This window comes from Chlorocebus sabaeus, chromosome 20, assembly GCF_047675955.1.
Source record: "Chlorocebus sabaeus isolate Y175 chromosome 20, mChlSab1.0.hap1, whole genome shotgun sequence".
Classification (NCBI taxonomy): Eukaryota; Metazoa; Chordata; class Mammalia; order Primates; family Cercopithecidae; genus Chlorocebus; species Chlorocebus sabaeus.
In genome coordinates this window covers 121,276,382-121,552,524 of record NC_132923.1, presented here as the reverse complement: position 1 = coordinate 121,552,524, position 276,143 = coordinate 121,276,382, and the positions used below count along the sequence as shown (strand labels likewise).

The 276,143-nt window shown below is 46.2% G+C and overlaps 8 protein-coding genes and 1 non-coding gene across 16 annotated transcripts; 7 read left to right on the top strand and 2 right to left on the bottom strand.

Moving 5' to 3' along the window:
* The first annotated feature begins 15,567 nt into the window (after positions 1-15,567).
* Positions 15,568-34,300, top strand: LOC140709395 (chymotrypsin-like elastase family member 2A). Its single transcript, XM_073008141.1, has 8 exons — positions 15,568-15,607; positions 15,899-15,987; positions 23,545-23,642; positions 24,715-24,843; positions 25,366-25,502; positions 27,962-28,107; positions 29,355-29,507; positions 33,941-34,300. Exons 1-8 carry the CDS (start codon positions 15,568-15,570, stop codon positions 33,956-33,958), a joined length of 810 nt encoding a protein of 269 aa, XP_072864242.1. The 3' UTR covers positions 33,959-34,300.
* A 4,164-nt stretch (positions 34,301-38,464) lies between these two features.
* Positions 38,465-54,200, top strand: LOC119619261 (chymotrypsin-like elastase family member 2A). Its single transcript, XM_073008024.1, has 9 exons — positions 38,465-38,504; positions 38,786-38,874; positions 43,424-43,521; positions 44,588-44,716; positions 45,251-45,391; positions 47,856-47,997; positions 49,251-49,403; positions 50,148-50,243; positions 54,183-54,200. Exons 1-9 carry the CDS (start codon positions 38,465-38,467, stop codon positions 54,198-54,200), a joined length of 906 nt encoding a protein of 301 aa, XP_072864125.1.
* A 4,241-nt stretch (positions 54,201-58,441) lies between these two features.
* Positions 58,442-77,141, top strand: LOC119619259 (chymotrypsin-like elastase family member 2A). 2 transcript variants are annotated; one of them, XM_073008140.1, is made up of 8 exons: positions 58,442-58,944; positions 59,236-59,324; positions 66,527-66,624; positions 67,696-67,824; positions 68,346-68,486; positions 71,242-71,383; positions 72,621-72,773; positions 77,124-77,141. In XM_073008140.1, the coding sequence occupies exons 1-8, from the start codon at positions 58,905-58,907 to the stop codon at positions 77,139-77,141; spliced, it is 810 nt and encodes a 269-aa protein (XP_072864241.1). In that variant the 5' UTR covers positions 58,442-58,904. The 2 variants fall into 2 exon arrangements, with proteins under 2 accessions (XP_072864241.1, XP_072864240.1); XM_073008139.1 differs by lacking the exon at positions 77,124-77,141 and having other exon boundaries at positions 72,621-73,256.
* A 4,657-nt stretch (positions 77,142-81,798) lies between these two features.
* Positions 81,799-94,337, top strand: LOC103225552 (chymotrypsin like elastase 2B). Its single transcript, XM_073007821.1, has 7 exons — positions 81,799-81,906; positions 82,198-82,286; positions 87,258-87,355; positions 88,428-88,556; positions 89,414-89,550; positions 92,375-92,520; positions 93,765-94,337. Exons 1-7 carry the CDS (start codon positions 81,867-81,869, stop codon positions 93,996-93,998), a joined length of 873 nt encoding a protein of 290 aa, XP_072863922.1. The 5' UTR covers positions 81,799-81,866; the 3' UTR covers positions 93,999-94,337.
* Positions 94,338-98,999: 4,662 nt separating this feature from the next.
* CASP9 (caspase 9) lies at positions 99,000-129,721 on the bottom strand. 2 transcript variants are annotated; one of them, XM_007980436.3, is made up of 9 exons: positions 129,543-129,720; positions 124,197-124,482; positions 115,409-115,443; positions 114,439-114,615; positions 113,532-113,621; positions 112,168-112,315; positions 101,673-101,852; positions 100,605-100,714; positions 99,000-99,740 (listed from the first exon to the last, which is right to left on the bottom strand). In XM_007980436.3, exons 1-9 carry the CDS (start codon positions 129,672-129,674, stop codon positions 99,651-99,653), a joined length of 1,248 nt encoding a protein of 415 aa, XP_007978627.1. In that variant the 5' UTR covers positions 129,675-129,720; the 3' UTR covers positions 99,000-99,650. The 2 variants fall into 2 exon arrangements, with proteins under 2 accessions (XP_007978627.1, XP_007978628.1); XM_007980437.3 differs by lacking the exons at positions 112,168-112,315; positions 113,532-113,621; positions 114,439-114,615; positions 115,409-115,443 and having other exon boundaries at positions 129,543-129,721.
* A 2,694-nt stretch (positions 129,722-132,415) lies between these two features.
* On the top strand, positions 132,416-180,986 carry DNAJC16 (DnaJ heat shock protein family (Hsp40) member C16). Of its 3 annotated transcripts, none has more exons than XM_007980439.3 (15): positions 132,416-132,644; positions 134,761-134,945; positions 139,983-140,049; positions 142,549-142,888; positions 150,825-151,009; positions 153,237-153,341; positions 154,627-154,785; positions 166,836-166,966; positions 169,758-169,941; positions 172,879-173,061; positions 173,233-173,309; positions 174,921-175,001; positions 175,084-175,182; positions 176,094-176,264; positions 176,771-180,986. In XM_007980439.3, the coding sequence occupies exons 2-15, from the start codon at positions 134,779-134,781 to the stop codon at positions 177,168-177,170; spliced, it is 2,349 nt and encodes a 782-aa protein (XP_007978630.3). In that variant the 5' UTR covers positions 132,416-132,644; positions 134,761-134,778; the 3' UTR covers positions 177,171-180,986. The 3 variants fall into 3 exon arrangements, with proteins under 3 accessions (XP_007978630.3, XP_007978631.3, XP_007978629.3); XM_007980440.3 differs by having other exon boundaries at positions 132,416-132,694; XM_007980438.3 differs by having other exon boundaries at positions 132,416-132,713.
* LOC119619519 (small Cajal body-specific RNA 21) lies at positions 148,536-148,675 on the top strand. The gene has a single exon (XR_005235986.1).
* A 1,590-nt stretch (positions 180,987-182,576) lies between the features above and the next one.
* Positions 182,577-194,993, bottom strand: AGMAT (agmatinase (putative)). Of its 2 annotated transcripts, XM_007980433.3 has the most exons (7): positions 193,618-194,975; positions 192,103-192,305; positions 188,991-189,039; positions 187,754-187,949; positions 186,566-186,745; positions 184,035-184,119; positions 182,577-182,984 (listed from the first exon to the last, which is right to left on the bottom strand). In XM_007980433.3, the coding sequence occupies exons 1-7, from the start codon at positions 193,887-193,889 to the stop codon at positions 182,911-182,913; spliced, it is 1,059 nt and encodes a 352-aa protein (XP_007978624.1). In that variant the 5' UTR covers positions 193,890-194,975; the 3' UTR covers positions 182,577-182,910. The 2 variants fall into 2 exon arrangements, with proteins under 2 accessions (XP_007978624.1, XP_007978625.1); XM_007980434.3 differs by lacking the exon at positions 184,035-184,119 and having other exon boundaries at positions 193,618-194,993.
* A 27,590-nt stretch (positions 194,994-222,583) lies between these two features.
* On the top strand, positions 222,584-275,166 carry DDI2 (DNA damage inducible 1 homolog 2). Of its 3 annotated transcripts, XM_037985002.2 has the most exons (10): positions 222,585-222,943; positions 232,192-232,321; positions 236,137-236,373; positions 239,201-239,327; positions 244,138-244,265; positions 249,872-250,000; positions 256,089-256,192; positions 258,070-258,259; positions 262,771-262,833; positions 265,978-275,166. In XM_037985002.2, the coding sequence occupies exons 1-9, from the start codon at positions 222,806-222,808 to the stop codon at positions 262,785-262,787; spliced, it is 1,200 nt and encodes a 399-aa protein (XP_037840930.1). In that variant the 5' UTR covers positions 222,585-222,805; the 3' UTR covers positions 262,788-262,833; positions 265,978-275,166. The 3 variants fall into 3 exon arrangements, with proteins under 3 accessions (XP_072863920.1, XP_037840930.1, XP_072863921.1); XM_073007819.1 differs by lacking the exon at positions 262,771-262,833 and having other exon boundaries at positions 222,584-222,943; XM_073007820.1 differs by lacking the exons at positions 222,585-222,943; positions 232,192-232,321; positions 236,137-236,373; ... (3 more) ...; positions 256,089-256,192; positions 258,070-258,259 and having other exon boundaries at positions 262,768-262,833.
* Positions 275,167-276,143: the final 977 nt, after the last annotated feature.

Here is a 276,143-nt window from a genome sequence, read left to right as displayed (position 1 = left end):
CGGCTTCCTGCACTCTGCCTGCTCTGCCTCTCTTTCCTCCCCTCCCAGCAGAGAAGCCTGGATTTCTGTGCAGGCGCTGCCCCACTGGATCCAGAAGTAGTGGGTGAAACCTCCTGGCCAGGACCAAGGCTGGAGCCAGTGCTCCAGGCCTGGCCAATCAACACATTGCATCCCCTTCCCCCACCACAACGATTGGCTCAGGAATGGGCATATGACCTGAGGCAGGTCCAATCAGAGAGGTTGCACGACTTGTTCCTCTTCCTGTTTGTAGCTAGGCACCCCAGGCCAGAAAGCCTGTGGGATTTACCCAAGATCACACAGCAAATTCACAGCAGGTGTTTGTTCAGTGTTCTCATACAGGACAAACTTTATTTTTATATTAAAACAAAGATACAGAACAGAATGCCAAATTCACATGACCCTTTAAGATAAAAATATGGGACTTAAGATATAATTGCTTGCTGTAGTGACTGATACAGACCACAAATGAGTCCAAACTGTTACAGGGAGTACGGGATGGAGTTGGGACTGGAACCGACATCTTTTGACATCCAGTCCCACGGGATTCTGCCCTCCCACCCCCACCCAATCTTCCTCACCTTTGCACGATCCTAGGAAGATTAGAGAGGGGAGGAAAGAGAAGCAGAGGAGGCAGAGTGCAGGAAGCCGCTACAGCCCACTTCCCTCCCTGGAGCTTAGTGCTCCATTTATGTGTTGTTTGACAATAATGTCATGTGTTAGGTTCTAAAGTGGGCTGGGTCCTTGAGAATTCTTCCCCACCCATTTTCTTACCCTTGCAACTATCCTGCAATCCAGGCCTGGATAGTTATGTAGGAAACTAAGGCCCAGAAGATAAGTGGCTTGTCCGGACCACCACATTCAAAACTGATGGATCAAAGACTTGAACTCGGCCGGGCACGGTGGCTCACGCCTGTAATCCCAACACTTTGGGAGGCCGAGGCAGGCGAACACGAGGTCAGGAGTTCAAGACCAGCCTGGCCAATATGGTGAAACCCCATCTCTAATAAAATACACAGATAAGCTGGGCGTGGTGGCTGGCGCCTGTAGTCCCAGCTACTCGGGAGGCTGAGGCAGAAGAATCACTTGAACCTGGGAGGCACAGGTTGCAGGTGAGCCGAGATCGCACCACTACACTCCAGCGTACGTGACAGAGCAAGACTCGGTCTCAAGAAAAAAAAAACAAAAAAACTGGAACTCAAGTCTCTCTTTTTTTTTTTTTTTTTTTTTTGAGACGGAGTTTTGCTCTGTCACCCAGCCTGGAGTGCAGTGACCTGATCTCCATTCACTACAAGCTCCGCCCCCTGGGTTCACACCATTCTCCTGCCTCAGCCTCCCCAGTAGCTGGGGCTAAAGGCGACCGCCACCACGCCTGGCTAATTTTTTGTACTTTTAGTAGAGACGGGGTTTCACCATGTTCGCCAGGATGATCTCGATCTCCTGACCTTGTGATCCGCCCGCCTAGGCCTCCCACATTGTTGGGATTACAGGCGTGAGCCACTGCGCCTGGCGTCCCACTCTCTTATAAATGTAAGCTCAGAGAGCTGTCTCCTTTCAGCTTCCACAATAGCTGAATTTGTTTTTAACAATGAACACACATTTGTTTATAACAATAAGCATTAACATTATGTATTAAAAATAATAGTCCAGGTGCCATGGCTCATGCCTGTAATCGCAGCACTTTGGGAGGCCAAGGAGGGAGGATTGCTTGAGCCCAGGAATTCAAGACCAGCCTGGGCAACATAGCCAGACTGTCTTTACAAAAAAATTGTTTTAATTACTCAGGCATGGTGGTGTGTACCTGTAGTCTCAGCTACTTGGGAGGCTTGGGTGGAAGGATCACTTGGGACCGGGAGGCCAACGCTATTTTGAGCCGAGGTCACACCAATGCACTTAAGCCTGGGCTACATAGCAAGATCCACCTCCGAAAATAATGATAATAATAACTGGCATCAATATTAAGGAGCAGCCGTGGATACACGCAGCAGTAGGTGAAAGCAGTCAGAACAGGAAACCCCGTCACAAGAAAGGGGTGCCTGGTGGCTCACACCTGTAATCCCAGCACCTTGGGAGGCCCAGATGGGTGGATCACCAGAGGTCATGAGTTTGAGACCAGCCTGACCAACATGGGGAAACCCTGTCTCTACTAAAAATTCAAAACTAAGCTGGGTGTGGTGATACGTGCTTGTAATCCCAGCTACTCAGGAGGCTGAGGCAGGGGAATCACTTGAACCTGGGAGGTGGAGGTTGCAGTAACCAAGTTCACACCACTGCCCTCCAGCCTGGGCAACAGAGTGAGACTCCATCTCAAAAAAAAAAAAAAAAGAAAGAAAAACCACAACAAAAAGAAACGGGTGCCCAGGAGAGGGCAGAGGAGCCACCATGCCTGTTACTGAATGCTGGGAGGGAAGAGTCGGACACTCTGTGCCGACGAAGGACCACCTCAGTTTGCTCTTCTATAAAACGGGACTTAAACTGGACTCCTCCACAATTTAGGCGCAAAACCAAATGGGAGTTATGGTATTTGTGGTGAGCCCCCAAAGAAGGGGAAAGCTGGCATCTCACTTCACTAACTTTAATTTGCAGAGAAGTGTTCATTAAACTGACACTTATAAAACCAAATATGAAGCTGCAGCCATGAGCACGTGGTCACAGGAGGAAACTAAACTGTCAAAATAAGCAGGTGGCTGCTTCCAAGTGTTCCCACTGATTCTTGCCAGCTCCTTGTTCATTTGTCTGTCTGCTGGCATCTCTTTGCCAACAAGTGGTCACAGGCAGAGATTCCGAAAATGTTTGTTGGAGAAAAATGGAAAATCAAAAAGACAGTAGCCATTAATCATTAATGGTGCTTTTTCATATATAAATTGGGAAAAACCCATCTGAGTCCACCTTTGGAGGTGCCACTCACACGTCAAAGGAGCCTGGCCTGAGACTGACTGGACGAAAGGCTGCTTAGGGGCCTTTCCCAGCCAAATACTAAGACCCTTTTCCAGCCCCAGCTGCTGTGGGAGTCACTGTGCAGCTGGTCCAGGCAGCAACTAGGGAACCTGAAGCAGGGGCAGGGACAATTGTCCCAATATTTTTGTCCCAGCATCAGCTGTTCCCAGCCACAGACACAAGCACAACAGAGCAGGCCAGATCCCCAAACATGGCCAGATGGCAGCAGGGATCCACGGGACATCACGCCTCTCGAGGCAACTGAGCGGAATCCCTGTGTTCATGGGAGAGCAGTCGGGGCAGGCACAGATGCCCGGTAACGGGTTTCAGAAGGGGGAGAGCCAAGCAACCAGCTGTCCTTGGGTGGGGGCTGCCCCTGGCGGAGGAGCTCGTGAAACTTGCAGTGGCCCCAACCCAGGGACACACTGTGTGCAGCCTGGGGTCACGAACCACTAGAGCCCTGGGGGTGCCTGAGAGCAGCTGCCTGGATAAACCCAGACAGGTGACAAGCCAAGGTCAGGAAGTACAAGCAAAAGAGCAGAGAAGCAGAGGAGACAAGTGGCCTGGGGCATTCATCCTTTCAACAAATGTCCATTGAATGACAGTCACACATGAACTTCAGCAATCCTTAGCTTTTATTCTTTTTCCAGAAGCTAATACATACTGTGTAAAAATATTAACACAATATAAGAGTGTATCAAGTAAAATGTATCAAGATATTCCCCCTCATTTTACATGTCATTCCACTCTCCAGAGGTAATCATTGTTTTTGTTTGTTTTCAAACGGAGTCTCGCTCTGTTGCCCAGGCTGGAGTACAGTGGCTTGATAGCTCACTGCAACCTCTGCCTCCCAGGTTCAAGCAATTCTCCTGCCTCAGCCTCCTAACTAGCTGGGATTACAGGCATGCACCAACATGCCCAGGTAATTTTTGTATTTTTAGTAGAGATGGGGTTTCACCATGTTGGCCAGGCTGGTCTCAAACTCCTGACCTCAGGTGATCTGCCCATCTCGGCCTCCCAATGTGCTGGGATTACAAGCGTGAGCCACCGCGCCCCGCCAATCATTGTTAAAAGCTTGGTGGGTGGTCTTCTCAACTTTATGTGCATATGTATCTATACATAGAGAGAAAGAGAGACACTGTCTTCTAAGCAAAAATAGGATCTGAGTCTTCATACTATTCTGCAGCTGTTTTTCTCTTAACACCGTATCACATTTTATATGTCAGTACGTACATGTCATTCTTTTGAACAGCTAAATAGTATTCCATAGTTTGAGTATAATGAATGAAGCTCTCATGTTTCCTATTTTTCACTCTTACATTGTGCAGTGAACATCCCTGAACATAATTCTTGCACAGTGGTCTGAGTATCTGTGCTGTAGCAGCTGGATCTCCTGCAGTTTACAGCACTGGATCATCAAGTTGGCATATCAAAATGTTTAACAGGCCGGGCGCGGTGGTTCACGCCTGTAATCCAAGCACTTTGGGAAGCTGAGGCGGGTAGATCACTTGAGGTCAGCAGTTCGAGACCAGCCTGGCCAACATGGTGAAACCTCATCTCTACTAAAAATGCAAAAAAATTAGCCAGGCATGGTGGTGCATGACTATGATCTCAGCTGCCCGGGAGGCTGATGCACGAGAATCACTTGAACCTGCGTGGCGGAGGTTACAGTGAGCCCAGATTGCCCCACTGCACTCCAGCCTGGGAAACACAGTGAGACTGTCTCAAAAAAAAAAAAAAGTTTAACAGACACTGATCAACAGCCTCTGGAAACAGTTACAGCACCAACCACATTGCATAACTGCCTTGCAAACAGCAGTTTTGAGAAACAAATGAAATCTAAAAATACGCCATCCACACATTTGGAATACAAGTGTTAGGGGTTCAAAGGCCCCCTACCCTGAAGCCCACACAGAACTTCTGGCTAAGACCCCCTTTACAGGAATACCCTAACAGGTCAATGAAAAGCTGTGATTGCATCTTTGTTTTCAAAACGTCATCAGAACTCCTCAGGCAGGAGCTACTGCAGTGTGGGCTGCCTGTGACTCACATGAGGAGCTTAGCCCAGGAGGACAGAGACAGGAAACTGCCACACACAGCTCTGCAGTTATGTGGACCGGACGATTTTCTTGTGTGTCCTGCAGGTGATTGCAAATAACTAACCAAAAGAAGTCCCCGGGACTGTTTCGGACTTGGAAAGGTCCCAGAAGGAAATTAATATTATAATAAAGTGACAACTATGCAAATCATATCTTGATGAGAGATTTATTAGCAATCCATCCTAACATCCAGGGCCCTAAAAACCATGAGTAGACTGGGTACAGTGGCACAGCCCTATAATCCTAGCACTTAGCACTTTGGGAGGCCAAGGAAGGCAGATCGCTCTAGTCCACGAATTCAAGACGAGCCTGAGTAACATGGCACAACCCTGTCTCTACTGAAAATACAAAATGTAAATGGGCGAGGTGGTACGCACCTGTAGTCCCAACCACTCAGGAGGCTGAGGTGGGAGGATCACTTGAGCCCTGGAGGTAGAGACTGCAGTGAGCCAAGATCACGTCATCGCAGTCTAGCCTGGGCGACAGTGAGACCCTGTCTCAAAAAAAACAGGAAAAGAATTTTGCATCTGCGTCTCCCTGCCCGACTGAGACCTCAAGGACCCAGCCCACTTTAGAACCTAACACATGACATTATTGTCAAACAACATATAACTGGAGCACTCCTGGGAGGGAACTGGGCTGTAGCGGCTTCCTGCACTCTGCCTCCTCTGCCTCGCTTTCCTCCCCTGCCAGCAGAGAAGCCTGGATTTCTGTGCAGGCGCTGCCCCACTCAATCCAGAGGTTCTGGGTGAAACCTCATGGCCAGGACCAAGACTGGAGCCCGTGCTCCAGGCCTGGCCAATCAACACATTGCATCCCCTTCCCCCACCACAGCGATTGGCTCAGGGATGGGCATATGACCTGAGACAGGTCCAATCAGAGAGGTTGCACGACTTGTTCCTCTTCCTGTTTGTAGCTAGGCACCCCAGGCCAGAAAGCCTGTGGGACTGACCCAAGGTCACACAGCAAATTCACAGCAGGTGTTTGTTCAGTGTTCTCGTACAGGACACACTTTATTTTTATATTAAAACAAACAAAGATACAGAACAGAATGCCAAATTCACATGACCCTTTAAGATAAGATATGGGACTTAAGAAATAGTTGCTTGCTGTAGTGACTGATGCAGGCCATAAATGAGTCCAAACTGTTACAGGGAGTACGGGATGGAGTTGGGTCTGGAACCCAGTCTTCTGACACCCAGTCCCACGGGATTCTGCCTCCCCACCCCCACCCAATCTTCCTCACCTTTGCACGATCCTAGGGAGATTACAGCATTCTTTCCCACCCGTTTTCTTACCCATGCAACTATCCCGCAATCCAGGCCTGGATGGTTATCTAGGAAACTAAGGCCCAGAAGATAAGTGTCCTCCCCAGACCACCACTCTCAAAACTGGTGGATCAAAGACTTGAACTCAGCTGGGCACGGTGGCTCATGCCTGTAATCCCAGCACTTTTGGAGGCCGAGGCTGGCGAACACGAGGTCAGGAGTTCAAGACCAGCCTGGCCAATGTGGTGATGGATCAAAGACTTGAACTCGATCGGACATGGTGGCTCACGCCTGTAATCCCAGCACTTTGGGAGGCTGAGGCGGGTGAACACGAGGTCAGGTGTTCAAGACCAGCCTGGCCAATATGGTGTAACCCCGTCTCTAATAAAATACACAGATAAGCTGTGTGTGGTAGCCGGCGCCTGCAGTCCCAGCTACTCGGGAGGCTGAGGCAGAAGAATCGCTTGAACCTGGGAGGCACAAGTTGCAGGTGAGCCGAGATCGCACCACTACACTCCAGCCTACGTGACAGAGCAAGACTCGGTCTCAAGAAAAAAACAAACAAACAAACAAAAAAAAAAAAAAAACAAAACACTTGAACTCAAGTCTCTTTTTTTTTTTTTTTTTTTTTTTTTTTTTTTTTTTTTTTTTTTTGAGACGGAGTTTTGCTCTGTTGCCCACGCTGGAGTGCAGTGGTGCCATCTCGGCTCACTACAAGCTCCGCCTCCTGGGTTCATGCAATTCTCCTGCCTCAGCTTCTCAAGTAGCTGGGACTACAGGTGCCCGCCGCCATGCCCAGCTAATTTTTTTGTATTTTTAGTAGAGACGAGCTTTTACCGTGTTAGCCAGGATGGTCTCGATCTGCTGACCTCGTGATCTGCCTGCCTCGGACTCCCAAAGTGCTGGGATTACAGGCTTGAGCCACCACGCCCGGCCTTGAACTCAAGTCTCAAGAGTTGAAATCTTCCCAGGCAAGATGACTCAGGCCTGTAATCCCAACTCTTTGGGAGGACGAGGCAGGCGGATCACCTGAGATCAGGAGTTCAAAATAAGCCTAGTCAACATGGCAAAACCCCATCTCTATTAAAAATACAAAAATTAGCTGGGCATGGTGGCGTGCAGCTGTCATCCCAGCTACTCGGGAGGCTGATGCATGAGAGTCGCTTGAACCTGGGAGTTGGAGGTTGCAGTGAGCACAGATCACGCCACTGGTTGACAGAGAGAGACTCCATCTCACAAAAAAAAAAAAAAAGAATTGAAGTTCACTTTCCCTTCTGTTTTTTTGACTGGGGCAAAAACTAGAGTTTGTGGTCACAGAGCGGAGCTTTCTCATCAGCAGCAGGCCTGCCTGGCTTTGTGCTCTCCCAAAAGGTGAGGAGAGTGAAGGTCTGAGGAAGAACAAGAGAGTCCACCAGGAAACCATGCTCACTCCAGGCCTCCCCCAACACAAGTTGAACTCCTAGGAGGTGAGGCAGGATGCTCACCTCCGGCCACCACACCCAGCTTATGTGTGTATTTTATTAGAGACAGGGTTTCACCATATTGGCCAGGCTGGTCTTGAACTCCTGACCTCGTGTTCAACCACCTCGGCCTCCCAAAGTGCTGGGCTTTGGAATCAGACCAACCTAGTTCCAATTCCCATTCTGCTGCTTAGAAGCTGCAGGATCTTGGACAAGTCACTTTACCTCTCTGAAGCTCAGCTTCCTCCTGTGAAATAACAGAGCCTCTTGCAGGGTTTTTTGTGGCTTAGATTCAGTAAGGAATGTGAGTGCATCTAACATCTGTGTGGTGCTGGGTGAGTGTCACCCTGCCTTTGTTTGTTTGTTCCCTTTCGAAGGAGCTTCTGACTTGATCCCATTTGGAAGATGACGTTATTGGAGAAGTGCACACTGCTGTTCTCTTGGAAGAGGACAATAAAATGCATCTGCCACCCAGGCAGTGGTGGATCGATTGCAGCTTACTGCAGCCATTGCCACCCAGGCTCAAGTGACCCTCTGCCTCAGCTTAGCCTCCAGAGTAGCTGGAGCCACATATGTGTGCCACTGCGCCTGGCTAACTTTCTTTTTTTTTTTTTTTTTTTTTTTTAATTTATTATTATTAAACTTCAAGTTGTAGGGTACATGTGCACAACGTGCAGGTTTGCTACATATGTATACTTGTGCCATGTTGGTGTGCTGCACCCATCAACTCGTCATTTACATCAGGTATAACTCCCAATGCAATCCCTCCCCCCTCCCCCCTCCCCATGATAGGCCCCGGTGTGTGATGTTCCCCTTCCCGAGTCCAAGTGATCTCATTGTTCAGTTCCCACCTACGAGTGAGAACATGCGGTGTTTGGTTTTCTGTTCTTGTGATAGTTTGCTAAGAATGATGGTTTCCAGCTGCATCCATGTCCCTACAAAGGACACAAACTCATCCTTTTTTATGGCTGCATAGTATTCCATGGTGTATATGTGCCACATTTTCTTAATCCAATCTGTCACTGATGGACATTTGGGTTGATTCCAAGTCTTTGCTATTGTGAATAGTGCTGCAATAAACATACGTGTGCATGTGTCCTTATAGCAGCATAATTTATAATCCTTTGGGTATATACCCAGTAATGGGATGGCTGGGTCATATGGTACATCTAGTTCTAGATCCTTGAGGAATCGCCATACTGTTTTCCATAATGGTTGAACTAGTTTACAATCCCACCAACAGTGTAAAAGTGTTCCTATTTCTCCACATCCTCTCCAGCACCTGTTGTTTCCTGACTTTTTAATGATCGCCATTCTAACTGGTGTGAGATGGTATCTCATTGTGGTTTTGATTTGCATTTCTCTGATGGCCAGTGATGATGAGCATTTTTTCATGTGTCTGTTGGCTGTATGAATGTCTTCTTTTGAGAAATGTCTGTTCATATCCTTTGCCCACTTTTGGATGGGGTTGTTTGTTTTTTTCTTGTAAATTTGTTTGAGTTCTTTGTAGGTTCTGGATATTAGCCCTTTGTCAGATGAGTAGATTGCAAAAATTTTCTCCCATTCTGTAGGTTGCCTGTTCACTCTGATGGTAGTTTCTTTTGCTGTGCAGAAGCTCTTTAGTTTGATGAGATCCCATTTGTCAATTTTGGCTTTTGCTGCCGTTGCTTTTGGTGTTTTAGACATGAAGTCTTTGCCCATGCCTATGTCCTGAATGGTACTACCTAGGTTTTCCTCTAGGATTTTTATGGTATTAGGTCTAACATTTAAGTCTCTAATCCATCTTGAATTAATTTTCGTATAAGGAGTAAGGAAAGGATCCAGTTTCAGCTTTCTACTTATGGCTAGCCAGTTTTCCCAGCACCATTTATTAAATAGGGAATCCTTTCCCCATTTCTTGTTTCTCTCAGGTTTGTCAAAGATCAGATGGCTGTAGATGTGTGGTATTATTTCTGAGGACTCTGTTCTGTTCCATTGGTCTATATCTCTGTTTTGGTACCAGTACCATGCTGTTTTGGTTACTGTAGCCTTGTAGTATAGTTTGAAGTCAGGTAGCGTGATGCCTCCAGCTTTGTTCTTTTGACTTAGGATTGTCTTGGAGATGCGGGCTCTTTTTTGGTTCCATATGAACTTTAAAGCAGTTTTTTCCAATTCTGTGAAGAAGCTCATTGGTAGCTTGATGGGGATGGCATTGAATCTATAAATTACCTTGGGCAGTATGGCCATTTTCACGATATTGATTCTTCCTATCCATGAGCATGGTATGTTCTTCCATTTGTTTGTGTCCTCTTTGATTTCACTGAGCAGTGGTTTGTAGTTCTCCTTGAAGAGGTCCTTTACATCCCTTGTAAGTTGGATTCCTAGGTATTTTATTCTCTTTGAAGCAATTGTAAATGGAAGTTCATTCCTGATTTGGCTCTCTGTTTGACTGTCACTGGTGTATAAGAATGCTTGTGATTTTTGCACATTAATTTTGTATCCTGAGACTTTGCTGAAGTTGCTGATCAGCTTAAGGAGATTTTGGGCTGAGACAATGGGGTTTTCTAAATATACAATCATGTCGTCTGCAAACAGGGACAATTTGACTTCTTCTTTTCCTAACTGAATCCCCTTGATTTCTTTCTCTTGCCTGATTGCCCTAGCCAGAACTTCCAACACTATGTTGAATAGGAGTGGTGAGAGAGGGCATCCCTGTCTTGTGCCAGTTTTCAAAGGGAATTTTTCCAGTTTTTGCCCATTCAGTATGATATTGGCTGTGGGTTTGTCATAAATAGCTCTTATGATTTTGAGGTACGTTCCATCAATACCGAATTTATTGAGCGTTTTTAGCATGAAGGGCTGTTGAATTTTGTCAAAAGCCTTTTCTGCATCTATTGAGATAATGATGTGGTTCTTGTCTTTGGTTCTGTTTATATGCTGGATTATGTTTATTGATTTGCGAATGTTGAACCAGCCTTGCATCCCAGGGATGAAGCCCACTTGATCATGGTGGATAAGCTTTTTGATGTGCTGCTGAATCCGGTTTGCCAGTATTTTATTGAGGATTTTTGCATCGATGTTCATCAGGGATATTGGTCTAAAATTCTCTTTTTTTGTTGTGTCTCTGCCAGGCTTTGGTATCAGGATGATGTTGGCCTCATAAAATGAGTTAGGGAGGATTCCCTCTTTTTCTATTGATTGGAATAGTTTCAGAAGGAATGGTACCAGCTCCTCCTTGTACCTCTGGTAGAATTCAGCTGTGAATCCATCTGGTCCTGGACTTTTTTTGGTTGGTAGGCTATTAATTATTGCCTCAATTTCAGAGCCTACTATTGGTCTATTCAGGGATTCAACTTCTTCCTGGTTTAGTCTTGGAAGAGTGTAAGTGTCCAGGAAATTATCCATTTCTTCTAGATTTTCCAGTTTATTTGCGTAGAGGTGTTTATAGTATTCTCTGATGGTAGTTTGTATTTCTGTGGGGTCGGTGGTGATATCCCCTTTATCATTTTTAATTGCGTCGATTTGATTCTTCTCTCTTTTCTTCTTTATTAGTCTTGCTAGTGGTCTGTCAATTTTGTTGATCTTTTCAAAAAACCAACTCCTGGATTCATTGATTTTTTGGAGGGTTTTTTGTGTCTCTATCTCCTTCAGTTCTGCTCTGATCTTAGTTATTTCTTGCCTTCTGCTAGCTTTCGAATGTGTTTGCTCTTGCTTCTCTAGTTCTTTTAATTGCGATGTTAGAGTGTCAATTTTAGATCTTTCCTGCTTTCTCTTGTGGGCATTTAGTGCTATAAATTTCCCTCTACACACTGCTTTAAATGTGTCCCAGAGATTCTGGTATGTTGTATCTTTGTTCTCATTGGTTTCAAAGAACATCTTTATTTCTGCCTTCATTTCGTTATGTACCCACTAGTCATTCAGGAGCAGGTTGTTCAGTTTCCATGTAGTTGAGCAGTTTTGATTGAGTTTCTTAGTCCTGAGTTCTAATTTGATTGCACTGTGGTCTGAGAGACAGTTTGTTATAATTTCTGTTCTTGTACATTTGCTGAGGAGTGCTTTACTTCCGATTACGTGGTCAATTTTGGAGTAAGTATGATGTGGTGCTGAGAAGAATGTATATTCTGTTGATTTGGGGTGGAGAGTTCTATAGATGTCTATTAGGTCTGCTTGCTGCAGAGATGAGTTCAATTCCTGGATATCCTTGTTAACTTTCTGTCTCGTTGATCTGTCTAATGTTGACAGTGGAGTGTTGAAGTCTCCCATTATTATTGTATGGGAGTCTAAGTCTCTTTGTAAGTCTCTAAGGACTTGCTTTATGAATCTGGGTGCTCCTGTATTGGGTGCATATATATTTAGGATAGTTAGCTCTTCCTGTTGAATTGATCCCTTTACCATTATGTAATGGCCTTCTTTGTCTCTTTTGATCTTTGATGGTTTAAAGTCTGTTTTATCAGAGACTAGTATTGCAACCCCCGCTTTTTTGTGTTCTCCATTTGCTTGGTAAATCTTCCTCCATCCCTTTATTTTGAGCCTATGTATGTCTCTGCGTGTGAGATGGGTCTCCTGAATACAGCAGACTGATGGGTCTTGACTCTTTATCCAGTTTGCCAGTCTGTGTCTTTTAATTGGAGCATTTAGTCCATTTACATTTAAGGTTAAGATTGTTATGTGTGAACTTGATCCTGCCATTATGATATTAACTGGTTATTTTGCTCGTTAGTTGATGCAGTTTCTTCCTAGCCTTGATGGTCTTTACATTTTGGCATGTTTTTGCAATGGCTGGTACCGGTTGTTCCTTTCCATGTTTAGTGCTTCCTTCAGGGTCTCTTGTAAGGCAGGCCTAGTGGTGACAAAATCTCTAAGTATTTGCTTATCTGTAAAGGATTTTATTTCTCCTTCACTTATGAAACTTAGTTTGGCTGGATATAAAATTCTGGGTTTAAAATTCTTTTCTTTAAGAATGTTGAATATTGGCCCCCACTCTCTTCTGGCTTGAAGAGTTTCTGCCGAGAGATCTGCTGTTAGTCTGACGGGCTTCCCTTTGTGGGTAACCCGACCTTTCTCTCTGGCTGCCCTTAAGATTTTTTCCTTCATTTCAACTTTGGTGAATCTGGCAATTATGTGTCTTGGAGTTGCTCTTCTCGAGGAGTATCTTTGTGGCGTTCTCTGTATTTCCTGGATTTGAATGTTGGCCTGCCCTACTAGGTTGGGGAAGTTCTCCTGGATGATATCCTGAAGAGTGTTTTCCAACTTGGTTCCATTTTCCCCGTCACTTTCAGGCACCCCAATCAGACGTAGATTTGATCTTTTTACATAATCCCATACTTCTTGCAGGCTTTGTTCATTTCTTTTTCTTCTTTTTTCTTTTGGTTTCTCTTCTCGCTTCATTTCATTCATTTGATCCTCCATCGCTGACATTCTTTCTTCCAGTTGATCGAGACGGTTACTGAAGCTTGTGCATTTGTCACGTATTTCTCGTGCCATGGTTTTCGTCTCTTTCATTTCGTTTGTGAGCTTCTCTGCATTAATTACTCTAGCCATCAATTCTTCCACTTTTTTTTCAAGATTTTTAGTTTCTTTGCGCTGGGTACGTAATTCCTCCTTTAGCTCTGAGAAATTTGATGGACTGAAGCCTTCTTCTCTCATCTCGTCGAAGTCATTCTCCGTCCAGCTTTGATCCATTGCTGGCGATGAGCTGCGCTCCTTTGCCGGGGGAGATGCGCTCTTATTTTTTGAATTTCCAGCTTTTCTGCCCTGCTTTTTCCCCATCTTTGTGGTTTTATCTGCCTCTGGTCTTTGATGATGGTGATGTACTGATGGGGTTTTGGTGTAGGTGTCCTTCCTGTTTGATAGTTTTCCTTCTAACAGTCAGGATCCTCAGCTGTAGGTTGTAGCTGTAGGAGATTGCTTGAGGTCCACTCCAGACCCTGTTTGCCTGGGTATCAGCAGCAGAGGCTGCAGAAGATAGAATATTTCTGAACAGCGAGTGTACCTGTCTGATTCTTGCTTTGGAATCTTCCTCTCAGGGGTGTACTCCACCCTGTGAGGTGTGGGGTATCAGACTGCCCCTAGTGGGGGATGTCTCCCAGTTAGGCTACTCAGGGGTCAGGGACCCACTTGAGCAGGGAGTCTGTCCCTTCTCAGATCTCAACCTCCGTGTTGGGAGATCCACTGCTCTCTTCAAAGGTGTCAGACAGAGTCGTTTGCGTCTGCAGAGCTGCTGTGTTTGTTATTATTTACTGTGGCCTGGCTAACTTTCTAAAAAAAATTTTTGTAGGGACAGGTGATCTCACTATGTTGTCCAGGCTAGTCTGTTTTTTGTTTTGTTTTGTTTTGTTTTTTTCTCAAGATGTAGTTTTGCTCTGTTGCCCAGACTACAGTACAGTGGTGTGATCTCAGCTCACTGCAACCTCCACGTCCAAGGTTCAAGAGATTCTCCTGCCTCAGCCTCCTGAATAGCTGGGAATACAGGCATACAGGACCACACCGGACTAATATTTGTATTTTTAGTAGAGACAGGGTTTCACCATGTTGGCCAGGCTGGTCTTAAACTCCTGGCTTCAGGTGGTCTGCCCGCATCAGCCTCCCAAAGTTCTGGGATTATAGGAGTGAACCACTGTGCCTGGCCATAAAGTGCATTTTGATCCACCCGATGAAGTCCTCCTTTGCCAGCATTCTGCTTCCCCCATCGTTAGAGCAGCCAGATCCTAATTGTGCATGTCGGCCTTGCCTTCTGCTACGTGTGCACCTTCCCCACATTACACAAATCCTTACCATAATGTTGTGAAACATGCTGGGCACAGGTTTGTCTCCCTGTTTCACAGATGGGTCTAGAGACTTACATGACCCAGCCAAGGTCACACTGCAAGCCCTGGCGTGGCCTAGAACAGGCTTTCTCAGCCTCAGCACCATTGACATCCAGGGCAGGGCACATCCTATTGCCCAGTGCATTATCGGATGTTTAGCAGCATCTCTGCTGTCTGATCGCTGGATGCCAGTAACATCAACCCCAGCCATGACACCCAACAATGTCTCCAGATGTTGTCAAATGTCTCCTGGTAGCAGAACCAGCCCCACTGAGAAATACTGCCTTAGAATGCTGTGAGTTCAGCATGCCACCTTCATCTTTTCATTGAAAACACAACTCCTGGCGTGGTGGCTCAGCCTGGAATCCCAGCAGTTTGGGAGGCTGAGGAGAGCAGATCACTTGAGCCCAGGAGTGGGAGACCAGCCTGGCCAACATGATGAGACCCCTGTCTCTACCAAAAATACAAAAATTAGCCAGGAATGGTGGCACACACCTGCAATCCCAGCTGCTAGGGAGACTGAGGCGGGGGAATTGCTTGAACCCAGGAGGCAGACGTTGCAGTGAGCTGAGATCACACCACTGCACTCCAGCCTGGGTGACAGAACATGACTCCATCTCAGAAAGAAAAAAAAAAAAAAAGAAAGAACACACAACTCCTCTCCTCAGTCTTACTCAGGGATGAAAAAAAAAAAATAGAAAACACAACTCCAAGGACCAACAATTAGTATTTTTCTTCCTTCCCTAACACACAACATAATCTCTTCAAAACAGATGGAACCCATATTCCAATATCTACCTTTGGCATCTTTTTCAAAGTATTTCTAGGGTGACAGTTGGGAGCAAATGGGAAAAAAATATTTGGACACAAGCTCTTTTTTCCACTGGGCTTTGAGAAAATCCCCATCTTGCGTGCTCCCAGTGTATCTCTCACTGATAAGTTCCTCATAAAACCAGGGCCTTCTCCAGGGCCATGCTGACAGAACTCCCACGGACACACCATGATTAGGAGCCTGCTGCTGTCCGCTTTGGTGGCTGGAGGTAAACCCTGTCACCCAGAGTCACTGGTTTCCCATCCCCTGGTGTGGCTGGGAATGGGATCTTCCTGTCCTCCCCTCTCGCCCCCACCCAACCCCTACTGGATTCAGACCTATAGTCATAAGAAAACTGGAATGGAGTTTCAAAGAACTGGAGCAAAGAGAAGGATTCTATGACCTCTTGGGATCCTTCTAGAACAAGGGTTTTCTATTTGGGGGTTCAGAATGCAGCAAGTGTAGTTTACATTGTGTGGGTCGCTGCTTCCTGGACTCAAGACCCTTTCTCTTTTCATAGCCCTCAGTTGTGGGGACCCCACTTACCCGCCTTCTGTGACTAGGGTGGTTGGAGGTGAAGAAGCGATACCCAACAGCTGGCCCTGGCAGGTGAGTCGACCACACTGTACTTCCCCCTGTCCCTGCCCCACTCCCTTTACATCCCCCCTTTGCCCTTCCACCATGGGGTCTACTGTGCTGGCAAAGTGAGGACTGATGGGACTCAGAGAGCAGCACAGGCAACTTCACCAATAAGGTACATTTCCAGCTGGGTGCAGTGGCTCATGCCTGTTATCCCAACACTCTGGGAGGCCACGGTGGGCAGATCACCTGCAGTCAGGAGTTTGAGACCAGCCTGGGCATCATGGTGAAACCCGCCGCTACTAGTAATACACAGTTATCCAGGCATGGTGCCACACACTTGTAATCCCAGCAACTCGGGAGGCTGAGGCAGGAGAATCGCTTGAACCCAGGAGGCAGAGGTGGCAGTGAGCTGAAATTGCACCACTGCACTGCAGCCTGGGCAACAAGGCAAGACTCTGTCTCAAAAAATAAAAAAAAAAATTAAAAAAGGTATATTTCTGTAGCCTTGGCCAACCTTGGGAGAGGAGGGAGATGTGCCTCCTCCAGCTGCAGTAAGGAGCTGTCCCCTCCCCACTGCCCATAGGCAGCACATATAGTCTTACTCTGTTAACCAATCAGAGGCTTGTTTACAAATGTACCATTAGTCTAGGAACCATTCAAGACTACCTATGCAAACATCCCTTGCTTTAAGGAACCAATCAGTGCTATTTGTGCAGATTCATCTTTAACTACAGCAAATCAATGTTACCAATGAAAAAATGTTTTCTTAAGTTCATATAATCATAGTGATATCAAGGCTAAACTGCCAAGTGGGGCACAGGCACAAATTACTAAGACGTGTTAATGGTGGGAATTTTAACAGAGCTGTGTAAAGTTTACATTGACACAAACAAATATAGTAAAATCTCATTTATCTGATGTAACTGGGACTGAGTAATTGAAAAGTTGGTTATAAAGAAATTATTTTAAATCATACATATATGTTGTAAACATTTTATCTTACACTATGCAAACAATTTTTTAAGTTCTTAACTGTCTTTTTCATATAAACCACACCCCATAATATCTCATCTACAAGTTCATTTCTTTAAAGCAGAGCAGTAACTTTGAGACGTTCACAAAGCAATCTGAGTTATGAGCCCATCCTGACTTTTATGACTTTTCCCCCCAATCTTTCCGTTTTCTCACAGACACTAATTCAGGAGCAATTTTTTAAGAATCATGGTGATTCAGTCTTTTCCAAGCATTTAACTTTGTTTCCATATAAATAACGACTCTCTTTCTGAACTCGTATTATATTCGTTACATGTTTAATCAAACTATTGCAAGCATAATTGATATAAACTACTTTAGGAGCAAACCCAGCTGAATCAGGATGAGTTTCTAACTTAAGTAGGAGGAGCAATTAGCAGCCCACTAGCCTTGAGCATTCAGAGTGACCCATGCAGCAGTCACTGTGTCTACAGAGGCCAGCGTCATTCATCTGCTCCGTGATTAAGAGACTGTCAATGATAGGCCTGGCTCATGCCTGTAATCCCAGCACTTTGGCAGGCCGAAGCAGGTGGATCACCTGAGGTCAGGAGTTTGAAACCAGCCTGACCAACAAGCTAAATCTCTGACTCTACCAAAAATACGAAAATTAGCCAGGCATGGTGGCGGGCACCTATAGTCCCAGCTATGTGGGAGGCTGAAACACAAGAATCACTTGAACCCTGGAGGCGGAGGTTGCGGTGAGCCAGGATCATACCTCTGTATTCCAGCCTGGGTGATAGAGTGAGAATCCATCCAAAAAAAAAAAGAAAAAGAAAAACAAACAAACAAACAAAAAACGGTCAATGATAGAATGATAGGAGATATTTCACATTTTTTTTTCTTTTTTTCAGACAGACTCTTGCTCTGTCACCCAGACTGGAGTGCAGTGGCACGATCATAGCTCACTGCAGCCTCCAACTCCTGGGCTCCAGCCATCCACTGCCTCAGCCTCCCACAGTGCTGGGATTACAGGAACCCACCACTGTGCTCAGCCATAGTAAAGTTTTTTTGAGACAGTGTCACATTCTGTCACCCTGGCTGGAGTACAGTGGCTGGTGAAACAGGGCTCACTGCGGCCTCAAACTCCTAGCCTCCCACCTCAGCCTCCCTATCAGATGAGACCACAGATGCATGCCAACACACCCGGTTAATTTTTTCTTTAGAGATGGGGGTCTCACTATGTTGCCCAGGCTGGTCTTGAACTCCTGGGCTCAAGTGATCCTCCTGCCTCAGCCTCCCAAAGTGCTGGGATTACAGGCATGAGCCACTCAACCCAGCCTCACAATTTATATACTTGGCTTTGTGTACTTTTGCCAGTTCTTTTGCTTTTCTCACAGTCCCACGGTATTTTTTGCCTAAGAATTTGGAAGAAGGGCCACAGTCCCTCTGCTACAGGAGCCCACAGCACCGGGCGCATTTGTGCTGAGAACTAATCATTGCTGCCTCCAAAAATACTTCCTCACCCTCTTGCACAAAGGTATTCTTGCCTTCAGAACCAGTGAATGTTAGTCTGTGAAGAGTTCCTTGTGCTTTGTGCTTCTGTTTCCCTGGGGAAATTGTTTTACTGAGATCATAGGCAGATCTAGCTGGGTGGGGACCCAGATGAGGCAAGTAAGACATTCACTCCGGGGCAAAATGAAAGGGGGTAGCACAAAACTTAGCAGCCAGCCGGGCACAGTGGCACATAACTTTAATCCCAGCTATTCAAGAGGCTAAGGCAGGAGGATTACTGGAGCCCAAGAGTTTGAGACCAGTATGGGCAACATAGCTAGCCATCACAAAAAAAAAAAGAAAAAAAAAAGCCTCACTAACCAAAATGAATTATAATTTAATGCAATTTTGTTTTTTCTGCTGGAGACAGAGTCTAATTCTGTCACCTAGGCTGGAATGCAGTGGCACAATCTCAGCTAGCTGCAACCTCCACTTCCTGGGTTCAACTAATTCTCCTGCCTCAGCCTCCCGAATACCTAAGATTACAGGTGCATGCCACCACGCCCGGCTAATTTTTTGTATTTTTAGTAGAGACAGGGTTTCATCATGTTGGACAGTCTGGTCTCAAACTCCTGACCTGGCTGGTCTCAAACTCCTGACCCACCTGCCTCAACCTCCCAAAGTGCTGGGATTACAGGTGTCAGCCATCCCACACACCAGCTATTGTCATTACAGTATTAATCACCCTGAGAGCCCTGCACAGTGGCTTATGCTCCACATTTCCAGAGAAGGTAACTGGGACTTGGAAAGGTTACAGAATTGCCCAAAGGCACTGAGTTAGCCTGGGGGGAATGAGGATTCAAATTTGGTTCAGTGCTTGTTCTTTTAGCTACACTTTGCTGGCCACAAACAATACCTACCACATGGACTAAATTTCACATCTGTCGGCTGGTTTTAGCACATTTTCAAATTGGGGGGGTACATCCTTTGAAGTATCTTTTTTCACTTTCTCTAATTTTAAACGTCTTTTTTAAAGCCAGTTCATCTAAGACCTCTTAATGTCACACAAACAAGAAATGCCAAATGGCTAATTAAACACAAGAACCTTCAGAGAAAAGCAGGCATCTGGCATCTGCCAACAAACAGATCATCGTTCCCCACAGTTGTAGGAAGCTCGATCAGTGCAGTCCATGCCCTATTGTCACCTCCCTCCCCTCTGCTTGGCCTTGGCAGGGAATTGAAAGACAGGGGAGGAGGAATGAAGGAACAGGAAGGGCACAGAACACTTCATTAGAGACCAAAACAGTGTCAGATGTCACCACCTTAAAGTTCTTTTTTTCTTTTTTCTTTTTTTTTTTTAAAGACAGGGTCTCACTCTGTCACCCAGGCTGGAGTACAGTGGCGCCATCCCAGCTCACTGCAACCTCCGCCTCCTGAGTTCAAGCAATTCTCCTACCTCAGCCTCCCAAGTAGCTGGGATTACAGGCACATACCACGACACTCGGCTAATTTTTGTATTTTTAGTACCGATGGGGGTCTCATCATGTTGGCCAGGTTGGTGTCAAACGCCTGGCCTCAAGTGACCCACCTGCCTCGGCCTCCCAAAGTGCTGGGATTACAGGCGTGAGTCACGGTGCCCAGCCTCCACCACTTAAAAGTTCTACCCCACACCTGCTAAACTGTCAATCTAAACAGAAACCTTTTTTTTTTTTTTTGAGACAGACCCTCACTCTGTCACCCAGACTGGAGTACGGTGGTGCCATCTTGGCTCACTGCAACCTCCGCCTCCCGGGTTCAAGTGATTCTCCTGCCTCAGCCCCTTGAGTAGCTGGGATTACAAGCGCGACCCACTGTGCCCTGCCTAGAAACCATTTTCTAACCTGAAAAAATTTATTTAAAAAAACATGAGGAGCCGGGGGGCAGGGGAGTAAGGTCCACTTATGCAGTCTCATGTTCCCATGAGTGGATTTGGTCTTCAGGGGGAAATTAGACAAGTAGAAGACAAGATCACCCGCCTCTGGTGATCTCTTCCATTCTATTCATTTGCTTATTCACTCACTTGTTCAATCAGTAAGCATTTGTTAAAGACCCAGTATGTACCAGGCACTGTTCTAGGCGCCTGGCACATAGCAGTGGGGGGAAAAATTCATGAAGCCTTTATTAAAGTGGAGACGTGGCCAGGCACGGTGGCTCAAACACCTGTAATCCCAGTACTTTTGGAGGCCAAGGTGGGCGGGTCACCTGAGGTCAGTAGTTCGAGATCAGCCTAGCAAACATGGCGAAACCCCGTTTCGACTAAAAATGCAAGGATATTAGCCAGGTGTGGTAGCAGGCACCTGTAATCACAGCTACTCTGGTTGCTTAAACAGGAGAATCACTTGAACCCAGGAGACAGAGGTTGCAGTGAGCCCAGATGGTGCCACTGCACACCAAACTGAACGACAAAGCAAGACTCCATCTCAAAAAAAATAAAATAAAATAAAGTAGAGGAGTGAGACAATAAACAACTGAATGGGTAAACTCATAACATGCCAGAAAATGCTAGATGCTATGAGGAAGAGTAACGCAGAGCAAGAGGAAGGAGGCAAGTGTGTCTGTGTGTGCCTATGTACACGAGCGTGCATGTACGTGTGTGTGCACACTGTTGGGGACAACATGGTCATAGAAGACCTCATGGAGAAGGTAACCTTGAGCAGAGACCAACAGGAAGTGAAGGAAAGAGCTACATCGATATTTGCAAGACTATTCCAGGCAGGAAGAAGAGTCAGTGCAAAGGCCCTGAGGCAGAAGTGGGTTTGGTGTATTTGCAGAACTGCATGGAAGTCAGGGTGGCTGGAGGAGAGGAGAGTGGGAGCCTATGGAGTCAGAGACGCCACAGAAGGCCTAGTAGGTCATCAGACAGATTCAGGTTTTCTAAGCTGTAAAGGGGGAGCCACTGGAGGGCCTCAGCAGAGAAGAGAAGTCATCTGACTTCCATTCAGAAAGAATCATTCTGGCTGCTGTGTTGAGAAAATGTGGACGGGAGCGGGGAGAAGAGATGGGAGACTAGAGTGATCACTGAGAAGAGAGGATGACTGGGACACGCAATTGAGGTAGCGACCGAGGGGTAGCAACCACTCCACATATTCCCAAGCTAGACCTGATGGGATTTGCTACTGGACTTGAATGAGGGATAAGAGGGAAAGACGGGAGCCAAGGATGACACCAAGGTTTGCGGCCCGAGCAGCAGTGGAGTTGCCATTGACTGTGACAAAGGACCCTGGGGAAAGACCACATTTGGGATAAGTCAGGAGTTTTGTTTTAGACATACTAAACCGGAGGGAGCTAAGGAAAGAACTCCCAAGGAGGGGAAGATCCCAACCAATCCAGTTGCAGAAAGATGTTCAGAGCAGGGTTTTTTGTTTTGGTTTTTGATATGAAGTCTCACTCTCGTCACCCAGGCTGCAGTGCAATAGCACGATCTCGGCTCACTGCAACATCTGCCTCCTGGGTTCAAGTGATTCTCCTGCCTCAGCCTCCTGAGTAGCTGGGATTACAGACACACGCCATCACACCTGGATAATATTTCTATTTTTAGTAAAGACAGACAGGATTTCACCATATTGGCCAGGCTGGTCTCAAACTCCTGACCTCAGGTCAATTCACCAACCTCGACCTCCTAAAGTGTTACAATCACAGGCATAAGGCAGCACTCCTGGCAGAACAGTTATTTTTTAATAGTCTATATGTTTTTTATTTATCTATCCCAGATTTTTTGCGTTAATTTTGTTGTTGCTTTTTGTTGGGGATGCAGAGCAGATACAGGCCCTTGCTATGTCACCCAGGCTGAGCACAGAGCAATCACAGCTCACTGCAACCTAGACTTTATGAGATCAAAGAATCCTCCCACCTCAGCCTCCTGAGTAACTGAGACTACAGGTGTGCACCACCACTCACAGTTAATTTTATTTTATTTAAAAAAATTTTTGGGCCGGGCGCGGTGGCTCAAGCCTGTAATCCCAGCACTTTGGGAGGCCGAGACGGGCGGATCACGAGGTCAGGAGATCGAGACCATCCTGGCTAACACGGTGAAACCCCGTCTCTACTAAAAAATACAAAAAAATAGCCGGGCGTGGTGGCGGCGCCTGTAGTCCCAGCTACTCGGGAGGCTGAGGCAGGAGAATGGCGTAAACCCAGGAGGTGGAGCTTGCAGTGAGCTGAGATCCGGCCACTGCACTCCAGCCTGGGCGACAGAGCCAGACTCCGTCTCAAAAAAAAAAAAAAAAAAAAAAAAAAAAAAAAAAATTTTTGATAGAGTCAAGTTCTCGCTATGGTGCCCAGACTGGTTCACAAACTCCTGGGCTCAAGCAATACTCCCACCTCAGCATTCTGAGTAGCTGGGACTATAGGCATGCACCACCGCACCCAGTGGCTAATTTTGGGCTTTTTTTTGTAGATACAATGTATTAGTCCTTCCTCACACTGCTAAGAAAGACATACCTGAGACTGGGTAATTTATAAAAGAAAGAGGTTTAATTGACTCACAGCTCAGCATGGCTGGGGAGGCCTCAGGAAACTTACAATCATGGCAGAAGGAGAAGGAAACACATCCTTGTTCACACAGTGGCAGCAGGGATAAATGACAAGCAAAAGTGGGGGAAAGCCCCTTATAAAACCATCAGATCATGTGAGAACTCACTATCTTGAAAACAGCTTGGGGGTAACCACACTCACGATTCAATTACCTCCCACCAGGTCCCTTCCACGACACGTGGATTATGCTACAATTCAAGATGAGGTTTGGGTAGGGACACAGTCAAACCTTATCAGATGCGGTTTCACCATGTTGCCCAGGCTGGTCTCAAACTCCTGGGCTCAAGTGATCCTCCTTCCTTGGCCTCCCAAAGTGTTGGGATTACAGGCATGAGCCACCATGTCTGGCCTGATTCGTTTTAATATAGATTGCATTAACATGTTTTTTATCGTGACGTCTCAGGTTTTGGGGGCCCCCTTAAGTTGTGCACCTGAGGTGAGTGCCTCACTCCCCCTTACCCTAGTCGCAGCCCTGTTCTTGGGAAACTGGAGTGCAGGGAGGCCCTGCTTTTTCAGCCACAGCCACAGAGCTCCTGTGTTTCTCCCCAGGCCTCCCTGCTATACATCTCCAATGGCAATTGGTACTTCATCTGCGGAGGGACCCTGATAGCCAACAACTGGGTCCTGACGGCTGCCCACTGCATCAGGTAACTGCCATTCCCTGGGCACTTGGCCTGCTCACCAGCTCGTGCTCATTTCTGAGCTGGGGACTTAAATGGCCTGAATCATGCTACATAAAGCAGCCTTGCAAATAACCACTAGCCTGGCTGAGACACAAGCTGTCGTCAATCAATGGTTCAGTGTGTTGGCCCATCAATGTCAGTACATGGCATAGATGGGGTGTCCTGTGCCAGGTACTGAGGGAGGATGAGGAGAAGGGAAGGCCTAATCTCTGCCCTCTTGGGGAAACTACATGTGGCCTCTGGATCTGGAATTGGGTTCCCTTGAACAACTTGACTTCTCAAAGCTTCAATACCACCACCTGCAGAAAACAATGGAGTAACAGAATTTAGTGTGAATTCAATGAGTTGATTTACTAAAGGGCCTGGCACTTAGTAAGTGCCCAGTGAAAGCTAATTCTGAATTATAGACTAATTATAAAGGCCCACGAGTTTCTGCAACATTGTTCACTTTTCCTCTTCGTTGTCTGTGACCTCTGCTCATCACAGCTGGAACTCACCAGAGCTTTTGCTGGGTCGTTGTGACTCCTTCCAGGAGTGATCCCTTCTCCCATCTAATTTATAATAAGCTCTATGAGGTGATGGGGAAACTAATAGAGACTTACAGTCAGGAGTCCTGGCTTCTGGTTCTGGTTTCTCACTAACGGTTGGGACTCTGGGCCAGGTTACTCCTCTCTGGGCCTCAGTTTCCCCATCTGAAAATGAAAGGTGGGAAAAATGTCCTTGAGAGCAAATGATTCCTGTTTTCTCTGTGTTGATCTCATTCCCTCCATAATCCTACAGAGTCTGTGTTATTACAACATTTATTTTATATTATAGTTTAAAGTTCGTATACTAACAATTATTATATGATCGTAGTTCTTATGTTATATACTTTAGGCTCTATTATAACTAACTGATTGTCCCAGGGGAGGAAAGATCCCCAAGCCCAAGCCCCAACTAGTGGCTCACGCAGCAGCCAGTTACTTGGGTCTATCCCAACATTATCCAAAGCCAGGCCTCTGGACATGACCCTCTCCCTGGGCCCCCTTTCTCCCAGCGACAACAGGACCTACGGCGTGGCGCTGGGACGGCACAACCTCTACATTGCGGAGTCCGGCTGGCTGATCGTCAGTGTCTCTAAGATTGTGGTGCATCCGGACTGGGACTCCAGCGATGCCTCCAAAGGGTTCGTTTCTGTCTGGATGCACTTGGGGGTGAGGTTGTCAGGGAACAGATGGGGGTCTCACAGAGGCAAGGGTCTCAACTCCACCACGTGCCCTCTGCTTCTTCTATAGGGAGGGGGAAGGAGCTCTGGTCTCTTAGATGTGGAACCAGCTCCAAAGATGTCTGGGGTGGGGATGTGACTTGGGGAGGGAGAAGCAAAGACTGCCAGAGTGACCTGGATTTGCTGCCAGTCAAGCCTGCAGGGTCCCTGTCCGCGGAGCGTGTATCTACCTCATGCCAAGTTCTGGGGACACAGGGACAGTGCTGTCGACCCTGTGACTGTCCCTGGAGTGGGACACAATCTCTCCTGCCTTGCTCCTTTCAACAAGGACCTCTGCATTTTCAAAGATGCCCTGGGACCCTGCCACTCAAAGCAAGCTGGGGTAACGAACAGGGAACGATGACAAGGTCTCAGAGCCCTCCAAAGCCCACAGGGCAGGAAAAGTCAACCCTGTCCTCATGCTCTGCCTCTGCACTGACCCAGGTACGACATTGCCCTGCTCAAACTGGCTGACCCCGTCTCCCTCACCGACAAGATCCGGCTGGCCTGCCTCCCTCCTGCTGGCACCATTCTACCCAACAACTACCCCTGCTACGTCACGGGCTGGGGATATCTGCATAGTAAGTGGGAGCCAGGAGCCCCCAGGCCTGGGAGGGAAGGGAGGTGATGTCACCCCTGTCTGGCCAGGGCCTCTCACCTGTCATCCGGGTGTGTGGCTGCCTGGGAGAGACGGGATGGCATAGGCTGATGCCTGCCTGAGTTCAAATGTCAGCTCTCCCACTTCATGACTGTGACACCTTGGGCACATTACTAGGTCTCTCCATGCAGCACTTTTATCATATGTAAAATGCAAATAATTGGCTGGGCGCCGTGGCTCACACCTGTAATCCCAGCACTTTGGGAGGCCTGGCGGGTGGATCACTGGAGGTCAGGGGACCAGCCTGACCGACATGGAGAAACCTCCTCTCTACTAAAAATATTTTTAAAATAGCAGGGCATGGTGGTGTGCTCCTGCAGTCCCAGCTACTCAGGAGGCTGAGGCAAGAGAATCCCTTGAACCCGGGAGGTGGAGGTTGCAGTGAGCCAAGATTTCACTACTGCACTCCAGCCTGGGGGACAGAGCAAGACTGTGTCTCAAAAAAAAAAAAAAAAAAAAAGGCATAATAATAGCAGCTACATCACAGAGTTGGCAAGAGGATTAAAGGAGATAATCCATAGGAAGCCTGGTGTGTGGTAGGTGCTGTGTGTTAGTTGTTGTCACTGTCCCTATGATGGAAAGAAAGTTACAGAGACCATGTGACATCTTCTGTGTGGCCCATACAGTTCAGAACAGCATTTTCCTCTGTGACCTGAGGCCCCTGGAGCCCTCATCGGAGCCTCCGTGCCCCATAGCAAAAGCTGTCCCCTGTGCCATTCGGTCTTGCTGCTCAGAACCTGGCTGAGGGCGGGTCTCCTTTGACATAGACTCCAGGGGTTAGAGATCCAATGACTGTAGCCACCAAGAGGAACAGAGTTCCCGCCCTTCCCTTGTGACATCACCAGAGGTTTGGAAGATTCTAGGAAGGGATAAGTGATAATGACCTTCTGACCATAATGACATGATGGGTGATAATGACATTATGACATTTCTCCCTAATGACATAAACGCATAAGTATAATGACACGTTTTTCCAGGGGTATATCCACATACGTACCCTCCAATAAATCCCCATTGCCCTCTTGACTGGCTTATTTGTAAATACAAGTACACATGAAATCCTGTGGTGAGCGGTGGTGGAAGAGGCATTTCATGCTTATTAAGATAGAAGCACAACCACCTGTTTGTTTCCCCAGACAACCCTGGGGCAGATGCAGTTCATCTGAGACAGTGGGAGCGGGGAGGCATCCAAATGCTTGGCTTTGAGGCCCAGCTCTGTCAGTCACGGTGAAACCTTGGGCAAGTCACTTCAGAACCTCAGTTTCCTCATCTGTAAAATGGAAACACTGTTGGTGAAAACCAAAAGAGGTGAAAGGTGAAAATGCGTCCTACATTGCAAAATGTTATACAAGTGTTAATTACTTAGTGGTCTTAAGCCAGACCCTTAACTTCCTTTTTTATTTATTTATTTATTTTTTTTCAGAGTCTTGCTCTGTTGACCTGGCTGGAGTGCAGTGGTGCAATCTCGGCTCACTGCAACCTCTGCCTCCCAAGCTCAAGCGATTCTCCTGCCTCAGCCTCCCAAGTAGCTGGAATTATAGCCGGATGCCACCACGCCCGGCTAATTTTTGTATTTTAGTGGATACAGGATTTCACCATGTTGATCAGGCTGGTCTCAAACTCTAGACCTCAAGGGATCCACCCACCTTGGCCTCCCTAAGTGCTGGGATTAGAGGGTGAGCTGCTGCGCCTGGTCGACCCTTAACTTCCCTAGGCTTCAATCGATAGTGAAGAATTATGTTAAGCTCATCCTTGCCACTCATAGCTGTGGTAACAGTAATGGAGGGGATGGTGGCTGTGTCATTGGGGGCCATTATGACAGCCCTCTCGTCACCACACCAGCATATTTTTCCCAAGGAGGGGGCTCTAACTGCCAGAAGGCTCACTTTTCTATTTCAGATAAGTGAAGAAAGCCATGGAGTTAGCTTACCATAAAAAGGGATTGTTATAAGTATTTAAAAGTTTCAACCCAAGGGCCGAAATATAGCCAAGCGTCAGAAGCAGGCTAGGATTAGGGACTGGAAGCCTGTCAGAAACTCAGGAAACCCTCCCTTGGAATTTCTTTTCTTTGTGAGTCTACTTCATTCTCCACATAAAACAAAACGTCAGTCATTGCCAAAAGCTTCCCAGATTTACGTCCTCTGAACCCGGAATCTCTTAGACCCCATCTCAGGATCCCAGGGGAGGGAGCTCATTGGCTTAGCTTGAGTCAGGTGTTCACTGCTGAACCAATCAACGGTGAGGACACAGTATAGACAAACATAGCTGTTCGCATATTGCAATGGATGGAAGACTGTAACAGGGGAACCCAGTAAGGGTCAACCACTTCCTTTTTCTCAGGAGTCCTTGCATCCCTAATGCTTTCTTTCTGATCTCATTCAGCCGACGGGCCTGCTTCTGATGTCCTGCAGCAGGGTCGGTTGCTGGTTGTGGACTATGACACCTGCTCCAGCCCTGACTGGTGGGGCAGCACCGTGAAAACCAGTATGATCTGTGCTGGGGGTGATGGCGTGACCTCCAGCTGCTACGTGAGTACCAAAATCAGGGGCGCCCCGCTCAGTGACAAAATGTGGCTGGTGATAAGGTTATAGAAGTCCACCCCTCCATAGGTACATCCTCCCTCCTCCTGGCAGAAGTACCCAGAAATATGTTCCAGATATATCAGAACCCGATCTTTGGCCAGGCACGGTGGCTCTTGCCTGTACCCTATCACTTTGGGAGGCCAAGGTGGGCAGAACACTTGAGGTCAGCAGTTCAAGACCAGCCTGGCCAACATGGTGAAACCTTGTCTCTACTAAAAATACAAAAATTAGCCGGGCGTGGTGGCAGGCACCTGTAGTCACAGTTACTCAGGAGGCTGAGGCAGGAGAATCACTTGAACCCATGAGGCACAGGTTGCAGTGAACTCAGGTCACACCACTGCAATCCAGTCGGGGTGACAGAGTGAAACTCAAAAAAAAAAAAAACTTGATCTTGGTTCTGGTTTGTTCTTGTTTTGAGATTCTCCTTGTCGTGTCCACCCCTCTCACTGCTGGGAAGTCCTTCCCTGGGTCTCATCAAGGTCTCTCGTGATTGTCATTCCGTATGCTTTCCTCTATGCTGGAAGGGAACCAGAGGAAAGTATTCCCTGGCTTAGGGCCTTTCTAGGATAACTTCTGGGTTTTCTGTTGAATTACTCTCATCAGTGACCCAGCGTGTCCCCTCCAGGTAGCTGCCACGGAAGCCTTCCCGGAGACAGTGTCTTAACCACCAGGAATTGCTCTGTGTTGGACTTAGCAGTGAAGTGGGGATGGAATAGGAAGGAGTTCCACACGCCCTTCAGATCACACTATGTACTACACACTCTGCCCACACAGACCACCCCACCCGCGGGAAGACAGAGCCAGTGGAGAAGAGCCTGAACTCTGGGATGTGGCCTCAGCTCCTTTACAAACTGCCTGTGCAACCTTGGGCAAGCCCCAGCCAAGTCCCAGCCTCCAACACTCCAGTTTCTCCTCTCCAGCGGCCTGGGGAGACTGTGAATATTTACCTCATAGGATTTTGTGGGGATTAATGAGATAAGGCATAGAACATGCTTAGCTCAGCTCTGGCCACACAGGAAGAATAAATGTTGGCTCTTGTTGGAATTATGGTACCATCTTGGGCTTTGACCACAAGGGCCGGCTTCAGAGGACAGTGACTGACAGCAGAACAATAGAAATGCATTGAGAACAATGGTTCCAAAGGGCAGCCCCTTCCTCACCCTTTACCCTTCTATAACTCTGGCCTTCCTCAGGGAGACTCCGGCGGGCCGCTGAACTGTCAGGCAGCTGACGGCCGGTGGGAGGTGCATGGCATCGTCAGCTTTGGGTCTAGCCTCGGCTGCAACTACTGCCACAAGCCGTCTGTCTTCACACGTGTCTCCAAATACATCGACTGGATCAATTCGGTAAGAACCGGACCAGCCCAAAGCCCCAGGGCACTTACCTGCCCACCTGGCCTCGGGAGTGCCATGCCCACCTGGTGACTGAGAACCCCCTCCTTCCTCTTGAGAGCTAGATGGGGCCACTTGGAGGAGGCTGCAGACCTTGGCAACCGCTGGGCCCCACATAGGTCCCCAAAATTTCTGTGTGGGTAAAGCTGAGTGAAAAGGAACATAGAGGGTGGCCTTGTCCAAAGAGGTTGGACACTCGTCAGGCATATTAAGAGTGAGTTCCACCAGACGCGATGGCTCATGCCTGTAATCCCAGCATTTTGGGAGGCCGAGGCACGCAGATCACGAGGTCAGAAGTTCAAGACCAGCCTGACCAACACGGCAAAACCCCATCTCTACTAAAATAAATACAAAAAAATTAGCCAGGCGTGGTAGCGCACTCCTGTAAACCTACCTACTCAGGAGGCTGAGGCAGGAGACTCCCTTGAACCTGGGAGATGGAGGTTGCAGTGAGCTGAGATTGCACCATTGCACTCCAACCTGGACAAGAAGAGTGAAACTCCAAGTAAAAAAAACAAAAGAGTGAGTTCTATAGAAATGGTGATTTTATTTTTGTGTATCTGTGTGTGGCCCAGACTCCACCATCCAGTGCTGTAAACGGGTATATTTATCTGCAAAGCCCAAAACCTGATACTCTGAGACCCCCATAGCATTAATTATTGGAAATTAGTCCCCTCAGGGGTCTTCAAGCTATTCTGTAGGGTGACCAGCCATCCCAGTTTCTGCAGGACTGAGAGGTTTTCCAGGATGCAGGACTTCCTGTTTTACTCTGGGACCATCCCAGGCAAATAAAACCGAGATGATCCCCCTGTCTTATCAATGTAAACTCAGAGCTGTCTCCTTTCAGCTTCCACAATAACTCAATTTGTTTTTAACAATGAACACACATTTGTTTATAACAATAAGCATTAACATTATGTATTAAAAATAACATGCCAGGTGCCATGGCTCATGCCTGTAATCGCAGCACTTTGGGAGGCCAAGGAGTGAGGATTGCGTGAGCCCAGGAGTTCAAGACCAGCCTGGAAAACATAGCAAGACTCTCTCTTTAAAAAAAAATTTTTTTTAATGACTCAGGCATAGTGGTGCGTGCCTGTAGTCTCAGCTACTTGGGAGGCTTGGGTGGAAGGGTCATTTGGGCTTGGGAGGCCAACGCTATTTTGAGCCAAGGTCACACCAATGCACTTAAGCCTGGGCAACATATCAAGACCCTGTCTCCAAAAATAATGATAATAATAACTGGCATCAATATTAAGAAGCAGCCATGGAGACACACAGCAGTAGGTGAAAGCAGCCAGAACAGGAAACCCCGTCACAAGAAAAGGGTGGCTGGTGGCTCACGCCTGTAATCCCAGCACTTTGGGAGGCCCAGATGGGTGGATCACCAGAGGTCAGGAGTTTGAGACCAGCCTGGCCAACACGGGGAATCCCTATCTCTACTAAAAATTCAAAATTAGCTGGGTGTGGTGATATGTGCTTGTAATCCCAGCTACTCAGGAGGCTGAGGCAGGGGAATCACTTGAACCTGGGAGGTGGAGGTTGCAGTATCCCAAGTTCACGCCACTACATTCCAGCCTGGGCAACAGAGTGAGACTCCATCTCAAAAAAAAAAAGAAAAACCACAAAAAAAAGAAATAGGTGCTCAGGAGAGGGCAGAGGAGCCACCATGCCTGTTACTGAATGCTGGGAGGGAAGAGTCGGACACTCTGTGCCGACGAAGGACCACCTCGGTTTGCTCTTCTGTAAAATGGGACTTGAACTGGACTCCTCCACAATTTAAGTGCAAGAGCAAATGGGAGTTACGGTATTTGTGGCAGAGCCCCCAAAGAAGGGGAAAGCTGGCATCTGACTTCACTAACTTTAATTTGCAGAGAAGTGTTCATTAAACTGACACTTATAAAACCAAATATGAAGCTGCAGCCATGAGAACGTGGTCACAGGAGGAAACTAAACTGTCAAAATAAGCCGGTGGCTGCTTCCAAGTGCTCCCACTGATTCTTGCCAGCTCCTTGTTCATTTGTCTGTCTGCTGGCATCTTTTTGCCAACAAGTGGTCACAGGCAGAGATTCCAAAAACATTTGTTGGAGAAAAATGGAAAATCAAAAAGACAGTAGCCATTAATCATTAATTGGTGCTTTTTCATATATAAATTGGGAAAAACCCATCTGAGTCCACCTTTGGAGGCGCCACCCACACGTCAGAGGAGCCTGGCCTGAGACTGAGTGGACGAAAGGCTGCTTAGGGGCCTTTCCCAGCCAAATCCTAAGACCCTTTTCCAGCCCCAGCTGCTGTGGGAGTCACTGTGCAGCTGGTCCTGGCAGCACCTTGGGAACCTGAAGCAGGGGCAGGGGCAGTTGCCCCAATTTTTTTGTCCCAGCATCAGCTGTTCCCAGCCACAGACACAGGCACAACAGAGCAAGCCAGATCCCAGAGCATGGCCAGATGGCAGCAGGGATCCACTGGGCAGCACGTCTTGCGAGGCAGCTGGGCAGAGTCCCTGTGTTCATGGGAGAACAGTCGGGGCAGGCACAGATGCCCAGTAACGGGTTTCAGAAGGAGGAGAGTCAAGCAACCAGCTGTCCTTGGGTGGGGGCTGCCCCTGGCAGCGGCGGAGGAGCTTGTGAAACTTGCAGTGGCCCCAACCCAGGGACACACTGTGTGCAGCCTGGAGTCACGAACCACTAGAGCCCTGGGGGTGCCTGAGAGCAGCTGCCTGGATAAACCCAGACAGGTGACAAGCCAAGGTCAGGAAGTACAAGCAAAAGAGCAGAGAAGCAGAGGAGACAAGTGGCCCGGGGCATTCATCCTTTCAACAAATGTCCATTGAATGACAGTCACACGTGAAACTTCAGCAATCCTTAGCTTTTATTCTTTTACCAGAAGGTAATACATCCTCTTTGTAAAAATATTAAGAGAATATAAGAGAGTATCAAGTAGAAAAGTAGAAGTCCCCCCTCATTTTACATCTCCAGTTCCACTCTCCAGAGGTAATCGTTGTTTTTGGTTTTGTTTTTTGAGACTAGTCTCGCTCTGTCACCAGGCTGAAGTGCAGTGACTTGATCTCGGCTCACTGCAACCTCTGCCTCTCAGGTTCAAGCGATTCTTCTGCCTCAGCCTCCTGAGTTGCTGGGACTACAGGCACACACCACCACGCCCAACTAATTTTTGTATTTTTAGTAGAGATGGGGTTTCACCATGTTGGCCAGGCTGGTCTCAAACTCCTGACCTCAGGTGATCAGCCCGCCTTGGCCTCCAAAAGTGCTGGGATGACAGGCATGAGCCACTGCTCCTGGACAAGTTGTAATTGTTAACACCTTGGTGTGTAGTCTCAACTTTATGTGCATATATAGCTATATATTTACATAGACAGACACTGTCTTCTAAGCAAAAACTACGATCTGAGTCTTCATACTGTTCTGCAGCTATTTTTCACTTAACAACTTATCACATTTTACATGTCAGTATATAAATGTCATTCTTTTGAGCAACTAAATAGTATTCCATAGTTTGAGTATAATGAATGAACTCTCATGTTTCCTATTTTTCACTCCTACATTATGCAGTGAACATCCTTGAACATAATTCTTGCACACTGGTCTGAGTATTTGTGCTGTAGCAGCTGGATCTCCTGCTGTTTGCAGCACTGGATCATGAAGTTGGCATATCAAAATGTTTAACAGGCCGGGTACGGTGGTTCACACCTGTCATCCAAGCACTTTGGGAAGCTCAGGCGGGTAGATCACTTGAGGTCAGCAGTTCGAGACCAGCCTGGCCAACATGGTGAAACCTCACCTCTACTAAAAATGCAAAAAATTAGCCAGGCATGGTGGTGCATGACTAACATCTCAGCTACCCGGGAGGCTGACGTATGAGAATCACTTGAACCTTCGTGGCGGAGGTTGCAGTGAGCGCAGATCGCCCCACTGCACTCCAGCCTGGGAAACACAGTGAGACTGTCTCAACAACAACAACAAAAAAAAGTTTAACAGACACTGATGAACAACCTCTGGAAGCAGTTATAGCACCAACCACATTGCATAACTGCCTTGCAAACAGCAGTTTTGATTTGAGAAACAAATGAAATCTAAAAATATGCCATCCACGCATTTGGAATACAAGTTTTAGGGGTTCAAAGGCCTCCTACCCTGAAACCCACACAGGACTCCTGGTAAGACCCCCTTTATAGGAAGACCCTAACAGGTCAATGAAAAGCTGTGATTGCATCTTTGTTTTCAAAATGTCATCAGAACTCCTCAGGCAGGAGCTACTGCAGTGTGGGCTGCCAGTGACTCACATGAGGAGCTTAGCCCAGGAGGACAGAGACAGGAAACTGCCGTGCACAGCTCTGCGGTTAGGTGAACCTGACGATTTTCTTGTGTGTCCTGCAGGTGATTGCAAATAACTAACCAAAAGAAGTCCCCGGGACGGTTTCAGACTTGGAAAGGTCACAGAAGGAAATTAATATTATAATAAAGTGACATTTATGCAAACCACATCTTGATGAGAGATTTATTAGCAATCCATCCTAATATCCAGGGCCCTAAAAACCATGAGTAGACTGGGTACAGTGGCACAACCCTGTAATCCCTTCACTTAGCACTTTGGGAGGCCAAGGCAGGCAGATTGCTCCAGTTCAGGAATTCAAGACCAGCCTGAGTAACATGGCATAACCCTGTCTCTACTAAAAATACAAAAAGTAAATGGGCGAGGTGGTACGCACCTGTTGTCCCAGCTACTCAGGAGGCTGAGGTGGGAGGATCACTTGAGCCCAGGAGGTAGAGATTGCAGTGAGCCAAGATCACGTCATTGCACTCTAGCCTGGGCGACAGTGAGACCCTGTCTCAAAAAAAAAAAAAAAAAAGAATTTTGCATCTGCGTCTCCCTGCCCTACTGAGACCTCAAGGACCCAGCCCACTTTACAACCTGACACATGACATTATGGTCAAACAACATATAAATGGAGCACTAAGCTCCAGGGAGGGAAGTGGGCTGTAGCGGCTTCCTGCACTCTGCCTGCTCTGCCTCTCTTTCCTCCACTCGCAGCACAGAAGCCTGGATTTCAGTGCAGACGCTGCCCCACCAGATCCAGAGGTTCTGGGTGGAACCTCATGGCCCAGGACCACTGCCAGAGGCCGTCCTCCAGGCCTGGCCAATCAACACATTGCATCCCCTTCTCCACCACAGCGATTGGCTCAGGGATGGGCATATGACCTAAGGCAGGTCCAATCAGAGAGGTTGCACGACTTGTTCCTCTTCCTGTTTGTAGCTAGGCACCCCAGGCCAGAAAGCCCGTGGGACTGACCCAAGGTCACACAGCAAATTCACAGCAGGTGTTTGTTCAGTGTTCTCATACAGGACACACTTTATTTTTATATTAAATCCAACAAAGATATAGAACAGAATGCCAAATTCACATGAACCTTTAAGATAAAATATGGGACTTAAGAAATAGTTGCTTGCTGTAGTGACTGATGCAGACCATAAATGAGTCCATACTGTCAAAGGGAGTACGGGATGGAGATGGGACTGGAACCCACGTCTTCTGACATCCAGTCCCACGGGATTCTGCCCCCCACCCCCACCCAATCTTCCTCACCTTTGCACGATCCTAGGGAGATTACAGAATTCTTTCCCACCCGTTTTATTACCCATGCAACTATCCTGCAATCCAGGTCTAGATGGGTATCTAGGAAACTAAGGCCCAGAAGACAAGTGGCTTGTCCAGACCACCACAGTCAAAATTGATGGATCAAAGACTCTAACTCGGTCGGGCACGGTGGCTCACGCCTGTAATCCCAGCACTTTTGGAGGCCGAGGCCGACGAACACGAGATCAGGAGTTCAAGACCAGCCTAGCCAATATGGTGTAACCCCGTCTCTAATAAAATACACAGATAAGCTGGGCATGGTGGCCGGCGCCTGTAGTCCTGATTACTCGGGAGGCTGAGGCAGAAGAATTGCTTGAACCCAGGAGGCACAGGTTGCAGTGAGCCAAGATCGCACCACTACGCTCCAGCCTTCGTGACAGAGCAAGACTCTGTCTCAAGAAAAAAAAAAAAAAAACACTTGAACACAAGTCTCTCTCTTTTTTTTTTTTTTTTTTTTTTTTTTGAGATGGAGTTTCCCTCTGTCACCCAGGCTGGAGTACAGTGTCGCAATCTCGCTCACTACAAGCTCCTCCTCCTGGGTTCTCACCATTCTCCTGCCTCAGCTTCTCAAGTAGCTGGGACTACAGGCGCCCGCCACCACGCCCAGCTAATTTTTTTGTATTTTTAGTAGGACGGGCTTTCACCGTGTTAGCTAAGATGATCTCGATCTGCTGACCTCCTGATCCACCTGCATCGGCCTCCCTAAGTGTTGGGATCAGGAGTTCAAAACAAGCCTGGTCCACATTTCAAAACCCCATCTCTACTAAAAATACCAAAATTAGCCGTTCATGGTGGCGTGCAGCTGTCATCCCAGCTACTCAGGAGGCTGATGCATGAGAATCGCTTGAACTTGGGAGTTGGAGGTTGCAGTGAACACAGATCATGCCACTTGTTCACAGAGAGAGACTCCATCTCACAAAAAAAAAAAAGGAATAGCAGTTCACTTTCCCTTCTGGTTTTTTGACTGGGCCAAAAACTAGAGTTTGTGGTCACAGAGCGGAGCTTTCTTATCAGCAGCGGGCCTGCTTGGCTTTCTGCTCTCCCAAAAGGCAAGGAGAGTGAAGGTCTAAGGAAGAACAAGAAAGTCCACCAGGAAACCGTGCTCACTCCACGCCTCCCCAGCACAAGTTGAACTCCTAGGAGGTGAGGCAGGATGCTCACCGCCGGCTACCACACGCAGCTTATCTGTGTATTGTATTAGAGATGGGGTTTCACCATATTGGCCAGACTGGTCTTGAACTCCTGACCTCGTGTTCGCCCGCCTCGGCCTCCCAAAGTGCTGGGCTTTGGAATCAGACCAACCTAGTTCCAGTTCCCATTCTGCCGCTTAGAAGCTGTAGGATCTTGGGCAACTCACTTTACCTCTCTGAAGCTCAGCTTCCTCCTGTGAAATAAGAGAGACTCTTGCAGGGTTTTTTGTGGCTTAGATTCAATAAGGAATGTGAGTGCATCTAACATCTATGTGGTGCTGGGTGTCACCCTGCCTTTGTTTGTTCCCCTTTTGGAGAAGCTTCCGCTTTGACCCATTTTGAAAATGACATTATTGGCAAAGTGCACACTGCTGTTCTCTTGCAAGAGAACAATAAAATGCATCTGCCACCCAGGCTGTGGTGGATTGATTGCAGCTTACTGCAGCCATTGCCACCCAGGCTCAAGTGACCCCCTGCCTCAGCCTAGTCTCCAAGAGTAACTGGAGCCACATATGTGTGCCACCACCGCACCTGGCTAACTTTTTAAAAAAAATTTTGTAGTGACAGGTGGTCTCACTATATTGTCCAGGGTGGTCTTTTTTTTTTTTTTTTTTTTCTCGAGACGGAGTTTTGCTCTATTACCCACACTAGAGTGCAGTGGTGTGATCTCAGCTCACTGCAACCTCCACCTCCAAGGTTCAAGAGATTCTCCTGCCTCAGCCTCCTGAGTAGCTAGTACTACAGGCATGCAGCACCACACCGGACTAATTTTTGTATGTTTAGTAGAGACGGGGTTTCACCATGTTGGCCAGGCTGGTCTTGAACTCCTGGCTTCAGGTGATCCGCCTGCATCAGCCTCCCAAAGTTCTGGGATTATAAGAGTGAACCACTGTGCCTGGCCATAAGTACATATTGATCCACCCGATGAAGCCCTCCTCTGCCAGCATTCTGCTTCCCCCATCATTAGAGCAGCCAGATCCTAATTGTTCATGTCGGCCTTGCCTTCTGCTACGTGTGCACCTTCCCCACATTACACAAATCCTTACCATAATGTTGTGAAACATGCCGGGCACAGGTTTCTCTCCCTGTTTCACAGATGGGTCTAGAGACTTACATGACCCAGCCAAGGTCACACTACAAGCCCTGGCGAGGCCTAGAACAGGCTTTCTCAGCCTCAGCACCGTTGACATCCAGGTCAGGGCACGTCCTGTTGCCCAGGGCAGTGTCAGATCTCTAGCAGCATCTCTGCTCTCTGCCTGCTGGATACCAGTAACATCAACCCCAGCCATGACACCCAACAATGCCTCCAGATGTTGTCAAACATCTCCTGGTGGCTGAACCAGCCCCACTGAGAAATACTGCCTTAGAACGCTGTAGGTTCAGCATGCCACCTTCATCTTTTCATTGAAAACACAACTCCTGGCGCGGTGGCTCAGCCTGCAATCACAGCACTTTGGGAGGCTGAGGCGAGCAGATCACTTGAGGCCAGGAGTTGGAGACCAGCCTGGCCAACATGATGAGACCCATGTCTCTACTAAAAATACAAAAATTAGCCAGGAATGGTGGCACACACCTGTAATCCCAGCTGCTAGGGAGACTGAGGCAGGGGAATTGCTTGAACCCAGGAGGCAGACGTTGCAGTGAGCTGAGATCACGCTACTGCACTCCAACCTGGGTGACAGAGCATGACTCCATCACAGAAAGAAAAAAAAGAAAAGAAAACATAACTCCTCTCCTCAGTCTTACTCAGGGAGGAAAAAAAAAAGAAAAGAAAACACAACTCCAAGGACCAACAATTAGTATTTTTCTTCCTTCCCTAACACACAACATAATCTCTTCAAAACAGATGGAACCCATATTCCAATATCTACCTTTGGCATCTTTTTCAAAGTATTTCTAGGGTGACAGTTGGGAGCAAATGGGGAAAAAAAGTATCTGGACACAAGCTCTTTTTTCCACTGGGCTTTGAGAAAATCCCCATCTTGCGTGCTCCTAGTGTATCTCTCACTGATAAGTTCCTCATAAAACCAGGGCCTTATCCAGGGCCACGCTGACAGAACTCCCACAGACACACCATGATTAGGACCCTGCTGCTGTCCGCTTTGGTGGCTGGAGGTAAGCCCTGTCACCCAGAGTCACTGGTTTCCCATCCCCTGGTGTGGTTGGAAATGGGATCTTCCTGTCCTCCCCTCTCGCCCCCACCCAACCTCAGACGTATAATCATAAGAAAACTGGAATGGAGTTTCAAAGAACTGGAGCAAAGAGCAGGATTCTATGACCTCTTGGGATCCTTCTAGAACAGGAGTTTTCTATTTGGGGGTTCAAAATGTAGCAAGTGTACTTTACATTGGGTGGGTCACTGCTTCTTGGACTCAAGGTCCTTTCTCTTTTCATAGGCCTCAGTTGTGGGGTTCCCACTTACCCACCTTCTGTGACTAGTGTTGTTGGATGTGAAGAAGCGACACCCAACAGCTGGCCCTGGCAGGTGAGTCGACCACACTGTACTTCCCCCTGTTCCTGCCCCACTCCCTTTACATCCCCTCTTTGCCCTTCCACCATGGGGTCCACTGTGCTGGCAAAGTGAGGATTGATGGAACTCAGAGAGCAACACAGGCAACTTCACCAATAAGATACATTTCTGGCTGGGCCCAGTGGCTCATGCCTGTTATCCCAGCAACTCGGGAGGCTGAGGCAGGAGAATCGCTTGAACCCAGAACACAGAGGTGGCAGTGAGCTGAAATTGCACCACTGCACTCCAGCCTGGACAACAAAGCAAGACTCTGGATCAAAAAAAAAAAAAAAAAAAAAAAACGTTTCGGTGGCCTTGGCCAACCATGGGAGTGGAAGGAGAGGTGCCGCCTCCAGCTGCAGTAAGGAGCTGTCCCCTCCCTAATGCCCATAGGCAGCAAATATAGTATTACTCTATTAACCAATCAGAGGCTTGTTTACAAATGTACCATTAGTCTAGGAACCATTCAAGACTACCTATGCAAACATTCCTTGTTTTAAGGAATCAATCAGTGCTATTTGTGCAGATTCATCTTTAACTACAGGTAAATCAATGCTACCAATGAAAATAATGTTTTCTTAAGTTCATATAATCATGCTGATATCAAGACTAAACTCCCAAGTGGGGCACAGGCACAAATTACTAAGACGTGTTAATGGTGGGAATTTTAAAAGAACTGTGTAAAGGTTACATTGACACAAACAAATGTAGTAAAATCTCATTTATCTGATGTAACTGGGACTGAGTAATTGAAAAGTTGGTTATAAAGAAATTATTTTAAATCATACATATATGTTGTAAACATATAGACATCTTAGACTATGTAAACCATTTCTTGAGTTCTTAACTGTCTTTTTCATATAAACCACACCCCATAATATCTCATCTACAAGTTCATTTCTTTAAAGCAGAGCAGTAACTTTGAGACGTTCACAAAGCAATCTGAGTTATGAGCCCATCCCGACTTTTACTTTTCCCCCCAATCTTTCCGTTTTCTCACAGACATTAATTCAAGAGCAATTTTTTAAGAATCATGGTGATCCAGTCTCTTCCAAGCATTTAACTTTGTTTCCATATAAATAACGACTCTCTTTCTGAACTCATATTTTATTGGTTACATGTTTAATGATATTTCACTATTGTAAGCATAATTGATATAAACTGCTTTAGGAGCAAACCCAGCTGAATCAGGATGAGTTTCTAACTTAAGTAGGAGGAGCAATTAGCAGCCCACTAGCCTTGAGCATTCAGAGTGACCCATGCAGCAGTCACTGTGTCTACAGAGGCCACCGTCATTCATCTGCTCCTTGATTAAGAGACTGTCAATGATAGGCCTGGCTCATGCCTGTAATCCCAGCACTTTGGCAGGCTGAGGCAGGTGATCACCAGAGGTCACTAGTTTGATACCAGCCTGGCCAACATGGTGAAACTCTGCCTCTACTAAAATTACAAAAATTAGCCAGGCATGGTGGCGTGCACCTGTAGTCCCAGCTACTTGGGAGGCTGAGGCACAAGAATTGCTTGAACCCTGGAGGCGGAGGTTGTGGTGAGCCAAGATTGCACCTCTGCACTCCAGGCTGGGTGATAGAGTGAGGCTCCGTCCAAAAAAAAAAAAAAAAAAGACTGTCATTGATAGAATGATGGCAGATATTTCACATTTTTTTCTTTTCTTCCGACTCTTGCTCTGTCACCCAGGCTGGAGTGCAGTGGCACAATCACAGCTCACTGAAGCCTCCAACTCCTGGGCTCCAGCCATCCACTGCCTCAGCCTCCCACAGTGCTGGGATTACAGGCCTGAGCCATCCCACTCAGCCAGCTATTGTAAATCAGTAAGCATTTGTTAAAGACCCAGTATGTACCAGGCACTGTTCTAGGCGCCTGGCACATAGCACTGGGGGGAAAAATTCATGAAGCCTTTGTTAAAGTGGAGGAGTGGCTGGGCACGGTGCCTCAAACACCTGTAATCCCAGTAATTTTGGAGACCGAGGTGGGTGGATCACCTGAGGTCAGAAGATCGAGATCAGCCTAGCTAACATGGCGAAACCCCATCTCTACTAAAAATACAAGTAAAGTAGCCAGTTGTGGTGGCAGGCACCTGTAATCCCAGCTACTCTGGTGGTTTAGGCAGGAGAATCACTTGAACCCAGGAGACAGAGGTTGCAGTGAGCCCAGATGGTGCCACTGCACTCCAACCTAAGCAACAAAGCAAGACTCTATCTCAAAAAATAAAAATAAAATAAAGAAGAGAAGTGAGACAATAAACAACAGAATGAGTAAACTCATAACATGCCAGAAAATGCAAGATACTATGATGAAGAGTAACGCAGAGCAAGAGGAAGGAGACGAGGGTGTCTGTGTGTGCCTATGTACACGACCGCGCATGTACATGTGTGTGCACACTGTTGGCGACAGCATGGTTATAGAAGACCTCACGGAGAAGGTAACCTTGAGCAGAGACCAACAGGAAGTGAAGGAAAGAGTTACATCGATATTTGCAAGAATATTCCGGGCAGGAGGAAGAGCCAGGGCCAAGGCCCTGAGGCAGAAGTGGGTTTGGTGTATTTGCAGAACTGCATGGAAGTCAGTATGGCTGGAGGAGAGGAGAGTGGGAGCCTATGGGGTCAGAGAGACCACAGAGGGCCTAGTAGGTCATCAGACAGTCTTAGGTTTTATAAGCTGTAAAGGGGGAGCCACTGGAGGGCCTCAGCAGAGAAGAGAAGTCATCTGACTTCCATTCGAAAAGGATCATTCTGGCTACTGTGTTGAGAAAATGTGGGCAGGAGCGGGGAGAAGAGATGGGAGACTAGAGTGATCATTGAGAAGAGAGGATGACTGGGACACGCAGTTGAGGTAGTGACCAGGTGTAGCAACCACTCCACATATTCCCAAGCTAGAGCTGATGGAATTTGCTGATGGACTTGAATGAGGGGTAACAGGGAAAGACAGGAGCCAAGGATGACACCAAGGTTTGCAGCCAGAGCAGAAGTGGAGTTGCCATTGACTGTGACAGAGGACCCTGGAGAAAGACCACGTTTGGGATAAGTCAGGAGTTTTGTTTTGGACATACTAAACCAGAGGGAGCTAAGGAAAGAACTCCCAAGGAGGGGAAGATCCCAACCAATCCAGTTGCAGAAAGATGTTCAGAACAGGGTTTTTTGGGGGGTTTTTTGTTTTTGTTTTTGACATGAAGTCTCACTCTTGTCACCCAGGCTGGAGTGCAATAGCACGATCTCGGCTCACTGCAACATCTGGGATTACAGACACACGCCATCAAACCTGGCTAATATTTCTATTTTTAGTAGAGATGAGATTTCACCATGTTGGCCAGGCTGGTCTCAAACTCTTGACTTCAGGTGAATTCACCTACCTTGGCCTCCCAAAGTGTTAAAATCACAGGCATAAGGTAACACTCCAGGCAGAATAGTTATTTTTTAATAGTCTATATGTTTTTTATTTTTCTATCCCAGATTTTTTGCGTTAATTTTGTTGTTGCTTTTTGTTGGGGAGGGGTGCAGAGCAGATACAGGCCCTTGCTATGTCACCCAGGCTGAGCACAGAGCAGTCACAGCTCCCTGCAACCTAGACTTCCTGAGATCAAGCAATCCTCTCACCTCAGCCTCCTGAGTAGCTGAGACTACAGGTGTGTACCACCACTCAGTTAATTTTTATTTTATTTAAAAAATTTTTGGGTAAAGTCAAGTTCTCGCTATGGTGCCCAGACTGCTTCACAAACTCCTGGGCTCAAGCAATACTCCCACCTCCGCCTTCTGAGTAGCTGGGACTATAGGCATGTACCACAGCACCCAGTGGCTGATTCTGGGCTTTTTTTGTTGTTGTAGATACAATGTATTAGTCCTTCCTCACACTGCTAAGAAAGACATACCTGAGACTGGGTAATTTATAAAGGAAAGAGGTTTAATTGACTCAACTCAGCATGGCTGAGGAGGCCTCAGGAAACTTACAATCACGGCAGAAGGGGAAGGAAACACATCCTTGTTCACACAGTGGCAGCAGGGATAAATGACAAGCAAAAGTGGGGGAAAGCCCCTTATAAAACCATCAGATCGTGTGAGAACTCACTATCATGAAAACAGCATGGGGGTAACCACACTCACGATTCAATTACCTCCCACCAGATCCCTCCCATGACACGTGGGGATTATGCTACAATTCAAAATGAGATTTGGGTGGGGACACAGCCAAACCTTATCAGATGGGGTTTCACCATGTTGCCCAGGCTGGTCTCAAACTCCTGGGCTCAAGTGATCCTCCTTCCTTGGCCTCCCAAAGTGTTGGGATTACAGGCATGAGCCACCATGACTGGCCTGATTCGTTTTAATATAGATTGCATTTACATGTTTTTTATCTTGACGTCTGAAGTTTTGGGTGCCCCCTTAAGTTGTGCACCTGAGGTGAGTGCCTCACTCCCCCTTACCCTCGTCCCAGCCCTGTTCCTGGGAAACTGGAGTGCAGGGAGGCCCTGCTTTTTCAGCCACAGCCACAGAGCTCCTGTGTTTCTCCCCAGGCCTCCCTGCAATACACCTCCAATGGCAATTGGTATCACACCTGCGGAGGGACCCTGATAGCCAACAGCTGGGTCCTGACGGCTGCCCACTGCATCAGGTAACTGCCATTCCCTGGGCACTTGGCCTGCTCACCAGCCAGTCCTCAGTTCTGAGCTGGGGGCTCAAATGGCCTGAACCACGCTACCTAAAGCAGCCTTGCAAATAACCACTAGCCTGGCTGAGACACAAGCTGTCGTCAATCAATGGTTCAGTGTGTTGGCCCATCAATGTCAGTACATGGCATAGATGGGATGTCCTGTGCCAGGTACTGAGGGAGGTTGAGGAGAAGGGGGAGGCCTAATCTCTGTCCTCTTGGGGAAACTACATGTGGCCTCTGGATCTGGAATTGGGTTCCCTTGAACAACTTGACTTCTCAAAGCTTCAATACTATCACCTGCAGAAAATAATGGAGTAACAGAATTTAGTGTGAATTCAATGAGCTGATTTACTAAAGGGCCTGACACTTAGTAAGTGCCCAGTGAAAGCTAATTCTGAATTATAGACTAATTATAAAGGCCCAAAAGGTTCTGCAACGTTGTTCACTTATCCTCTTTGTTGTCTGTGACCTCTGCTCATCACAGCTGGAACTCACCAGAGCCTCTGCTGGGTCAGTGTGACTCCTTCCAGGAGTGATCCCTTCTCCCATCTAATTTATAATAAGCTCTAGGAGGTTTTGGGGAAAATAATAGAGGCCTACAGTCAGGAATCCTGGCTTCTGGTTCTGGTTTCTCGCTAACGGTGGGACTCGGCCAGGTTACGCCTCTCTGGGCCTCGGTTTCCCCATCTGAAAATGAAAGGTGAGAAAAATGTCCCTGAGAGCAAATGACTCCTGTTTTCTGTGTTCATCTCATTCCCTCCATAAAACTATAGAGTTTGTGTTATTACAACATTTATTTTATATTATATTATTAATAATTAGTATAGTAACAATTATTATATGATCATAGTTCTTACATTATATACTTTAGGCTCTATTATAACTGATTGTCCCAGGGGAGGAAAGATCCCCAAGCCCAAGCCCCAACTAGTGGCTCATGCAGCAGCCAGTTACTTGGGTCTGTCCCAACATTATCCAAAGCCAGGCCTCTGGAAGTGACCCTCTCCCTGGGCCCCCTTTCTCCCAGCTCCTCCAGGACCTACCGCGTGGCGCTGGGACGGCACAACCTCTACATTGCGGAGTCTGGCTCGCTGGCCATCAGTGTCTCTAAGACTGTGGTGCATCCGGACTGGGACTCCAGCGATGCCTCCAAAGGGTTCGTTTCTGTCTGGATGCACTTGGGGGTGAGGTTGTCAGGGAACAGATGGGGATCGCACAGAGGCAAGTGTCTCAACTCCACCACATGCCCTCTGCTTCTTCTATAGGGAGGGAGAAGGAGCTCTAGCCTCTTAGAGGTGGAACCAGCTCCAAAGATGTCTGGGGTGGGGATGTGACCTAGGGAGGGAGAAGCAAAGACTGCCAGAGTGACCTGGGTTTGCTGCCAGTCAAGCCTGCAGAGTCCCTGTCCACTGAGCGTGTATCTACTTCATGCCAAGTCCTGGGGACACAGGGACAGTGCTGGGGACCCTGTGACTGTGCCTGGAGGACACAATCTCTCCTGCTTGACTCCTTTCAACAAGGCCCTCTGCATTTTCAAACATGCCCTGGGACCCTGCCACTCAGAGCAAGCTGGGGTAACAATGGGAACGAGGGGAACAGGGAACGATGACAAGGTCTCAGAGCCCTCCAAAGCCCCACAGGGCAGGAAATGTCAACCCTGTCCTCATGCTCTGCCTCTGCACTGACCCAGGAACGACATTGCCCTGGTCAAACTGGCTGACCCCGTCTCCCTCACCGACAAGATCCAGCTGGCCTGCCTCCCTCCTGCCGGCGCCATTCTACCCAACAACTACCCCTGCTACGTCACGGGCTGGGGAAATCTGCAGAGTAAGTGGGACCCAGGAGCCCCGAGGCCTGGGAGGGAAGGGAGGTGATGTCACCTCTGTCTGGCCAGAGCCTCTCACCTGTCATCCCAGGACGTGTGGCTGCCTGGAAGAGACGGGATGGCATAGGCTGATGCCTGCCTGGGTTCAAATGTCAGCTCTCCCACTTCATGACTGTGACACCTTGGGCACATTACTAGGTCTCTCCATGCAGCACTTTTATCATATGTAAAATGCAAATAATTGGCTGGGCGCCGTGGCTCACACCTGTAATCCCAGCACTTTGGGAGGCCTGGTGGGCAGATCAGTTGAGGTCAGGAGACCAGCCTGAGCGACATGGAGAAACCCCGTCTCTACTGAAAATATTTTTAAAATAGCAGGGTGTGGTGGTGTGCTCCTGTAGTCCCAGCTACTCGGGAGGCTAAGGCAAGAGAATCGCTTGAACCCTGGAGGCGGAGGGTACAGTAAGCCAAGATTGCGCCACTGCACTCCAGCCTGGGGGACAGAGCGAGACTCCATCTCAAAAAAAAAAAAAAAAAAAAATGGGCATAATAATAGCAGCTACATCACAGGGTTGTCAAGAGGATTCAAGGAGATTATAGGAAACCTGGTGTATGGTAGGTGCTGTGTGTTAGTTGTTGTCACTGTCCCTATGATGGAAAGAAAGTTACAGAGACCATGTGACATCTTCTGTGTGGCCCATACAGTTCAGAACAGCATTTTCCTCTGTGACCTGAGGCCCCTGGAGCCCTCATGGGACCCTCCATGCCCCATAGCAAAAGCTGTCCCCTGTGCCATTCGGTCTTGCTGCTCAGAACCTGGCTGAGGGCAGGTCTCCTTCGACATAGACTCCAGGGGTTAGAGATCCAATGACTGTAGCCACCAAGAGGAACAGAGTTCCCGCCCTTCACTTGTGTAATCACCAGAGGTTTGGAAGATTCTAGGAAGCGATGAGTGATAATGACCTTATGACCATAATGACATTATGAGTGATAACAACATTATGACATTTCTTCCTAATGACATAACCCCATAAGTATAATGACATTTTTTCCAGGGCACATTCACATACGTACCCTCCAGTAAATCCCCATTGCCCTCTTGACTGGCTTATCTGTAAATACAAGTACACATGAAATCCTGCGGTGAGAGGTGGTGGAAGAGGCATTTCATGCTTATTAAGATAGAAGCACAACCACCTGTTTGTTTCCCCAGACACCCCGGGGCAGATGCAGTTCATCTGAGACAGTGGGAGCGGGGAGGCATCCAAATGCTTGGCTTTTAGGCCCAGCTCTGTCAGTCATGGTGAAACCTTGGGCAAGCCACTTCCGAACCTCAGTTTCCTTATCTGTAAAATGGAAACACTGTTGGTGAAGACCAAAGAGGGGAAAGGTGAAAATGTGTCCTACATTGCAAAATGTTATACAAGTGTTAATTACTTATTACTTGTCTTAAGCCAGACCCTTAACTTCCCTTTTTTTTTGTTGTTTTTTTTTTTTTGAGACAGGGTCTTGCTCTGTTGACCTGGCTGGAGTACAGTGGTGCAATCTCGGCTGACTACAACCTCTGCCTCCCAAGCTCAAGCGATTCTCCTGCCTCAGCCTTCCAAGTAGCTGTAATTATAGGCGGGTGCGACCACGCCTGGCTAATTTTTGTATTTTAGTCGATACAGGATTTCACCATGTTGGTCAGGCTAGTCTCAAACTCTTGACCTCAAGGGATCCGCCCACCTTAGCCTCCCTAAGCGCTGGGATTAGAGGGTGAGCCACTGCACCTGGACATTACTTAACTTCCCTAGGCTTCAACCAATAGTGAAGAATTATGTGAAGCTCATCCTTGCCACTCATAGCTGTGGTAACAGTAATGGAGGGGATGGTGGCTGTATCACTGGTGGCCATTATGACAGCCCTCCCTTCACCACACCAACATATTTTTCCCAAGGAGGGGGCTCTAACTGCCAGGAGGCTCACTTTCTTATTTCAGAGAAGTGACAGAAAACCAGGGAGTTAGCTCAGCAAAAAAAGGGACTGTTACAAGGATTTAAAAGTTTCAACCCAAGGGCCGAGATATAGCCAGGTATCAGGAACAGGCTAGAATCAGGGACTGGAAGCCCATAAGAAACTCAGGAAACCCTCTCTTGGAATTTCTTTTCTTTGTGAATCTACTTCATTCTCCACATAAAACAAAAACTCAGTCATTGCGAACAGCTTCCCACATTTACGTCCTCTGAAACCGGAATCTCTTAGACCCCATCTCAGAATCCCAGGGGAGGGAGCTCATTGGCTTAGCTTGAGTCAGGTGTTCACTGCTGAACCAATCAACCGTGAGGACACAGTGTAGACAAACATGGCTGTTCGCATATTACAATGGATGGAGGACAGTAACAGGGGAAACCCAGTAGGGGTCAACCACCTCCTTTTTCTCAGGAGTCCTTGCATCCCTGATGCTTTCTTTCTGATCTCATTCAGCCAGCGGGCCTCTTTGTCATCTCCTGCAGCAGTGCCTGTTGCTGATTGTGAACTATGCCACCTGCTCCAGCCCTGACTGGTGGGGCAGCACCGTGAAAACCAATATGATCTGTGCTGGGGGTGATGGCGTGATCTCCAGCTGCTATGTGAGTACCAAAATCAGGGGCCCCACTCCATGACAAAATGTGGCTGGGGATAAGGCTATAGAGGTCCACCCATCCGCAGGTTCATCCTCCCACCTCCTGGCAGAAGTACCCAGAAATATGTTCCAGATATATCAGAACCCGATCTTTGGCCAGGCACGGTGGCGCTTGCCTGTACCCTATCACTTTGGGAGGCCAAGGCGGGCAGAACACTTGAGGTCAGCAGTTCGAGAGCAGCCTGGCCAACATGGTAAAACCTTGTCTCTACTAAAAATACAAAAATTAGCCAGACGTAGTGGCGGGCACCTGTAGTCACAGCTACTTAGGAGGCTGAGGCAGGAGAATCACTTGAACCCATGAGGCGGAGGTTGCAGTGAACTGAGGTTACATCACTGTAATCCAGTCTGGGTGACAGAGCAAAACTCAAAAAAAAAACAAAAAAAACAAACAAACAAAAACTTGATCTTGGTTCTTGTTTGTTCTTGTTTTGAGATTCTCCTTGTCATGTCCACCCCTCTCACTGCTGGGAAGTCCTTCCCTGGGTCTCATCAAGGTCTCTCGTGACTGTCATTCTGTATCCTTTCCTCTATGCTGGAAGGGAACCAAAGGAAGGTATTCCCTGGCTTAGGGCCTTTCTAGGATGACTTCTGGGTTTTCTGTTGAATTACTGTCATCAACAGCCCAGCGTGTCCCCTCCAGGTAGCTGCCACGGAAGCCTTCCCGGAGACAGTGTCTTAACCACCAGGAATTGCTCTGTGTTGAACTTAGCAGTGAAGTGAGGATGCAATTGGAAGGAGATCCACACGCCCTTCAGATCACACTATGCCCTACACACTCTGCCCACACAGACCACCCCACCCGCGGGAAGACAGAGCCAATGGGGAAGAGCCTGAACTCTGGGATGTGGCCTCAGCTGCTTTACATACTGCATGTGCAACCTTGGGCAAGTCCCAACCTCTCAACACTCCAGTTTCTCCTCTTCAGTGGCCTGGGGAGACTTGAATATTTACCTCATAGGATTTTGTGGGGATTAATGAGATAAGGCATAGAACATGCTTAGCTCAGCTCTGGCCACACAGGAAGAATAAGTGTTGGCTCTTGTTGCAATTATGGTACCATCTTCGGCTATGACCACAAGGGCCGGCTTCAGAGGACAGTGACCGACAGCAGAACAATAGAAATGCATTGAGAACAATGGTTCCAATGGGCAGCCCCTTCCTCTCCCTTTACCCTTCTATAACTCTGGCCTTCCTCAGGGAGACTCTGGCGGGCCGCTGAACTGTCAGGCAGCTGACGGCCGGTGGGAGGTGCATGGCATCGTCAGCTTTGGGTCTAGCCTTGGCTGCAACTACTACCGCAAGCCCTCTGTCTTCACGCGGGTCTCCAATTATATCAACTGGATCAATTTGGTAAGAACCGGACCAGCCCTAAGCCCCAGGCCACTGCCCTGCCCACCTGGCCTCGGGAGTGCCATGCCCACCTGCCAACTGAGAACCCCCTCCTTCCTCTTGAGAGCTATATGGGACCCCTTGGAGGGGGCTGCAGACCTTGGCAACTGCTAGGCCCCCCATGGGTCCCCAAAATTTCTGTGTGGGTAAAGCTGAGTGAAAAGGAACATAGTGTCCAAAGAGGTTGGACACTCGTCAGGCATATTAAGAGTGACTTCCGCCAGACACGGTGGCTCATGCCTGTAATCCTAGCATTCTGGGAGGCCGAGGCAGGCAGATCGCGAGGTCAGAAGTTCAACACCAGCCTCATCAACACGGCAAAAATCCCATCTCTACTAAAAAAATACAAAAAAGTTAGCCAGGCATGGTAGCACACTCCTGTAAACTTACCTACTCAGGAGGCTGAGGCAGGAGACTCCCTTGAACCTGGGAGATGGAGGTTGCAGTGAGCCGAGATTGCACCATTGCACTCCAACCTGGACAAGAAGAGTGAAACTCCAAATAAAAAAAAAAAAAAAAAAAGAGAGTGAGTTCCATAGAAATGGTGATTTTATTTTTGTGTGTCTGTGTGTGGCCCAGATCTACCATCCAGTGCTGTAAATGGGTATATTTATCTGCAAAGCCCAAAACCTGATACTCTGAGACCCCCTTAGCATTAATTATTGGAAATTAGTCCCCCTCAGGGGTCTTCCAGCTATTCTGTAGGGTGACCAGCCATCCCGGTTTGTGCAGGATGAGAAGTTTTGCAGGATGCAGGACTTCCTGTTTTACTCTGGGACCATCCCAGGCAAAGAAAGTCGAGTTGGTCCCCCCGTCTTATTTTTTTGTTTTATTTTTTATTTTTTTTTATTTTATTTTATTTTTGAGATGGAGTCTCACTCTGTCGCCCAGGCTGGAGTGCAGTGGCCTGATCTCGGCTCACTGCAAGCTCCACCTCCCGAGTTCACACCATTCTCCTGCCTCAGCCTCCCGAGTAGCTGGGGCTACAGGCGCCCGCCACCATGCCTGGCTAATTTTTTGTATTTTTAGTAGGACGGGGTTTCACCATGTTCACCAGGATGGTCTCGATCTCCTGGCCTTGTGATCCGCCCACCTCGGCCTCCCAAATTGTTGGGATTACAGGCGTGAGCCACTGCGCCGGGCCGTCCCACTCTCTTATAAATGTAAGCTCAGAGAGCTGTCTCCTTTCAGCTTCCACAAGAGGTGAATTTGTTTTTAACAATGAACACACATTTGTTTATAACAATAAGCATTAACATTATGTATTAAAAATAATAGGCCAGATGCCATGGCTCATGCCTGTAATCACAGCACTTTAGGAGGCCAAGGAGGGAGGATTGCTTGAGCCCAGGAGTTCAAGACCAGCCTGGGAAACATAGTGAGACTCTGTCTTTACAAAAAAATTTATTTAATTACTTAGGCATGGTAGTGCGTGCCTGTAGTCTCAGCTACTTGGGAGGCTTGGGTGAAAGGGTCACTTGGGCCCGGGAGGCCAACGCTATTTTGAGCCAAGGTTGCACCAATGCACTTAAGCCTGGGTGATATAGAAAGACCCTGTCTCCGAAAATAATGATAATAATAACTGGCATCAATATTAAGGAGCAGCCATGGATACACGCAGCAGTAGGTAAAAGCAGCCAGAACAGGAAACCCCGTCAGAAGAAAGGGGTGCCTGGTGGCTCACGCCTGTAATCCCAGCACTTTGGGAGGCCAAGATGGGCAGATCACCAGAGGTCAGGAGTTCGAGACCAGCCTGGCCAACACGGGGAAACCCCATCTCTACTAAAAATTCAAAACTAAGCTGGGTGTGGCGATACATGCTTGTAATCCCAGCTACTCAGGAGGCTGAGGCAGGGGAATCACTTGAACCTGGGAGGTGGAGGTTGCAGGAACCAAGTTCACTCCACTGAACTCCAGCCTGGGCAACAGAGCGAGACTCCATCTCAAAAAAAAAAGAAAAAACACACAAAAAAAAGAAACGGGTGCCCAGGAGACGGCAGAGGAGCCATCATGCCTGTTACTGAATGCTGGGAGGGAAGAGTTGGACACTCCGTGCCGACGAAGGACCACCTCAGTTTGCTCTTCTGTAAAATGGGACTTGAACTAGACAAGGACTCCTCCACAATTTAGGCGCTACAGCAAATGGGAGTTACGGTATTTGTGGCAGAGCCCCCAAAGAAGGGGAAAGCTGGCATCTCACTTCACTAACTTTAATTTGCAGAGAAGTGTTCATTAAACTGACACTTATAAAAGCAAATATGAAGCTGCAGCCATGAGCACGTGGTCACAGGAGGAAACTAAACTGTCAGAATAAGCAGGTGGCTGCTTCCAAGTGTTCCCACTGATTCTTGCCAGCTCCTTGTTCATTTGTCTGTCTGTTGGCATCTTTTTGCCAACAAGTGGTCACAGGCAGAGATTCCGAAAATGTTTGTTGGAGAAAAATGCAAAATCAAAAAGACAGTAGCCATTAATCATTAATTGGTGCTTTTTTACATATAAATTGGGAAAAACCCATCTGAGTCCACCTTTGGAGGCGCCACCCACACGTCAAAGGAGCCTGGCCTGAGACTGACTGGATGAAAGGTTGCTTAGGGGCCTTTCCCAGCCAAATCCTAAGACCCTTTTCCAGCCCCAGCTGCTGTGGGAGTCACCGTGCAGCTGGTCCTGGCAGCACGTTGGGAACCTGAATCAGGGGCAGGGGCAAGTGTCCCAATTTTTTTTGTCCCAGCGTCACCTGTTCCCAGCCACAGACACAAGCACAACAGAGCAGGCCAGATCCCGAAGCATGGCCAGATGGCAGCAGGGATCCACGGGGCAGCACGTCTCGCGAGGCAGCTGGGCAGAGTCCCTGTGTTCATGGGAGAACAGTCGGGGCAGGCACAGATGCTCCATAATGGGTTTCAGAAGGGGGAGAGTCAAGCAACCAGCTTTCCTTGGGTGGGGGCTGCCCCTGGCAGCGGCGGAGGGACTCATGACAACTTGCAGTGCCCCAACCCAGGGACACACTGTGTGCAGGCTGGAGTCACGAACCACTAGAGTCCTGGGGGTGCCTGAGAGCAGCTGCCTGGATAAACCCAGACAGGTGACAAACCAAGGTCTGGAAGTGCAAGCAAAAGAGCCCAGAAGCAGAGGAGACAAGTGGCCGGGACATTCATCCTTTCAACAAATGTCCATTGAATGACAGTCACACGTGAAACTTCAGCAATCCTTAGCTTTTATTCTTTTACCAGAAGGTAATACATACTCTGTGTAAAAATATTAAAAGAATATAAGAGTGTATCAAGTAAAAAAGTAGAAGTCCCCCCTCATTTTACATCTCCAATTCCACTCTCCAGAGGTAATCATTGTTTTTGGTTTTGTTTTTTGAGACAGAGTCTCGCTCTTTCAGCAGGCTGAAGTGCAGTGACTTGATCTCGGCTCACTGCAACCTCGCCTCCCGGGTTCAAGCGATTCTTCTGCCTCAGCCTCCTGAGTAGCTGGAACTAAAGGCACACACCACCACGCCCAACTAATTTTTGTATTTTTAGTAGAGATGGGGTTTCACCATGTTGGCCAAGCTGGTCTCAAACACCTGACCTCAGGTGATCAGCCTGCCTTGGCCTCCAAAAGTGCTGGGATGACAGGCATGAGCCACTGCTCCTGGACAAGTTGTCATTGTTAATAGCTTGGTGTGTGGTCTCAACTTTATGTGCATATATAGCTATATATTTACATAGATAGACACTGTCTTCTAAGCAAAAACTAGAATCTGAGTCTTCATACTGTTCTGCAGCTGTTTTTCACTTAAGACCTTATCACATTTTACATGTCAGTACGTACATGTCATTCTTTTGAACAGCTAAATAGTATTCCATAGTTTGAGTATAATGAATGAAGCTCTCATGTTTCCTATTTTTCACTCTTACATTGTGCAGTGAACATCCCTGAACATAATTCCTGCACACTGGTCTGAGTGTTTGTGCTGTAGCAGCTGGATCTCCTGCCGTTTACAGTACTGGATCATGAAGTTGGCATATCAAAATGTTTAACAGGCTGGGCACGGTGGTTCATGCCTGTAATCCAAGCACTTTGGGAAGCTGAGGCGGGTAGATGACTTGAGGTCAGCAGTTCGAGACCAGCCTGGCCAACATGATGAAACCTTGTCTCTACTAAAAATGCAAAAAATTAGCCGGGCATGGTAGTGCATGACTAAAATCTCAGCTACCCGGGAGGCTGACGCATGAGAATCACTTGAACCTGCGTGGTGGAGGTGGCAGTGAGCCCAGATTGCCCCACTACACGCCAGCCTGGGCAACACGGTGAGATTGTCTCAAAAAAAAAAAAAAAAAAAAAACGTTTAACAGACACTGATCAACAGCCTCTGGAAACAGTTACAGCACCAACCACATTGCATAACTGCCTTGCAAACAGCAGTTTTGATTTGAGAAACAAATGAAATCTAAAAATATGCCATCCACACATTTGCAATACAAGTTTTAGGGGTTCAAAGGCCCCCTACCCTGAAGCCCACATAGGACTCCTGGTAAGACCCCCTTTACAGGAAGACCCTAACAGGTCAATGAAAAGCTGTGATTGTATCTTTGTTTTCAAAACGTCATCAGAACTCCTCAGGCAGGAGCTAGTGCAGTGTGGGCTGCCTGTGACTCACATGAGGAGCTTCACCCAGGAGGACAGACAGGAAACTGCCATGCACAGCTCTGTGGTTAGGTGAACCTGACGATTTTCTTGTGTGTCCTGCAGGTGATTGCAAATAACTAACCAAAAGAAGTCCCCAGAACTGTTTCATACTTGGAAACGTCACAGAAGGAAATTAATATTATAATAAAGTGACAACTATGCAAATCACATCTTGATGAGAGATTTATTAGCAATCCATCCTAACATCCAGGGCCCTAAAAACCATAAGTAGGCTGGGCACAGTGGCTCAACCCTGTAATCCCAGCACTTAGCACTTTGGGAGGCCAAGGCAGGCAGATTGCTCCAGTCCAGGAATTCAAGACCAGCCTGAGTAACATGGCATAACCCTGTCTCTACTAAAAATACAAAAAGTAAATGGGCGAGGTGGTTCGCACCTGTAGTCCCAGCTACTCAGGGCTGAGGTGGGAGGATCGCTTGAGCCCTGGAGGTAGAGACTGCAGTGAGCCACGATCGCCTCATCACACTCTAGCCTGGGCGACAGTGAGACCCTGTCTCAAAAAAAAAAAGGAAAAGAATTTTGCATCTGCGTCTCCCTGCCCGACTGAGACCTCAAGGACCCAGCCCACCTTACAACCTGACACATGACATTATTGTCAAACAACATATAAATGGAGCACTAAGCTGGATTTCTGTGCAGGTGCTGCCCCACCGGATCCAGAGGTTCTGGGTGAAACCTCATGGCCAGGACCAAGGCTGGAGCCCGTGCTCCAGGCCTGGCCAATCAACACATTGCATCCCCTTCCCCCACCACAGCGATTGGCTCAGGGATGGGCATATGACCTGAGGCAGGTCCAATCAGAGTGGTTGCACGACTTGTTCCTCTTCCTGTTTGAAGCTAGGCACCCCAGGCCAGAAAGCCTGTGGGATTGACCCAAGGTCACACAGCAAATTCACAGCAGGTGTTTGTTCAGTGTTCTCATACAGGACAAACTTTATTTTTGTATTAAAACAAACAAAGATACAGAACAGAATGCCAAATTCACATGACCCTTTAAGATAAAATATGGGACTTAAGAAATAGTTGCTTGCTGCAGTGACTGATGCAGACCATAAATGAGTCCAAACTGTTACAGGGAGTATGGGATGGAGTTGGGACTGGAACCCGTCTACTGACATCCAGTGCCACGGGATTCTGCCCCCGCACCGCACCCAATCTTCCTCACCTTTGCACGATCCTAGGGAGATTACAGAATTCTTTCCCACCTATTTTCTTACCCATGCAACTATCCTGCAATCCAGGCCTGGATGGTTATCTAGGAAACTAAGGCCCAGAAGATAAGTGGCTTGCCCAGACCACCACACTCAAAACTGATGGATCTAAGACTTAAACTCGGCTGGGCACGGTGGCTCACGCCTGTAGAGTCCCAGCACTTTCAGAGGCCAAGGCCGGGGAACACGAGGTCAGGAGTTCAAGACCAGCCTGGCCAATGTGGTGATGGATCAAAGACTTGAACTCGACTGGGCACGGTGGCTCACGCCTGTAATTTCAGTACTTTGGGAGGCTGAGGCGGGTGAACACAAGGTCAGGAGTTCAAGACCAGCCTGGCGAATATGGTGAAACCCCATCTCTAATAAAATACACAGATAGGCTGGGTGTGGTCGCCGGCGCCTGCAATCCTAGCTACTCGGGAGGCTGAGGCAGAAGGATCGCTTGAACCTGGGAGGCACAGGTTGCAGGTGAGCCGAGATCGCACCACTACACTCCAGCCTACGTGACAGAGCAAGACTCTGTCTCAAGAAAAAAAAAAAAAAAAACACTTGAACTCAAGTCTCTCTTTTCTTTTTGAGACGGAGTTTTGCTCTGTCGCCCACGCTGGAGTGCAGTGGTGCGATCTCACCTCACTACAAGCTCCGCCTCCTGGGTTCATGCAATTCTCCTGACTCAGCTTCTCAAGTAGCTGGGACTACAGGCGCCCGCCACCATGCCCAGCTAATTTTTTTGTATTTTTAGTAGAGACGAGGTTTCACCGTGTTAGCCAGGATGATCTTGATCTGCTGACCTCGTGATCCGCCTGCCTCGGACTCCCAAAGTGCTGGGATTACAGGCTTGAGCCACCACGCCCGGCCTTGATCTCAATTCTTAAGAGTTGAAATCTTCCCAGGCACGATGACTCAGGCCTGTAATCCCAACTCTTTGGGAGGACGAGGCAGGCGGATCACCTGAGATCAGGAGTTCAAAACAAGCCTGGTCAACATGGCAAAACCCCATCTCTATTAAAAATACAAAAATTAGCCGGGCATGGGGGCGTGCAGCTGTCATCCCAGCTACTTAGGAGGCTGATGCATGAGAATTGCTTGAACCGGGTAGTTGGAGGTTGCAGTGAGCACAGATCATGCCACTGGTTTACAGAGAGAGACTCCATCTCACAAAAAAAAAAAAAAAAAAAAAAAAAAAAAAAAAAAGTAGTTGAAGTTCACTTTCCTTTCTACTTTTTTGACTGGGGCAAAAACTAGCCTTTGTGGTCACAGAGCGGAGCTTTCTCATCAGCAGTGGGCCTGCCTGGCTTTGTGCTCTCCCAAAAGGTGAGGAGAGTGAAGGTCTAAGGAAGAACAAGAAAGTCCACCAGGAAACCGTGCTCACTCCATGCCTCCCCCAACACAAGTTCAACTCCTAGGAGGTGAGGCAGGATGCTCACCTCCGGCCACCACACCCAGCTTATGTGTGTATTTTATGAGAGATGGGGTTTCACCATATTGGCCAGGCTGGTCTTGTACTCCTGACCTCGTGTTCGCCCGCCTCGGCCTCCCAAAGTGCTGGGCTTTGGAATCAGACCAACCTAGTTCCAATTCCCATTCTGCCGCTTAGAAGCTATAGGATCTTGGGCAACTCACTTTACCTCTCTGAAGCTCAGCTTCCTCCTGTGAAATAAGAGAGCCTCTTGCAGGGTTTTTTGAGGCTTCGATTCAATAAGAAATGTGAGTGCATCTAATATCTTTGTAGTGCTGGGTGTCTACATGCCTTTCTTTGTTTGTTCCCTTTTAAAGAAGCTTCTGACTTGACCCCATTTGGAAGATGACGTTATTAGAGAAGTGCGCACTGCTGTTCTCTTGGAAGAGGACAACAAAATGCATCTGCCACCCAGGCTGTGGTGGATCCATTGCAGCTTACTGCAGCCATTGCCACCCAGGCTCAAGTGACCCTCTGCCTCAGCTTAGCCTCCAGAGTAGCTGGAGCCACATATGTGTGCCACCGCGCCTGGCTAACCTTCTAAAAAAAATTTTTGTAGGGACAGGTGGTCTCACTATGTTGTCCAGGCTGGTCTGTTTTGTTTTATTTTGTTTTGTTTTTTTCTCTAGATGGAGTTTTGTTCTGTTGCCCAGACTAGAGTGCAGTGGTGTGATCTCAGCTCACTGCAACCTCCACCTCCAAGGTTCAAGAGATTCTCCTGCCTCAGCCTCCTGAATAGCTGGGAATACAGGCATGCAGGACCACACCGGACTAATTTTTGTATTTTTAGTAGAGATGGGTTTTCACCATGTTGGCCAGGCTGGTCTTGAACTCCTGGCTTCAGGTGGTCTGCCCGCATTAGCGTCCCAAAGTTCTGGGATTATAGGAGTGAACCACTGTGCCTGGCCATAAAGTGCATTTTGATCCACCCGATGAAGTCCTCCTCTGCCAGCATTCTGCTTCCCCCATCATTAGAGCAGCCAGATCCTAATCGTGCATGTCGGCCTTGCCTTCTGCTACGTGTGCACCTTCCCCACATTACACAAATCCTTACCGTAATGTTGTGAAACATGCCGGGCACAGGTTTGTCTCCCTGTTTCACAGATGGGTCTAGAGACTTACATGACCCAGCCAAGGTCACACTGCAAGCCCTGGCGTGGCCTAGAACAGGCTTTCTCAGCCTCAGCACCATTGACATCCAGGGCAGGGCACCTCCTGTTGCCCAGTGCGTTGTCAGATGTCTAGCAGCATCTCTGATCTCTGCCCGCTGGATGCCAATAATATCAACCCCAGCCATGACACCCAACAATGTCTCCAGATGTTGTCAAAAGATTCCTGGTGGCTGAACCAGCCCCACTGAGAAATACTGCCTTAGAACACTGTGGGTTCAGCATGGCACCTTCATCTTTACATTGAAATCACAACTCCTGGCCAGGCACAGTGGCTCAGCCTGGAATCCCAGCACTTTAGGAGGCTGAGGCAAGCAGATCACTTGAGGCCAGGAGTTGGAGACCAGCCTGGCCAACATGATGAGACCCCTGTCTCTACCAAAAATACAAAAATTAGCCAGGAATGGTGGCACACACCTGTAATCCCAGCTGCTAGGGAGACTGAGGCAGGGGAATTGCTTGAACCCAGGAGGCAGAGGTTGCAGTGAGCTGAGATCACGCCACTGCACTCCAGCCTGGGTGACAGAGCATGACTCCATCTCAGAAAGAAAAAAAAAAAAAGAAAGAAAGAACACACAACTCCTCTCCTCAGTCTTACTCTGGGAGGAAAAAAAAAAAATAGAAAACACAACACCGAGGACCAACAATTAGTATTTTTCTTCCTTCCCTAACACACAACATAATCTCTTCAAAACAGATGGAACCCATATTCCAATATCTACCTTTGGCATCTTTTTCAAAGTATTTCTAGGGTGACAGCAGGGAAGAAATGGGAAAAAAAAATATTTGGACACAAGCTCTTTTTTCCACTGGGCTTTGAGAAAATCCCCATCTTGCATGCTCCTAGTGTATCTCTCACTGATAAGTTCACTCATAAAACCAGGGCCTTATCCAGGGCCACGCTGATAGAACTCCCACGGACACACCATGATTAGGACCCTGCTGCTGTCCACTTTGGTGGCTGGAGGTAAACCCTGTCACCCAGAGTCACTGGTTTCCCATCCCCTGGTGTGACTGGGAATGGGATCTTCCTGTCCTCCCCTCTCGCCCCCACCCAACCCCTACTGCATTCAGACCTATAGTCATAAGAAAACTGGAATGGAGTTTCAAAGAACTGGAGCAAAGAGAAGGATTCTATGACCTCTTGGGATCCTTCTAGAACAAGGGTTTTCTATTTGGGGGTTCAGAACACAGCAAGTGTAGTTTACATTGTGTGGGTCGCTGCTTCCTGGACTCAAGACCCTTTCTCTTTTCATAGCCCTCAGTTGTGGGGTCCCCAGTTACCTGCCTCCTGTGACTAGGGTGGTTGGAGGTGAAGAAGCGACGCCCAACAGCTGGCCCTGGCAGGTGAGTCAACCACACTGTACTTCCCCCTGTCCCTGCCCCACTCCCTTTACATCCCCCCTTTGCCCTTCCACCATGGGGTCTACTGTGCTGGCAAAGTGAGGACTGATGGGACTCAGAGAGCAGCACAGGCAACTTCACCAATAAGATACATTTCCAACTGGGCGCAGTGGCTCATGCCTGTTATCCCAGCACTCTGGTAGGCCACGGTGGGCAGATCAGCTGCGGTCACGAGTTTGAGACCAGCCTGGCCAACATGGTGAAACCCGCCTCTATTAGTGATACACAGTTATCCAGGCGTGGCAGCACACACTTGTAATCCCAGCAACTCGGGAGGCTGAGGCAGGAGAATCACTTGAACCCAGGAGGCAGAGGTGGCAGTGAGCCGAAATTGCACCACTGCACTCCAGCCTGGACAACAAGGCAAGACTCTGTCTCAAAAAAAAAAAAAAAAAAGATACATTTCTGTGGCCTTGGTCAACCGTGGGAGAGGAGGGAGAGGTGCCTCCTCCAGCTGCAGTAAGGAGCTGTCCCCTCCCCACTGCCCATAGGCAGCACATATAGTATTACTCTATTAACCAATCAGAGGCTTGTTTACAAATGTACCATTAGTCTAGGAACCATTCAAGACTACCTATGCAAATATGCGTTGCTTTAAGGAACCAATCAGTGCTATTTGTGCAGATTCATCTTTAACTACAGGTAAATCAATGCTACCAATGAAAATAATGTTTTCTTAAGCTCATATAATCATAGTGATATCAAGACTAAACTGCCGAGTGGGGCACAGGCACAAATTACTAAGACGTGTTAATGGTGGGAATTTTAACAGAACTGTGTAAAGTTTACATCGACACAAACAAATGTAGTAAAATCTCATTTATCTGATGTAACTGGGACTGAGTAATTGAAAAGTTGGTTATAAAGAAATTATTTTAAATCATACATATATGTTGTAAACATTTTATCTTACACTATGTCAACAATTTTTTAAGTTCTTCACTGTCTTTTTCATATAAACCACACCCCATAATATCTCATCTACAAGTTCATTTCTTTAAAGCAGAGCAGTAACTTTGAGATGTTCACAAAGCAATCTGAGTTATCAGCCCATCCCGACTTTTACGACTTTTCCCCCCAATCTTTCCATTTTCTCACAGACACTAATTCAGGAGCAATTTTTTAAGAATCATGGTGATTCAGTCTCTTCCAAGCATTTAACTTTGTTTCCATATAAATAATGACTCTCTTTCTGAACTCGTATTTTATTGGTTACATGTTTAATCAAATTTCACTATTGCAAGCATAATTGATATAAACTGCTTTAGGAGCAAACCCAGCTGAATCAGGATGAGTTTCTAACTTAAGTAGGAGAAGCAATTAGCAGCCCAGTAGCCTTGAGCATTCAGAGTGACCCATGCAGCAGTCACTGTGTCCACAGAGGCCACCGTCATTCATCTGCTCCTTGATTAAGAGACTGTCAATGATAGGCCTGGTTCATGCCTGTAATCCCAGCACTTTGGCAGGCCGAAGCAGGTGGATCACCTGAGGTCAGGAGTTTGAGACCAGCCTGGCCAACATGCTAAATCTCTGACTCTACTAATAATACAAAAATTAGCCAGGCATGATGGCGGGCACCTATAGTACCAGCTCTGTGGGAGGCTGAAACACAAGAATCACTTGAACCCTGGAGGCGGAGGTGGCGATGAGCCAAGATCACACCTCTGCACTCCAGCCTGGGTGATAGAGTGAGAATCCATGAAAAAAACAAAAAAACTCTCAATGATAGAATGATGGCAGATATTTCACATTTTTTTTTTCTTTTTTTCAGACAGACTCTTGCTCTGTCACCCAGGCTGGAGTGCAGTGGCACGATCATAGCTCACTGCAGCCTCCAACTCCTGGGCTCCAGCCATCCACTGCCTCAGCCTCCCACAGTGCTGGGATTACAGGCACCCACCACTGTGCTCAGCCATAGTAAAGTTTTTTGAGACAGTGTCACATTCTGTCACCCTGGCTGCAGTACAGTGGCTGGCGAAACATGGCTCACTGCGCCTCAAACTCCTAGCCTCCCACCTCAGCCTCCCTACCAGCTGAGACCACAGATGCATGCCACCACACCCGATTAATTTTTTTTTTAGAGATGGGGGTCTCACTATGTTGCCCAGGCTGGTCTTGAACTCCTGGGCTCAAGTGATCCTCCTGCCTCAGCCTCCCAAAGTGCTGGGATTACAGGCATGAGCCACTCAACCCAGCCTCACAATTTATATACGTGGCTTTGTGTACTTTTGCCAGTTCTTTTGCTTTTCTCACAGTCCCACGGTATTTTTTGCCTAAGAATTTGGAAGAAGGGCCACAGTCCCTCTGCTACAGGAGCCCACAACACCGGGCGCATTTGTGCTGAGAACTAATCATTGCTGCCTCCAAAAATACTTCCTCACCCTCTTGCACAAAGGTATTCTTGCCTTCAGAACCAGTGAATGTTGGTCTGTGAAGAGGCCCTACGCTTTGTGCTTCTGTTTCCCTGGGGAAATTGCTTTACTGAGATCATAGGCAGATCTAGCTGGGTGGGGACCCAGATGAGGCAAGTAAGACATTCACTCTGGGACAAAATGAAAGGGGGTAGCACAAAACTTAGCAGCCAGCTGGGCGCAGTGGCACACACTTTTAATCCCAGCTATTCAGGAGGATGAGGCAGGAGGATTTCTGGAGCCCAAGAGTTTGAGACCAGTATGGGCAACATAGCTAGCCATCACAAAAAAAAAGAAAAGAAAAAAAACCTCACTAACCAAAATGAATAATAATTTAATGCAATTTTGTTTTTTCTGCTGGAGACAGAGTCTAATTCTGTCACCTAGGCTGGAATGCAGTGGCACAATCTCAGCTAAATGCAATCTCCACTTCCTGGGTTCAATTAATTCTCCTGCCTCAGCCTCCCGAATACCTAAGATTACAGGTGCATGCCACCACTTCTGGCTAATTTTTTGTATTTTTAGTAGACACAGGGTTTCATCATATTGGACAGGCTGGTCTCAAACTCCTGACCCACCTGCCTCAGCCTCCCAAAGTGCTGGGATTACAGGTGTGAGTCATCTCACCCACCAGCTATTGTAATTACAGTATTAATCACCCTGAGAGCCCTGCACGGTGGCTTATGCTCCACATTTCCAGAGAAGGCAACTGGGACTTGGAAAGGTTACAGAATTGCCCAAAGGCACTGAGTTAGCCTGGGGGGAATGAGGATTCAAATTTGGTTCAGTGCTTGTTCTTTTAGCTACACTTTGCTGGCCACAAATAATACCTACCACATGGACTAAATTTCACATCTGTCCGATGGTTTTAGCACATTTTTAAATTGGGGGGGTACATCCTTTGAAGTATCTTTTTTCACTTTCTCTAATTTTAAACGTCTTTTTTAAAGCCAGTTCATCTAAGACCTCTTAATGTCACACAAACGAGAAATGCCAAAGGGCTAATTAAAAACAAGAACCCTCAGAGAAAAGCAGGCATCTGGCATCTGCCAACAAACAGGTCATCGTTCCCCACAGTTATAGGAAGCCCGATCAGAGCAGTCCATGCCCTACTGTCACCTCCCTCCCCTCTGCTTGGCCGTGGCAGGGAATTGAAAGACAGGGGAGGAGGAATGAAGGAACAGGAAGGGCATGGAACACTTCATTAGAGACTAAAACAGTGTCAGATGTCACCACCTTAAAGTTCTTTTTTTCTTTTTTCTTTTTTTTTTTTTAAAGACAGGGTCTGACTCTGTCACCCAGGCTGGAGTACAGTGGCGCCATCCCAGCTCACTGCAACCTCCGCCTCCTGAGTTCAAGCGATTCTCCTACCTCAGCCTCCCAAGTAGCTGGGATTACAGGCACACACCACGACACCCGGCTAATTTTTGTATTTTTAGTACAGATGGGGGTCTCATCATGTTGGCCAGGTTGGTGTCAAACGCCTGGCTTCAAGTGACCCACCTGCCTCAGCCTCCCAAAATGCTGGGATTACAGGCGTGAGTCACGGTGCCCAGCCTCCACCACTTAAAAGTTGTACCCCACACCTGCTAAACTGTCAATCTAAACAGAAATCTTTTTTTTTTTTTTTTTTTTTTTTTTTGAGACAGACCCTCACTCTGTCGCACAGGCTGGAGTACGGTGGTGCCATCTCGGCTCACTGCAACCTCCGCCTCCCGGGTTCAAGTGATTCTCCTGCCTTAGCCCCTGAGTAGCTGGGATTACAAGCGCGACCTACTGTGCCCTGCCTAGAAACCATTTTCTAACCTGAAAAAATTTATTTAAAAAAACATGAGGAGCCGGGGGGCAGGGGAGTAAGGTCCGCTTATGCAGTCTCATGTTCCTATGAATGGATTTGGTCTTCAGGGGGACACTAGACAAGCAGAAGACAAGATCACCCACCCCTAGTGATCTCTTCCATTCTATTCATTTGCTTATTCACTCACTTGTTCAATCAGTAAGCATTTGTTAAAGACCCAGTATGTACCAGGCACTGTTCTAGGCGCCTGGCACATAGCAGTGGGGGGAAAAATTCATGAAGCCTTTATTAAAGTGGAGACGTGGCCAGGCACAGTGGCTCAAACACCTGTAATCCCAGTACTTTTGGAAGCCGAGGTGGGCGGATCACTTGAGGTCAGTAGTTCGAGATCAGCCTAGCTAACATGGCGAAACCCCGTTTCTACTAAAAATGCAAGGAAATTAGCCAGGTGTGGTGGCAGGCACCTGTAATCACAGCTACTCTGGTGGCTTAAACAGGAGAATGACTTGAACCCAGGAGACAGAGGTTGCAGTGAGCCGAGATGGTGCCCCTGCACACCAAACTGAACGACAAAGCAAGACTCCATCTCAAAAAAATAAAAATAAAATAAAGTAGAGGAGTGAGACAATAAACAACTGAATGAGTAAACTCGTAACATGCCAGAAAATGCAAGATGCTATGATGAAGAGTAACGCAGAGCAAGAGGAAGGAGGCGAGTGTGTCTGTGTGTGCATATGTACACGAGCGTGCATGTGTGTGTGTGTGCACACTCTTGGGGACAGCATGGTCATAGAAGACCTCATGGAGAAGGTAACCTTGAGCAGAGACCAATAGGAAGTGAAAGAAAGAGTTACATCGATATTTGCAAGAATATTCCAGGCAGGAAGAAGAGCCAGTGCAAAGGCCCTGAGGCAGAAGTGGGTTTGGTGTATTTGCAGAACTGCATGGAAGTCAGGGTGGCTGGAGGAGAGGAGAGTGGGAGCCTATGGAGTCAGAGAGGCCACAGAGGGCCTAGTAGGTCATCAGACAGTCTTAGGTTTTATAAGCTGTAAAGGGGGAGCCACTGGAGGGCCTGAGCAGAGAAGAGAAGTCATCTGACTTCCATTCAGAAAGGGTCATTCACGCTACTGTGTTGAGAAAATGTGGGCGGGAGTGGGGAGAAGAGATGGGAGACTAGAGTGATCATTGAGAAGAGAGGATGACTGGGACACACAGTTGAGGTAGTGAGCAAGGGGTAGCAACCCCTCCACATATTCCCAAGCTAGAGCTGATGGGATTTGCTACTGGACTGGAATTAGGGATAACAAGGAAAGACAGGAGCCAAGGATGACACCAAGGTTTGCGGCCCGAGCAGCAGTGGAGTTTCCATTGACTGTCACAGAGGACCCTGGGGAAAGACCACGTTTGGGATAATTCAAGAGTTTTGTTTTGGACATACTAAACCTGAGGGAGCTAAGGAAAAAGCTCCCAAGGAGGGGAAGATCCCAACCAATCCAGTTGCAGAAAGATGTTCAGAACAGGGTTTTTTGGGGTTTTTATGTTTTTGTTTTGACATGAAGTCTCACTCTTGTCACCCAGGATGGAGTCCAATAGCACGATCTCGGCTCACTGCAACATCTGCCTCCTGGGTTGAAGTGATTCTCCTGCCTCAGCCTCCTGAGTAGCTGGGATTACAGACACACGCCATCACACCTGGATAATATATATATTTTTAGTAAAGACGGGATTTCACCATGTTGGCCAGGCTGGTCTCAAACTCCTGACCTCAGGTCAATTCACCAACCTCTACCTCCCAAAGTGTTACAATCACAGGCATAAGGCAGCACTCCAGGCAGAATAGTTATTTTTTAATAGTCTATATGTTTTTTGTTTTTCTATCCCAGATTTTTTGCGTTAATTTTGTTGTTGCTTTTTGTTGGGGGCGGGCAGAGCAGATACAGGCCCTTGCTGTGTCACCCAGGCTGAGCACAGAGCAATCACAGCTCACTGCCACCTAGACTTTCTGAGATCAAGCAATCCTCTCACCTCAGCCTCCTGAGTAACTGAGACTACAGGTGTGCACCAGCACTCCCAGTTAATTTTTATTTTTTTAAAAAGTTTTCGGGTAGAGTCAAGTTCTCACTATGGTGCCCAGGCTGCTTCACAAACTCCTGGGCTCAAGCAATACTCCCACCTCCGCCTTCTGAGTAGCTGAGACTACAGGCATGCACCACCGCACCCAGTGGCTATTTTTGGGCTTTTTTGTAGATACAATGTATTAGTCCTTCCTCACACTGCTAAGAAAGACATACCTGAGACTGGGTAATTTATAAAGGAAAGACGTTTAATTGACTCCCTAGCTCAGCATGGCTAGGGAGGCCTCAGGAAACTTACAATCATGGCAGAAGGGGAAGGAAACACATCCTTGTTCACACAGCGGCAGCAGGGAGAAATGCCAAGCAAAAGTGAGGGAAAGCTCCTTATAAAACCATCAGATCGTGTGAGAACTCACTATCATGAAAACAGCATGGGGGTAACCACACTCACGATTCAATTACCTCCCACCAGGTCCCTCCCACGACACGTGGGGATTATGCTACAATTCAAGATGAGATTTGGGTAGGGACACAGTCAAACCTTATCAGATGGGGTTTCACCATGTTGCCCAGGCTGGTCTCAAACTCTTGAGCTCAAGTGATCCTCCTTCCTTGGCCTCCCAAAGTGTTGGGATTACAGGCATGAGCCACCATGCCTGGCCTGATTGGTTTTAATATAGATTGCATTAACATGTTTTTTATCGTGATGTCTGAGGTTTTGGGGGCCCCCTTAAGTTGTGCACCTGAGGTGAGTGCCTCACTCCCCCTTACCCTAGTCCCAGCCCTGTTCTTGGGAAACTGGAGTGCAGGGAGGCCCTGCTTTTTCAGCCACAGCCACAGAGCTCCTGTGTTTCTCCCCAGGCCTCCCTGCAATACACCTCCGATGGCAAGTGGTACCACACCTGCGGAGGGTCCCTGATAGACAACAGCTGGGTCCTGACGGCTGCCCACTGCATCAGGTAACTGCCATTCCCTGGGCACTTGGCCTGCTCACCAGCCGGTGCTCATTTCTGAGCTGGGGGCTTAAATGGCCTGAATCACGCTACCTAAAGCAGCCTTTCAAATAACCACTAGCCTGGCTGAGACACAAGCTGTAGTCAATCAATGGTTCAGTGTGTTGGCCCATCAATGTCAGTACAGGGCATAGATGGGGTGTCCTGTGCCAGGTACTGAGGGAGGATGAGGAGAAGGGGAAGGCCTAATCTCTGCCCTCTTGGGGAAACTACATGTGGCCTCTGGATCTGGAATTGGGTTCCCTTGAACAACTTGACTTCTCAAAGCTTCAATACCATCACCTGCAGAAAACAATGGAGTAACAGAATTTAGTGTGAATTCAATGAGTTGATTTACTAAAGGGCCTGGCACTTAGTAAGTGCCCAGTGAAAGCTCATTCTGAATTGTAGACTAATTATAAAGGCCCACGAGGTTCTGCAACTTGTTCACTTATCCTCTTCATTGTCCGTGACCTCTGCTCATCACAGCTGGAAATCACCAGAGCTTTTGCTGGGTCGTTGTGAGTCCTTCCATGAGTGATCCCTTCTCCCATCTAATTTATAATAAGCTCTATGAGGTGATGGGGAAACTAATAGAGACTTACAGTCAGGAGTCCTGGCTTCTGGTTCTGGTTTCTTACTAACGGTGGGACTCTGGGCCAGGTTACGCCTCTCTGGGCCTCAGTTTCCCCATCTGAAAATGAAAGGTGGGAAAAATGTCCTTGAGAGCAAATGACTCCTGTTTTCTCTGTGTTGATCTCATTCCCTCCATAATCCTACAGAGTCTGTGTTATTACAACATTTATTTTATATTATAGTTTAAAGTTAGTATAGTAACAATTATTATATGATCGTAGTTCTTACGTTATATACTTTAGGCTCTATTATAACTAACTGATTGTCCCAGGGGAGGAAAGATCCCCAAGCCCAAGCCCCAACTAGTGGCTCACGCAGCAGCCAGTTACTTGGGTCTATCCCAACATTATCCAAAGTCAGGCCTCTGGAGGTGACCCTCTCCCTGGGCCCCCTTTCTCCCAGCGACTCCAGGACCTACCGCGTGGCGCTGGGACGGCACAACCTCTACATTGCGGAGTCTGGCTCGCTGACCGTCAGGGTCTCTGAGACTGTGGTGCATCCGAAATGGAACTCCAGCGATGCCTCCAAAGGGTTCGTTACTGTCTGGGTGCACTTGGGGGTGAGGTTGTCAGGGAACAGATAGGGGTCTCACAGAGGCAAGGGTCTCAACTCCACCACACGCCCTCTGCTTCTTCTATAGGGAGGGGGAAGGAGCTCTGGTCTCTTAGATGTGGAACCAGCTCCAAAGATGTCTGGGGTGGGGATGTGACCTGGGAAGGGAAAAGCAAAGACTGCCAGAGTGACCTGGTTTGCTGACAGTCAAGCCTGCAGGGTCCCTGTCCGCGGAGCATGTATCTACTTCATGCCAAGTCCTGGGGACACAGGGACAGTGCTGTCGATCCTGTGACTGTCCCTGGAGTAGGACACAACCTCTCCTGCCTTGCTGCTTTCAACAAGACCCTCTGCATTTTCAAACATGCCCTGGGACCCTGCCACTCAGAGCAAGCTGGGGTAACGAACAGGGAACGATGACAATATCTCAGAGCCCTCCAAAGCCCACAGGGCAGGAAAAGTCAACCCTGTCCTCATGCTCTGCCTCTGCACTGACCCAGGTACGACATTGCCCTGCTCAAACTGGCTGACCCCGTCTCCCTCACCGACAAGATCCGGCTGGCCTGCCTCCCTCCTGCTGGCACCATTCTACCCAACAACTACCCCTGCTACGTCACGGGCTGGGGATATCTGCATAGTAAGTGGGAGCCAGGAGCCCCCAGGCCTGGGAGGGAAGGGAGGTGATGTCACCCCTGTCTGGCCAGAGCCTCTCACCTGTCATCCCAGGGTGTGTGGCAGCCTGGGAGGGACGGGATGGCATAGGCTGATGCCTGCCTGGGTTCACATGTCAGCTCTCCCACTTCATGACTGTGACACCTTGGGCATATTACTAGGTCTCTCCATGTAGCACTTTTATCATATGTAAAATGCAAATAATTGGCTGGGCGCCGTGGCTCACGCCTGTAATCCCAGCACTTTGGGAGGCCTGGCGGGCGGATCACTTGACGTCAGGTGACTAGCCTGACCGACATGGAGAAACCCCCTCTCTGCTAAAAATATTTTTAAAATAGCAGGGCGGCCGGGCGCGGTGGCTCATGCCTGTAATCCCAGCACTTTAGGAGGCCAAGACGGGCGAATCACAAGGTCAGGAGATCGAGACCATCCTGGCTAACACTGTGAAACCCCGTCTCTACCAAAAATACAAAAAATTAGCTGGGTGTGGTGGCGGGCGCCTGTAGTCCCAGTTACTTGGGAGGCTGAGGCAGGAGAATAGCGTAAACCTGGGAGGCGGAGCTTGCAGTGAGTGGAGATCGCACCACTGCACTCCAAGCTGGGCGACAGAGCGAGACTCCGTCTCAAAAAATAAATAAATAAATAAATAGCAGGGTGTGGTGGTGTGCTCTTGCAGTCCCAGCTACTCAGGAAGCTGAGGCAAGAGAATTGCTTGAACCTGGGAGGTGGAGGTTGCAGTGAGCCAAGATTTTGCTACTGCACTCCAGCCTGGGGGACAGAGTGAGACTGCATATCGAAAAAAAAAAAAAAAAAAAAAAGGGCATAATAATAGCAGCTACATCACAGAGTTCTCAATAGGATTAAAGGAGATTATAGGAAGCCTGGCATGTGGTAGGTGCTCTGTGTTAGTTGTTGTCACTGTCCCTGTGATGGAAAGAAAGTTACAGAGACCATGTGACATCTTCTGTGTGGCCCATAGAGTTCAGAACAGAATTTTCCTCTGTGACCTGAGGCCCCTGGAGCCCTCATCGCAGCCTCCGTGCCCCATGGCAAAAGCTGTCCCCTGTGCCATTCGGTCTTGCTGCTCAGAACCTGGCTGAGGGCGGGTCTCCTTTGACATAGACTCCAGGGGTTACAGATCCAATGACTAGCCACCAAGAGGAACAGAGTTCCCGCCCTTCCCTTGTGAAATCACCAGAAGTTTGGAAGATTCTAGGAAGGGATGAGTGATAATGACCTTATGACCATAATGACATTATGAGTGATAACAACATTATGACATTTCTCCCTAATGTCATAAACCCATAAGTATAATGACATGTTTTTCCAGGGGTACATCCACATACATACCCTCCAATAAATCTCCATTGCCCTCTTGACTGGCTTATCTGTAAACACAAGGACACATGAAATCCTGCGGTGAGCGGTGGTGGAAGAGGCATTTCATGCTTATTAAGATAGAAGCACAACCACCTGTTTGTTTCCCCCAGACAACCCTGGGGCAGATGCAGTTCATCTGAGACAGTGGGAGCGAGGAGGCATCCAAATGCTTGGCTTTTAGGCCCAGCTCTGTCAGTCACGGTGAAACCTTGGGCAAGTCACTTCCGAACCTCAGTGTCCTTATCCGTAAAATGGAAACACTGTTGGTGAAGACCAAAGAGGTAAAAGGTGAAAATGCATCCTACATTGCAAAATGTTATACAAGTGTTAATTACTTATTAGTGGTCTTAAGCCAGACCCTTAACTTCCTTTTTTTTTTGAGACAGAGTCTTGCTCTGTTGACCTGGCTGGAGTGCAGTGGTGCAATCTCAGCTCACTGCAACCTCTGCCTCCCAAGCTCAAGCGATTCTCCTGCCTCAGCCTTCCAAGTAGCTGGAATCATAGGTGTGTGCCACCACGCCCGGCTAATTTTTGTATTTTAGTCGATACAGGATTTCACCATGTTGGCCAGGCTGGTCTCAAACTCTTGACCTCAAGGGATCCACCCACCTTTACCTCCCTAAGTGCTGGGATTAGAGGGTGAGCCGCTGCGCCTGGCCGACCCTTAACTTCCCTAGGCTCAATCCATAGTGAAGAATTATGTTAAGCTCATCCTTGCCACTCATAGTAACAGTAATGCAGGTGGTGGTGGCTGTGTCATTGGGGGCCATTATGACAGCCCTCCCTTCACCACACCAGCATATTTTTCCCAAGGAGGGGGCTCTAACTGCCAGGAGGCTCACTTTCCTATTTCAGATAAGTGACAGAAAACCAGGGAGTTAGCTCAGCAAAAAAAGGGATTGTTCTAAGGATTTAAAAGTTTCAACCTAAGGGCTGAGATATAGCCAGGCATCAGGAACAGGTTAGAATCAGGGGCTGGAAGCCTGTAAGAAACTCAGGAAACCCTCTCTTGGAATTTATTTTCTTTGTGAGTCTAATTCATTCTCCACGTGAAACAAAATGTCAGTCATTGCCAAAAGCTTCCCAGATTTACGTCCTCTGAAACAGGAATCTCTTAGACCCCATCTCAGGATCCCAGGGGAGGGAGCTCATTGGCTTAGCTTGAGTCAAGTGTTCACTGCTGAACCAATCAACCGTGAGGACAGAGTGTAGACAAACATAGCTGTTCACATATTGCAATGGATGGAAGACAGTAACAAGGGCAACCCAGTAGGGGTAAACCACTTCCTTTTTCTCAGGAGTCCTTGCATCCCTAATGCTTTCTTTCTGATCTCATTCAGCCAGCGGGCCTGCTTCTGATGTCCTGCAGCAGGGTCGGTTGCTGGTTGTGGACTATGCCACCTGCTCCAAGTTTTACTGGTGGGGCAGCACCGTGAAAACCAGTATGATCTGTGCTGGGGGTGATGGCAAGATCTCCAGTTGCTACGTGAGTACCAAAATCAGGGGCCCCGCTCCATGACAAAATGTGACTGGGGATAAGGCTATAGAGGTCCACCCATCCATAGGTCTATCCTCCCACCTCCTGGCAGAAGTACCCAGAAATATGTTCCAGATATATCAGAACCCGATCTCTGGCCAGGCACGGTGGCTCTTGCCTGTACCCTGTCACTTTGGGAGGCCAAGGCAGGCAGACCACTTGAGGTCAGCAGTTCGAGACCAGCCTGGCCAACATGGTGAAACCTTGTCTCTACTAAAAATACAAAAATTAGCCGGGCGTGGTGGCGGGCACCTGTAGTCACAGTTACTCAGGAGGCTGAGGCAGGAGAATGGCGTGAACCCGGGAGAAGGAGGTTGCAGTGAACTGAGGTCACATCACTGCAATCCAGTCTGGGTGACAGAGCGAAACTCAAAAAAAAAAAACCAAACTTGATCTTGGATCTTGTTTGTTCTTGTTTTGAGATTCTGCTTGTCGTGTCCACCCCTCTCACTGCTGGGAAGTCCTTACCTGGGTCTCATCAAGGTCTCTCGTGTTGTCATTCCATATCCTTTCCTCTATGATGAAAGGGAACCAAAGGAAAGTATTCCCTGGCTTAGGGCCTTTCTAGGATGACTTCTGGGTTTTCTGTTGAATTACTCTCATCAACGGCCCAGCGTGTCCCCTCCAGGTAGCTGCCACGGAAGCCTTCCCGGAGACAGTGTCTTAACCACCAGGAATTGCTCTGTGTTGGACTTAGCAGTGAAGTGGGGATGGAATAGGAAGGAGATCCACACACCCTTCAGATCACACTGTGCCCTACACACTCTGCCCACACAGACCACCCCACCCGCGGGAAGACAGAGCCAATGGGGAAGAGCCTGAACTCTGGGATGTGGCCTCAGCTCCTTTACAAACTGCCTGTGCAACCTTGGGCAAGTCCCAACCTCTCAACACTCCAGTTTCTTCTCTTCAGTGGCCTGGGGAGACTGTGAATATTTACCTCCTAGGATTTTGTGGGGATTAATGAGATAAGGCATAGAACATGCTTAGCTCAGCTCTGGCCACACAGAAAGAATAAGTGTTGGCTCTTGTTGGAATTATGGTACCATCTTGGGCTATGACCACAAGGGCTGGCTTCAGAGGACAGTGACCTGCAGCAGAATAATAGAAATGCATTGAGAACAATGGTTCCAATGGGCAGCCCCTTCCTCTCCCCTTACCCTTTCATAACTCTGGCCTTCCTCAGGGAGACTCCGGCGGGCCGCTGAACTGCCAGGCGTCTGACGGCCGGTGGGAGGTGCATGGCATCGTCAGCTTTGGGTTCAGGTTCAGCTGCAACTTCTACCACAAGCCCTCCGTCTTCACACGAGTCTCCAATTACATCGACTGGATCAATTCGGTAAGAACCGGACCAGCCCTCAGCTCATGCCTGTAATCCCAGCATTTTGGGAGGCCGAGGCGGGCAGATTGCGAGGTCAGAAGTTCAAGACCAGCCTGACCAACACAGCAGAACCCCACCTCTATTAAAAGAAATACAAAAAAGTTAGCCAGGCATGGAGGGCCCCCCTGTAAAACTAGCTACTCAGGAGGCTGAGGCAGGAGACTCCCTTGAACCTGGGAGATGGAGGTTGCAGTGAGCCGAGATTGCACCATTGCACTCCAACCTGGACAAGAAGAGTGAAACTCCAACTTAAAAAAAAAAAAAAGAGAGTGAGTTCCATAGAAATGGTGATTTTATTTTTGTGTATCTGTGTGTGGCCCAGACTCTACCATCCAGTGCTGTAAATGGGTATATTTATCTGCAAAGCCCAAAACCTGATTCTTTGAGACCCCCAAAGCATTAATTATTGGAAATTAGTCCCCTCAGGGGTCTTCCAGCTATTCTGTAGGGTGACCAGCCATCCCGGTCTGTGCAGGACTGAGAGGTTTTCCAGGATGCAGGACTTCCTGTTTTACTCTGGGACCATCCCAGGCAAATAAAACCGAGATGAGGCCCCTGTCTTATCAATGTAAACTCAGAGCTGTCTCCTTTCAGCTTCCACAATAACTCAATTTGTTTTTAACAATGAACACACATTTGTTTATAACAATAAGCATTAACATTATGTATTAAAAATAATAGGCCAGGTGCCATGGCTCATGCCTGTAATCGCAGCACTTTGGGAGGCCAAGGAGGGAGGATTGCTTGAGCCCAGGAGTTCAAGACCAGCCTGGGCAACATGGCGAGACTCTGTCTTTACAAAAAAAAATTTTTTAATTACTTAGGCATGGTGGTACATGCCGGTAGTCTCAGTTACTTGGGAGGTTCGGGTGGAAGGATCACTTGGGCCCGGGAGGCCAATGCTACATTGAGCCAAGGTCACACCAATGCATTTCAGCCTGGTTGACATGGCAAGACCATGTCTCCGAAAATAATGATAATAATAACTGGCATCAATATTAAGGAGCAGCCATGGATACACGCAGCAGTAGGTGAAAGCAGCCAGAACAGGAAACCCCGTCACAAGAAAGGGGTGCCTGGTGGCTCACGCCTGTAATCCCAGCAGTTTGAGAGGCCAAGATGGGCAGATCACCAGAGGTCAGGAGTTCGTGACCAGCCTGGCCAACATGAGGAAACCCTATCTCTACTAAAAATACAAAACTAAGCTGGGTGTGGTGATACCTGTTTGTAATCCCAGCTACTCAGGAGGCTGAGGCAGGGGAATCACTTGAACCTGGGAGGTGGAGGTTGCAGTAACCCGAATTTGCACCACTGCACTCCAGCCTGGGCAACAGAGCGAGACTCCATCTCAAAAACAGAAAAAACACACGAAAAAGAAACGGGTGCCCCGGAAAGGGCAGAGGAGCCACCATGCCTGTTACTGAATGCTGGGAGGGAAGAGTTGGACACTCTCTGCCAATGAAGGACCACCTCAGTTTGCTCTTCTGTAAAATGGGACTTGAAGTAGACCAGGAGTCCTCCACAATTTAGGCGCTACCGCAAATGGGAGTTACGGTATTTGTGGCAGAGCCCCCAAAGAAGGGAAAAGCTGACATCTGAGTTCACTAATTTTAATTTGCAGAGAAGTGTTCATTAAACTGACACTTATAAAACCAAATATGAAGCTGCAGCCATGAGCACGTGGTCACAGGAGGAAACTAAACTGTCAGAATAAGCCGGTGGCTGCTTCCAAGTGTTCCCACTGATTCTTGCCAGCTCCTTGTTCATTTGTCTGTCTACTGGCATCTTTTTGCCAACAAGTGGTCACAGGCAGAGATTCCAAAAACATTTGTTGGAGAAAAATGGAAAATCAAAAGGACAGTAGCCATTAATCATTAACTGGTGCTTTTTTATATATAAATTTGGAAAAACCCATCTGAGTCCACCTTCGGAGGCACCACCCACACGTCAAAGGAGCCTGGCCTGAGACTGACTGGACGAAAGGCTGCTTAGGGGCCTTTCCCAGCCAAATTCTTAGATCCTTTTCCAGCCCCAGCTGCTGTGGGAGTCACCGTGCAGCTGGTCCTGGCAGCAACCTGGGGACCTGAAGCAGGGGCAGGGGCAATTGTCCCAATTTTTTTTGTCCCAGCGTCAGCTGTTCCCAGCCACAGACACAAGCACAACAGAGCAGGCCAGATCCCGAAGCATGGCCAGAGGGCAGCAGGGATCCACAGGGCAGCACATCTCACGAGGCAGCTGGACAGAGTCCCTGTGTTCCTGGGAGAGCAGTCGGGGCAGGCCAGGTGCCCGGTAACGGGTTTCAGAAGGGGGAGAGCCAAGCAACCAGCTGTCCTTGGGTGGGGGCTGCCCCTGGCAGCGGCGGAGGAGCTCGTGAAAACTTGCAGTGGCCCCAACCCAGGGATACAGTGTGTGCAGCCTGGAGTCACGAACCACTAGAGCCCTGGGGGTGCCTGAGAGCAGCTGCCTGGATAAACGCAGACAGGTGACAAGCCAAGGTTAGGAAGTGCAAGCAAAAGAGCAGAGATGCAGAGGAGACAAGTGGCCCGGGGCATTCATCCTTTCAACAAATGTCCATTGAATGACAGTCACACGTGAAACTTCAGCAATCCTTAGCTTTTATTCTTTTACCAGAAGGTAATACATACTGTGTAAAAATATTAAAAGAATATAAGAGTGTATCAAGTAGAAAAGTAGAAGTCCCCCCTCATTTTACATCTCCAGTTCCACTCTCCAGAGGTAATCATTGTTTTTGTTTATGTTTTTTGAGACAGAGTCTTGCTCTGTCACCAGGCTGAAGTGCAGTGACTTGATCTCGGCTCACTGCCACCTCTGCCTCCCAGGTTCAAGTGATTCTCCTGCCTCAGCCTCCTGAGTAGCTGGGACTACAGGTACACACCACCACGCCCAACTAATTTTTTTTTTTTTTTTTTTTTTTTTTTTTGAGACAGAGTCTTGCTCTGTCGCCCAGGCTGGAGTGCAGTGGCCGGATCTCGGTTCACTGCAAGGTCCGCCTCCCGGGTTTACGCCATTCTCCTGCCTCAGCCTCCCGAGTAGCTGGGACTACAGGCGCCCGCCACCTCGCCCGGCTACTTTTTTTTTTGCATTTTTTAGTAGAGACAGGGTTTCACCATGTTGGCCAGGCTGGTCTCAAACTCCTGACCTCAGGTGATCCACCCACCTTGGCCTCCAAAAGTGCTGGGATGACAGGCATGAGCCACTGCTCCTGGACAAGTTATCATTGTTAACAGCTTGGTGTGTGGTCTCAACTTTATGTGCATATATAGCTATATATTTACATAGATAGACACTGTCTTCTAAGCAAAAACTAGGATCTGAGTCTTCATACTGTTCTGCAACTGTTTTTCACTTAACACCTTATCACATTTTATATGTCAGTATGTACATGTCATTCTTTTGAACAGCTAAATACTATTCCATAGTTTGAGTATAAGCTTTCATATTTCCTACTTTTCACTCTTACATTGTGCAGTGAACATCCTTAAACATAATTCTTGCACACTGGTCTGAGTATTTGTGCTGTAGCAGCTGGATCTCCTGCAGTTTACAGCACTGGATCATGAAGTTGGCATATCAAAATGTTTAACAGGCCGGGTGTGGTGGTTCACGCCTGTAATCCAAGCACTTTGGGAAGCTGAGGCGGGTAGATCACTTGAGGTCAGCAGTTCGAGACCAGCTTGGCCAACATGGTGAAACCTCGTCTCTACTAAAAATGCAAAAAATTAGCCGGGCGTGGTGGTGCATGACTAAAATCTCAGCTACCCGGGAGGCTGATGTATGAGAATCACTTGAACCTGCGTGGCGGAGGTTGCAGTGAGTCCAGATCGCCCCACTGCACTCCAGCCTGGGCAACACAGTGTGATTGTCTGAAAAAAAAACAAAAAACGTTTAACAGACACTGATCAACAGCCTCTGGAAGCAGTTATAGCACCAACCACATTGCATAACTGCCTTGCAAATAGCAGTTTTGATTTGAGAAACGAAATCTAAAAATATGCCATCCACACATTTGGAATATAAGTTTTAGGGGTTCAAAGGCCCCCTACCCTGAAGCCCACACAGGACTCCTGGTAAGACCCCCTTTACAGGAAGACCCTAACAGGTCAATGAAAACCTGTGATTGCATCTTTGTTTTCAAAACGTCCTCAGAACTCCTCAGGCAGGAGCTACTGCAGTGTGGGCTGCCTGTGACTCACTTGAGGAGCTTAGCCCAGGAGGACAGAGACAGGAAACTGCCACGCACAGCTCTGCAGTTAGGTGACCCTGACGATTTTCTTGTGTGTCCTGCAGGTGATTGAAAATAACTAACCAAAAGAAGTCCCCGGGACGGTTTCAGACTTGGAAAGGTCCGAGAAGGAAATTAAAATTATAATAAAATGACAACTATGCAAATCACATCTTGATGAGAGATTTATTAGCAATCCATCCTAATATCCAGGGCCCTAAAAACCATAAGTAGGCTGGGAGCAGTGGCTCAACCCTGTAATCCCAGCACTTAGCACTTTGGGAGGCCAAGGCAGGCAGATCGCTCGAGTCCAGGAATTCAAGACAAGTTTGAGTAACATGGCATAACCCTGTCTCTACTAAAAATACAAGAAGTAAATGGGCGAGGTGGTACGCACCTATAGTCCCAGCTACTCAGGAGGCTGAGGTGGGAGGATCGCTTGAACCCATGAGGTAGAGACTGCAGTGAGCCAAGATCTCGTCATCGCCTGGGCGACAGAGTGAGACCCTGTCTCAAAAAAAAAAAAAAGAGAAAAAAAGAATTTTGCATCTGCGTCTCCCTGCCCGACTGAGACCTCAAGGACCCAGCCCACTTTACAACCTGACACATGACATTATTGTCAAACAACATATAAATGGAGCACTAAGCTCCAGGGAGGGAAGTGGGCTGTAGCGGCTTCCTGCACTCTGCATGCTCGGCCTCCCTTTCCTCCCCTCCCAGCAGAGAAGCCTGGATTTCTGTGCAGGCGCTGCCCCACCGGATCCAGAGGTTCTGGGTGAAACCTTATGGCCCAGGACCAAGGCTGGAGCCCGTGCTCCAGGCCTGGCCAATCAACACATTGCATCCCCTTCCCCCACCACAGCGATTGGCTCAGGGATGGGCATGTGACCTGAGGCAGGTCCAATCAGAGAGGTTGCACGGTTGACTTGAGCGGGGAGCTACCAGAGGGCTGTCACTCATTCACTGCACAGGTGTGAGGATGAGGGAATGTGAGGCTACAAAGCAAAATGAGAGGGGAAGGGGGAGACGGGGTGATTTAGCTCCCCAGAGTACATCTGGCAATGTATGGAGACATTTTTAGTTGCGGCAACTGTGTGGGGAGGGGTAGGGACTGGCATCTAGCGGACTGGGGCCAGGGATGCTGTCAAACTCCCACAATGCACGGGACATAGATACAGCCCTCAAAACAAAGCATCATCCCGCCCGAAATGTCGACACTGCTGCAGGTGAGGAACTCTGGACCAGAGATGCTGCGGTGATCTTGTCCTCAGGGAAGGGAGAACGCAGAGCAGCTACAGGCCTCTTAACGGAGGCTGAGATGAGACCTCAAAGCAGAAGGCAGAAGCAAAAGATGAAGAAAAGCCAAGTCCAAGGGCCATCACCAGGGCCCTGAAACCTGCTCTGCCTGAAGCCAGCTTTGCTCCTGGATTTTGCCATTTTGTTGGCTTAAGCACAACTGTGTAAGTTTTGTGTCACTTTCAAATCCTGACAGCAATGTGGTGGAACGGACCGAGCATCTGTTCTTCTCCTTGTTTGTAGATAGGCAACCCCAGGTCAGAAAGCCTGTGAGATTGGCCCAAGGTCACACAGCAAATTCACAGCTGGTGTTTGTTCAGTGGCCTCATATAGGACAAACCTTATTTTTATATTAAACAAAGACACAGAGCAGAATGCCAAATAAAATATGAGACTTAAGAAATAATTGGTTGGTGCTGGGCGCAGTGGCTCACGCCTCTAATCCTAGCAGTTTGGGAGGCTGAGGCAGGCAAATCACCTGAGGTCGGGAGTTCAAGACCAGCCTGACCAACATGGAGAAACCCCATCTCTACTAAAAATACAAAAATTAGCTGGATGTGGTGGTACACGCCTGTAATACCAGCTACTCAGGAGGCTGAGGCAGGAGAATCACTTGAACCCGGGAGGCAGAGGTTGTGGTGAGCCGAGATCATGCCACTTCACTCCTCACTCCAGCCTGGGCAACAAGAGCGAAACTCCTCAAAAAAAAAAAAAAAAAGAAAGAAAAAGAAATAGGAAATAGTTGGTTGCTGTAGTGACTGATGCAGACCATAAGTGAGTCCAAACTGTTACAGAGAGTATGGGATGGAGTTGGGACTGGAACCCACGTCTTCTGGTATCCTTCCCATGGAGTCTGCCCACGCCCCCAATCTTTCTCACCTTCGCACGATCCTAGGGAGATTACAGAATTCTTTCCCACCCATTTTCTTCCCCATACAATAATCCTGCAATCCAGGCCTGGGTGGTTATCTAGGAAACTAAGGCCCAGAAGATAAGTGACATGTCCTGACCACCACACTCAAAATCGATGGATCAAAGACTTCAACTCAAGTCATAGGGGTTGAAATCCAGTTTCCCCACTGCTTTTTTGACTGGGGCAAAAGCTAGGGTTTGTGGTCACAGAGCGGAGCTTCCTCATCAGCAGCGGGCCTGCCTGGCTTTGTGCTCTCCCAAAAGGCAAGGAGAGTGAAGGTCTAAGGAAGAACAAGAGAGTCCACCAGGAAACCGTGCTCACTCCATGCCTCCCCCAACACAAGTTGAAGTCCTAGGAGGTGAGGCAGGATGCTGTCTCCAGTGGTGACAAGTAATGGGCTTTGGAATCAGACCAACCTAGTTCCAGTTCCCATTCTGCCGCTTAGAAGCTGTAGGATCTTGGGCAACTCACCTCACCTCTCTGAAGCTCAGCTTCCTCCTGTGAAATAAGAGAGCCTCTTGCAGGGTTTCCTAGGGCTTAGATTCAATAAGGAATGTGAGTGCATCTAATGTCTATGTGGTGCTGGGTGAGTGTCTGCCTGCCTTTGTTTGCTCCCCTTTGGAAGAAGCTTCTGCTTTGACACAATTTGGAAGATGAGGGTATTGGAGAGGTCCAAACTGTTATTCTCCTGGAAAAGGACATAAAATGCATCTGTCGCCCAGGCTGCACTGGCTTGATTGCAGCTCACTGCAGCCTTGACCACCCAGGCTCAAGCGACCCTCCTGCCTCGGCCTCCAGAGTAGCTGGAGCCACATATGTGTGCCACCATGCCTGGCTAACTTTTTAAAGAAAATTTTGTAGTGATGGGGACTGGGTGGGGGGGTCTCACTATGTTTTCCAGGCTGGCCCCCCCTTTTTTTTTTTTTTTTTTTAAGACTGAGTCTCACTCTGTTGCCCAGGCTAGAGTGCAGTGGCCTGATCTCAGCTCACTGCAACCTCTGCCTCCCAGGTTCAAGTGATTATCTTGCCTCAGCCTGCCGAGTAGCTGGGACTATAGGCAGGTACCATCATGCCTGGCTAATTACAGGCGTGAGCCAGTGCACCTGGTCTTTTTTTTTTCTTTTTTTTTTTTTTTTTGAGATGGAGTTTTGCTCTTGTCACCCAGGCGAGAGTTCAATGGTGCAATCTTGGTTCACTGCAACTTCTGACTCCTGGGTTCAAGTGATTCTCCTGCCTCAGGTTCCTGAGTAGCTGGGATTACAGGTGCGTGTCACCACGTCCGGCTAATTTTTCTATTTTTAGTAGAGACAGGGTTTTGCAATGTTGACTGGGCTGGTCTCAGACTCCTGGCCTCAGGTGATCCACCAGCCTCAGCCTCCAAAAGTTCTGGGATTATAGGAGTGAGCCACCATGCCAGGCCATAAAGTGCATCTTGATCCACCCGATGAAGTCCTCCTTTGCCAGCATTCTGCTTCCCCCGATCATTAGAGCAGTCAGATCCTAATTGTGCATGTCGGCCCTGCCTTCTGCTATGTGTGCACCTTCCCCACATTACACAAATCCTTACCATAATGTTGTGAAACATGCTGGGCACAGGTTTCTCTCCCTGTTTCACACATGGGTCTAGAGACTTACATGACCCAGCCAAGGTCACACTGCAAGCCCTGGCGTGGCCTAGAACAGGCTTTCTCAGCCTCAGCACCACTGACATCCGGGGCAGGGCAAGTCCTATTGCCCAGTGCATTGTTGGATGTTTAGCAGCATCTCTGCTCTCTGCCCGCTGGATGCCAATAACATCAACCCCAGCCATGACACCCAACAATGTCTCCAGATGTTGTCAAACGTCTCCTGGTGGCTGAACCAGCCCCACTGAGAAATACTGCCTTAGAACGCTATGGGTTCAGCATGCCACCTTCATCTTTTCATTGAAAACACAACTCCTGGCCAGGCGCGGTGGCTCAGCCTGTAATCCCAGCACTTTGGGAGGCCGAGGCAAGCAGAACACTTGAGGCCAGGAGTTCAAGACCAGCCTGGCCCACATGATGAGACCCCCATCACTACTAAAAATACAAAAATTAGCCAGGAATGGTGGCACACACCTGTAATCCCAGGTACTCGGGGGTCTGAGGCAGGGGAATCACTTGTAACCCAGGAGACAGAGGTTGCAGTGAGCCAAGATAGCGCCACTGCACTCCAGCCTGGGTGACAGGGCAAGACTCTGTCTCAGAAAGAAAAAAAAAAAAAGAAAGAAAACACAACTTCTCTCCTCAGTCTTACTCAGGGAAGAAAAAAAAAAAACACAACTCCAAGGACCAACAATTAGTATTTTTCTTCCTTCCCTAACACACAACATAATCTCTTTAAAACAGATGGAACCCATATTCCAATATCTACCCTTGGCCTCTTTTCAAAGTATTTCTAGGGTGACAGTTGGGAGGAAATGGGAAAAAAAAAATATTTGGACACAAGCTCTTTTTTCCACTGGGCTTTGAGAAAATCCCCATCTTGTGTGCTCCCAGTGTATCTCTCACTGATAAGTTCACTCATAAAACCAGGGCCTTCTCCAGGGCCACGCTGACAGAACTCCCACGGACACACCATGATTAGGAGCCTGCTGCTGTCCGCTTTGGTGGCTGGAGGTAAACCCTGTCACCCAGAGCCACTGGTTTCCCATCCCCTGGTGGGGCTGGGAATGGGATCTTCCTGTCCTCCCCTCTCGCCCCCACCCAACCCCTACTGCATTCAGACCTATAGTCATAAGAAAACTGGAATGGAGTTTCAAAGAACTGGAGCAAAGAGAAGGATTCTATGACCTCTTGGGATCCTTCTAGAACAAGGGTTTTCTATTTGGGGGTTCAGAATGCAGCAAGTGTAGTTTACATTGTGTGGGTCGCTGCTTCTTGGACTCAAGTCCCTTTCTCTTTTCATAGCCCTCAGTTGTGGGGTCCCCACTTACCCGCCTGGTATGTCTAGGATGTATGGTGGTGAAGAAGCGAGGCCCAACAGCTGGCCCTGGCAGGTGAGTCGACCACACTGTACTTCCCCTTGTCCCTGCCCCACTCCCTTTACATCGCCCCTTTGCCCTTCCACCATGGGGTCTACTGTGCTGGCAAAGTGAGCATTGATGGGACTCAGAGAGCAGCACAGGCAACTTCACCAATAAGATACATTTCCGGCTGGGCGCAGTGGCTCATGCCTGTTATCCCAGCACTTTGGGAGGCCCTGGTGGGCAGATCACCTGAAGTCAGGAGTTTGAGACCAGCCTGGGCAACGTGGTGAAACCCTGTCCCTACTAATAATACAAAATTAGCCAAGCTCAGTGGCGCATGCCTGTAATCCCAGCAACTTGGGAGGCTGAGGCAGGAGAAACACTTGAACCCGAGAGGCAGAAGTTGTAGTGAGAGGAGATTGCACCCCTGCACTCCAGCCTGAATAACAGAGACTCCATCTCAAAAAAAAAAAAAAAAAAAAAGATACATTTCTGTGGCTTTGGCCAACCTTGGGAGTGGAGGGAGACGTACCTCCTCCAACTGCAGTAAGGAGCTATCCCCTCCCCACTGCCTATACACAAATTTACAACTATAGTCTTACTCTGTTAACCAATCAGAGGCTTGCTTTCAAATGTACCATTATCCTATGAACCATTCAAGACTACCTATGCAAATATTCCTTGCTTTAAGGAACCAATCAGTGCTATTTATGCAGATTAATCTTTAACTACAGGCAAATCAATGTTACCAAGGAAAATGTTTCCTAAGTTGATATAATAGTGATATTAAGACTAAACTGCCCAGCTGGGCACAGGCACAAATTACTAAAATGTGTTAATTGTGGTAATTTCAAAAGAATTGTATAAAGTTTACGTTGACACAAACAAATGTAGTAAAATCTCATTTATCTGATGTAACTGGGACTGAGTAATTGAAAAGTTGGTCATAAAGAAATTATTTTAAATCATACATATATGTTGTAAACATTTTATCTTACACTATGTAAACAATTTTTTAAATTCTTAACTGTCTTTTTCATATAAACCACGCCCCATAATATATCATCTACAAGTTCATTTCTTTAGAGCAGAGCAGTAACTTTGAGACGTTCACAAAGCAATCTGAGTTATGAGCCCATCCTGACTTTTACGTCTTTTCCCTACAATCTTTCCGTTTTCTCACAGACACTAATTCAAGAGCAATTTTTTAGGAATCATGGTGATTCAGTCTCTTCCAAGCATTTAACTTTGTTTCACAACTCTCTTTCTGAACTCGTATTTCAGAATATTTGGTTACATATTTAATCAAATTTCACTATTGCAAACATCATTGATATAAACTGCTTTAGGAGCAAACCCAGCTGAATCAGGATGAGTTTCTAACGTAAGTAGGAGGAGCAATCCACCCACTAGCCTTGAGCATTCAGAGTGACCCATGCAGCAGTCACTGTGTCTACAGAGGCCACCGTCATTCATCTGCTCCTTGATTAAGAGACTGTCAATGATAGGCCAGGCACGGTGGCTCACACCTGTAATCCCAGCACTTTGGGAGGCCGAAGTGGGTGGATCACTTGAGGTCAGCAGTTCGAGACCAGCCTGGCCAACATGGTGAAACTCTGTCTCTACTAAAATTACAAAAATTAGCCAGGCATGATTGCAGGCACCTGTAATCCCAGCTACTTGGGAGGCTGAGGCATATATATATATATATATAAATATATATATATGTATGTATATATATGTGTGTGTGTGTGTGTGTGTGTGTATATATTTTTTTTTTTCTTTTTTTTTTTTTTTTTTTTTTTTGGTTAGACAGAGTTTCGCTTTTGTTGCCCAGGCTGGAGTGCAATGGCACAATCTCAGCTCACCGCAACATCTGCCTCCCAGGTTCAAGTGATTCTCCTGCCTCAGTCTCTAGAGTAGCTGGTATTACGGGCATGCGCCACCACGCCCAGCTAATTTTGTATTTTTAGTACAGACAGGGTTTCTCCATGTTGGTCAGGCTGGTCTCAAACTCCTGACCTCAGGTGATTTACCTGCCTTGGTCTCCCAAAGTGCTGGGATTACAGGCATGAACCACCACGCCCAGCCAACAGGAATAATATTTTAATGCAATTTTCTTTTTTGTGGGGGTGTGGGGGAGAGGCAGTGTCTTACTCTGTTACCCAGGCTGGAGTGCAGTGGCGCAATCTCGGCTAACTGCAACCTCCACCTTTCAGGTTCAAGCCATTCTCCTGCCTCAGCCTCCTGAGTACCTGGGATTAGAGATATGTGCCACCACACCAACTGATTTTTTTTGTATTTTAGTAGAGATAGGGTTTCATCATGTTGGCCAGGCTGGTCTCAAACTCCTGACCTCAGGTGATCCACCTGCCTCGGCCTCCCAAAGTGCTAGAATTACAGGTGTGAGCCATTCCACCCAGCCAGCTATTGTAATTACAGTATTAATCACCCTGAGAGCCCTACACAGTGGCTTATGTTCCGTGTTTCCAGGGAAGGCAACTGGGACTTGGAAAGGTTACAGAATTGCCCAAAGGCACTGAGTTAGCCTGGCGGGGAATGAGGATTCAAATTTGGTTCAGTGTTTGTTCTTTTAGCTACACTTTGCTGGCCACAAACAATACGTATTACATGGACTAAATTTCACATCTGTAGGATGGTTTCCGCACATTTTTAAATTGGGGTGGGGGAGTAGATACTTTTAAGTGTCTTTTTTCCCTTGGTCCAATTTTAAACATCTTTTTTAAAGCCAGTTCATCTAACGCCCCTTAATGTCACAAAAATGAGAAATGCCCAGTGGCTAATTAAAAACAAGGATGTGGCCGGGCACAGTGGCTCGCGCATGCAATCCCAACACTTTGGGAGGCTGAGGCAGGTGGATCACCTGAAGTCAGGAGTTGGAGATCACACTGGCCAACATGGTGAAACCACGACTCTATTAAAAGTACAAAAACCAGTGGGGCATGGTGGCAGGCACCCATAATCCCAGCTAGTGGGGAGGCTGAGGCAGGAGAATGACTTGAATCTAGGAGGCAGAGGTTGCAGTGAGCCGAGATTGTGCTACTGCGCTCCAGCCCGGGCAACAGAGGGAGACTCCATCTCAAAAAATAAAATAAAATAAAGTAGAAGAGACAATAAACAACTGAATGGGTAAACTAATAACACACCAGAAAACGAAAGATACTACGAAGAGTAAAGCAGAGCCAGGGGAAAGAGACAAGGCTATCTGTGTGTGCCTATGTACATGAGTGTGCGTGTCTGTGTGTGTGCACACTGCTTGAACAGCATGGTCATAGAAGACCTCATGGAGAAGGTAATCTTGAGCAGAGACCTACAGGAAGTGAAGGAAAGAGCTACGCCGATATTTGCGAGAATATTCCAGGCAGAAGGAAGAGCCAGTGCAAAGGCCCTGAGGCAGAAGTGGGTTTGGTGTATTTGCGGAACTGCCTGGAAGTCAGGGTGGCTGGAGGAGAGGAGAGTGGGAGCCTATGGTGTCAGAGAGGCCACAGAGGGCCTAGTAGGTCATCAGACAGTTTTAACTTTTGCAAACCGTAAAGGGGGAGCCACTGGAGAGTCTGAACAGAGAAGAGAAGTCATCTGACTCCCATTCAAAAAGGATCATTCTGGCTGCGGTGTTGAGAAAATGTGGGCAGGAGCAGGGAGAAGAGATGGGAGACTAGAGTGATCATCGAGAAGAGAGGATGACTGGGACACTCAGTTGAGGTAGTGACCAAGGGGTAGCAACCATTCCACAAATTCTCAAGGCAGAGCTGACAGGATGTCCCCTGTGGAGACGGCCTCACTGTGTCACCCAGGCTGAGCACAGTGCCATGGCAGCTCACTGCAACCTAGACTTCCCAGGGTCAAGCAATCCTCCCATCTCAGCCTCCTGGGTAGCTGGGACTACAGGCATGCACCACCACACCCAGTGGCTAATCTTGGGGTATTTTTCTGTAGAGACAGTGTATTAATCCGTTCTCACACTGCTAATAAAGACATACATGAGACTGGCTAATTTATAAAGGAAAAAGATTTAATTGACCCACAGCTCAGCATGGTTGGGAAGGCCTCAGGAAACTTACAATCATGGCAGAAGGGGAAGGAAACACATCCTTCTTCACACAGTGGCAGCAGGGAGCAGTGCTGAGCAAAAGGGGGAAAGGCCCATTATAAAACCATCAGATCATGGCTAGGCACGGTGGCTCACGCCTGTAATCCCAGCACTTTGGGAGGCCAAGGTGGGCAGATCACAAGGTAGGAGATGGAGACCACGGTGAAACCCCATCTCTACTAAAAATACAAAAAAATTAGCTGGACGCAGTGTTGGGTGCCTGTAGTCCCAGCTACTCAGGAGGCTGAGGCAGGAGAACGGCATGAACCCAGGAGGTGGAGCTTGCAGTGAGCTGAGATCGCACCACTGCACTCCAGCCTGGGCGACAGAGCAAGACTCCATCTCAAATAAATAAATAAATAAAACCATCAGATCGTGAGAGAACTCACTCACTATCATGAAAACAGCATGGGGACAGCATGGGGGTAACCACACTCATGATTCAATTACCTCCCACCAGGCCCCTCCCACGACACGTGGGGATTATGCTACAATTCAGGATGAGATTTGGGTGGGGACACAGCCAAACCTTATCAGACGGGGTTTCACCACGTTGCCCAGGCTGGTCTCAAACTCCTGGGCTCAACCCAACCTCCTGCCTTGGCCTCCCAAAGTGTTGGGATTATAGCCATGAGCCACCATGCCTGGCCTGAGTTTTGTTTTTTTTTTTGTTTTGTTTTTTGTTTTTGTTTTTTTACTATAGATTGCATTAAAATGTTTTTTATCTTGACGTCTGAGGTTTTGGGGGCCTCCTTAAGTTGAGCACCTGAGGTAAGTGCCTCACTCCCCCTTACCCTTGTCCCAGCCCTGTTCTTGGGAAACTGGAGTGCAGGGAGGCCCTGCTTTTTCAGCCACAGCCACAGCCACAGAGCTCCTGTGCTTCTCCCCAGGTCTCCCTGCAGTACAGCTCCAATGGCCAGTGGTACCACACCTGTGGAGGGTCCCTGATAGCCAACAACTGGGTCCTGACGGCCGCCCACTGCATCAGGTAACTGCCATTCCCTGGGCTCTTGGCCTGCTCACCAGCCGGTGCTCATTTCTGAGCTGGGGGCTCAAATGGCCTGAACTATGCTACATAAAGGAACCTTGCAAATAACCACTAGCCTGGCTGAGACACAAGCTGTAGTCAATCGATGGTTCAGTGTGTTGGCCCACCCATGGGTCATTTCATGGCATGAATGGAGTGTCCTGTGCCAGGCAGGCAATGAGGGAGGATGAAGAGGAGGGGAAGGCCCAATCTCTGCCCTCTTGGGGAAACTACATGTGGCCTCTGGATCTGGAATTGGGTTCCCTTGAACAACTTAACTGACTTCTCAAAGTTTCAATACCATCACCTGCAGAAAATGGAGTAACAGAATTTAGTGTGGATTCAGTAATTGATTTGCTAAAGTGCCTGGCACTTATTAAGTGCTCAATGAAAGCTAATTCTGAATTGCAGACAAATTATAAAAGCCCACAAGGTTCTGCAATGTTATTCACTTACCCTCTTCTTTGTCCGTGACGTCTGCTCATCACAGCTGGAACTCACCAGAGTTTCTGCTGGGTCAGTGTGACTCCCTACGAGGAGTGATCCTTTCTCCCATCTAATTTATAATAAGCTCTATGAAGTGATGGGGCAACTAATAGATGCCTACAGTCAGGAGTCCTGGCTTCTCGTTCTGGTTTCTCACTAATGGTGGGACTCTGGGCCAGTTACACTGCTCTGGGCCTCAGTTTCCCCATGTGAAAATGAAAGGTTGAAAATTTCCTTGAGGCCAAATGACTCCTGTTTTCTCTGTGTTCATCTCATTCCCTCCATAATACTATAGAGTCTGTGTTATTACAACATTTATTTTATATTGTAGTTTATAGTTAGTATAGTAACAATTATTGTATGATCATAGTTCCTACGTTATATACTTTAGGCTCTATTATAACTGATTGTCCCAGGGGAGGAAAGATTCCCAAGCCCAAGCCCCAACTAGTGGCTCATGCAGCAGCCAGTTACTTGGGTCTATCCCAACACTATCCAAAGTCAGGCCTCTGGAGGTGACCCTCTCCCTGGACCCCCTTTCTCCCAGCTCCTTCAGGACCTACCGCGTGGTGCTGGGACAGCACAACCTCAACACTGCAGAGTCCGGCTCACTGGCCGTCAGTGTCTCTAAGACTGTGGTGCACCAGAACTGGAACTCCGACCAGGTCTCCAAAGGGTTCGTTTCTGTCTGGGTGCACTTGAGGGTGAGGTTGTCAGGGAACAGAAGGGGGTCTCACAGAGGCAAGGGTCTCAACCCCACCACACCCACTCTGCTTTTTCTATAGGGAGGAGAAAGGAACTCGGGCCTCTTAGAGGTGGAACCAGCTCCAAAGATGTCTGGGGTGGGGATGTGACCTGGGGAGGGAGAAGCAAAGACTGCCAGAGTGACCCGGGTTTGCTGCCAATTAAGCCTGCCTGTCCACTGAGCATGTATCTACTTCGTGACAAGTCCTGGGGACACAGGGACAGTGCTGTCGACCCTGTGACTGTCCCCGGAGTAGGACACAACCTCTCCTGCCTTGCCCCTTTCAACAAGGCCCTATGCATTTTCTGTGTGTGTGTGTGTGTGTGTGTGTGTGTGTGTGTGTGTGAGAGTCAGAGTCTCGCTCTGTCGCAGAGACTGAAGTGCGGTGGCGCGATCTCGGCTCATTGCAAGCTCTGCCTCCTGGGTTCATGCCATTCTCCTGCCTCAGCCTTCTGAGTAGCTGGGACTACAGGTGCCCGCCACCACCATGCCCAGCTAATTTTTTGTATTTTCAGTAGAGACGGGGTTTCACTGTGTTAGCCAGGATGGTCTTGGTCTGCTGACCCCATGATCTGCTTGCCTCAGTCTCCCAAAGTGCTGAGATTACAGGCATCAGCCACTGTGCCAGGCCGCCCGTCTGCATTTTCAAACATGCCCTGGGGCCCTGCCACTCAGAGCAACCTGGGGTAATGTATAGGGAACGATGACAAGGTCTCAGAGCCCTCCAAAGCCCTACAGGGCAGGAAAAGTCAACCCTGTCCTCATGCTCTGCCTCTGCACTGACCTAGGTACGACATTGCCCTGCTCAAACTGGCTAACCCCGTCTCCCTCACCGACAAGATCCAGCTGGCCTGCCTCCCTCCTGCTGGCACCATTCTACCCAACAACTACCCCTGCTACGTCACGGGCTGGGGAAATCTGCAGAGTAAGTGGGAGCCAGGAGCCCCCAGGCCTGGGAGGGAAGGGAGGTGATGTCACCCCTGTCTGGCCAGAGCCTCTCACCTGTCATCCCAGGGTGTGTGGCTGCCTGGGAGAGACGGGATGGCATAGGCTGATGCCTGCCTGGGTTCAAATGTCAGCTCTCCCACTTCATGACTGTGACACCTTGGGCACATTACTAGGTCTCTCCATGCAGCACTTTTATCATATGTAAAATGCAAATAATTGGCTGGGCGCCGTGGCTCACGCCTGTAATCCCAGCACTTTGGAGACCAAGGCGAGTGGATCACTTGAGGTCAGGAGTTTGAGAGCAGCCTGGCCAACATGGTGAAACCCATCTCTACTAAAAATATAAAAAAGTCACCAGGTGTGGCGGTGTGCTCCTGTAGTCCCAGCTACTTGGGAGCCTGAGGCACGAGAATCGTTTGAACCTGGGAGGCGGAGGGTACAGTAAGCCAAGATTGCGCCACTGCACTCCAGCCTGGGGGACAGAGCGACACTCCATCTCAAAAAAAAAAAAAAAGGCATAATAATAGCAGCTACATCACAGAGTTGTCAAGAAGATTAAAGGAGATAATCCATAGGAAGCCTGGAGACCAGTGCCCGCCATGCGGTAGGTGCTGTGTGTTAGTTGTTGTCACTGTCCCTGTGATGGAAAGAAAGTTACAGAGATCATATGACATCTTCTGTGTGGCCCAAGGCTAGAGTTCAGAGCAGCATTTGCTCTGTGACCTGAGGCCTCTGGAGTTCCACAAAGGCCCCTGGAGTCCTCATCAGACCCTCCGTGCCCCATGGCAAAAGCTGTCCCCTGTGCCATTCGGTCTTGCTGCTCAGAACCTGGCTGAGGGCGGGTCTCCTTTGACATAGACTCCAGGGGTTAGAGATACAATGACAGTAGCCACCAAGAGGAATAGAGTTCCCGCCCTTCACTTGTGAAATGACCAGAGGTTTGGAAGATTCTAGGAAGGGATGAGTGATAATGACCTTATGACCATAACGACATTATGAGTGATAATGACATTATGACATTTCTCCCTAATGACATAAACAGATAAGTATAATGACATGTTTTTCCAGGGGTACATCCACATACATACCCTCCAATAAATCCCCATTGCCCTCTTGACTGGCTTACCTGTAAACACAAGGACACATGAAATCCTGCGGTGAGCGGTGGTGGAAGAGGCATTTCATGCTTATTAAGATAGAAGCACAACCACCTGTTCGTTTCTCCAGACAACCCTGGGGCAGACGCAGTTCATCTGAGACATTGAGAGCAGGGAGGTATCCAAATGCTTGGCTTTTAGGCCCAGCTCTGTCAGTCATGGTGAAACCTTGGGCAAGCCACTTCTGAACCTCAGTCTCTTCATCTGTAAAATGGAAACACGGTTGGTGAAGACCAAAAGAGGTGAAAGGTGAAAATGCATCAGACATTGCAAAATGTTATACAAGTGTTAATTACTTATAAATTAGAGTGATCTTAAGCAAAAACCTTTTTTTTTTTTTTATTTGAGACAGAGCCTTGTTCTGTCACCCAGGCTGGAGTGCAGTGTGCAATCTCGGCTCACTGCAACCTTTGCCTCCCACAGATTCAACCAATTCTCCTGCCTCAGCCTCCTGAGTAGCTGGGATTACAGACACCATGCCCAGCTAATTTCTATATTTTACTAGAGATGAGGTTTCATCATGTTGGCCAGGCTGGTCTCAAACTCCTGACCTCAAGTGATCCACCTGCCTTGGCCTCCTAAACTGCTAGGATTACAGGGTGAACTACCATGCCCGGCTAATGCCTAACTTCCCTTGGCTTCAATCGCAAGTGAAAAATTATGTTAATATCATCCTTGCCACTCATAGCAGTAGTAACAGTAATGGAGGGGATGGTGGTTGTGTCATTGGGGGCCATTATGAAAGCCCTCTCTTCACCACACCAGCATATTTTTCCCAAGGAGGGGGCTCTAACTGCCAGGAGGCTCACTTCCTTATTTCAGGTAAGTGACAGAAAACCAGGGAACTAGCTCAGCACAAAAAATAAGGGAAATTGTTATAAGAATTTAAAAGTTTCAACCCGGCCAGGTGCAGTGGCTCAAGCCTGTAATCCCAGCACTTTGGGAGGCCGAGACGGGCGGATCACGAGGTCAGGAGATCGAGACCATCCTGGCTAACACGGTGAAACCCCATCTCTACTAAAAAATACAAAAAACTAGCCGGGCGAGGTGGCGGGCGCCTGTAGTCCCAGCTACTCAGGAGGGTGAGGCAGGAGAACGGCGTGAACCCAGGAGGCGGAGCTTGCAGTGAGCTGAGATCTGGCCACTGTACTCCAGCCTGGGCGACAGAGTGAAACTCCGTCTCAAAAAAAAAAAAGTTTCAACCCAAGGGCAGAGATACAGCCAGTCATCAGGAACAGGCTAGAATCAGGGGTTGGAAGCCCATAAGAAACTCAGGAAACACTCAGTTAGAAATTTCTTTCTTTGTGGGTCTACTTCATTCTTCTGCACACAGAAGAAAATGTCAGCCTTTGACAAGGACTTCCCAGATTTGCCTCCTCCACAACCGGAATCTCTCCATCCCCACCGCAAAATCCCAGGGGAGGGAGCTGATTGGCTTAGCTTGAGTCAGGTGTTCACTGCTGAACCAATCACCAGTGGCCAGCACACTAACCAATCAACGGTGAGGAAACAGTACAGACAAACATAGCTGTTCCCCTGTTGCAATAGATGGAAGACAGTAAGGGGAAACCCAGTAGGGGTCTGCCACTTCCTTTTTCTCAGGAGTCCCTATGTCCCTAATGCCTTCTCTCTGGTCTCATTCAGCCAATAGGGCTGTCTCTGATGACCTGCAGCAGGGCCGGTTGCTGGTTGTGGACTATGCCACCTGCTCCAGCTCCGGCTCTTGGGGCAGCACCGTGAAGACCAATATGATCTGCGCTGGGGGTGATGGCATGATATGTACCTGCAACGTGAGTGCCAATAATCAGGGGCCCCGCTCCATGACAAAATGTGGCTGGGGATGGGAAGAGGCTATGGAAAACCATCCCTGGATAGGTCCATCCTCCCCCCTCCTGGCAGAAGCACCCGGAAATGGTACCAGATATATCAGAACCCGACCTTTGGCCAGGCACGGTGGCTCACGCCTATAATCCCAGCATTTTGGGAGGCCGAGGCAGGCAGATCACTTGAGGTCAGCAGTTTGAGACCAGCCTGGCCAACATGGTGAAACCCTGTCTCTACTAAAAATAAAAATTAGCCAGGCATGGTGGCACATACCTGTAGTCACAGCTACAATGGGAGGCTGAGGCAGGAGAATCACTTGAACCCAGAAGGCAGAGGTTGCAGCGAGCTGAGATGGTGCCACTGCACTCCAGCCTGGTTGACAGAGTGAAACTCAAAACAAAAAACAAAAACAAAAAAAAAAACCCTGACGTTTTTTCTTCTTAGTTCTTGTTCTTGTTTGTTCTTGTTTTGAGATTCTCCTTGTCGCGTCCATCCCTCTCACTGCTGGGAAGTCCTTCCCTGGGTCTCATCAAGGTCTCTCATGACTGTCATTCCGTATCCTTTCCTCTATGCTGGAAGGGAGCCAAAGGAAACTAATCCCTGGGTTGAATTACTCTCATCCATGGCGCAGTGTGTCCCCTCCAGGTAGCTGCCATGGAAACCTTCCTGGAGACAGTGTCTTAACCACCAGGAATTGCTCTGTGTTGGACTTAGCAGTGAAGTGGGGATGCAGTAGGAAGGAGTTCCACATGCCCTTCAGATCACACTGTGCCCTACACACTCTGCCCACACAGACCACCCCATGCATGGGAAGACGGAGCCGGTGGGGAATAGCCTGGCAGCTGAACTCTGGGATGTGGCCTCAGCTCCTTTACAAACTGCCTGTGCAACCTTGGACAAGTCCCAACCTCTCAACACTCCAGTTTCTCCTCTCCAGTGGCCTGGGGAGACTATGAATATTTACCTCATAGAATTTTGTGAGGATTAATGAGATAAGGCATAGAACATGCTTAGCTCAGCTCTGGCCACACAGGAAGAATAAGTGTTGGCTCTTGTTGGAATTATGGTACCATCCTGGGCTATGACCACAAGGGCTGCCTTTAGAGGACAGTGACCTGCAGCAGAACAATAGAAATGCATTGAGAACAATGGTTCCAAAGGGCAGCCCCTTCCTCTCCCTTTACCCTTCTATAACTCTGGCCTTCCTCAGGGAGACTCCGGCGGGCCGCTGAACTGTCAGGCAGCTGACGGCCGGTGGGAGGTGCATGGCATCGGCAGCCTCACGTCTCTCCTTGGCTGCAACTACTACTACATGCCCTCCATCTTCACGCGGGTCTCCAACTATAATGACTGGATCAATTCGGTAAGAACCAGACCAGCCCTGAGCCCCAGGGCACTGCCCTGCTTACCTGGCCTCGGAGTGCCATGCCCACCTGGCGACTGAGAACCCCCTCCTTCCTCTTGAGAGCTAGATGGGAACCCCTTGGAGGAGGCTGCAGACCTTGGCAACTGCTGGGCCCCCCATGGGTCCCAAAAATTTCTGTGTGGGTAAAGCTGAGTGAAAAGGAACATAGAGGGTGGCCTTGTCCAAAGAGGTTGAACACTGCTCAGGCATGTTAAGAGTTCCATGGCCGGGCGCTGTGGCTCAGGCTTGTAATCTCAGCACTTTGGGAGGCCGAGGCGGGCAGATCACGAGGTCAGGAGATTGAGACCATCATGGCTAACACGGTGAAACCCCGTCTCTACTAAAAATACAAAAAAAAGAAAAATAGCTGGGCATGGTGGCGGGTGCCTGTAGTCCCAGCTACTTGGGAGGCTGAGGCAGGAGAATGGCATGAACCCGGGAGACGGAGCTTACAGTGAGCCGAGATCACGCCACTGCACTCCAGCATGGGTGACAGACAAAGACTCTGTCTCAAAAAAAAAAAAAAAAAAAAAAAAAAAAAGAGTTCCATAGGAATGGTGATTTTATTTTTGTGTATCTGTGTGTGGCCCAGACTCCACCATCGAGTGCTATGAACAGGTATATATTTGCAAAACCCAAAACCTGATACTTTGAGACCCCCATAGCATTAATTATTGGAAATTAGTGCCCCTTAGGCATCTTCTAGCTATTCTGTAGGGTGACCAACCATCCTGGTTTGCCCAGGACTGAGAGGTTTTCCAGGATGCAGGACTTCCTGTTTTACACTGGGACCATCCCAGGCAAATAAAGCCGAGTTGGTCCCCTGTCTTGTAAATGTAAACTCAGAGAGCTGTCTGCTCGGAGCTTCCACACTAGCTCAAATTCTTTTTAACAATAAACACACATTTTTTTATAACAATAAGCATTAAAAATTATTCATTAAAAATAATAGGCCAGGTGCCGTGGCTCATACAAATGTAATCGCAGCACTTTGGGAGGCCAAGGAGGGAGGATTGCTTGAGCCCAGGAGTTCAAGAGCAGCCTGGGCAACATAGCAAGACTCTGTCTTTGCAAAGATTTTTTTCTTTTAATTAGGCATGGTGGTGCATGCCTGTAGTCTCAGCTACTTGAGAGGCTGAGGTGGAAGGATTTTTGGGCCCGAGAGGTGGAGGCTACAGTAAGCCAAGGGCACACCACTGCACTGCAGCCTGAGCGACATAGCAAGACCTTGTCTCTGAAAATAATAATAGTTGGCATCAATATTAAGGAGCAGCCATGGATACACGCAGAAGTAGGCGAAAGCAGCCAGAACAGGAAACCCAGTCACAAGAAAAGGGTGCCCAGAAGAGGGCAGAGGAAGCACCATGCCTGGTAATAGAAGCTGGGGGAGAAGAGGCGGACACTCTGTGCCAATTAGGGACCACCTCAGTTTGCTCTTCTGTAAAATGGGACTTGAACTAGATCAGGACTCCTTCACATTTTTAGGCACTAGAGCAAGAGAGAGTCATGGTATTTGTGGCAGAGCCCCCAAAGAAGGGGAAAGCTGGCATCTGACTTCACTAACTTTAATTTGCAGAGAAATGTTACTTCTGCACTTATAAAACTGACTGACTTAACTGCACTTATAAAACTTCTGCACTTACAAAAGTAACTGACACTTATAAAACCAAATATGAAGTTGCAGCCATGAGCACGTGGTCACAGGAGGAAACTAAACTGTCAAAATAAGCCAGTGGCTGCTCCCAAGTGTTCCCACTGATTCTTCCCAGCTCCTTGTTCATTTGTCTGTCCGCTGGCATCTTTTTGCCAACAAGTGGTCACAGGCAGAGATTCCGAAAACATTTGTTGGAGAAAAATGGAAAATCAAAAAGGCAGTAGCCATTAATCATTAATTGGTTCTTTTTTATATATAAATTGGGAAAAACCCATCTGAGTCCACCTTTGGAGGCGCCACCCACACGTCAAAGGAGCCTGACCTGAGACTGACTGGACGAAAGGCTGCTTAGGGGCCTTTCCCAGCCAAATCCTGCTGTGGGAGTCACTGTGCAGCTGGTCCTGGCAGCAACCTGGGGACCTGAAGCAGGGGCAATTGTCCCAATGTTTTTGTTCCAGCGTCAGCTGTTTCCAGCCACAGATATAAGCACAACAGAGCAGGCCAGATCCCAAAGCATGGCCAGATGGCAGCAGGGATCCATGGGGCAGCACACCTCACGAGGCAACTGGGCAGAGTCCCTGTATTCATGGGAGAGCAGTCGGGGCAGGCACAGATGCCCAGTAACAGGTTTCAGAACGGGGAGAGCCAAGCAACCAGCTGTCCTTGGGTGGGGGCTGCCCCTGGCAGTGGCAGAGGAGCTCGTGAAATCTTGCAGTGGCCCCAACCCAGGGACACACTGTGTGCAGCCTGGAGTCACGAACCACTAGAGCCCTGGGGGTGCCTGAGAGCAGCTGCCTGGATAAACCCAGACAGGTGACAAGCCAAGATCAGGAAGTACAAGCAAAGAGCAGAGAAGCAGAGGAGACAAGTGGCCCGGGGCATTCATCCTTTCAACAAATGTCCATTGAATGACAGTCACACATGAACTTCAGCAATCCTTAGCTTTTATTTTTCCAGAAGGTAATACATCCTCTGTGTAAAAATATTAACACAATATGAGTGTATCAAGTAAAATGTATCAAGATGTCCCCCCTCATTTTACATCTCCAATTCCACTCTCCAGAGGTTATCATTGTTTTTGTTTGTTTTCATACGGAGTCTCGCTCTATTACCCAGGCTGGAGTACAGTGGCTTGATAGCTCACTGCAACCTCTGCCTCCCAGGTTCAAGCAATTCTCCTACCTCAGCCTTCTAACTAGCTGGGATTACAGGCATGCACCAACATGCCCAGGTAATTTGTGTATTTTTAGTAGAAATGGGGTTTCACCATGTTTTAGCCAGGCTGGTCTTGAACTCCTGAGCTCAGGTGATCTGCCCATCTCGGCCTCCCAATGTGCTGGGATTACAAGCATGAGCCACCGCGCCCTGCCAATCATTGTTAAAAGCTTGGTGTGTGGTCTTCTCAACTTTATGTACATATGTATCTATACATAGAGAGAAAGACAGACACTGTCTTCTAAGCAAAAATAGGATCTGAGTCTTCATACTATTCTGCAGCTGTTTTTCACTTAACACCTTATCACATTTTATATGTCAGTACATACATGTCATTCTTTTGAACAGCTAAATAGTATTCCATAGTTTTAGTATAATGAATGAAGTTTTAATGTTCCCTATTTTTCACTCTTACATTGTGCAGTGAACATCCTTGAACATAATTCCTGCACACTGGTCTGAGTGTTTGTGCTATAACAGCTGGATCTCCTGCCGTTTACAGCACTGGATCATGAAGTTGGCATATCAAAATGTTTAACAGGCCGGGCGCGGTGGTTCACGCCTATAATCCCAGTACTTTGGGAAGCTGAGGCAGGTAGATCACTTGAGGTCAGCAGTTTGAGACCAGCCTGGCCAACATGGTGAAACCCTGAATCTAGTAAAAATGCAAACAAAAACAGCCAGGCGTGGTGGTGCACAGCTGTAATATCAGCTACTCAGGAGGCTGAGGCAGGAGAATCGCTTGAACCTGGGAAGCGGAGGTTGCAGTGAGCCTAGATCATGCCACTGCACTCCAGCCTGGGAAACAGAGTTAGACTGTCTCAAAGGAAAAAAAAAAAGTTTAACAGATACTGATCAACAGTCTCTGGAAATAGTAATTGCCCCAACCATATTGCATAACTGCCTTGCAAACAGCAGTTTTGATTTGAGAAACAAATGAAATCTAAAAATATGCCATCCACACATTTGGAATTTAAGTTTTAGGGGGTTCAAAGGCCCCCTACCCTGAAACCCACACAGGACTCCTGGCTAAGACCCCCTTTACAGGAGACCCTAACAGGTCAATGAAAAGCTGTGATTGCATCTTTTTTCCGAAACGTCATTAGAACTCCTCAGGCAGGAGCTACTGCAGTGTGGGCTGCCTGTGACTCACATGAGGAGCTTAGCCCAGGAGGACAGAGACAGGAAACTGCCATGCACAGCTCTGCAGTTAGGTGAACCTGACGATTTTCTTGTGTGTCCTGCAGGTGATTGCAAATAACTAACCAAAAGAAGTCCCCGGGACGGTTTCAGACTTGGAAAGGTCACAGAAGGAAAGTAATATTATATAAAGTGACAACTATACAAATCACATCTTGATGAGGGTTTTATTGTTATTTATTTAGCAATCCATCCTAACATCCAGGGCCCTAAAAACCAGAAATAGGTCAGGCTCAATGGCTCAAGCCTGTAACCCCTGCACTTTGCTGATCGCTTGAGTTCCAGGAGTTCAAGACCAGCCTGAGTAACATGGCGTAACTCTGTCTCTACTAAAAATACAAAAATTAACTGGGAGAGGTAGTGCACACCTGTAGTCCCAGCTACTTAGGAGGCTGAGGTGGGAGGATCTCTTGAGCCCAGGAGGTCAAGACTGCAGGAAGCCAAGATCGCATCATTGCACTCCAGCCTGGGTGACAGAGTAAGACCCTTTCTCCAAAAAAAAAAAAAAAAAAAAAAGCCCAAAAAACAACAAATAGGCTGGCACAATGACAGCTTAAAAGACCTCAGGGTGGAGCAGCCCAACGTGTCACTATTGCACACCACATTCACACTGCAGTCTGGGGGTGCTTCATGAGCCCCTCCCTATAATTATCTCCGGATAACTGTGTTCCCTTGGACAAGAGACCTAACCTCCCCGAGCACAGGGTTCTCACCCTTGTTCCCTTGTTGCCTTCCTGGGATGGAATAGGGATCAAGTGAAATGAGACATGAAGAAATGGGGCTGGGTGAGGTGGTGCAGCCTGTAGTTACAGCTACTTGGGAGGGTCACCGCAGCCCAGGAGTTTGAGACCAGCCTGGGCAACATAGTGGGAGCCCAGAAAAACATGGGGAAATGTTTTGAAAAAAGCAAAAGTCTCTTTTGTAAGGAAGAACAAAGAGTTGGAGCAAAATGAGGGAAGAAATAGGCAAAAGAGAGTCCATATTTGCCTTTTATTTTCTAAGATTAATGCAATGTAGGAAAAATTAACAATTTTTAAAACTTCACTTAGAATTCACAGATTACAGCTGTTGAGACTCTAGTAGGCCCCAGCTTGCTGATCTATGAGAGATACTGGTTTGTGTGTAGCCAAAAATCCCTATAGACCAGTGGTTGTCAGGTGAGTAAAGTTTTATACCCCAGGACATATTTGGCAACACCTGAGAACATTTTTGTTTGGCACTGGGAGACGTGTCACTGGCATTGAGGCAAGGGACAGTGCTGAACATCCAGGACAGCCTCACAGCAAAGGGTGACCTGACCCCACAGGTCAGTAGTACAGAGGTTAATCCCTGCCCTAGAGAGAACACAGGGATCACAGGACAGTCACTAGCCCTGGACCAGCCACTGCTCAAGAGGCCACACACAATCCATGGCATTCATCTGTCCCTCTTCCTCCACTGTTCAGCACTTGTCGCCAATCTGGAAGCTGCTAAGAGCCTGTCTGTCACTGGCAGAGAAAGAGCAGACCCTGTGCCGGCTGCAAAGTCCTTGAGTTGCAGGAAAGTCCAGGTCTCAGCCACTTTCAGGCCTGGGGCAGGAAGGCTTTGGGGTGCAAGATAAGGCAGGGTGAGGGGCCCTGGCCTTATGTTTTAAAGAAAAGCTTTTTCCGGAGGAAATTAAAGCAACCAGGCATCTGTTTATAAATCCCTTTCACCGAAACAGCATCAGCGACCTGTAAGACATGACCATGGAGAGCTCTGTGAGTTCAGTTCTCTGGACCGAAGGAACAATTCAAGAGGGGCTGGGGGGAATGTCCACTCAACTGACACCTTAAAAACAGCTCAAACTGCAGCCTCTTTGAGCAGGAGGGCTTGAAGAACACGCACCTGAACTTTACCTTTAAAAAACTCAAAATTCAAAATTTCCAAACTCATAAAGTTCAAATCAGACTGAAATATTTGCAAGGAGCAAGGCGTGGCCTCAGCCCCGCGGCCCCTTCTCATGGCAGGAACACCTGAGCAGAGCAGCAGGGGCCCACACGCGCTGCTTCCCCAAGGCAGCCACAAGTCTACGGGACCCTCAGAGGAAGCAACTGTTCTGAGTGGGGTTTCCTTGGAGTAGGACTGGGCCTCTGAGGCCACCCTCAGGCCACCCTTTCCTATCTGTTTCCTCACCAGGGCCTCCTGAGAAGGAGATGTACAAGGAGGGGTTCATAATTCTTGAGGGTCAAGAGTAGAAGACTGCGTGATGGCCGCAGGGTATAGGCAGGGGCCCATGACCCGCCTTCGGGATCTAGACAGAGCCATCCCGCGCTGGCACCGAGGACCAGCTCCATCAGTGGAGGAGCAGGAGGTGTCAACCTGGGGACCTTGGAGGAGACAGGGAAGGCAACTCTTTGAATAAAGGGCAAATGTCACCACAGGCAGGAATGCCTCTCATAGAGACACAAAAGTACTGACTCCAAGGCTCAGAGGAGTCTACTACCTTTTACCCTTGGTTTGGGCCTGCCCTGCTCACCCCCCAATCCCCAGCCCCAGGAGAACACGCTGCCCCCCAGCAGTCTCCCCTCTCCTTTGCAGAGGAAGGCAGCACTCACCCTGAGCAGGAGGGACTGCAGGTCTTCAGAGTGAGCCCACTGCTCAAAGATGTTGTCCAGGGTCTCAATGTACCAGGAGCCACTCTTGGGGTCCCTCAAGGAGACAAAACCTTTGGAGGGAGGAGGACTGAACACTGCTGGAGAGCCACCCCCGCGCCCCCGCCCCCCCCCCCCCAGCCACGTACGCAGGCTCGGGCGCCCTGCAGATCTTGACTCACCCATGCATCCAGCAGGAGCAGCCTGGCCCCTGAGGCTCTGCCCTAATCATGATCTTATTTCACCTCGTGACCATCTCCTGATTCTGGCTATGATTCCCGTTTTCCCAGCAAGGAAACGAAGGCTTGAAAAAGTGAAGTGACTCATCCAAGGCATAAGAAAGGAAGGAAACTGCCGGGCCCAGTGGCTCACACCTGTAATCCCAGCATTTTGGAAGGCCGAGGTGGGCAAATCACTTGAGGTCAAGAGTTCAAGACCAGCCTGGCCAACATGCTGAATCCCTGTCTCTACTAAAAATATAAAAATTAGCTGGGTGTGGTGGTGCACGCCTGTAATCCCAGCTACTTAGGAGGCTGAGGCAGGAGAATTACTTCAACCTGGGAGGTGGAGGTTGCAGTGAGCTGAGGTTGTGCCACTGCACTCCAGCCTGGGTGACAGAGCAAGACTCCGTCTCAAAAAAAAAAAAAAAGGAAGGAAACTACCACCTGCTGCACCTACTATGTGCCACGTACTGTGCTCAGTGACGTGCCAGCCACCTTGTTTCATCGCCATGGCAACCCCTGAGGCACAATTCCTATTCCCTGCTAAAGATGCAAAGGCAGAGGCAGAGTCAGGCAGAGGAGAGACAAGTGAGGCATAGGAACCCAAGGGCGCAGGCTTCCTTGCCGTGCACATCCTTGTCTGCTCAGCCTGAGCCAAGATTCAGAGAGGAGAAGTCAGTCATTCAGGGTCACAGAGGAGCAAGAGACAGACCAGGACTCATACCCTGGTCTTTTCTCTCATCACACAGCTGCCTCTAGGGCAGAGAGGAAGGCCTCTGGCTGCAAGGGCGAGCCCTTCTGATGTGCTCACCCGGGAAAGTAGAGTAGGACACAAAGATGTCGCTGGGTGTGGGCAAACTAGATACAGCATCCAGCTGGTCGAAGGTCCTCAAATCTTCCTGGAACGGGGTGGCGTCTGGCTCAGGGTTACTGCCAGAGGACTCGTCTTCAGGGGAGGTGGAGGCCACCTCAAACCCATGGTCTTTCTGCTCTGCAGGAAGCAGAAACAAACACACCTTGTCATTGAAATACACAGACAAGGATGGTTCAACATATGAAAGCTGCTGTCATACACTACATTAACAGTGTGAGGGGAAAATCAATCTTGGGTCCCCAGACTCATTAAGCCAAACAGAAAAGTCAAGCTGGGAACTGGGTCATGCAAACCCGCCTCCCTGTTTTGGTTCCTAAATAAGATGGCTGCGAGATGAACAGCTACACACCTCCCTCAGATTTTGCCCACAAGGAAATTCCTGGTGAGCTCCAAGACAGCTGTCTGATAAAATTCACCATGGCAATGTAAATGGATAGCTTATCTTTACAGAGGCATCACCCCTCTGCCCACCTGGCACAAATGCATATCTGATTATTCCCCTGTCCCAATTGTCTTTGTTATCTTGTGTAAACATGCAGGTTCCCCACATTTTCCCCTGCCCTATGTTACCTTACATAAAAATGCAAACTCACTGAGCCAGACAAAGGCATGAATGACTATTTTCCCCCTACCCTGGTCTTACATGAAAATTGTGTACTTCTCAATATCCCGCCCTTTCCCCTTTAAATTTGGAACTCTAAAATTCACGTTCAGAGGAAGGCATAGACCTGTCTCCTGGATGCGCGTCCTTAACTTTGGCAAAAGAAACTTCTTAAATTGACTGAGACCTGTCTCAGATTTTTGGGGTTCATAAGAGAATGAAAAAAACCTTACATCATCATCTCAATTGATGCAGAAAAAGCACATGACAAATTTCAACAACCTTTCATGATAGAAACAGTCAACAAACTCAGAATAGAAGGAAACTACCTCAACATAATAAAAGCCACATATGAAAAACCCACAGCAAACATTATACTCGATGGTGAAAGACTGAAACCTTTTTCTATAAGATCAGGAAGAAGGCAAGAATTCCTGCTTTTGCCACTTCTATTCAACATATTACTAGAGGTTTTAAATAGGGCAAGGAGGCAAGAAAAAGAAATAAAAGACATTCAAATTGGAAAGAAGGAGTAAAATTGTCTCTGCTCACAAATGGTATGATTTTATATGCAGAAAGCCCTAAAGATTAAACACTATTAGAACAAATAAAATTAGCATATTAGCAGGATACAAAGCCAACCATAAAAAATACTTGCATTTCTGTACACGAGCAATGAACAATCAGAAAATGAAATTACCAAAATGGTTCCAGGCCAGGCGCGGTGGCTCAAGCCTGTAATCCCAGCACTTTGGGAGGCTGAGACGGGCGGATCACGAGGTCAGGAGATCGAGACCATCCTGGCTAACACGGTGAAACCCCGTCTCTACTAAAAAATACAAAAAACTAGCCGGGTGAGGTGGCGGGCACCTACAGTCCCAGCTACTCGGGAGGCTGAGGCAGGAGAATGGCGTAAACCCGGGAGGCAGAGTTTTAAGTGAGCCAAGATCGCGCCACTGCACTCCAGCCTGGGCGACAGAGCGAGACTCCGTCTCAAAAAAAAAAAAAAAAAAAAAGATTCCATTGACAATAGCATCAAAAATAATAAAATAGCTAGAAATTAACCAAGATGAAAGACTTGTAAAATGAAAACTACAAAACATTGCTAAAAGAAATTAAAGAAGGCTGGACACCATGGCTCATGCCTGTAATCCCAACACTTTGGGAGGCTGAGGCAGGAGGATCCCTTGAGCCCAGGAGTTCCAAACCAGCAAAACCTCATCTCTACACACAATAAAAAATTTAGCCAGGTGTGGTGGCACGTGCCTGTGGTCCCCGCTACTTGTGAGGCTGAGGTGGGACAACCACTTGAGTCCAAGCAGTTGAGGCTGCAGTGTGCTATGATCGCGCCACTGCACGGCTGCCTGGGTGACAAAGCAAGACCCAGTCTCAAAAAAGAAAAAGAGCCGGGCATGGTGGCTCACACTTGTAATCCCAGCACTTTGGTAGGCCAAGGCGGGTGGATCACCTGAGGTCAGGAGTTTGAAACAAGCCTGGCCAACATGGTAAAATCCCGTCTCTACTAAAAAATACAAAAATTACCCAGGCGTGGTGGTGGGCATCTGTAATCCCAGCTACTTGGGAGGCTGAGGCAGGAAAACAGCTTGAATCCAGGAGGCAGAGGTTGCAGTGAGTCAAGATCATGCCACTGCACTCCAGCCTGGGTAACAGAGCAAGACTCCATCTAAAAAAAAGAAAAAGAAAGAAAAAGAAAGAAGATACAGGCCAGGCACGGTGGCTCACGCCTGTAATCCCAGCACTTTGGGAGGCCAAGGCGGGCGGATCACTAGGTCAGGAGATTGAAACTATCCTGACCAACATGGTGAAACCCCGTCTCTACTAAAAATACAAAAATTAGCTGGGAGTGGTGGTGTGTGCCTGTAATCCCAGCTACTCAGGAGGCTGAGGCAGGAGAATTGCTTGAACCAGGGAGTCAGAGGTTGCAGTCAGCCGAGATGGCACCACAGCACTCGAGTCTGACAACAGAGCAAGACTTCATCTCAAAAAAATAAAATAAAAGATATAAATGGAAATATATCCTATGTTTATAAATTAAAAAACGTAAAGATATCAATACTACCCAAAGCAATTTATAGATTAAATGCAATCCCTATCAAAATGATGTTTTTTGCAGAAATAGAAAATCTATCCTAAAATTCACACGAGAATCTCAAGGGACCCCAAATAGACAAAACAATCTGGAAAAGAGCAAAATTGGAGGACTCATACGTCCTGATTTCAAAACTTACTACAAAGCTACAGTAATCAAAACAGCATGGTACTGGCATGAAGACAGACACAGGTCAGTGTCATTGAATAGAGTCCAGACATATACCCTCACACACATGGTCAAATGAATTTTGAAAAGGGTGGCAGGACCATTCAGTGGGGAGAGGGCAGTGGTTTTTTTGTTTTTTGTTTTGTTTTGGGGGATTTTTGTTTTTGTTTTTTGAGACAGAGTCTCATTCTGCCAACCCGGTTGGAGTGCAGTGGTGCAATCACAGCTCACTGCAGCCTTGACCTCCAAGGCTCAAGTGATCCCCCCACCTCAGCCTGTCAAGCAGTTGGGACTACAGGTGCCACCACACGCAGCTAATTTTTGTATTTTTTATAGAGATAGGATCTTGCCGTATTGCCCAGGCTGGTCTCAAACTCCTGGGCTCAAGCAATCTGCCTGCCTTGGCCTCCCAAAGGACTGGGATTATAGGCTTTTTTTTTTTTTTAAGAGACAGGTTTTTGCTATGTTGCCCAGATTGGAGTGAAGTAGCACGATCTTAGCTCACTCCAGCCTCAAACTCCTGAGCTCAAGCAATCATCCCCAAAAAATGGTTAAGATGGCAAATTTTATATTATGTGTATTTTGTCACAATTTTTAAAAAGTCATATCAAACTTGTCTTTTTTCAGAAATATAGTTGAAGAAACTGTCCACTATATCACACTCACTCACTCAAACCCTTTACTCAGGCTGTCAAGGTCACAGTGTCTCCCAAGGGAAGAAATGTGTCTGGGGTCCCTACTCCTGACTTCTGTCTACCACATATAGAACTATAGAACCAGATTCCATGGATCTTGAAAGTGATCTTTTTTTTTTTTGAGATGGAGTCTTGCTCTGTCATCCAGGCTGGAGTGGGAGTGCAGTGGCGCGATCTTGGTTCACTGCAAGCTTCGCCTCCCGGGTTCAAGCGATTCTCCTGCCTCAGCCTCCCAAGTAGCTGAGACTACAGGCGCTCGCCACCACCATGCCCGGCTAATTTTTTGTATTTTTAGTAGAGATGGGTTTCACTGTGTTAGCCGGGATGGTCTTGATCTCCTCACCTCATGATCTGCCCGCCTCGGCCTCCCAAAGTGCTGGGATTACAGGAGTGAGCCACTGTGCCTGGCCAGTGATCTTATTTCCAATGGCGGCTGGAAAGCGTAAAAAATGAGCAGGCCACCTCTAGCAAGTAGATATCACTATTTCATTTTATGTAATTAGGCAACTGAGACTCAGATAAGTTAAGGGGTTTCTCCCTCAAGACAGAGGCTGACTGGGACTTTGACCCACCTCATTTTTGAGTCTACTATTTTTCCATGTTTCTTTACATCTGCAAAGTGATTTTATCTCTAAAATCAGTGTTGTATACCTCACATTTTTAATTCACTTGTACTTTAGAGAACGTAGAAAGCTGCAGGACATCCTAGGATGTATTTTTGGAATCCAAACTTACTCTTACTTTTCTTCTCTCCTTGTGTTTCCTCTCTATTTTGTCCTAGTGTTATCATTTGTACTTCTTGCGCTATGGCAAATCCTTTTCTAGAATCAAAGAAGCCATCAGAAAAATATCAAATAGACACCAAGTCATGGGTAATGAAATCCATGGAGATCTTTACACCTTCTAATCCAATAATTTCCTAAGAAAATAATTCAAATGCAGTCAAAAGCTTTCTGTACAAAGACACATGTGGTTGTGTGAGCCAAAAATTACATACCACCTAAACGGCCAACATCAGGAAAATGGTTTAGGAAATTAGTGCATATCATGAAAATGGCCCATTACAAAGCCATTTGAGCTAGTGTTGATGAAGGCCATGGAGATCTGGGGAACTGCTTAACAGATAATGTTATCTGAGAAAAGCAGACTGTGCTTGTGGGCTGGCATCCAAAAGGAAGATGCAAAAATGAGACAGCTGTATTAGCTTATAACATTCTGAATGATTTTTTTTTTTAGGTTGTCATATTTTTCGTTTTTTCCATTTTAAAATCTAGACTCCTGGCCGGGCACGATGGCTCACGCCTGTAATCCCAACACTTTGGGAGGCTGAGGCGGGTGGATCACGAGGTCAGGAGATCAAGACCATCCTGGCTAACACGGTGAAACCCCGTCTCTACTAAAACTGCAAAAAAATTAGCCAGGCGTGGTGGCGGCGCCTGTAGTCCCAGCTACTCGGGAGGCTGAGGCAGGAGAATGGTGTGAACCCGGGAGGCGGAACTTGCAGTGAGAGGAGATTGCGCCACTGGATTCCAGCCTGGGTGACAGAGCGAGACTCCGTCTCAAAAAAATAAAAAAATAAAATAAAATCTAGACTCCCCAAAGGCAATGCCAAGCTTGGAAAACAGAGAGATCCTGGCAGGACTTGTGCCCCACATGGCTCAGCTACAGAGCCACTGAAGTGGAGACACTGAGGGAGGTCTTCCAGGATGAGGTCTTTTGCAGTAGGGCTCATGGTGGGTGGGGTAAGGTGGAGCACCGAGGGCTACTCCGGAAAGAAGGCAGCTAACAAGAGCTTTGGTTAAAATATATATACATATTGCCGGGCGCGGTGGCTCACGCCTGTAATCCCAGCACTTTGGGAAGCCGAGGTGGGTGGATCATCAAGGTCAGGAGATCGAGACCATCCTGGCTAACTCAGTGAAACCCCATCTCTACTAAAAATACAAAAACTTAGCCGGGCATGGTAGAGGGCACCTGTAGTCCCAGCTGCTCGGGAGGCTGAGGCAGGAGAATGGCGTGAACCGGGGAGGCGGAGCTTGCAGTGAGCCGAGATCTCGCCACTGCACTCCAGCCTGGGCGACAGAGCAAGACTCCGTCTCAAAAAAAAAAAAAAAAACATATATATATATATTTAACTATGTATATATACTGTAGGAAAAAAAAAGAGATAAATTTTTTTAAAAATAGGCTGAAGTTGGAGTAGGTGTGGTCCAGAGGGTCCCCTGGGAAAACACTCCCAGAAAAGGTGACCGTGATCCAGGCCCTGATGCCATCAGGGAGAACGGTCCTGGTAAGAGAGACAGCAAGTGCTGGCTGCAACACAGGCAGGTTTGCATGGCTGGATCTATGTGACTGAGGGAAGTCACGGTTCACCCAGAGGAGCTGGGGGCCCATCTGCCAGGGACAGAGGTGGTTCTGGCAACCCCAGAATAATACCACCAAAATCTATTGACCTCTTACCCCACACAGCTAAAGCTCAGAAACGATTGGTAATTGGCATTCTCCCAGCTGATGAGGGGCGCAGAATTCTGCCCCCTATTTTTTCGCCTCTCAACTATCCTGCTGCTTCTCATAGGGGCCCCCAGCCTGCAAAGGGGGGCCTCTTTCATCTGTGACAGCCATGTTTTTCTCTAGATTTCTCGGTTCATCGCTTCTCATTGTTTTCTTGATAGAGATTCCGGAATCTGCCTCAGGTGTCTGGGAATGATGTGAAGCAGCACAGCAAGGAGTCCTGAGGCTGGGTCTGCCTGGCAGCCTGCGGGGGCGGGGGGACGCCTAAGCAGGGGATGCTGTAAGAATGGCCAGAGGAGACAGGGTGAGCAGAGAGGCTGAGAAGAGACAACAGGATCAGAGCAGGGGCTGTGGGGGAAAGCAAAGAGGGGGTCAGGCAGGGGCGCTAAGGCAGTTCCATTCCCGTGTCAGCCTCAGTCCACAAATCTTATGTGAAGGCCTTGCCTACGGTGTTCTGCATTTTATGCATGGCTTGGTTCTTAGAGAGCCTCATTAATGCAAAACTCCCCGTAAGGCAGGACTCATTCCCCACAAGAATAAACATACAGTAGGAGCAGATGTTCCCTCCACACAGAAAATCCACCACCGCTGTAGCATATTATCATTTGTTTCCGCCTTGTCATCCTGATCTCTCAAATCCCAAAGAGGGGTCACCCCAACATTGACGGCTCAGCCTCAGAGAGGCAGCCACTTGGTTGCCTCTCACGCGGACGTTGCACACCAAAGTTACCGACTTTAAGGCACATTTTTCAGCCCTGGTGCTGTTACCTCCTAATGAAGAGGTGGATGACATGTTGGAGGGTTTTAAAATTATTATTTTTTAATGATTTTTAAATTATTACAATAGTGAGTTACAAAATAGCAATACAAGAGTCCTCAAAACCCAGTGCAGGTGTTCTGATGCATGTACACAGACACCTGGCCAGGCACTGGCGGAGAACCGAGACCATTCTATTTCTGCTCTCAGCTGACGTGGCGCCACCATGTGGTAACAGCGTTAAGCACCAGGTCATGCAGCCTGCGGAGGCAAAGCAGGAACCCAGCTCCAAATGGGCATCTTAATCACTGCGTGCTGGCTTTGAAATCTTGCTGTTTTCTGTGAGTTTTGTTTTAATGATGGAAATCTGCATTATGCCAAATTTGGCTCGTAGTGTTTTTTTTTGTTTTTTTTGTTTGTTTGTTTGTTTTTTTAGAGACAGGGTCTCGTTCTGTCACCCAGGCCGGAGTGCAATAAGGCAAACATGGCTCACTGTAGCCTCGACATCCAGGGCCCAAGCGATCTTCCTGCCTAAACATCCCAAGTAGCTGGGACCATAGGCACACACCACCACACCTGGCTAATGTTTTAAAATTTGTTATAGAGACTAGTCTCAAAGTCCTCGTCTCAAGAGATCCTCCCACCTCGGCCTCCCAAACTGTTGGGATTACAGGCGTGAACCACACAGATGCTTTTATATGGTTCTCCTCTAAATTCAAATTAGAATTCACATGAGGTGCAACCAGACTGTGGGCTCTGTGCCAGGCTGGGGGCCTGGCTGTGGGGTAGGCCTTGCCCTCTACTCGGAGCTGACCAGGGGATAGGCCCAGCTCAATACAATGAGACAGTGCTATGGCAGGGGAGGGACAGAGGCTGCAGGAGCACAAAGGCCAGCTAACCCTGACTTTGGCCAAGAAAGGGGGTGTTTAGGGAAGACCTTCTGTAGGTGGTGACAATACATTGTAACCAGAAGGATGGATGATTAAGAGTCGGCCAGGTGCCAGGCACAACGGCTCATGCCTGTAATCCCAGCACTTTGGGAGGCAGAGGTGGGAGTATCACTTGAGCCCAATAGTTCAAGACTAGCCTGGGCAATATAGTGAGACCCCCATCTCTAAAACAAAATAAGTAAAAATGAATTTTAAAAACAGAGTTAGCCAGGGGATCAGGTAGAAGAGCAAGCAAGAACCTGGACATCCTGTGAAGGCTGGGCCATGCTGGGGGACTCGGAGCATGTCAGACTGGGGGAGGTGAAATGGCAGGGGCCAGGTCACCAAAGCCCTTAGAAGCCCTGCTACTGAGTCCTAAGAGTGACAGCAGATATTCAAGTGACAAAGGCCCTCCCTGCTGTTGCGACTGAGACTGGATGGGGCATAGGAGGAGCACAAGACCAACTAACCGTCCAGAAAGCAGGTATGCCCGCTCAGCCTGCATTCCTAATTCCCTTGCCCTTTCTGTCTTTCGTTTGATTCATACGAGAAAGAGGGAGCGCAGGCTCCAGAGGAAGAGCATTGCTGGACCACACACCATGGACAAGACAGGAGGTGAGGCAGAGCAGGGTTTCTATAGCCCCCAGAGTGGCAGCCTTCCTTGCTTCCTATTACTGCTGTCCTGAGGCAACTGTGCTGGCGTCAGTGGGGTGGGGGGCTCTTATGTGACACTGGGTCCTCCAGGGTGGGAGTGGGGGGCAGTCTGGGATTTCAGTTATTAAAATGAACCAGTCACTGTACACACACCAATTAGTGCATTAAATATTATTAAAGTTGCCCAGGCACAGTGGCTCATGCCTGTAATCCCAGCACTCTGGGAGGCCAAAGTGGGCAGATCACTTGAACCCAGGAGTTCAAGACCAGCCTGGGCAACATGGCAAAATCCCGTCTCTACAAAAAAAAGAAAAAGAAAAATTAGCTGGGCGTGGTAGTGGGCAGCTGTAGCCCCAGCTACTCAGGAGGCTGAGGTGGGAGGATCACCTGAGTTTGGGAGTGGGTTCTGTTATTTTCCCCATTTGCTGAGATGTCTAGAGATGAACTGGCCCGGGGTTGTGTGATAGACAGGTCAGTAGCCGATCCAGGGTTTAATCAAGTGTTCTCAATCACTTGTGGTCAAGCTATGGGCATGGGTTATGACAGTGATTTAATACAGTTCATGTCAAATTATAAATTCCAGGAGACTGAAACTCTGTTTTCCCCTATCCCCAGCACCTAACACACAGCCTGGTATATACAGCTGGTGCTCAGTAACACCTACTGGATGAATGATGTGACCAGAGGCTGCTCTCCTAGGTAGCCTCCACCCAACTCTGCCAACGTGGAATAGGGATGGGGCAGTTGGATGTGCGCAGGAGAAACACACCACAGGTGCCCACGTCACAGCTGGACAAGCTGGACAGCGCTATGGTGTAACAGTGCCTGCTTCTCTGGCAGATCAGGCTGGAGGCAAGGAACTGATACACGTTCTGAATGTCCCAGTCCGTGGAGAGTCTAGGGCAGAGGGGACTCCCTGGGACAGAATTTCTAGTGCTCCCTGATATTCCTGTCATGACCCACAAGCCAGAAATCCCCATGTTTCCCTCTCTTCCCTCTTTTTTATAAGAAAATCAGGTAACACTGTAGTAGGAGTTAAGTTTAAAATCAGAGCATACAGGCCGGGCGCGGTGGCTCAAGCCTGTAATCCCAGCACTTTGGGAGGCCGAGACGGGCGGATCACGAGGTCAGGAGATCGAGACCATCCTGGCTAACACGCTGAAACCCCGTCTCTACTAAAAATACAAAAAACTAGCCGGGCGAGGTGGCGGGCGCCTGTAGTCCCAGCTACTTGGGAGGCTGAGGCAGGAGAATGGCGTAAACCCGGGAGGCGGAGCTTGCAGTGAGCTGAGATCCGGCCACTGCAGTCCAGCCCGGGCTACAGAGCAAGACTCCGTCTCAAAAAAAAAAAAAAAAAAAAATCAGAGCATACAGCAAAACTACAAATAATCCAAGTAATTCTTTAAAAAACAAAACAAAAATAGAGACAGGGTCTCGCTGTGTTGCCCAGGCGGGTCTCGAACTCCTGGCTCAAGCAATTCTCCTGCCTTGGCCTCCCAAACTGTTGGGCATGAGACACTGCGCCCAGCCCAAGTAATCCCTAAACATTCCTCGAACCCCCAGAACTACGCTTTTGAAAATTCCAATAATTAAATTCTTTGCTTTCTCCGTGCAGTTTAGCTGTGGCCACCCTTTCTCTGGGATAGTGGAAACGGGGTTTGGTTGATGGAGGTCAGGGGAATGGTGACAAGAAAAATAAAAAGAGGTTTCTCCTCTCTCTTCTGTTTAGTTTCTTTCTTGCCAAGTCTCTGGAATTGAAGCTGCCAAAGTTACACGAGCCCATGATGCCACTGTGCCATGAAACTGAAGACTCCAACCTCTACAGAGCCGACAGAGCGGGGCCTGCTCCAGCCAGGCAGAAGTGCTGCCAAAAACGGACCATGCGTGGTACCCTCTGACTGCCTGGAGAGACCTCGTGGGCTCTGTGAGGGGCAGGCTGGAGAAAGAGGCAGGTGGTGGCTCCCTGCTCATCAGACCCACCCAGTGGGAGGCCAAGGAGCTGCTTACCCCCACCACAGGCCTGGATGAAAAAGAGCTTGGGCTTCCCTCCCAGGCTGGGGCAGCTGGTCCCATTGAAGATGTTCACAATCCTCTCGACCGACACAGGGCATCCATCTGTGCCGTAGACAGCCCCTGGGAACTGCAGGTGGCTGGCCTAGAAGACCAAGAACCCTGGTTACAAAACCAAGAAGTTGGAGTAGGAATCCAGCAGCCTGTTCAGAAGTTTTGTGGGGGCCAAGGATTTGGAAGGTCAAAGCCAGGGGCATGAGGCTGATTGAGACAGAGCAGGTTGGTTCTGGAAAGACCCTAGTCAGCATCTATTCCAGGGGTCTCATCTCAAACTCATGTGCCTCTAGGGGCCAGACAGTATGCCTGGAGAGTGCTGGCTGTGGCCTCTAGACCAGTGGTTCTCAAAGTTTGGCCCCTGCAGCAGCAGCATCGATACCGCTTGGGAACGTGTAAGAAATGCAATTCCCGGGCCCCACCCAGACCTCCTAATCAGCAGTCTGGTCCTCCAGGCCCCTCTGACTGAGGCAGCTCAATGCTGAGAGTGGCTGCTTTAAATCAATTCAGCTCAAACCCAAGTGCACAGAAATCACCTGGGAACCTTGTTACTGGGCAGACTCGGAATGAAGAGGTCCAGGGTAGGGCCTGGGAGTCCACATTCCTCATGAGCTCTAGGGACCACATTATGAGAGAAAGGACCAAAGGAAAAGCCCTTCCCAGCCACAGGCTGGAGTTTTACTGGCTGAGGATGCTGGCCTGGTCAGGCCACACCTTTGCGGTTTGTCAACAGAAACTAGAAATCCTGATTTTTATGTGAAATTTGCCAGTTTTCAAAACACCGTGCAGACCACAGGGAGACTCCAGGCCCCAGCTTGTAACTGTGATCTGTCCAACTCCTCAACTTAAAAGATGAGGAAATTAAGGCCCAGGAAGGGGTAAGGGCTTAATCACAATGACAAACACTTAAGGGGCCAAGCCCCCAGTGGGCCTGGTGTCCTGAGTCCCACTAGCAGCAAGGGGCCTGGGGCAATGCCTCACAGGACAGAGACAGGAGCTGAGACAATATGTGTGCTGTACCTGCCTCTGAACAAATTCTGGGGGCAGGAGCTTCGTGAGCAGACCTGGTCTCTGCCCTCCCTCTCCCAGAGAGCTTCTCCCAGGAACACCGACCTGCCCAGAAAGGTGCAGCCAACTCCTCAAACCACATGGCTCCCAAGAAAACAACAGGAGGTGGGCAGGGCCCCACAGCCCCTTTCCACAAAGCCAAGGGTGTTCTGAACACAGGAAGGGACATGGCCCCTGCACGGCCTCTTGGCACGGCCTTTACCCAATGCCTGCCCAAGGAGCAGAGGGATGCTTCCTACCTGACAGCCGTGAGAGAGAATGACCACCACACAGCAGTCCAGAGCACTGTGGTCCCGCCGTGCCAGCTCCAGCAAAGCTAGCACCATTTCCTACAAGAGAGGGCTGCAGGTGAGCCAGAAGCACCGACAGGCCCGGCTGCAGACTGGGCCCTTCCTGACAATAAGAGGGCTCAGCCTGGCCGGGCGCGGTGGCTCACCCATGTAATCCCAGCACTTTGGGAGGCCAAGGCGGGCCGATCATTTGAGGTCAGGAGTTTGAGACCAGCCTGGCCAACATGGTGAAACCCCATCTCTACTAAAAATACAAAAAAAAAAATTCAGCCAGGCGTGGTAGCATGCACCTGTAGTCCCAGCTACTCAGGAGGCTGAGGCAGGAGAATTGCTTGAACCCGGGAGGTGGAGGTTGCAGTGAGCCGAGATCATGCCACTGCACTCCAGCCTGGATGACAAAGTGGGACTCTGTCCCCTGCCACCAAAAAAAACAAAACAACAAAGGGCCCAACCCAAAGGCCTGGGCAGAGCACTTTCTCAGCTTCCCAGGGCCAGTACTGAAATGCTGACAGTCCCAGCAGTCGTAATAGCCACCGTTTTCGGGGAGAAGGTGCTATGCTTGGGCACTGTTCATCGAACCCCTAAAACAACCCAAGGAGGTAGGTACTATTCCTGCTTTCCAGACAAGGAAACTGAGACACAGGAGGTCACACAGCAGGTGGCCGAGACAGCCAGTCCTCAAACCCAGACTTCTGTGTCTGAACTTGAACCTGTAGCCGCTGAGCCGTCCTACCTCCCACGGTCCTCCAGATGTAAGGGCTCATCTGGGGAGTCAGCTGGCTTTTGGGGTCCCTCGAAAGATACTTCCCCCCCCACTGGCCCCCACCCTGTCTCCCTCCACAGACAGTGAGTGTACCTTGGCAGTCAGGTCATGCTTCACCTCCACCATGAAATGCAGCAAGGAGAAGCGGCGCTGCAACTTCTCACAGTCAATGCTGGAGCCAGTGCGGGTGCTGAGCCCAGACTCACGGCAGAAGTTCACATTGTTGATAATGAGGCAGTGGCCACAGGGCTCCATGCTCAGGACGTAAGCCTGCCAGCACAGGGACCCTCGTTAACCCAGGCTCTCCCCGCGCTCCCCAGGGGACAGTCTGGAGAGGTGGGAAGAAAACAGGCTCCGCCCTCCCACACAAGGAGTAGCAGGGTCTCCACCCAGCATTCTAGGGCAAAAGAGAAGCAACTGCAGGATAGGCTAGCACTAGAAGGTGACCCCCCCATCTTGGTGTTCAGGGAAGGGAGCTGGTAACCTGGAAATCCAACAGCCAGGAGCACTCATCCCAAAGGACCTCACAGGTCACCGAGGCCAGGGGCGTACCTGAGAACTCTGTCAGCAGAACTGTGCCCAGGCCACCTGGGGGCACCTAAGGCTGCTCCCTCCCCAGGCTCGGTCCCCTTGTAATTCTCTCTCAAGGCAGCCTGTTCTTTTGTTGATGGTACTTATCACTGTTTCTATTTATATACTCATTTGCCTAACTTCTCTCTCCCCTAACGGACTGATGGTTCCCTCCCAAGTGGCCGCAGCACAGAGCACAGGAGCCACAGAATAAATACTTGTGAATGAGAGAGTGGCAACTTGGTACGGATCCCAGTGCCTGCCCCTCATCAGGTCTTCTGCCCCCAGCTTTGCAAATGAGGAAAAGCAGGGTTGAACAATCTGTCCCAGCAGGTGCTGGGCCAGAGTCAGGGAGGCTAGGACCAGACCCCCACTGCCCTGCCTAGGGTTGGGTTCCCTGGGCTCCTGACACACCTGCAGGGAAGCACCTGAGAGAGGGAGAGGGAAGGGCCCAGAGCCGGAGATACTAGCCCCAAATCTCATGGAGACTCACCAAATCTGCATTTCCCCTCAAACTCTCAGGAGCACCTGGGGAGACAGCAAAAGAGGGAAACATAATGTTGGGGTGCAGCAGAGGAGGGGCAAGGGGCTTTGTGAGGACAGCCGCCCAAGAACAGAGCAGCGCCAACTCAGACCCTCAGACGCTGCTGGTGGGAGAGCCAAATGGCAGAGCCACCTTGGAGATCTGTTTAGAGGTTTCTAACAAAGTTAAACACACACCTACCCTCTGACATCAAGTCCGCCCTCAGGTATATATCAAAGAACAAGGAGTGCAAATGGGCACAAAAGACTTGGCCAAAATGTTCCCTGAGGCCTTATTCATCATGCCCCAACCTAGAAACAACCAATCCAACAATATGATAGATACACAAATTGTGATACAGCCACACAAGAGAACATTATACAGCCTAAAAAAGAATGAGCTACTGATGATACAAGAGATAGATAGAAATTATTTAGGCAGATAGTGAGAGTAAAACAGTCCTCAGCAGAATTTCCCCTATTTTTTTTTTTTTTCTACTCTTGTTGCCCAGGCTCGAGTGCAATGGTGCAATCTTGGCTCACTGCAACCTCCCCGTCCCAGGTTCAAGCAATTCTCCTGTCTCAGCCTCCCGAGTAGCTGGAATTACAGGCACCTGCCACCACACCCGGCTAATTTTTTTGTATTTTTAGTAGAGACGGGGTTTCACCATGTTGGCCAGGCTGGTCTCGAACTCCTGACCTCAGATGATCAACCCACCTCAGCCTCCCAACGTGCTGGGATTACAGGTGTAAGCCACTGTGCCTGGCCTCAAATCATTTCTTTTCTAACAAAGAGTAGCCTGAAAAATCGAGCTGCAGACATAGATAAGCAAGCTGGAAACTCACATGAGTGAATGCCAGCAGCTGTGCCAATAGAAAAGCTACCAGGGGGCCAGGTATATTCAACAAGGAGGCTCCATCTTCCCTTTTCTTTGTCACCACGAGTACAGTAAAGAAGTAAGCAACAATAAGGCACCGGCCAGATAGAGAACCCATCTGCATAACACAAGATTAGGGTGGGGATGGCCAGCTTTTCACACACTATGCAAATGGCACACCTAGTCCTAACCAGTTTTTGTAATCATACGCAAATGAAACACCTGGTCTGACCAATCTTCGTGCCATATGTAAATCAGACACCGCCTCCTCAAGCTCATCTATAAAACCCCTTGCATGCCACTGCAGAAGCAGCAACCCATTTCTCTGGGACCCCTCTCTCTGCAGCAAAGAGCTTTTGTTTCGCCTATTATACTTCCACTCTGAACCTCACTGTATGTCCGTGTCCTGGTTTTCCATGGCCACGAAGACAATGAAACTTGGGTATTTACCCCAGATGAATGACGCTGCTTCACTGATACATGCAAGGCAGGATAGCCTAGAAAATGTGCTGTGTAAGTCCAGGTGCGGTGGCTCACGCCTATAATCCCAGCACTTTGGGAGGCCGAGGTGGGTGGATCACCTGAGGTCAGGGGTTCCAGACCAGCCTGGCCAACGTGGTGAAACCTCCTCTCTACTAAAAATGCAAAAAGAAAAAAAAAAAAAATTAGCTAGGTGAGGGGGTGGGCACCTGTAATCCCAGCTACTCAGGAGGCTGAGGCAGGAGAATCACTTGAACCTGGGAGGCGGAGGTTGCAGTGAGTCGAGATCGTGCCACTGCACTCCAGCCTGGGCAACAAGAGCAAAACTCCATCTCAAAAAAAAAAAAAAAGAAAAGAAAAGAATGTGCTGCGTAAAAAAATAGCCAGACACCAGAGAGTATAGAGATGGCGTCTCATTGAGAAGAAATTACAGAGCAGAAAGAGGTGAGGGAAGCTCAGGAGAGCAGATGCTCGCTGTCTGCAGTGTCCATAGGGGCCCAGCGCAGCAGGTCCTCCGGAAGTACTTGCAGAATGAATAAATGAATAAAGATGATTATTTTCCATCAATGTCAGAAGAGTTTTCATTTAGCAAGAAGTTGACTGGTCACCAGCTTAAAAGGTCATGAGATGTTTTTTCTTCTTTTTGAGACAGTCTCGCTCTGTCGCCCTGACGCAGTCGTCCAAAACATTTATTAGGGAACTTAGAGTGCTGCAGCAATCCTTGAGGGAAGCGGCAAGAAAAAACGGATGTCTACCTAGGTTTGGTCCACAGTGAAGGAATCGGGGTAAGGAGTTTACGTGAGGGTTTAAGGAATTTGGCTCCGGGCCAGGGCCGGTTTCTTTCAGTGTTTTGGGTGATAACCTAGATACCTTTTTTTAATTTCTTTTTTTTTTTCTGTGTGAGAGGGAACCTCACTCTGTTGTCCAGGCTGGAGTGCAGTGGCGCAATCTCGGCTCACTGCAAACTTTGCCTGCTGGGCTCAAGTGACCCTTCCACCTAAGCCATCAAGTTGCTGGGACTACACCACCACACCTAGCTAATTTTTTTTTTTCCAGACAAGAGTCCCACTCTGTTGCCCAGGCTGGAGTACAGTGGCACAATCTTGGCTCACTGCAACCTCTGTCTCCCGGCTTCAAACAATTCTCCTGCCTCAGCCTCCTGAGTAGCTAGGATTACAAGCACACGCCACCATGCTTAGCTAATTTTTGCATTTTTAGTACAGACAGGGTTTCAGCATGTTGGCCAGGCTAGTCTCGAACTCCTGGCCTCAAGTGATCCGTCCATCTTGGCCTCCCCAAGTGCTGGGATTACAGGCGTGAGCCACCACACCTGGCCTACCTAGATACCTTTTATCAGTGCCTGAGAATGTTTAAGGCCCAGGTTTGGGCTCAGGTCTACTGCGAAAAACCTGCAGCTGGCTGGGTCACAGGGTGGTCAAAGCACTCTGTAATTTTCAGTCAGGACACAGAAAGCAAGCAGGGGAACTGGGGGACCCTACAGAAGGGAAGATGCCCTGGGACTGACCCTCCCCAGCCCTTGGCAATTTAGAAATCACAGAAGGAAGTAGCGCTGACCAATGAGACCCACCCAAGGCTCGCTCAATAGGAGGCCCCATGTGAAGTCCCTCCACACACCGCCTCGCTTACTCCTCAGAGCAGGCCCTTCAGCACAGAAGTACTGGCACACATCCCCATTTGCCAGAGGGGAACTGGAGACTCAGAAACCCTGAGTTATAATGGGAGGTGAGAACAGCCACCAGCCCCAGAGCGAAGGGATCAGGAAGCCAGGTAGGGCTGAAGAGCCAACTTCTACTTTCAAGGAAGTTCCAACCCAGGCAAGGCATGAGCAGAGAAAGCCACTGTGATGGTTGAGTTCACAGGTTAACTTGACTAGATCACAGGGTGACCAGATATTTGGTTAAATATAACAGTATTTCTCAGGGTGCCTGTGAGTGTTTTGGGGATGAGAATGGGATTTGAATAGGTGGACAGAGGAAAGCAGATGGCCCTTCCCAGGAGGGTGGGCCGCGTCCAATCCATCAAGGGCCTGAACAGAACGAAACAGTGGAGAACGGGAGAATTTGATCTCTCTCTGTCTCACTGCTTGAGCTGGGACATCAATCTTCTGCCTTTGGAATGGGACTTCTACCAATGGTGCTCCTGGATCTCAGGCCTTCAGAACCAGACTGGAACTACACTACCGGCTTTCCTGGTCTCTGACTTGCAGATGGAAGACCATGGGACTTCTCAGCCTCCACAACTGCATGAGCCAGTTCCTTGTAATAAATATGTTTTTAGATAAAGATATATATACACACACACAAAAAAATATATGTATAGATCTTTCTGTATCTATCTGTGTGTGTTTGTGAGTATACGTATATATACAAAACAGAGGCCCAGAGACTCAACTACTTGCCCACTGTGACACAGCTGGTAAGTGCTGGAGTTGGGATTTGAACCCAAGTACCTTGGACTCACTCCATCACTGCCTCATAAAGGACAAATGGTTTGGCTGGGTGTGGTGGTGGCTCACACCTGTAATCCCACCACTTTGGGAAGCCAAGGCGAATGGATCACGAGGTCAGGAGATCAAGACCATCCTGGTTAACACGGTGAAACCCCATCTCTACTAAAAAAAAAAAAGATACAAAAAAATTAGCCAGGCGTGATTGTGATGGCGCGCGCCTGTCGTCCCAGATACTCAGGAGGCTGAGGTGGGAGAATGGCACGAACCTAGGAGGTAGAGCATGCAGTGAGCCAAGATTGCACCACTGCACTCCAGCCTGGGCGACAGAGCGAGACTCCATATCGAAAGAAAAAAAAAGAACAAATAGCTCATTATCTTTCTTGTCTCTGTATTTGTGCCATTACTTATTAGCTCATGCAAATGTTTACTAACTACCTGCTGAATTCTAGGTGTTGGGGATGCAGCATTGAACAAAAGATGCTGTTTTATACACACACGCACACGCACACACACACCCGCTGTCAGTTCTGTTTCTCTGGAGAATCCTGAGAACACAGCTACCAACCGTTCTCCCAGCCCTCCTGGGCAGGAGGCCCTGGCTGGAACAAGCAGTTACACACAAGGCATCATGTCTAAGAAAGTTCCTTCCATTCTGAAGGAAAAGTCGTTTTCCTCTGAATATAAAGACAAAGCCACTCTCTCTGGTGGGTCCCCGATGAGGCATCTCTAAAGCACTGTGTTCACTTCTTCATAGCACTACCCACAGCCGTGAATAAAGACCAAATTATGCAAGCATGAATTGAGTATCTGCCCCTCTCCAGGTGGGGGCAAGGACTGGACATCCTTGTTCGAAGCTGCATCCCCAACACCTAGAACCCAACAGGTACTTAGCAAACATCTGCATGAGCTAATGAGTAATGGCACAAATATAAGGCCAAGAAAGAGAATGAGCCATTTGTTCTTCATGAGGCAGTGATGGAGTGAGTTCGAAGTATTTGGGTTCAAATTCCAACTCCAACACTTAGCACCTGTCTCACAATGGGCAAGGAGCTCAGAGTCTCTGGGCCTCTGATTTCCCCATCTGTCTTACAGGATAATAGGAGCAACTATCAACCTCATAGGATTGTGATGACACCTCAAACGATTAATACATGTGAGGCACATAGAACAACACCTGACACACTTGACAACTCAATAAAACTGATGTGTCCATCATTACTATTATTATTCATTGACACTCAAGCTCAATGAATATGTATGAGTGTGGTGTGTGTACTGAGCCCTACCACACTAACACTTTGGGCCAGATTCTTCTTTATTGTGCATAGCTACTCTGTACACTGTTGGGTTTTGGCAGCATCTCTGTCTACTCACTAGATGCCAGTAGCACCCACCCACCCTCAGTTATAACAACCAGATTTGTCTCTAGACATTGTCAAATGTCCCTTGGAGGTCGGGGCAAAATCGTCCCCAGTATGAAACGCTGACCTACAGCATCCTTTCCTGTACTCACTTATGAAAGGCTCTGCTGCTGGCCCTATTCTTGCTCAGCCAGACATTCCCATACGTATGAATACACAGCTCTTCCTTTGTGGATCACCATGAAACCCACCTTGGGAAGCATTCCCATGCAGTACTCAGGAGTCTAAGGCCCAGCACCTAAAAAGGACATCTCTAGCCAGGCGTGGTGGCGTGCCTGTAGCCCCAGCTACTCGGGAGGCTGAGGTGAGAGAACTGGTTGAACCTGGCAGGCAAAGGTTGCAATGAGCCGAGATCACACCACTGCACTCCACCCTGGGTGACAGAGTAAGACCCTATCTCAAAAAATAATAATAATAAGGTAAAAAAATTAAGTGATCTTACTATTGTTGTTATTATTTACTCTTCAGAATTAAGCTCCTACTAGGAATAAATATTCACAACAAATAGGAAATAAAACACCTTCCAAAAAAACAGAAGTTTCAAATTCTGACTGTTGGTCCTAAATGACTCACGCTGACATTTCCCAGAACCAAATAACAACAGATGAGCTTTGTATTCTGTTTGTCTCCTTTACAGGATAGTAATGCACGTGGCCAATTCCAGAACCAGTCTTCTTCCTTACACTTCAAGCAAATGCAGCTTCATACCCTCATCATGTTTGTCTGTTTCTCTGCCTTAGGGGATTGCCCAAAAATCACAGTTATTCAGCAAGTACTCAATAATGTTCACCATCATTATTATGAATATTAACTTTGATACCATGCAATGGTCCACCTGGCACCTATGAAACAGGAAGTGCTAGATCTCCACACGCTGCCATGGGAACAAAGCCCCAACTGAAAACAACCCACATGTCCATCAATAGGAAAATGATTAAATAAATTGTGGATTGTTCAGAAAAGGAACTGCTGCCATCTAGAAATTAAAAAGAATGAACTACTGATATGCACAACAATATGAATGAATTTTGTTGGATTTTTGTTGGAAAAAAACAGCACTTTTTACCCATCACACAGGAAAAAAAAGTCAATACTCACTGTTGGCAAGAATGTGAGAAAGTAGTCACCTTCACTCATAGTTGGTGAGATTATAAAATGACACCATTTAGGCCGGGTGCAGTGGCTCACACCTGTAATTCTAGCACTTTGGGAGGCCAAGGTGGGCAGATTACTGGAGCCCAGGAGTTTGAGGGCAGCCTGGGCAACATGGTGAGACCCCATCTCTACAAAAAATTTTAAAATTGGCCAGGCATGGGCTGGGAGTGGTGGCTTACACCTGTGATCCCAGCACTTTGGGAGACTGAGGCGGGCACAACACTTGAGGCCAGGAGTTCAAGACCAGCCTAGGCAACATGGTGAAACCCCATCTCTACTAAAAATACAAAAATTAGCCAGGCGTGGTGGTGGGTGCCTGTAGTTCCAGCTACTTGGAAGGCTGAGGCAGGATAATTGCTTGCATCCGGGAGGTGGAGGTTGCAGTGAGCCGACAATGCGCCACTGCACTCCAGCCTGGGCAACAGAGCAAGACTCCCTCTTTTAAAAAAAAAAAAAAAATGGCCAGGAGTGATAACATGCACACCTATCCAGGAGGCCGAGGTGGGAGGATTGCTTGAGCCCAGGAGATCGAGACCAGCCTGGGCCACACGGTGAGATCCTATCTCTACTCTACAAAAAATACAAAAAAAAAAAAAAAAAAGTACACAGCTACCTAGGAGGCTGAAGGGGAGAATCGCTTGAGCCCAGGAATTCAAGGCTACAGTGAGCCGCGATCACGCCACTGCACTCCAGCCTGGGCCACAGAAGACCTTGTCCCAATTAAAAAAAAGGAAAGACACAATTTTTACAATTTCTTTTTTCTTAGAGACAGGATCTCACCAAGTTGCCCAGGCTGGCTGTGAATTCCTAAGCTCATGCAGTCCTCCTGCCTGAGCCTCCCAAGTAGCTTGTCCTACAAGCTCACACCACCACACCTGGCTAAAATGACATATTTTTGAAGTATAAGTTGGTAGCATCTATAGGACAGGAACAAGTACCCTTTAACACACAGTTCCATTTCTAGAAACATCCTGCAGTCAGAACTAGACGTACATGCAAGGCTCACTGCAGAAACAACACAATGTTCATCAGCATGAGTTGGATCAATGAGGTGTGTCCCACAAAGCACACGTGGGGCTACCCTGCAGAGCAGGCAGACGGGTAAGCCTGGGCGACAGCCCTGTCTCCACTCCTCACTAGCTGTGTGATTTGGCACAGGTTGTGTCCCAGTCTGTGGCTCACTCTGTCTAACAGCAAAGCACCTGCCTTACAAGAGAGATGGGGAGATTAAATCAGATCATTGATGTAAGCACTCCGAACAGTGCCTGGCAAATAGCAAGCACTCAATAATATTCACCACTACTATTATGATTATTAACTATGATACCATGCAATGGTCCACGAGGCACTCATGAAACAGGAAGTGCTAGAGCTCTACACGCTGCCATGGGAACAAAGCCCCAACTGAAAACAACCCACATGTCCATCAATAGGAAAATGGTTAAATAAATTGTGGATTATTCAGAATAGGAACTGCTGCCACCTAGAAATTAAAAAGAATGAACTATTGATATGCACAACAATATGAATGAATTTCACAGATACAATGATGAGTGAAAGAAGCCAGGCTCAAGAGTATTTAAGACTATATAGGATTTATATTGAAGTTCAACGACAAGCAAAAGGGATCTCTGGTGATAGAGATGAGAACGGTGATTACTTTGGGAAAGGGGAAGTGGGAAGAGATGGAAAGAGAGAGGACAGTCTTACAGGACCCTGGAATGTTTTCATCTTGACGATCTGGGTGTTAGTTACCTGTGGGTACACATAGGTAAAAATCACCCAGCTGTACTCTTGGAATTTATGCATTTTATTGGATGTAGCCGTGTGGCCTTTGGCAAAGTATTTAATTTCCACGAGCTTCAGTCAGTTTCTCCATCAACAAGGATGGGTCTAATGACACCTGCCTTGCGGGGTTGCTCTAAGGGAAGAAGGTAAGGGTAAATACCTTGCAGATGTCTGTTTGTACGGGGCAGATAGAACCCAGGCCTCTCTCCTACCCCCAGACATAAGGTAGTCCAAGCTACCCACCAAGACCGAAAGGCAAATCCAAAACAATAGATGGATCTGGAAACACTGATCAAAACCTGGGACCTGCTATCTCAAAGGCAGGAAAAAAAAACAAAAACAAAAAACCCGGGACACCCAAAACAGACCTCAACACATGCTTTTCAGAGGAGGGGCTGCCAAGATTCAACCGCCTGAAAATCTCCCAGAATTTTGCCATCCCTATGAGCATTCAGAAAGACAACGCTAAAATTAAATTCTGAATCTCAGCCCACCCAGCTGTACTCACAGTCAGTCCCAAATGACTACATGTCATGCCCACCCACCAATCACTCTCTCGGTACTTACCGACATCACCAAATCCTCCAGAACCAACGTCCACTGGTCTGGGTGTTTCCGGTCTGAGAACCTCTGGTTTGCGAATCTCTGGTCTGAGCACCACTGGGGTAAGGTTTTCTAGGGTTGGCTTTGACAACTTTACTGCTTGCCTGTTAGTTCGCAGGAACGAAGCCAACATGTCCTGGCCTGTGTCCTCTAAACAGGAGATGAACAAAGGAAGAGCTTGACTCCCTCGAGTCTCTAGATCTGTGATGAGTTGCCTGGCCTGATCCCGCCGAGATCCAGAGCCTGCCAGCTGTTTAGAAAGAAAGGCAGGATACTAATTACCCATGTACTTTTATATGGCTCTTACCTTGTCTCCCCATTTCCCAGCTACTGTAAGTTGAAACAGTCAGGCACGTGGGCAGCAATGGAGCTGCAGGTGCGATGAGTGTATGCCACTTACCAGCCTCTGATGATCTGTTTATTATTTCGCAGGGCAAAAGATGCCCAACACTATGCTAAGTGCTGAAAATGCTACCATGGACAGTCTCAGTCCTTAAGGAGCAAATTTCTAATGAGGAATGCAATCAGACAAATCAGCAATGACACAGCAAGAGACAAGTGCCCAGAGGGAAGGCACATGGGGCTGAGGGTATCAGAAGTGAATAGCGAATTCAGAGTCTTACGAGGTAGGAGGTAGACAGTGGCAAGGGACAAGGCCTTTGGGTGGCCAGGCCAAGAAATTCATCCTGAGACCTGTCAGGTGCCACCGAAGAGTTTTTTTGTTTTCTTGTTTTTTGTTTTTTTTTCACCTTGAGACAGAGTCTCACTCTGTCACCCAGGCTAGAGTGTAGTGGTACGATCTTAGCTCACTGCAACCTCCAGCTCTGAGGTTCAAGCGATTCTCCTGCCTCAGCCTCCGGAGTAGTTGGGATTACGGGCACACACCACCATGCCTGGTTAATTTCTTTTGTATTTTTAGTAGAGACAGGGTTTCACCATGTTGCCCAGGCTGGTCTTGAACTGACCTCAAGTGATCCTCCAGCCTTGGCCTCCCAAAGTGCTGGGATTACAGGGATGAGCCACCATGGCCAGTCATCAGTTTTTTCTGTTTTTTGCTTTTGTTTTTTTGAGAAAGAGTCTTGCTCTGTCACCCAGGCTGGAATGCAGTGGCACCATCTCAGTTCACTGCAACCTCCACCTTTCAGGTACAAGTGATTCTCCCACATCAGCCTCCCAGGTAGCTGGGACTACAGGAACCCGCCACCATGCCCGGCTAATTTTCGTATTTTTTGGTCGAGACAGGGTTTCACCATGTTGGCCAGGCTGGTCTCAAACTCCTGACCTCAAGCGATCCACCAACCTCAGCCTCTCAAAGTGCTAGGATTACAGGCATGAGCTACTGTGCCTGGCCACCAAAGAGTTTTAAGATTGGAGTGACAGAGACAGACATGCCTTTTCAAAAAATCATCCTGGGGTCAGGGTGAAAAATGGAAAGGAGTGAGCCATAGCCAGACCAGAAGGCAGCAAAGATGGTGCAGCTAAAATAGAAAGAAGTGAAAGGACAAAGCAGAAATACAAAGAGGGAGGGTCCACAGGACATGGGCACTGACTGGTGGGACTGTGAAGGCAGAGCAAGGGTCAAGGTTGACAGGTAGGCCAGGCACAGTGGCTCATGCTTGCAATTCCAGCACTCTGGGAGGCTGAAGTGGGAGGATAGCTTGAGCCCAGGAGTTCCACACCAGTCTGGGCAATGCAGTGAGATCCTGTCTCTACAAAAACTTAAAAAAATTAGCCAGGTACGGTGTCAGGCACCTGTAGTCCTAGCTACTCAGGAGGCTGAGGCAGGAGGATGGCTCGAGCCCAGGAGGTTAAAGCTGCAGTGAGCTGTGATAGCACCACTGCACTTCAGCCTGGGCAACACAGCAAGACCCTGTCTCAAAAAAAAAAAAAAAAGTTGAAGGTGTTAGGATGGTGGGGTCAGTCACTAAGACAGAAGGAAGATTCTGGTTATCTACCACCTGTCCTCAGACACCCAGCACTGGACAGGTTCTCAGGATCCACAGGGATAAGATGGCACCATGTCCTCAACTATCCTACAGCAGCACTGTCTATGAGAACCTTCTGTGACGATGGAAATATTCTTGGTCTACACTGTCCCATATGGTAACCATACATCACATGACCACTGAGCACTTGGGTGGCACAACTGAGGAACTGAATTTTTGTGGGCGAAAGATTACCTAGGTGCCGAGGCAAGAGACTGAAGCCACAAACTGTTTCAGTATAATAAAGAAAATAGTTAGAATAAGAATAGTCATAATACAAATTAGATACAGAGATGATCATGGATAATTATCAATCATTATTATAAACATTATTAATCATTAGCTTTTAATATTACTCTTTGTTGCATTGCTAATATAACTTAGCAATAACCAGCGGGTATAAAGTCAGGTGCTGAAGGGACATTGTGAGAAGTGCCCTAGAAGGCAAGATGTGAGCCCTCTGTCACACCCGCAAAAGGGCCACTTGAGGGCTCCTTGGTCAAGCAGTAATGCCAGTGTCTGGGAAAGCATGTGTTACTTAGCAGACCGTGAAAGGGAGTCTCCTTTCCTTGGAGGAGTCAGGAAACGCTCTACTCCACCAGCTTCTTGTGGAAGGCTGGATATTATCCAGGCCTGCCCGCAGTCATCTGGAGGCCTAAACCCTCCCTGTGGTGCTGTGCTTCAATGGTCATGCTCCTTGTCCACTTTCATGCTCCTCCCGTACTCCTGGCTCCTCTTTGAAGTTCGTAGTAGATAGCGGTAGAAAAAATAGTGAAAGTCTTAAAGTCTTTGCTTTCTTATGAGTGTATAGAAGAAAACGCTGACGTATGCTGCCTTCTCTCTCTGCTTCGGCTACCTAAAGGGAAGGGCCCACTTTCCTATGATCATGTGACTTGCTTCACCTTATCAATCACTTAAGACGACTCACCCTCCTTACCCTGGCCCCTTGCCTTGTATCCAATAAATAACAGCGTAGCCAGGTATTCGGGGCCACTACGGTCTCTGCGTCTAGGTGGTAATGGTCCCCAGGGCCCAGCTGTCTTTTCTTCTATCTGTCTTGTGTCTTCATTTCTACGATCTCTTGTCTCCGCACACAAGGAGAAAAACCCACAGGCCCTGTAGGGCTGGACCCTACAGATTTTTAACTTTATTTAATTTTAATTACTTCAAATTTACCTTTAACCACATGTGGCTAATGGCTACTGTTGGGAACAGCACAAACCTGTAGTGCCACTAAGAAGGTAAGTCTCACTAGCAGAGCAGTTGGCCACATGCAAATAGATGGTGGTGTTTAGATTTCTCTCCACATTTGCTGAACACTCCAGGAGGTCAACACTGTGTAAAAGGATTGTTTCATCTTTTTCTCCCTCAATAATCTTATAGAGTTAAATTACAATTTCCCAACTTTTTAGGGTAAGAAATTTCAGGGAAACTGAGTCACAGAGCGGGGTTTTTCTGTTTGGTTCATTGGTTGTGGTTTTTTACAACTTGCTAATACATAACAAGGCCAGGATGAGATCCTAGATCCAAAACCTGCCTGTTTTTCAGCCATACTAGGGTGGCAAAATGGCAACCTGTGGTTCCCACAAGGTTCTTAAAAAAATTTTGAATTTGTTGCTAACATTTTAAGCCAGGGAATTTGACAGAGGAATCAAGATTTCCAGCTTCTTTTTTAAAATATGAAAGCTGGCCCAGGTACAGTGGCTCACACCTGTAATCCCAACACTGAGGCAAGAGAATCACTTGAGGCCAGGAGTTTGAGACTCATCTGGACAACATAGCAAGGCTCCTATCTGTACAAAAAAAATTTTTTTTTAATTAGTCAGGCATGGTGGCATGTGCCTAAAGTCCCAGCTACTCTAAAGGCTGAGGCAGGAAGACTACTTAAGCCAGGAGGTCATGGTCGCAGTGAGCCATGATCTCATTACTGCACTCCGGGCTGGGCAAGAGTGAGACCCTGCCTCAAATAAGTGAAAGATCTGGTAATACTGGGCCATTTGCTGGTATGGCCATACTCAGCTGGAGACAGAGAGCAGTGCAAAGGTATCCACTATGATGTCCATCCATCGGGCCTCCACAGGCACTGAGTTTGTGATCCCCGTGAACATTCCTGAAGGCAAGGACTGTGGCCTCAAACCATTTCTGTTCCCCAGTAGGGGCCACACAGAAGTCACAAGACTTATTTTATTATTAATGAATAATTACTCATATGATAATTATTTAAAGACTCTTTCCCTGGGCCAGGGCACTGGCCAGGGATATCCAGCCAGCCACTCACGCCTACTGCACCTCATGGTAGGAAATATTTCCTGTGTCCTCACAGGCCTGTGATGAGGGTCAAATGAGACAAAGATGAGAAAGTGCTTTTAAAGAAAACCTCAAATGTTTGACTTTATTTTTCTCCATTACCTGCATCAGGTCCCGTCATTTCCAAAACCTCTTAACAAAACATAAACTGAACACAGAAGGGGCTGGCCAAAGAGGGCAGGGCACACTGAGCCCTCGCTCTGTGCCTGGCACTACACTGTTTCACATCCATTATTTCATTTAGTCCTTATGACAGTATTATTCTTATCCCCATTTCACAGCCCAGAAACCGTGGCTCAAAGAGGGACTGGCCCAAGAACACGCTGCCAGGCAGTCTGATGCCAAAGTGGGTTCCCAATATCTCTATACTAGAAAAGTAAAAACGCACACGCCTCCTTCCTCGCAAGTATTAAAGTAACCTAAAATGGAGACCAACCATGAATAATTCCTGAGCAGACAAAACCGCTCACGTAGCCTTAGTGACCTAAATCTTGCTTAAACTGCAAACAGCAAAATTTAACTTGGGTCATATCTGATAAATGCTTATGTTAGAGAGAAATAAAACTTAACTCCAGCCAATGATAAGCAAGCATAAGCAGTCAACTAACAGACCTTTAAAAAAAAAAAAAAGGCAATTTTGTAACTGCAAACCAATCAAATAATTTCGTTATTTTGCTTCCACATTTTCCCAATAAATACTTGCCTCTGACCTTTTGTCATTGCAACACTAAACCTCTTTCAGTCTGGTGTTCTCCGATTCATGAACTGTTTCTTATTCAAAGTTTTCAAGATGTGTCTCACATTTTTCCTTTACACAAGAAACACAAGCACTAACGGTGGACGCTGACTGAGTACGGCGTGGAATCGCTTTAGCGAACACCCGACTAAGAGGTGTTTGGGATTCTTAGTCTCCGCCGAGGGGTTCGAAGCCCCAGGGAAAGCTAGGCTCCCGCACAATGGCTCCTCGAGGGGCGTGGGGACCCGGCAGTGCAGCGCGGGGCCAGGGGCGGGGGCGCACCTGGATGTCCTCGATCATGTGGGGCTTGAACAGCTCGCGGCTCAGCAGGGCGTCCCACAGCTGGTCCACCTGCAGCTCCTCCACCAGCCGCAGCCGGCACCGCCGCAGGAGCCGCCGGTCCGCTTCATCCATGGCGAAAAGCTTCAGTCTGCTTCCGGGCCTCGGCCGCCAGCCCCAGTCCCCAGGACCCGCCCCACTCCCCAGGGCCCGCCCCCACGTCACTGCCCAGGATCAGTCTTCGCTCCACCGCCTCAGGACGCATCTCCAATGCCCCACCCCGCCCCCAGGAGTCGCGCTTGCGTCACCTCCCCGCCCTCAGGACAACCCTCCGCGCCTCGCTCTGCCCCCAGGGTCAGTTCTCGGGTAACCGACCCGCCCCAGAACCCGCCCCGCGTCACCGCTCCGCCCCAGAACCCGCCCCCACGTCCCCGCACCGCCCCCGCGTCACCGTCCCGCCCCCAGGACGTATCTGCAAGGCCTCGCCCCGCCCCAAGGATTCGCTCTTGCGTCCCCGCCTCGCCGTCAGAGCGCACCTCCGCGCCTCGCCCTGCCCCCAGGGTCAATTCTCGGGTCACCGCCCCGCCCCTGACCCTGCCCCCGCGTCACCGCCCAGTGCCCGGGACTCGTCTCTAAGGCCTCACCCCGCCCCCAGGTTCGCAATTGCGTCTCGCCCCGCCCTCAGGACGCACCTCAGCGCCTCGCCCCGACCCCAGAATCCATCCCGCGCCACCGCCATGCCCCCACCCCGCCCCGAATGTCAATCTTGCGCCACCGCCCCGCCCCCAACGCCAAGCCTCGCGCCACCGCCCGGCCTCCAAGAGCCAACCCCCTCCCCTCGCTCCACCCTCAGAATCGTCCTTGCGTCACCGCACCGCCTCGGACTCCAGCTCGCACTCTCGCCCCGCCCCCAAAGGCAATCCTCAGCCCCAGGATCCAATCTCCTGTCACCGCCCCGCCCCAAGGCGGCACCTCCGCACCTCGCCCGGCTCCCAGGGCCCAGCCCCGCCCCCGCGTCACCGCCCCCCTCCGGGCGCAGGTGCCCGTTTGCAATTGTGGCACCAGTTCCCGGTCCACCGAGGGCCCCTCGCCAGAATTCACTACGGCCCCGCTTTTACAGAGACTCGGAGGGAGTCGTCACACTTCCAGAAAGAGGGAAACCATGAGTGGAGCCACGGTCTGTCCCAACCCATTTAACCTCCTCCGGGGCATGGATTCCCCTTTGCCTCCTCCTCCACCCCAAGAAAAACCATAAGCTCCCCTCACCGCCCCTGTGCCCAGATCGCAGTTGACTGTTCCAAACTCGAGTGTCTGATCCAACCAAGCCCACCTTACACAGTCTTCCATTCCCTCTTCCCTCCCTCCCACCCTAACACCTCCCACACAGAAAAAAAACTGGCAGAAATCTAGTCCCTCTAAACTCCCGTCGTTTTGAACGGTTCATTTTCACATTTCAAAAATAATCGTTTCTGTTTACTGAGCATTTGCTAAGTCCCAGGCATCGTGCTAGCCACTTTTCATGCTTATCTCATTTATCCTTAACTACAATCCTGCAAGGAAAGCATTCCCGCCCCCACCCCCTGCCAGTTTTACAGATGTAGACCCTAGGGTTCAGGGAAACAAATGTTTAAGGACACATGGGCAGTAAGCGGCCGAGGCAGGTAGGATTGAAACCCGAAACCTGACTCTACAAGCCACACTTTTAAAATCCAAGAGTCCACCTTAGAATATAATCGCTTGAGCAGCAAAACCTCAGCCCCATTCGTTCACTTATTCTCCGAATTTTTTTTTTTTTTTTTTGAGACAGAGTCTCGCTCTGTTGCCCAGGCTGGAGTGCAGTGGCGCGATCTCGGCTCACTGCAAGCTCCGCCTCGCGGGTTTACGCCATTCTCCTGCCTCAGCCTCCCGAGTAGCTGGGACTACAGGCGCCCGCCACCTGGCCCGGCTAGTTTTTTTGTATTTTTTAGTAGAGACGGGGTTTCACCGTGTTAGCCAGGATGGTCTCGATCTCCTGACCTCGTGATCCGCCCGTCTCGGCCTCCCAAAGTGCTGGAATTACAGGCTTGAGCCACTGCGCCCGGCCTTTCCGAATATTTATTGAGGCTGTAGTCAAACACTGAGAACATGAAGGTGAACAAAACAAAATCCCTGCTTTTAGAGTTTACATTCCAGTGGAAGGATCAGGTGACAAACTATATAAATAAATAAAAGACATAGTATGTTAGTGATAAATTCAAAGAGAAAAAAATAAAAACAGGGCAGAGAGATGAAAGCTCTTTGTATCCCCAAGGGATCTATCTCATTGGCTCAAAGGAAGTGTCCCTCACTCACCTGTGCCTTATCCCTCTCCCAACCCCCACCGCCCTTTCCCCGTGCTTAAGGCAGAGACCGGTACATTCTTGGGTGGGGCTCGCCTTTCGGTAAACAGGATTAGGAGTCCTGGATTCTCTCAACTCAAAAAAAAAAAAAAATCAGTAAACAAAAATAAAAGGAATCCTGGATTCTAGGCCTTGGGCAAATCCCTGCCCCTCTCTGGACCTCGGTCTCCTTATCAATATTGGAGGAGTTGGAGGGTTAAAGAATCCCTAGGGTCCCTTCCAATCTGACGCTCTAGGATTCTATGAATAGGGTTAAAGAGAATAGGGACCAGAGATTGCGTCCCCATCCTAGCAACTGTTGCTAGACAAGGGCCATCTCTCGGTAGCAGCGGAAACACCTTCCTGGATAGAGGAGGTCCTTCTGGCATCCCATCATGCATAGCGACTTCGCCTCGCTAGGAGGCACGTTTTGGCCTCTTTGGTCACGATCAACCCTTTGGAAGCAACCAAAGAGCGCCCCCGGTTCCTATAGCAACCGCCCCAGGTCCACGCGTAGACGGCGAGTGGCAAGGGTCAAATAGATTCGCCAAGTAGACACCCTCGACCTGTTCAGTCCTCGCCTTCAGTGCGATGGACCTTTAAGCGTCACGTGACTCCCCTCGGACTTGTCCCCGCCTCTTTCCCCTCCCCAGGCCCCGGCGAGCGCTGTTGTGAACGGGAAGCTCCCGGCCCGGTGAACTAACTGGAGCACGGACGCTGCAGCCGGTTGGGCCGGTGTACTTTCCCGGTAACTCCTTCCCGGCGTGACGCGCGGAACCGCGGACGCGACGGGGCCAGGTCGACTCAGGGATTTCCCGTCAGTTCCTTCTTGTTTCCAGTCACTGTTGGGCCCGGGGGGAGCCGGGAGCCAACAGGGCCGGGCCCTGGGCTCTCGGAGGGCGGCGGGGGAGGGGGTTGTCTCCTGCAGGGTTGCGACCTCCGGCGGGAGCGCGAGGCGGGTTTTAGACCTGGAGCTTGTCTCTGGGAGCCTCTTCCTGGTCCTGGAGATGCTACCCAGAGGGTTGGCAGCCTACCTGTTGGGCAGGTGTTTGCTGCTCCGAGGTCGGCGCCGTCTATCTCGCATGTCAGCGAAAGAACTTCCCAGACCGCCGCCACTCGGGCCCTCTAACTGGAAGGAACTGACACAGTTAAATAAGGCAGCGGTCGTACTGCATGGTAGAAATAATAGCACTAACGACCATTTATTGACTGTTGACTCTGGACTCAGTAAACCCTTTAGATGCATTTAGTCCCCACATGATGATCCTTCAAGGTAGTAGTATTCATTCCGATTTTATGAATAAGGACGCTGATGCTTAGTAAGTTTAAATAATTTGCCCAAGGTAATAAAGTAGTGGAGAGTAGATCCCAGCCTTCAACCCATATGCTTAACCAGTAGCTACATCGCCTTCACGTGTTTTGTAGGCTATAATAGGTTGCCTTAACAAAGGAGAAACTGGTTTGTTTTAGGATTTTATTCAGCACGTATGCAATTTTAAACATTGATCATCAGATTAGTCAATTTTGTGAGGACCCCCAGGCGGCATTAAACTTGCACTTACGGAAATCTACCACTGTTATAGCTTTGCCCCTCTTCAGTAAGGTGTCACAGTAGACACTTGAACCTTAAAACTGTATTAGCTTATGAGAAATCAAGATAAATTGAGAAAAACATCGTAGGGTATAACAGCGATCGTAATTGTGGAGTATACATATCCACAATTCCAGCACTACCCTGTTCATTAACCAGCCAGGATTATTTTCAAAATTCACAATGAATTAAGTCACTGTACTCACCAGAGATGGAGCTTAAAACTTTTAAAGACCACGTCTGCTGTTTGGTCTTTGCCATTAATTCTTCTTCACATGGAAAACTGAATTTTTTCTTGCCACTTTTTCTCATCCGAGGTTTCCATTAATAATGACCATATTGGCCAGCGCGATGGCTCACGCCTGTAATCCTAACAATTTGGGAGCCGAGACAGGTGGATCACCTGAGGTCAAGAGTTCAAAACCAGCCTGGCCAACATGGTGAAACCCCGTCTCTACTAAAAATACAAAAAATTAGCTAAGCGTGGTGGCTCATGCTTGTAATCCCAGCTACTCGGGAGGCTGAGACAGGAGAATTGCTTGAACCTGGGAGGCGGAGGTTGCGGTGAACGGAGATCCCGCCATTGCACGCCAGCCTGGGTAACAGTGAAACTACGTCTAAAAAAAAAAAAAAAAAAAAAGACCATATTGCCAATGATTAAAGAGCAGCTTCTCATATTCTTATTTGAATGGGTGTGGTGAGAAAGAACAGAATTGAGGTATACTGCGTTTTAACTACACAGTTTTTTTAGTGTTTCACCTCCATATTTGTACTTATTTAATGCTCAAGAATGCCAGAACTATCTTATTTTGTAGTTTCGTGCATGGTAAATCTTGTAGTTTCTTGAGTTTGTTTAACATGTACTCAGTGAAGTATTCTTAAACCATTTATTTTCTTTATTCTTATCAGAATAAATGAAATCATGTATTTGAGAGGTAGTCGCCCTGATTACCCTATTTAGGTTTTCTCACATTTAGGTATTGTTCTGCATCCCATTCATTTTCATTCATTTCTAAAGCTTTTCTAGTCCAAGTATTCTGGACAGTTGCTATTCTTATTACTCAGCTTTTCATCTGTAATAGTTCCTATTTGTGATACTCAAAAGTAGTAGTGAGGTTTTTGATTTTAAGATACAGTTCAACAGCTTGACACTTTTCTGCAAAATACCTTTGGTTTGTTTTGTTTTTCATCTATATATCTTGTACCTTTACCTAAAAAGCAAGACTGTCCAGGTTTCTGCCACTGAAACTCATTGCCTCTTCAATCATTTCAGCTCTGGAAAGGAAGAGAAATGGAAGTGAGAAAGTTGAGCATTTCCTGGCAGTTCTTGATAGTTCTGGTTCTGATCCTGCAAATTCTGTCTGCGTTGGATTTTGACCCATACAGAGTCCTAGGGGTCAGCCGAACAGCCAGTCAGGCTGATATTAAAAAGGCTTATAAGAAGCTCGCCCGGGAATGGTAGGTGAAACAAAGAAATAGAGATTTAACGTAAGCTAAACAGTCTTAGCAGGGATGAAGTCTAAATTATGACTAGCTTTTATTTGTCTCTGTTTCTATGTTCAATATATATATCTGTCTAAAATATGTTATGCAGGAAAGCTAATGTTCATGTTCTTTAATTGTTAGCGATAAGATGCAAAGCCTATGTTTACTCTGAAACTCCCTTTTAGGAATACTTTGACTTAAAGATTTGCCCTAGATATCGTTAGCATATTTAATGTTAAAGTAAGAAACTTTAATTTTAAAAAATGTATATATAGTCAATAATGGATATGCTACCCTTCCCATGATACATTATTCATAAAGTAACTTTGTGAGTGTAATTGCTAAACAGGAATATTATACAACCCTATTCTCTAAATTATTAATTTCTACACTTTGAAAAAAAGTTTAGAGTAATAGCCTTTTGCCTCCAAAAAAGAAAAATTCAGAAACCAAGTATAGTTGTTTCTTGATATCCATGAGGTCTTGGTTCCAGGATCCCCAGGGATACCAAAGTCCATGGATGCTCAAGTCCCTATATAAAATAGCACAGTGTCTGCATATAATCTATGCATATCCTCTCATATACTTGAAATCATCTCTAGCTTACTTATAATACCTAATACAATGTAACTGCTGTGCAAATGGTTGTTATACTGTTATTGTTTAAGGAATAATGACAAGAAAAAAGTCTGTACGTGTTCAGTACAGATGCAATTTTTTAAAAATATTTTTGAATATTTCAAAATAGAAAATACTATGTTTTGGTTGGTGGAATCCATGGGTGTGAAACCAACAGATATACAGGGCTGACTATATATTACTTTAAAAAAAAATTGACCTGGCATGGTGGCTTGTGTTTGTAATCCTGGCACTTTGGGAGGCTGAGGTGGGAGGATCTCTTGAGCCCAGGAGTTTGAGACCAGCCTGGGCAACATAGTGATACCCCATCTCTACGAAAAAAAAAAAAAAAAGCCCACAAGTTTGAGACTGCAGTGAGCTATAATCACGCCACTGCACTCCAGCCTGGGCAACAGAGTGAGACCCGTCTCAAAAAAAAAAAAAATCTTACAGAAAATTGTAATTTTGCCTGTAGTTATCAGGATAGCAATTAGCAGGGTAGCAATAAATCTAAAACTTTGGACAAATGTCATCAGTTTCTTCCACCAATGCCTTGGCCATGCCAAAGAAGCAGAAGTGTTGGATTATATAGATGGAGAGGGAGCAGCAAAAGGAGGAAAGGATGGAAAGGGCACAGGTGACTCCAAGCTGGCTCTACCAACCATGAGGAATGGAAGAAAGTTTGGGACAGGTACCATCACTGAGCACCTACTACATGCTAACCTCCTGGTTCTATGCTTCTTATCTCATTTAAACCTTATAATTAGCCTATGAAGGAGGATATTAGTGTCTCTTTTTTTTGAGATGGAGTCTCGCTCTTGTCACGCAGGCTGGAATGCAGTGGCACGACCTTAGCTCACTGTAACCTCTGCTTCCTGGGTTCAAGCGATTCTCCTGACTCAGCCTTCCAAGTAGCTGGGACTACAGGCATGCACCACCACACCCAGCTAATTTTTGTATTTCTAGTAGAGACGGGGTTTCGCCATATTGGCCAGGCTGGTCTCCAACTCCTGACCTCAAGTGATCCATCCACCTTGGCCTCCCAAAGTGCTGGGATTGCAGACGTGAGCCACCATGCTCGGCCAGTGTCTGTTTTATAGACGAGAAGATGGAGGCCTAGAGTTGGTAAATCTGTGGTACCTCCGGGTTCCATAGTTTGACCCTCTGCATCAATAGTCCATTGTTTTATTGTTTTTTAATCGTTTACATATCTAGGCATGAGTAAGGGTGAGTGGGCTAGTGGTTGGCTGGGGAGGAACTGAATGACAGTAGAAAGTTATCCAGAAGCAAAACTGCCACATTCAGGTGATGTGTGATGCAGGCTGCATGTGTGACTGTGCCTGACACTGTTCTGCTTCAGTGAACAGGTGTGTTTCATCATTAAACTGATTGAAATAAAGGTAAAGATCATTGAAAATATAATTTTTAAATAAATATTTTAGACCATATTCCATGAGAAATCCAGAATTAGGTGCCAAAAAAACAATCTGTAATTATACATGACCTCCTTCCAGGGACTCCTTATACCAAGGTTATGTTCTACATCATTTCAGACTCTTGCCTCTTTATGTTTAAAGCAAAATATATAAATCTGCAGCAAATTCATAAGGTGGCAGCATTCTTTTGGACAGGGCATAGCCTTTGACAATGTTTTAAGAACACAAATGACAGCTCGAGTATGTGGGACCTATTAAAATGTATAGCTTTGACTTTTCTGTCTTCCAGAGCTGAAAAGGTGTTATGATATTAATTAAATGAGTCATATTCTTCACTTTTTAAATTAGATTCTCTCTAGGAATAATTCATCACCATAGAAATGTATTGAGTGTGTCATCCAGAAAAAAGTCTAAAATTTTACTTTATGTTTTTAATTTTGCTGTTCTATTATTTTCTGTGGTTTTTGGCTATGACAATGCTTTAACACTTGGAATAGTTTAAGTTTTGCTTACTAATGGCTTGATATACACTGAAAATAGCAGTGTTTCCCAGTTTGACTTCAGAATGAGCTCTGGCAGGAGGAAGTGGTTACTTGTTGAATTGGATCTGGAACCTTCCTCTGATACATTTTACTAGGTGTTTCTTAGCCTGCTGAAGAATTTTCCTTTGCTTAGTGAACCCATTTGACGTGACTTTTTCCCTTAGGAAAACTCTCCCATTAATTAAGTTTTATCATAGGTACTTTTTGTTTGTTATCCACATTAGCAAAAGAAATAACTCCTCCCACCCAAAGAATGGCAGATAGGTGTGACATGGTTATGCAGTAAACCAAAGAGTAAATTATTTTGTCTAATTCTTTGCGGTGTTACCTTCTCTGTCTTTGTTTTAATTCCTTTAAGAGGCAACTAGAGAGCCAGTAGATACTACATACAATATTTCCTCTACTTTGAATTTTAAAGATTGCATATTATATTGCAGTTCCTGAGATCATTTCATATTAACTAAAAATAGCATTGGACAATACTTTCCTATGGCTGATTTTTTTTGTTTTTTTGTTTTTTGTTTTTTGATGTCTTCAGCCTTGTGGTATCTTCTCACAATTAGGAAAGTATATTCCTTAAGAGCTGGAAGTGTTGTAGCTTCCTCCCTGTTCTTCAGCCTTGCCCCCCTCTGCTTCAGAATCTGTGTTTCTAACCTAGCTGCCCTCAAGACTCTCTCTTTGGTTCATTCTCCTAAAAAGCCCCTTCCTGCCCTTCTTCTACAGAGTTCTATATGTTACATCTTCGTTTGTATGATTGCATAATTTTTGATCCACTCAGCCGTCAGCCTGTTTGAATATTGAAAACAGTTATGGTTTGGGTTGGTTTTTTTGTTTTTTGGTTTTTGAGTTTTTTTTGTCATCCAGAAATGCTTTGGAGCCTCCATCTCGTTTCCTTAAGTCATGCTGTTTTCATTATGCCTAGCTGAGATTTTTTTCCCCCACTAATACTTATAGCAAGGATTAAATGGTTAAGGAAGGAATGACTTTTAAACTCAACAGTCAACAATTTGGAGTTTCCTTATTTGTAGAGAAAACAGAATATGTGGTATAGTTGATTCAAACGTATTCCTGCTAGAATAAATCCATCAAGTTGTAGATTTTTTTTATTCGATTTTACTTGGTGTGTCCTTAATAGTCGTTTGCTTCCCAGTGAATTGTTTTTCTTTCCAGAACCTATGTCAGAGGAAATTTACTAGAAGTTACCAGAAGTGATTATGTAAAGAATATTGTCATACAAAGTCTCTTAAAGTGAACATTGAAAAATCAATCTGTATAAAACACTAATTCAGGTCTTAGGGACTTTCAAGGAAGTAAACCTAGCCCTTACTTTCCAGAACTTTAAAATCTCCAAAGCTGGTCTAAAATCTCCAAAGCTGGTCGGGTGTAGTAGCTCACACCTGTAATCCCAGCACTTTGGGAGGCCAAGGCAGGAGGATGGCATAAGTCCAGGAATTTGAGACCAGCGTGGACAACATGGCAAAAAATGTTAAACATGTGGCGTTGAGGCCGGGCACGGTGGCTCACGCCTGTATTCCCAGCACTTTGGGAGGCCGAGACAGGTGGATCATTTGAGGTCAGGAGTTTGAGACCAGCCCAGCCAACATGGTGAAACCCCATCTCTACTAAAAATACGAAAATTAGCCGGGCAGTCGTGGCGCAGACCTGTAATCCCAGCTACTCGGGAGGCTGAGGCAGGAGAATCGCTTGAGCCTGGGAGGCAGAGGTTGCAGCGAGCCAAGATTGTACCACCACATTGCAGTGTGGGCAACAGAGTTAGACCCTGTCTCAAAAAAAAAAAAAAAAAAAAAAAAGTGGCCTTGAAATCTTTATCCAGGTAAGAGGCAATCATAGGCGGAATGAGATAACCACAATAATAACGAAAAATGTTCTAATTTGAAAGTCAGGCACAAGTGCAGTTTGAAATCTGATTGTTACTAAATGAATTTAGTCTATCCTAAAAACTATTTCTCATGTCTACCTGTGTTTATCGGAAAAAACGATAGCATTCTAGCATCCCAATATCATTCTAGCATTGCATTGAAATGTTGCCATCCTAGGAGAAGACATGGGTTCTTATGGACAAATGATTTAGCCTTCAGCCAGCTTTAGTGGTGTTTGGGAGCAGTGTACAGACATGCACCATATCCCACCTTTCCTCTGTGAAATGCTGCAGTGCTATATGGTGCTTTGAAAATGTGCCCCGCTGGAGTGCTTTGAGAAAAAACGCCTGGTTCAAAGTTTCATTGATTATAGTCATGTAAAGCAACTGATTGCCTCTACCATTTATTTTAAGAAACTTTCCCAACAAAATAGCCCTCCATTTGCCTCTGTAGTGAACTGTGTGGACAAGGACATTAAATGACTGTGCATTAAAAGTTAAATCTGTTCTCACTTCCTGCCCGTTTGTGTTTCAGGCATCCTGACAAAAACAAAGATCCTGGAGCAGAAGACAAGTTCATTCAAATCAGTAAGGCTTACGAGGTATCGTGTCCAGCTTTGTGATGCATCCATTAGCTCTTATAAAATATGCCTTAGGAGGTGATGAGTTTCGTAAAGTTCTCAGAAAGGTCATGTTCCACGTGCCCTTGACCCAGCTTCTGGATTATAATAAAACAGGCTGGGCACTGTGGCTCACGCCTGTAATCCCAGCACTTTGGGAGGCTGAGGCGGGCAGATCACGAGGTCAGGAGTTCGAGACCAGCCTGACCAACATGCTGAAACCCCGTCTCTAGTAAAAATACAAAAAAAATTAGCCGAGCGTGGTGGCGGGCACCTGTAATCCCAGCTACTGAGGAGGCTGAGACAAGAGAACCACTTGAACCCGGAAGGCAGAGGTTGCAGTGAGCCGAGATCGAGCCACTACATTCCAGCCTGGGTGACAGAGGGAGACTCTGTCTCAAAATAAAATAAAATAAAAAATAATAGAACATATTTGGCCACATGCAGTATATCGAAACAAGTGCCTGAACACTTAAGCTCTTTGAAAAACTGGCCTATTTTAAAGGTTTTAACTAGAATTGTAGAATTACCCTGAGTATGTCTGTATATGTCTCTGTTGCCTTCTTAGAAATTTACATTAAATATACCAAATTGCCTATATTTATTAAAGTGGCACAAGGTAACAAATACATTTAAACACAAGATTTTCAATAATTTTCCAACATGTCAGCTTAAGTAGATTGGCCTAGAATATGCATAAAAGAGAATTCAGTGGCTTTCTGATTTGTGTAGGGAATGCCCTTCAGCAGACAGTGCTTAGCTCATGGAATAACTTATCATCATCCTAAAACAGATCCCTGAATTTTAGACTTCAAAGTTATTTTGTAAAACAATGTCAACTAACAGACAAGGCACTAGACTACAGCTACATTTTTGGTGTTCATAGCTTTTCTTATCTTAGTTTGAATTAATCCAACTCACCAGGTATGACCAGGTCAATTTTCTTGTCATTGAGCCCTGGTGATCAACATTATGTTATGTTTTATTTGTTTTGCTGAAGTGTTTAATGTTGTGGTAGTTTGAAATCTTTAATGCCAAGATGAGCATGAGTATCTAAACTGAAATATTTTAGTCTTGAATGTTCCTTAATGTTTCTCTAGTGAAAGAAGAGTTTCTCGTTCTTTTGAATGACTGCATTTAGAATATCGAATCGGCTGAACCCGGTGGCTGCTCATGCCCTGTAATCCCAGCACTTGGGGAGGCTGAAGCATGCAGATCACTTAAGCTCAGGAATTCAGGACCAGCCTAGACAACATGGCGAAAAATACAAAAATTAGCCGAGTGTGGTGGCATGTGCTGATGGTCCTAGCTACTCAGGAGGCTGAGATGAAAGGTTGACCCTGGGAGGTGGAGGCTGCAGTGAGCTGTGATCACGCCACTTCACTCCAGCCTGGGTGCCAGAGTGAGACCCTGTCTCAAAAAGAAAAAGAATATCTAATTATGTCATAATCTTTTTTCTTTTTTTTTTTTTTTTTTTTTTTGAGACGGAGTCTCGCTCTGTCGCCCAGGCTGGAGTGCAGTGGCCGGGTCTCAGCTCACTGCAAGCTCCGCCTCCCGGGTTTACGCCATTCTCCTGCCTCAGCCTCCCGAGTAGCTGGGACTACAGGCGCCCGCCACCTCGCCCGGCTAGTTTTCTGTATTTTTTAGTAGAGACGGGGTTTCACCGTGTTAGCCAAGATGGTCTCGATCTGCTGACCTCGTGATCCGCCCGTCTCGGCCTCCCGAAGTGCTGGGATTACAGGCTTGAGCCACCGCGCCCAGCCAGTCTTTTTTCTTAAGAGACAGTCTCTCTCTGTCACCCAGGCTGGAGGACAGTGATGCGATCACAGCTCACTGCAGCCTTGAACTCCTGGGCTCAAGCAGTCTCCCACCCACCTCACCCTCCCAAGTAGCTAGGACTGTAGGCATGCGGGCATCACCATGCCTGGCCAATTTTTTTTTTTTTTTGGTAGCAAAATCTTGCTATGTGGCCCAGGCTGGTCTTGAACTCCTGGCTTCAAGAGATCCTCCAAACCTTGACTTCCCATAATCGTGTCATAATTTTTGCATTTCTTTTCTTTTCTTTTTTATTTATTTATTTATTTATTTATTTATTTTTGAGATGGAGTTTTGCTCTTGTTGCCTAGGCTGGAGTACAGTGGCATCATCTCGGCTCACCTCAACCTCCGCCTCCTGAGTTCAAGCAATTCTCCTACCTCAGCCTCCCAAGTAGCTGGGATTACAGGCATGCGCCACCACTCCCGGCTAAATTTTCGTATTTTTAGTAGAGACGGGGTTTCTCCATGTTGATCAGGCTGATCTCGAACTCCTGACCTCAGGTGATCCACCCGCCTCGGCCTGCCAAAGTGCTGGGATTACAGGCGTGATCCACCGCGCCTGGCTGCATTTATTTTCTTCCTATGTCTTTCAAGCTGCTTACAAAAAAAGTCTTGTGGATGAACCTCTTGTTGTTGTTGAGATTTCTTTTTCCTTCCTTTATAGATTCTTTCGAATGAAGAAAAGAGATCAAATTATGATCAATATGGAGACGCTGGAGAGAACCAGGGCTACCAGAAGCAGCAACAGCAGCGAGAGTATCGTTTCCGCCATTTCCATGAAAATTTTTATTTTGATGAATCCTTTTTTCACTTCCCTTTTAATTCTGAACGGCGGGACTCAATTGACGAAAAGTATTTATTGCACTTTTCACATTATGTGAATGAAGTGGTTCCAGATAGCTTTAAGAAACCCTACCTCATCAAGATCACCTCCGATTGGTGCTTTAGCTGCATTCATATCGAGCCTGTGTGGAAAGAAGTCGTTCAAGAACTGGAAGAATTGGGTAAGATAATTTTATTCATTGAAAGATATTTGTATAGATGACTTTTTTTTTTTTCAAGATGGAGTCTCGCTCTGTTGCCCAGGCTGGAGTGCAGTGGTGTGATCTCAGCTCACTGCAACCTCCACCTCCCAGGTTCAAGTGATTCTCCTGCTTCAACCTCCCAAGTAGTTGGGATTACAGGCACTCACCATCACACCCAGCTAGTTTTTGTATTTTTAGTAGAGACAGGGTTTCGCCATGTTGGCCAGGCTGATTTCAAACTCCTGACCTCAAGTGATCCGCCTGCCTCAGCCTCCCAAAGTGCTGGGGTTACAGGTATGAGCCACCATGCCCGGCCCCAAAGCAAATTTTTTAAATCGCCTATTCTATAAACCCTTTTTAAAAATATTTCTTAAATGTATTAGTCTGCTTTCTTCAACTCTGTGACTCTGAAGCACCAATTTTTTTTACTTATTGTGAGGTGAGCCTTGAAGGGGATTGGAAGTCAGCTAAGGACTCTTCAGTCACACACTGGTAAAAACTAGTGTGTAAAAGCATCCAATGTTTAAAGAGAACTGTGCTGTGGAAGAGGGCCCAGAATTAGCAGCATCCCTAACCTTAAGCTTACCATTTGGTTGAAGAGAAAATATATACACAGAGAATTAACACCGACCTCACATTTGCAAGTACAGAATAATGTTTTGCTGAAAGAGTAGACAAAGATGACAAAAAATCCTTCTGTATTTTCTAACATCTTGCCCATGAAACAGATGCCTTCATTTGAAACTTTTTTTCTCAGTCAACTTTCATGTTCCAATTACTGTATTAGACACTTAAGGATATATAATAATAATAATTTTTATTGAACATTTCAGTTCCCTTGCATTGTGGTAAATGCTTTCTGTGCATTATTTTTGTCCCCAAAGCAACTCAGTAAAGGAGAGACTATTATTATCCCTATTTTACGGGTGAGGGAACTAAGGCATTGAAGGTTAAGGAACTAATTCATTGTTACAGGTAGTAAGCATCAGTATTGGGTTGCCCCCAGGAGTCTGACCCTCTTCAACACTGCGCTGTACTGCTTCAGAAATAAGTAAATCATGTCCTTGTGCCCAGGAAACTCAAATAAGAAACATACCTCAATCATCTCCGCACATTTAGTGCTTACTGGAAGGTGCAGGCAGAGCTGTCAGTGTGGCCTGGAGGTTGAACATCTTGAAATCAAATATCGTTTTAGGGAAACCTGATTCGGATGATCAGGCAGTGATTACCTGGGTTTGGCAATTTATTCACCATGATTTCCTGTTTAAAAAGAGAAACTGCTGGGCACGGTGGCTCATGCCTGTAATCCCAACACTTTGGGAGGACGAGGCAGGTGGATCACAAGGTCAGGAGTTTGAGATCAGCCTAGCCAACATGGTGAAACTCCATCTCTACTAAAAATACAAAAATTAGCCAGGAGTGGTGGCGGGTGCCTGTAGTCCCAGCTACTCTGGAGGCTGAGGCAGGAGAATCACTTGAACCTGGGAGGCAGAGGTTGCAGTAAGCTGAGATCGCACCACTGCACTCTAGCCTGGGTGACAGAGTGAGACTCTGTCTCAAGAAAAAAAATTTAAAAAAGAAAGACTAATTCCTGGCCAGGCACAGTGGCTCATGCCTGTAATCCCAGCACTTTGGGAGGCCAACACAGGTGGATCACCTGAGGTCAGTAGTTTAAGAACAACCTGGCCAAAATGGTGAAACTCTGTCTCTAGTAAAAATACAAAATTAGCCGGACGTGGTGGCATGTGCCTATAATCCCAGCTACTCGGGAGGCTGAGGCAGGAGAATCACTTGAACCCTGGAGTTGGAAGTTGCAGCGAGCCGAGATCACACCATTGCATTCCAGCCTGGGCCATGAGTGAAATTCCATTTTTAGAAAAAAAAAAAAAAAGAGTAATTCCTATCTTTTAAGGATTTCTAAGTATGTAAGAGTCTCATACTGTCTATAAAAAAGGTCAGCCTAAATATTGGCGAAAATATGCATTTTTCCGCTTTAGCTGTGTGTTCTTGATTTTGTTTCGGTTCACATTATTTTGAATCTTGTGGTTAGTGTACCAGCCGGTTTGTATTTAGCCACATTTGAGTGGCACATTCTTCCAGTTGGCTGTGTGCCTATTCAGAGGTGGAGAGAAAATAAATGTGTATATGCAGCTGAGGGGGAAAAAGAACTTCCCTAAAGGCTGTGATATGTGTTTAGGATTGCGTAGTGAGAGCTGTTTGGCATCTCAAATTATGGGTATGACAGATGTTTACTAGTGCATAGAAGACCCTCTCACAGCGTCAGTATAGTATTTTTAATTTCCCAGGGTATGAAAATTAGCCAGAAGCATCAATTATATCAAAATCAAATAATGTTTCTGAAATAAGTCACATAGGCTTTGCTTTTTTTTTTCTCTCTCTCTTTTAAGAGACATCATTCTTTTGCCCAGGCCAGGGTGTAATGGCACAATCATGGCTCACTGCAACCTCAACCTCGTGGGCTTAAGCAGTCCTGCTGCTTCCAACTCCAAGTAGCTGAGATTAGAGGTGCATGCCACTGCACCTGTCTTTAAATATCTTTTCAGGAAGGAAAATACTACAAATTGGCCAGGCATGGTGGCTCACGCCTGTAATCACAGCACTTCAATAGGCTGAGGTGCGCAGATCACTTGAGGTCAGGAGTTCGAGACCAGCCTGGCCAACATGGTGAAATTCTGTCTCTGCTGAAAATACACAAATTAGCCAGGTGTGGTGGCACGTGCCTGTAATCTCAGCTACTCGGGAGGCTGAAGCGGGAGAATTGCTTGAACCCAGGAGGTGGAGGTTGCAGTGAGCCGAGATCGAGTCACTGCACTCCAGCCTGGGCGACAGAGCAAAACTCTGTCTCAAAAAAATAAAATAAAATAAAGTGGCACTCCAGCCTGGGCGACAGAGCAAAACTCTGTCTCAAAAAATAAAATAAAATAAAATAAAGCGACTGGGGATGTTGCCTCACGCCTGTAATCCCAGCAATTTGGGAAGCCAAGGCAGGTGGATCACCTGAGGTCAGGAGTTCGAGACCAGCCTGACCAATATGGTGAAACCCTGTTTCTACTAAAAATACAAAAGTTAACTGGGCATGGTGGTGTGTGCCTGTAATCCCAGCTACTGGGGAGGCTGAGACAGGAGAATTACTTGAACCAGGGAGGCAGAGGTTGCAGTGACCCAAGATCGCGCCACTGCACTCTGTCCTGGGTGACAAAATGAGACTCCGTCTCAAAAGAAAAGAAAAGAAAAGAAAAGAAAAAACCACAAATTTAAAACACCAAATATTTATTATTCTTTATTCTGTTCCTCCAGCCACAGCCTCCCAAGTAGCTAGGACTAGAGGCACACACCGCCATGCCCAGCTAACTTTTTTTTAGACTCATCACATTAATCATCACAGAGACTCATCACGTTAATCATCACAGAGCCCAGAGCCAGACCTCCTGGTTCAAATCCCATCACCGTCAACTTGCCAGCTGTGTCACCCTGGGCAAGTTACTTCACCTCTCCATGTCTTGGTTTCCTTATAGGTGAAATAGAGATGGTAAAGATTGGTCTTAAACTCCAGGAGACAGGAAAGAGATGGTGAAGGCTGGTCTTAAACTCCGGGAGACAGGAAAGAGATGGTGAAGGCTGGTCTTAAACTCTGGGAGACAGGAAAGAGATGGTGAAGGCTGATCTTAAACTCTGGGAGACAGGAAAGAGATGGTGAAGGCTGATCTTAAACTCTGGGAGACAGGAAAGAGATGGTGAAGGCTGATCTTAAACTCCAGAAGACAGGAAAGAGATGGTGAAGGCTGGTCTTAAACTCCGGGAGACAGGAAAGAGATGGTGAAGGCTGGTCTTAAATTCCTGGTCACAAGTGATCCTCCCGCCTCAGCCTCCCAAAGCACTGGTATTATAGGCATGAACCACTGTGCCCAGCCAACTTTTCAGTTTCTAATTCAGGTTTCTGTGTGCACTCGGTCTAGTTGAAGGTATACTGAATGGCGCAGTTACTAGAAAGGCATACTTCCCAGGATCAGTTCATAAATTGGCGTTCAATCTATATAGCAATCCCTGGTAAGATCATTTAGGGTGAGTCAGTCTCTGAGAAATTGATCCCTGTAATGTTCAGAACGTGGGGCAGAAGTGGTCACTGGAGGCAGTAAGAAGTCCAGGCTTTGTGGTCAGCTGGAACTAAATTCAGATCCTGGTTCCACTGCACACAAACCGTGATGCCTCACCCTCCCCCAGCTTCAGTTTCCTCAGCCATAAAGATAGCAATACTTACCTTGCAGAGTGGTTGTGAGTACGAAAAGTATGATGTATATAAAGCCCGAGATGTAATAGAGAAGGCACTCAAGAAGTGATAATCCCTCCCTTGGGCCTTTGTCTTATAGCCACTTGACCTCCCTAGGTGATGTCTCTTCTGTCTTTATGAATGACCAAATCTCCCAGTGTATGTGCCGGCTTTATTCTTTTTCTTTCTTCTGCTCATATAATTCTCTGTGCACTTCCATTTATTGACATTGTTCCATAGTTATTTTTAATGACTGCAGTGTGATATAGTATACTGTACTTGGCTCTAGAGAAGAATCTGTTCTGCAATTTTGTCAGCTCTGCAACCTGGGATAAGTCACTTTACCTCTCTGAACCTCTCTCTGTATCTGTAAAATGAGGGAAATGGACTATACAATGCCTAAGGCTCCTCCTTTCCTGCCCTTGGGAAACTGCAACAGTCACGATCAGGTAGCCTACAGAGAGCTTGGTTTAGTCTGCTTAGCAATTTGAAAACATTAAGTTTGGGATCCCTGCCATTTACTGAGCAATTTCATTTTAGGAATTTACTAATTAGAAAATAAGCACACAAGAGCACAAAGATGTGTGTACAAAGATGTATTAGGATGCCTGTCAACTTTCCTAATAATGTTAAGAATTAGGCTAAAAGCAACTTTTAATATTGCGCTTTGTAATAAGAAATGTATATTTTGGTGTTTGTTCCCAGTTCCTGGCACAGATCTCCTAAAACCCTTGAGATTGCCTGATCAGTAGGGGTGCTAAGAGAATCTTTTGCTCTCATATTTGATCTTTGACTCTGATTCCTGACATGGAGCTCCTAATCCTTGGAATTTCCTGCAGGATGGGAGCATCTTTTGTTCTACTGAGGTGACTCTTAGTGGGCCCCTGTGTGGGAGCTGGTCACCAGAAAGACCAAACCATGATTAGAAGTTTTGAAAGTTTTGCACCGGGCACGGTGGCTCATGCCTGTAATCCCAGCACTTTGGGAGGCCGAGGCAGGCGGATCACAAGGTCAGGAGATTGAGACCACAGTGAAACCCCATCTCTACTAAAAATACAAAAAATTAGCCAGGCGCGGTGGCGGGCGCCTGTAGTCCCAGCTACTCAGGAGGCTGAGGCAGGAGAATGGCGAGAACCTGGGAGGCGGAGCTTGCAGTGAGCCGAGATCGCACCACTGCACTCCAGCCTGGGTGACAGAGTGAGACTCCGTCTCAAAAAAAAAAAAAAAAAAGTTTTGAAAGTTTCACCCTCGTCCTCCAGAAAGAGGAGAGGACCTAGAGATTGAGTTAATAATTGATCACGCCCGCATGATGAAGCCTTCATAAAAATCCCTGAATTCTGGCTCGGTTTCCTGGGGGGTGGGCTCAGCCTACACCACCTCCCCTCAGCCGAGCCTACAGTAGAGGGCCCAGGCATCCTCCCCCATAGGAGAGGCATTTGAGTAAGGAGCCTCGCCTGGGGTGTCCTAGCCTCACATTTACTGGGCAAAAAAATGAACATATATATATATAAAATCCCTAATCCCTGAACTACTGGGTTTGAGAGTTCCCAGGTGGCTGAACACATGGAGGTGCCTGGAGGGTGGCGAGCCCTGGGAGGGCAGGATGCTCCCACCCTTCCATATACCTTACCATGTGCCTCTTCCTTTTGGCTGATCATCTGTCTCCTTTGTAATATCCCTTATACCTAATGAGTAACCATAAGGAATGTTCCCCTGAGTTCTGTGAGTAACTCGAGCAAATTAGTTGAACCCAAGGAGGATCATGGGACCCTTTGATTTATAGCCAGTTGGTCAGAAGTACAGGACACAACCTGGGACTTCTGGCGTCTGAAGTGGGAGCAGTCTTACGGGACTGAACCCTTGACCTGCGGGGCCTGACGCTGTCTCTGGGTAGATAGTGTCAGAACTGAGTTGATACCCAGTTGGTGTCTGCTGGAGGATTTATGGGAAACCCCCACCCCCACAGCATGTGGTGTCAACAAGGAAGCATTGAGTTGGGCATAGTGGCACGTGCCTGGAATCGCAGCTACTCAGGTGGCTGAGGCAGGAAGATCACTTGAGCCCAGGAGTTTGAGATCAGCCTGGGCAACATAGTGAGACCCCATCTCTTAAACAGTGAGTGTCAGGGACAGCATTGTGTCGAGTGTGAGTAGGAAAAGCAGTTTGGTTTTTCCTCTCTCACAACTTCAATGTGCAACAATAAAGAATGAATTAAATAGATTAATGGCTCAGTTTCAGTGAGCTCCTACTATGTGCCAGGCTCTGGGTTAAATAGATTAATGGCCCAGTTTCAGTGAGCTCCTTCCTACTAAGTGCCAGGTTCTAGTCTGGTGCTGGGGCTACATCAGTGGACTACACAGGGATCCCTAGCTTCATGAGGCATACATTCTAGAAGGGGAGACAGACTAATAAACAATTGACAGAAGGTAAGTGGGTGGTACCTTAGAAGATGGTAAACACTGCAGAAGAAGTGAAAGTGAGCAGGTTGTGTGTGGACGCTGAGTGTGGGGAGTACCATTTTAAATATGGTGCCAAGGTAGGCTGCATTCAGAACTTGAAGTTGGTAAAGAAGTCAGCTACGCAGAAGTCAGGGAGATGCACACTTCAGGCTGAGGGAACAGCCAGTGCCGAGGCCCTGAGGCAGGAGCATCCACTGTCTTCAGAACATAGCAAGGACGCTGGGGACTGGGGCAGGCTGATGAAGGAGTGGAAGAAGGAGGGCATGGGGAACCAGGGGCCAAACACAAAGGGTCTTGTTGGCTTCTGTGGGGATTGTGCATTTTATTCCAACTGAAATGGGTCTTTGCAGGGTTTGGGCAGAGGAGTGATGTGATCCATTTTTATGTTTTAGAAGGAGCAGCCTGGCTGCTATGTTAAGAACAGACTGTCAGGAGACAGGGAGAAATAGGGGGAGAGCATTTAGGGTATTATTGCAGCAACATAGGCAGGAGAGATAATGATGACTCAGAGCGGGGCATATAATGAAAGTGATGAAAAACAGTTGAATTCCAGACATTTTCTAAAGAGAAAAGCAACAAGACTTGCGGACAGATTGGATGTGGGGTGCAACAGATAAGAGAAGCCAAAGATGACTCTTATGGTTTTTGCCCTGAGTAAATGGAAGGATGGAGCTGTCATCAACTGAAATGGCAAAGGCGTGGGTAGGACAGGTCTGTGGGAGGAGATTAGGGGTTCGTGTTTGGAAATGTTAAGCTTAAAAAGTCTAGTACACATCCAAAGGAAAATGTACATTTATTGGCCTTTAATACTGAATGTGTCTCCAGTGTTAGCAGAGTAACTGGCCCTCCAAATATATGGTTGGATGAAAGAACAAGAAAAGTTGTTCAAGTATGAAGTGAAATAAGTATCAGATGATCCCACTTTGTTTTATGTATATGCATACACACACACACACATTTGTAACTCTTCTTACATATTGCCAGATTGCTCTGCAGAAAAACTGAACCAATCTAGAATTCCAACAGTGAAAAAATGCTAGACAGTCTATTAGGAAAAACATCTCCGATGAGGTCGGGATTTCAATTTCACACCAAAAAATTACTTACACTTTTCCCAGCTGCCATGGAGACATAAAAAGGCTTCACTTGGATCTTCCATTCTTTTCAGGTGTAGGAATTGGCGTGGTCCATGCTGGGTATGAGAGACGCCTGGCGCATCACCTGGGGGCACACAGCACGCCCTCTATCCTGGGAATCGTTAACGGGAAAATCTCCTTCTTCCACAATGCAGTTGTCCGTGAAAATCTGCGACAATTTGTAGAAAGTCTTCTTCCAGGGAACTTGGTGGAGAAAGTAAGTACCTGTCAAGGAAAACATGACTGAGAAGTAGTTTAAGAGGTACCTAGGACTGTCAATTGCCCAGAACGTTTTCTGTAGTCCTCTCAAACCTGAGTTTCATTGTGAGGAAGGCAAGACACATATTAATTAATTAATTACTTAAACTAAATCATGTAAGTGAAGTCTGTAGGAGACTAAAAATTGAAACATGAAGTACAGAGACTGGAAGAATTAATTCCTATTAATAACCATCTTGCAGATCTTACCCTGTCATAGAAATCTGAGCCTAAAATGACCGTGCCTATTTTCTAAACAAAAAAATTAAATCACACGTTAGAAAGAATTCGGGGTTTCTTTCCGGCTCATAAATTTGTTCATGTGAAGATATTTGTCTTTATTCAAATTTAGTTGTGTTTGGTTATATGTTTAACAGTCGTATCTGTGGAAAATGCCAGATTCCATGAAATCAAATATTATTTTTGAAACTTTAGAAACTTACAGTGACAATAATATGAATGAATTTCACAAAGAAAAGGTTGAAATAAAGAAGCCAGATAAAGTTCACATTGGTTTATTGTTTCCATATTTAAGCACCTAATACATTTTTTTCAATATCTTAAGTTAGGGATCAAAGTAACTAGGAAAGGACTCTCATTTTGCTTTAAATAATTCATTCTCTTAATACCAGGAAAAGTGAACATAAAAAATTTTCATCATATTTCTACATGTGCTATTCCTAGACTGTCCTGCTGGGATCATTATCTATAGAAGAAATACTTGTTGGAGTTAACTTAAAAGGTCAGAGAGTATTGTAGGCTCCTAAAATGATAACAGAGTGTCCTGATAGATCCTCAAACATTTGTATAAAATACCTATTCTGTGCCTGGTATAGATTAATGGAGCCGTTTCAAGCAGCTCCCAAGTGGGTGGTTATTTCCAGTATGTTGGAGCCCATCCTAATGAGTTGGGAAAGGCTTCCTGGCAGAAGTGACCCTTGGACTGGGTTGGGTTGCAGGCAGGCAGAAATCAGGAGACGTGAAATAGCCTGCTTTGTAAGAAGTTTTCACTGGTGAGCAGCAGAGGAGGGGGTTGGGGGGGTTAGAGAGGTTCTTAGGAGTCTCCCTGTGAGGACCTCAGAACACCTCCATGCTCCTTTCAGGAACCTGGGCCTTGGCCCGTGGGTGATGGAGCTATTGTAGGGGTTTGAGCAGAGGAGTGAAATGATCAAATTTGAGTTTTATGTAAATCATTCTAGATGCAGTATGGAAAGATAAACTTTTTTTAACGACTATGAAAAATTTCTAGCTAGATAATTTATTCATGTTTTTAATTTCTTCTCTCAGTAGGAATATTTTAAGATATCAACGGGGGAAAGTAACAATTCAGATAACAATAAATGAAATTATATAATGTATAGGGGGGTGGACCACCTTATTTTTATTTAAGCCATTTAAAAAGAGCAAGCTGGCCTAGAGTGGTGGCTCACGTCTGTAATCCCAGCACTTTGGGAGGCTGAGGTGTGAGGATCGCTTGAGTCCATAAGTTCAAGACCAGCCTGGGCGACATATTGAGACCCAATCTCTACAAAAAATGCAAACATTAGCCAGGCATAGTGCCTTGTACCTGTAGTCCCAGCTGTTCAGGAGGCTGAGATGAGAGGATCACTTGATCCTGGGAGGTCTGGGAGGTTGAGGGTGCAATGAGCCATGATCTTGCCACTGCACCCTAACCTGGGCAACAAAGCAAGAAGACCCTGTCTCAGAAAAAAAAGGGGTGAGGGGCAAGCTGGGAGACTGAGGCATGATAGACAGATAGATGGGAGACTGAGGCCTGATAGATAATGATGATTGATTGATTGATAGATAGATAGATAGATAGATAGATAGATAGATAGATAGATATTGAAAGGGGCAGTGTTGCATTATCTTCTGCTGGCTAGTGTATTAAGAAGTATACTCTATAATTAAGTGAGAACCTACTCTAGAAGCTCAATTTTTATAATATGGTCAGTAATTGTTTCAGACAGGATTATGATTTCAGTCTGTAAGAGTTCAATGAAAATATGAAATCAATATCACCATTCTTTTAATAGTTTTAGCCAAATGAAGACAAAAAGATTAGTTGTGTGCATTTTTATTTTTTGCAATCTTTTACACTTATTTGATTTATTTTCTCCTGACTGGAGTGTAATACAATTGTTAAGAATTAAATATTGAGACTAACATTCTATTTTCAATTTAAGGTTACAAATAAAAATTATGTCAGATTCCTCTCCGGCTGGCAGCAAGAGAATAAGCCTCATGTCCTTCTGTTTGACCAGACGCCCATTGTGCCACTGTTATACAAGGTATTTTCTATGCTGGGGTAATGGTTTCTTTTCTTTTCTTTTCTTTTCTTTTCTTTTTTTCTTTTCTTTTCTTTTCTTTTCTTTTTTTTCTAGCAGAAAGTAATCTGTGAGTTGGAACTTACAGCCTATTTGTCTTTTTTGTAAGAAACAGTTTCTTCCATGAGAAATGTTTGAAGACCAGAAATTTTGCTTAACCATCATGCATTCGGTACCGACTAATGCCAGTTACTGTGCTAGTGCTTTCTATGCACATATCATGTAATCCTCAGAAGAACCCAGTGATGGAGATACTATCCCTGTTTCTGTTGGTTTTTTTTTTTCTTTTCTTTTTTTTGAGACGGAGTTTCACTCTGTTGCCCAGGCTGGAGTACTGTGGCGTGATCTCGGCTCACTGCAACCTCCACCTCCTGGGTTCAAGTGATTCTTCTGCCTCCGCCTTCCGAGTAGCTGGGACTACAGGTACACACCACCGTACCCAGCTAATTTTTATATTTTTAGTAGAGACAGGGTTTCACCATGTTGGCCAGGCTGGTCTCGAACTCCTGACCTCATGACCCACCTGCCTCAGCCTCCCAAAGTGCTGGGGATTACAGGCGTGAGCCACCACACTGGGCTTTTTTTTTTTTTTTTTGAGACCGAGTCTCACTCTGTCGACCATGCTGGAGTGCAGTGGCGTGATCTAGACTCACTGCAACCTCTGCCTCCTGGGTTCGAGTAATTCTTTCACCTCTGCCTCCCAAGCCACCACGCCTAGCCACTATCCCTGTTTCCATAGACCAAGATACTGAGGCTTAGAGCAGTCATAACCCACCCAAGTTCTCACTACAGCACGGTGAGCGCCATTCCCTTTGACTTCAGACCTGCCCTCTGAATGATTCCCCCACTATACTCCCAGCCTACCTACACTCCCCACTACCTCTTGTGTCACTGTGACATGAGATGGCAGAGGAAGGTGTCCTGACCAGTGGCATGGTCACTGCCATCTTACCTAATTACAGTACAGGTAATCCCCAGACCCATGCCTCCTGACCAGTACAGATTTCAAGGTGATTATTTTGCCCTAACTATGAAAAAGAAGTGAGTTATTTCTGTTTACCTTGTTGGTACAGTTTTTGCACATGGAACACCATAGCATTCCTGAAAGTATACAGGGACACAGAAGACCTAGTGGAGCCGTTAAGCTGGCATCCGTCTCTCTGCTCAGTGATGTGAAAAGCCCTACTTGATTTGTCATTTACATCTTTGCTATAGTTTTATTTTCTTCCTCTCTATTACGCTCTAACAGTTGACTGCCTTTGCATACAAAGATTATTTATCATTTGGATACGTATATGTGGGTTTGAGAGGAACGGAAGAGATGACGAGGCGGTACAACGTCAATGTCTACACCCCCACCCTCTTGATCTTCAAAGAACATATAAACAAGCCTGCCGATGTCATCCAGGTACGTGAGGGTCACCTTGGGTTACGATTTTCTTCACGTTGTATCCCAAGATTTTACGTAAATAAGCAGCAAAATTGAACAAAGTGGGTGAAGGATCAATGAGTTTTCAGTCTCTTCCTTCAGATGCACAACATTTTTTAATGAATTTTTTTTTATCTAACTTGGTACCATTTGCTTTAAAATTTTTAACTTAAAACATTTAAAAATTTTAACACCTTTAAAGGGCTCCTGTTGGAAAACCAATACTCTTTTTACAAAATGAATTTAAAAGTTAAATGTAAAACAGTAATAAGAAGGAACAAGAAGAAACCACAAACTGAGAGAATTACAGATGAATATTTATCTGATCTTAAGGTGGAAAAGGGTTAAAAAGCATTGGGGAAAAAAATCTTGGAAAATCTTAATAACTTGACTCTAAGTTTTATGTTTTCATGTAAATACTTTAAAATGTAAAGTTAAAAAACTGGGGAAATATTTACAACAAATATTAAAATATTGATATTTTTAATTTCTAAAGAGCTTTAATCAAGAAAATCAACACAAAATTGAGAAGAGATTCAGATGACTAATAACCTTTTTTTTTTTTTTTTTTTTTTTTTTTTTTTGAGAGGGAGTCTGGCTCTGTGGCCCAGGCTGGAGTGCAGTGGCCGGATCTCAGCTCACTGCAAGCTCCGCCTCCCGGGTTTACGCCATTCTCCTGCCTCAGCCTCCGGAGTAGCTGGGACTACAGGCGCCCGCCACCTCGCCCGGCTAGTTTTTTTTTTTGTATTTTTTTAGTAGAGACGGGGTTTCACCGTGTTAGCCAGGATGGTCTCGATCTCCTGACTTCGTGATCCGCCCGTCTCGGCCTCCCAAAGTGCTGGGATTACAGGCTTGAGCCACCGCGCCCGGCCATAACCATTTTTAAAAATTAAATGTCACGAGTAATCTGAGATCATTAACCTTTTTTCACCCATCCAACTGTCAAAGATTTTTTAAGTTAAAATAGTACTGTTGAGGGTGTACAGAAACAAGTACTATCTTGCTAGAGGAAGTAGGCTTTCAGAAAAGGAATTTGGTAATATTGTATTAATCGCCTAAATTCATGAGTAAACCTGAGTATTGTGTGCCAAACGCTGTTCTGGGTGCAGGAGTACAGCACTGAATAAGATCAACAGAATTCCCTGTCCTGTGTCCTACTGGGAAAGACAAACCAACAGTATAATATAGTCTGTTATCATTTGTTATATAGTGATCAGTGCTGAGAAGAAAGATAAAGCAGGAAAGAGGAATGTGGAGTATTAGGGGAGAAGGGTTGCTGTTTTAAGGCAGAATGGCCTAGAAGGGCCTCGTTAAGGGCTTAAACAAAGACCTAAGGGAGGTGAGACCATCTTTCAGGAATCTATACTAAGGGAATAGGAACTCAAACAAAGACTTAACATCTAAAGATATTAAGCATTTTCATAATAGTGAAAACTGGGGGGGAAATGTAAGTATCCAACCGTAGGATAACTAGGATAATTATTAGTACATCCCATAAAGGGAATATTATAGAGCCATTTAAAGTGTCAGTTTCAAGAATACTTCATGATAGGGATAATTTTCATTGCATAATGTTAAAAAGCAACCAGGATGCAAAATTATTTATACAATTTAAACACTGATCTCAATTTTATAACATGAATACCTGTGTATGCATAGGAAGAACTGGAAATATTGCTACCAATGTTCTCAAAAGAAGTGAAAAAAAGAAAAAGAAAAAAATACTGGAAAGCATTAGTAGTGATCATCTGTCGATGGTAAAATTATATATCAATTTAATCTTTGTGTTTTCCAAAATGCATATAATGAACATATTTTATTTACAAGGACATTTTGACTGTCCTCCTAAGGAAGGCTAGAAAGAAGTTTTATAAAATTCTTTATTTCATTCATTCAATAAACATTTCATTGCCTGCCTGCTGTGTAGCAAACACAGAGCCAGCTCTGACATCCAGAGTTAGTCTTTGCCCTCAAACATCTCAGTCGGGAGGAGAGAGACCTAACCATCCACTCTAATGGCAGCTCAGGTGTCCTGTGAACACAGAAGAGGGGTACCTGAAACCATGAAAACCAGATGGGAAAATGGATTGTAAAGAAAGAAGAGCAGGTTTAGGAAGGTGAGAACTTTGGCTATGGACATATTGAATTAGAGCTGCCTGTAGGAAATAGAAGGGGAGAAGTCCTTTTTGCAGTTGGGTGTAAGAATCGAGATCTTAAGAAAGGTATACAGGCTGAGGGTAGAAACTGGTGGATCATCAGTAAATGGTTAATGGTTGAAGTCCTGAGTAGGGTAAGATCTTCCTGGCATAATACTGTAGTCTCCCCTGATCCACCCCCCTTTACCCCTTATTCGCTTTCTGAGGTTTCAGTTACCCACAGTCAACCAGGTCCAAAACATAGGCGACTACAGTGCAATAAGATGTTTTGGATGAAGGGGACCATGTTCACATCGCTTTATTACAGTATGTTGTTAGAACTGTTCTATTTTAATATTAGTTATTGTTGTTAATCTCTTTCTGTGCCTAATTGATAAACTTAGTCATAGGTATGTGTATAGGAAAAAAACATAGTATGTATAGAGTTCAGTACTATGTGGTTTCAGGCACCCACTGGGGGCCTTGGAATGTATCCTCTGCAGTTAAGGGACGACTACTGTATGTAAAGTAAGGCCAGAAGGAGGCCAAGGACAAAACTCAGAACAGCCACCAGCACATAAGACAAGGGGGTTCCTGATGGAGACGAGAAGGTGCTGTGAGTCAGGAAGAAAACAAATACCAGTGTCAGAATAGAAAAGAGAAGATCATCTCAATCCAGCGTTAATGGATGAGGATTTCCTTAATTGGTTTTTAGGAACAGTTTATAGTTCTGAGAATTATATTTATTTATCCCCTGGGGAAAATTGTAAATCAAATACATTTACAAAATTACTGGTAGAATGGCTGCTTTACCAACCTGCTCTTTGTGGATATCAAGTGTATGCTTAACAAACTCAATTTTCCCAACAGCAGGTGGCTTAATGACCGCTAGTAGCACCAATGGTTTCCTGTTGCTCTATGTAATTTGTTGTCATCGCTATATGGTATTTATGGCCATTATGATTTATTGAATCATTCTTCTGTTGATGGGCACTGGGGGCTTTGAGGAATAGTGTTGCAATGAATATCATTACCTAAGCACAGAATTCTCTAGGACAACAGTTTTTAGAATGTGGTTCATAGACTCCTGGGGATTCTCAGATATCCTTCAAGAGGAAGTCTGTGAGATCATATCAAGACATGATTTGCCTTTTTCACTGTGTTGACATTTGCACCGATGGTGCCAAAGCAATAGTGGGTGAAGCTGCCAGCGACAGTGCGTGAATCCAGGCCGGGCACCAGGCCACCTATCATCATTGTGTGCTTCACCCCTAATCACTCGCAGCAAAAACAAAAACCACCAGATTCACTTTATATTTTGTTTTTTAAGACAGAATCTCACTCTGTCGCCCAGGCTGGAATGCAGTGGCGTGATCTCGGCTCACTGCAACCTCCGCCTCCCGGGTTCAAGCAGTTCTCCTGCCTCAGCCTCCCGAGTTGCTGGGATTACAGGCACCTGCCACCACGCCCAGCTAATTTTTTTATTTCTAGTAGAGGTGGGGTTTCACTATGTTGGCCAGGCTGTTCTTGAATTCCTGACCTCAGGTGATCTGCCCACCTCAGTCTCCCAAAGTGGTGGGATTACGGGCATGAGCCCCCGTGCCCAACCTCACCTTATATCCTTGATGAAGCAGTAAGAAGTGTTAATTTTATTAAACCTTAACCCTTGAGTGCATGTCTTTTTGATAGATTTAATATTCTGTGTGATGAGACGGGAAGTGTGCATAAAGCCGTCCTGCTGCACAACAAAGTACAAATGTCCTAAGGACAGGTGCCTCCCTCGCCACTTTTCTTAATGGAACATCATTTTTACTTGGAAGAATGACAGAGAACTGTGGCCATTTAGACTCGGAAATTTGGCAGACATTTTCTCAAAAACGAATGAAGTGATGTGGCGCTTTAAAGCAAACAGCTGGTGGTATTTATTGCCAGGGATAAACTTCAGACTTCCAAGAACATTAGAATTTTGAAAAATTTGTATTGGCCATCATGACAGCTTCTCAAAATTTTCTTACAAGATTGGTTCATCAAAGTGTATGGTTTTTTCTGTTTTTTAGAGGATCTCACTCTGTCACTCAGGCTGGAGTGCACTGGCACAGCCTCAGCTCACTGCAGCTCCAACTTCCTGGGCTCAAGTGATCCTTCTGCCTCAGTCTCCTGAGCAGCTGGGACTACAGGCATGCACCACTGGCTAATTTTTTAAAAAAATTTTTTTACTGAGGCAGGCGTATCATCTGAATTCAGGAGTTCAAGACCAGCCTGGCCAACATGGTGAAACCCCATCTCTACTAAAAATACAAAAAAGCCGGATGTGGTGACAAGCACCTATAATCCCAGCTACTCGGGAGGCTAAGACAGGAGATTCACTTGAACCCAGGAGGCAGAGGTTGCAGTGAGGCGAGGTGGTTTCACTGCACTCTAGCCTGGGTGAGAATGAGACTCTGTCTCAAAAAAAAAAAATTTTTTTTCTTTTGTTTGAGAGACGAGGTCTCACTATGTTGATTAGGGTGATCTTGAACTGCTGACCTCAAGTGGTCCTCCTGCCTGGGCCTTCCAAAGTGCTGGGATTACAGGCGTGAGCCACTGCACCCAGCCCATTTTTTTTTTTAATAAGTATAATAAAATACGTTGGCCGGGCACAGTGGCTCATGCCTGTAATCCTAGCACTTTGGGAGGCTGAGGCAGGCAGATCATGAGGTCAGGAGTTTGAGACCAGCCTGGCGAATATGGTGAAACCCTGTCTCTACTAAAAAAAAAAAAGAAAAATTAGCCGGTGTGGTGGTGCGTGCCTGTAGTCCCAGCTATTCGGGAGACTGAGGCAGGAGAATCACTTGAACCTGGGAGGCAGAAGTTGCAGTGAGCCAGGATCGCGCCACCAGCCTGGGCAACAGAGTGGGACTTTATCTCAGAAAAAAAAGGTCATTGTTTGGAAGATCAGTGGACCAATATTCACATACCCTGCATTCGGATGACCAGTGTGGGGTATTATGAAATAATACATGAGTAAAAGATCCATTATAAGTACAAGGAACACAGATTTCTTCTTTTTTTTATTTTAATTTTTTTCTTTTGTTTTTATTTTTTTTTTTAATTCTTGTCAACAGGAAGTCATCTTCTCATTTGTATATGAGCCTTTTGAATGCCCTTATTATGATATGCCTACCTGTTATGTCTGTTTTTTTGGAGACAGAGTCTTACTCTGGCTCTGAGGCTGGAGTGCAGTGGTGAGATCTTGACTCACTGGAACCTCCACCTCCTGGGTTTGTGATTCTCGTGCCTCAGCCTCCAGAGTAGCTGGGACTACAGGCACAAGCCACCATCCCTGGTGAATTTTTTGTGTGTTTTTAATAGAGACAGGGTTTCACCATGTTGGCCAGGCTGGTCTCAAGCGCCTGACCTCAGATGATCCGTCCACTTCAGCCTCCCAAAGTGCTGGGATTACTTTGTACCGGGCCTGTCTGTTAAGTCTTTTACCCATTTTTTAATTAGATTATCTGCCTTTCTGTAATTGATTTGTAGGGGTTATTTATATGTTCGTCTCTTTTTTTCCTGTTTTTTCTCATAGTCTTTTATCTCTGTGGCAAATATCTTCACCCATTCTGTGTCTTGTCTTTTGTTTTGTTTTGTTTTGTTTTGTTTTGTTTGAGATGGAGTTTCACTCTTGTTGCCTAGGCTAGAGTGCAATGGCATGATCTCAGCTCACTGCAACCTCTGCTTCCCAGGTTCAAGCGATTCTCCTGCCTTAGCCTCCTGAAAAGCTGGAATACAGGCACACTCCACCACGCCTGGCTAATTTTTGTACTTTTAGTAGAGACAGGGTTTCACCATGTTGGCCAGGCTGGTCTCGAACTCCTGACCTCAAATGATCTACCCGCCTCAGCCTCCCAAAGTGCTGGGATTACAGATGTGAATCACTGCACCTGGCCGACTTTTTATTATTTTCATGATACCCACATTTTAAAATTATTTATTGACATATCATACACATGCAGAAAGATGCACGAGTCAGAGGTGTGAAGCTCAGTGAATTCTCACACAATGAACACATCCATGTGAGCCTCACTTGATCAAGAAACAAAATACTGTCATCAGCCCAGAAGGCCCCTCCCTCCCACTACCTACTTACCTGCTTCCCAAAGGTCAGCACTATCCTGTTTTCTAACAGCATAAATTCATCTTTGCATTTTTGAATTTTATCCAAATGGAATAATATAGTGTATATATCTTATATCTGGTTTCTCTCAGCTTATGTTTTTGAGATTCATACATGTCATTATTTGGACTTTAATATTCATTCTCATTGTTGAAAGTTGGATGGCCAGGCACAGTGGCTCACAGCTGTAATACCAGCACTCTGGGTGGTAAAGGCGAGCAGATCATTTGAGCCCAGGAGGTTGAGACCAGCCTGGGCAACATGGCAAAACCTTGTCTCTACAAAAAAATACAAAATTAGCTGGGCGTGGTGGTACACACCTGAAGTCCCAGCTACTTGGGGGGCTGAGACGGGAGAATTGCTTCAGCCCGGGAGGTCAAGGCTGCAGTGAGCCGTGTTCATGCCACTGCACTACAACCTAAGCAACAGAGCAAGACCCTGTCTCAAAAAAAAAAAAAAAAGAAAGAAAGAAAACTGCATGTAGGAATAAACTACAGTGTGTTTATCCATTCTGTTGTTGACAGAGTTTTTCCAGTTTTTTGTTATTTGAATAATGATGCCATGAATATATTCTTGTATTTGATGTCTTTTTGATGAACGTAAGTTCTTTTAATATATTCACTCATATCAATATTTTCCTTTGTGGTTGGTTCTTCCTTGTTTCTATTTAAGACATACTTCCCCTACATCAAAATCATGAAGGTATTCTTCTGATAGAGCTTTTAAAAGCTGTATAGCTTTACCTTTTATATTTAAGTATTTAAAATCATTTGGAAATAATCTTGATATCTGATAGAACAAATCTCCTCACTTTGTTTTTTAGATTTGGAGAAAGGTTTTTTTCCTTCAAAAGCATAATAGCTGTTGGTCTTTTGTACTTTTGTATACATTTTAAATTCTGTCAACTTCCATCAAAACAAACCCAAAAAACCTACTGGTATCTTATTGGGTTTATACTGATTCTTAAGTGGTTTTGGGGAGATTAGAGATAGTATAAAAGGCAAAGCTATGCAGCTTTTAGAGGCTCTGAGAAGAATACCTTCATGATCTTGATATAGGGGAAGTATGTCTTAAAGTGATTCTGTCCTTAGAAAATTAACCTTTCAACCTTTGAATGTGATATATCTGTTTCATTTCTTTAGGTCTTCTGTAATATGTCTTCATAAATTTTATAATTTTCTCTGGAAAGAACGTTTTTGTCAATTTATTTCTAGGTACCTCCTATTTTTTATCCTATTAAAAAGCTTTTTTTTCTTATAGTTTATGCTGTAGAAAAAAAAAAAATTTTTTAAAGAATGTAGGCCAGGCACGGTGGCTCACCCCTGTAATCCTAGCACTTTTGGAGACTGAGGCAGGCGGATTGCCTGAGCCCAGTAGTTCAAGACCAGCCTGGGCAACATGGTGAAACTCCATCTCTACTAAAATACAAAAAAAAATTAGCTAGGTGTGGCAGCATGCGCCTGTAGTCCCAGCTACTCTGGAGGCTGAGGCAGGAGAGTGGTTTGAACCCGAGAGGCAGAGGTTGCAGTGAGCCAAGATCGTGCCACTGCACTCCAGCCTGGCTACAGAGCGAGACTCCATCTCAAAAAGAAAAGAAAAAAGAGGCCGGGTGCAGTGGCTCACGCCTATAATCCCAGCACTTTGGGAGGTGGATCATGAGGTCAGGAGTTCGATACCAGCCTGGCCAACATGATAAAACCCCGTCTCTACTAAAAATACAAAAATTAGCTGGGCGTGGTGGTAGAGACCTGTAATCTCAGCTCCTCAGAAGGCTGAGGCAGAGAATTGCTTAAACCCGGGAGACAGAGGTTGCAGTGAGCCGAGATCACGCCACTGCACTCCAGCCTGGGTGACAGAGTGAGACTCCTCTCAAAAAAAAAAAAAAAAGAGATAAGACCGGGTGTGCTGGCTCATGCCTGTAATCCCAGCACTTTGGGAGGCCGAGTTGGGTGGATCAAGAGTTCAAGGTCAGGAGTTTGAGACCAGCCTGACCACCATGGAGAAACCCAGTCTCTACTAAAAATACAAAATTAGCTGGGCGTGATGGTACATGCCTGTAATCCCAGCTACTCGGGAGGCTGAGGCAGGAGAATCGCTTGCACCCAGGAGGTGGAGGTTGCGATGAACCACGATCCACGATCGTACCATTGCACTTCAGCCTGGGCAACAAGAGTGAAACTCCATCTCCAAAAAAAAAAAAAAAAAAACAATGTAAAGGGAGCCGGGTGCAGGGCTCAAGTGGCTCACCCTAGCACTTTTAGAGGCTGAGGCGGGAGGACCACTTGAGCTCAGCAGTTCCAGACCAGCCTGGGCAACATAGTGAGACTTTGTCTTTTTTTTATTTATTTAGAAGAAAAAGGAAAAAAGAATGAAGACAGTGTCTTTTTATTGTTTTTTCTGTTTGCTGGTATAAGTAATACAGTTGTTGTTTTCTAGATGGAGTCTTGCTCTGTCACCCAGGTTGGAGTGCAATGGCCCGATCTCGGCTCACTGCAACCTCCACCTCCTGGGTTCAAGCAATTCTCCTACCTCAGCCTCCTGAGTAGCTGGGATTACAGGCATATACCACCATGCCCCTCTAACTTTTGTATTTTTTAGTAGGGGAAGGGTTTCGCCATGTTGGTTGGTCTCGAGCGCCTGACCTCAGGTGATCTGCCTGCCTCGGCCTCCCACAGTGCTGGGATTACAGGCGTGAGCCACTGCACGCAGCCTTGATTTTTAAATATAAACTTTGTATCATCCAGCAACCTTGCTAAACTCTTCTATTAACTTAAATAATGTATCTGTACCATCTTTTAGATTGTCTAACTATACAGTCATATCATCTGAGATTAATGACAATTTTACTTCTTTTTTTTCCAGCCCTCATTTTATTTCTTTTTCTGACATTACTCCTGACATCTGACATGATGTGGAATAGAAGTGTAATAATCGGGGGCTGTCCTTGTTCCTGATTTCAAAGAGAGGGAAGGCTTTCAGCATTTCCCCAATAAGTGTGTTTGCAGAAGGCTTTTCAAATGTGGAGACCCTTTATCAGGTTGAAGAAGGTCCTTCTACTCCTTGTTGACTAAAAGTTCTAACCACGATTGCTATGATTTTTATGAAATACTTTTTCTACATCCATTAGATTATTCTGATTTTTCTTCTTTAATCTTCTATATTGTGCTAACCATATTAATTTATTCTTTAATGTTAAACCTAACTTGCATTCATGAAATCCAACACGATTATGATTTCTATTATGCTTTCAATATATTGCTGGATTCCATTTGCTAACATTTTGCTTAGGACTTTGACATTCATATTCAGAAGTGAGATTGACTTCTAACTTCTCTTTATCGTGATACCCATGCGAGACTTTTTCTCTTCTCAGGAAGACTTTATGTAAGATTGTCTTCCTTGAAAGTTTGATAGAAAGCATCTGTAATGCCATCTGGGCCTTGAGCTTAGGTTTTTGGGTTTCGCTTTAAGGAAAGATTTTTGAAGACTGATTAGGTTTTCTGTTTTAACTTCTGTATTGTAGGTAGTGATTCCTTCTTGTCATCTTTGAGAATGATCATTTTATGCCTTCTCTTTTGTTTTCATGATTGGTTTTACCAGAGGCTTGTCAATTGTATTAGCTTTTTCAAATAACCAGTTTTGTCTTTGTTAATTCTTCTTATATTAATATATTCATTTCTTGTTTCATTTATTTCTATTTTTATCTGTATTCCTTTCTACTTTTATATTTTTGCTGTTTTTGACTTCTTGACAGAGATGTTTATTTCATTAACTTATTTTCTATTATGTTAATTGTAAAATTCCCCTTCAAGTACTACTTTTTCTGTATCTCAGAGTTCTTACAAATAGTATTTTTCATCAGTCATTAAAGTTCAAAATATTTTCTAATATGTGATAGGCGTTCTTGTTTTGGGTTTCTTTTTTTTTTTTTTTTTTTTTTGGTCAGTCTTGCTCTGTCACCCAGGCTGGAGTGTAGTGATGTCATCATGGCTCACTGAAGCCTTGGCCTCCTATGCTCGAGTGATCCCCACCCTTCAACCTCCCAAGTAGCTGGGACTACAGGCACATGCCACCTCGCCCAGCTAACTTTGTTTTTACTTTTTTTTTTTTTTCTTTTTTGAGACAGGGTTTCACTCCCGTTGCCCAGGCTGGTATGCTCTCCCGGGCTCAAGTAGTCCTCCTGCCCTAGCCTCCCGAGTAGCTGGGACTAAGGCCACGCCTGGCTAATTTTTGTACTTTTAGTAGAGACAGGGTTTCACCATGTTGGCCAGGCTGGTCTTGAACTCCTGACCTCAAGTGATCCACCCGCCTTGGCCTCCCAAAGTGCTGGGATTATAGGCATGAGCCACCATGCCCAGCCTTTTGTTTTGTTTGTTTGTTTCTTGAGACAGGGTCTCAGTCTGTCACACAGGCTAGAGTGTAGTGGTATGATCCTAGCTCACTGCAGTCTCTTAAGTCTTGGGCTCAAGCAATCCTCCCACCTCCACCTCCCAGGTAGCTAGGATTGCAGGCATGCACCACCATGCCTGGCTAATTTTTTTTATTTTTAGTAGAGGCAAGATCTCGTTATGTTGCCCAGGATGGTCTCGATCTCCTAAGCTCAAGCAGTCCTCCTGCTTCGGCCTCCCAAAGTTCTGGGATTATTGGAGTGAGCCGCTGTGCCTGGCTTTCTGTTTGTTTGTTTGTTTGTTTGTTTTTAATTTTTTGTAGAGATGGGGTCTCTCCATGTTGCACAGGCTGGTCTCTAACTCTTGGGTTCAAGGGATCCTCCTGCCTTGGCCTCCCAAAGCGTTTGGGTTAGAGGAATGAGCTCCACACCTGGCCGTGTTTCTTAATTTCCAAACATAAAGGGAAATGTTTACATTTCTGGTTTGCATTTTATATGGAATTCCAGGTTAATTACCTTGTGGTCAGAATACCTGCTGTCAGTGATTTCAGTCCTTTGAAATGTGTGAAAGTTCGCAATAAAATGATCATACAGTTTTGTAATCTGCCTTTTATAATTTGCAACAGTGTTGCTTTGGGATTTATTTTTAATTGCTCAGTTGGCTACAGATCCTGAATGGAAATAATTTTGCCTAAAATTCTAAATGATTGACTTTTCATTTTAGGGTTCTTGTTGTTGTTGCTGTTGTTGTTTGGGGGGTTTTGTGTGTGTGTGTGTTTTTAGGTTTTTGTTGAGATGGAGTCTCGCTCTGTTGCCCAGGTCGGAGTGCAGTGGCATGATCTCGGCTCACAGCAACCTCCACTTCCTGGGTTCAAGCGATTCTCTTGCCTCAGCCTCCCAAGTAGCTGGGACTACAGACACATGCCACCATGCCTGGCTAATTTCTGTATTTTTAGTAGAGACTAGGTTTCACTCTATTGGCCAAGCTGTTCTCAAACTCCTGACCTCGTGATCTACCCACCTTAGCTTCCCAAAGTTCTAGGATTACAGACGTGAGCCACCACGTCCTGCCATGACTGACTTTTTCAATTTGTCAGCATAAAATAGTGAATAAAAATTCTCCAGTATAAAGTGTACTTGATTTTCCCTTTGACCTGAACTAGCTGCATCATTGCTTTCAGCCCTGCATTGCTGAAATAGATCACCACGTTTATTCACTCTAACAGGTCTGTCTTGTTTGGTTATATTTAGCCAAGGTCAGCCACATTTGTATTAAGCTGGTAAGTAAAGAAAGCCCATCTATTTGCATTGAGAACACTGCATAAAATCTAGCTGATTCTTGGTATTTCTCTAGGCCCGAGGTATGAAGAAGCAAATCATTGACGACTTCATCGCCCAAAACAAGTATCTATTGGCAGCCAGGCTCACCAGCCAGAAGTTGTTCCATGAACTCTGCCCTGTGAAACGGTCTCACCGACAGAGGAAGTAAGGACTTAAGGCTTTGCCTTTGCTTGTCATTACAATAGAAGGATCATGATTCATTTTACTATAGGGTGGTGAGACATCTGTCCTGTAACAATGAGAACTTATTCTTCATTTAACAAATACTGGGCCGGATGTGATGGCTTACGCCTGTAATCCTAGCACTTTGGGAGGCCAAGGAGGGCAGATCACCTGAGGTCGGGAGTTTGAGACCAGCCTGACCAACATGGAGAAACCCTGTCTCTACTAAAAATACAAAATTAGCCAGGCATGGTGGCACATGCCTGTAATCCCAGCTACTAGGGAGGCTGAGGCAGGAAAATCACTTGAACCTGGGAGGCAGAGGCTGCGGTGAGCCAAGATCATGCCATTGCACTCCAGCCTGGGCAATAAGAGCGAAACTCTGTCTCAAAAACAAACAAACAAACAAACACCGATTAGTGACTGTGATGATAATCATACTAATATGATGTATTAGTCCAGGGCACCTTAGCACCAAATTGTCGGATGTGCCAGCCTGTCCTAGTGGTCAGAGAAGATTTCCCTAAGATATAACATTTCAGCTGAGACCTGAAGGATGAGCACAGTTTAGCTAGGCATCTGGGAGAGACTGGGTCACTTTACAGAAGCACAGAATATGGAAGAGTGACTATCTCTACTAACGCATTCCACACAGGGTGAGTCTTTGGAGGTCTTGGGAAGGAGCAAGGATAACGATTAAATAGTAGGAAAGTATAGAGTATTGAGGAAATGGATTAGTGGGAATCAGGAAGGCAAAGTTACATATATTCAATAAAGTATGAAGAGTTACTATAGAAAGTATCTAAAAACTCCAGAAATTCAGGGAATATATTCATTATACCTTCTCAGGTGAATGAATCCGTGGCTTTAAATTTAGGGCTGTTTCATCTGTAAAAGGTATCTGGATATTGAAGGAAAACATATCAATCACGTTACTTGAAAATATAAAACATAAATAATTTCCCTGTGTTGGGCTTTTCAGAGTCCTTTATAGTCTTAAGAGCGAAGAAAAAATGACTTAAATATAAAAAAAGAATATCCTGGACTGTAAGGATTGTTGTTTACACAGCCTTCAAAAAATATCCCAAATCCACACGCTTCTCACTTTTTTTTAACCACTGCTACCCTGGAACAAGCCACCATCGTCTCCCAGCGAGACCCCTCTGGCAGCCTTCTAACTAGTCTCTTTGCTCCATTTGCCAGGCAGGTGTCAACACATCAGCCAAGGATGTTTGAAAATGCAAATCAGATCCAGTCACTCTCCATCCTGGGGTCTTTGCACTTGTAGTTCTCTGTACCTGGGATGCTCTGACCCTATTTCCTCTGATAACAATGTCACCTTTTCATTTGGCATTTCCCTGACCAACCTGTCTGATGGAATGTGACTTCCACCCACTCTGACCTCTCTCTGTCCCCTTTTCTTCATCTTTTTTTTTTTTTTTTAAATGTATAGTACTTGTTGATACCTGTCATGATATATCTGTTTTTATCTTCCCCACTGGAATATAAGCTCCATGAGGGCAAGAATATTGTCTATATTACCTGACATATACTAAGTGCTCAGTAAATATTTTTGGGAGAATGAATAGCTAAACTTTGCATTGGAACCTTGCGAAGGAAGCCCTTCAGAATGAGGCTCAGTGGCTTCTGGCCTGAGAGAGATTTGACCAGCCCTCTCTATAGTGGAAGAACTAGGACAGATAGTTTCTAAAAGGCCCTGCTGTCCGGGAACAGTGGCTCACGCCTGTAATCCCAGCACTTTGGGGGCCCGAGGCAGGCAGATCACTTGAGGTCAGGAGTTCCAGACCAGCCTGGCCAACGTGGTGAAAACCCGTCTCTACTAAAAATACAAAAACTAGTTGAGTGAGGTGGTGCATGCCTATAATCCCAGCTACTTGGGAGGCTGAGGCAGGAGAATGGTTTGAACTCAGGAGGCAGAGTTACAATGAGCCGAGATCACACCACTACACTCTCCAGCCTGGGTGACAGAGCAAGACTCCTCCCAAAAAATAAAATAGGCCGGGCGCGGTGGCTCAAGCCTGTAATCCCAGCACTTTGGGAGGCCGAGACGGGCGGATCACGAGGTCAGGAGATCAAGACCATCCTGGCTAACCCGGTGAAACCCCGTCTCTACTAAAAAATACAAAAATCTAGCCGGGCGAGGTGGCGGGCGCCTGTAGTCCCAGCTACTCGGGAGGCTGAGGCAGGAGAATGGCGTGAACCCGGGAGGCGGAGCTTGCAGTGAGCTGAGATCCGGCCACTGCACTCCAGCCTGGGCGACAGAGCGAAACTCCACCTCAAAAAAAAAATAAAATAAAATAAAATAAAATAAAATAAAATAAAAGGCCCTGCTGCATCAGAAATTCAGTGACCAACCCCTTAAAAGAAATTCCTGCCAGGCATGATGTCTCATGCCTATAATTCCAACACTTTGGGAGCCTGAGGTAGGAGGATTGCTTGAGGCCAAGAGTTCAAGACCAGCTTGGGCAATATAAACAAAACTGCATATAATTTCATATATTATAGATAAAATTTTTAAATTCATAAATGTGGTAAAGAAGTTTGGTTTGGGAAAAACATCACAGATTGGGGAAAGAAACCATTTGTTAATGACTTGGAAATCTTCCCTTGGTAGAAATGTCAGCTTTGATTGGGCACAGTGTATTCACTTCCATAAGATGAGCTCCTTGTCTTCTTCACCTTCACTTGCCTTTATAGGTCCTGGCCCTGCCATCAGGGATTGGTTATAAAGCTTTGTCTTTTTGTTGTGCAGGTACTGTGTGGTTTTACTGACTGCTGAGACTGCCAAGTTGAGCAAACCCTTTGAGGCTTTCCTGTCCTTTGCCCTGGCAAACACACAAGACACAGTGAGATTTGTGCATGTCTACAGCAATCGGCAGCAGGAGTTTGCCGACACCTTACTACCAGACAGTGAGGCGTTTCAAGGGAAATCAGCGGTGAGCCACAGAGTCTGTCCTCATCCCAGGCTCTTCACAAGCATGTGGCACCTGATTCTGTTTCCTTCTTCCTTGAGAGTGTTGAATACAGATTCTAGGAAATCTGAAACTGAAGCCTGTTTTCAAAGCCTACTCTTTTTTTTTTTTTTTTTTTTTTTTTTTTGAGATGGAGTCTTGCTCTGTCTCCCAGGCTGGAGTGCAGTGGTGCGATCTCAGCTCACTGCAAGCTCCGGTTGCCAGGTTCACACCAATCTCTTGCCTCAGCCTCCCAAGTAGCTGGGACTACAGGCACCCGCCACCACACCCGGCTAATTTTTTGTATTTTTTAGTAGAGATGGGGTTTCACCATGTTAGCCAGGATGGTCTCGATCTCCTGACCTCGTGATCCACCCACCTCGGCCTCCCAAAGTGCTGGGATTACAGGCATGAGCCACCACACCCGGCCTTTTTTTTCTTTTTCTTGATTTTTTTTTTTTTTTTTTGAGACAGGGTCTCACTCTATCTCCCAGGCTGGGAGTGCAGTGACATGATCTCAGCTCATTGCAACCTCGACCTCCCAGGTTCAAGTGATCTTCCCACCTCAACCTCCCACATAGCTGGGACCACAGGCATACACAACCACGCCTGGCTAATTTTTTGTGTTTTTTTGTAGAGATAGGGTTTCAACATGTTGCCCAGGTTGGTCTCAAACTTCTAAGCTCAAGCAATACTCCCACCTCCCAAAGTGCTGGGATTACAGGCATGAGCCACTGTCCCTGGCCTAAAGCCTATACTTTTTTTTTTTTTTTTTTTTTTTTTTTGAGACAGCGTCTTGCTCTGTCACCCAGGCTGGAGTGCAGTGGTGCGATCTGGACTCACTGCAAGCTCCGCCTCCTGGGTTCACGCCATTCTCCTGCCTCAGCCTCCTGAGTAGCTGGGACTACAGGCGCCCACCACCTCGCCCGGCTAATTTTTTGTATTTTTAGTAGAGACGGGGGGTTTCACTGTGTTAACCCCGTAATCCGCCTTGTGGATCCGCCCACCTCGGCCTCCCAAAGTGCTGGGATTACAGGCATGAGCCACCGCACCCGGCCAAGCCTACTCTTAAAACAGTTTTTGACCTGGTCCTTTTACACTCTGAATGTCAGCCTCAGGCCCCCACAGAAAGCATCTTTTCTATCAGTAAATGTTAAAGGTCATCAGTCCTTTTCACCAGTTTTTCACTAAGGCAAGTCTGGTCTTGCAGGATCCTAGATCCTAGATTTTACAAATCCTCAGGCCACTGGTTATGTGCTCTCGAAATTTCTGCCTCCCTCTGCCTCTTTAACTGCATCCTGGATGATCTCTCCTGCCTTTCTCCTCCATTGTCATCACTCCCTACAGAAACAAGAAATTTTCCTCTGACTTTTTCATCTTTTTGGCAATCATGGAAAATCTCTCTAAAAAACAAAGATTTCCATTAATATTAAGTCAAAGATTATAGAGCAAAGTCTATTGAAAAAAAAAAAAGAGCTTTAACTTTTAACAAAAGCTTAGGAAAGTCACCATAAAAGTTATTTCTTGGGCCAAGCACAGTGGCTCACACCTATAATCCCAGCACTTTGGGAGGCTGAGGTGGGTAAATCACTTGAGGCTAGGAGTTCGAGACCAGCCTAATCAACATGGTGAAACCCTGTCTCTACTAAACATAAAAATTAGCTGGTCTGGTGCACATCTGTCTGCAGCCCCAGCTACTCAAGAGGCTGAGGCATGAGAATTGCTTGAACCTGGGAGGCAGAGGTTGCAGTGAGCCAACATCACACCACTGCACTCCAGCCTGGGTGACAGAGTGAGACTGTCTCACACACACCCAAAAAAAGTTATCTCTTTTGTAAGAAAGATTTAGGTCTCTTGCAAATATTTTATACTCACCAATATTTGTGTTTAATCTTATTGCTGACGTCATTGGGTCCTTTTTTCCTATCCTCGCTAGAAAAACAACTAGGCTGGCCATACTGGCTCATGCCTGTAATGCCAGCACTTTGGGAGGCTGAGGTGGGTGGATCACGAGGTCAGGAGTTCAAGACCAGCCTGGCCAGCATGGTAAAACCCCATCTCAACTAAAACTACAAAAAATTAGCCGGGCATGGTGGTGCGCACCTGTAATCCCAGGTACTCAGGAGGCTGAGGCAGGAGAATTGCTTTATCCCAGGAGGCAGAGGTTGCAGTGAACTGGGATCATGCCACTGCACTCCAGCCTGGGCAACAGAGCAAGACTCAAAAAAAAAAAAAACTGATCAGGTGCAGTGGCTCACGCCTATAATCCCAGCACTTTGGGAGGCCAAGGTGGGTGGATCACCTGAGGTCAGGAGTTCAACAGCAGCCTGGCCAACATGGTGAAACTCCGTCTCTACTAAAAATACAAAAATTAGCTGGGCGTGGTGGTGCACACCTGTAATTCCAGCTACTAGGGAGGCTGGGGCAGGAGACTCGCTTGTACCTGGGAGACGGAGGTTGCAGTGAGCCAAGATCGCGCAATTGCACTCCAGCCTGGGAGGCAAGAGCGAAACTCCGTCTCAAAAAACAAACAACTGGGCTAGACATGGTGGCTCACAGCTGTAATCGCGCACTTTGGGAGGCCGAGGTGGGTGGATCACGAGATCAGGAAATCGAGACCACCCTGGCTAACATGGTGAAACCCCGTCTCTACTTTAAAAAATATATATATATATAAAAAATTAGCCAGGTATGGTGGCGGGCACCTGTAGTCCCAGCAATTCGGGAACGCTGAGCCAAGAGAATGGCATGAACCCAAGAGGCGGAGCTTGCAGTGAGCCGAGATCGTGCCACTGCATTCCAGCCTGGGCGACAGAGTGAGACTCTGTCTCAAAAAAAAAAAAAAAAAAAAAAAAAAGCAAACAACTGTAACTTAACCATGCTTTTGAAACTTCTGATGTTTTTTCTCTCCTCTTCTTCCAGGTGTCTATTTTAGAAAGGCGCAACACTGCGGGAAGGGTGGTGTATAAAACCCTGGAAGACCCTTGGACTGGGAGTGAGAGTGACAAATTTATCCTCTTGGGCTATCTCGACCAGCTGCGTAAAGATCCAGCTCTTCTGTCCTCTGAAGCAGTGCTTCCCGACCTGACCGATGAACTTGCTCCTGTGAGCATCAAGGCCGGGAAGGGTGGGACGCCAGGAGGGCCTGTGAGTACACAGTGCTGGTGGCGGATTTCTGCTCAGAGCAGAGGTCTAGCAGCAGCACTGTGTTGCAGGGTAGAGGGACTCTCCCTTCCGGGTTCAGTCCTGACCATCATCCATTTTCTCTCTACATAGGTTTTTCTCCTTCGATGGTTCTACTCTGCTTCTGACTACATCTCAGACTGCTGGGATAGCATTTTTCACAACAACTGGTAGGAATATTGCCGGCTTGAATTTCTTTTTCTCTGTTAATACTGATACCACTGTTTTTCTTTTGAAAAGAGTTCATCATTATTAAATTTCAATGTACACTTGATGAGGCAAGTGGAAGAATGTTTACACATTTTCTATTCCCCTTTTTCTTTCTTTCAGTAACTTCTCTTTTTTTATTTTTTACTTATTTATTTATTTATTTATTTATTTATTTATTTATTTATTTTTTGGAGACGAAGTCTTGCTCTTGTACCCCAGCCTCAATCTGGGGCTCAGTGCAACCTTCGCCTCCCAGGTTCAAGCAATTCTCCTGCCTCAGCCTCCTGAGTGCTGGGATTACAGGCACACGCCACTATACCCGGCTAATTTTTGTATTTTTAGTAGAGATGGGGTTTCACCATGTTGGTCAGGCTGGTGTCGAACTCCTGATCTCCCTGATCTCGGGTGATCCACCCACCTCGGCCTCCCAAAGTGCTGGGATTACAGGTGTGAACCACCGTGCCCGGCCAATTTTTTTTTTTTTTTTTTTTTTTTTTTTTTGAGACAGAGTCTTACTCTGTCACTCAGGCTGGAGTGCAGTGGCGCGATCTCAGCTCACTGCAACCTCTGCCTCCCGGGTTCAAGCGATTCTCCTGTCTCAGCCTCCCAAGAAGCTGGAGTTACAGGCACCTGCCACCCTGCCCAGCTAATTTTTATATGTTTAGTAGAGACAGGGTTTCACCATGTTGGTAAGGCTGGTCTTGAGCTCCTAACCTCAGATGATCCACCCACCTCAGCCTCCCAAAGTGCTGGGATTACAGGCGTGAGCCACCGCGCCTGGCCACTTCCCTTTTTTTTTATATTGGCTGACTGACCCTTTCCCACTGTCTGGGAAAGGATCACCCAAGGCTGCCATTCTGGGCGGCAGAGCCTGGGACTGTCTCTTCATCAGGGAACCTCTGGTACCCAGCACAGGACCCGATACACATGGAGGCCAGTGTATAGATGTAAAAGGAATGAGTGAATTAACCTGAAGAGGGATACCCACTCCCACCTACTGATGAGACCATGAATCCCTGAAGGACAGAACCACATCCCATTCATGTTTGTGATTCCTGGCACCCAACACAGCACCTGACAAATGACAGCCTTTGATGGGTGTTGGTAGGTGCATAAAATTTCAGAACACTAGTCCTAGGTGAAATCTTGAAAGATCAATTTTATCTCCCTACTCCACGCCTCTGGGCTACATCTGAATTTTTCTGGCCAAAAAAAATCAGTAAAGTTGAGGTAATAATTCCACAATATCAGAAAATTCTTCCACATTTACACCTTAAATCCTTTATTACCCCTTTTATTGTTTGCTTATGCAGAACTTATTGAGCATAGCCTATTATACTGATATACAAAATCAAACTTTTAGAATAAACTGAATTAGAACACTGAGCAATCTCTGCCTTCCCCTCTACCACCTCCACCCGCCAAGAAAAGCTCTGTCTGCCTGAAATTAGTAAGTGTTTATTGGTGTGAAGAGTTTTAGGTTTGGGATTTTTATTTTATTTTATTTTATTTTATTTAGCTGGAGAGAAGAAACTTTAACTTGAGCTAATAGTTTGTTGATTTGGTTTTAGGCGGGAAATGATGCCCCTGCTGTCCCTGATCTTCTCTGCCCTCTTCATCCTCTTCGGCACTGTCATCGTTCAGGCTTTCAGGTAAATGTCCTATGACTTCTCGGTGCACCACCATGGTTGCTGTTTACACTTTTTTTGTAAAACTCCTTTTTTCTTACTTTAGTGACTCAAATGATGAGCGAGAGTCAAGCCCTCCAGATAAAGAGGAAGCCCAAGAGAAGACTGGGAAGACTGAGCCAAGCTTCACCAAAGAAAACAGCAGGTTTCTCTAACAAAACACCAGACTCACCTCCCCGACACCTGCCCCCCAGATCCTGTCACCTGATAACACAGCATTGGAACATAGAGTGTAGAGAAGAACTCTCATGCACCTCCTCCCATGTAAACTGTGGATACAGGGAAAAGTCACTGTGACTAAGACCCTCTAGGTATTTAGATGCCTTAGATTTCATAATGAAGGCAGAAGGAGAGAAGCCTGTCAGGCAAGTGGTAGGTGAGCCAGAAGAAGGACATGGTTTATCCCTAAAGTGTCAACGAATGTGACTAGTCTTGTGCACATACACACCCAGCAGCGAGAGGCAAGGGTCTCTGAGACAAAGAACACAGACTGAACAACAGTTGTCGTCTTCATTCTGTCCTAGAGCAACTTCTGCACCTGAAAAGCAGCATCAAGCTGGGCACAGTGGCTCACGCCTGTAATCCCAACACTTCAGGAAGCTGAGGTGGAAGGATTGCTTGAGCCCAGGATTGGAGACTAGCTTAGGCAACATGTCAAGACCCTATCTCTACAAAAAATGTATAAAATTAGCTGGATGTGGTGGCAGGCGCCTGTGGTCCCAGCTACTTGGGAGGCTGAGGTGGGAGGATCACTTAAGCCCAGGAGGTCGAGGATGCAGTGAGCCATGATCATGTCACTGCACTCAAGCCTGGACAACAGAGCAAGACCCTGTCTCAGAAAAAAAAAGAAAAAGAAAAGCAACACAGAAAGGCTGTTTGTAGGTCAGGAATTACTAAGTCAGGCCATCCCCATCCTACCGATGTGTTAGACTCAAGAATAGTGAATAACATACCTAGTCTGGTTAGAACGTAGCATTTTCTCTCACTTGTTTCTTTTCAAAGTAATGACTTTCCCCTATTCTGACAGCATCTTAACTCCTCAATATTTCTTCACAGCAAGATTCCTAAAAAAGGCTTTGTGGAGGTAACTGAACTCACAGATGTAACATACACCAGTAACTTGGTACGTCTGAGGCCAGGCCACATGAATGTGGTCCTCATCCTGTCGAATTCTACCAAGACCAGCCTACTACAGAAATTTGCTTTAGAGGTCTACACATTTACTGGGTAAGTGTGTGTGTGTACGCATGTGTGTGTGTGTGTGTGTGAGAGAGAAGCAGGCACACTGAAATTGTACGCTTTCCTCTTTGGTCTTGTGGGGCTTTATCCATGCAACAAGACACTGGCTGTGACCTTTCCAATCCAGACATCTGAGCCACTGGGACAGGGACCTCTTTTCCCACTTCACTTCGTGTTCTGTTGGTTCTGAACAGAAAAGCTTGAACTCAGTGTTATTCCCTGAGCCCTTTCAGTTACTGTTCTCTAGCCCTTGTGTATTTTCCAGAAGAGCAATGTAAGCTCCACTGAGCAACGGATGGGGGAATGGGTGACTGAAGTGTCGCAGCTGCTGGAAAGGCACTGGCCCCCGCAGCAAGCCTTCTTTTTCTCTGTGCTCAGGCCCCATGCAACACAAAGCGTTTGCTTATTATTTTAAGTTTCACTGGGGTATTTATTTTCTCAGCAATTAAATGTGTCAGGAAATGCCCTGAGTCCTCATTCTCTTCTTCCTACAGGAGCAGCTGCCTACACTTCTCCTTCCTGAGTCTAGATAAACACAGAGAATGGCTAGAATACTTATTAGAATTTGCCCAAGATGCAGCCCCGATTCCAAACCAATATGACAAGCATTTCATGGAACGTGACTACACTGGTTATGTCCTGGCTCTGAATGGCCACAAGAAATACTTCTGCCTCTTCAAACCCCAGAAAACAGTCGAAGAGGAGGAAGCCATGGGGTCGTGCAGTGATCTTGACTCTTCCCTCCACCTGGGTGAATCTCGAGGGAAACCTTCCTGTGGCCTTGGATCCAGGCCTATCAAAGGAAAGTTGAGCAAGCTCTCCTTATGGATGGAACGCCTGCTGGAGGGCTCCTTACAGAGGTTTTATATCCCATCATGGCCTGAACTAGACTGAGAGGATTTTCAGAAGAGATTGGAACTCTTCAGACTTTTTAACATGCCCCTGTGAACAGGTATTTTCAGGAATCAAACTACCACAATGAACAGAGTATAGATTTTAGATTGCTCTTCTAGAACCATGGCTAGAAGAGTCTTTCCTTTGTCCTGTTCTAACCTAGGAATGAAAAACACCACAAGTTTGAATCCCCTAGATCAAAATCTTTTCCTCTGGGTTTTATTTTTCCCCACTGAATGCCACACCATTGAAAATAGACTGCTCACCCCCTCTTCCTTTCTTGTCCCTATCCTATGCTCACCCAACCCTCCTGTCCTGTGTCTTGGAGAAACACAGGGCTCCACCCTGCAAACGGCATCTGGCGGACCCTCATGAGCCTGTCGTGCAGGCCGGGTGATTGGCCCCTTCCCCAGTCCCGGCCCTGCTGTGCTTCTGCCATGGCGCATGCTCCTAACCCTGAACAACCCACGGCAGCTTCTAGCCCCGCATCTGGAAGAAGGCCCCTTTCCAAGCAATCTCACATTTACTGGTTGTTCTGGGAATAAGCGGCTAAATGTATATTTCGGGGGTATCCTCCAACAACAGTTTGTTGGCCACAGTTTGAAAAGGAAAGGAATGAGCGGGAGTTCTGCATGTGAGTTCTCAAGAAAAGGAAAGGGAGGCTGAGCAGTGCCTGAAGCCATGCAGCCTTGAGACACGCTGTGAGCGTCCCATCCGCCGCCCCAGCGCTGCTGGTAGCCAGGGGAGGGGTCTGCACAGTGAGAAGTACTGTGATGACTTTGAGCCGTTGACATGTATGTTTTCAGATGCCTTTCTGCCTCTATCGATTTTAGGGTATGGATATTAGGAGCCATAACTTGTAATCTTGTTCTCTGAACGTAGAGATAAGCTGCTATATAAAGCCAGTAGATGTTAAACTGAAGAGAAACTATTCTCACCTGCTATGAGTCAGGCTCAAGGAACCTCTTCACTCCAATAGTGTCTCCTTAGTAAAATACCAAACATGTCTTTGTATCAAGGAACTTAAAATTTCTCAACAATTGTATTTTGAACACTGTTACCCTAAAAGTGCTGTCTCTTCAAGTCATGTTTTGCAGCAAGTGAGCCAAGACTTGTTCTAGACTCCCATTTTGCAAAAGGCTTACTTTCCACTTCTGGCCTATATTTTGATATCTCATCTTCATTGTTTTCACTCTTAACTTACAGCTGCTTCACCAGTATCGGGGTCAGACTGGCCATCAGCACCTGAGCGTACTGAGCTCCAGGTATAGTGGACCCCAGCCTGGCTCATACCAGCCAGTTAGCTACCTTTTATTTTTCAGGGCAGAACCACCAATGGTTCTGAGTTTGAGTTTGGACAGTTTCAAAGAGTGGTCCGTTCAAACGTCAAAGCAAGGTGCCTTTGGTGACTTTGTGAAGGGTGAAAATCAGTGATGGGACATTTACTAAGTTAGTATTTCTTTTCTTTTTTTGAGACGGAGTTTCGCTCTTGTTGCCCAGGCTGGAGTGCAATGGCACAATCTCAGTTCACCGCAACCTCTGCCTCCCAGGTTCAAGCAATTCTCCTGCCTCAGCCTCCCTAGTAGCTGGGATTACAGATATGTGCCACCACGCCCGGCTAATTTTGTATTTATAGTAGAGACTGGGTTTCTCCATGTTGGTCAGGCTGGTCTCGAACTCCTGACCTCAGGTGATCCGCCGTCCTCGGCCTCCCAAAGTGCTGGGATTACAGGTATGAACCACCGCGCCCGGCTAAGTTAGTATTTTTTTAATCATAATGCTTTAAACTAAGCCACTTGGATCCTGAATAATTTAAATCTTGAGCTACAATGGTAAGTAATAAATTATTTAAGGCCAGGAAATCTGTAGTTTTCATGGAGTCTGTAGCTTTATTAAAAAATAAATCACTTCCAGGCTTCATTCTTCCATATGATCCTCTAAAAATGGACACTTCCTCTGAATGCTGTATCTCATGGCACCTGGTCCAACTAGAAGTGGTCAGGGAATTCATCTGGCTCCTTGATACATCAGTCCTCAAAATTACTTTCTGGCTCTTTTATGGCCAGATTGCTTATGTGAGTAGTCTTTTGGTTTGGTAGTAAGTTTTTATTTTTAATTTCTGTACTAACGAAATTCCTGACTTTAATTTCTAAAAACCAAAAACTCTCCAAGTTTATTTATTTATATTTTTTTTAAATGGAGACAAGGTCTTGCTGTGTTGCCCAGGTGGGTCCCAAACTCCTGGCCTCAAGCAGTCCTTCCACCTTGGCCTCCTAAAGTGCTGGGATTATCAGTATGAGCCACCATGCCAGATTCGTTCATTTTTTAAAATTTCTATCTCTTCAAGTCATCTTTTGATCTTTTAAAAAGCACCTTCAAACAGCTGCGCCTTCCATTTACACTAGGAAAGGGAAGTAGTGCTGGGGTTGGCAATGTTTCTGGCAGATGTTTCAGCCCAAAAACTCTTCTACAGACAGGTTTAGAGCTGGTGCCCTATGAGAATATTAGGGAACTTTTATTTTAAATTGAACTTTACCCTTGTCCATGCAAGGCATTCCTCCTGAATGCATCCATGAATTTGTTTACTTTTGTGTCAAACGTATGAGCCATTGTCCTGCTCAGCCTGTGCCACCATTGCTCTGTCTGATGTCTGATATATGTAATCATACAAGACCCGATTTTGGTTCTAACACAGTGGTCTCTGACTGTCAACATTGATGTTTTTAGAGATGGGTTCTTCTGGTTGATACAGACTATGCATCGTGTTTAGCAGATGGGGTGAAACTGGCCTAAAACAAATCTTTGCAGAATACATGCCAATTTAAAAAAAAAAAATTATTGCTCAGGTGTTGGTTGCACAATTTTTATCTAACACTGAGGCTATCAGCTCCAACTAAACAACATTTCAGGGGGTGAGGTTGCCCTAACTTCCATTAGGGGCCATGGTCTCACTGCCATCACTTATTAGCCATGAGAATTTGGTTGTAGTTTTCAGGTAGGTTGGTTTCTTCCTCATTTGCAGCCTGTTGATACTTGTTCCCTTTTATTTATTAACATCCCAATCAATTTGCAGCCGCCATCGTTACATAAATATTTTTCTGTTATAAAAAGAAGTGTGATCTGACTTTTTTTAGTGATTTCCTTGGTTTGGGAATAGAGATTGGAAGCACATGCACATACTCAGACCTGTTTTGTTAACTAGAATTTTTTTTTTTTTTTGAGACGGAGTCTTGCTTTGTGGCCCAGGCTCGAGTGCAATGGCACAATCTCAGCTCACTGCAACCTCTGCCTCCCAGGTTCAAGCAATTCTCCTGTCTCAGCCTCCTGAGTAGCTGGGATTACAGGTGCCCACCACCACGCCCGGCTAATTTTTGTATTTTTAGTAGAGATGGAGTTTCACCATGTTGGTCAGACTGGTCTCGAACTCCTGACCTCGTGATCCGCCCGCCTCAGCCTCCCAATAACTAAAATTCTTTAAAAGCTGATACCAAACATCTTTACAGATGAACTGTAGTTTACATCCAGCTGTCTGACATTGTCCCCTAAAAACAAGTGCAGTGTGGCAGCTGCTGAATCTGTCTGTTCAGTTTGTCAAGGAAGATGATTGTACTTGGGAGAGATCTAAAAAGAAGGTGAATATTTTGCACTTTTGATACTCTTAGGAACAAATAACTTATTTGTCAAATTGTTTCTTTTTTATGTTTTGGGTGGTTTTTTGTTTTTTGACTTTTTTTGTATTGTGAACAGGCACTGAAGCTAATGTTATTTTAAGATTACAGAATGGAAAAAGAAATAAACTATTTTAATGTGTGATAATTATGGGGTGGCCCTTGCATTGCAAGATGATGATTTGATTATGGACACATTATCAACAGAATTGAATTTGCATGTAACTCAGCACATGCTTAAGATCACCACAACTGAACTGCAGATTTCAGGAATTGCTGTCATAGAGGGTACATCAACTTGAGAGGAGATTGAGTCTTACAGGAAATGAGTTACAATAAGTAACATGAAGAGCCCAGCTGCCAGCCTGGGCAACATGGTGAAACCCCGTCTCTACTAAAAATACAAAAATTAGCTGGGCGTGGTGACGCACAACTGTAATCCTAGCTACTCAGGAGGCTGAGGCAGGAGAATTGCTTGAACCTAGGAGGCGGAGATTGCAGTGAGCTAAGATCGGGCCACTGCACTCCAGCCTGGGGAATAGAGCTAGACTCCGTCTCAAAAAAAAAAAAAAAAAAAAAAAAAAACCCAGCTGATGTTTTCTAGTTTTGTTTTGTTTTCTGGGGTTTTTTGTTTTTGTTTTTTTTCTTTTTAGTAGAGACAGGGATTCACCATGTTGGCCAGGCTGGTCTTGAACTCCTGACCTCAGGTGATCCACCCGCCTAGGCCTGGGATTATAGGCATGAGCCACTGGATCCGGCCTGGTTTTTGTTTGTTTGTTTTAAGAGATGGAGTCTCGCTCTGTCACCCAGGCTGGAGTGCAGTGGCATGACCTCAGCTCACTGCAACCTCCACCTCCCGGGTTCAAGCGATTCTCCTGCCTCAACTTCTTGAGTAGCTGGAACTACAGGCACGCGCCACCACGCCGGGCTAATTTTTGTATTTTCAGTAGAGATGGGTTTTCACCATGTTGGCCAGGCTGGTCTCGCACTCCTGACCTCAAGTGATCTGCCCGCCTCAGCCCCCCAAAGTGCTGGGATTACAGGCATGAGCCACCTTGTCCGGCCTTAGGTTTTCTAGTTTAGAAAACATTGTGTGTACCCTTCTAGGCTTCTGAGCAAGAAGTTTCTTCACTGGGCTCTCCGTGTTATTTTATACTTTTTAGTTAACATTCATAGTGGTTCTAAAACCAAGATGCAGCCCTAAGCACCTCATAGGAGGAGAGGAGGAGCTGTTTTCCTTTTTTTTTTTTTGAGATGGAGTCTTGCCCTGTCACCCAGGCTGGAGTGTACTGGTGTGATCTCAGCTCACTGCAGCATCCGAGGAGGAGCTATATTTTAAAGGAAGATACTCAATACTCTAAGAAGCAGATCATCAAAATTTTTAAAAGCAGCCGGGCGCAGTGCCCATGCCTGTAATCCCAGCACTTTAGGAGGCTGAGGCGGGTGGATCACCTTAGGTCAGGAGTTCAAGACCAGCCTGGCCAATGTAGTGAAACTCCATTTCTACTAAAAATACAAAAATTAGCCAGGTATGGTGGCGGGCGCCTGTAATCCCAGCTCCTCAGGAGGCTGAGGTAGGTGAATCGCTTGAACTTAGGAGGTGGAGGTTGCAATGAACCGAGATCATGCCATTGCACTCCAGCCTGGGTGACAAGAGCAAAACTCTCTCAAAAAAAAAAAAAAAAAAAAAAAAAAAAAAATTAAAAAAGATATAGAAATATGGAATGCTTATACAGTATTATTTCATAGTTTTTTTTAATTTCATGTTTCTAATGTTTAGATAATCTTAAAAGAAATTCTCCATACTTCCCCTTTATCCTCCATCTTTCATCAAAGGGAAAAAAAACAGTATAAGTACTCTTTTTTCTTTTTTCCAATTAATCCAAGTTCCTTAGAAATATTGCTGTTTGGGTGAGAGTTCTACTGAATATCCCGATTTCACAGCCAGCAATGACACTTTCAGCAGAAAGTTTTCTTGGCATCAACTCTTTAGTTCTCAGACTGCTTACTCATAAGTTCTTCTTGAGAACTTGTCAGCGACGCAATCTGTTTTGTCTTGAAGAGCACAAGACTCAGACGGTTGTCACTTTGGGGAGAGCACACAGCATCTCAAACAGCAGGTTAGCCGCCAGCAGGGCTGTGTTCCCTACGAAGAAGTAAAACCTGACATGAATACCCTGCAGACCACCCCCTGAGCCAAGCCTTGGGACTCCTCAGCTTTCTTCCCCTTGTGCCTCCTTTTCCAGAGCCCTGTCTTGTGCACCCCTCTAGGGTGCCCACCAGCTGTGAACACTCGGCCCAGGCTCTCTGCCTCCATCAAGCATCATTTGGGAATCATATTTTAAAATTCAGAAAGTTCTTTGTTTACCCTGAGAACAGATTTTTCCCAGAGGAGAACCTATAATAATGATGTGTACTGTATATATTATCTACCCTTTGAGGTCGATAGGCCTAACTCCATAAGTTTATCTACATTAAAATTATTGGGATGGCATCTGCTTCCAAGATCTTAACCAGCTAAGTTCCTACTTGATAAATATTAACATATATTATTTATGCTTTAGAATTCACTTTGCAATGAAACATCAAAGGAGAAGGGGACTGGGCCACTCTGTCACTAGACTGCAGGCTGGTTTCTTTCTCTTCTGCTGATTGGTGGGCAAGCTAATAACACTTAGCTACCTCCTAGGGGTTTTGTTAGGGTTAATGAGCTCATATTTGTAAGGTGTGCAGTAATAGGTGTGTTTTCTTCACCATTGGGCATGCTCAGCCACTTCCCCGAGTCATATAAGGGACTCATCCATTTTCTTTCTTTCTTTTTCTCTTTTTTTTTTTGAGATGGAGTCTCGCTCTGTCACCCAGGCTGGAGTGCAGTGGTGCAATCACAGCTCACTGCAACCTCCGCCTCCCGGGTTCAAGCGATTCTCCTGCCTCAGCCTCCCGAGTACCTGGGATTACAGGTGTGTGCCACCACACCTGGCTAATTTTTGTATCTTCAGTAGTGATGAGGTTTCACCATATTGGCCAGGCTGGTCTTGAACTCCTGACCTGAGGTGATCTGCCCACCTCAGCCTCCCAAAGTGCTGGGATTACAGGCATGAGCCACCACGCCCAGCCCCATTTTCTGCTTATTAACTAGCTTCATGTAATTTAAGCTGCCAACTGCCCATGGATCACAGTCTTCTTGCTTACTCACCAGAAAGATCATACGGTGGTGAAACTTCGACAAGATCACAGCCCACCACGTTCAGGCCTTGACAACCCCGGATGATTTCCAGAGCCTATTCAAGATCAAGACTGCGTTGTCCACAGTGGTAATCCTTTACAGTGAAAAGCACCCAGCAGAGCTTTTCCCAGCACACGCCACCCTTTGGCTTGGAATTGGCTTTCCCTCCATAAACATTTCTTGACTGCCAGGCACACTGGCAGGCCTCCCAGAGGCACAGATAATGCGTACACAGTCCCTGCTCCTGAGGGCTGCATGGTGTGGTGATGGAGACAAGGAAACCAATCGTTTGAATGTCTTGCACCAAGGGCTTCAAGAAAAGCAAGCCCAGAATGGTATCAGCACAGGTAACAGCCTGGAGAGGTGGGTAAGGCTTCCCCAAAGTGGAAATACCCAGTTCAAGGGATAGACCAGGCAGAGGGAAAAACACAGGCAAAGGCACCAAGATGGGAAAAGTTCAGGTGGTGAGATGTGGCCAGAAGACAGAATAAGTGAGGGAGACTAATGGGAAGAGAGTGACCTTGTCTGAAAGGGTTTCCATCCTGCAGGTGAAAAGCCCAGAAGGTTGCTAAGCAGAGGGATGAAGAATGTGTTTCAGAAATCCCTCATGAGAAGAGAGGATGGTTATAGCCATTTCAAGAGACAGAGTTACGGCCACCTCCTTTAAGATGTTAGAGGATGTAAGCTACTTGATTAGGTTTAAGCAGTCTTCGTTCATTTACTCTCACATGTCTTTGAGTGCCTACTATTTGTATGTATCAGGCACTGTCGTAGACTCCAAGGACAAGGTAGGGAACAATACATAGGTCCTGCCCTCGGGGAGCTTCTAGTCATAACCATTCTGCCTCCATGCATTTACTCCCCGCACACATTACTGGAGCTTTATTTGGGTGTGTCTAAAACTCCTGAGCTCCTACCTTGGTAGGTAGTGTGCCATCGCATGCACTTTATTTATTTTTGAGTCAGGGTGTCTGTCACCCAGGCTGTAGTGCAGTGGTGTGATCATGGCTCACTGAAGGCTTGACCTGCCAAACTCAACTGATCCTCCTACCCCACCCTCCCTAGTAGCTGGGACTACAGGTGCACACTAGCACACCAGACTAATTTTTATTTTTATTTTTAGTAAAGGTGGGATCTCACTATGTTGCCTAGGCTGGGCTCAAACTCCTGGGCTCCCAAAGTGCTGAGGTACTCCCTGAGCCACTGCACCCAGCCCATTGTATGCACTTTTATTTAAATTTAACCCTAAAAAGATAAGTTTAGTGTTTTTTTTTTGTTTTGAGATGGAGTTTCGCTCCTGTTGCCCAGACTGGAGTGCAATGGCACAATCTCGGCTCACCACAACCTCAGCCTCCCAGGTTCAAGTGATTCTTCTGCCCCAGCCTCCCAAGTAGCTGGAATTACAGGCATGCACCACCACACCCGGTTAATTTTGTATTTTTAGTAGAGATGGGGTTTCTCCATGTTAGACTGGTCTCAAACTCCTGACCTCAGGTGATCCACCCGCCTCGTGCCTCGGCCTCCCAAAGTGCTGGGATTACAGGTGTGAGCCACTGCCCCGGCCAAGTTTAGTGTTTTTGTTTGTTTGGATTTTTTTGAGGTGGAGTCTTGCTCTGTTGCCCAGGCTGCAGTGCAGTGGCACGATCTCGGCTCACTGCAACCTCCGCCTCCAGGGTTCAAGTAATTCTCCTGCCTCAGCCTCCCAAGTAGCTGGGATTACAGGCGCCTGCCACTGCGCCCGGCTAATTTTTGCACTTTTAGTAGAGACAGAGTTTCACCATCTTGGCCAGGCTGCTCTCAAACTCCTGACCTTGTGATCCACCCACCTCGGCCTCCCGAAGAGCTGGGATTCCAGGCGTGAGCCACGGCACCTGGCCAAGTTTAGTGTTCTTAAGAGAGGATACTATAATGTTCCCATGAACTGTTGTTCTCGTGAGAGATGAACTGAAGGCAGGAAGAGCAAATAAAGGATGAAATAAAGGACTGTTACATCCCAGACAGGAAACGAAGGCCCTTGCCAAAATCAATCACCGTTCAGTAAGAGAGTATTCAAACTTATCCTCACCCTGGAGAACAGTAAAGGCCTAGGTGCTCTGCTCTTAAGATCCTGTCTTGGCAGCCGTGCGCGGTGGCTCACACCTGTAATCCCAGCACTGGGAGGCCGAGATGGGTGGATCACGAGGTCAGGAGTTTGAGACCAGCCTGACCAACATGGTGAAAGCCCATCTCTACTAAAAATACAAAAATTAGCCGGGCGTAGTGGCGTGTGCCTGTAATCCCAGCTACTCAGGAGGCTGAGGCAGAAGAATCACTTGAACCTGGGAGGCAGAGGTTGCAGTGAGCTGAGATCGTGCCACTGCATTCCATTCTGGGCGACAGAGTGAGACTCCATCTCAAACAAACAAAAATCCTATCTTGATTCCTAAAGATTCGCTTCAAGGCCCAGGAAAATGGGTGTTAAGTATCTCCACCCTCAGGAATCTTCACTGGAGTCTCCTTACCTGACTAGGAGTGAGACCAGCAATTTCAGGTGTCCCTGTCCCTGGGGCATAGGCAGGATCCAGAGCGTCAATATCAAAGCTGATATAAATGGGTTTGCCTCCCATCTGCTGCCTGACTTCTGCCATCAGAGGAACCAGCGACTTCATCCAGCAGTCTTCAGCCAGAACTACCCGGAAGCCCTGTGGAGACAGGGACTGAGGCTTCTGCCTGGCAGCCTTTACAGGGCACTTCCTGTTTGCCAGCCCCCTGCTCAGCTCTATGTGCACATCACACTTGACCCTCCATCTCCGTGAGGAGGGAACTATCATCCTATTTTCCAGGTGAGGAAGGGAGGGACAATGAGTGGTAAGGAAGCAGGGTCAAAGCTGACTGATGGATTTGGGGTCAGAGAGAAGCTCTGCTAAAGCAAGAGTGGGAAACTCAGCAGCTCACGCTAGCACCTTCTGAATTGCTCTGTCCAGAAGACTGGCCTTGGCACATTCTAAAAGCAAGGGATTTGGGTCTTTCCCATGGGGTCTTGTCACACATGTGTACCTGAGAGCCGTTCTGCCTAGAGGGTATGAGGACCGGAACTAAGAAGGTGGCAACTCCTCTTGGGTCCAGACCTCCTCCCCTCTTTTTTTTTTTTTTTTTTTTTTTGAGACGAAGTCTCACTCTGTCGCCCAGGCTGGAGTGCTGTGGCACGATCTCAGCTCACTGCAAGCTCCGCCTCGCAGGTTCAAGCAATTCTCCTGCCTCAGCCTCCCGAGTAGCTGGGATTACAGATGCGTGCCACCAGGCCCGGCTAATTTTTGTATTTTCAATAGAGACGGGGTTTCACCATGTTGGCCAGGCTGGTCTCGAACTCCTGACCTCAGGTGATCCGCCCACCTCAGCCTCCCAAAGTGCTGGGATTACAGGCTTGAGCCACCGCGCCCAGCCTCCTCCCCTCTTCTAAGCCAGCACCCTCCAAAGGGGTTGGTCGATTTCTGCTTGTCTCCCCACCCCAGCAATAGACTTCCCGTGGCCCATAAACCAACCTCCTCACTCCTGTGCTCCGTATGCCCCTGAGGATGCAAACTCAGGCTCTTATCCCTGCTTTCAGACTTGATTAGGAAAGCCCCTGCTGAATCCCTGGTTGCCACGGGTGAGGCAATGGAGAGGAAGGCATTTTGGGGGGCAGGGGTGGGGGGCATTCGGTCTGTCACCTGGCTCCGGTTGTATCTGTAGGGATCCAACGTTGTGGAATAGCCCCGGATGCCAATCTGCGCCACCCGCTTACAGTCCAGGAGACCCTCATCCACGCACCGGCGGAAGGGCGCCCCATGGTAGAGCTTCTCTCCTAGGGCCTCGTCGGCCGTGTCCGTGTGCGCATCCACATGCAGCAGCCCCACTGGGCCATGCCTGATGACAACAGGGCAGCTCAGAGGCCAACCCTCCCTGTGGGGCCCTAGCACAGCCACCCTTGAGGCCACCAAAACTTGGTGACGATTCACAGCCACAAAGGGGAGACCTGGCATCCATTTTCTGCCTTGCAACTGGTTCCTGTCTTCTTGAGATCACTTAACATCTCAGAAGAACAATAAACTCACAGGAGTCAGGCAGGAAATAGACATGTTTTGGCTGCCACCCACACCTAACACCCAGAATATGCTTAATTTAGAGACAGGATGAGAATCCAGGGTGGTGGCACAGGCGAGCTTGGCTGAAGGCTCAACTAACCAAGACATACCCTTTCTCCGACCGAGGAAGAGGAAGCTTCAATCCAGCTCTCTCCATAACCTCCATCAACCCCTGCCAGTCACCCAAAATAAACGTATGATCCAAATCCGTGAGAAATAAATGTAGCTTTGAGCAAAGACCTGCACCCACCCACCTCCAACCAGAATGCCTCCCACATGTGCTTCCATAGACACATTCTGGAGCTGCCACCCTCCACCCCGGTCCTTCTGTCTCTTTCTCAAACTAAATTAGCCAAAGTCGGCCGACCCCGGGTAGACTTCCACTACTGGCAAATCAGTCTTTTGATTGTCTGGGAAAGGTGCCCTTTTAGAAGGAAACAAGGGCCTCTCAGCAAGCTCCACCATTGTGCCTGTCAGTGTTTGTTTTTGGCCCTTGAACCAAAACAGAAACTGAAGTTAACTGAGGTTGTGTATTTCACTAGAGGCTCATCTTCCAAAAGCAGAGGCAAGTTGAAAATGCTGAGCACACATACCAGGACAGATCTAGGGCAAGGGAGGGTGGCCAGAAATGTTAATAATAAATTGTCTTGGCTTCTAGCTGGTGACTGACAGAGACGCCTGGAGCTCAACCTTAATTTTGATCCCCAGAAGCAGCTCATAACCTGAGCCAGCAGCAGTCACCTAATGCCACCTAATAGCAAACAACTCAGTCCCTAGCTTCTGGCTTTTGAAACCTTGCTGGGCCAAGCCATTTGGGACTTACTTTTTTGCCATCGCTTGCAATATGGGATATGTGATTGTGTGATCTCCACCTGCAAAGAGGAAGAAGAAAAACGTGTGAAAAGTGAATTGGAGGATTACATAGAATAATCTTTTTTTTTTTTTTTTTTTGAGATGTAGTTTTGCTGTAACTCTTGCCCAGGCTGGAGTTCAATGGCGCAATCTCGGCTCACTGCAACCTCTGCCTCACAGGTTCAAGCGATTCTCCTGCCTCAGCCTCCTGAGTAGCTGGGATTACAGGTGTGCACCACCATATCTGGCTAATTTTGTATTTTTAGTAGAGAGTTAATTTCACCATGTTGGTCAGGCTGGTCTCAAACTCCTGACCTCAAGTGATCCACTTGCCTCGGCCTCCCAAAGTGCTGGGATTACAGGCGTGAGCCACCGTGCCCAGCTGAATAATCTTAACCCAATTTTCACCTTTTCAGACTGGGGAGCTATAACCACAGCTACAATAAGATCTTATTGAATGGTGGGCTGCCTAATGAACCTGGGAGGTCAAGGCTGCAGTAAGCTGTGATCGTGCCGCTGCACTCCAGCCTGGGCGACAGAGTAAGACACGATCTCAAAAATATGAGTAGCTTGCCGGGCACGGTGGTTAATGCCTGTAATCCCAGCACTTTGGGAGGCCAAGGCGGGCAGGTCACCTGATGTTGGGAGTTCAAGACCAGCCTGACCAACATGGAGAAACCCCATCTCTACTGAAAATACAAAATTAGCCGGGCGTGGTAGCGCATGCCTGTAATCCCGGCTACTCCGGAGGCTGAGGCAGGAGAATCACTTGAACCCAGGAGGCAGAGGTTACGGTGAGCCGAGATCACGCCATTGCAGTCCAGCCTAGGCAACAAGGGTGCAACTCCATCTCAAAAATAAATAAATAAATAAATAAATAGCTTGAGCCTAGGAGTTTGAGACCAGCCTGGGCAACATAGCAAGACCATGTCTCTAAAAAGTAAAAGCAAAAATAGGCCAGGCGCAGTGGCTCACACCTATAATCCCAACACTTTGGGAGGCCAAGACAAGCAGATCATCTGAGCCCAGGAATTCAAGGTCCACCTGGGCAACACATTAAGACCCCATCTCTGCAAAAAATACAAAAATTAGCCCGGCATGGTGGCAAACTCCTGTAGACCCAGTTACTCAGGAAGCTGGAGTGGAAGGGTCACCTGAGCCCAGGGAGGACAAGGTTGCAGCGAGCCATGACGGCGCCACTGCACTCCAGTCTGGGTGACAGAGTGAGACCTTGTCTCAAAACTAAATAAATAAAAGAGAAAATTAGACAAGAGCTACTTTAGGAATTGCCTTTGCCGCGTATTCTAAGAAAACGCCTAGAATAGCTCTGTTCAATAGAAACGTCTATCATGATGACAATGTTCTATCTGCACTGGCCCATATAGTAACCACTCTCCACATGTGACACACATGTGACATACATATAGCTAATATGACTAAGAAACTGAGTATTTTATTTTAATTAATTTAAATTTAGGCCGGGCGCGGTGGCTCATGCCTGTAATCCCAGCATTTGGGGAGGCTGAGGCGGGCGGATCACCTGAGGTCAGGAGTTCGAGACCAGCCTTGCCAACATGGTGAAACCCTGTTTCTACTAAAAATACAAAAAATTAGCTGGGCATGGTGGCACGCACCTGTAATCCCAGCTATTCAGGAGGCTGAGGCAGGAGAATTGCTTGAACCCAGGAGGTGGAGGTTGCAGTGAGCCAAGCTGGGCAACAAGAGCAAAATTCCGTCTCAAAAAAAAAAAAAAATAGAATTTAAGTAGCCACATATGGCTAGTGGCTACCCTACTGGACAGCACAGACCTAGGAAAGTATTCTTTCTGATAATAATAATAGCTAACATCTATTGAAGCTTAAGATATGCCATGCATAGGTCGGGCGTGGTGGCTCACGCCTGTAATCCCAACATTTTGGGAGGCCAAGGAGGGTAGATCACCTGAGGTCAGGAATTCGAGACCAGCCTGACCAATATGATGAAACCCCGTCTCTACTGAAAATACAAAAATTAGCCGGCCATGGTGGCGGGTGCCTATAATCTCAGCTATTCAGGAGGCTGAGACAGGAGAATTGCTTGAATCCGGGAGGCGGAGGTTGCAGTGAGCTGAGATTGTGCCATTGCACTCCAGCCTGGGCAACAAGAGCAAAATTCTGTCTAAAAAAAAAAAAAAAGATATGCCATGCAGGCATTTCATGTGTACTTTCATTATATGCCCCTCACACCATGCGGTGAAGTAGGTGTTACTGTGATCGTTCCCATCTTACAGGTGAGGGCGTGAAGCATCAAGCACGGTATACAGCAACATTGCTAGGGAGAAGTGCAGCTGAGACTTCAAACCATGCCATCCGGAAACTACACTCCTCCCACTATGCCATGCAGGCTAGGCGCTCTCTCTGATTTGGCAAAAATGAATCTGGATATTTAGGAAAAGATCCCTGTCATTTTAAGTATTTGTGAACAAGAGAAAAAGTAAGAGTGGGTCAGGGGTGAGAATAAGGGGAAAGCTGCCCGATAGGTTGATGTAGATCCTGAGCAGGACAAAAACACCCTCTTTGCGGTTCTCCTTGCAAATAGTCATTAGAAACATCATCTTGGCCGGGCACGGTGGCTTACACCTGCAATCCCAGCAGTTTGGGAGGCCAAGGTGGGCGGATCGCTTGAGGTCAGGAGTTCAAGACCAGCCTGGCCAACATGGCAAAACCCCGACTCTACCAAAAATACAAAAATTAGCCAGGCATGGTGGTGGGTGCCTGTAATCCCAGCTACGTGGGAGGCTGAGGCAGGAGAATCACTTGAACCCAGGAAGTGGAGGTTGCAATGTGCTGAGATTGCACCACTACACTCCAGCCTGGGTAACAGAGTGACACTGTCACACACACGCACATGCACACACACACACACACGCATGCACAAGTGAAATATTCTCTCCCCAGGGATTAAAACAAATGAATTACAATGCTGTCTTTCCTACTGTCTCCACATATGCAGTGGCTTGTAGGGGAGAAGTAGCTGTACTCAAGCCCCTGATAAATAAACCCTGAGTGCAGGGAACTACTCTGGCTCTTGCAGACTGACATTACCCAAGGTCAGAGGAATACAGCCAGCTGCTACAATTTTCTCATAGGCCTCTTGAATTCGCCGGCAGCTGTCCTGAAGGTTGTAAAGATTGACATTCACATCGCCTAGGTCTGCAACCATGAGGGACTGGAAGGGGAGGGCCCCCGTGCTAGGATTGACTGTCCGAAGCATCACTGATTCTTCCCGGATGCGGCGAGGTCCGAATCTGCCGAAGGAAGAATCGTCCTATCAGCCATCTGCAGAGATTTCAGGCCCTGCTTTGGCCAGGGTTTCTCAGCCTCAGCAATTTGGGACCAGATGATTCCATGTTGCAGTACTGCATAATGGAATGTTTAGCAGCATCCCTGGCCTGTACTCACTAGGTGCCAGTAGCACCCTTCCTCCAAGGTGTAACAACCAAAAATGCCTCCAGATATTGCCAAATGTCCCGAGTGCAAAACCGCCCCACTTGAGAATCACTGATCTAGGCGATATATTGAAGAGACTAAATAAGTGTACTAAATGGCATTAGCCAATTTCATGATCTACCTGAGTCTCAGTTTGCTAATCTGTAAAATATTTACCTTGCACCATAGTAAGAATTAAATGAGGTAATCTATGCAAAGCAGCTTGCACTTAGGAGACATTTAATAAGTGCTGGCTTTCATAATTCAGATCAGGGCAGTCAGATATAGTGTTGCTGAGCTGAAGCAGAAATTGCTGTATGTTCAATAATTAGGAAAATGAATTTTGCCTCCTCCGACTTGATCCTAGGAAAACTGCCTTCATTTGAGCATTTCTTGAGTCAGGTCACATCTAGAGATTTGGGGAAGGGGCAGCCAGTTTCTGCTCTCAAATGCAATGTCACCTGCCACTGTAAGCTGGGGCGAGGAGAGGAATCCACAGCAGCCATCCCAGCAAGGCCCCAGGATGGGGACACAGAGAAGGTTCAGGCTTCAGAATCCCTTTTTATTTTTCTTTTTTTCTTTTTTTTTCTTTTATTTTTTGAGACGGAGTCTCACCCTGTTCTCCAGGCTGTAGTGCAGTGGCGTGATCTCAGCTCACTGCAACCTCCGCCTCCCCGGTTCAAGCGATTCTCCTGCGTTAGGGTCCCGAGCAGCTGGGATTACAGGCCTGTGCGACCACACCCGGCTTTTTTTTTTTTTTGTACCTTTGTAGAGGCAGAGTTTCACCATGTTGGCCAGGATGGTCTCAAACTCCTGACCTCATGATCCGCCCTCCTCGGCCTCCCAAAGTGCTGGGATTACAGGCATGAGCCACCGGGCAAGCCAAAATCCCTTCTTTACCAATTATGACACTAAGACGTGGGAGGCCACGCCCACGTTGAGCCCTGGGGGTCGCTTGTTGAGGGTCCAGGGAACTCAACCATCTCAAACCATAAGGGGTATTTTGGAACCGGCCACCAGCTTCCAACTCGACCCGAGGCCAGCAGGGGCGCCTGTCCCGGTGCCTTCCATGCCCGACAGCCATCAAGCAGTCCCTCCACGTGTCCCCGGCACCAGCCCTTTAGGCCTTACCTCGCCCCAGGCCGGTTGGAGGTCCCAGTATCCAGGGGCACCCCGATGAAGGCAGCGTCCAGCCCCTCGGGGGAGGTCTGCACCGGCAGGCGCATCATGGAGCAGACGCCCACCGACCGGGCCACCAACTCGGGGCTGGGGGGCTGGTTCCGGGGCGCGTCGGAAGCCTGGCGGCTCTGGCGGAGCCCGGGGTGGCAGAGCCCTGCAACAGGACGCGCGCCCACGCCGGGCCCCGGCCCCCGGGCGCAGCCGGACGCCAGCAGCCGCAGCATTGCCGCGCGCGGCCCCGACCTCACCAACCAGACAGCCCGCGAGGCCGCCGCGATCTGGCTGGTCCCGAAAGGCGAGGCGAATGTGCACGCGCCGGAGCCGGAGCCTGAGCCGGCTCAAAGGTCAGGGGCGCCCTGGGATCAAGGCGGGGGAAGGGCCCAGGGACCGGCCGTGCTTTCCCCTCAACCCCTCTGGACTTCAGCCTCTGGTAAATAGAGTCAGGCTGGGGGCGCCCACTGGCCGGTACTGTGCCAGGGGTGTCTGCGCCCTGCTCCCCACTGTGGCCTTCAGCAACCTCTTCTCCCTTTCAGAGTAATTTTGGGGTTTTTGTTTGTTTGTTTTGTTTTGTTTTGTTTTAGACGGAGTCTCGCTCTGTCACCCAGGCTGGAGTGCAGTGGCGCCATCTCAGCTCACTGAGAACTCCGCCTCCTGGGTTCATGCCATTCTCCTGCCTCAGCCTCCCGAGTAGCTGGAACTACAGGCACCTGCCACCATGCCCGGCTAATTTTTTTGTATTTTTAGTAGAGACGGGGTTTCACCGTGTTAGCCAGGGTGGTCTCGATCTCCTGACCTCATGATCCGACCGTCTCAGCCTCCCAAAGTGCGGGATTACAGGCCTGAGCCACTGCACCCGGCCTTGTTTTTATAGATATGATCTCACTATGTTCGCCAGACTAGTCTCGAACTTCTGGACTCAAGTGATGCTCCCACCTTGGCCTCCCAAAGTGCTGGGATTACAGGTGTGAACCACAGCAGCCATCCCAGAGTAATATTTTTAAAGCCAGAAAGATGTGAAGGAAAAAGATCTTTCTCTAAGCCAGAAAAATAGGAAATGCATTTTTTAAAAATAATAATGTATTTTTAAATGTCCACGGATAGGAGTCTCAAGAAGCAGTAAAGTTAGTTAGTTAGTTAGTTAGCTACTTAGCTAGCTAGCTATCTAGTTCGTTATTTTGAGACACGGTCTTGCTCTGCTGCTCAGGCCGGAGTGCAGTGGCGAGTCCCATGACTGCAGCCTCAAACTGCTGGGCTCAGGGGATCCCCTCACCTCAGCCTCCTGAGTAGTTGGGAGTACAGGCATGAGCCATCCTGCCTGGCCAGTAAAGTCTTTTTAAATAACCTTGTTAAAAAAGGACTTAAAGGCAAGCTGTAGGGAAGGTCACAGTATCAGAGAGCCCGCTACCTTCTCTCTATTTCTAAGGGGAAAGAAAAACGCTGGGGAAAGAAAGAAGTGATTTGTAATGGAATTATGTGAGCCATTTAGCAGTATTATATATATTTTTCTGATCTGGTCTTGAACTCCTCAAGGGATCCTCCCACCTTGGCCTCCCAAAGTGCTAGTATTACAGGTATGAGCCACCACACCTGGCCTCAATAATTGTAATAGTGTAAAGGAGTCTTGAGATTTAAAAAAGCGAAAACATCTGAGAACTGCTAGCTTCAGTCAGTGGTTTCATAGTATTGTTTGTGAGAAACATTTTTATCAGTTTCCTGGAGTGTCTGTTAAAATTCAGATTCCTGGACCCCATCCCAAACTACAGAATTAGAATCTATCAAATGTTTTCACCTGGGTGTGGTGGCTCACACCTGTAATCCCAGCACACTGGGAGGCCGACGGTGGCAGATCACTTGAGGTCAGGAGTTCGAGAACAGCCTGGCCAACATGGTAAAACCCCATCTCTACTAAAAATGCAAAAATTACCCGGGCATGGTGGCAGGCGCCTGTAATCCCGGCTACTCAGGAGGCTAAGGCACGAGAATCACCTGAACCTGGGAGGCAGAGGTTGCAGTGAGCCGAGATAGTGCCACTGTACTCCAGTTGGGTGACAGAGTGAAATCCTGTCTCAAAAAAAGAAAAATGTGTTTAGCTGGGTGTGGTGGCTCATGCCTGTAATCCTAGCACTTTGGGAGGCCAAGATGGCAGGATTGCTTGAGACCAGGAGTTTGAGACCAGCCTGGGCAACATAATGAGACCTTATCTCTATAAAAAAAATCTAAAAAAAAGTTAGCTGGGCATGGTGGTGCATGCCTCTTGTCCTAGGTACTCAGGCGGCTGAGGTGGGAAGATTGCTTGAGCCCAGGAGGTAGGTAGATGCTGCAGTGAGCCATGATCACACCACTGCACTCCAACGTGGGCAACAGAGTGAGACTCTGTCTCTAAATAAATAAATAAAAATACAGACTGGGTCGGGTGTGGTGGCTCACGCCTGTAATCCCAGCACTTTAGGAGGCCAAGGCAGGCGGACCACAAGGTCAAGAGTTCAAGACCAGCCTGGCCAAGAGACTAGCCTGGCCAATATGGTGAAACCTCATCTCTAACAAAAATACAAAAATTAGCCGGGCGTGGTGGCAGGCACCTGTAATCCCAGCTACTCGGGAGGCTGAGGCAGGAGAATCACTTGAACCTGGGAGACGGAGGTTGCGGTGAGCCGAGATTGTGCCATTGCACTCCAGTCTGGGCAACAAGAGTGAAACTCCATCTCATTAAAAAAAAAAAAAATTTAGCCAGGTGCATGGTGCACACCTGTGATCCCAGCTACTCGGGAGGCTGAAGCAGGAGAATCGCTTGAACCCAGGAGGCAGAAGTTGCAGCGAGCTGATATCGCGCCACTGCACTGCAGCCTGGGTGACAGAGCGAGACTTCATCTGAAAAACAAAACAAAACAAACAAAACCTGATATTAAACAGCTACCTTCACAGAAAAGCTAAAACTTGGCCAGGTGTAGTGACTCATGACTATAATCCCAGCACTCTGGGAGACCAAGGAGGGAGGACCTGTTTGAGCCCAGGAGTGTAAGATCAGCCTGGTCAACATAGCGAGAAATGAGACGCCATCTCTTTTTTTTTTGAGACAGTCTTGCTCGGTCGCCCGGGCTGGAGGTCAGCAGTGCGATCTTGGCTCACTTCTACCTCCGCCTCCTGAGTTAAAGTGATTCTCCTGCCTCAGCCTCCTGAGTAGCTGGGACTACAACCATGCGCCACCATGCCCGGCTAATTTTTGTATGTATTATTTATTTGTATTTATTTGTATTAATTTTTGTATTAGCTCAATATTTAATGCTTTCCCTAATAATTTGATTTTTTTCCAAATCATAATTATATAATATGTAGAAAATATCAATTTTTTTCACCAAATCCGATAGGGATCCAAACTCCCTCCATTTAACTTCAGTGAGAGATACAAATTGTATCAGTTTCTATGTATGCCATGACAGGAAGAAGGTTGGGATATACCCGTTGAGTAAACTATAACTTCCAGTATCTGCTTCAACCTTCTGGGTGTCCTCCAAGGGCAGTACCTTGTAAAACACAAGTAAATGTTTTTTGAGTGACTGAATGATTGAACAGATCTTCTAGAACTGTGTAAAGCAGCTCTGGGGTGATGAGTATCTCAGTCAATAAAACTGACAGCCTGAGTGTGGGGAAAACACCGTGTGCATTTCAGCCGTCTGCATGGATTGATTCCATTTGGCCTGCTGAATGGTGAGGCAAGGGCTCTGCAGAAGGAGTCAACACTGGACTTGTCTATGCTTGTGGAAGCTCAGAAATGACCCTGCAGCAACTCCAGCCTCCCCAGGCTGCCTGGCTGGGGGCTTTCTGTGACGCTCATTCACCTTGCTATATCCTCAACACTCATCTTCACCTTCTCTGTCCCCTAGTCCTAAATAAAAACATATTGTTTAGCATGTTCAGAATACTTTCATCTGTTAAAGAAAAAAATTAGCTGGCCGGGCGCGGTGGCTCACACCTGTAATCCCAGCACTTTGGGAGGCCGAGGCGGGCAGATCACCTGAGGTCAGGAGTTGGAGACCAGCCTGGCCAACATGGAGAAACTCTGCCTCTACTAAAAATATAAAAATTAGCCAGGTGTGGTGGCGTGTGCCTGTAATTACTCCCAGCTACTCAGGAGGCTGAGGCAGGAGAATTGCTAGAATCCAGGAGGTGGAAGTTGCAGTGAGCTGAGATAGCACCACTACTCCAGCCTGGGTGACAGGGTGAGACTCTGTCTCAAAAAAAAAAGGAAGGAAGAAAAAAGAAAAAGAAAGAAAAGAAAAAAAAAGAAAAAGAAAAAAATTAGCCTGGGCAACATAGTGAGACCCTGTCTCTAAAAAAAAAAAAAAAAAATTTTAAATTGGCTAGGCACAGCGGCACATGCCTATAGTCCAGCTACTCAGGAGGCTGACGTAGGAGGATTGCTGGATCCCAGGAGGTGGAGACTGCAGTGCGCTGTGTTTGCACCACTGCACTGCAGCCTGAACAACAAATCAAGACCCTGACAGAAAAAGAAAAAAAAAGATAAAAGAAAAAAGTATCTAATGAACCTTGTTAAAGCATGGTAAGGAAAACTTTATTCAGGACCCTTGAGATAGGTATAGTGACCACTGCAATGGAATCCTGTAGTTGAGGAGAGCGACTGGGCTCTCAACCCAATGTAGTATGAAAGGAAAAGAAAATCCCGGGACCCCAGACTCACTATGCCAAAGGGAAAAGTTAAGCTTGGGAACTGAGTATGTAAAAAATTGCACTTTTTTTTTTTTTGTTCCTGAAAGGTAGCTGCAAGACAGAGGCCGTATATCTCCCAGGTGACCTCCCTCATCCTGACAATATAAATGAACAGCTTATTTTCACAAGTAAGGGACAAAGATAAAACTGGGGATCATTCCCCCGACCCCCGACCCCCACCCCTGCCAACCTGGAGACAAACGCGTATTTGACTTCTTCCTCTACTGTGTTTGGTTATTTAATGTAAAAATGTGGATTTTCTGAATAATTTTATGAATAATTGACTGTTCCTCTTTCCTCTCCTGCCCGCTTTTTCCCATTTAAATACTGAAGTTCTCAAAATCCTCTTGGGAAAGAGCGCAGGCCACAGATACTACTGTAGCTTGTGTCTTTCCCAGACACATCCTCAACCTTGGCAAAATAAACTTGTCTGAGACCTGTCTCAGACACTATTTGGTTTACGACAGCATGGCAAGTAGGAATGTATAGCCAAAAAGCCAGGTGGGGTCCGAAAATTTGGCCAAGCAAAGAATCTTTGTGGTCCGGCACGGTGGTTCACGCCTGTAATCTGAGCACTTTGGGAGGCTGAGGCAGGTGGATCACTTGAGGTCAGGAGCTCAAGACCAGCCTGGCCAACATGGTGAAACATTGTCTGTACTAAAAATACAAAAATTAGCTGGGCATGGCGGTAGGCGCCTGTAATCCCAGCTACTTGGGAGGCTGAGGCAGGAGAATTGCTTGAACCTGGGAGGTGGAGGTTGCAGGGAGCTAAGGTCACACCACCGCACTCCAGCCTGGCCAACAGATCGATAGTCCATCTCAAAAAAAAAAAAAATCTTTGTGACATTAAAGCTTGTCAAAATCCCCAGTGTTCTATTCACTTTGCCTATAAAGTTACACACTTATCAGCTGGGTGCGGTAGCTCAAGCCTGTAATCCCAGTACTTTGAGAGGCCAAGTTGAGCCGATCTTTTGAGGTCAGGAGTTTGAGACCAGCTTGGCCAACATGGTGAAACCCCGTCTCCACTAAAAATACAAAAAATTAGCTGGGTGTGGTGGTGCATGCCTGTAATCCCAGCTATTTGGGAGGCTGAGGCAGGAGAACTGCTTGAACCTAGGAGGCAGAGGTTGCAGTGAGTCAATATTTTGCCACTGCACTCTAGCTGGGTGACAGGGTGAGAGTCCATCTAAAAAAAAAAAAAAAAGCCAGGCGCAGTGGCTCACGCCTGTAATTCCAACACTTGCGGGTGGATCACTTAAGGTCAGGAGTTTGAGACCAGTCTGGCCAACATGGTGAAACCCCCATCTCTACTAAAAATACAAAAATTAGCCCAGTGTGGTGGTGCGTGCCTGTAATCCCAGCACTTTGGGAGGCCAAGGCAGGCAGATCTCTTAAGGCCAGGAGTTTGAGACCATCCTGGTCAACATGACAAAACCTGTCTCTACTTAAAAACAGAATTAGCTGGGCGTGGTGGTACACGCCTGTAATCCCAGCTACTCGGGAGGCTGAGGCATAAGAATGGCTTGAGCCAGGGAGGCGGAGGTTGCAGTGAGCCGAGATGGTGTCACTGCATTCCAGCCTGGGCAACAGAGTGAGGCTCCATCTCAAAAAATAATAAAATAAAAGAAGCCTCCTATGGGCAGGAGAGAGGAAGGGGAGAGCATGAATTTATCTGAGAGACCCACCCAGTGAGGCTGAATGTTATGCAGTTTCAGAATCAAGCCAGGAGAGGGCCCAGAAAACTTTACTTGATCATCTAACAAAGAAAAAAAAAGAATTCAGGAAATGGGCAGAGTTAGCCTTCAATTATTCAATCAGGTGACACAGTTTATGTAACCTCCTAAATCACCTGGAAAAAAATTTAGTCAATATAATTTCATCCTGAAATCTCAACAATTTTATTGGCCGGGCGCGGTGGCTCACACCTGTAATCCCAGCACTTTGGGAGGCCGAGGCAGGTGGATCACCTGAAGTCAGGAGTTTGAGACCAGCCTGGCCAACCCCGTCTCTACTAAAAATACAAAAATTAGCCGGGCGTGGTGGCAAGTGCCTATAATGCCAGTTAGTTGGGAGGCTGAGGCGAGAGAATTGCTTGAACCTGGAAGGTGGTGGTTGCAGTGAGCTGAGATCATGCCATTGCACTCCAGCCTGGGTGACAGAGCAAGACTCCCTCTCAAAAAAAAAAACAGTTTTATTATACAATGGCTATCATAATGTCATCTTTGCACCTTTTTTTTTTTTTTTTTTTTTTTTTGAGACAGAATCTCGCTCTGTCACTCAGGCTGGAGTGCAGTGGCGTGATCTTGGCTCACTGCAACCTCCGCCTCCCAGGTTCAAGCGATTCTCCTGCCTTAGCCTCCTGAGTAGCTGGGATTACAGGTGTCCGCCACCATGCCCGGCTAATTTTTGTATTTTTAGTAGAGACAAGATTTCACATGTTGGTCAGGTTGGTATCGAACTGCTGACCTCGTGATCTGTCCGCCTCGGCCTCCCAAAGTGCTGGGATTATAGGCATGAGCCGCCACACCTGGCCACTGTTTAATTTTTTATTGAAGAAAATATTCAGATTTCTTTCAAGCCCCAGCCAGTCACCTACACATTCTTTTTTTTTTTTTTTGAGACGGAGTCTCGCTCTGTCGCCCAGGCTGGAGTGCAGTGGCCGGATCTCAGCTCACTGCAAGCTCCGCCTCCCGGGTTCACGCCATTCTCCTGCCTCAGCCTCCCGAGTAGCTGGGATTACAGGCGCCCACCAACTCACCGGGCTAGTTTTTTGTATTTTTAGTAGAGACAGGGTTTCACCGTATTAGCCAGGATGGTCTCGATCTCCTGACCTCGTGATCCACCCGTCTCGGCCTCCCAAAGTGCTGGGATTACAGGCTTGAGCCACCGCGCCCGGCCTACACATTCTTTTAGATGGCATTTCTCTTTGCCTAAGGAGGTCAGCTGCTTCTGAGTAGCCCTTCTTCCTCTGCAAAGTAGGGACTATAACCTTTCCTGACTTTCCAGTGATGATGTTCACCATCAACCTGGTCCTTAGGAAGGAAGCATTAGACAAATTCAAGAGCTGATTATTAATTATGAACTATATGCTCTGGGTACATAGATCTGACTCAAGTTATTAGTAAGAATGAAAACTCGATAACTGATGATCAACAGGACTGTAGCTTAAAACCAAGGTTCTAAAGTGCACAAAGTTCAAGGACATTTGGAAAAATGCTGTTTAGACAAATCCAAAATAAGCCAACTTGTGCTAGGCAATTAAAACCAGAAAAACATTATTAAGCACTTTTGGAAGGTAAGAATTAATGCAGATATAGACATTTCATACAAATAAAGCATGTATGATACATTTCCTACAGTATAACATAAATGGCTTGCTAAAGTATTTGTTCTCTTTTTTCTTCTTTTTTTTTTTTTTTTTTTTTGAGACGGAGTCTAGCTCTGTCACCCAGGCTGGAGTACAGTGGCACGATCTCTGCTCACTGCAAGCTCTGCCTCCCAGGTTCACGCCATTCTCCTGCCTCAGCTTCCCGAGTAGCTGGGACCACAGGCACCCGTCACCACGCCCGGCTAATTTTTTTTTGCATTTTTAGTAGGGACAGGGTTTCACCATGTTAGCCAGGATGGTCTGGATCTCCTGACCTCGTGATCCGCCTGTCTTGGCCTCCCAAAGTGCTGGGATTACATGCATGAGCCACTGCGCCTGCCCTCTTCTTTTTTCTTTTTAAGAGACTGGATCTTTCTAGGTCACCCAGGCCAGAGGGCTAGAGTGCAATGGCTATTCATAGGCACAATCATGGCACACTGCAATCTGGAAATCCTGGACTCAAGCGAGCCTCCTGCCTCAGCCTCCCGAATAACTGGGACTACAGGCACACGCCAACTTGTCCTTTTTTTTTTTTTTTTTGAGACGGAGTTTCCCTCTTGTTGCCCAGGCTGGAGTGCAATGGCGCAATCTTGGCTCATGGCAACCTCCGCCTCCTGGGTTCAAGCGATTCTCCTGCCTCAGCCTCCCTAGTAGCTGGGATTACAGGCATGCGCCACCACACCCAGCTAATTTTGTATTTTTAATAGAGATGGGGTTTCTCCATGTTGGTCAGGCTAGTCTCAAACTCCCGACCTCAGGTGATCCACCCATCTTGGCCTCTCAATGTGCTGTGATTACAGGCATGAGCCACCATGCCCAACCAACTTGTTCTCTTTTATTATGATTTGCGTTTGCATCCCAATTTCTTTATGAATTCAATACTTGACATGTTTTATCTCATTTGTCCTTCCAATTATCCTATAAAATAATATTTTTTTTAGATACAAGGTCTCGGCCGGGCGTGGTGGCTCAAGCCTGTAATCCCAGCACTTTGGGAGGCCGAGGTGGGTGGATCACGAGGTCAGGAGATCGAGACCATCCTGGCTAACATGGTGAAACCCCGTCTCTACTAAAAATACAAAAAAAACTAGCCGGGCGTGGTGGCGGGCGCCTGTAGTCCCAGCTACTCGGAGGCTGAGGCGGGAGAATGGCGTGAACCCGGGAGGCGGAGCTTGCAGTGAGCCGAGATCGCGCCACTGCACTCCAGCCTGGGCGACACAGCGAGACTCCGTCTAAAAAAAAAAAAAGATACAAGGTCTCCTTCTGTCATCCATGATGGGAGTGCAGTGGCCTGATCATAGCTGCAGCCTCACACTCAGGCTCAAGCCATTCTCCTACCTCCCAAGTAGCTGGGACTACAGGTGAATGCCACCATGTCCTGTTAATTTTTTAAAAAAATTTTTGCCTGGGCATGGTGGCTCATGCCTGTAATCCCAGCTCTTTGGGAGGCCAAGGCCAGCAGATCACGAGGTCAGGAGGTCGAGACCATCCTGGCCAACACGGTGAAACCCAGTCTCTACTAAACATACAAAAAATTAACCGGGCGTGGTGGCGGGTGCCTGTAGTCCCAGCTACCTGGGTGAAGTGCTTGAACCCGGGAGGGCGGGGGTTGCAGTGAACTGAGATCACGCCACTGCACTCCAGCCTGGGCGACAGAGCGAGACTCCATCTCAAAAAAAAAAAAAAAAATTGTAGAGACAGTGTCTCAAAACTTTGCCCAGGCTGCTCTCAAATTCCTGGGCTCAAATGATCCTTCCACCTTGGCAAAATTTTGCCCAGGCTGGTCTCAAACTCCTGGGCTCAAACAATCCTTCCACCTTGGCCACCCAAAGTACTGGGGTTTTTTTTGTTTTTTGGTTTTTTTTCCCTGAGACAGGATCTTGCTCTGTTGCCTAGGTTGGAATGCAGTGACACAATCACCACTCGCTGCAGCCTCAATCTCCTGGGGTGATTCTCCCACCTGAGCCTCCTCAGTAGCTAGGACTGGGTGCACCACTACACCCAGATAGTTTTTTATATTTTTAGTAGAGATGAGGGTCTCCCTATGTTGCTCAAGGTGGTCTTGAACTCCTGAATTCATGCAATTCTTCTATCTTGGCCTCCCGAAGTGCTGGGATTACAGGCCATTGCGCCCAGCTCAATGATCAATCATTTCATTAATCATGCTTATGTAATTAAACCTTCATCAAATCCTGATAGAAAGGGGTTCAACGAGCTTCTAGGTTGGTGAACATACGGAGGTGCAGGGAGGGTGGCGTGCCTGAGGAGGGCATGGAAGCTCCAGATCCTTTCCCATGTTCCTTGTCCTATGCAGGTCTTCCACTCGCTGTTCCTACGTTATATTCTTTCATAATAAATGCCAAGCTGGTTAGTAGACCGTTCGGAGTTCTGTGAGCTGTCCTAGCAGATGATCAAACCCGGGGAGGGGGGAGTGGTGGGAACTTCTAATTTATAGTGAGTCTGCAAGAAGTACAGATGACAGCCTGGGACTGGCACCCGGTGTCTGAAGTGGAGGCAGTCTTAAGAGACTAAGCCTGTAACCTGTGGAACCTGACACTATTTCCAGGTAGATAGTGTCAGAATTGAGACAAATTGTAAAAGACACTGCTAAAGTTTGGATGTTTATCCCCTAATGGCAGGTGTGTGGGTCATGGGGGTAGATCCCTCATGAATAACCAATGCCCTGTGGCGGGGAAGGGGTCAATGAGTTCTCACTGTTTTCCTTCCCAAGAGCTGGTTGTTAAAAATAGCTTGGCACCTCCCGTCCCTCTCTCTTGCTGCGTGATCTCTGCACACACTGGCTCCATTTCACCTTTTGCCATGAGTGGAAGCAGCCTGAAGCTTTCACTTCTCAGTCTTCCAGCCAGCAGAACTGTCAGCCAAGTTAACTTCATTTTGTTGTTGTTGTTTGTTTTTTGTTTTTTTGTTTGTTTGTTTTGAGACGGAGTCTAGCTCTGTCCCCAGGCTGGAGTGCAGTGGCACGATCTCGGCTCACTGCAACCTCCGCTTCTTGGGTTCAGGCGATTCTCCTGCCTCAGACTCCTGAGTAGCTGGGATTACAGGTGCCCGCCACCACACCCAGCTAATTTTTTTGTATTTTTAGTAGAGATGGGGTTTCACCATGTTGGCCAGACTGGTCTCAAATTCCTGATGTCAGGTGATCCACCTGCCTCAGCCTCCCAAAGTGCTGTGACTACAGGCATGAGCCACTGCGCCCAGCCCTTAACTTCATTTTTTGATTAATTACCCAGTCTCAGGTATTCCATTATAGCAAAAGACTGACAGACACCCTCCTAAGGTCTGCAGAGAATTGTAGAATTGTTTGGTGTGAACCCCCACGCCCCACCACCACCAAATTAGGAGCCAGTGGAGAAAGAAATGGAATCTTCCCTTTCCAGCAAATAAGCCTTTTTTCTCTTGGAATTGCCCTTTGATTTTTCTCAATGTTAGTCTTTCTTTTAAAATCTTTAGTATTTTCCTGATTGCACCTAATACATATGTATTGTACAAAGTATAAGTTGACCATAGTCTGCTCCTACTCCTGCTCAAGGTTGTTTTTTTGTTTTGTTTTGTTTCAGATGGAGTCTTGCTCTGTTGCCCTGCCTGGAGGGCAGTGGTGTAATCTTGGCTCACTGCAACCTTCGCCTCCTGGATTCAAGCAATTCTCCTGCCTCAGCCTTCTGAGTAATTGGGATTACAGGTGCCTGCCACCACACCCAACTAATTTTTGTATTTTTAGTAGAGAAGGGGTTTTGCCATGTTGGCCAGGCTGGTCTCGAACTCCTGGCCTCGAGTGATCTGCCCACCTCAGCATCCAAAAGCGCTGGGAAAAAAGTGCGGGGATTACAAGTGCCTGGTCTCAAGGTTGTACTTTAATTCATATGAGACTTTGGAAAAAGTACAGGGTTTCTCCTATACAAATTGGTTGGCAATGTGTCCTTTTTTCACCTTAAAATGCCTGAAAATCTTTCAGATAAGCTTTTTAAAAAAGCTTTTTGTAGGTGTAATTTACATACCACAAAATTCACCCATTTTTAAGTGTAAAGTTAATGATTTTTAGTACCCTTGTGCAACCATCACAACTCAGTTTTAGAACATTTCTATCACCCCCAAAAGTTCCCTCATGCCTATCAAAGCTTTTTAAAGGGTGCATTTTTGTGGATAATTACAATCATGAGTAACAAGTCCCAGAAATGTCCATTTCGCCTGGCTCCCTTTTGCTACCGGCAGGCAAAAAGAAAATTGCAAAAGCCCATCAACAAATGTTGGAAGAAAACACCATAAGCTGATCAACAGCTGTTTGCTCAAAATAGTTTATTCATGTTCTCCAGCTTTTAGTGAATGTCAGCCAAGTGCCAGGCATTGGTTAAGCCTGTCAGGGATATCAAGACAGGATAATAGCTTCGCCTGGAAGTAACTGAATGTGGGTTCAATAGTATACAACCTCACTTAAAACAGTTTCCACATTCAATGGTTTGGGGCGGTAAAAGTGTACCAGGTGGGTGTGATATTTGGACTTCCACTTCCAGAATTGAAGATAAACAGGCTGGATTTACTTTCCCATCTAAACAACCAAAATATGGACCCCCAAAATGTAAGAAATGGTTTTCGCCGGGTGCAGTGGCTCACACTTGTAATCCCAGCACTTTGGGAGGCCGAGGCGGGCGGATCACGAGGTCAGGAGTTTGAGACCATCCTGGCTAACACAGTGAAACCCCATCTCTACTAAAAATACAAAAAATTAGCCAGGTGTGGTGGCAGGCGCCTGTAGTCCCAGCTACTTGGGAGGCTGAGGCTGGAGAAAGGCGTGAACCCGGAAGGCAGAGCCTGCAGTGAGCCAAGATCACACCACTGCACTCCAGCCTGGGCAACAGTGCCAAACTCCGTCTCAAAAAAAAAAAAAAAAAAAAGTACAGCGAATGAGGTGAGCCCTATTATTGCTCCAGCTTATTGCCTTGAGAGTTTCCAGGCTCTACTGCAAGAAGAGCAAAGTGAGGAAGGGCCTGGTGGAATCCCTGAGCTGAGGAGACAGAGTTGAGTCCAGGGAGACCAACGTAGCCAGATGGAAAGGACAGAGTACCAGAGAAAGGGAGCTGTTCAGACAGAACCTGAGATCTGTAAAAGGTCCCCCACCTCTAGCATTCAGCAGAGTACTGTCCGGGATACATATGTAAGACAACTATGGCCGGGCGCGGTGGCTCAAGCCTGTAATCCCAGCACTTTGGGAGGCCGAGACGGGCGGATCACGAGGTCAGGAGTTCGAGACCATCCTGGCTAACACAGTGAAACCCCGTCTCTACTAAAAAATACAAAAAACTAGCCGGGCGAGGTGGCGGGCGCCTGTAGTCCCGGCTACTCGGGAGGCTGAGGCAGGAGAATGGCGTAAAAACCCGGGAGGCGGAGCTTGCAGTGAGCTGAGATCCGGCCACTGCACTCCAGCCTGGGCGATACAGCGAGACTCCGTCTCAAAAAAAAAAAAAAAAAAAAGACAACTATACACGGCTTGGGAAAGAACCATGTAAAAGGATTACAGCAGCGATTCCTAACCTTTTTGGAGTTTCGGGATGAAACCCTTCCACCCCAGTTCATCAGACGTTCGTTAGATTCTCGTAAGGAGTGGGCAACCTAGATCCCTCACGTGCACAGTTCACAGTAGGGTTTGTGCTCCTATGAGAATCGAATGCTGCTGCTGATCTGACCGGAGACAGAGCTCAGGCAGTAACGGTCGCTCACCTGCCACTCACCTCCTGCTGTGCTGCCCAGCTCCTAACAGACCACCAACTGGTACTAGTCCGCGGCCTGGAGACTGGGACGCCTGGATTAGAGGAAATAGTGCCTATTCCTATGATCCAGATTGGAAAAACTCGTAACGTATGGGCATTGAAAAGAGTACTTATGAAGGTCTTGCCCCAGGGGAATAATTAGCCCTAGAGTAGCTCTGGTCCTGTCTAAAAAAAAATTTTTATTTTTATTTTTGAGACACAGTCTCACTCTGTTGCCCAGGCTGGAGTGCAGTGGCATGATCTTGGCTCACTGCAATTTCCACCTCCCAAGTAGCTAGGATTACAGGCGCCTACCACTGTGCCCAGCTAATTTTTGTAATTTTTAGTACAGATGGGGTTTCACCATCTTGGCCAGGCTGTTCTTGAACTCCTGACCTTGTGATCCACCTGCCTTGGCCTCCCAAATTGCTGGGATTACAGGTGTGAGCCACCGTGTCTGGCCAGATACTTTTTTTTTTTTGAGACGGAGTTTCGCTCTTGTCACCCAGGCTGGAGTGCATTGGTGCCATCTTGGCTCACTGCAACCTCTGCCTCCTGGGTTCAAGTGATTCTCCTGCCTCAGCCTACAGGCACCCGCCACCATGCCCGGCTAATTTTTGTATTTTTAGTAGAGATTGGGTTTTACCATGTTGGCCAGGCTGGTCTCAAACCTGACCTCAGGTGATCCATCCGCCTTGGCCTGGGATTACAAGTGCTGGGATTACAGGCACGAGCTACCACACCTGGCTAGCTTGATACTTTTAAGCCCATTATTTCCAATATTGTGAATTCTCAGACTGTCAAGTAATAAAATAAGCAAAATGAATCCTTAATAAAAATTATATCTTGGCAACGCTATTTGTCATTTCTATCCTATGACTTTCTCTTCATATGTAAATATTAAGAAATTGTTGTTTGGGCATAAGAATCAGATATGGAAAGGAGGCAATTGTGCTATTAACCATGTCACTTAGGGCTACTGCTATTTGGCACGTGCATCACACCAGCAGAATCATCTACACCTGGGAGCTTGTCAGAACTGAAGAAATTCTCAGGACCTGCTCCAGACCTAATGAATCAGAATATGCAGTTTAACAAGATTCCTGGCCGGGTGCAGTGGCTCACACCTGTAATCCCAGCACTTTGGGAGGCCGAGGGTTGGATTATGAGGTCAGGAGTTCAAGACCAGCCTGGCCAAGATGGTGAAACCCCCGTCTCTACTAAAAATACAAAAATTAGCCAGGTGTGGTGGTGTGCGGCTGAAATCTCAGCTACTCAGGAGGCTGAGGCAGGAGAATTGCTTGAACCCGGGGGGCAGAGGTTGCAGTGAGCCAAGATTGCACCACTGCACTCCAGCCTGGGTGACAGAGTAAGTCTCCGTCTTAAAAAAAAAAAAAAAAAAAAATTCCTAAGTGATTACTACACAGGTTTGAAAAGCACTGGCCCTTTCCATGCAATACATTGAGCAAATACAGTCACATGTCACATAATCTTTAGTCAACAACAGACTGCATATAAGACAGTGGTCCCATCAGATTACAGTATTGTATTTTTATTGTACCTTTTCTATGTTTAGATACAAAAATACCAACCATTGTGTTACAACTGCCTACAGTATACAGTACCATAACCTGCTGTAGAGATTTGTAGCTTAGGAGCAATAGGCTATATCCTACAGCCTAGATGTGTAGTAGGCCATACTATATAGGTTTGCGTAAGTACACTCTATAGGCAGGGCTCAGTGGCTCATGCCTATAATTCCAGCACTTTAGAAGGCCAAGGCAGGAAGATTGCTTGAGCCCAGGAGTTGGAGACCAGACTGGGCACCAGAGGGAGAAACCCTGTCTATACAAAAAAAATTTAAAAATTAGCCAGGTGTGGTCTAGATGTGGTAGCTCATGCCCATAATCCCAGCACTTTGGGGGACTGAGGCAGGTGGATTGCTTGAGACCAGGAGTTTGAGAACAGCCTGAGCAATATAGCAAGACCCTTTCTCTATAAAAAGAAAATGAAAATATACAAAAATACATAATTTAAGTTTAAAAAATTAGCCTGGCATGGTGATGCATGCCTGCAGTCCCAGCTACTCAGGAGGCTGAGACAGAAGGATCACAGCAGACAGAGGCTGCAGCAAGCTGTGATGGCACTACTGCACTGCAGCCTGAGCGACACAGTAAGACCCTGTCTCAAAATACAACAACAACAACAACAACTCTATGATATGCCAATGATAGAATCACCTAAGATGCATTTCTCATATCTCTGTTAAACAATGCATGACTGTAATTTCTCTGGTTATGTTTCTTTATGTCTGAAAATAAAGGGCACTGAAACCTCTTTGTTCACTTTAGTTCACAGGCTGATTAGAAAAGTAAGTAAAATCCAATCCAAATAAATGAAGTACAAGTGAAATACCAAACCCTCTAATAGACACTGATCTACATACAAGTCCCAGACGCTCCACAACTGTTTCTAGATTGAAAATCCTAGGCAGGGCGCAGTGGCTCATACCTGTAATTCCAGCACTTTGGAAGGCTGAGGCGGGTGGATCACGAGGTCAGGAGTTCAAGACCGGCCTGGCCAAGATGGTGACACCCCCGTCTCTACTAAAAAATATATATATATATATATACTCACACACACACAAAAAAAAAATTAGCTAGGCGTGATGGTGGGTGCCTGTAATCCCAGCTACTGGGGAGACTGAGGCAGAGAACCCCGGGGGCGGAGGTTGCAGTGAGCCGAGATCGCGGCACTGCACTCCAACCCGGGCGACACAGCGAGACTCCGTTGCAAAAAAAAAAAGAATATTTAAGTCTTTTCATTTCTGGGAATACACACACATATATATACACACACACACATATATATTTAATAGAAATACGTTACCTTTCACTCAACAACTATTGAAGACAGAAACCACTTCGGGGAAGCAGCCTGCTACAGAGTCCCTACTGCACATTTCTCCTCCGTGGCCAAAGCAACAAAACCTGAACTAATCCACAAGGTAGCTGCAGGAAGCCCTATGCCTGGGAGTACTACCAGGCAAGACACTAGTTTCCCTGCCCACCACTGCCCGAAAGGGAGTCGGACCCGGTTCTCCTGAGCTGAGCAGGCCAAAGCAGGGAGCCGGTGAGTGGACAGGGCATAGCCAGAGAGACCCCGCAGCACCCCAGCCGCAGGGTCAGCCCGGAAGCTGCAGGGCCCGCTTTACCGCGGATGCGGGGACGCCCTCGTGCAAGCCTCGAAGTGGGCTGCCACCCCGGAGAAGCCCTGGCAGGTACTGGAGGGATCGAAGCGCTTGAGCCGAGTTCGAAGCGCTTGAGCCGAGTCCAAAGCTCGCACAGCAACCTCGGGAGAATATAGTCCAGCAACTAGAATCGGGTTGGGGTCGCCTAGCAACCAGGAGACAAACGCGCGGACGCCAGGCATTGGCCTGCACGTGTCACGTGAGCAAGCGCCGCTGCCCAGCGGGAGATTACGCAGCAGGCACGTGATGAAGCGCAAGCGCGCTTTGGCTGAGGTTTCCGCGAAGGCACCTGTGGCGCTGGTCGCGGAGGAGAGGCTTTCGTGGGGTTTCCGCCCTATTCTTTTACAAAGTCATGGTTTTGGCTGATGCGACCAAAGAGAGGAAACCTGCGCTTGAGACCTGTCTGGGCTGGCTATGGTGAAGCAGTGAAACGGTGCAGAATTGTGTCAGTGAGACTAGTTAAGTCGTGCCAGAGCATTTCCTCAGAGTAAGGCAGAAGCTTTTAGTTACGTCAACACCTGCAAATGTTAGGCTGGCCAGAAATTTCCTGATAAATAATGGGTGAAGGTCGGGCGTGTGGTCGCTCATGCCTGTAATCTCAGTGCTTTGGAATCACTTGAGGTCAGGAGTTCGAGACCAGCCTGGCCAACATGGCGAAACCCCGTCTCTACTGAAAGTATAAAAATTAGCCGCGCGTGGTGGCGCGCACCTGTAATCCCAGCTACTCTGGAGGCTGAGGCAGGACAATCGCTTGAACCCGGGAGGCGGAGGTTGCAGTGAGCCTAGATCACACCACTCAAAAAAGAAAAGAAACTTCGCTGGTGTTGACCATGTGTTGATGAAAGTGAGCGTTTTGGAGCACAGCAAGGTGACTCCCCATGTAGTTAGTATAGGCAGAGAGTTTGTGCTCTAAAGGTTAGAAATAAGTATTTTCGGAGTGTTGGCTCATGCCTGTAATCCCAGCACTTTGAGAGGCTGAGCCAGGCGGATCACCTGAAGTCCGGAGCTTGAAACCAGCCTGGCCAACATGGTGAAACCCGTCTCTACTAAAGATACAAAAATTAGCCAGGTATGGTCGTGCATACCTGTAATCCCAGCTACTAGGAGGCCGAGGCAGGAGAATTGCTTGAACCTGGGAGGCAGAGGTTGCAGTGAGCCAAGATCGCGCCACTGCACTCCAGCCTGGGCAACAGAGTGACCCTCCGTCTCAAAAGTAAATAAATAAATAATAAATATTTTCATTCCACAACTGTCTTCCAATTTGGAGAGTCTGCCATTTATTAGCTATGTGAACTCAGGTACGTTCATTAAAATCCTCATGCCTCAGTTTCTTTGTCCATGAAATGGGAATGATTACTAACAGTTCCTATCTCTGAAGACTTCTAAAGGATGAAATGAGGTCTTACATGTAGCAGTATAAACTGGTGGTGAGGACTGAACTTGAGTCAGATTGCCTGTTTTGAATCCTTGTGCCCCCATGTACTACTTGTGTATCCTTAGGCAAGAGAGTGTCCCTCCTCTATTCTTCAATTTCATCTGTAAAATGGAGATAATACCTCCTAGGATTTCTGTGAAAATTAAATGACTCAATAACACATAAAGTGCTTAGAAGAGTGTCTGGCACAAAGTGAACATTCAGGAAATGTTAGCAATCATTTGGAAGGTGCTTGTCACACAGCAGTGATCAATAAATGGGACCTATTTTTGGTAGCACTGCTGATCTAGAGCAGGATTCTGGGTTCTGAGCTCTCCCTCCTCTCAACCTCCACTCCACCCTATCCTGATTTAAAATTAAGGACTGGAAATGTCTCCAGCCATTTATGGTCACAGGTAATGGAGGTTCAAATTGTATCTTGTAGAGTGATGAGAAAAGTAGAAGTCTACACTCTGAGCCAGATCCCAAGAGGTTATTGAGCAGAGTCCAAAAGGGGTGAGGCCCAAGAGGAAAGTAGCTGAGTGGCAAAGAGCTGTGGGAACTCTGCTACAGAAGTGGTTCTCTTAAGAGAGGCAGGGGGTGGTGGGGAGAGTTCAGTGAGCAGAACTGTGAGCAGGCGGGTCTGCCACATAAGCTTGTTGGATCTAGGTGGGAAGATGTTGTAAAATATCCTAAATCCAACCCTAACCCATTCCAAGGAGTTGAATCTTGGATCTGAATCCTAGTACAACACAGAGTACGTTGTGGATACTGGGATTTATTGATTGTATATCATTTCTTGGGTTTACTTTCCCTCAACTCAGAAGTCATTCCTCCCTCTCCCTCATTCTCCAGGTCCAACCCATTGGTAAGTCCGGTTGACTTTTCAAAGTATCTCTCTAATCCACCTGCTTCTCTCTCTTTCATCGCCACCTCTCTAGCCCCATAAACATTTTTGTGTTTCTCTTTTTGTCCAATACAACCCATTCTCCACTCAGCAGCCAGTGTGAACTTTTCAAAACTAATTTTTAACAACTTTATTGAGATTAAATTACACATCACAAAATCACCCATTTAAAATGTACAATTCAGCTGGGTGTGGTGGCTCACGCCTTTAATCCCAGCACTTTGGGAGGCCAAGGTGCGTGGATCACCTGAGGTCAGGAGTTCGAGACCAGCTGAACCAACATGGAGAAACCCTCTCTCTACTAAAACATACAAAATTGGCCGGTTGTGGTGGCGTGTACCTGTAATCCCAGCTACTAGGGAGGCTAAGGCAGGAGAATCGCTTGAACCTGAGAGGCGGAGGTTGCAGTGAGCCGAGATCGTGCCACTGCACTCTAGCCTGGACAACAGAGTGAGACTCCGTCTCAAAAAATAAATAAAATAAAATGTACAATTCAGTGGTTTTAGGTATATTCACAGGGGTGTATAACGATCACCACAAATCAATTTTAGAACGTTTTCATCACTCCAAAAAGATATTCTATACCCATTAGCAGTCACTTCCCATGTGCTGCCGTCCCCCTATTCTCCACAAGCCCTAGGCAACCACTAATAAACTTTGTCTGCCAGGTGCGTTGGCTCACACCTGTAATCCCAGCACTTTGGGAGGCCAAAGCGGGTGGATCACTTGAGGTCAGGAGTTCAAGACTAACCTGGCCAACATGGTGAAACCCCTTCTCTACTAAAAGTACAAAAATTATCTGGGCGTGGTGGCGGGTGCCTGTAATCCCAGCTACTTGGGAGTCTGAGGCAGGAGAATCACTTGAACCTAGGAGGTGGAGGTTGCAGTGAGCCGAGATCACGCCATTGCACTCCAGCCTGGGCAACAAAGCGAGACTCTGTCTCAAAAAAATAAAAATAAAATAAACTTTGTCTCTTATGGATTGCCTTTTCTGGATATTTCATATAATTAGACTCATACAATATATATCATTTTTGGCTCCTTTAATTTAGCATAACATTTTCATGGTTAATCTACGTTGCAGTATATATCAATACTTATTAAAATTTTTTTTTTTTTTTGACACGGAGTTTCGCTCTTGTTGCCCAGGCTGGAGTGCAATGGCACGATCCCAGCTCACCACAACCTCCGCCTCCTGGGTTCTAGTGATTCTCCTGCCTCAGCCTCCAGAATAGCTGGAGTTATAGGCGCATGTCACCACAGCCAGCTAATTTTTATTTTTATTTTTATTTCTATTTTTTTTGAGATGCAGACTCGCTCTGTCGCCCAGGCTGGAGTGCAATGGCGCCATCTTGGCTCACTGCAACATCCACCTTCCGAGTTCAAGCGATTCTCCTGCCTCAGCCTCCCAAATAGCTGGGATTACAGGCAAACACCACCATGCCCAACTAATTTTTATATTTTTAGTAGAGACAGGGTTTCACCATGTTAGTCAGGCTGGTCTCGAACTCCTGACCTCGGGATCTGCCCGCCTCAGCCTCCCAAAGTGCTGGGATTACAAGCATGAGCCACCATGCCCAGCCTAATTTTTTTATTTTTAGTAGAAACAGGGTTTCACCATGTTGGCCAGGCTGCTTTCGAACTCCTGGCTTCAAGTGATTTGCCCAGCTTGGCCTGCCAAAGTTCTGGGATTACAGGTATGAGTCACCACGCCCAACCCTGTTTTTTTTATTATAGCCATCCTAGTGAGCATAAAGTGGTGTCTCATTTTGGTTTTACTTTATATTTTTATTTTATTATGCTTGTAGATTTCTGTAGGTCAGAAATTCAAAGGGAGTACAGTGGAGATGGCTCCGTGATGTCTGAAGCCTCATCTGGATAGACTCATAAGTTGGAGATGATTCAACATCTGGGGGTTGAAGTCATCTGAAAGTTTGGTGGGTTTCCCACTCATCAGCTTTCCCCTCAGCCGAGCAGCTTTCTGGAACAACCACGCATATTTTCTCCATGTGGTCTCACCGTGTGGTGTAGTTTGGGCTTCCTCCCAGCATGGCTGCTGGGTTCCAAGAGCATGCGTTCCAGGAGAATCCCAGAGAAACTGTATTGACTTTTTTTCCAACCATTGATTTATTTTATTTATTTATTTATTTTGAGACGAAGGTTAGCTCTTGTTGCCCAGGCTGGAGTGCAATGGCACGATCTCAGCTCACCGCAACCTCCGCCTCCCTGGTTCAAGCGATTCTCCTGCCTCAGCCTGCCAGGTAGCTGGGATTACAGGCACCCGCCACCACACCCAGCTAATTTTTGTATTTTTAGTAGAGAGAGTGTCTCGCCATGTTGGCCAGGCTGGTCTTGAACTCCTGACCTCGGGTCATCTACCAAAGTGCTCGTTATTACAGGCGTGAGCCACCACGGCCGACCTGATTTATTTTTATTTGCAGTTTGTATTCAATACAAATCAATTTCATAACAAGTTACTATGAATCAAAGCATAAACACACAAATATACAATCCAAAATAAATGTACAGCATTTCGGCATGAAGCAAAAAGGAGTGTTCATTCACACACACAGTGGCTTCAGGTCTGTTCCATCTGCTGTTCTGTTGTTCCTGTGTAGGTTTTTTGTTTGTTTGTTTGTTTTTGTTCTTGTTTTTGAGACAGAGTCTCACTCTCGCCCAGGCTGGAGTACAGTGACACAGTCTTGGCTTACTGCAAGCTCTGCCTCCCGGGTTCACACCATTCTCCTGCCTCAGCCTCCTGAGTAGCTGGGACTACAGGCGCCCACCACTAAGCCCGGCTAATTTTTTGTATTTTTAGTAGAGATGGGGTTTCACCATGTTAGCCAGGATGGTCTCGATCTCCTGACCTCATGATCCACCTGCCTAGGCCTCCCAAAGATGCTGGGACTACAGGCGTGAGCCACCGCGCCTAGCTGTTCTCGTGTAGGTTTCTAAAGATGTTTCAAGACTACTGTGGCCATATTAGATACTGGAACGCCTAAGCATCAGTGTGTGACCTTGTGAACAAAAGACTTCAGGGAGTGTCTATTTTTAAAAAGGTTTCTGTGTGTCGAGACAGTTGTAAAAAATTTTATTATAGAATCAAGCCTACCTTACAGTTTAGGACTAGGTTCTACCTATCTAAAAATACTGACATAACAAAATGTGTTTCAAACAGGGCATGATGGCTCATGTCTGTAATCCCAGCATGTTAGGAGATGAGGTAAGAGGATTGCTTGAGCCTAGAAGTTCAAGAACAGCTTGGGAACATAGAAAGACCCCTATTTCTACAAAAAGATAAAAATTCGCTGGGAATGGTGGCACACACATGTAGTGCCAGCTACTTGAGAGGCTGAGGCAGGAGGATTGCTTTAGTCCAGGAGGTCGAGGCTGTAGTGAACTCTAGCCTGGGTAACAGGGTGAGACCATGTCTCTTTTAAAAAAGGCCCAAGCCAGGTGCAGTGGCTCACGCCTGAATCCCAGCACTTTGGGAGGCTGAGGTGGGCGGATCATGAGGTCAGAAGTTCAAGACCATCCTGGCCAACATGGTGAAACGCCGTCTCTACTAAAAGTACAAAAATTAGCTGGGCGTGGTGCTGCGCACCTGTAATCCCAGCTACTCGGGAGGCTGAGGCAGGAGAATCACTTGAACCTGGGAGGCGGAGGTTGCAGTAAGCTGAGATCACACCATTGTACTCCGGCTTGGGCGACAGAGTAAGACTCTGTCTAAAAAAAAAAGCCCCAAAATGTGTTTTAAATGTGGCTACTCTGATCCATAGTTGTTGTTTGCAAAAAGCATTTACAGAAAAGAGTATAGCCTGGGCACAGTGGCTCAGGCCTGTAATCCTAGCACTTTGAGAGGCTAAGGCGGGTGGATCACCTGAGATTGGGAGTTTAAGACCAGTCTGACCAACATGGAAGAACTCCATCTCTACTAAAACTACCAAATAAGCTGGGTGTGTTGGTGCATGCCTGTAATCCCAGCTACTCAGGAGGCTGAGGCAGGAGAATCGCTTGAACCTGGGAGGCAGAGGTTGTGGTGAGTCAAGATCACGCCATTGCACTCAAGCCTGGGCGACAAGAGTGAAACTCCGTCTCAAAAAAAAAAAAAAGAAAAAGAAAAGAGTATGAAAGTTTTTGTGAGTTTAATGCAGGTTAACTTTCAGTCTACTTTCCAAATAATTGATATACAGTTTTGGCTCCTTTACATTTTTGCCCTTTTAATTTCAAGGTTTATAATTTTACCTTCAAAACAGATCTTTTTTGTTTTTTGAGATGGAGTCTCACTCTGTCTCCCAGGGTGGACAGCAGTAGCGTGATCTCGGCTCACTGCAACCTCTGGCTCCCAGGTTCAAGCAATTCTCGTATCTCAGCCGCTGAGTAGCTGGGATTACAGACATGCGCCACCATGCCCAGTTAATTTTTGTATTTTTAGTAGAGACAGGGTTTCACCTTGTTGGTCAGGCTGGTCTCGAACTCCTGACCTCAAGTGATCTGCCCGCCTCAGCCTCCCAAAGTGCTGGGATTAAAGGGGTGAGTCACCGCACCCGGTCCCTTCGTGAATCTGGTGTCCTTGTTGAACGGAAATAGGTGAAATGAAATGCCTACCATTTGACTCTCTAAGGATAAAGAAGAGTTACTGATGATGCTTGGACTTGGGGTAGATTGCAGTCTATCATTGCCCTGGCACATGTCAATTACTACATAAAAGGTCAAATGCAATGTCAAATCCAAATCCTCAGAGGAAAAAGAGTTCAGTTACCAAAAGAACAGTGATAGCCTAACAATGTAAAACTTCATATATTGGCATTAAATTAGTACTGCTGAAACAGTACATTGAGGATTTATAGTATGATGGAAGCTGTTTTTTTGTTTTTTGTTTTTTTTGAGATCTCAGCTCACTGCAACCTCCGCCCTCTGAGTTCAAGTGATTCTCCTGCCTCAGCCTCCCAAGTAGCTGGGATTACAGGTGCCTGCCACCATGCCCGACTAATTTTTTTGTATTTTTAGTAGAGATGGGGTTTCACCATCTTGGCCAGGCTGGTCTTGAACTCCTGACCTTGTGATCCACCCGCCTTGGCCTCCCAAGGAGCTGGGATTACAGGCGTGAGCCACTGCACCCAGCCGATGGAAGCTTTTTTAAACTTTAAGACAGGATCTTGCTCTGTCACCCAGGCTGGAGTGCTATGATAATGGTTTACTGCAGCCTTAACCTCCAGGGCTCAAGCGATCATCCCACCTCAGCCTCTTGAGTAGCTGGGACCACAAGTGTGTGAAACCATGCCTGTCTCTTTTTTAAAAAAAAATTTTGGGCCAGGTGCGGTGGCTCACACCTGTAATCCCAGTACTTTGGGAGGATGAGGCAGCTGGATCACTGGAGTTCAGGAGTTTGAGACCAGCCTGGCCAACATGGTGAAACCCCATCTCTACTAAAATACAAAAATTAGCTGGGCATGGTGGCATGCTCCTGTAGTCCCAGCTACTCAGGAGGCTGAGGCAAGAGAATGGCTTGAACCCGGGAGGTGGAAATTGCAGTGAGCTGAGATCATGCCATTGCACTCCAGCCTGGGGGACAAGAGTGAAACTCTGTCTCAAAAAAAAAAAAAAAGAGATTATGCCCAGGCGCAGTGGCTCACGCCTGTAATCCCAGCACTTTGGGAGGCCCAGGTGGGTAGATCACCTGAGGTCAGGAGTTTGAGACCCGCCTGGTCAACATGGTGAAACCCCGTCTCCACCAAAAACACAAAAATGAGCCAGGTGTGGTGATGGGTGCCTGTAATCCCAGCTACTCGGGAGGCTGAGGTACGAGAATCACTTGAACCTGGGAGGCAGAGGTTGCAGTGAGCTGAGATCGTGCCACTGCACTCCAGCCTGGATGGCAGAGAGACTGCGTCTCAGAAAAGAAAATCAAAAAATGAAAATTAGCACGGCATGGTGGTGCAGGCCTGTAATCCTAGCAACTTGGGAGGCTAAGGCAGGAGAATCACTTGAACCAGGGAAGTGGAGGTTGCAGTGAGCTGAGCACGCGCCACTACACCCCAGCCTGGGCGACAGAACAAGACTCCATCTCAAAAAAAAAATAAATAAAATAAAATTTTTCTGTAGAGATGAGGTCTCACCCTGTTGCCCAGGGTGGTCTCGAACTCCTGGGCTCAATCGATCCTCCTGCTGTGGCCTTCCAAAGTGCTAGGATTACAGGTATGAGCCACCCCCATCCCCTGCCAGTTTTACTGGTTTTACTGCCTTATACATCCCTTTTATTTTACTGGTTTTACTGCCTTATAGACTTAATGAACCAAAACTGAATCTCCACATTACAGTCTTTATTTCTAGACAAGATACAATCTATTCTTTTTTATTATTATTATCTTTTATTACCCAAGTTTTGTCTCAGGATCTACTATTCTTATTTTTTCAAGGTAGTTTTAAGTGTCCACATTTCTTAAGCCACATTCAAGGAAATAATGTCTTCAATTTTGGATGTTGCCTCTCTTCATCTTGTGCATGACATTTAAGCAGATTTAATATTGGCATCCATCATCTAGTCAAACCCTTCATGTGTTCTTCAAACCAATTAAATTTGAGGTTCTCAACTCTTTCTCTTTTCTCTTTCCCCTCCCCTCCCCTCCTCTCCTCCCTCCCCTCCTCTCCTCCCTCCCCTCCTCTCCCCTCCCCTCTCCCCTCCCCTCTCCCCTCCCCTCCCCTCCATTCCCTACCCTTCCCCTCCCTTCCTTTCTCTTTTCTTTCACAGAGTTTTGCTCTTGTTACCCAGGCTGGAGTACAGTGGAGCAATCTCAGCTCACTGCAACCTCCGCCTCCCAGGTTCAAGTGATTCTCCTGCCTCAGCCTCCCGAGTAGCTGGGACTACAGGCGCCTGCCACCATGCCTGGCTAAAGTTTTTTTTTGATTTTTAGTAGAGACGGGGTTTCACCATGTTAGCCAGGATGGCCTTGATCTCCGCCCGCCTTGGCCTCCCAAAGTGCTGGGATTACAGGTGTGAGCCACCGCGCCTGGCAGATGTTTCTTAACAGTAGAAATATAGAAGAGAAAGCAAGACCATGAGGAGACTGGCAGTTGACTGCAGGGCACTGCCAACTGCCTTGGTGGTGGCATTAGCTGGGTTTGGGGCAGACAAGGTACCCTGGGAGGATTTACTTGAAAGCGTTACAATAGTTTGATTTGAATAAATCTGCATGAGTAGGAGCAGTGCCAGAAGCAGCAGCCCCACCCTGAGTCTGTCCATCATTGCTCTGTCCCCTCCATTGGTGTCTGGCATATATTTCTGGATGCTGGGTGAGAACCGCTGACCCCAGGTGGACACAGGCAAGACCTAGCCTTAGAAATCACACAAAGTGGCTGGGTGCGATGGCTCACATCTGTAATCCTAGCAGTTCGGAAGGCCAAGGTGGGAGGATCACTTGAGGCCAGGATTTGGAGATTAGCCTGGTCAACAGAGCAAGGCCTCATCACTATTTTTTTTTAATTAAAAATAATCTAAAATTATAATAAAAAGGAAATCAAGCCTAGGCAACATAGCAAGACCTCATCTCTACTAAAAAGAAATTAGCTGTGTGTGGTGGTGCACACCTGTAGTTCCAGCTGCTAGGGAGGTTGAGCTGGAGGGATCGCTTGAGCCTCGAGCCCTGGAGGTTGAAGCTGCAGTGAGCCATGATCGTGCCACTGCACTCCAGCCTGGGTGACAGACCAAGACTCTGCCTTGGGAAAAAAAAGGAAATCACATAATGTCACTCATGCCAGAGTTAGTCTGCGGAGCCATGATTCGAAGGGAGGGACATACACCCCACTTCTTAATGGGAGGGTTGTCACAATCACATTGTAGGAAGAGCATATAGGATGGGAGACACTGTCATGATCATCTTTGGAGAACAAAATCTGCCAGACCTGGGAACCTGAGCACCACTAGACCAAATATAACAATTAACCAATGAGTCCAGCCTCATCTGATTCCTTGATACCCGCACTGGGCAATCCTAGAACATTTCTCGGCTAAACTTACTTCAATTTGCAATGGTTATTTCAAATATTCACTGTAGAAGGCACTGTGTATGTCTTTCCTAATACCCATTCCCAGCCTCCCTTTTCCCTATTTATGTCCTTTAGGCAAAGCTAAATACTTGCTTTCCTAGCCTCTACGCATCTATGTGACACAATTCTGTCCAGTGAGATGTAAGCAAAAATGTGCACAGGGACTTCTGGGCAACCTTTTTCCTTGAATAGGAAAATGATGCATGGCGTGGAGGCAGCCAGCCATATATTGCAACCCTCAGGAAACGGTCAAAACAATTACAGAGGTATTGACCCTAATTTCAGTGAGCCACTCAACCAACGCTGTTGCTACCTCCAGGCCTTCTCTCCTGTGAGAAAATAAACCCTTGTTTGTTTAAGCCACTGATAGTCAAGCTTTCCGTTGCTCGTAGGGGATATAAGCATTCTCACTACCCTGTTCCTCTACTTTCTCTTCGTAAAAGCCTTTAGCTGCTAATTCTCCCTTTCCTGCACCAACAGCCTACTTACTACCTACTTACCTGCACCCACAGCCATCTTATTTGCTCCTTCTCTCCTGTTAAAATGGAAAAGGGCTCCCTACATGGACGGGGGAGTGGGAGTAAATGGAAAGATGCTAATCTGGCATCCATTACAAATTCATCTTTCAGTTTTGGTTTTCTTACTCATCCGCACGTTAGTTCTGGGTCTCTATCACTCATTAGCTATGTGCCTTAAACAGGCCATTAAAGTAGCAAATATTTATTGAGCAGATTCTAAGCTGTGCCCAAAAAGGCACTGCGCTAGGTGATAGGGGTTGCTAGGGCTAGGAAACAGACAGTCCAAGTAGAGAGAAAACTATTTACAAGACAGGGGAATGGAGCCTTGTAGGAACTGAGCTATGTGGCTGGGAGGGCAGAGAATGTGGGAAGAGCTCGGGAGAAGCGGCTGGGGAGGTAGGCGTGGGCCACAGCCAACTGGCTTCTATAGACTAGGGAGGGTAATGATTTTGGTTTTAATCCTAAATCACTGAGACAGGAAGTGAATTACTCTCTCGGAGCCTCAATTTCTACCACGAAAAATACGTTTTTATTACTAACTCCTGTACTAGATTGAGAGTTACGGAGAAGGATTTATCTTTCTATTCATTTCTGCATCGCCGGCGCCCGACACGATAGGCACTTAATGCCTGTTCGGTGAACAAATAAGACTGGGGACTCCTCCACAGACCTCAGTTATTAAGTCAACCAGTCAGCAGAGATTTCCTTCTCCGCGTTCCTTTCCTTCCCTCCCCTTTTCTCGCCCTTCCTCCCTCTCCCCTCCCACGCCCCCTTCCCACTCCTCCCCCTCCTATCTTCTCCAGGCTTCCTCCTCCCCTTCCAGTCCCCGCCCCCCGCTGCGTCGCGAAGGCGGGGAAGGCGAGGCGGGCTTTACGGCAGCCGAGTTGCGGCGGGGCGGGGCGCCGGGCGGGCGGCGCGCTTGGCGGCAGCCGTGGGAGGCAGGCGGGCAGGCAGACGGACTCGCAGGCGGGTGGCGGCGGCCGTGCTTGCTATTGAGGGCGGGCGGGAGTGACTCACTGAGCGTGTGTGAGGGAGGGAGCGAGCGAGCGAGCAGCCCGCGCCGTCCTTCCGCAGCACCAGCCAGGCCACGCCGCTGCCTCTTCCCCTGCGCCCCGCGCCCAGGCCGGGTCGAGCCGGGTCGGGCCCGGGCCATGCTGCTCACCGTGTACTGTGTGCGGAGGGACCTCTCCGAGGTGACCTTTTCCCTCCAGGTCGACGCCGACTTCGAGCTGCACAACTTCCGCGCGCTGTGCGAGCTCGAGTCTGGCATCCCCGCAGCCGAGAGCCAGGTACGCCGGGCAGCGAGCCGGGCCTGCCCCGGAGCTAAGCCCTCCCCGCCTCGGGGCCGCACTCCCTTTGCTACTGGTGAAGAATTGGGGGCTGGGGTGAGCAGGGATAGCCATTCTCAGGTCACCCCCGCATCCGGGAAGGAGCTGGGGAGCTGGCATCGGTAGCTGCCCTCACACACCCCGAGCGTGGGGTGGGGTACGAGGAGAGGGAGCGGTGAACCTGACCGCAGACGCACCCACTGCAGCGTGAGGGGCGCGTGGACTGTAGAGCAGCGCTAACCCTCCTCACCTTTGGCTCTTTGGCCCTTTTTCTGATCCCGAATGTAGGATATCGTTGTGGACCTCAGAAGCAGCCCTGGGTTTGCTAGGGTTCATACGTCCTGCAAACCAGAAATACCAGTTTGGATCACTGTGGTAGATAGATGTTCCTCTGCTTTTCTCTCTTTTTTTTTTTTTTTTTTTTGGAGAGGGTTTCTGCTTAAATATACGCAGTTTAAATGCACAGATTTGCACTTCCGGTGAAAGAAAAAGTTTAAGACTTGCACCACCTCGTTTTGGGGTCTTTGGAAGTGCTCTTTACCCACCACATGCTTTTCTGGTTAAATTATTTTGAAAAACAGTACCTGTTGGTTCAACTCAAGCTGTTTATTTCTTTCGGTTCTACCCTGGTAGTAAGCCAGAGGGCCCTTTTTCTTTCAGGCCACAGTTCAGAGTTTGGGTCAGTTCAAAGCTCAGTGCTTTAAAAGGATATGTGCTTGGAAACGGCCTAATATCTGCTGTTTGGTGGTTTCATTTCCCTACTCAGCTTGCTGGAAAGAAGTTCAACCTCTCATGTTTTAACTAAGCAAAGTAATTCTCAAAATGCTTTAGGGTTGCCCTTAGTCTTTATCAAACAGAATCGGTGACAATAACCCTGTAAACTTTACACTAAAACACTTAGATCATGACTTAATAAATTTAGCCTGGAGGACGTAGTCTAAACATTAAGAAAATTACAGAAGTCTCCCAAGGCTCCATCATGTAAATCTTGATTTTCTACTGCAGTTATGGAATAGTTTACAAAACGATTGCCCAACTACAGCTTGTTCTGCTGTTATGGTAAACACATGTGTCAATATTTTGTTCAGAAGTATGATTCTTTTACACAATGTGAACTTTAGAACCTTGGCATAAAGCTGTTCAGAAAGAATTTCAAAAGTTAATCCACAAAAGCTCAGGAACCAGTTCCTGTCAGTGAATGCCTCATGTGGAGAACTGGGAAAGGACTGCTTAAATAGAGAAAATCAACTCTTCAATTTTTTTTTTCCTTTTTTTTCTTTTTTGTTGAGACGGAGTCTCGCTCTGTCGTCCATGCTGGAGTGCAGTGGTGCGGTCTTAGCTCACCGCAACCCCTGCCTCCCGGGTTCAAGCGATTCTCCTGCCTCAGCCTCCTGAGTAGCTGGGATTGCAGGCGCGCGCCACCACGCCCGGCTAATTTTTGTATTTTTTTTTGTGTAGTAGAGACGGGGTTTCACCATGTTGGCCAGGCTGATCTCCAACTCCTGACCTCAAGTGATCCGCCCTCCTTGGCCTCCCAAAATGCTGGAATTATAGGCGTGAGCCATCGCGTCCGGACAACTCTTCAATTTTTGATAGTGGCTTTTTCAGTTGTTTTTTTCCTCAAGCTGTTATATTACCCTCGTAGTCACCGGCTGGTAGGGAAAATAAGAAATTAAAATGTAAATTGGTTTTGTTGTTAGTTAGGGCCTGAGAAAAGACAGAGGTTGAGATTGTTTCCATTCCTGCACTTTTTGTGATGGCTGAACCAAGAAATTTAAGTCAATTAAAGGGATATGTGACACCCCCTTTAATTGACTTAAATTTCTTGTTACAGCCATCACAAAAGACGATTTATTGTGTGGTCAGCCAGGCATTGCCCTCTGCCAGTCGGGAAAGTTAGGAATACGTTAGTAATTGAACATAGGCTAACTCCAAATTATTTCTTGTTCATTACGTCAGTGTTTCGGCATTTACTTCCTTCCCAAGCCAAATTAGCATATAGAAACTTGGGCTCCAACTGGTGTTAAGCCTGTGTTAGATAGCCATAAACAGCTCCTGTTTTTCCAGTCTGTTCTGTTGGCTCCATTGTAACCTGACAACACAGTATCTATTTTAAGGTGTCTGGTGGTCGGTTGTCTTTCACTTGCTTGCCCATCAGGCAGGAACAGGATCCACCCTAGACACTTGAGTCATTTCCTTTCATCAAATCGTAAAAGTAAACATCATTATAGTTTTTACCCACAAATATACCATGTTTACTTACTTGAGTGCCCCCCCCATTACCTCCCAGGGTTCTCTCATATTACTCATCTTCCCTTCCTTTCCTTGACTGTTTAACTCCTCCTCTTGTTTACTTTCTTCATTCCCATTCCTTCACCTCTCATTTCTGTCTCCATTTCTTCAAGGAAATATATATATTTTTATGTTCCTGGCTATTTTTTCCTGCCACTATGTGTCCAGACAACTGGTGTCCAAACTTTCATTCATGTATCCCTATCAGTAAAATGTTTCAGATTATGCTCCTGTTATGTATATAATACATTATATACATGAACTGATACATTTTATGCATTATATATGACCATGTATAATATACACATAACATGTGCATTATATGCATATATAGTACATTATATATAAGAAGTAACATTGTACACACAAAATGGAATTTAAGGAAGGACGAACTAAAATAAATGGAAATGAAAATTCTAATATTTTCAGTTTCTTCCTCCACCCTTAAAGAATTGTCTTGCATGGCTGCCCTACATTGGTGATCACTGGTTTAGAATTCAGTCTTTCACCTGAGTGTCAATTGTGCGTAAGCATACAGTTGGAAAAGGTGCTCATTTTTAACAGCTCTAGTCTGATTATAGTAGTTATAATTCAGTGATAACAAATTTAGAACAGAAGCCATCTCTACTTGTACGTGTGATTAAAGCTGGGCATGTTCCGTCTCTTAATAGTGTGGGCTTGGAAGCCAGTTGTGGCTCTGTTTGATGCTTTGATGCAGACTTGCCTGGGTGAACTTCAAACACTTGTCAGACCTTAGCTTCACTTTAAATTAATGTCCTCATATTTTTGAAGCATCCTGATAATTTACCTCTGTAGGTGGCACATGGAAAAAGTAGGCACAATGTATAAGGACCCTCAAATGAAAGGCAAATAATAGCAGTAATTGTATGATCTTGAAAATGCACACAGCATGATTTGTGGTTTGTAAACCACTGTTTTATCTTCTGTGTGTTTGTTTTTTTGTTTTGAGACGGTCTCGCTCTGTCACCTAGGCAGTAGTGTGATCACGGGTCACTGTAGCCTCAACCTCCTGGGCCCGAGTGATCCTGCCACCTCAGCCTCCCAAGTAGCTGGGACTACAGGTGTGCTCCACCACATCTGACTGATTTTTTTATTTTCTTTGGAGATGGGGTTTCACTATGTTGGCCAGGCTGGTCTCAAACTCCTGACCTCAGATGATCCGCCTGCCTTGGCCTCCCAAAGTGCTGGGATTACAGGTGTGAGCCCCCGCACCTGGCCCCAAATTCATGATTTTAAAGGCTATGTAGTATACCATCATATAGATGTATTGTAATTTATTTAACAATCTCCCTTTTGTTAAGCATAATACTGGGGAAAATTGGAAGCAGTTATAAGTAACATGGCATGAACATGTTACTTAAGGCTGTAGCCTCCATTTCTGTTATTTTCTCAGGATAAATTCTTAGATATGCAGTTGCCAGATCAAAGGCATAAAGTCTTTGAAAGGTTTTTAGTAACTGTTGCCGAATTGCCTTCCAGAGAGAGTTATACAAGTCAAATTGGCTATTACATGGGGTAGAATATGTAGATCACTTGGTAGATAGTGGGCATTTGATTAATGGCAATACTATTATGAAGCCATTCAGATGTAATTCCAAGTGTTTTGTAGCCAGTTTATGGTCCTTATTTTATCTTTATTCTTTATTTTTTAGAGATGGGATCTCGCTCTCACTTGGGCTGGAATGCAGTGTTGCGATCACAACTCACTGTATCCTCAACATGTTGGGATCAAGGGATCCTCCCAAGTAGCTGAGACCGTTTTTTTTTTTTTTTTTTTTTTGAGACGAGGTCTTGCCAGTGCTGGGCTTGAACTCCTAACCTCAAGCAGTCCTCCCGCCTTGGCCTCCTAAAGTGTTGGGATTACAGGTGTGAGCCACTGCACCTGGCCTACCAGTTTATGTTCTTTAATGCTAGAAATTTATTGTTAAGCTTTTTGTTAATAGAAGGCTCTCATTCAGAGACCAGAAAACACCTGACCTCATGCTTAAAAGTTTTGGAGTTTTATTAATTAGTCTGTTGTTAAATGTTGATTAAGATTATAATTCAGTCTCTGGGGTGCCTCCTCTGGAGTAAGTACCAGCAGTTGTGCCAGTTTTGCTGATTAAGACTCATAGCTGTATACATTTTCTTGTTGTATGTTCTTATAACTGGCAAAACTTGAATTTTGGGCTTTGTAGCTGTTGAGTTGGGTAACATGCGTGGTGGAAGGATCGAGAATGCTGCCGTGGAACGCCTTTTGTTTTGATTGGTAGAGATTTGAAGCCATGTCTAATAGATACTCATGTTCCTTTGGAAGATCACATGGATTTATTTTGGGACTTTTGCTGCAAAATAATTGTCTGTCTTGGACTCTTAAGCCTGTTTAAACAAAATGAAATCAGTTCTTTGTGGCAATTACAATTTTAGCTGAGCTTTAGTTGATCCCATTTATGTCCTTAGACTAAAATGATCCCATTTATGTCCTTAGACTAAAATGGAGCACAGCTGCTGCTTCGTCAGTGTGAGGAACGCGTGCTCCTCACCCAGGTTCTTCAGTCTAGTGTTTCCAGGAAATTGGCGCTGGAGCAACATTCCATATTTCATAGATATGCTCAGTGTGGTGATTATCTAGATTTTACATTTTTATTTGTTAGATCATGCTGCCTTCCTTTAAAAAATGATATTGTCTGCTGAGGAAATACTGTGACAACTAAGCAGTGATGGAATGAAGTATGGCATCTGTGAAGTGGGAGTCAGGGCGGGCAGCTGGTGGTGGTTCCTCATGTTCAGGGCATGGGGATGCGTTGAGCAGTGGACAGTATTTTAATCCTCCTGGTGGATAGAGTCTCTTTGTGGCAATGGATGGCTTAGTAGTGCTTCTTAAAGTCACCCACATAATTCACCAGGCCACTTCAGGGTTATGTTTGGGAAAGCTGTATATAATACTTGAGTATGGGCTTTGAAATCCAACAGTTGTTCCAATTGCAATTTTCTTCTTCTTCTTTTTTTTATTTTAAGAGACAAGATCTTATTCTGTTTCCCAGGCTGGAGTGCCGTGGTACAATCATAGCTCACTGCAACCGTGAACTCCTGGGCTCAGGTGATCCTCCTGCTTCAGTCTCCCAAACAGTTGAGACTACAGGCATACGCTACCATGCCAGCTAATTATTATTATTATTATTATTATTTTAGAGGTGGGGTCTTGCTGTGTTGCCCAGTCTGGCTTTACATTCCTGGCCTCAAACAATCTTCCTACCTCATCCTCCCAAAGTGTTGGTATTACAGGCGTGAGCCACGGCACCCAGCCTGCATAGGATCATTTTGATTCTCCTGAGTTTGATTCCTCCTTGCAAATAAATAAATTTTCGCTTATAAATACAGTTAATGACCAGGCGCATTGGCTCACTCTGTAATCCCAGCACTTTAGGGGGCAGAAACGGGCGGATCACAAAGTCAGGAGATTGAGATCATTCTGTGTCAGGAGATTGAGATCATTCTGGCTAACACGACGAAACCCTGTCTCTACTAAAAATACAAAAAAAAAAAAAAAAAAAAATTAGCTGGGCATGGTGGCGGGAGCCTGTAGTCCCAGCTACTCAGGAGGCCGAGGCAGGAGAATGGCGTGAACCTGGGAGGCGGAGCTTGCAGTGAGCCGAGATCCCGCGACTGCACTCCACCTGGGGCGACAGAACGAGACTCCGTCTCAATAAATAAATAAATAAATAAATGCAGTTAGAATGTGCCTCTGCTCCCAGGAGACTGTTCATGTATCTCTGAATATACTGATAGTCAAATTTCTGAAACTGGAAAATTAAAGAGTAAGTTGTTGACAGTGGATGCTATGCTGTAAGAGTCTGTCTACCTGCCATTTCTCTTGGCATACCTCTTTTTTCTTGTTGCACACCTCAACCTGTGATGCTTATCACTTCTGGTTTATGTGTTTTTCCAAGCAGTCTCACAAGTTATAATATGACTCCCAGTTGTTTTGCAGAAAATCTGTGTTGATGCTGATGTACTTTTACTGTGAAATATGTGCTTAAATAAGGGTGTGTGAATGGGATGATGGGAGTGACAGTTGCAGTCTGTTGAAATGTGGTTCTTTTTGTTTGTCTGTTTTTGTTTTTTAAGAGGCAGGGTCTTACTCTGTCCCCAGGCTGGAGTGCAGTGGTACAACCGCAGCTCACTACAGCCTGGACCTGCTGGGCTTAAGCAATCCTCCTGCCTCAGACTCCTAAGTAGCTGGGACTACAGTCACATGCTACCATGGCTGGCCATTTGAAAAATTTTTTTAGATATGGATTCTCACTATGTTGCCCAGGCTGATTTCAAACTCCAGGGCTTAACCCAGCTTGTGGGAGTTATATCTTACTGCTCAAGGTCATTGCCAAGGTATGATTTTTTCACACACAAAAAATCTGCAACCTCTGGCCTAAATGGGTTAAGCGATGCTCCCGCCTCAGCCTCCCCAAGTGCTAGGATTACAGGTGTGAGCCATCATACCAGATCTGAAATGTTTTTTAACTCAGCGGATTGAGCATTAAGAACTTAATAGTGGCCGGGTGCGGTGGCTCAAGCCTGTAATCCCAGCACTTTGGGAGGCCAAGACGGGCGGATCACAAGGTCAGGAGATCGAGACCATCCTGGCTAACACGGTGAAACCCCGTCTGTACTAAAAAAAAATACAAATAACTAGCTGGGCGTGGTGGCGGGCGCCTGTAGTCCCAGCTACTCGGGAGGCTGAGGCAGGAGAATGGTGTAAACCTGGGAGGCGGAGCTTGCAGTGAGCTGAGATCCGACCACTGCACTCCAGCCTGGGTGACAGACCGAGACTCTGCCTCAAAAAAAAAGAACTTAATAGTATTTTTTCAAGTCATGCATAAAACTTGTATAATTGGGCCTACAAATTTGCTCATATTCAGAATGCGATTTTGGTAGGAACTCATTTTCGTGTTCTATTCCTCATGTCTATAAATTCTGAGAGCAGATATGAGAGAATCACTTTTTTTCCAGTTTAAATGCTGTGTTTTCAGTTTTTATTTCAGGTAACCTTACTATGAAAGCTGTAAGGAAACATAGAATGATAATGTTAGCAGAGAGAACTGGAAGGGACAGCTGTAATGATGATCTAGCCCACCTGCCTGCTTGACACATGGAAAGGGTGAGGCCTGGACCTGCTGAGTGTCATGCCCCTTGCATGGAGTTACTGGCAGAGCCAGGGTAGAACTCAGGTTCCTCAGTTCGCATGTGGCCTGGTGAAAAGTGAATCATTAGGAGGAAAACCTTTCAAAGCCTGAGTTTATTCTGAATGCCTTTCTGGAGTATGTAATAATGCAGGGCAGATTTTATGTTTTTTCGTAATAAAATTATAAGGTACCTTTGTTCTTTCTATCTACAGTACGTTATTTCATCTGTTTGTGCTCTCAGGTTTTCTTCAGTATGATTACACATCATAAAATATTTTTATTAGTAGTACATTCCTAATTCTTTTTTTCCACTTGTATTTATTTGTTATTTTCTTAGTTTCACTTTATTTCCCAGTCTTGCCCCCCACCCCGCCACCAAGACGGAGTCTTGCTTGCCCAGACTAGAGTGCAGTGGTGCGATCTCAGCACTGCAACCTTTGCCTCCCGGGTTTAAGCAATTCTCCTGCCTGAGCCTCAAATAGCTGGGATTACAGGTGCGTGCCACCACACCCGGCTAGTTTTTGTATTTTTAGTAGAGACAGAGTTTCACCATGTTGGCCAGGCTGGTCTCGAATCCCTGACCTCGTGATTCACCTGCCTTGGCCTCCCAAAGTGCTGGGATTACAGGCGTGAGCCACCGTGCCCAGCCCAGAGTGATACAACTTTGGGAATGGTAGAAGAGAAGGAAGAATGCAGTGCAGGAAGGATGATGTTTGGGAACCTTTTGCCAGTGTACAAGATTATTTCAAAGTGCACACTTTATTTTTTTTTATTTATTTTTATTTATTTTTTTTGAGACGGAGTCTCGCTCTGTCGCCCAGGCTGGAGTGCAGTGGCCGGATCTCAGCTCACTGCAAGCTCCGCCTCCCGGGTTCACACCATTCTCCTGCCTCAGCCTCCCGAGTAGCTGGGACTACAGGCGCCCACCACCTCGTCCGGCTAGTTTTTTGTATTTTTTAGTAGAGACGGGGTTTCACCGGGTTAGCCAGGATGGTCTCGATCTCCTGACCTCGTGATCCACCCGTCTCGGCCTCCCAAAGTGCTGGGATTACAGGCTTGAGCCACCGCGCCCGGCCCAAAGTGCACACTTTATTTAGTAGTACTGTAGTTAGTTAGCATACCCAGAATAAATCATTCCCTTTTCCTTCCTGCTAAAAATTAAATCTAAAATTATATCCATTTTCATAAATTCATTCTTTAGTTCATCAAATATTTGAGCATCAGTTATATAACAGGCCCTGTTCTAAGCATTTGTGATCTGGTGAATGAAACAAAGTCCTTGTCCTCAAGTAGTTTACATTTAATGGGGCAGAAGGACAATAAATAAGTAAATATATATTGTGTTAGTCGAGAGTATATTTTAAATAACATATTAGGGAAGAACTCTAAAGAGTAATGTTTGATCAGAGACGTAAAAGGAAAAAAAGGAGTTGAAAAAGAACATTCCTCAGGTAGAGAAAACAAGAGAAACAGCCCTGAAGGGGAAGTTGATCCCTGTTATTTGAGGAACAGCCGTCATAGTGAAAGGCGAAGTCAGAAGGAGAGCCAGGGGCAAAATTGTTTGGTCCTGGTCGGTGACGGGAAGGACTGTGGGTTTTGTTCTGGATGTGGTGGGAATCCACTGGAGGGTTTGAACGGAGTGTGACATCTGATTCAGAGGAAAACTGGTCCTTCTGCTTTGTGCTCTGTTACTTCTCAGTGCTTTATACTGTTGTGTATCTTTTCTTGTTGTAGATCGTCTATGCTGAAAGACCTCTCACAGACAACCACAGATCACTGGCTTCTTATGGCTTGAAAGATGGGGACGTTGTGATTTTACGACAGAAGGAGAATGCAGACCCTCGACCTCCAGTGCAGTTCCCAAGTAAGACATCTGGTGGTTGAGCATCCCCCAGCACAACCATCAGCAGGTAGCAGAGCGTAGCACCTCAGAGTTTTGGATTTGCTTTGGATTCAGACTGCAGAATACAGATCCTGACTCTGCCTTTTCCCTGCTGTGTAACCTTGAACAAGTATTTTAACATCTCTAAATTGGTTTCCTCTTCTATAAGATAGGTGCCATAATTAACCCCAACTCCTAAAGCTGACGTGAGGCTAATGCATGTAAAATCTTCAGCACATAGCAAGCCCTCAATAAATATTAGCTTCTGTTATCAGTGATAATTATACAATAATCTTTATCCTTGGGAAGGACTTGAAAGAACGCGTAAGCCTATGATTTTGCTACTTTGTGTCTGTCCTTCAGTGGCCAAGCCTTTCTGGAGCATTTTATAGCCAGCCAGGCACTTGGAGCTGCATTTCACATGATCTCATAACTTGATTGTGTGAGGATTTACATAATAATTTGCATAATAATTTATAATTATGAAGCCAGATTTTAAATGATGTCTTTAAAGTTACATGATTATTAAGTGAGGGCACAGGAATTAAAATTTGATGTTTTTTCCATTATGCTGAACTTGATAAACATTAAGCAGCTTGACCACCAAGTTGTGGTTCTTTCCTACCAACTGTGTTAATCACATACAAAGAAACGTTTATCTATCTTTGATGCTCCTTTTATAATAGATGTTTATGGTCTGAAATCTGTGCATTGGGATTTAGTAGGTTCTGTGTCACTAAAATAATATGCAGAATTGTGTGGATGTGAACGTGTGTGTGTACTGGATAGACAGAGGGTCATACCTTTGTTCAGATACTTGAAGTAGCTTATGGATCCACAAAGTGTTTTCTAAGGTCTTAACGTGAAACAGCTTGGTGAAATGTGTGGTTTTTTTCCATTCCCTGCCATATTCAGATAGATTTTCTTAAATAGTGTTTAGCCCGTAGGTCACCAGTTTTAAAGTTTATGGTGACAGATGCTGGCAGAGTCTGGGTGATGACAGACTGACTGCAGCTTTAACCACAGTGTTTCCATTCAGCCTGAAACTGGAGCTTACTGAGACCATCAAGGACTGGCTCCACCAGATCTGGAAGACATTAGTCCCTTGGGGCCACAGTTAAACTTTAGAAAGAAGTTAAACCTTCTTTCTAAAGAAGTTAAACGTATTTAAACAACTGTGACAATCAGTAAAAACCACATCTTCCTTTGGTTAATTTGATGAGATTGTTAATTCTGGAATTTACCTCTTCCCCCACCACCCCCCGTATTGTTGCATATGGACAAGAGAGCCACGGGAGTGATCTGGTCTATTAAGTAAACATGTTTTTGAGAATTACTCTGAAGTGAATGGACTCTCAAGATAATGTGTAACGGGTGGAGATAAAATGTCTTGACCTGCAAAGAGGGCCCACCCATATATGTTTTTTCCTGGCTGGTATAGATTAGCTACCTCACAGAGATCATCCTGTTAACTTCACCTTTTCCTTGGTTGGGAATTGAAGAAAGTGGCTAATTGAACCCCTGCTAAAGGGTAGAAATGTTACATCATGAGTTTAAGCTTTCTCTTTTTCTATCTGAGGTCCAGAAAGGCTTCAGGATAGTCCCAGACTTGAGACAAGTTTGTTTGTTTTTTGGTTTTTTAGTTTATATAAAATCCTTAATAGTGCAAGGATTGTGCTATAATTCTGATCACTGTGGAATTGCTTAGTGTACTGTCATTTATAACATTAAACACAATTATCTCTAAGAACAGTACTCATTGTTCAGACAAGTTTGACCATCAGATATATTTTTTGGAGTTGAAGGAATGTTCATTGACTCAGGCCTAGCCCCTCATTCTGGCTCTCCTTGTTTACTTTTCTTTTTCATTTTTCTTTTTTAAAAATAACAGTTTTATTGAGATACAATTCATGCATTTAATTTTTGTTTACTATATTCATGAGTTGTGTAACCGTCACCACAATCCATTTTAGCATATTTCCATTACCTTAAAAATAAATCCTATACCCATTTATAGTCATCTCCCATTTCCCCCTAGGCTCCGCAGCCTAGACAACTACAGATCTACTTTCTGTCTCTATGTATTTACCTATTTGGGACATTTCATATAAATGGGGTCATACAATGTGTGAGTCCTTTGTGTAAGAATTCAAATTCCCTTTTATTTTCCTTTCAGTTTAGTAAGGTCAGCTGAGCCTGGCATATAGAACCTGGGAGTTCTGGCTTCTAAAATATAGTAGCTTTTGCTGTAATCAGCACTGAGAACCTATGCAAGTCCCCTTTTCTTCTTTTCTATAAAATGATGACACTGTTTAGCCCCCCAGGGGCATGAGAAGAGTTAGCAGAGATGCACAGATGAAAGTATAAATTCAGAGAACTATTAAGAACTTCCCTGAGCCAATACGTTTAGCACTGACTTGCAGAATTTAGCATCTAATATTTATGCTGCTCACTTGATATATATAATATCCTTTGATCTTGCTGGGCAGGGTGGGTCACTCTTATAATCCCAGAACTTTGGGAGCCTGAGGTGGGTGGCTCACCTGAGGTCAGGAGTTCGAGACCAGCCTGGCCAACATGGTGAAATCCCATCTCTACTAAAAATACAAAAAATTAGGTGGGCTTAGTGGCAGACGCCTGTAATCCCAGTTACTCAGGAGACTGAGGCAGAAGAATCACTTGAACCCAGGAGGCAGAGGTTGCAGTGAGGCAAGATTGCGCCATTGCACTCCAGCCTGGGCAACAAGGCAAGACTCTGTCTCAAAAAAAAAAACAAAAAAACAAAAAATTCTTTAATCCAAGCGCCAAGGCTGTTTGAACCATTGTCAGACCAGAGTAGGATTTTTCTCAAGAACAACATCCAGACTTATGCAATTATATTTATTGAAACTAGCTTTAATTTTTTTTTTTTTTTTGATACAGTTTCATTCTTCTTTTTTTTTTGAGATGGAGTCTCGCTCTGTCGCCCAGGCTGGAGTGCAGTGGCCAGATCTCAGCTCACTGCAAGCTCCGCCTCCCAGGTTTACGCCATTCTCCTGCGTCAGCCTCCCGAGTAGCTGGGACTACAGGCGCCCGCCACCTCGCCCGGCTAGTTTTTTGTATTTTTTAGTAGAGACGGGGTTTCACCGTGTTAGCCAGGATAGTCTCGATCTCTTGACCTCGTGATCCGCCCATCTCGGCCTCCCAAAGTGCTGGGATTACGGGCTTGAGCCACCGCGCCCGGCAAAGTTTCATTCTTGTCGCCTGGGCTGGGGTGCAATGACACGATCTTGGCTCACTGCAACCTCCGCCTCCTGGGTTCAAGCGATTCTCCTGCCTCAGCCTCCCAAGTAGCTGGGATTACAGGCGACTGCCACCACCCCCAGCTAATTTTTGTATATTTAGTAGAGACGGGGTTTCACCATGTTGACCAGGCTGGTCTGGAACTTCTGACCTCAGGTGATCCAGCTGCCTTGGCCTCCCAAAGTGCTGGGATTACAGGTGTGAGCCACCGCACCCAGTGGCTTTAATTATTTAAAAACATAAATTAAAAACCTGATGTCTATTGTGAGATATTTTATAAGCTAAAAATTTGGGGTTACTACTGTCACCTTCCTCCTATTTTTCTTCTTTCCTATTGATTCACTCTCAGCCTCCAGTCTTTATATTCAGGGTCAGCAGGAGAAAGAACAAGGGTAAAGTCTACAGTTACCTTTGCTGTTGTCATGTACCATGTATGAGCAAGTGTTCTGCTGTTTCCTTCAAGTGCTTGTTTTTGTAGAGTAATTTGAGTAAACTGAATTGATTTTCCCCAACAGACTTACCCCGAATAGATTTCAGTAGTATAGCTGTGCCTGGCACATCAAGTCCCCGGCAGCGCCAGCCACCAGGAACACAGCAGTCCCACTCATCTCCTGGAGAAATAACTTCATCTCCTCAGGGCTTGGACAATCCAGCCTTGCTCCGAGGTATGTTGCTGGCCAACCCGCATGAGCTGTCCTTGCTGAAGGAACGCAATCCACCCCTGGCAGAAGCTCTGCTCAGTGGAGACCTTGGTAAGCTTATAAATTTGGAAGTCTGTTAGGCTGGCCTGAGGTGAAGAAGCTGTGTCATAGCAAATGTGAAGAGACTCAAGCAACACTGTGTCAAATGATTTATTGAACATACCAGTTTTTTCTCTGTGAGAGGTAGATTAGTGCTAAAGTCAAAGGCTGAGTTAATTGGAATCAGCAATAGAGTTTTCGGAGTGAAATCCATCTAGGCCACCCCCCTCGGTTTACTTTTTGTTTTCCTCATTGTTTTGGCAGCACATAACCTAGGTACTGATAATTTTTTTTTTTTTTTTTTTTTGAGATGGAGTCTCGCTCTGTTACCCAGACTGGAGTGCAGTGGCGCAGTCTTGGCTCACTGTCAGATCTGCCTCCCAGGTTCACACCATTCTCCCGCCTCAGCCTCCTGAGTAGCTGGAACTACAGGTGCCTGCCATGCCATGCCTGGGCCGATTTTTTGTTTTTAGTAGAGATGGGGTTTCACCGTGTTAGCCAGGATGGTCTCGATTTCCTGACCTCGTGATCCGCCCACCTCAGCCTCTCAAAGTGCTGAGATTACAGGCGTGAGCCACCGTGCCAGGCCGGTACTGATATTTTAACCTGTTAGATCTTCAATTAAAGAGAGTACCAACAAGCCAGCTGATGCCAGCTGGCATTTTTTTTAGTTACAGGAAACAGGTTCAGTGCCCTGTATGGCAAAATGAAATCACCTTAACCTCAGTGTACTGCAGTTATTTTTTGTATTTTTTGTAGAGATGGAGTTTTGCCATGTTGTCCAGGCTGGTTTCAAATTCTTGGGCTCAAGCATCCTGCCTGCCTTGGCCTCCCAGAGTGCTGGGATTACAGGCATGAGCTGTCGCACCCAGCCAACTTTTAGCCATCTTTATGAATCAAGTTTTCTCTGTAAATTGCTCTCATTTTACTCTTGGATTTATGAGTTAAATTAGGTTAAGTCTAAAAACGTAACAGACACTTAATGACTCATTCCTCAATTGACTGTCTTTAAATTGGCAGTCTTTACCTTACAGCGAAATACACAGATTTTAAATATACAATTCCTTGAGTTTTGACAAACTCCTGTAAGCCCAATCGACACAGGACATTTCCCTCACTCCGGAAAGTTCCACTATGTTCCTTGCTAGTCAGTTTCCTCTCCTTATAGGTTACTACTGTTTTGATAATCTTACAGTTTAGTTTCGCCTGTCTTCATGTATATGGAATAATAGAGTGTCTGCTCTTTTGTGTTAGGCTTTTTTTTTTTTTTTTTTTTTTTTTTTGAGAGGGAGTCTCACTCTGTCTCCCAGGCTGGAATGCAGTGGTGCGATCTCTGCTCACTGCAACCTTCACCTCCCGGGTTCAAGCAATTCTCCCACCTCAGCCTCCCAAGTACCTGGGACTACAGGCGTACACCACCACACCCAGCTAATTGTTGTATTATTAGTAGATAATACATGTTGGCCAGACTGGTCCCAAACTCCTAACCTCATGATCCACCTGTCTGGGCCTCCCAAAGTACTTTCACTCAACTTAATGCTTTTTAGATCCATCTGTATTGTGTACATTAGTAGTTCAGATAAACCTTGTCATAATATCTTTTAATTTCTTATGTCAGTATGTCTAATCACCAAAGACCGTGATGATGAGGCATTTAAGTTTGCACACTTAAACGTATCACCATTTAAGAAATTGCAAAATAGGCCAGGCACGGTGGATCACCTGAGGTCAGGAGTTCAACACCAGCCTGGCCAACACTGTGAAACCCCATCTCTACTAAAAATACAAAAAATTAGCTGGACTGGTGGCAGGCGCCTGTAATCCCAGCTACTTGGGAGGCTGAGGCAGGAGAATCACTTGAACTCGGGAGGTGGAGGTTGCAGTGAGCCGAGATTGCGCCATTGCACTCCAGCCTGGGCAACAAGAGTGAAACTCCATCTCAAAAAAAAAGACAAATTGCAAAATAGATTCTTGTTGTAATGTACATCTCGTAGCAAGCAGTGTTTTCTCTAATTTTCCTGCCTATTATTTCATCAGAACACACACAAAATATAGGTAGACTAACAATAGTTTATACTTAATTTATCTGGCTTAAGGCAGGGCATGTTATTAAAGGAAATGAAACTAGAAGAGGAAAAGGAGATTATATAATGCTGTATTTTCTTTCTAGGTAATAGGACAATGAGAACAATGGGGAGCAATGGGGAGGGGAGGAATGGGGACATTCATCTGCCACATGGTCACTCCCCACCGTTTTAAATTGGAAAGTTGTTACCTCTGAGTAGAAACAATATGATAGATAACTTCTTATAAAAGATTTTTGCAAATACTTTTTTTTTTTTAAGACGAGGTCTCACCGTGTCCCCCAGGCTGGAGTGTGTGGTGCCATCACAGCTCACTGCAGCCTCGACCTCCTGGGCTCAAGCCATCCCCCCACACTTGAACCCCCACCCAACAGTAGCTGGGACTACAGGCATGCACCACCATGCTCGGCGAATTTTTATATTTTTTGTAGAGACAAGGTCTTGCTATGTTGCCCAGGCTGGTCTCGAACTCCTAGGCTCAAATGGTCCTCCCACCTCAGCCTCCCAAAAGTGTCGAGATTACAGGTGTGAGCTACCACACCCAGCCACGAATACTTTCTTTATGCTGAATTTAAATGACGAAATAGCCTTGACTCGGAGAATAGAGAGTAAATGTAATTGCTCATTTCAAATAAGCTTTAGGCATCCTCTCTGCATCTTACAGTTGCAGTTTGAGAAATTGTTTGGTGTGGGAAAGTATTGATAAAGGTTGAAAATACAGCGGTATTTAAGATTTTTCTCCCTTATTTTTGTAGAGAAATTCTCTAGAGTCCTGGTGGAGCAGCAGCAGGACCGAGCCCGGAGAGAGCAAGAAAGGATTCGTCTGTTTTCTGCTGATCCCTTTGACCTTGAAGCTCAGGCAAAGATAGAGGAAGATATCAGGTAATGACCTGTTCATCTAAAGAACAAGACTCAGAGACTCCAGATTTCCCAAACTGCAGGGTATCTGACATTAGTTGGGCATCTGCTTGGAGGCAGCTTCTCTGTTTTGCAGTTGAGATAGTAACCTCAGTCTTTTAGTTTAGTCTCTCCTCTTTCATTTTCTACGCATTTCGATTCGACATGACAAAGATATAGGTGCTGAGTTTAATGACTTTCTGTTCTAAAATTTTAAGGAAGACTCCCTGACTAGCAGACAGAGCATCATAACACAGTTCTAGATAAATGACCCCCAGACTGAGCAGAAGCCACCCTCTGGTGAGACCGCAAGGCTGGTTGCGTATTACATGGGCTGATTTGACCCTCTTTCTTTAGACATATTGTGTAAGTCCTGACTAAATCCAGGGCTTAAACATGATTGGATTAGAGAGGGCTCTGGGCTGATGGAACATTGGTAGTCCTAAGTCTGTTTTCCTGCTGCATTTCTTGTGCTGGCCTCAGTGGATAAACTGAATATTGGACATGTTTCCAGCCCTCAGTGTCTGTAAGGCAGTGGTTCTCACCTGGGGCTATAGTAAAATCATATGAGAAGCTTTTAAAAATGCAAGTGCTTGGGCTCTTCTCCCAAATCTGATGAATCAGAATTGTTGGGCATGGAGCTCAGGCAAGGACAGTGACGCCGTTCCGGCCTCAGTCACACTGATAGTCACAAGCAAGATTCTGTTCAGTCATTCTCTGAAAAAAAGGACAGCTGCTTTTCCTGCCTCAAGTCAGTTTTTGTTGCTAATTGTGAAAAAGTATAACTAAGAAGAGGATAACAGCAATGATACTTACGCTTAGACTACTTAGCCTTTTAGGGACTGTGTCATCTTTTTGGTTACTTAAATGAAGCCTAACTTGGTCATTGTATTACACTATCAACTTAGAAATCAAATCATGCTTTTTTAAACTTCTCATTCTTTTTATCTCTTTCCTTTTTTCTTTTTTTTTTTTGAGACAAGGTCTCACTCTGTCACCCAGGCTGGAGTGCATTGGCACAATCACAGCTCATTGCAGCCTGGACCTCCCCTAGACTGAGGTGTTCCTCTTACCTTAGCCTCCCAAATAGCTGGGAATACAGGCATCCGCCACCATGCCCAGCTAATTTTTTTGAAGAGACAGGATTTCACCATGTTGCCCAGGCTGGTCTTGAACTCCTGAGCTTACGCAATCCACGCGCCTCAGCCTCCCAAAGTGCTGGGATTATAGACATGAGCCACAGCACTTAGCCCTTCCTCCTTCTTCTTCTTTTTCATTTTTCTTTTCTTTTTTCTTTTTTTTTTTTTTGAGACAGGGTTTTGCCATGTTGGCCAGGCTAGTCTCAAACTCCTGACCTCAGTTGATCTCCCACCTCAGCCTCTCAGAGTGCTGGGATTACAAGTGTGAGCACCATGCCCTGCCTCATACTCTTCTTACTACATTTGAAATCAGAAATATAGGCTAGTCATGGTGGCTCATGCCTGTAATCCCAACACTTTGCTTGAAGCGAGGAGTTTGAGACCAGCCTGGGCAGCAAAGTGAGACTCTGTCTTTACAAAAAATAAAATAAATTAGCCAGGTGTGGTGGCACGCACCTTCCGTCCTAGCTACTCAGGAGGCTGAGGCAGGAAGATCCCTCAAGCCCAGGAGTTGGAGGCTGCAGTAAGCTATGATTGCATTCCAACCTGGGCAAGAGAGTGAGACCCCCATCTTAGGGGAAAAAAAAAAGAAATATAATTGTACACTAGAATTAATTGACAGCCCTAAGTCATTATGAAACTTCGTCTCAAAAAAATAAATAAGAGAAGTGAAATAGATAGTGTCCATATGGCTCATGTTTCTTTCTAGGGCTTGAGTGAAGGAAATGGGGTAACACATCTGTTCTCTTCCCCACCCCCTGCTCAAGATGGAGTCTTGTTCTGTCGCCTAGGCCTGAGTGCAGTGGCACAATTTCAGCTCATTGCAACCTCCTTCTCCCAGGTTCAAGCGATTCTCCTGCCTCAGCCTTCTGAGTAGGTGGGATTACAGGCATGCACCACCATGCCAGGCTATTTTGGTATTTTTAGTAAAGACGGGGTTTCACCATCTTGGCCAGGCTGGTCTCGAACTCTTGACCTCGGGTGATTCGCCCTTCTCATCCTGCCAATGTGCTGGGATTACAGGTGTGAGCCATTGCACCTGACCACATTTACTCTTTGAAAGGTGAAAACCTTGTACCTCTGAAGAGACTCTCTACATATGGACCCCAGAAAAGCCAAAGTAGCTGGTGTTATTGCAGAGGATTTTTTGTTGAAACTCATTTGGGTTGGAGTCCATGCAAGATGAAGTATACAATTAATTTTAGATTATTTCTATGTTTAATAATGTGCAATGGCATAAAACCTGTGTAATTATATCAAATGTATGTTAAAGTTTCATTTGGCTTGTTACACTAGTGATTACACAGGGTATGTGAACACCAAGGTTCGATAGCTTTCATATTTGCCTAAAGGAAGGTGCCTTTGACTTTCTGAGTTTAAATTTTGTTGCAAAATGGCTGATAAAGCCATCAGTTCACTTGAGTTAGATTATTATTATGAAAAGGGCAGAAACTATAGTTAGAGCCAGAGTCAGCAGAGTTTTGTTTATTTGGGCCTCTGACGTCTAGACTGGAGTGCAGTGGTACGATCATGGCTCGTAGCCTCAACTTCTCGGGCTCAGGTGATTTTCCCCCATCAACCTCCCGAGTAGCTGGGTCTATAGGCACACCACCACATCTGGCTAATTTTTCTTGTATTTTGTAGAGACGAGGTTTCACCATGTTGCCCAGTCATGTCTTAAAGTCCTGAGCTCGAGTGATCTGTCCAACTCTCAGAGTGCTTGGATTATAGGTGTGAGCCACCTATAATGCTTGGCCTGAGGTTTATTTTTTGTTTGTTTGTTTAAGAGACAGGGTCAGCACCATAAAACAGGGCAAAAAAAAAAAAAAAAAAAAAAAAAAGGCCATGTCTTGCTCTGTCATCTAGGCTGGAATGCAGTGGTACCATCATAGCTCACTGCAGCCTCAGCCTCCCAGGCCCAAGCAATCTCTTGCCTCAGTCTCCTGAATAGCTGGGACTACAGGCTTGTGCTACCACGCCCAGCTAATTTTAGTGTTAGGGTCTCACTGTGTTGCCCAGGCTGGTGTCAAACTCCTGGCCTCGAGTGATCCTCCTGCCTTGGCCTCCCAAAGTGCTGGGATTATAGGCATAAGCTGCTGTGCCTGGCCTTAGTGGACTTTCTACAAATGGGCAGTTAGTAAGTATTTTAGTCTTTGCAGACCTGACCATACAATCTGTGTTGCTCATGTTCAACTCCACCACTGCCATGTGAAAGCAGCCATAAATAATAGGACAGTATGTAAATGCATGATACCACTGTGTTTCCATAAAACTTTTTTTGCCTAAACAGCAGACTATGATTTACCAACTCTGAATTTACAGTGTAGGTTATCCCGAATCTTAGAACCTGTTCTGTTAGTGTCTCAGTCTTCAGGTAAGTTGCCCAGCCTCTAACCTAGTTTCCATTAATGTTGGTAGTATTTGATAATGTTTTTAAAAGGAGATTGATTCATGCTGTTTTAAGGGAGTAGAAAAATTGGGAATAAACATGAGATGTTGCAGTAAGCAATAACTCCCTTTTGTTGTTTTTCTCATGTAAGAATTAGAGTTGTGTTGATTTTTTTGTTGTTTTTTTTTTTTCCTTTTGGTGGGGAAAGATGGGGTTTCACTGTGTTGCCCAGGCTGGTCTGAAACTCGAGCTCAAACTCCTGAGCTCAAGGGATCCACCTACTTTGGCCTTCCAAAGTGCTGGAACTACAGGTGTGAGCCACTGCACCTGGCATGTTGATTTTTTTTTTTTTTTTTTTTTTGAGATGGTGTCTCGCTCTATCACCCAGGCTGGAGTGTAGTGGCGCGATCTCGGCTCACTGCAACCTCCGCCTCCCAGGTTCAAGTGGTTCTACTGCCTCAGCTTCCTGAGTTGCTGGGATTACAGGCACCTGCCACCACGCCCAACTAATTTTTATATATTTAGCAGAGATGGGGTTTCACCATGTAAGCCAGGCTGGTATTGAACTCCTGACCTCAGGTGATCCACCCGTCTTGGCCTCCCAAAGTGTTGGGATTACAGGCGTGAGCCACTGTGCCCAGCCAGCATGTTGAATTTTTAAACATATCGTTTCATGGATCAAATGAACTATGAAACACATGTAGTTTTAAGCGATGGATGCAGTTTTTTTGTAGCATAAGCTGTTATATGAGCACTGTATACTAGATGCTTTGTACCTCTCAGCAACGTAGGTAACAATTATCCTCAGTATACAGATTAGAAAACCCAGTCCTGCAGACAAAGCAGCACAAGAAGTTGAAATATTTGTGTTTTCTGTTTGCGAACTTTTTGTAATGTTCTGGGCTTAGGAAATGTATTCAGATACCCAATAAATCCTCAGTTAAAATTGGAACATTCCCAAAGTTCTAACATTCTGCCAGAAAAATGGGGTTGTGACCCTTGCTCTCCAGTTTCTTATTTCTGAACATATAAAGGCAGCTCAGTGTTTTACATAGGGTAATTTTTATGCCTTTAGATTTTCTGCCAGCTGTTTATCTTACTGCCTCCTAGGAAATGATCTCTTGCCCCATATAGCACCAGTTTTTCTATGACTTGGCTGCTGTGCTTGGGGCAAAAGATTAATCTGTTTTTTAATATTGTGACTTTGAAACTGATTTCTCTCCAAGGAATTAATGTTTTCAGTGTCCCTGGTCTTGTTCTGTTACAGGCAACAGAACATTGAGGAAAACATGACAATAGCTATGGAAGAGGCTCCGGAAAGTTTTGGCCAAGTAGTGATGCTTTATATTAACTGCAAAGTGAATGGACATCCTGTGAAAGCCTTTGTTGACTCAGGTGACGTCTCTGTCTTTTATTTCTTGGTCTCCCCTCCAACATCCTTACCTGACATGAGAGAAGGGGAGGCTCAAGCATCTGTTCAGATGGCTGTAGTTTTTTTTGTTTTTTTTTTTTTTTTTTTTTGAGATGGAGTCTTGCTCTGTCACCCAGGCTGAAGTGTAGTGGCGCGATCTTGGCTCACTGCGACCTCTGTCTCCTGGGTTCAAGCGAATTCTCCAGCCTCAGCCTCCCGAGTAGCTGGGATTACAGGCGCCTACCACAACACCCGGCTAATTTTTATATTTTTGGTAGAGATGAGGTTTCACCATGTTGGTCAGCCTGGTCTTGAACTCCTGACCTCAGGTGATCCACCACGCCCTGCCCAGATGGCTGTAGTTCTTTAGGCTGCTAACTCACCAGCCTGGGACTTACTGTTTCACTTGCCAGGCATTCTGTTGGTATTAGGTTTCTTTCTTTAATCATTTCTTAACCAGTTTTGTATTTTATGATGTCTCCTTTATCTTCCTAGCTCCCCTTGTCTAGCATCCTGAATTTCTTGGATATTTCTGTAAAAAATTGGGAATACATAGGTTTAGAAGAAGGAGCTATAAAAGGAGCTGTGTAGGGTATAGATCAAACACATTTCAGCCTAGCCTGTGCACCAACACTTTGCCAAGATTTGGGAGGAGTGTAAGGGTATCTGGGTGTGGTTCTTACCCTTAAAGAACTTAACAACCAGGTAAGGAGACAGGGATTCTTCTGCTTGAGGGTCCAGGTAATTTACATACTAGTTGGCACCTTTTCTGTCAGTAACAACTGTTTGCTTTTTAGTAAGACTACGCCATGCAGCATTTTGTGGGTGTATGACTGGTCTCATACATCTTAATTCTGGGTGTGTCACTCAAGACTGTAAGAAAAGTGAGTTCCTAGAGTAGAAAAATTCCCTGCTCAAATAATATTTTCCTCCTTGGCTATGTATTTCTATGTAAAAAGAAAAAAAGTATTTTCTTTCATTTGTTCATCTACGCATTCCTGAGCACATGCTGGGTTTCAGCTTTCTCTCTCTCATTTTTTAAAGAGAGAGTCTCTGTCACCCAGGCTAGAGTGCAGTGGTGCGATCAGCTCACTTCAGCCTCCAACTCCTGGGCTCAAGTGATCCTCCAGCCTCAGCCTCCCAAGTAGCTGGAACTACAGACATGTGCAACCATACCTGGCTGATTTTTTTAACTTTTTGTAGAGAGAGTTCCCCTGAATTGTGCAGGCTGATTGGGAGCTCCTGACCTCAACTCTCATTAAGAGTTTGTACCTTGAGACTGGGTGTAGTGGCTCATACCTGTAATTCCTGCATTTTGGGAGGGTGAGATGGGTGAATTGCTTGAGCCCAGGAGTTTTGAGACCAGCCTGGGCAACATGGGGAAACCTCGCCTTTACAAAAAATACAAAAATTAGCCGGGTGTGATGGTGCATACCTGTAGTCCCAGCTACTTCAGGTGAATGTTGGAGCCTGTGGTGACTGCAGAGGTCAGGGCTGCAGTGAGCTGTGATCGTGCCACTGTGCCCCAGCCTGGGTAAGTGAGACCCTGCCTTCAGGGGAAAAAACAAAAAAAAAAAGAAGTTTGTATCTTGAGATACATTCCTGGGAGAAGTAAATTTACTGATTATTCCGTTTTAAAAATGTCTGTTGTGTGTAGGGCCTTGTGCTGAGTGCTTGGTGATAAGACTTAGTGGCTGGAGCCTCAGAGGGCCCCTGTGTGAGTGAGAGACAAATACATAGGAGATGCTAATAGAATACTCAGTGTGTATTGATTCCTTATTGTGTGCCAAGCACCATGCTAGGTGCTCAATGTAATCATCTTACTCAATTTTATTTCATCCTCAGAACAGCTCTATGTACTTTGTTCTACTATAGTTCCTATCTTATCCATAAGGAAACTTAGATATAGAGAAGATCAAGTCACGCTTCCAGGTATACAGAGTTCGTGAGTGGTGGGCTTTGGATTCAGCCCCAGGTCCCCTTGATGCCAGAAATCTCAACCACTGTGCAAAAATCAGGTGAATGTTGGATGGCTATAGAGACCACATTCTCACTCTAACCGAGGCGCTCAGGAGAGTCTTTCCAAAAGACAGCGTTTGAGCTGAGGCTTTGGAAAATGCAGGAGAACAGTGAAAGGGGCCCTTCTCACCCTGGGTTGCTTACTTTAATAACTTGCTTTTGTAGATTAAAGTTAAAAAGGAGGAAAAAAAAGAGAGAGCTGCCTTTCCAAATTCACTTTTCCTTCATTATTTCTGGGCCTTTTAAAATCTAACCTTTCTCAAATACCAAGAACTTTTATTTCTTATAAAGTGTAGGGTACCTGTGAGTAATATGAGCAGAAGTGTTGGAATTGAGTGAGAGGCAAAGTCATTGCAAAAGGGCAGTCAGTTGAGGAGGAAGTGGGTCTTAAGCTGGATCTTTTTTTTGTTTGTTTGTTTGTTTTTTTTTGAGACGGAGTCTGGCTCTGTCGCCCAGGCTGGAGTGCAGTGGCCGGATCTCAGCTCACCGCAAGCTCCGCCTCCCGGGTTTACGCCATTCTCCTACTTCAGCCTCCCGAGTAGCTGGGACTACAGGCGCCGCCACCACGCCCGGCTAGTTTTTTTTTTTGTATTTTTTAGTAGAGACGGGGTTTCACCGTGTTAGCCAGGATGGTCTCGATCTCCTGACCTCGTGATCCGCCCGTCTCGGCCTCCCAAAGTGCTGGGATTACAGGCTTGAGCCACCGCGCCCGGCCTTAAGCTGGATCTTGAAGCATCGGTGGAATTCAGAAAAAAAAGCAGGAGAGAGAGAATTTTACAGGAGGGTCAAAGTGAGTGAATGGCAAAGGCGACATTCATATTCCTCCTGCTGAAGCAGAGGGTTTAGAGTAGTTAGAATGTAAGGCCAGAAAGAAACAGTGGAGCCAGGATGGGGTGGGATCTGAAGCTGTGGTGATGGTAGTTTGAAACTAATCTCATAAGGAGTGGAAACCATTGAGGACTTCTAAGCAGATGAAGAAGTAAGTGATTTGAAAATGGTACTGTTGGCCCAGTGCAGTGGCTCAAACCTGTAATCCCAGCACTTTGGGAGGCGGGTAGATCACTTGAGGTCAGGAGTTCAAGACCAGCCTGGCCAACATGGTGAAACCCCATCCCCTACTAAAAATACAAAATCAGCCAGGCATGGTGGTGGCGCGCCTGTAATCCTACTGCTTAGGAGGCTGAGGCAGCAGAACCGCTTGAACCCAGGAGGCAGAGGTTGCATTGTGCTGAGATCACACCACTGTACTGCACTCCAGCCTGGGTGACAGAGCAAGACTGTGTTTCCAAAAAAAAAAAAAGTGGTATTTTAGGAAAACTAAAGGTAGATACAGATCTGGAGAATTCTGTACCCCTATGGGTCACAACAATTTCCTTTCTTTACGCATCCACGGAGTGGTTTGGAAGCCAGAACAATTGTCCTCTTGCAAGAGAATGGCAGCGTGAGCCAGGCTGATCGCTATGGTTAGAAGAAAGAGCATCAGGACAGGCGCGGTGGCTCACGCCTGTAATCCCAGAACTTTGGGAGGCCAAAGCGGGTGGATCACCTGAGGTCAGGAGTTCGAGACCAGTCTGGCCAACACGGTGAAGCCCCGTCTCTACTAAAAATACAAAAATTAGCCGGGCGTGGTGGCACTTGCCTATAATCCCAGCTACTTGGGAGGCTGAGGCAGGAGAATCGCTTGAACCTGGGCGGTGGAGCTTGCAGTGAACCAAGATTGTGCCATTGCAGTCCAGCCTGGGCAACAAGAGTGAAACTTGGCTGGGCGCGGTGGCTCACGCCTGTAATCCCAGCACTTTGGAAGGCCGAGGCGGGTGGATCACGAGGTCAGGAGATCGAGACCATCTTGGCTAACACGGTGAAACCTCGTCTCTACTAAAAATACTAAAAATTAGCCAGGCATGGTGGCAGGCGCCTGTAGTCTCAGCTATTCGGGAGGCTGAGGCAGGAGAATGGCGCGAACCCAGGAGGCAGAGCTTGCAGTGAGCCAAGATCGAGATCGCGCCACTGCACTTCAGCCTGGGTGACAGAGCGAGACTCCGTCTCGAAAAAAAGATGAAAAAAGGGCATCAGAAATTGCATAGACCTTATTTACAGGTTTGAGAGAAGAAAGAAGACTAGAAGAGTCAAAAGTGAACAATGCACAGGTTTTATGGCTGTGAGAAAATAATCCCGTTGACAAAGAGAAATCCAAAGTGGGAATTATTTGGGGAGAAGGAGTTTTATGCCTGTTGGCTTTGACAGAAATGTCCAGTGCACAAGAATGTAGAACTAGAGTTTCAGGGAGAAATTAGGACAGTAAAGATTATAGAAGCGACTGTCTTCTACACAGGCCAACCCACCGAGTATGTGTTTCTGGGAGAGAAAATAGCCTAAGTGCCCTCCTATTTAAAGGGAAGAGAGTCTAATTGTTGGAGCAGAGTATGGAAGTCCACTTCTAAATTTTGGGAGACTGCATGATTTATTAATAGTAGACTATAGTGTCCCAGTGTGAGGTTTTTGTTTTTAATTTTATTTTTTGAGCAGATAAAGTAGTAAATAATGTACTTACTTGCTTACATAGTGAGATGGGATATTACTATGTTGCTCAAGCTGGTTTCCCACTCCTTGGAGGTAATCCTCCTGTCTAGGCCTCCTAAAGTACAATTGCAGGCGTGAGCCACTACACCCAGCCCAAAGTTTGATATAAAAACAACTTGATAGGGCCGTACACCGTGGCTCACACCTGTAATCCCAACACTTTGGGAGGTAGAGGTGGGCAGATCATTTGTGGTGAGGAGTTCCAGACCAGCCTGGCCAAAGTGGTGAAACTCCGTCTCTACTAAAAATACAAAAATTAGCTGGACGTGTCGGGCGTGATGGCTCATGCCTGTAATCTCAGCCCCTTGGGAGGCCGAGGTGGGTGGATCACGAGGTCAGGAGATCGAGACCATCCTGGCTAACACTGTGAAACCTCATCTGTACTAAAAATACAAAAAATTAGCCGGACGTGGTAGCGGACAGTACTCGGGAGGCTGAGGCAGGAGAATGGCGTGAACCCAGGAGGCGGAGCTTGCAGTGAGCCGAGACTGTGCCACTGCACTCCAGCCTGGGTGACAGAGTGAGACTCCATCTCAAAAAAAAAAAAAAAAAAAAAAATTAGCTGGACGTGATGGCATAAGCCTGTTAATTCCAGGTACTCAGGAGGCTGAGGCAGGAGAATCGTTTGAAGCCAGGAGGCGACGGCTTAAAGATACTCGGTAAAAAGTGCAAAGTACTGCTAATTTAGCATTGCCATCTGTAGACACAGGACATCATTGCTTTCTACTGGTAAAGTTTTAAAATGTCATTTATTACATTGCTACAGAATATTCTTCGCTCAGTGTCAAATTTTATATAGTGTTTCAGATTACAGAGTAGAACTGAAAGTTGATGAGGCAGGCCTGGACATTTGCTAGGTAGAAATGATTTTGTAGAGAGAAAAGCCTTGGGGTGTACTTGGTTTTTGTTTTATTATTAATTAGTGCTGTATTTTGAGTCTTCTCACAAAGTGGATTTGTTTTTATTGTCTGATGTTTCTCTACTCCTCCAGGTGCCCAGATGACTATTATGAGCCAAGCTTGTGCAGAAAGGTGTAATATAATGAGACTGGTGGATCGTCGGTGGGCAGGGATTGCCAAAGGAGTGGGCACCCAGAAGATTATTGGAAGGGTACATCTAGGTGAGCAAAAGGCACTGGGGCTTGCTGTCTTTCTGTAGGTTATTTGTAGGTAGAGTAGTAGATTTTCAAGTTTTTAGAGGGTTTTTTGTTCTTATTTTGTTGTTGTTGTTTTAAATTTCTTTTGTGTGGGTGTGTCTGAGCCAGCAAGCCTAATTTCTAAAAGTTTTAAATCCTGTCTTCTGTCAAAGTTATGTGTTTCTGCTGGTTACAAAAAAACTAGTCTCTTCTACGTTTCTATTTCCTGAAAAGCTAATCCCTTTCCATTATTTTAGCTGATTTATTTTGATACTTACCTGCATATTTCTAAATAACATGTTTATTTTGCTGTTTACTTATATGACTGTGTTTGAGAGCTGAGCCATCTAATTGAATGTGATTGCTTTTCTTTCGTGGCTAGTATTATTTTCTCTTAGAATTAATAATTGTCCTGTTTTTCTCACTTGGTTTCTTGCGTAGTATTCATCCTAGACATTTCCTAATTATGTAAATCTCCTTTAAATTGATTGAAACACACCCAATAGCCTGTACATTTCATCCTGTCAAAGACACTTCTTGAGCCTGGACCGGCAGTTTCAGGCCTGCTTCAGAGCTGTTGTTTTGGAATTTGACTTGACTGAGTCCTGCAGATTCCTTTCTCCTCTGTCTTGTGTTGGATTACATGAATCTCTTGTCTTCCTCTTTTTTATCTGCTCCTCAGTTTATTGGAGTGCATCTTCCAGTAACTTTCTTAGAAGAGGTGTGTGGCAGTAAACTGAGACTAAGTATCAGACATGTCTTTTTTCCCTGCCTTCTACTCGTCTGCCTAGGTTGGAAATCATTTTCCTTCGCAATTTTGAGGCATTGCCCCTTAACCTTTTCACTGTCAGTGTTGCTGTAGTGAGGATGGATTCTGTTCCGATTCTTGATCCTTTATGTGAAAGCTTTCTTTTTCTTTTCTGTTTTTTTGAAACAGTCTTTGTTCTGTCGCCCAGGCTGGAGTGCAGTGGCGCGATCTCGGCTCACTGCAACATCCACCTCCCGAGTTCAAGCGATCCTCCTGACTCAGCCTCCCTGAGTAGCTGGGATCACAGACGTGTACCACCACACCTAGCTAATTTTTGTATTCTCGCCGTATTGGCCAGGATGATCTCTCTCAAATTCCTGTCCTCAAGTGATCGATCCGCCCACCAAGCCTCCCAAAGGGCTGGGATTATGGCGTGAGCCACTGTGCCCAGCCTTGTTTTTCTCCTTTGAAGCTTATAGATCTTCCCTTTGACCTCAGCGTTTTGAATTTTCACAATGGATGCTTGGGTGTGAATCTCTTCTCATATACTGTACTAGGTACTTGGTAACCTGTATAGTCTAGATGCTCACATCCCTCCGTTCTGGGGACTTTCTCTGAATGATTTTGACGATGATTTTCTCCCCTCTGGAATATCTGTTATTCACATAGGATAATCTATCCTGGTCTTGTCCTCTAGTTTTCTTCTCTTTTGTTTTTCTGTGGGATTTCTTCAACTTTGTCTTCCAGCCTTTGTGTTGCATTTTGTATTTGTTTGTATTTTACTTTATATGGTTTTCATAAATGTCTTGTGATCCTTGGCATCAGCTCACATTGAAGAGTGGGCCACTGGCTGGCTGCGATGGCTCACACCTACAATCCCAGTGCTTTAGGAGGCTTATGTGGGATGACTTGAGGCCAGGAATTTGAGACTAGCCTGGGCAACAAAGGGATAACTCGTCTCTACAAAAATTTTTGTTAAATAGCCGGGTGTGGTGGGAAGTGCCAATAGTCCCAGCTGCTCGAGAGGCTAAGGCAGGAGTATTGCTTGAGCCAGGGAGATAGATGCTGCAGTGAGCTGTGTTCATACTACCGTACTCCAGCTTGGGTGACAATGAAACCTTGTTTCAAAAAAAAAAAAAAAAAAAAAAAAGAGTGGGCCACCAAAAGGCTTGTTTGGAAAATGACCTGGGTAGGCAGCCATGGCCCTTGTGGCCTTCACTGTAGGATGGGTCTAGAAGTTGGGAGGAAGAAAAAGGCTGGCATCTCAGTTGGATTTTATTTATTTCCCCTGGTTTTCAGTTAGATACTTGTTCTGTCCCTGTCTCCCTCCATGCTCACCTCTGTTAAGAGTGCCCCTGTTTCACCCTCTCCAGAAAATAAGGCTCTAGTCTGCTACTGGGGTGAAGGGTCTCCTGGCCTAGCAGAGTGCAGGAGGGACACCCCAAGGCCTTACTGCCTCTGCAGCCTTCCCGCCAGCCTTGCTGCTTTGGGCCCATCTCTCCTCCTATCTGCAGAGGTATTTGTGACCAGTTCCTATGCCCCATAGGAGTTCTGTAATGTCAGTTGGGTTGCTGCTCAGTTTTCCTCACTGTCATCTGCTTTTTAGCTCTAAAATTTTGTTCCTATGGTCTCTACTATTATATTTGGCCTTAAAAAGTTATGCCTTAGTGCTGAGGGCAGTGGCTCACGCCTGTAATCCCAGCACTTTGGGACGCTGAGGCGGGTGGATCACCTGAGGTCAGGAGTTTGAGACAGCCTGACCAACATGGTGAAACCCCGTCTCTACTAAAAATACAAAAATTAGCCCAGCGTGGTGGCGGGTGCCTGTAATCCCAGCTACTCAGTAGGCTGAGGCAAGAGAATCACTTGAACCTGGGAGGCGGAGGTTGCAGTGAGCCAAGATCGTTGCATTTCACTCCAGCCTGGGCAACAAGAGTCCATCTCAAAAAAAAAAAAAAAAAATATGTGCCTTAAACACAACCCAGAAACCCTTTTTGTAATGTTTTAGAAGTAAATGTAGATAAATGCATATGTTCAGTCCTTCATCTCTGATCAGAATTCTTTTTATTTTCTTGTTTCATTATCTGTTTAATAGATGCTTGCTATAGAGAACTTCAAAAGTATAGAAATGTGAGATGAAGGTAAAAAACATTCCTTAAATTCCTGTAGTGAGAATCAACCACCGGTATCATTTGGGCATATCTCCTTCTGGTCTTTTTTCTGTGCATTTTTTAATCTTATAAAAGATGATTATTTCGGCCAGGCGTGGTGGCTCACACCTGTAATCCCACCACTTTGGGAGGCCGAGGTGGGCGGATCACGAGGTCAGGAGATTGAGACCATCCTGGCTAACATGGTGATACCCCGTCTCTACTAAAAATACAAAAAATTAGCCGGGCATGGTGGCAGGCGCCTGTAGTCCCAGCTACTCGGGAGGCTGAGGCAGGAGAATGGCGTGAACCCAGGAGGTGGAGCTTGCAGTGAGCCGAGATCGCGCCACTGCACTCTAGCCTGGGAGACAGCGAGACTCTGTCGCAAAAAAAAAAAAAAAAAAAAAAAAAGTGATTTATTTCATGTTTAAAATTTTATATTCTGCTCTAAGAAAAAGTGAAACTTTTTCCCAATGTCATTATAAATTTCAAAAGAATTATTTAAATAAGTGAATAAATGTATAGCCTTCTGTTGCAGGTTTAAAGAACAGCTTTTGGGTTGTTTTCTTTTTTTCTTTTTTCTTTTTTCTTTTTTTTTTTTTTTTTAAGACAGTCTTGCTCTGTTGCCCACACTGTAGTGCAGTGGCGCAATCTTGGCTGACTGCAGCCTGTGCCTCCCAGGTTCAAGCGATTCTCCTGCCTCAACCTCCCAAATTGCTGGGATTACAGGCAGCTGTTACCACACCCGGGTAATTTTTGGATTTGTAGTAGATTCAGGGTTTCACGATGTTGCCCAGGCTGGTCTCAAACTCCTGAGCTCAAAGTGATTCGCCTGCCTCAGCCTCCCAGAGTGCTGGGATTACAGGCCTGAGCTGCTGCGCTTGGCCAGTTATGTTTCCTATTATACCATGGCAGTATAGCTTTCTGCATATTTTGATTTTTTTTCCCCTAGTCAAAATTCCTGTAAGTGAAACTACTGAATCAAAGTTCCGGATGCTTTAGGACTCTTGATATGTTGCTAACCTGTACCAATCCGGTTTATCCGCCACTGAATGAATATGCATCTTAATGTCCTGTACTGTTAAGCAATATTAGTTTTCCCTCTTAAATTTACAAATAAGGCTGAGTGTGGTGGCTCATGCCTAAAATCCCAGCACTTTGAGAGGCCAAGGTGGGCGGATTGCTTGAGCTCAGGAGTTCGAGACCAGCCTGGGCAACATAGCGAAACCACGTCTCTACTAAAAATACAAAAAATTAGTCAGTTGTCGTGACGTACGCCTATAGTCCCAGCTACTCCAGAAGCTGCAGTGAGAGGATCACTTGAACCCAGGAGGCAGAGGTTGCAGTGAGCCGAAATCATGCCAGTATATTTCAGCCTGGGCAATAGAGCAATATTCTTTTCTCAAAAAAAAAAAAATTTTTTTTTAACAAATAAAAGAGTGGTTGCTTATTCTAAGTTACTTTTCTTTCATTGCAAATGATAGTTTTTTTACACATTTACTTTTCCTTTCTTTTGAAATATGTGTGTCTATCGGGGTCTTTGTGTTTCTCTTACTGATTTGTGTAGGATAAAGATAGTTCAACTACCTTATTCTCATACTTCGCTAAACACAGTAGGACTGAGAGTTTTGCAGGAATACCATAAACTGGTTCCTTCAGGGGCTGAGTTCTCAGATTTTTGATGGCTTTAAGTGAGAAGATAATTGGAGGAGACAAAATAAGTACCAAGCTCTGTGGCTATCCTTGTGGATTTTACATCCGTGGCTATGATTAGCGTGAAAAAACCCTTATAGCAATAGGAGAAACCTAAATAAAACAAAGTTTTACCACGCATTAGAAGATTCAGTATGTTGGGGGTGGCAGTTCTCCCACATTCATCCACAGAGCCATTGAGATGCCATCAAAATCCTGGTTGTTTGTGAGACTGGATGTGCTCATTTTAAATTCGGCATGGGCTCTATATTATGAGAATGGGCAAAATACTCTAGAACAACATTGCCTTCTAGATGTCAAAGGACTATCTGGAAGATATGAGTAGAAACAAACCCATGGTTATATGAACCTTGCTCAATGAGAGGAAGTCTTACAGAGCAATGGGGCAATTTTAGGAAATGTTGCTGGGACAAGAGGTATCCATGGGGAGAAATGAATTAGAAATTGGATCCTACCCACACCACACAAAAGCGAATTCAGGGTAAAGACTTAGATGCGGGGGAGGGAGGATTGCTTGAACCTAGGAGTTCAAGACCAGCGTGGACAACATAGCAGACCCTGTCTCAAAAAAAAAAAAAAAAAAAAACCCACAAAAACCCAAAACCTATATGTGGAAAGGAAAGTTACAGATTTTAGAAGAAAATACACAGTATCTTGTGTAAGGAAGGAATTCTTTAAAAATAGGTCATCTGCTGGGTGTGGTGGCTCACTCCTATAATCCTAGCACTTTGGGAGGCCAAGGCAGGATGACTGCCTGAGGCCAGAAATTCAGGCCAGCCTGGTCAGTATAGCGAGACTCAATCTCTACAAAAAGTTTTTGGCCGGGTGCGGTGACTCACACCTGTAATCCCAACACGTTGGGAGGCCAAGGTGGGCGGATCACGTGAGGTCAGGAGTTCGAGACCAGCCTGGCTGACACAGTGAACCCTGTCTCTACTAAAAATACAAAAATTAGCCAGGTGTGGTGGCGCGCATTTGTAATCCTGTCTACTTGGGAGGTTTAGGTAGAGAATCACTTGAACACAGGAGGCGGAGGTTATAGTGAGCCGAGATCACACCACTGCACTGCAGCCTGGGCAGCAGAGCAAGACTCTATCTCAAAAAAAAATAATGAAAAGAACTTTTCGGCTGGACCCGGTGGGTTATGCCTGTAATCCCAGCACTTTGGGAGGCCAAGGTGGGCAGGTAACCTGAGGTCGGGAGTTTGAGACCCCCCTGACCAACATGACGAAACCCCATCTCTACTAAAAATACAAAAATTAGCCAGGCATGGTGGCGCATGCCTGTAATCCCAGCTACTTGGGAGGCTGAGGCAAGAGAATCACTTGAACCCGGGAGGCAGAGGTTGCCATGAGCCAGGATCGTGCCATTGCACTCCAGCCTGGGCAACAAGAGCAAAACTCCATCTCTCTTTTGAAGTACATAACATAACAGTAACCTTTTCTCTTCATGTGCTTTTTAGCTCAGGTTCAGATTGAAGGAGATTTTTTGCCATGTTCCTTCTCTATACTTGAGGAACAGCCCATGGACATGCTTCTGGGACTGGACATGCTTAAACGGCATCAGGTAATTAAGAGCCTCACTTATCTTTTTTTTTTTTTGCATCTGCTTTTTGTAATATGGTTATTACATTATTTTTATTGGTTATGTATACTGGAAAACTAAGAAATATGACTTTTCAAACCTGGAAATGTCCTTAAATTATGTTGTTACACAAAGACTGAAATGATGTGTCAGTACAGATAGAATCTGTTTTTGTGAAATCTCTCTGTGAATCTGTTAAATCTTGCCAAATGTTTTGAGATCGTAAAGGACAGTTTGGTTCCCTTATATAATTTTCAGATTCTGGTTAGATCCTGATTAGTAGTTTTGTGATAACCTGACTAAAAGTGTAAGTCGAGTAAGTCTTTAGCATTCTCTGATGCTGATCAAACGGTACTTGGGAAGAAGACCTTCAAGGTTAAGGAAGGTATATGTTACGAATGAAAGTGTTTATTTAATACAGGGTGCATAATTAATACATTAATTTGTGTTGATATTTATCTTTCTACTGTAAAGCACAGTATTTTAAGATATACTGCTGCCATTGAAGAAGCAGTTAGTCCATTGGGTAATTAAGACGAGATTGGGCATGTTCAGGGTGGTAGGGCTATACACCCCACTGGGTACTTCACATTTTTCACAGTAGGGTTTTGTATCCAGTCAACTTGTCAGGTACACCCTGTAATTCCCATTTTTGGAGGCTAAGGAGGGAGGATTGCTTGAGACCAGAATGAGTTTGAGACCAGTCTGGGTGACTTAGTGAGACCCTGTCTCTACAAAAAATACAAAAATTAGCTAGGCGTGGTGGTACATTAGCTACTCGTGAGGCTGAGGCAAGAGGATCCCTTGAGACCAGGCTGCAGTGAGTCAAGATTGTGCCACTACACTTCAGCCTCGGTAACAGAGCAAAACCACAACTCAAAAAACAAAATCGAGTTAAAAACAATTGAAAATATAGCTGATCAATATTTTTATGTCACTGTTTTAAAATATTTCTGTAAAAGTAGATGCATCATAGTGATAATAACACACAGCATTCTAAATAGAACGAATGAATGAATGAATGAATGTATGTATCAGTAAAACCTTGTCACTGCCTTTTCTTATTTTTTTAGTCATGGTATAGACCTGTAGTCTCCACCTTTATAGATGTAAATCATGGCCGGGCGCGGTGGCTCAAGCCTGTAATCCCAGCACTTTGGGAGGCCGAGACGGGCGGATCACGAGGTCAGGAGATCGAGACCATCCTGGCTAACACAGTGAAACCCTGTCTCTACTAAAAAATACAAAAAACTAGCCGGGCGGGGTGGCGGGCACCTGTAGTCCCAGCTACTTGGGAGGCTGAGGCAGGAGAATGGCGTGAACCCAGGAGGCGGAGCTTGCAGTGAGCTGAGATCCGGCCACTGCACTCCAGCCTGGGCAAGAGAGCCAGGCTCTGCCTCAAAAAAAAAAAAAAAATTATAGATGTAAATCATATATGTGCACAGCTATCTATTAAGTAGTTATAAAATACACAAAAAAGGAAGTTAGCATTAGTATAGAGTAAAGAATACTGTGGAGACTGCCTTGCCTGGTGCCATCTTGGCTCACTGCAACCTCCGCCTCCCAGGTTCAAGCAATTCTTCTGCCTCAGCCTCCCAAGTGGCTGGGATTACAGGCATGTGCCACCACGCCTGGCTAATTTTTGTATTTTTAGTAGAGACGGGGTTTCACCGTGCTGGCCAGGCTGGTCTGGAACTCCTGACCTCAGGTGATCCGCCCTCCTCAGCCTCCCAAAGTGCTGGGATTACAGGCATGAGCCACCGTGCCTGGCCATTTGTGACTGGAGTTTTAAATTAAGGATCATAATGTTTCTGCATGGTGTTTTATCTGCTATTATTCTTTGGTTTCTTTCTTCTAAGTGTTCCATTGACCTGAAGAAAAATGTACTCGTGATCGGCACCACAGGCTCCCAGACCACCTTTCTTCCTGAGGGAGAGCTACCAGAATGTGCCCGGTTGGCATATGGGGCCGGAAGAGAGGATGTACGGCCAGAGGAGATTGCAGACCAAGAATTAGCAGAAGCCCTTCAAAAATCAGCAGAGGATGCAGGTATTTGGAATGGCTGAACTCTTCAATACTTGTTATTAATGGGTAAGCCAGGGAAATGTGGGCTTCAGAAGGGGTAGGAACCTTTCCAGTTTTTAATCAGTCTCATGGTCCAGTAGTAGATGTGTTCATTATTTGTCTTCTTAACCTCCTCCTTTGATCTTCCCTTTTTTTTTTTTTTTGGGAGACGTTGTCTCACTCTGTCACCCAGGTTGGAGTTCAGTGTGCAGTGTGACATGACTGTAGTTCACTGTACCCTTGACTTCCTGGGCTCAAGCAATCCTCTCATCTCAGCCTCCTGAGTAGCTGGGACTACACCTGGCTAATTTTTTTTATTTTTAGCAGAGATGGGGAGATGGGGTCTTGCTGTGTTGTCCAGGCCTATCCAACTCCTGGGCTCAAGCAATCCTCCTGCCTTGGCCTCCCAAAGTGCTGGGATTACAAGTGTGAGCTACCATATCCAAACCCATCTCTTAATACAGTAATAAAAAATTCTGTATTCTGGCCCAGTGTGGTGGCTCACACCTGTTACCCAGTGCTTTGGGAGGCTCAGGTGGGCGGATCACCTGAAGTCGGGAGTTTGAGACCAGCGTGGCCATGGTGAAACCCCATCTCTACTAAAAATATAAAAATTAGCAGGGTGCAGTGGCACACCCCCATAATGCCAGCTACTTGGGAGGTTGAGGCAGGAGAACTGCTTGAACTTGGGAGGCGGAGGTTGCAGTGAGCCAAGATGGCACCACTGCACTCCAGCCTGGGCAACAGAGTGAGACACTATCATAAAAAGGAGAAACATTCTGTATTTTAGTATTTCAACAGATTAAGAACAGCTAAGTCCATTGCTGTGTTTAAGATAGATTGGGGTTATTTTGCTTAGATACATTTTAGAAGCTTCCTAAATTTTTTTAGGAAGTTTTTTTTGTATGTTTTTGTTTTGTGATTTTCCTAAAGAAAATTATGACAGTAAACAGATATTAACTTTTGAGTCCAACAGTGTTTCCCTATTTCTTTCCTTTTATTAGGCCTATTTTATTTTATTTTATTTTTTGTTTTATTTTTGTATTTTATTTTATTTTATTTTATTCGGTCTTACTCTGTTGCCCAGGCTGGAGTGCAGTGACACAGCCATGGCTCACTGCAGCCTCAGCCTCAGTCTCAAAACAGGCTCAAGTGGATCCTCTTGCCTTAGCCTCCCAAAGTATTACAGGCATGAGCCACCATGCCTCTTAGACCTGGTTTATTTTGAAAGGTATCATTGCTACTGTGTGTAAGCAGCCCTAACTTTTAAAATATTTACTGAAAGTGCTGCCACCAAAGACAGAAGAACCAACAAAAAGAAGTATAAATTTTTATTTACCTAATTTAAAAAAAATTTTTTTTTTTGAGACAAAGTCTCACTCTGTCACCCAGGCTGATCCTCCCGTCTCCCCTTCCTGAGTAGCTATGACTACAGGTGCTTGCCACCATGTCTAACTAATTTATATATTTTTTGTAGAGATGAGGTTCTGCCATGTTGCCCAGGCTGGTCTTGAACTCCTGGGCTCAAGGAGTCCACCTGCCTCAGCCTCCCGAAATGACAGGATTATAGGAGCGAGCCACCATGCCTGACCAGCATAACTGAACGTTACTGAAGATGCATTGTTATGGTCTGAGATTACAGTATTGTTATCAGGCCGTATTAGCACTGTATATATTGAAATTGTGCTACCAAGTCTCAGTTGTTTAGCTTGTTTAAATGTAATGATGGAGCTAAGTTTTCTGGATAAAATGGGGTAACACAGTTTTGCTGAAACCCCCCATTTATTATAGAACAGTGACTTTAGGATATATTTTCTAGAAGCTGAATAGAATTTACTTTTGAGTTTGGGTTATTTTACAGTCTTGTGCTAGAATTATTCATCAGTGTGACTAGTGTCACACATTGCTTTTTCTAGTACAGTAAAATACTAGATTTACAAGTTCAGGGAATAGCTTTATCCTAAAGACAAAAGTGGTGAGAGTTGTAAAAACAACCAGGCAGCTTTTGCCACTGTTTTACTGGAGAACATTCAGATGTCTGTCATTGAGCTTTAGAATGGGTGTGGGTGGCAGATGGAGTTTTCCAGGTTGACTTTGTTCAGAATCAACCCCATCACCTTTTGACTTAGTTTTACATATAAAGTACAGTTTGAGTCAGGGTGTGGTGGCTCATGCTTGTGATCCCAGCACTTTGGTAGGCCGAGGCAGGAGGATCACTTGAGCCTGGGAGTTTGAAACCAGCCTGGGCAACATAGTGAGTCTCTGTCTCTACAAGGGAAAAAAAAAAAAGCCAGCCATGGTGGCGCACCTATAGTCTCAGCTGCTTGAGAAGCTGAGATGGGAGGATCACCTAACCCCAGGAGCTCAAGGCTGCTGTGAGCCATCGTTGCGCCACTGCACTCCAGCCTGGGTGACAGAGTGAGATCCTGTGTCAAAAAAAAAAATTGACTCCCATCACCTTTTGGCTCAAGTTTTTATATTAAGTACAGTTTTGGTTGTAAATTAAGTATTTTGTAGGAAGGGGGGAATTTTGAACAACCAGACAAACTAACTTAGTAGTTTTAATCTTACCAGCAAGGAAAGCTTGAATGAGTTTGACATAGTTCCTTACAAAGTTTCGCATTTGGGGTGTAATTTATCATCTTAATCATGATGCTGTGTGTTAATATGAGGATATATTATCATTTTATGAAATGTCTCTTTTTTTTTTTCCTTTTAACTTCCACAGTCTTGGTGCCATTATTTAAGAAACATCAGCTGATGATAGCAGTATTTTCTAACCTACTAATAACAGTTATCTTTTTTTGGTAATTACCTTATTTTAATAAAAGTTTGGGAGATTAAAACAGATACACTTATGTTTCCAGGCTTAGTGAAGGGGATGTACCAACTTTAAAGAATTAAAAGAAAATGGCTTTTTACTTAAATAACCTTTTGTTGCTGGTAGTATGGCTTGTGCTAATTTTTGTAATATTTAAGTAATGAAATAAGTCTACATATCAGGTCCTTTTTATTTAGAACATTGACTTCCTAATATCATCCGAATAAATACTCTAGACATAGTAGGTGAAAGTATTTTGTGGCCGGGCGCGGTGGCTCAAGCCTGTAATCCCAGCACTTTGGGAGGCCGAGACGGGCGGATCACAAGGTCAGGAGATCGAGACCATCCTGGCTAACATTGTGAAACCCCATCTCTACTAAAAAATACAAAAACCTAGCCGGGCGAGGTGGCGGCGTCTGTAGTCCCAGCTACTCGGGAGGCTGAGGCAGGAGAATGGTGTGAACCCGGGAGGCGGAGCTTGCAGTGAGCTGAGATCCGGCCACTGCACTCCAGCCTGGGCGACAGAGCGAGACTCCGTCTCAAAAAAAAAAAAAAGTATTTTGTAAAATAGTAGGTGAAAGTATTTTAGTAGAGATGAGGTTTCATGAGGTTTAGTAGAGATGAAACTTCATCTCTACTAAAAATACAAAAATTAGCCAGGCATGGTGTGGGCACCTGTAATCCCAGCTACTCTGGAAGCTGAGGCAGGAGAATTGCTTGAACCCGGGATGCAGAGGTTGCAGTGGGCCAAGATCACACCACTCTACTCCAGCCTGGGTGACAGAATGAGACTCCTTCTCCAAAAAAAAAAAAAAAATTAGCCAGGCATGGTGGCATGCACCTGTGGTCCAGCTGCTTGGGAGGGTGAGGTAGGAAGATCTCCTGATCCTGGGGAGGTCAAGGCTACAGTGAGTTGTGGTTGCACCACTGCACTCCAGCCTAGGCAACAGTGAGACTCTGTCTCAAAAAAAAACAAAAAACAAACAAAAAAAAGCTTATTTTTAAAATACTTTATATAAAATCTATATTAAAATGTTAAAATATATATATATATATATATATGTTTTTAATAGTAGGGACGAGGTGTCACTATGTTGCCCCAGCTGGTTTCAAACTCCTGACCTCAAGTGATCCTCCTGGACATCTCAAAGTGTTGGGATTGCAGGCCAGAGTCACTGTGCTCAGCCTGATGTATTATTTAAATACCGATGACAAAATAAAGAAGATAAGCTAGGATAGAATTTAATTAGGTGGTTTGTTTTCCTCTAAAATTGAATCTCAACTGAGAAAGAAATTTGGAAAGGGACTGTTAGATACGTTCACTCAACTTTACTCCATAAGAAGTTTTTTTTATCACCTAATTCCATCAGATGTATCTGCTTTCTTCACCTGTCTCACATTTGCCCATGAATTCTCTATGTGTAGAAACGTAAAATTAATTTCTTTACAAGATCTATTAAAAATCTGTTGAAATTAACAAATTGCTGTGTGTATTGTGAGAGAATGAAAGCAACCAGCAAATATTTTGGATGTCCAAACTACAGAAACATCCCCCAACTTTGAATCTACCAGTTCCTGATTTTAAAGATGCAAAAGAACGGAGACTATAACCCTGCATGCTGTGTGGTTTGCATTGTTAACCCAAGTTTGCTTGTCTGTTTCCTAATTCACACAGAGCGTCAGAAGCCATGATGCATGTAGTGTGTGTGTACTGCAGCTGGAGTGGGCCCCAGACCAGGTATTTATAGACACCATGTTAAGCCTTCCATCCAGTTGTCATCTGTGATCTGAAAGTCTGTATCTGCAGCAGTTTGGGAAGTTAGCGTTTGTCATTCATCATTTCACCTTGTTCAGTCTGGTTACAACTAGCCTATATGCATTTGTATTTTGGTATGCATACATGCATATGTAACATAAATTCCTGTTGAAAAATGTATTCGTTATTAGAACCATGCAAGAGGGAGAAAATCCCAGTAAAAACAGTGTCTATTATACCTGCCCCATCTTGGCTACTATAAATATCACATCAAGAACATTGGCATCACAACACTTTGTTGTTGGAGATAACTATGCTTTTATGGGTTTCATAAGTCCCTTTCCTCTGAAAAACTGAAAGTTACTTTTTTACATTACTGCACACAACTACCTGGAGTTATAGAGGGTTAGAAATTTTAATGTTGTTAAAGAAGAAATGGAAACTTAGGCCAGGGGACTTGTCAAGGATGACTCTGTGAACAACAATAGGAGCTAAGGCTTTGCTTTTCCTTCTGTCCTTGGCCTGACAGATTTTCAGGAAGCACTCTGCTTTCATTTCCTCTGATGTAAATATGGTAAACATCGGCTCGAGTACATTGATTTACTAAGAGGAGGAAAGATGGTCTTTTAAGCCATCATCATAAGACTTTGTAGGAGTTTGCAGGCTGGTTGGAATTAGATACATAGCATTTAGTTTCTCTTCTTTCTTTCCTTTTTCTTTTTCTTGTAAGGATAGGTTAAAAGCAGGCATCGTTTAATTATTATTAATATCCACTGTCCTCATCCTCTTTTCCTATCATTCTGTAAACTGACCTGGTCCTCCACTTCATTTAGGACTTAGGCTAGTGAAACTGACCTTCTCAGCTACAGGAGGATTATATGCAACTTTTTTAGTACAAAATTAATTGAGGGTGTGTTCACCTTGACCTCACTTGTTTATAACTAACACACAAATACCAGAAGGCCCTTACCATACCTCTTTATGTTGCTTACATGGATATTTCACTACAATGCATTGATTTTGTTAACATTAGTTCAAAATTCAGCCTCTTCCAGAGTCAGCCTTAGGAATTTATAAATAAAACTAATAACTGTTAGACATCTGGTGGGATGAAAATAAAAAAACTAATAACTGTGTTTCTAGACTCTAATGGGCATAGCCTAAACTGAGATAAGCGCAGTTTTCCTTTTTACCCCTAAAGTATAAGTAAGGTAAGGTTGTTTCATGGGAAATCAATAGCTTCCTGAAACAGTGCTTTGTCTTCTCGTGCTGTTAACCAGTAGTTTATTAGAATGATTTAAAGCCATTTGAATATAACTGCTTTGCTTCTTTTTAAGATCAAGCCCCCTTGTTGGATGTTAACATTTAGTACTGAGCATTTGAGTTGCATCTGCCCTAATAATTGTATTTTGAAGTGATTTTTGTTACTGGCCTTTTGATTTTTATTTATTATTATTATTATTTTTTGACCGAGTTTCATTCTTTCATCCAGACTGGAGTGCAGTGGCGCAATCTTGGCTCACTGCAACCTCTCCCTCCTGGGTTCAAGCGATTCTTCTGCCTCAGCCTCCCGAGTAGCTGGGATTACAGGCACCCGCCACCACACCTGGCTAATTTTTGTATTTTTAGTAGAGATGAGGTTTCACCATGTTGGCCAGGCTGGTCTCGAACTCCTGACCTCAGGTGATCCACCTGCCTCGACCTCCCAAAGTTCTGGGATTACAGGCATGAGCCACTGCACCCAGCCCTTTTTGATTTTTAATTAAAGATCTTACAATGGTCGGGCGCAGTGGCTCTCGCCTGTAATCCCAGCACTTTGGGAGGCCGAGGCAAGCGGATCACCTGAGGTCAGGAGTTCGAGACCACGTTGACCAACATGGAGAAACCCCGTCTCTACTAAAAATACAAAATTAGTCAGGCGTGTGGCGCATGCGTGTAAGGGAGGCTGAGGCAGGAGAATCGCTTGAACCTGGGAGGCGGAGGTTGCAGTGAGCTGAGATGGTGCCATTGCACTTCTGCCTGGGCAACAAGAGCGAAACTCCGTCTCAAAAAAAAAAATCTTATGTGCATAGAGGTCAATTTTTAACTGAATCAGTGGCAAAAGAAGAGCTGGAACTCATGTTTAATGATATCATTATGATGCTTACACTGAGCTAATGTTTTAGACTGTCATCTTGTTTTGGTGGCCATTAAGTAGCAATGAATTTAAATAGTCATTGCCAGTTGAAAAACTATTAATGAACCATCTCCCTCCACATTCCCCTTCCTTTAAAATACTTAAGTATTCTTAACTTAGTTGCACACTATTAATGTGATAAAAATTTACAAGCCTTTAAAGTTGTATTATTTGGTAGGATGACGATTGTGATTTAATCTGCTGATCATTCGTTTACTTTTGTACTCTGAGTCAGCTGCTCACCCAGTTTTACCATGATTTTTGGAAAGCTTGGCTAGAAATAAAATAGAACATTTGTTTCTGTGTCCCCAATCATTATGTTATTTCTTATTTCTCTTTATAATTCCCTCTCTGTCCAGGTATACCTGGTTTTAGACTTCTCATTTGTAACCTCAGTGTTCACAATTGAAACAAAAAAGTGCGTTAGCATGAGAATCATTCTGGTGCAAAGATTCTCACGATTTGTAATACCCTTAAGAATCACCCAAGGAGCTTATTGAAAATGCACATTCCTGGATTTACTCTCAAGTATGGTACCCCAGTGTCTGCATACATCACAAGCATCCCTGGTGGTTTTAGGGCAAGTGGTGAAAAAAATACACTTGGAGAAACTATTCTAGAGTTGTAGACTAGACTAGGGAATAAAGAAACATAAATGTCCTTCAGTCCTGAGCACTAACCCTGCCATTTTGTGAATGCATGTTAATGGTACTTAATCATATTGAATCACAGTGTGCATATTTTATTAAGAACGCATCTACCTCTTATTCTGATGTGATTGTCTACCACAATGAGAAAGTAATTTTAAAATCATTTCTATTTGTATAAGAGAAACTCGAGTTTGAGGACCTTATTTTATTCTGCCCTATTTAGATTTGTATCCTCTGGTAATTTAGTGGCGTTAGTTACCTGCTAATTAATATTTTTCCTTTCCCCTGTGTTCCATATAGAGAAAAGCGGTAAAGAATCTACCTCACTGGGAATGTCATCATTACCAACTTCAGATGGGTTTAACCATCCAGCCCATTCTTTAGGACAGAGTCCTGATACTGGTAATCCTATGAGTCTTGCTCGCTCTGTCTCTGCTTCAGTCTGCCCTATCAAGCCCAGTGACCCAGATAGCATTGAACCTAAAGCTGTGAAGGCTTTGAAGGCTTCAGCTGAATTCCAGATAAACTCTAAAAAGAAAGAACATCTTTCTTTACAAGATCTTTGCGATCATGCTTCCTCAGCAGACCATGCTCCAACAGACCAGAGTCCAGCTATACCTATGCAGAATTCATCCGAAGAAACAACTGTTGCAGGTAATCTGGAGAAATCTGCTGAAAGAAGCACCCAGGGCCTCAAATTTCATCTCCATACAAGACAGGAAGCTAGTTTATCTGTCACATCTACTAGGATGCATGAACCACAGATGTTTCTAGGTGAAAAGGATTGGCATCCAGAAAATCATAACCTGAGTCAAGTGAGTGACCCTCAGCAGCACGAACAAGCAGGGAATGAACAGTATGAGGTTGCACAACAAAAAGCTTCACATGACCGAGAATATCTTTGTAACATAGGGGACCTTGAGCTTCCTGAAGAAAGGCAACAGAATCAACACAGAATTGTTGATTTGGAAGCTACGATGAAAGGAAATGGGCTCCCACAGAATGTGGATCTTCCAAGTATGAAGAAAAGTATTCCACCTTCAGGATGCAGTGGCTGCTCAAATTCAGAAACACTTATGGAAATAGATATAGCTGAACAGTCCCTAGTTACTGTGCTTAATTCAACAGGCAGGCAGAATGCCAATGTCAAGAACATTGGTGCATTGGATCTCACTTTAGATAATCCCTTGATGGAAGTAGAAACATCAAAATGTAACCCTTCATCTGAAATTTTGAATGATTCCATTTCCACTCAGGATTCACAGTCCCCAGAAACTAATGTTGAAATATCTGGAACAAATAAAGAATATGGCCATTGCTCCTCCTCTCCAAGTCTCTGTGGCAGTTGTCAGCCCTCTGTGGAGTCAGCAGAAGAATCTTGTTCATCTATAACGGCCGCCTTGAAAGAACTTCATGAACTTTTGGTTGTTAGCAGTAAACCAGCTTCAGAAAATACATCTGAAGAAGTAATCTGTCAATCAGAAACCATAGCTGAGGGCCAAACCAATATTAAAGACCTTTCTGAAAGATGGACCCAAAATGAGCATCTTACCGGGAATGAACAGTGTCCACAAGTCTCCTTTCATCAGGCCGTATCTGTATCAATGAAGACAGAAAAATTAACAGTTACTTCATCTGACACTGGAATAGAAGCTGTAGAAAGTGGAAACTTCAGGAGTCTAGGTGATGGTCTGTCAACTGATGAGGAAGGTGTCCCCAAATCGAGGGAATCCATAAACAAGAACAGTTCTGTCTCTGTAACCTCAGCTAAAACATCTAATCAGTTACACTGCACCTTAGGTGTAGAAATTTCACCCAAACTTTTAGCAGGTGAGGAGGATGCACTCAATCAGACTTCTGAGCAAACTAAGTCTTTGTCATCCAGTTTCATATTGGTTAAAGACTTAGGTCAGGGCATACAGAATTCAGTAACAGACAGGCCTGAAACCACAGAAAATGTCTGTCCTGAAGCTTCGAGGCTGTTACTTGAATATGAACCACCTACCAGCCATCCATCATCAAGTCCTGCCATTCTTCCACCATTGATTTTTCCTGCTGCAGATATTGACCGGATTCTCCGTGCTGGCTTTACTTTGCAGGAAGCTCTTGGAGCTTTGCATCGAGTTGGTGGGAATGCAGACCTTGCACTTCTTGTTTTGCTCGCAAAAAACATCGTAGTTCCTACATGACTATGGGAAAGTGGGCTAGACTGTTGTCCATTCCCTTTAAACAAAAGAAAGCTCTCTCTATACACACACACATACACACTCACCACATATACAGTGTATGTAGAAACCTGCAAGCAGAATGTTGAGCCAGATTTTTTTTAAAGATTTTTTTCGGCCAAAGTAATTTATGATCTTTTGTCCGATGAATTTGTCTATCCTACTTGTTAAAATTTAGGCCTTTTTAAATGTATTGGCAGTATGTGCATACAAAAGCTTTTTATTCTCATTAAGATGTATCCTGGAATAAAATGGATGGTTTTGTGTATAGCATACTGTTTTAGAATGAGAGTAAATGCTTTGAAAAGCAAAAGCCATGAGAAATCCCACTACCCATCCAGCTAAAAACAGATTAACTCTCCATACTGTGTGTGTCTGTGCTGATGGCAAGGTATGGCTTGCTGGCTCAGTTGTCAATTTGGAAACTTTTGACCACATAGTTTGGTGTTTGGAATTCTACCCAGTGATCTGTGTATCATGAATCATTAATTATAACAGGAAATTGGAGAATAATTGAATACCTTATCGTAGAGTGGTATGTTTTTATTTGTGTGTTAGGATTTGACATTTTAATAGGGTGAGCAGGAGGGTTTAAATCTTGGGCTCCTTTGTGCATCGCAGGCTGCTGCATGGATTGCCATGAATCCTTATTACGTTGGATGGCATATTGTGGGGCAGTTACAACGAGAGTGAAACATGGTGCTATCCAGATTTTTAAAAGAACAGAACAACCATAATTCCATTTGCAGATGTCAAGAACTGTGAGGGAAAAATAATAGCCTAAACACTGGAATTTGCTAGAGTTTGGGTTTGCTAGCATCTCACTGATAACACCTCAACCCTTAATGACTCATGATGGACTTAAGTTCAGGAATGGATTGATTGCCAGCAGCTTATTTCCTTTCTAGACTCATCTTCTGCCAGGAGGTTCTTTAAACGCTCAGTGTGAGCTGTAATCTGAGTGAGATACTGAAGTGTGATAACCTTGTCAGTAGTTAATCTTGGTGCTTGGAATGGTCAGTCTATTTGGAGAGTGTCCTTTGTGGCAGTGGTAATAGTAATTACAGTTTCTGACTTAAGTGGCCTTGGTAGAGTTTTCCATCTTTTTCTTTCCTCAGGAGTTTCTTTTTTAAGCAAAATTCATCATATTTGTGTTTACCATGTCAAGTTAGAGTGGGGCATAATATATAGTGTATTTATTGTGGCCTTTTTTAATATAAGGACTAGCCCTTGGAAACCATCGTCCTGTGGGCCCCACTGTGCAATAATCCTACTGGATAGGTTTTAGATCATTCTTTCCTGGCAGACTGCTCTCTTGGGTACCTAGCAGGAATCTGAAATCTTGGTTTTATTGAAAATAATTTTGAGATTCATAATTTCTGATTCTAGATTATAGTTTGTGACATGTTTGAAACAGACGCTTCGAAAGAGTGATTTCTCAACTTAGTGTTAAATGATGTTGTCCGAAGTCTGACTCTTTGTAAGCTTGTTCGTTTCATCAAATTTTAAGTCATTGAGCACAATCAAAATGGAGGCTCATATCTCAGGAGTTTTTGAAATTTTAATTTAGGGGCACTTAGAGACATTTTTTTCTACCCCATCCAACTTCTTTCTTTCCTTTTGCTATGATGTTTGTATGTATGTTATAAGACCTTAGTGACGGGATGGCAAGTCACGTAGATTCATCATGATCCTTTATGTAGTTAGGCAATGGTTGACAGAAGGAGTTGTAGTTTACTGCTTTTCAGAGGGCGCTAAGAACAACAGGTCAGCCAGGTTGTCTTTAAGATGTTCTTTTAGACAGCTGCACATTGTAGACCCTTTCGCCTGCCCTACACCAAAGATGTACGATGCACTAGGAAACTGCTCATAGGATTTCTGTCAACTGACTTAAAGCTGTGATTGTAATTAAATAGTTGGTGCTATGATTGATGCAAAATATAGTAGCAATGCAATGGGACCCTGTATTTGCTTTATGGGTGGTGGTTTGGGAATGTATTCTAAGCTTATAAATCTTTGGAACCACGGGGTGGGAAGGGTGGGAGAACTTAATGATGACAATAGACTCCCTCCTAAAGGACCTTCCGTATAAGCAGGCCGAACCTTGGAGATTTGGGAAACAGTTCCAGGTGGAATATATAATATCAGTCGGGGAAAGATTTCATTAGGATAGCTTTTTGTGTATGTATATGTATATTTATTTTTAGGAATAGATCTATAGTTGTACATGAATTCCTGTTAGGAATACTTTGAATGAGCTTAACCCACTTGCCAAATATTCTTGTCCCTTCCATCATTTTATTTTTGATATGGGGTCTTGCAGTGTTGCCCAGGCTGGACTCAAACTCTGGGGCTCAAGCAATTCTTCCACCTCATCCTTCTAAGTAGCTGGGACTACATAAAGCCCAATGTATAATTGCTTTTGATTTTTAAAATCATCTTGCCCATCATTTTTATAAAAATTAAGCTGTTTAGCCAACACGGTGAAACCTCATCTCTACTAAAAATACAAAAAATTAGCTGGGCATGGTGGCACACGCCTGTAATCCCAGCTACTTGGGAGACTGAGGCAGGAGAATTGCTTGAACCTGGGAGATGGAGGTTGCAGTGAGCTGAGACTGCGCCACTGCACTCCAGCGTGGGTGGCAGAGTGAGACTGTGTCTCACCAAAAAAAAAAAAAACGAAGCTGTTGACACTATTAATATTTTGGATGACTTAAATGTAGCAGCTCTAGAATGCAAAGGGTATATTAAGGAGCATTACAATAGCGGACGTTCATTGTCAGCTTTTTTTCAATTAAGAGCTCCAAAAATGCATAAATTATGGGTTAACTTCTAAGAATACAATCAAATCCTTGTGAATTCTGGTTGCCAACAGTAATAACCAGTAATGGGCACCTTTACTGGACAGCTCCTTTACCGTAACAAGTAGTGGGCAGTTTTGCAGTCAGCACTTACTGCAAGGGTGGTCTCTGTTTCTTCACCAAAGAGAGATTTTCCTGTGTAATTTGTGCCATTTCCCTGAAGTTGGTTCCTGAGCAGAAAGATGTGCTTAGTAACCAGACAGCAGCTTTACATAGGTTATAGATTTTGGTCACTGATGCTGTTAAGAATTATTTCCATACCTGTTCAGGGCTCCAGACAGCCAGTAACCTTCATCCCACAGTTTGGGCTTCAGCTATTAACACATAAAGATAACCAGGTGCGGCTGGGCGCGGCGGCTCACGCCTGTAATCCCAGCACTTTGGGAGGCCAAGGCAGGTGGATCACGTGAGGTCAGGAGTCTGAGACGGTCCTGGCCAACATGGTGAAACTCCGTCTCTACTGAAAATAAAAAAATTAGCTGGGCGTGGTGGTGCATGCCTGTAATTCCAGCTACTCAGGAGGCTGAGGCAGGAGAATCGCTTGAACTTGGGAAGCAGAGGTTGCAGTGAGATCACGCCATTGCTTGCCCTCCAGCCTGGGCAACAAGAGCGAAACTCCATCTCAAAAAGAAAAGATAACCAGTTGCTTGGCAAAGGAAGCTGGAGAGATGGTGAGTGCATGTGTTAAAACTCTTCTGCCTTGCAACCCACATCTAGAGCTCCCTGTCTCCATATGCACTAAAGGGAGACACAACCCTGTGTGTTTTTCCCAAAGCATGTCTCTAGCAAGAGGGTACATAGAAATGGAATACAAGGCTTTGTGCCACTGATTTTATGATAACCAGTTAATGTGGAATTTGCTGGTTGTCTTACTACAGCTTTCTATCTCCAGTGAAAGCCATAAAAATTTAGGTTAACTGTCAAGCTCATGTCTATATATATATATATATGTAAGCTAGCATATACATATGGTGATTGACAAATATAGTTAATTTTATATAGATTTAAAAGCAAGGGATTTTTATATCTACAGACGTACTCTTCACTTATGGTGGCTTTTATCCTGTCACGTATATAAATATATATATATATATAGCAAACAGCCTTGCAAATCATCGGCCAGAAAAGCCTGCAGGGCGTTGCAATGGCCTTTTCCTACCTGTTTGCCACCTGTGGTGAGGGTGAGCAGGATGATTGAACTGCTGCATATTTCAAACCTGTTATCACTGGCAGTGTGTCCCAAGAGAAGCTGACCAGATTATACATTCTACTGTTCTCTAGCACAAATACCAAAAAGCCAAATTTCCCCTTTGGATTTGGTGACTTAGTGAAGTCTGTGGCTGACCTAGAAAGACACAGAGTTATCAAGAGTTTCCCTTCCTAGAAGATGAATGTTACCTTTTGTGTTAGGAGGTACAGAAAATAAAAGTAACTTTTTTTTTTTTTCTTGAATTGCTAATTCCTCTTAACAAAGTAAATTCAAAGCCTGTCCTTGAGAACTGGAAATGTAAAATAATGGTTCAAGTTTTACACCTTAGTGATTCCTCGGTAGGTGTTACTAGGAGTTCACTGAATGAACTTAGGAGTGAACCTTCAATGTGCTTGATTTTCTTTTGTGCCTTAGTTTCTCTGAATAGCAGAGGCATCAAATTTTGGTGGGGAATGAGAAGAATATTAGGGGAAAGTTTGAAAATAGCTCTCCTGGAGATGGAGGGCACACAAGGTGGTCCTCAGGCTCACCTTGACTGAGTTGATTTCACAATTATCCTGCATCAGATCATTAGATTTCCACAGTGCTAGGATTATAATAGGGATTTTTGCATCACCAAAAACAGTTTTTAGATGTTTATGTTCTTTGTTGTACTATCAGTGTTGTGCTGGTTAAGGGAGAGAAAAGTTCAAGAAAATCTTACATATTTGAAAGGAAATTGGTTCCTTTTGAAGGCTATGCAACATGAGTCTTTGAACAAGAATTCCTTGCTACTTTGATTCATTCATCAAATATTGAGTGCCTATGTGTGAGGCACCGGTGAACTCTGGGGATTCAGGGGTAAGTAAAACAGATTGGAACCCTACCCTTGTGAAGCTTTCAGTCTAGAAGGGAGACGTGAAACAAATTTTAGCTTCAAAAGCAACATCTATTTTTGCTGTTAGCGTGCATTTATTTTAAAAGAGTTACTTGGTTCTGCTTCAGAGCAGACTGGGAAAATCAGGCTTACAATGGAATCAGATGCTGTGGGCCTAAAACAGCTCTTTAAAAATACATATTTTTTAGGCCAGGCACGGTGGCTCACACCTGTAATCCCGGCACTTTGGGAGGCCAAGGTGGGTGGATCATGAGGTCAGGAGTTCAAGACCAGCCTGGCCAATATGGTGAAACCTTATCTCTACTAAAAATAAAAAATCAGTTGGGCATGGTGGCACATGCCTGTAGTCTCAGCTACTCAGGAAACTGAGGCAGAAGAATCGCTTGAACCCAGGAAGCAGAGGTTGCAGTGAGCCGAGATCACGCCACTGGACTCTAGCCTGGGCAAGAGTGAGACTCCGTCTCAAAAAAAAAAAAAAAAAAAAAATTTTTTTTAAATGGAATCAGAGAAACGAACAAAAAAATGTAACATGTATAAATGCCTGAGGAGATCAGTTATTGAGAAATCCATTTACAACGCTGGAGGAGAGGGGGGTGGCCAGGAAAGAAGTGCAACAAATGAATGGAAGATGACCCTAAAAATGCACCAGTGACAGTCAGTCAATCCATCAGACCGCCTCACATGCAGGGTAGAAACATGGGAGTGTGCTGCAGCACATCCTCGCATCCCTTTGTGAGCACGGCTGCTCCGGAACACTGACCATCTGGGCTAGCACGACGTAGCAGAGGGTTCTGCAGGATGTGCTATTTTAAAGCAGCTGGGTGCAACTTGTGAAAACGGGAATCTAGAGCAGAACATGTAACCAGCAATGGCTGGGATTGGTGGACAGGATCGACGGGAGCATTTGAGGCTCTACCAGGCCTGTCTACAAGACAGCTTCGTCAAAGGCACATTTTTTAACCTGTTAAATAAATGCCACATATATGTTGTAATCCTGAAGCATACAGGTAGAATTTCTGGATCATAACTAGTGACTCCTGAGGTTTACAGTTAGAAAATGTTCTCAAAAGTTTATCCGTTATGTATTGATGATTGGTAATCTAGACCCTCTGGAGACTGCAGAACGTGAAAGGATCCAGCTGACAAGTTTCAGGGCACTGTCTTCTGGAGTGAAATCTGCTAAGAAAACGGTTCAAGGGCATGGGGGTTAGAGAGTGTTTCTTTTACCTAAAAACATTAAGCTAGCTATGGAAGATTGGGGCCGTGGCGGCATGAAATACAAAATTATTATAATTTATACAGAACTAGGTTTCTTTATGTTCTGTAGGAAGGTTTTCATTAGCTAATTTGGGAAGGGGGGCATGCTGCAGTATTTTTTTTCCTAGGAACATGCATTTCTGATGGGAAGTTAATTTTGTTTACAAGAGTTAGTTTTACACACAACCCTGAATGAATGTGTCTGTGGCCTAAAAATGGTAGACCTGTATTTCCTGCCAGAGGCAGGCAGATTTGTTTAATGATTCCTTCTGTCTGAGATTACCTGATGCTGACCAGACTTGTTTTTCCTTTCCTCAATCTTCACAGCTTTCTGAGTTTATGCCACCCATCCAAGACCTTCCCATTTGAATGACTAGATTTCCATTCTATCCCCTGATCATCCTTTTGAAATAGTTCTAGTGATAAATTCAAAGAAATTCAATATATTGATTGAATTTTATTTTTTTGCTTTGTATCTACAACAAAAATTGATTTGTTCTTTTTTATTCCAAATCTCATCTTCATGGCAAGTTGGGCTAATGGACTTTGCACTCGAGAAAGGTTTGTTTACCAGTTTTGTAGCCATGTTTGGCAAATCTTAGCAAATAGAAACCCCGTCTTTTCTTTTCCTTCTTTATATGTTCTTGCAGTTACTCTTATCTTGCAAGATTTTCTGACTTCTTTAAGCTTTGAGACTACTGCATCTTAAAAGAAGAACAAGGCTGACTGGCAGAAAGTCTTGCCGGTGGCCCTGTCACTCCCATGATGCTTTGGTTTTGAGAGTTGGGAAAACTCTGAGAACTTTAAGGGAACCAAACTCAGGAATCCCAAAATTGGTGGCATTGTGCCATTCGTTTAGGGGCTGAACATAGGACCTGTCTGAAACTGAGTGAACTAGATGCATTTGGGTTTGAATTTTTGTCACATACTGAAATGTAAGTCAGCCCTAAATAAAACACTTTATTTTATTTTTCTTTTTTTTAATAGGAACTTTCTGAAGAAAAAGTGGTGTGTAAAACATTTGATATTTAAGACAATAAAGTTTTTATCATAAGACTTCTGTTTGATCAATTTCTTTTAAATTGAGGTGGTCACTTCAACTAGACAAGGTGGTGTCCTTGTCTCTATCTCCCTACCCCTTTAAATAATGTATACCCAGACATTGTAATTTATGGCGTGTACCCAAACCCCAGAAGAAGTGGGCCTCAGAGCCATTAACATAACTTCCAGATTAGTACTGCAGGGGGACAGCTCCCTGCTGATGTAAAAGGTATGCATTTTGGTCCAGGCATGATGGCTCCCACCTGTATTCCCAGCACTTTGGGAGGCTGAGATGGGCAGATCACTTCAAGACCAGCCTGGCCACCATGGCAAAACTCCATCTCTATTAAAAATAAAAAAGCGGGACGTGGTGGCATGCACCTGTGGTCCCCACTACTCAGGAGGCTGAGGTGAGAGGATTGCTTGAGTCCGGAAAGCGGAGGTTGCAGTGAGCTGAGATCATGCCACTGCACTCCAGCCTGGGCAACAGCAAGACCCTGTCTCAATTATAACAATAGCAATAGCGTATGGTGGCCAAGAATAGAGCAAGGCTGCTTGGGTTTGAGCGTTGCCACTTACTGGTTTCTATGAGTGGGTAAGTTACCTAACCTTTCTGTGCTTGAGTTTCCTCACTTGTTAAATGGGGACCATCAGAGATTATGAGGCTTAAATGAGTTAATCATATGAAGTGCTTAGAATACCTGGCACAAAGTACGTGCTAATGAGATGTGAGCTGGTATTCACTATATCACTTAAGGGATTTGCGGATGCTACATGGAATTTGCAGAAGTCAAGTGCTTTGTCTAATAGACTGATGTAGGGAAAGGGCTTTGCCACCTGTAGGTTCCAGGCTACCAGGATTCTGCCTTTTTCAACATGTGGTTTCCAAGATTGCCTTGGACGTCAGCATCCAGCTGGTACACCAGGGAAAGAGGTTTTATGTACCAGGCCTGGAAGTGGTGTGCATGACTTCTCTGCCCACACTCACTGGC

Bases quoted from the DNA above. Each gene is read 5' to 3' on its own strand.
- LOC140709395 (XM_073008141.1), top strand. From the start codon at position 15,568: ATGATTAGGAGCCTGCTGCTGTCCGCTTTGGTGGCTGGAG. The intron at 25,503-27,961 runs GTAAGTGGGAGC...GATCTCATTCAG, and splicing joins GGGCTGGGGATATCTGCATA to CCGACGGGCCTGCTTCTGAT. The intron at 28,108-29,354 runs GTGAGTACCAAA...GGCCTTCCTCAG, and splicing joins GCGTGACCTCCAGCTGCTAC to GGAGACTCCGGCGGGCCGCT.
- LOC119619261 (XM_073008024.1), top strand. From the start codon at position 38,465: ATGATTAGGACCCTGCTGCTGTCCGCTTTGGTGGCTGGAG. The intron at 38,875-43,423 runs GTGAGTCGACCA...GTTTCTCCCCAG, and splicing joins CCAACAGCTGGCCCTGGCAG to GCCTCCCTGCAATACACCTC. The intron at 45,392-47,855 runs GTGGGACCCAGG...TCATTCAGCCAG, and splicing joins TGGGGAAATCTGCAGAGTAA to CGGGCCTCTTTGTCATCTCC.
- LOC119619259 (XM_073008139.1), top strand. From the start codon at position 58,905: ATGATTAGGACCCTGCTGCTGTCCACTTTGGTGGCTGGAG. The intron at 59,325-66,526 runs GTGAGTCAACCA...GTTTCTCCCCAG, and splicing joins CCAACAGCTGGCCCTGGCAG to GCCTCCCTGCAATACACCTC. The intron at 66,625-67,695 runs GTAACTGCCATT...CCTTTCTCCCAG, and splicing joins ACGGCTGCCCACTGCATCAG to CGACTCCAGGACCTACCGCG.
- LOC103225552 (XM_073007821.1), top strand. From the start codon at position 81,867: ATGATTAGGAGCCTGCTGCTGTCCGCTTTGGTGGCTGGAG. The intron at 88,557-89,413 runs GTTCGTTTCTGT...GCACTGACCTAG, and splicing joins TCCGACCAGGTCTCCAAAGG to GTACGACATTGCCCTGCTCA. The intron at 92,521-93,764 runs GTGAGTGCCAAT...GGCCTTCCTCAG, and splicing joins GCATGATATGTACCTGCAAC to GGAGACTCCGGCGGGCCGCT.
- CASP9 (XM_007980436.3), bottom strand. From the start codon at position 129,674: ATGGATGAAGCGGACCGGCGGCTCCTGCGGCGGTGCCGGCTGCGGCTG. The intron at 124,483-129,542 runs GTGCGCCCCCGC...CTTTCTAAACAG, and splicing joins ACATGATCGAGGACATCCAG to CTGGCAGGCTCTGGATCTCG. The intron at 112,316-113,531 runs GTAGGAAGCATC...TTGGTCTTCTAG, and splicing joins TTCTCTCTCACGGCTGTCAG to GCCAGCCACCTGCAGTTCCC.
- DNAJC16 (XM_007980439.3), top strand. From the start codon at position 134,779: ATGGAAGTGAGAAAGTTGAGCATTTCCTGGCAGTTCTTGATAGTTCTG. The intron at 140,050-142,548 runs GTATCGTGTCCA...CTTCCTTTATAG, and splicing joins AAATCAGTAAGGCTTACGAG to ATTCTTTCGAATGAAGAAAA. The intron at 175,002-175,083 runs GTAAATGTCCTA...TTCTTACTTTAG, and splicing joins GTCATCGTTCAGGCTTTCAG to TGACTCAAATGATGAGCGAG.
- AGMAT (XM_007980433.3), bottom strand. From the start codon at position 193,889: ATGCTGCGGCTGCTGGCGTCCGGCTGCGCCCGGGGGCCGGGGCCCGGC. The intron at 189,040-192,102 runs GTAATGTCAGTC...TCCTCTTTGCAG, and splicing joins CTGTATTCCTCTGACCTTGG to GTGGAGATCACACAATCACA. The intron at 187,950-188,990 runs GTAAGTCCCAAA...TGTTGTCATCAG, and splicing joins TTGCAAGCGATGGCAAAAAA to GCATGGCCCAGTGGGGCTGC.
- DDI2 (XM_073007819.1), top strand. From the start codon at position 222,806: ATGCTGCTCACCGTGTACTGTGTGCGGAGGGACCTCTCCGAGGTGACC. The intron at 232,322-236,136 runs GTAAGACATCTG...TTTCCCCAACAG, and splicing joins ACCTCCAGTGCAGTTCCCAA to ACTTACCCCGAATAGATTTC. The intron at 258,260-265,977 runs GTATTTGGAATG...TGTTCCATATAG, and splicing joins AAAATCAGCAGAGGATGCAG to AGAAAAGCGGTAAAGAATCT.